We start from the raw sequence: 288,358 nt of genomic DNA, 5'->3' as shown, positions 1-288,358 counted from the left end.
CTCTTCTTTGAGCAGAGAAGGAGGAGCTGTGTTCCTAACTGGAATCCCTAGGAGGATGAAAATTCAATGGCCTGTGTTATTCAGGTCAGACCATAATGGTCTCTTCTGGCTTTAAAATCTATCAATGTACAGGGTTCCTCTCACACAAAATTTTAAGTAAAATAAGGTAGCTAAGTCAGAGAGGAACTTCCTGCAAATCCTATTTCTGGGGCTATGCATAGTGGCCTGGACATGAGCTGGTTATGTTTGAGAGGGTGTGGGAAGAAGTGAAAAATTGTTTTGCATGCCTGCCCCAAAATTCTTGGCCAACTTGGTGCAACCTCATTTGAAGCGGAATGGACCAAGATATGTATTTCTGGCATAGTTTGAAGGAAAATAAGTTAATAACAAAGTTTAGAAAAATTGGGTCAGGTTCTCTCCTGCATCCAGCTTTGCTGAGTGCAGGAGAGAGGGCAGGCTATTAGGGAGTTGTTACAACTCTCTGACTGTTCTGCCCTGTGCAGCTCCAGCCCTGGCTCTGCTAAAAGTTACAGCAGTCTAGGGCTTGTCTGCCAGCTGAAAATTGCTAGAGGCAGGCAAGTAGCACTCCAGGCATACCTCCTCCCACCACTGGCATGCTTCTTAGGGCCAGGAGGGCAGGCTGGCATAGGAACTAGCTATGCCAGTCTCAGACTGACTGGGTGAATTCTTAGCTAGCTAGTTACAGGGCAGTATCCAGAGCCTTTGCATATCTTGAGCAGCACAGAGGGGCCAATTTCAGGGGAGAGAATCTGCCCATTGCGTTTTGGTCATGGAGGGTTATTAATCTTCACAAGAAAATGTTCTCTTTGACCTGCCCATAAGCATACACCATAATCACACTTATATGACTTCATATGTCATCAGTAATTGTTATTTATTCTGAATGGGCAGATATAAAATGTAATAATACTCCAAACTAAAACTCGAAATTAAAAAATGTCTTTTCTTAATCACATAATTAGATGCAGTATATACAGTCATAAATACTATTCTCTGCTTTAAATTTCCATCCTATTGAACAAAAAGCTAGAGGGGCATTGAACAAATCAGATATGTAAATTAGAGATAAGATATGGTGTACTGAATCTATCCACATGTAATAGCAATGATGATGGAGAATATGCCTTTATATTATGGAATAAATATATAAAATGAGAGACACAAAGGTACCCACAAAAGATGAAAAATATCACAATGTGGCAATATTTCCTTTCTGTTGTGGAATTATTGTCAGCTTTATGGTCAATTTTACATTTATGTCATTGTCAAAATCGAAAGTCATGAAGTAACAGCAAATCACTGTTCAGCAGCAGCTGGTGTGAGGATACTGCCAGAGCCAGGTCATAGGCAGCCTGTGGGCGTGCGGTGAGCTGCTTAGTATCTGGACCGCGGAGTCAAAGATCAGTCTGGGGCAGCCCATCTCAAAACCACAGAGTCAGAGTCCATTACTAAATTGAGAATGTGAGGCGACAATCCAGGTCAGGCCAAACCAGGATCTTGCACCAGGGTCAGCAATGGTCCTACACCAAAGACATTATACCAAGGTCAGGGTCAGGAGCCGGGCCAAAGTTGAGAATCTGGGATTCAGGTGAGTTACAACAAGTGGGATCTGAGGCATTGCTAGACAAACCCCAGAAAGGGCTTTCTGATTTATATGGAGTGTGCCAGCCAGTAGGGGAATCACAGATTGCTGTCACTCATCCCCTTTAGGGCACGACTTCCTGCAGGGCTTAGCCTCTCAGTATTTCTCAAAGGCAACCCTACCTGGGCCATTGGTGGTAATGAGGAAGCGGTGTGTGCCCCAGACCCTGCTTCTAGGCCTATGGGTTGTTACAGATACTGAGAAAGGAAAAAAATAAAATGGATGTAGAAGCTAATCTGAAATTAATGCCTGGTTTAGACACTTTAGATATTCCTGATTATTCAGATAATTATGATTCTGAGACAAAAATATGATTCTGCATGATTTTGGCCCTCTGTATCTACAGAAACCAAGAGGGAGTTTTTCCACGTTTGATATTATGTTATGTAACATCTCCTTGTTCTCAAATGGCCCAGTCCTCACCTTCACACCAATGGAGATCTCGCCATTAACTTCAAAGGGAGTAGGATCAGGGCCCAAATTTGCAAGAAAACAATAGACAACACCCATAAAAGCTTCTATACAAAACGAATATTCTTTAGTGCCTTATAAAATTAAAGAGATTAGCATTTAAGAGCTATAATGGGAAAAGAGGAAATGTAATGAGATAAATTCATTAATACTGTCAGCCAAGTGGGACAAGGACAGTCTAGCCTAGTTGTCAGAGCAGGCATCAGAGCTAGTTGCTGGAGCAGGCATCAAGCACCAAGGACTAGATTCGGAGTCAGTAGTCAAGACACTGGAGTCAAACTAGAAGGCTGGAACTGGATACCAGAGTCAAGACAGAGATCAGGAACTGGAGCAAGCAGAGGCAGCAAGAACAAGGTAACACAGGAGCAGTCACAGTGGTGAACATGAGCATTGAGCAGCCAGTAAGCTGCTGCTGGCTTAAGAGCTGGCGAGCTGGTCCCTCCAGCCAATCAGGTGGTGTGGCCAATCGGGCAGCCTGCTGCAGGCTAGCTGTGCTGATGAGAATGCTACTGCAGTCATTGATTCCTGACATTCATCCAGGAGAGGATATGGTAGTTCTGTAATGCTAATGGACCAACTTCTGCTCTTAATGGAAGACTTAAGTCGAGTTATTCCACATTTACACTGGTGTGAGAGCAGAATTTGGCCCCAGATCTATCTAAGGGTTTTAGACTGCCACCCGTTATCGTTGTATCTGAGAGCCTTCTATGTAAAATCAAAAGCATAGCAAAGAAGTAGAAACACTACTTGGGGGTGCATTTTTTCTTTTTTAAGGTTTGGGAGGTGTGTATTTGGTGTTTTAGACTGTTAATTTTCTTTGGTTTTGGTGTGTTGCGGTTTACTGGGTAGAAAGGGGTGTCAGTGTTGTTTCATTCTCATGGTGGAAAGGCCTAAGGTTTTGCAGCATTTCCTAAAGATGGTCAGACTCTGGATTTGGCTGATCTCCTCTGGGAGTTTCTTCCATAGCCAGATCCCCTGGATCAAGCATGCTTTGTGCCCAAGTCTCACGCATCTCATCCTGGGCTTTGTGATCGGCATTGTCCTAGAGGAGTGCAGCTGCCACAACGGTTCATGAACTGAAATTCAGTCTTTGATGCAGCTGGGGTGGGATCCATCACTTGCTTTGAACGTTATGACCAAAGCCTTACACTAGCATTGGAAGCTGACTGGGACCCAGTGAAAGGACTTGGGCATGGGCCTGATGTGCTCACAGCAGCCTAACCATAAAGAAGGCAGGCAGCCACGTTCAGCATCAACACTGTGAGTCTGAAGTCTTCTAACAGACCCCAGGAGTTTACAGGAAGACACAGCCTAGACAAGATCCAAACTTCTGGAGCAACGTAAGGAGACGCATACTATTAAAAATAAAAGTGTTGGATTTTATTTATTTATTTATTAGAAAATAGGGGAAATCTTACCCAATGGGCATATTATTGCTATTCTACCATTCTGCATGTTAACTTACCCTTCCAGAATGGCCAATGGACACTAATGATACAAAGACCTATCAGTGGTAGTTGTGAATGCTCAATACCTCTGAAAATCATCCCACTTATTTTAGTACCTAACTTTAGATACTCAGATTTGAAAATGTTGGCCTAATGGCTTTCCACCTAATGTTTAAATCCTCTCACAAAAACACAGCATGTGGGTGGAATTATACATCAGATGCATAGATTTTGATGTTTAATTCCTCTCATGTATTTCAGTGGGAGGAAATAAACATCAGAACTCAAAGCAATTTCCTACTAATTCTACTTTTCAACACCAAGTGTTTTCCAATTATGTACATTATGTACCTTGCAGACCTGTTAAGTAAGTAGGTGTAATTTGTACATAATCACTTGTCTGGCCACAATCACAGTTAATATCTATGAAGCAGTAGGTATTATTATTATGGGAACTCATGGATACAATACAATATTAGACAAGGATGTGTGTATACCAAAATTGATGGGCTGGTCTTCTACCGCTCAATCCTGCAAGATGCTGAGCACTGTGGTCCTGATCCACAAAAACACTTAACCGTGTGATTAAAGTTAATGAGACCATTCATATGCTTAAAGTTAAGCACGTGCTCATGAATCATAGAGTTTAAGGCCAGAAGGGACCACTACATCATCCAACCTGCCTGCCTGCACATAACAGGCCACTAAACACCACTCAGTTCTACATTTAGGCAAATAACCTGGATTAGACTAAAATATTACTAAATTATTTTTGCTGGTTCAGGCTAGAACTCACCACCAAGCAGAATCAAGCCCCTAAAGAGTTACATATATGCCAACGTGAATATTCTTAATAGGGAAACCTAGCAACACACCTTCATCCTCCATTTAAATGCATTCTAATAGATGGATTTTTGGTAGGATGAAATGAAAACAGGGAAACCTGTTTCACTAAGTAACAGAGAATATCTCTTGGAGGCAGAGGTAATTGGCATCTGTCTCCTGCTGCAGATTACAGTAACTCCTCACTTAATGTTGTAGTTATGTTCCTGAAAAATGCAACTTTAAGTGAAACAATGTTAAACTAATCCAATTTTCCCATAAGATTTAATGCAAATACAGGTGGTTAGGTTCCAAGGAAATGTTTTTGGGGCAGACAAAAGGTATTATATACTGTACAGTACTGTACTGTGGTTGGGAAGTGCCCCTGGCTAACCCCCCACACAGGCACAGCCCGCTGCTGGCAAGGACACTAGGAAGCACCTTCGCAGCAGCACCGGCAGCTTCCCCGGAGAAGAACAGGCGCCGACTTTGCTGGACTGCTCCAGGCCCGCCTCTTCCTGTCCCCGCTCCACTCCAGGCCCATCTCTTCCCACCCCCACTCCACCTCCTCTCCGGAGCATGCCACATCCCCGCTCCTTCCCCCCTGAAAGTCCTAAGCGCCGCCAAACAGCTGTTTAGCGGTGTTTAGGATTTTCTGGGAGAGAGGGGGAGGAGTGGAGACGTGGCGCTTCCCCGCTCCTCCCCCTCCGTCCCAGAAGGCCTAAGCGCCGCCAAACAGCTGTTTGGCAGTGGGGGAAGCGCTGGGAGGGAGGGGAAGGAGGTGGAGAAGAGGAACTTGTGCAATGCTCCCTTGTAAAGCCACTGCTCTTCCACAGAATCTTACAAGCAGTGGACAGAGCAGGCAGCCAAATGACGTTATAAGGGAGCATTGCACAACTTTAAACGAGCATGTTCCCTAATTGAGCAGCTACATAACTTTGAAACAACGTTAAGTGGGAGGACGTTAAGTGAGGAGTTAGTGCACTGTGTATTATCTGCCCTGACAGGTCATCCTATCCTGCCACTTAACTTCTTTATATAAATACTTCATAAAAATGATGAGATTCAAGATGTAATGCTGATATTCTTTATAACAATGTGTGTGTGTATGTATATATGTGTGTGTGTGTGTATATATATATATATAGTGTAAGGATCTATGGGCTTAGAACCCAGCTCTCTAGCGCCTGGGACAGTATCTATTCCCACACCACCATCTGCAGGCTATGTTGTGTTTTTAGCCTAGGAACCCTGTAGAGCTGAGACACCACCGGCCATACCACCCAAAGGAACCAGAGCACTAGCACCCTGTGGCCTTCTGATTGGCCCACTATTTAACCCTGGAGGGTGGCCCTGGAAGTTGGCTGGTAACCATGCAGATATCACTGCTCTACAGCCAAAATGCTTCTGAAATAAATGTAGTCAAACTTTACTAATTCTGGGTCACTGAGAACGAAAATGATGCTTAAAATTGTTGATTGGCTCTAGTTTTCAAGATATGCTATTGGGTCAGTATATACGACCCTTGACTTGGGAACGGCGGAGGATAAGTGAGTTATAAAGGGAAGGGATCTCAATTTAAACCAGAAATGACTAAAATACATCTTTGACTGGATCTACGAATAAATCTATGACTGGGTTTGGACAGTACTTGCTTTTTAGGCAAAACAATGAATGATGCAATCTGAAGCTGGTATTGCGTCATACATGATATGAATTGCATCATGTTATTCCTAGAAGTCATGGATGATGCAATCATAACGAAGCTTACATCACTCTGCTGAACAAATTGCCCTATATCAGCTCTAGAAATCATACAGTGTCGTGCTCTCTTATTTGTCAGTGTTTGATTTTGCAAAGGGACACATTTCTGTTTAGCCAAAGTGAGCAGAGATGCCTCGTACTTGTGTGAACAGTGCAGATAACTTCTGCTATGTTTGTGGTGAAGTGACTTTTGCATCACAAAAGCTCAGTATAACCACTATGGTTAAGAAAGCCTATCACCTTTATTTTGGCTGCAAAATTGGAGATCAGGACAAGAGGTGGGCCCCACACATATGCTGCAACACTTGTGCAACAAATCTTCGCCAGTGGTTGAACAGGAAAAGGAAATCTATGCCTTTTGCAGTGCCAATGATTTGGAGAGAGCCAACAGATCATACCAGCAATTGTTACTTCTGCATGGTGCCTCCAGTTGGGAAAGGTGTGTCAAAGAAGAAAAAGTGGACTGTGCATTATCCAAACATTCCATCAGCTATACGCCCAGTACCCCACGGAGAAGGACTGCCGGTTCCTGATGCACCAGAATCATTCTCACTTGAGTCAGACGAGGAAGAGGAAGAGGATGAAACTTCTGGTCCTGAACCATCAATGTCACAGGACCCACATTTTCTCCCATCCTCCTCCTCTGAACCACACCTCATAACACAAGGTGAACTGAATGACCTTGTCAGGGATTTGGAACTACCCAAGAGTAAGGCAGAGCTGTTGGGCTCCAGACTACAGCAGTGGAATCTCCTGGCAGGTGATGTTAGGGTTTCCATGTTCCGTGACCGTCAAAAGGATCTTGTCCCATTCTTCTTCATGGAAGGTGATCTTGTAGCCTGCAACAACATCGATGGTGTGATGGCAGCCCTCAACATCGTTCACGATCCAGATGAGTGGAGACTGTTCATTGATTCATCGAAGACGAGTCTTAAAGCTGTTTTACTGCATAATGGCAATGTTTTGCCATCAATTCCAGTTGGTCATGCAGTCCATATGAAGGAAACCTATGACAACATGAAACAACTTTTGAGGTGCATAAACTATGACCAACATCAGTGGCAGCTTTGTGGTGATTTGAAGGTTGTTGCTCTCTTGCTTGGTCTGCAGACTGGATACACAAAGTACTGCTGTTTTCTCTGCGAATGGGATAGTCGTGCAAGAGATTCCCACTACATCAAGAAAGATTGGCCACTCCGACAGTCATTGGAGCCTGGGAGGAAAAGTGTTCAGCATCCACCACTTGTTGAATCAAGGAAGATTTTGTTACCACCCTTACACATCAAGCTGGGTCTGATGAAGAACTTTGTCAAGGCCATTGACAAAACACAAGCAGCTTTCAAGTACCTCCGTGGAAAATTTCCAAGCTTAAGTGAAGCTAAGATAAAGGAAGGTGTCTTTGTTGGTCCTCAGATTCGTGAACTTCTTCGAGATGATGCATTTGACCATGCACTGCGTGGCAAGGAAAAGACGGCATGGAAAGCCTTCCAGTTAGTGGCAATAAATTTTCTCGGAAACAACAAGGCAGACAACTACAGGTTGTTGGTTGAAAACCTCCTCAAGGCATACAAAAGCCTTGGTTGCAACATGTCACTAAAGATACATTTTTTGCACTCTCATCTAGATTTTTTTCCACCGAACTGCGGAGCAGTGAGCGACGAGCACAGCGAGCGATTTCACCAGGACATTGCAACAATGGAGAAACGCTATCAGGGCAAATGGAGCCCATCAATGCTTGCAGACTATTGCTGGACAGTGACAAGAGATGCTCCATTTAATGAATACAAGAGACAAGCCAAGAAGCGCCGAGTAGACACTGAATAGGACTAAACTATGTACAGAATAGTTTTTTGCCTTTTGTTTCATAATAAATTTGATTTATATAACCCTTTCGCTGATTTTTAAAGTGTTCCATAAACAGGACAGGTGAAATATTATCATGTAAAGCAACCATAAACACATGAAAAGACCTAGGTTTACAATTTATGATTAAAACTCTACTATCTAAACAATATACATAGACATAAAATGTAAAAACTTAAATATCTTAAACAGTAGCCAATCAGTTGTTTTAATTGTCATATTTGAATTCAGCACATCAAAATACATAATAAATAGCATGTTTTATCTCTGAAGCAGACGACTTCTCAAAAATTGTAGACCAGTGGATCTGGTTTGCTGTGATGCCACACCTCACCTTGCTGTCTGATTGCCAGTCTCTGACCCCAGCCTGACTCTTGCCTCCTGATTCCAGCCTGGTAACTATCTCTGGTCTCTGACCCTGACTCTTGCCTATTGATCCCAGCTTTAGCAATTACTCTGATCCCTGTTGTTGAATGTAGCCTTCTGGCTGTCTATGACTTGTGGACACCAGCCCCACTGTGACTGCTTGGCCAGACTGCCTACACCTGGGTCCCTTAGACGGTGCTTCTTTCAGCTATGTCTCAACTGGAATGTTTTGTATTTGTACTGTGAATCTTATTTCACCAATAAAGTAATATTTCAGTGAAATAATAAATGCCTGATCACAGAGATTTATGGGCAGTGAAAGACCACTGATGCTGAGGAGGAGTGGTTATGGGAAGAGGCTGCTGGGAGGCAGGAAGGTCTCTTGGCTATTTAGGCGGTGACTTAAGAACATAAGAACATAAGAAAGGCCGTACCGGGTCAGACCAAAGGTCCATCTAGCCCAGTATCCTGTCTACCGACAGTGGCCAATGCCAGGTGCCCCAGAGGGAGTGAACCTAACAGGCAATGATCAAGTGATCTCTCTCCTACCATCCATCTCCACCCTCTGACAGACAGAGGCTAGGGACACCATTCCTTACCCGTCCTGGCTAATAGCCATTAATGGACTTAACCACCATGAATTTATCCAGTTCTCTTTTAAACTCTGTTATAGTCCTAGCCTTCACAACCTCCTCAGGTAAGGAGTTCCATAAGTTGACTGTGCGCTGCGTGAAGAAGAACTTCCTTTTATTTGTTTTAAACCTGCTGCCTATTAATTTCATTTGATGACCCCTAGTTCTTGTGTTATAGGAATAAGTAAATAACTTTTCCTTATCCACTTTCTCCACATCACTCATGATTTTATATACCTCTATCATATCCCCCCTTAGTCTCCTCTTTTCCAAACTGAAGAGTCCTAGCCTCTTTAATCTCTCCTCATATGGGACCCGTTCCAAACCCTTAATCATTTTAGTTGCCCTTTTCTGAACCTTTTCTAGTGCCAGTATATCTTTTTTGAGATGAGGAGACCACATCTGTACACAGTATTCAAGATGAGGGCGTACCATCGATTTATATAAGGGCAATAATATATTCTCAGTCTTATTCTCTATCCCCTTTTTAATGATTCCTAACATCCTGTTTGCTTTTTTGACCGCCTCTGCACACTGCGTGGACATTTTCAGAGAACTATCCACGATGACTCCAAGATCTTTTTCCTGACTTGTTGTAGCTAAATTAGCCCCCATCATATTGTATGTATAGTTGGGGTTATTTTTTCCAATGTGCATTACTTTACATTTATCCACATTAAATTTCATTTGCCATTTTGTTGCCCAATCACTTAGTTTTGTGAGATCTTTTTGAAGTTCTTCACAGTCTGCTTTGGTCTTAACTATCTTTAGCAGTTTAGTATCATCTGCAAACTTTGCCACCTCACTGTTTACCACTTTCTCCAGATCATTTATGAATAAGTTGAATAGGATCGGCCCGAGGACTGACCCTTGGGGAACACCACTAGTTACCCCTCTCCATTCTGAGAATTTACCATTAATTCCTACCCTTTGTTCCCTGTCTTTTAACCAGTTCTCAATCCATGAAAGGACCTTCCCTTTTATCCCATGGCAGCTTAATTTACATAAGAGCCTTTGGTGAGGGACCTTGTCAAAGGCTTTCTGGAAATCTAAGTACACTATTCCACTGGATCCCCCTTGTCCACATGTTTGTTGACCCCTTCAAAGAATTCTAATAGATTAGTAAGACAAGATTTCCCTTTACAGAAACCATGTTGACTATTGCTCAACAGTTTATGTTTTTCTATGTGTTGGACAATTTTATTCTTAACTATTGTTTCGACTAATTTGCCTGGTACAGACGTTAGACTTACCGGTCTGTAATTGCCGGGATCACCTCTAGAGCCCTTTTTAAATATTGGCGTTACATTAGCTATCTTCCAGTCACTGGGTACAAAAGCCAATTTAAAGGGCAGGTTACAAACCCTGGTTAATAGTTCCGCAACTTCACATTTGAGTTCTTTCAGAATGCCATCTGGTCCCGGTGACTTGTTAATGTTAAGTTTATTAATTAATTCCAAAACCTCCTCTCGTGACACTTCAATCTATGACAGTTCCTCAGATTTGTCACCTACAAAAGCCAGCTCAGGTTTGGGAATCTCCCTAACATCCTCAGCCGTGAAGACTGAAGCAAAGAATCCATTTAGTTTCTCCGCAATGACTTTATCGTCTTTAAGCGCTCCTTTTGTATCTCGATCATCAAGGGGCCCCACTGGTTGTTTAGCAGGCTTCCTGCTTCTGATGTATTTAAAAAACATTTTGTTATTACCTTTGGAGTTTTTGGCTAGACGTTCTTCAAACTCCTCTTTGGCTTTTCTTATTACATTCTTGCACTTAATTTGGCAGTGTTTATGCTCCTTTCTATTTGCCTCACTAGGATTTGACTTCCACTTTTTAAAGGAAGTCTTTTTATCTCTCACTGCTTCTTTTACATGGTTGTTAAGCCACGGTGGCTCTTTTTTAGTTCTTTTACTGTGTTTCTTAATTTGGGGTATACATTGAAGTTGGGCCTCTATTATGGTGTCTTTAAAAAGCGCCCATGCAGCTTGCAGGGATTTCACTTTAGTCACTGTACCTTTTAACTTCTGTTTAACTAACCCCCTCATTTTTGCATAGTTCCCCCTTTTGAAATTAAATGCCACAGTGTTGGGCTGTTGAGATGTTCTTCCCACCACAGGGATGTTGAATGCTATTGTATTATGGTCACTATTTCCAAGCGGTCCCGCTATAGTTACCTCTTGGACCAGCTCCTGCGCTCCACTCAGGACTAAATCTAGAGTTGCCTCTCCCCTTGTGGGTTCCCGTACCAGCTGCTCCATGAAGCAGTCATTTAAAGTATCGAGAAATTTTATCTCTGCATTTCGTCCTGAAGTGAAATGTTCCCAGTCAATATGGGGATAATTGAAATCCCCCACTATTATTGAGTTCTTAATTTTGATAGCCTCTCTAATTTCCCTTAGCATTTCATCATCACTATCACCGTCCTGGTCAGGTGGTCGATAATAGATCCCTAATGTTATATTCTTATTAAAGCATGAAATTACTATCCATAGAGATTCTATGGAACATGTGGATTCACTTAAAATTTTTACTTCATTTGATTCTACATTTTCTTTCACATATAGTGCCACTCCCCCACCCTGCATGACCTGTTCTGTCCTTCCGATATATTTTGTACCCCGGAATGATTGTGTCCCATTGATTGCTCTCAGTCCACCAGGTTTCTGTGATGCCTCTTATATCAATATCCTCCTTTATCACAAGGCACTCTAGTTCACCCATCTTATTATTTAGACTTCTAGCATTTGTGTACAAGCACTTTAAAAACTTGTCACTGTTTATTTGTCTGCCCTTTTCTGATGTGTCAAATTCTTTTTTATGTGAATGTTTATCATCTGATCTGGCCCCTACTTTATCCTCTTCCATCCTCTGCTCCTGACTATAACCTGGAGATTCTCTATCATTAGACTCTCCCCTAAGAGAAGTCTCTGTTCGATCCACATGCTCCTCTGCAGCAATCGGCTTTCCCCCATCTCCTAGTTTAAAAACTGCTCTGCAACCTTTTTAATGTTAAGTGCCGGCAGTCTGGTTCCTCTTTGGTTTAGGTGGAGCCCATCCTTCCTGTATAGGCTCCCCCCATTGCAGAAGTTTCCCCAGTTCCTAATGAATGTAAACCCCTCCTCTCTACACCATCGTCTCATCCACGCATTGAGACTCTGAAGCTCTGCCTGCCTACCTGGCCCTGCGCGTGGAACTGGGAGCATTTCTGAGAATGCCACCATAGAGCTCCTGGATTTCAGTCTCTTCCCTAGCAGCCTAAATTTGGCCTCCAGGACATCTCTCCTACCCTTCCCTGTGTCATTGGTACCTACATGTACCACGACCACCGGCTCCTCCCCAGCACTACACATAAGTCTGTCTAGATGCCTCGAGAGATCCGCAACCTTCGCACCAGGCAGGCAAGTCACCATACGGTTCTCCCGGTCATCACAAACCCAGCTATCTACGTTTCTAATGATCGAATCTCCCAATACTAATACCTGCCTTTTCCTAGCAACTGGAGTTCCCTCCCCCGGAGAGGTAACCTCAGTGCAAGAGGCAACCCCAGTACCGTCTGGAAGGAGGGTCCCAACTATGGGAAAGTTTCCCTCTGCTCCCGTTGACTGCTCTGCTTCCCTGGGCCTTTCATCCTCCTCAACAGCGCAGGGGCTGTCTGACCGGAGGTGGGACAATTCTACAGTGTCCCGGAAAGCCTCATCAACATACCTCTCTGCCTCCCTTAGCTCCTCCAGTTCCGCCACCCTGGCCTCCAGAGTCCGTACTTGGTCTCTGAGGGCCAGGAGCTCCTTGCACTGAATGCACACATATGCCACCCTCCCACAGGGCAGGTAATCATACATGCTACACTCCGTGCAATAAACTGGATAGCCCCCACTCTGCAGCTGGGCTTCTGCCTGCATTGTCTCCTAGTTAATGAAGGGGTTGTTTAAAGCAAGAAGTTTTGAATGTAGTTTGGTTGATAGGTTTTAAGGGGAATAAAGGGTATAAGATAGAACCGGCAAGGGACCCGCGCTCCCTTCCTGCTCCCCTTCTAAACTCCCTTGCGAAACTCCCTGTTTGCAGCCCCTGGTCGCAAAAGCTCCCTGGTCGCTTGTGCACTGCTTTATAAAGCCCTGGCCTGGGTGAATGCCCCGCCCACTGATTAAGGCTCAGCCAATTACCAGAGGCTTCTAGCCTTCAGACCTTCCTTTGAAGCTCACAGCTTCCAACTGCCAGCCACAGCACACGGTCCTTCAAACAACCAAACAAACAAACAGACTGACAAACACAAGCTCAGCACACAGCAAGTAACCCCCAAACACAAACAAACACACACTACAGACAGTCACTTACCGCAAGGGTCCTGTATTTGCTCCTCCTTCACCTGGAGAACTCCCTTGCGAAACTCCCTGTTTGCAGCCCCTGTTCGCAAAAGCTGTAATGGTGCCCATGGAAGGTGGAGCCTAACTCCATGAGACCTCTTTGAGAGGCCTAGTCTCAGTCTGCTCCATCAGGTTGAAATGAGGGATTAGAATACGAATACATTATCATTGATTGTGACGAGTAATTGTTTGTTACTATTTTTGTTATTGTGGTCAAAGGTTCTGCATGGGAGAGGCCAATCATCAGCTGGATTTGGAAGGATCCCATGCCTCAATATGTACTTATTTATAGTTGTATCAGTGTAGTATCTGAGCGCTTCACAACCATTCATGAAGTTAGTCTCACAACAGCCCTGTGAAGAAAGGGATTATTATCTCCATTTTATAGATGGGAAAACAAAGATATGGGGAGGTTAAGGCCCCTCCGTTTTCAAAAGCATTCCCTAATTGTGGGTGCATCTGTTTTTAGGTGCCCTATGAAGACACACAGAACCTGATTTTCAGAAGTGCTGAGCACATCCAACTCCAGCTGAAGTCAATGGGACCGCCACCTTCTCCCACTCCTCTCAGTTTAAGTGTTCTTTCAATGCCCATAAATCTCTATGATGACAAAAGAGATTATTACTTTATTTAAATATTATTTTTACAGTGGAAATAAGATATACAGTACAATGCATAAAACAATCCAAAGGAACATTAATCCTCAGTGTTAAAGTCATATATATCAGCAGGTTGTAACAGAAAACCAACATTTCATCTTTCATCATCATTAGCCGTGAGTTCAGGTTGCTAGACTGCAACATCCCATCAATACACAATGTACAAAGCAAGGAAATAAGCAGTTAAGTCACTCAACACCCCATTCACACTCCACTCATCACTTCCCTTTCTCATCCTCTATTACCTCCCTTCCATCACCCCCACAGTTTTACTCTTATCCGGAACAACAGGCTGCTTTACCTTCAACCACCAGTATAGTACACCAGAACACTCAGTTAGTCATTTTTTTTACATTCTATCAAGTGCATGTGCACAGTAACTTAACTGCTTATTTCCTTGCTTTACATTCTGCCTAGATATGCATACCAAATTTAGAGCAATCACTAACAACAAAAATCACCTGTGCACAAAATTGTTCCTAAACATTACGGAGAAATTTATCTTACAGTCATCATTTCAAATCTGATCTTGTACCTTGCCTACTGACAATACAATGTTATATACGGTGAGACTAATGGAAACCATACCAATCCTGTAACCCATAATCATATAACCAGTAAAACCAGGCAGAGTTCAAGGGTGCCTGTGGGTTGTTCCACATAAGGGTGAAGATAATGTGGCCTGTGGGTTGTGGAAAGGAGATAGCTGAGCTCAGAAAGGGAAATGGAGTGCAGCTGAGGCATCCAATAGCATAATTGCTTATTTCCTTGCTCTTTCTGCTTTGTTTTGGTGGGATGTGTTGTCTAAGAACCTTAACACAAAGTTAGCAAAATATTTTTGTATGGGAATATAATGAGGAAGAGTGAATTTTTGTCATTTTGACCCATGCATCCTGGTGACTCATAAATGAGATGAAGCAGACAATCTGGGATTTCCTGGTCAGCCTGATGTAATCATGATGTCACATCCACTGGGTGGATCCCTGAAGAGTCTATGGTCCAGATTTATTTGTGACTCAAACGTTGCACCTGAATCACAGTCCATTCCCTGGGATGCTCATGGGGTAGTCTAGCAAAGTGCCACCTTTTATTATGGGCTATGTCCTAGGGCAACAATTTAGCCCTATAAAATCCTCCCTCAACCTTTGCCCACCCCAGATTCTTACTAAAGATGCTTTGCACTGATGCCTGTGATGAAGAAACTAAAATGTAAATTTTACCCAAACTTTGTTTTGGAAAGGTTGATTTGCCTGTGGAGTTTTGTCAGGCTGTATAATTCTTCCACTGCAGGATTCCAGCAATGATATGTATAACCAATTTTCTTTTAAAATTCAATTGTAGGTCTAGAAAAAGGAGCTACTTTGGTTTAGAAAAGGAATGTTTGTAGCCTTTTCCATCTTTTTTAATTATGTATTTTTTTAGAGATGAGCACAGAATCTAGCCCTAAAATTCTCTTCACATATGGCACAGCCATTGGATGGTAATAGATTTTGGACACAATGGGCAGGGCCAGCCTTACTGGTGGATGACATGGGCAACTGCCCAGGGCACCATAGTTGGGGGGATGCCGTGGTCAAGAGGTTGCAGAAAGGGCATGCCCTCCTGGGAGGTGGGGGGAGCAGATAAAGGGGGCTGAGTGGCGGGAATCTGGCACTCACACACGTCCCCTCTCTGTCCTTCCAGCAGCATGACCCCTGCAGCGCTGCACCGGCTCCACCTGTTGCTGCTCTGCCTGCTGAGTGGCTGCCCGCGGCTCAGAGAGCAGTATGTAAAGGGCGCCAAAGAAAATTCACCCATGTTGCCAATTTCCCAAGGTTGGCCCTGACAACTGGCCTAGCTTGGACTTCCTAGTGGAACTAGTTGTCTATCCACTGAGCCATCCAGCATATTTTGAGCTATTTGAGACCATTGGCATGTTTTGCATGGATACTGAAAAAGCAGCCATGTAAAACAGAATGTAATGTCCACTGTGACCATATATGGAGAAAATCCAGCATTCCCTATAATTATGTGGTAATATAAGCAACTTCGACCCTCCCCCCCCCCCCCCCCCCCGACACCTCAATGTGAGCCACCTGGACACTGCACTCTTATGAGTAAGGGACATTGCACACCTGCTTACTCCCTTTATGGAGCATGTGGGTGGGGAAGAAGTGGAGCCTTGGCCCATACTCCCTCTTCCTCCCCACACACACATAGCAGGTTAGCCAACTGCAAATTAATTCCCCCCAGCGAGCAGGGAGGGACTTGTGACATCCTGAATCACAATCCATTCCCTGGGATGCTCATGGGGTAGTCTAGCAAAGTGCCACCTTGTATTATGGGTTATGTCCTAGGGTAACAGTCCAGCCCTATGAAATCCTTCCTCAACCTTTGCCCACCCCAAATTCTTACTAAAGAAACTTGGGACCTGGGATCCTTAGAATTTAACACAATGTGCATCATGGCTTCTTTGCATAGCTGTAATTTTGTCTGCATGATTTCATCTTTAAAAATTAGTTTGTCAAGGTCAAAACAAAGCTAAATTAGAAAATACTTTCATGATCAGTCAGAGCAGAGGCTGCCTGCTTTATTTAGCTTAATTCCATTTACTTTTCATCTGTCTGTAGCCATTTCCTGCTTTAAAGGCTGTGGCTGCCTACAACTTGTAAATCAAATAAAGTCATAAAATCTGTTAATAGCAACATAATCATTTTATGGGATGTGATTACAGCGAGGCAAATAGGATATTATGGCTTTGGGGTATGTACCAATGAGATAGGGTGAAAGAGACAGTGAAATCCTGAAGAGAGAGTGCACACATTTCTTAAAAATCTCAGGCAGTGAGCTGGAAAATAAATTAAATGGTAAATTAATCTGTTTATGTGTTGATGCACAAGAATCAAATGCAATCTTCCATTCAGATCTTACTCAAATGTCATCCTTTATGCATTTTGCTTAGCTGAGTTAACTCTTTAATCAATGGCAATTTGACTAAATGACAAAAAGGATCAAAGTCATTATGCATAACAATTGCATTTCATTGACTGGGTAAATGCAGTGGGATAGATTCTCTGCCCCTTCTTGCGTGCTGCTAATGTGGTACAAAGGGAGTAGACACCGGATGAATCCCCGTTGCTGGGGATACCCCCAGTGTGGGGGTGTCCCAGCAGACATAGAGCCAATGTCACTGGCTCAGACACCACCATCTCTGGAGTGCCCATGCAAGGAGAATATCAGGAATGGGGCGCTGTATGTCAGCGACAGGAAGAAGCGACCGGTGCATGCTGTGTTCCAGCTATGCTTACCTGATGGGCAATTTCTAGAGAATTGTTGCCAGTTGGTGCATATAAGCATTTCTAACCTAATCTAGGTGTTTCTAACCCGCACTGGCAGAGAATCACGGAGCCATGCATGCCTGTGTAAATCTGGTCAAGCAGAGAATCTGAGCCAGGATCTAAAGCTGCCTTTAAATTTAGCTTTCCTTATCGGTCTTACAGAACTGGAATGGTCTATCCTGCCTCACGAGAATTAAACAAAAACAAAGCCTCGTCAGACTTGCAGAATGCTTAGCAGCTACTAGTTGTGTTACAGTAATTAAATAGATTTACTGTTTAGACACTAGTGTCTAAAGAGAACGTGTTTGGAGGTCAGTTTAAAAAAAAGTATTCAATGCTAATAAGAAGAGCAATGTGATCTATAGGCTGTTTTTCTTTTTGCCTGGTTTCAGGGCAGAATAAGGCAAAATCCTGCTCATTTTAATCCTGCATATCCTGACTTCAGCTGGAGTTCTGTGAGAAGGAAGTCTACAGGATTAGTCTCTTTGTCAGTTAAAGTGACTGCATGCCTACACACATGATACCAGTTAGCCTTTTCAGAATAGGCTAGACTGTGCCACAAGGCCAATACAAATTACTAAACTCCTCCCCCCCCCCCCCCCTGCTGCCTCGGGTCCACTGGCTGGTCTGCTCATTCCCTCCTCACCCACCTGTTCCAGGAAGAAGAAGTAAGGTATGCGGCATCATTTCCACCTTCACACCTAGATCCAAGGCTTAAGTGCTTGCTGAATCAGGACCTTAACTGCCTCTATGCCAAGGCTTGGATGTGAAGGAGGGGCTTTGGAACCTACCTGCACTCCCCCCACTCCCTCCCCAGCATGTCAAGTGCCATCCAATCCCAAATAAAATGTGGCTGGGATTTTACATAGTTAGGTGCCCAACTCCCACTTCCAGTGTGAATACCTGAGTGTGCAAGCTGAGAATTCATTTTCTGCTAGTGTTAGTGCAAGAAAAAAGGTGTGGCTTGAATGTTTGTGGAAAGCAAACACAAAAGGGGGAATGAAACAAATGCATTTTTAAATGCAAATAAATGCTTGTGGGACACTTTCCTCTCCAGTATTCTCCCACATCTATTGCAAATGCATAAATCGAATAGCAAGTCACTTACTCTCCCTTTTTCTCAGTTTCCCCATTCGTAAAAGGATACAATTATACTGCCCTCTGCTGTAAAGCACTTGGAGATCTGTGTATGAAAAACACTATATAAGAGCTAGGTATTATTTGTTATATGGGAAATGATTTAGCAGAGGTTATAACTTTAAGTACATGTGCAAGCAAAAAAGTTCAGCTGGATTTCTGAGTCTTTAACCCTCCCATAGAGAAGCTGTATAAGGTTTAGAAATGAGAATGGGGTAACCTTGTTCACTGCCACAGCGTTACCCAGTTTGGTATCTGCAGATTCTTCACACTGGAAACACTAATGTACCTTGCGGTAGCACCACTAACTGGCGGAGTATCTGTGTATGAAAGTATAGGATTCAAAACACACACATACAGGATCTTTTCACAGCAACACTTCTTAATCCTTCTCAGCATTTTAAAGCATCAAGCCTGATTCGTGTGTTACTGACACTGGTGTAAATTATGAGTAACTCCGTTGAAGCCAATTGAGTTATACCACTGTAAGTGAGAGAAGACTCAAGCATGTTGAGTTCAAAGAAAACAGCTATTAGAGTCAAGAAAGGAGATAACAAAACCCGAATTGTTATTCTGGTGGCCCGAAGGAGCCCCACACATGGAGCAGGATCCCATTGTGCTCAGTAGTAAAATTCTGCCTTGAATATTCAGTCCCTGGAAGAAGCTGTGCTTTCAGATAGCCTTGAAGAATCAAAATCACTGTTCTGGTCATCATTGAGGGGCATTCCAAGTCACGTCACTTGGTGCAGTACACAGAATCTGGAAAGAAATAATTTTACATGATCAACATTTTCTAGCCCGATTTAGAGCAGCCTTTGTTCTCCTTGCTCTTGTGCTAAGAGCATCTTAGTCAAACCAAAAACATCTGCCCCCCAGAGAGCATAAAGGTTATTACAATGGATCAGACCATGGAATTTCACCAGTAGAAAACTAGTGTAAATGAGCTCAGAATCAGGGCCAAAGTCCTCAAGCTTTTAACAACATTTAAACCTTCAAAAATCCATTCAAGCTTTTTATGTAACACACAGGTGCTGACTTTTGTTTTTGCTAGTGGGTGCTCCTCTCTGCCCCCTCCATCCCATGTGAGTGGTGGGCGGGGCCTCAGGGGGAAGAGGCCAAGCGAGAACGGGGCCTTGGGGTGGAGCAGCAGGCAGGGCCTTGCGGAGGGAAGAAGCTGAGCGAGGGTGGGGCCTTGGGGGAAGAAGCCAAGCAGGGGCAGGGCTTTGGGGCAAAGCATGGGTCGGGCGGGGCCATGGTCCAGGCACCGGGGGCCCACAAAAGATTAATCTGGACCTCTGGGTGCTGAATACCCCCTATTTTTTTAGTGTGTGCTTAAGCCCCGGTGCACCCACGGAATCGGCATCTCTGATGTACCATGTCACTCAGCTACTACACGTCGCCTGAAATCTCTACATTAACCAATTGTAAATATCATTACGGCTCAGTTGATGGTAATTTGGCTCTTGGTCAGAAGATCACAGTTTTAAATTGGACAGCAGAACTTGCATTCATCATGGCCAATGTTGACATTATACAGTGAGTTACCCCTTGCCACTGCATTGTTAAACATGCTCTACTTCCAGTGACATGTAAAATCAAAGGACTTTCTGCCCATCACAGGTGGCTGACCAGGTTGAAGAATCCCTGGAAAGTATAAAGAACAGCTCCCTGTGTCCTGACCACCGTTCCTCCGCTTAATAAAGCAGGTGCTGATTGGCTGCTCTGTTTGCCCACAGACAGAAGTGCATCTGAAATGAAGTGTAAGAAGCCTGAAATGACTTACCCCGTTTAGAAATGCAGCAGGAGACCTAGGAGCCGCTATGACCGCAACACGCGTTTGAAAGGACGTTTTCAGCATAAAAGGCAAGGCTCAAAGAGGCCTTTTGAAGCAAAGGTGAAGCTTTGGGGATTAGTGTTTCCAAAACAGCAGCTGCAGATGCTGTGGTTGCTGGACTGCGATATGCTGCAATGTGTTCCTGCGGTGCGGCGTCCCGGGGACAACAAGGTGCCGCTACACATACAAAGTGACAGCAGCTGAGGTGGGATTTCTTTACAAAAAAATAATCGATTGATGCTATTTTTTATTTTAAAAAAAAATGCCAGCAGCCCATCACCCCTCAGGAGCAAACATACAACAGCCAAACATGATGGGGCTGATTTTTAGAGGGGCTCAGTACCGACAGCTCCAGCTGCCAACAATGACAGTCACCATTCCAGCTGAGAAGCACTGAATGGGGACTCCCTTCAATAGACCATTAAAGCCACTTGTTAATTGTCCAAAAGTGGAGGATGGGGGGGGGGGGTTCACCCTCCACAAGGCACTGACCTCACCCTCAGGGGCTGGCTGTGCAATCTAACGTGCACTGCCAAACCAGACTGCAGTTAAAAGCACAGGCCAAGTCAATATAAGTAGGTGGAAAATAATAGTCCAGACGAAAAAGCAGCATTGTGGCTTGTCAGAGCAAGTCAAAAAGACTTAACGCTCTATGGGCCTGAGTGTACAGCGGCGTGAAGATAATCTTATGTCTATGTACAATACAGTTGGCAAATGTAAATACACATTCATCTTTGCCTCCTTTATTATTTTTCTTCCCCTACTAGATTTTAACATTCTTCTGAAAGCCATTTTTCTCTCTTTAGGAGCTGGATTCATGTCATGTTTGGCTTTTTATGTGCTCTTAAAACAAAATTGCAGCGGGCCAGGCTACCTGAGTGTCATGCTAGAGGGCGTGGTGTAAAAGGTTAAAATAAGAGCTACTTTTCTCAGTTGACTGTCCTCTCGCCAACTGATGTCATTTCCCCTTCATAGCCATAGTTTCAGCATTCTAATAGGTTGAAAGATGAGTCCCCGAGGAGCCTAAATTAAAGACACCCCATAGAAAAGGGCAGTGCCTGACCTTCTGCAGCTGTGCCTGGGCTAATACTGACTCATTGTGTTGCTGCGTGTTATATTCTGAGGACAGGGCAGAGGAACGATATAGAGGCAGAAACTGGTTGCTTGTTAGCTCATTCATTGACACCTGGTGCTCCGCCTCCTCTCCATGCTTCAGGGCCTCCCAGTCCTATTGTATATAAGTCTTGCCTTTAGAACTCTTAGCTGGTTTGGTTAAACAAAGAACAAAACAAACCCCACAGCTGCCCAGAAAAGGCTTCCTCCACCAGGGGGTTATTATCCTGGAATTCCGATGAGGGATCTAAGTAAGGAACTCTGGCTGTTGTTTGTCGCTCCCAGTTACAGGTTTAGACGGCTGCCGTTGCGCAGCATATATATTTTTGCCATTTGTAAATGCCTAATTTGGGCCAGATCTTCAGCTGATGTGAGTCAGTGTAGACCCATTGGTCCAGTACAACTACGGAAGTCTTATTAGAGGTGTCTAGCACACAGCATATGCCTTCTGCTATCTATCCACACTTTCCTCTCACTTACACTGTTTACAACCTGAAGGAAACGCTAGGGTCACTCAGAAGTTGGGCCAGATGCAGTCTTACTATAGCTTCTTTGGCTTCAGTGGTGTTACATCAGGGATGAATTTGAGCCAGTAAAGGGACAAATTCTGTTCTTAGCTACACCAGTGTAAACCTGGAATAACTTCACTAGCTTCAAAAGAGTTATTCTGCATTTACACTGGTGTAAGCGAGAGCAGAATCTGGCACTGCAGCTAAAGGAGAAGAATGATTTATATATAAAAAAAGAAACAGTGGCAAGCAGCACATGCAAGCTGCGTGGGCCTGGCTTTGAAGTAAAAAATACATAAAACTAATATTAAATCCCCTCTGAGACTATTAAATGTGTTTTATTCCCAAACCCTCTGTAGAGGCAATCAACTCCTTACCTTATAAAATATATGCAGCAGGTGCTAGGTTTGGGTTTTGTGCTTCATGGCCTTTCCTAGTGCCAGGTTATAAAACCATATTTTTTAATTGAGACACAGACTTAAGGACATGAGAACCTTGTGGTCAGTGAGACTATGAACAGCAACCAGGATTCAAGGGGCAATATTCTGCTCTACACCAATGAAAATCAGGAGGTATGCCACTGACCTAAACCAAGTTACTCCAGATGTAAACTGGCATGGCTGAGGCAGAATTTGGCACAGGGATTCGAAATCTGTATCTCAAAAGCTTTGCATTCATCACGTTACCACTGTCTAAATCTTGTCAAGTTCGTATTCTCAAATATTCTATTGATGGCTCTCCCTTCTGCTCTCTGCCACTAGCTCAGTTTTCCCAAGACTGCGACTAAGGACTGGGGGGGGAGAGGGCTTATCAGACTTCCTCCTTTTTTTTATTTATTTCTCTTTCTTGTCTGATGTGTTTCCTGAAAAGCTCGTCTCCTTCTTCCGTCACGTCTATCCACATGAAGCTATTCGGGGCAGCCAAGGGCAAGTGACCTCCTATGAGAGTGGTACCAACTCAGCTGCACAAATCACATCTAGCTGAGGGCTTGACAATGTGCTTACAGCAATATATGGAGACCTATGCTGGGACTTTCAAGGAAGTTAGGTACCCGTTTCCCCACTGAACTGCAAAAAGGTTTGAACACCTACCTCCCCTTAGGCTCCTTTGAAAATTTCCAGCCCAAAGCTGATTTCTGTCACTTGCATGAGCTAGGATGCACTGCTGCTCCCACACCGCTGAGTTACTGCTGTGTAGAAAAGATGAATTAGAGGCTATAAGAGGATCTCCATGCACAAACTGAACTACATGTAAATCACCAGTGCCTGGACAGCCTATGTGTTCCCTGCAGGTCTCTCATGCAGCTACCATATCTGCTCAGCTTTAAAGCTCTGACAAGATCTTGGGACAAAGTGGTACCTTCATCCTTTTGGCAGCCCTCCAAGACTTACTTTGATGGTTGGCTGCTGCTCTGTCTTAACATTTATTTTTGTCTTTGCAAAAGAGCAAGCTGAGCCCAATTCCCACAACAAGTACTTCTAATGCAAGTAATAAGAGGATGCATGCTCAGGATAAGAGTAGCCAGTCTCCTGCAGTTAATTATTGATGGTTAGTGCCAAGTAAGGTCAGCAGTATTTCCCTGACAGCATGGAAAGCACGTTATGCCTCAAGATACCACAAAACCTGGATTAGTTAATAAAATAGCTAAAAATAGACCTACTGCTTGGATTTCTGATGAGTTTTGCAAGAGAACTGTTGTAACACCAGACATTTCTCTTTGACCAGCTACAGAGGAGAATCAAAAATACTGTCACTAGGATATTTTCATCATCAGAAGGGTGCATGTAATTACTAAGATCAACATTTATAATGAGAACTTCAACCATTTTCTAAATGCCACTGTTATTATTGGAAGCAGGTTAATCAGCAATTTAAAGTTCTCAACCATACCTTGGACCATTCCCAGGGGAGAATTTTCCTTAAGTGTAGAAGACTAGCTAGACATTTAATTTAGTGGAAACAATTTGGAGGAAGGGGAGGTCTCCCTTAGTAAAAACATAAGAGGGCATATTGGTGAGGAATGCTTACTACCTTAGAGATGGCAAAACACATAACTGACAGCATGGAACAGGGCAGCCTATAATAAGGAAACATTTTTTTTTAAAAAAGCTAATTACAAACATGTGTAAAGAGGCAGCAAAATGTAAAAAAAGAAAAGTAAAGAATTGCAAGATTTTATGGGGAAATGACAAATAATGGGCTGATATGCCCAAAGTCATTGGTTGAGGCCTGCATCATTTATTGCTCAGTGGAAGTAATTTTTCAACTCAAGGAACAATATTCTTCCTCTGCAGACTAAAAATCCCAGTCAGTATAGCATTTATTGTCCCCTTTTCAATGATAATTTTGTCTTAAGGGTACGTTGGTTACCCTCCACTGAGGCTCCTCTGTTCTCATTCAAAAGGGTCAAGTTCCATCTGTTCCATTCAGCACCTTACATCAAGCCTATCCTGGTGGTATCAGCAAAGTACTTAAGCACGTGCTTAACTTTCATTTTAAATGCACCCATGGCTAAAGCATGTGCTTAAGTGGTTTACAGAATTGGGGCCATAGTCTTGGGCTGGGGGGGAGGGGGAGTGGCTAGCACTTTGGCTCCGCCCACTCTCTGTGCTTTGTAACTAACTCATCCCCTCCACCATCGCATCAGCCTGTTCCCTATGGAGCTGCTCCAAACCCCCTAGACACCAATGGAAGCGGGCTCATTGACTTGAAAGACCTTTGGATCATGCCTCATAAAAGACAGATAGAAAGTGGGAGCGGGACAGAAACTCCTAAAAACAACATATAAAAAAAATGTAACTGGCATGATGTCTGCCAGCTATCACCTTGATCAGTGCATTTCTTTGCCTGCTCCATCCATTTACCCCCAACCTTCATCTGCCTTGTCTATTTAGATTGTAAGCTACTGGGCAGGGACTGTCTGTTGCTATGTGTATATATGGTACCTAGCATTATAGGGCCCTGATTCTGAATGAGGCCTTTGGGTATTGCTCTGCTACAATAATACTAATAATAAATATGTGATGTATAGAATATATACAATTTTCTTTAAGATCCTACTATGCAACCTGCAATCACTGGAGCCCCACTAGCTCTTCTGGAATGCTGTAAAGTTGTTTGATTAAAAAATAATGTAAAAAATTAACATAGCATTTGAGTAAAGTACAGAGATAGTATCCCAGGATCTGAACACTGTTATTATCACCTCTATTAATTATCTATAAAGATTCAGTTCCTAGAGTCCGTGGAAACCATTAATTATCCTTTCACCAATTTCATGTTCACAAAAGCCTAACAAGGCTGGTTTTATAAATTTCTCCCCTTTGTAGGGTTGAACTGTTCTTTATCTAGCCTGGCTTGTTTTAAAACATGCAACACACTAGCAAGAATATAATTTCTTTTCCTGTGGAGTTCAGAAAAGTTATAAGAATGTTGATAGCCTTGATAAATAGTTTATAGACATGTTAATAAACGTAAAAGCTGAATAAAATTTGAATGTACAACCATTAGATGGGCTATATAAGGCAAAAGCCAGGATTATCAAAACTGGATGCCTAAAGTTAGGCTCATGAGTCCATATTTAAGTATATAAAAACATGCCCTAATGGGAGCTGGTGGGTGCTCAACACTTTTGAAAATGCCGCAGGTGTCCAAACATGTATTTAGGGCCCTGACTTTATGCATCTAGTTTTGGAAATTTTGGCCTGATGCTTTCGGCATCATGCTACAGAGTCTTTGCTTAGTATTGATGAGAATTTACTACTGCTAAATAAACTATAAAAGGGGTTCCCTTAATGTTCCCCAAATGTAATAAGAGGAAGGATGGGCCAATGGCGCAGGGAGACCCAGGTTCAGTTCCTTATTTCACCAGATATGTGGCGTATGGCTGTGGGCAAGTAACTTAGGCCCAGATCCCCAATGATATTTAGGTGCCTAACTTCTCTGTGCTTTAGTCCTCCATCTGTATAATGGGGATAATAGCACTTCTTTATCTCACGGGGGTGTTGTGAGGATAAATACATTAAAAGATTGTAAGGTGTTCAGGTGTGGCATTGTATGTCACTTATCTAGGAGATATGACTAACGTAAACTTTGGGAAGTGTTATGAGTTTCAAAGGACTTTTTTAAACAATGGGCTAAGACAAGAATGAACTGTTAGTTGAGTAGGTTTCCTAGGAAATATGTGGGAGGAGGGGAATGCAAATGTCCACCGCCAGACCTGATCCTTTGAAGCTTTGCCCTAGGGAGGGGACCTTTGTCTACAAATTACCTAATCCCAAGATCCAAAGCCCCAAAGAGCATAAAGGAGTAACTCACAGATTCATAGGGGTGTGACATGACTCAGGGTACAATCTGGACTGTTGAATAGCTGTATCCCCTCAATTCTCCAGCCTTTTACACAGCTTTGCTGTGAGAACAATGACTTCTGGCGTGCTCACGCGCAGCCTCCAGCAAGTAAATCACTCCCAGCTATACTGTATGAGTTCTATGGCCAGCCACTCTTGAAATTACACTGCAGAGCAACACCAGCAAACTCCCAGGCCCAGGCTTTTCCCCAGAAATGTGCGTCTTGTATTGCCCAGCCCTCTCCTGGACAACACAAGCTCATACAAAGTCCATCATTTTATTAATAGAAAATGATATGCGCAAGTCCTGTTATCTCAAATGGAGTTTCCCAAACACTTCAATCCAAATACAGTGGTTTAGGTAAATCAACAAAACAAGTTTATCAATACAGAAAGATGGATTTTAAGTGATTACACTTAATGAGGCATACAAGTCAGAATTGGTTACAAAGACATAAAAGATAAAACGCAACTAATACCTAATTTAACAAGCTAAGTGAATTCAAAACAAAAGGTCTCTCTCACCAGATATTCTAGCAGTCTTACTAGCTGAATTCATTTCAGCCAGGATCCCTCCCCAATCCAATCATGCTTCCTTTGTCCTTCAAGTGTTGTCGATGCCGTGAGTAGAGATGAAGGGAGAGAATATTTTGGGGCGTCTGTACCCCATTCTTATACCTTTTCCTCTTCTTTGAGAATCATTTCCAGGTGGGGTTCAGGAGACAGGAAGCCTGTGGGGATGGGAGCCTCCCACTGTTCCTTTGCCAAGATGTAATGTCTCACTTACACCCCTTTTCCTGCCAAAGAACGACCACTTAACCAGGTGATGGTCCATTTGATTTCATTGACACCTGACTGAGGTGTCAGTTTGCCTTTTGCCTCTGAGGAACTGGTTTGTGGCTGCTTCCCCAGATTTGGAATGTCTTAATAACATTATACAGTAGAATCTTAAAACTTTACATACAATGTTGCCACACATATTTTGCCAGGAGAATAATGATCAGCAAATTATGAGTCTTCAAATGATACCTCACACAAATGATACCGCATACTTTGTACAAAATGTATCATAGTCTTGTAAAAGGGGTGAACATAAGGGTACAGACTGTCACAGGGTTTTTTTTTTTTTTTTTGAGGAAAAAATTATGAACTTGTAACCACAAGAAAACCCCAGTGTGGGGTTTGAAGGACTATTCACCTGCCAGAGCCCTTGTTGGATTTGGGGGTGATCTCTGGTAAGGTTATCAGCATGCTTGTAAGTTCTTTTATTGTTTCTAATATGTCTCTGTAATGCTTTTATGTAAGTATAAATGTGGTTGCTTAGAAACAGCTGTATGGTAACTGTTCACAGCCTCTGAAGAGAAAACAAAGCTGGCCTGCTGAGGCAGTCTGTGTAGCTGGGGAATTCACAGTGTAGGCAGGAAACTGCAGTTTGGAAACCCAGGTCAGGAGAGGGAGAGATGCAAGTCTTCACCCAAGAAAGTTGGTGGCTGGGGAAATGGAAGCCTAAGAGTGAATGCCCTGGCTGGATCACAAGGGGGAATTACAGGTGCAGTTATCCTGAACTGTCACAGACATGTCAATGAAAATATCAATACAAAACTGAACATGAAGACTTCAGTGTTCAAACACAGCCTGGTGCTTAGTTTATACCAAGAGCCACATGTATGCAAAATTTCCTACATTTTAAAGTTATTTACAGTGTACTTTCCCTTCAATTAAAAAATGAGAAAAATAATAGCTGTATATTTTAGCTGTGAACTTCTCCATAAATGGTGATGCCTATTGCATGTTTGTAGGTAGTGTTAGAATGACTGGGTGTGTGACCTGCACACTCTAGAACACCCACCCTTACCCAGTTCCTAAGGCTCAGGGTGTACTCCTCTGCAGGTTTGCAGGATCTTTTTACCAGTGAAAGAGCCTTACACCCTTATCCCCTATGTATTAACAATTACCAAGCAAAATACACATGTTAAGCATACAATGCCATGCTCACCAATCCTGATCACGCAGGCGGACTATCCCTGTTGGCCAGGCAAGGTCAGTCTCGTCTGGGTTCTGGTTGCTGCACGTCATGGTCGTGCAGAAGATTCTTAGCAGCTCTGATGTCTGTGGGGCTGTGTCTTGGGGGGTGAGTTCTTCTTCTTCTTCCAGGTTTTTCCTTCTTGTTCTTCTTCTTTTCCCTTTTCCTTTCTTTTTTCCTTCCCAGCTAGTCTCCTTCTTGGACCTCAGTTTATATAGTGAAACTTGAGTCCTGCTTAGCTATCCCTAAACCAATCATTTTACTAAAATGTTACAAAATAATTCTTTGACCAATCCTAACATATTGTGTAATAATTCTTTACCCAATCATACCCCACCACCTTAGTTGATTTAAATCTTGTAAAATTAATTATACAACAGACAGAAACAATCAAAGAACCAGAGACCATACAGATAAACAATAGAGAAGTGGGGACCATAAAAGCAAAACAATAACGAAGTAGAGATTTCACATCCACAACTGTTGATAAGTGGTTCCTTGTCAGACACAATGCTATCAAACAAAGTTTTCTTTAAACATCTTAAGATCTGTTTCTTTATCTAGTGATAGTGGGTTCTATTAGGACAGGATCACCTTCTTAACAGCCCGATATTACATTGTTTTATGTAATTTAGATGGAATGTGAGGATGTGACTTTCTGCTTCTTGGCTCATGGCTGCTGCTCTCCTAACATGGCTGCAGAAAAAGGCCTCGGACTTTACAGGTGTGTGCAAGAATGTAGACAAAACATAAAGCTTCAAAGCCTGATGTTGTCAGGACAATGACCCAGATTCAAAGTGACCATTAAATTGAATTTGATTGTTCATCCACTTATCCACACAAGGGGTGAAATGCAGAGGACCAGGTCCTCAGATGGAATAAACCAGCTTAGCTCTGTTGACTTCAGTGGAGCTCTGGAGCATAAATTTAGAATTCAAAAAACTATGACTTTATTAAAACAGCCCAGGACATTTTGACTGACCTTCGGTCTTTGTCAGCAGCAAAAGTTTCTTTCTCACAAGCATTTCATTAGTAGATCCACCTTACTATGGAGTACTATGTAGAAAACTTTAAAGGGACAGAACAAAATAATGTGTCACAGTTCAGAGCAAATGCATCTGTATTCCCCCTCTATGGTCCAGTAAGGGCACCTGCTCTAGACTCCCAGCTCCTCGGCCAACACCTCTCTTAGTCTGAAGCCTGTTTCTCTCTCCTGACCAGGATGTTTCCAGACTGCATAGCTCCCTGCCTATACTGTGACCTCCTCAGAAAAGTCAGACTGCCTAAGCAGGCCTGCTTTGCTTGTCTTCTCAGAGATGGTGTGACAGGGTGCTAAGCAGAAAGCTGCTTAGCCAACCCTCTGTCACTCCAGCTCCAATTAAGGGAGGTGAATTGGAGCTGGGTAGATCACCTGGCCCTGATTGGGGAAGCTGGAACAGCTGTGGCCTTGTCAGGCTGGGGCTGGATAAAAGCCCCAGGGGAAAGAAGCCAGGGGAGGAGCTGGGAAGAGGGGAAGCTGCACTAAGGGAGAAGTAGCTTGTCCCCTCTCTCCTGCTGGTAGACAAGCAGAAAAGGGTTGTGTGTATTGTGGTGAAAGGGTGGTGGGAATACTACTTGTAAAATAAAGCACCAGGTGAGCACTGCAACAAAGGACTCCGAGTGACTTTCTCAGCCCAGCGGGGGCAGGAGCCAGGTGGGCCCAGCAGGGACACTGCTACAGATGGTAAACAGTGGGAATTGCCACGGTTATAGTTACCACACAGCTCTTTCTAAGCAAGCCCATTTATTCTTAAGGTAAAAGCATCACAGAAAAAACATATTAAAAACAATAAAAGATAAAAGCTTATCAGAGATTCCCCCCCCCCCCCAACTCCAGCAAGGACTCTGGCCAGCGAACAAACTGCACACAGGGTTTTCTCCTGTGGTCACAAGTTCATCACGGCTCTTGCTCAGAACTAGCACACTCGTGAGTCCCTCCTTTATCCAGTTTGAGTCTCTGAAGAGACCGCAAATAGTTAATCGGCCAGATAATGGGTTTCTGCTTGAGGGGCAACTTCAAAAGGATGGATCTGGAGGTGGCTTATTTTGCATTCCTCTCCTCCCAAGTATTTCCTAGGAATCCCCCCTCTCTGTCTAGCACATTGTTTCAAAGAGTCCTTTGAAGTGCATAATACGCCCTTGGGTTTACATTAGCCATGTCTTCTCCTTAAAGAAATTATATACAATCCCACAATAACACGTCAACATTTGCATTTTTAATTCAATGCACTCCTAAAATACTTATACTTAAGTCAATAAGGTTTAACTGGGATAAAGCAGGAAATTACCTTCTGTCACAACATGATGATAGAATACACGTTTTAAGCTTTTTTTAATTTGTCATTTTAACATCCTGTCATTAACATGATTTTGATTTCTAACCATATGTATATGTTTCATCGCTAGGGGCCAGCTGCTGCAAACACTTACACATGTGGGTAACTGTACTCCTGTAAGGAAAGATGCAGTCAATTAGGAGCTAGGACAGCTGGGGTTTGTTCCAGATTCTGCCACTGATGTGCTGCATGATTGTGGGCATGGCAGTTCACCTCTTTGTGAATCCAACCTTTGTCTGCCTGCCTATTTGGATTGTTAGCTTTTCAGGGCAGCTTTTCTTAGTAGATGTTTGTCCAGTGCTTAGCACTATGGGGCTGGTGGGGGCTTTTAGGAGCTACTATAAATAATAGTCCCATTAATGCTAATGATAGGGTTCACATGAGTAAAGATACTTACATGCCTGTTTGCAGGATTGGGATGAGTGAGCGTGCAGTTGACTACAGCTCAAAGAAACGGTATTGGATTAAAAATCATATGAAAAGCCCCACGTGGCACTCCCTGCATTACTGAAAACAGATTTCATTATTAAAATTTAAATCGTTTTTTAAAAAATGTAATTCGCTTTCCACCATTTGTTCCCCTTGTTTATTTTTTATCCTTAGACTGTGAGCTCTTCGGGGCAGGGTCTGTCTTTTTGTCTTGTGTTTGTTCAGTGCCTAGCACAGTGGGGTTGGGGCCTCTGAGCACTACCACACTACACAAAATAAGCGATAGCAATAACTTCATTCACATAGGACAACGGAAATAGACTAGTCAGTATCATTTGTGTTTCTAACTCCTGTGGTTGTGCAGAAAACTTTGATAGCATGAGCTGAATTTAAAGTGATGCAGTATTGTCTGCCAGAGTTTCCAGATCTCTTGAAACAGTAACTCTGAGAAGTGTGAACAACCCTGTTTAATCCCACTTGGGTGTTAACTCTGAAGTCTAATGACGATCATTTCAATATCTGTGCTGTTAACTATTTCACCACTGATCATTTGAACAGAAACTTCCAGCTAATATGCCTATTCCACAGTTGCAAACTACCTCCTCCGATGCCAAAATCCCCAATTGTCACTTACACAATCGGCAAAGCTCTCAACTTCTCCCCTTGACAATGCCCAGGATGTAGTGATGCACTGTCAGTGCAAAAATCTGTGACTTATTGAAAGTGTGGGGACAGCACAAAATCAATTGAATACTATAGTGATTGCATTGTTCATTTCCATACTTATTTTAATAAAACCTTGGGTTTTCCATTTAAATGAAGCTGCCCCAGAATTTTTCAGTTGACTGCACCACAATGCCACAGAATCCTGCAAAATGTAAGGCCAGTTTGCCACAGAATACATAGTGTTGATTAGCAAAAACATTGAGACTCCATGCCTGTAGTAGGGCATACGCTCTGGGATAGATCAACTTTAAATACATTACAACTGCTCCCTTGGGAAAATAATGTAAGTTTGGTGGAGCTAGGTGAAGGGCTGCTGAAGAGGGATGAATTATTCATTTTCCACCCCCTTTTGGCTCTGTGTTGAAAGCCACTAAAGAGAAGCCAAAAGAAGCTTTCCTGGCCAAGGCCGGCGTAGCAAGAATAGCTTCATGCCCTGTGCACTAGTTACCAGGAAAGGAGCCCTAAGATTGCAGTTTGAGATATGGCCAATGGTTGATCAAGGGATATGGCTACCAGCCTTTCAATACAGGGCTGCCCTTGCTACCATACATAGCTGATTTGAGCATTAAACACCCCTAAGGCATGTACTTCATGGTCAAATTCTGGCTTCAATGGTACCAGGATTTGGCCCTTAATGACAGAGGATGCAATTAAGACACAGTCCAGTGGGTGTTCAGCATAGCATCACCCCTTAGGAGGGTGCAGCATACATTCTTCTCTGTCGCCAGCCAGCTGTACTGGCCAATCCACGTTGGGGAGGCATGGTCTTGCCTCTGCCTCATTTCTTGTGGAAAGGCTGTGGGACACCACCTTCCACGTGGAGAAGTGCAGGGGCTGCAGTTGTAGCCAGTCCCTGCATAGGGTTTGCAAAGTGGGGAAGATGATAACAGCTTCCAGATGCTTACCAACGGCTCTAACTTTCTGTAAGGAGAGGAAGGGTAAAGATTGGGTAAAGAGGGCCACTTGGCTTCCGATCACTCTTGTACCAGTGACATCGATGGGAGTTGGCCATTGACTTCAGTGGGAACTGGATCAGGCCCATAATCTGTGTCTCAGTTCCCCATCTGTAAAATGGGGATGATAATAGAACCGGTTGGAAAAATTCTGAAAAAACAATGCTTCATTGGAATTTTCAGACTTGGCGAAATTGGAACATTTTGTGGTGATGGACCGATTTCTCCAATGTTCCGAAGAAACCCAGGCAGGTTTTGAAACCCTCTTGCTAGGCTGGTTTCCAGCCAATTCACCCGCCTGGCTCCTCAGTAGCCTGACTGGTGGGCTGCCGGGAAGCCCAGCCTTCCAGGATCTGTGGCCCCAGAATACCCCTCACCTCCATGCGGATTGCTCAAGAGTCAGGGACCTCAGGACTTCCAGTTTCTGTGGCTCCAAGGCAGCCCAGCAGACTGACTGCCCCTGAGCCAGAGCTCCCTTTTGCAGAGAATTTCTGGTTTTCATTCAGAACAAAACCACGTTTTGGGATAGCCAAATCTTCCATGGAATGGAATTACCTTTCTCCGCACTACTCTAAATAATCTGCCACCTTTTGTCTATCTTGTCTATTTTGATTGTAAAGCCTTTTACAGGTACTGTCCCTAAGTATGTGTTTGTACAAGGCCTAGCACAATGGGGCCCTAATCTTGGTGGTGACCTCTGAGCGCTATTGTAATACACGTAATATATATAGCTTATTATCCCTCCCTCAAACCACATACATCTATGTGGATGTTTTACCAAATGGGAAAGTGGACTGTTTGCAGCAAAACCTTATAAAAAAACTTCATTCTGAACTCACAGATCTCAAAACAAAACTTCAGAGGGTCAGAAGGAATCCAAGGAAGTTCTGAGTCTCGGTCTGCTTATTATGCTTTCCCTCCTTACTCGTAACTGTAGGATTTCATCTCTACCCCGACCCAACCAGTAGTGACAAGAAAGTCTTTTCCACAGGATTCAGTCTATTTATGTCTGGATAGTGCCAAGGGGAAAATCCTTCTGAGCAGAGTAAGGCATGGTCCATTTCGGTTAGCTTCTTCCTCTGGAGTTGTGGGTGGAAGATAGGGAAGGAAGGAGATAGCTAACGTTTTGTTTGAAATCATTTTTCCGAAGAGATGTGTAGTAAAATAGATAATTGTTTCTTTTGGGGTTCATTTTTTTCATAGCAAAGCTAGAATCTTTCATGAATAAATGTTCCCATAAACAAAACCATGGAGAGCACTGGCTCAGCAAGGATTTCTGGATCAAATATCTAAATGTGCATACTTGCCAAATGAATACCTGCCCCATAATCTCCAATCAATAAAAAGAGATGAGGGGCAATGGATTTCTTTGTCTTAGCATAATGGGCTACACCTGCTAAATTGCCATGTACATTAATTATATTATTATTAATGTATTTGTATTGTTATGGTAGGCATCACCAGATGGCATTGTTACATATAGACCTCCACGTTCTTTTTCTTAGCCTGCGAGCAAGTTTTGACTGTTGGGAAGATATGCCATGTTGGGTTTATGCATCCATCCTTTCAGGTGCCTGGTGCAATGTTATGGAACTATGTGTGTGTATGGGGTTTTGCAGTTATTTGAACTACTCTTGTATTTTGTACAGAGGCAGATTCTAGAGAGAAGGAGCTGTGTGAGTAGGAGGAGGGTTTGCTTTCTGCCTTGGGCTCTGATTAGAGTCAACTCTTGAGGCAGAGTTGCTCCCTGGGAACTGCACATTGATATTGGGCTGAGATTCCTGGAGGAAGAGATTGCCCGGCATGCTGTTTGACCATATCATGTCAGCACAGATGTCTGGGTGTAAATAAAGGAATTTACAATGAAAGGATACCCAGGCTCTGTGTCACTGATTTCTCCTCCGGGGGAGGCTGACCTGCAAGGCCCTGGACACCTGCTCCTGGTCAGCACAGAGTGATGCCGATGTCAGAATGAGGCACTGGTGTAAGACAAAGGGGCACCTAGTGGTCCAGCCAGGAATCTGGGTCGCATTATGTTAGACATTGTACACACATGAAATGAAAAAGGACAGCCCCTGACTCAAAGAGCTGCCAACCTGAGCCTATGATGAGAGACAGCAACCGGGGCAGGGACCAGGCAATAGTGAAATGACTGTATTTGGAATAATAAGTAGCAGTCATTTCTATATGTAGCTTTAGCACCAGAGCTGGGATTAATCTGGGATTAATCTGTTTCCATGTACTACAGGTAGTTTCTAAAGCTCTGACCCTGCTATGAAGTCAATGGGACTTAATACAAGCATAGGGATCCACCTGCAGGGATCTGATTGCAGGAGCAGGGCCAAGACAGGCCCTTTTCCAGGCAAAGAGGAGAATGCTGTGGTCAGAAATAAGGGCAGTTTTTTCAAGGGGATCTCATCACATAAGAAAGAGGTGACAAAGGGCCGTAAGCTAGGCAAAAGGAGCCTGCACAGCTGTGAGGCTCAGAGTATCTAGGGAAGCTTCCTAGGCTCTGTAGATGCAGAGGCTATTCTGTACTCCATGGGGAATGGAACCTCTCTGCAGACAGGAAATGCCCATTGAGGTAACTTCTAGGTCCGTTTTAATACTTATTCAATAAAGTGTGAGGGGACAGGATGGAGCTGATTAGTTTGTGTGCCCAGGGTGGCCCTAGGCCTGTGTCAATGTACAGGTAGATGGTGATTCACACTTTTGGGGCGACTGTCAACCCCACCTCAACTTTCCATTAAAGCCTTCCCCACTTCCAGGTGCACTATGCCACTCTACTTTGAAAGATGAATATAGGGAATCAGTGCTCCCCCAGTGATAAGTGTCACTCCCCTTTCCAGGCTAATAAGCCCTGCCTCTCTCCCCAAATGTCCTACCTGGATTAGAGAAATCTGTCTGAGTCCACCCGCCCCCCAATCTTAATTTGCACAGAGATAACTCTGTGCTTACAAACTTTTGATGTTGGTTCAAAATGACCCTGTCCATTTCCAACCACCAGATGTGCATTTCACATGCCTGGGGGCTGGTCGCAGAACCCTAATACATTTCCAAGGTAGAACCTGGAAGTGGCACTTGATCCCCATTATTTATATGGATAAACAGAGGTGCAAAGATGTGAAGAGACTTTCTCAAAGTCCCTCAGCTGCTATGTGGCAGAGATGGAACTAGATCCCAGGTCTCCTGATCCCCAGTCCAGTGCCAAAGTAAGAGATTAGGCCAAATACCTCCCATTAGTGTCCGTTGTGAGGCATCAGCCACTGATGTGCAATTACCTGGACTCACCACACGTCACAGCTTTTTTACTTTTATTTTTAAAATATGTAAAATTGAAATAAAAAAAAGTTAATAACTGTTAGTGTCTTGTCTCCTAAAGATAATCTTCAAGAGCGTCAAAGCAGGGTCCAGATTTTTAGCAGGGCTCAGCACATTTGGGTGCAAAGCCCTTTTGAAAAATGTGGTCCCTGTTTAAGTGCGTTCATGGGAGCTGAATTCTTTTGAAAATCTGGCCCAATTTGTAGCTGCTGAGATCTTGAAAAATCTGGTCCTAATAGTCTAGAGGGAGTATCCAAATTTTTGCAGGCACTGCTGGGAATAATGCTTACCTCCCTTTGTCAAGCACTTTAAAAGCTATGGATGGATGACAAACGTTATATACATGCTAAATTAGTACTTAGCAAAGGCCCAGTGTTTAAAAACACATTTTTAAGTGTTGCTATTGCAAACTATTGCCACAAGATGGCAGGTTTCAACTGTTTGATCAGCAAATTACTTCCAGCTGGTCAAGCCTGTGTTACACTGCATATGGAAAACACTCTGACACTCACTCATTCTCATCTCAGCTCCTTCACCCTGGAACTCTTTTTAATGTTGGAAGCCAGCTGGAGGTTTGATCTTAAAGGAGATGTCAGATGAGTGACAGCAAGGGGAGGACAATCAGAGCCAGTGTGGTCAGGAGGGGCAGGTGGAAGAAGGAGATATCACAGGAAACCAGAAAGGAAGGCAAGGAGAAGCAAGATCAATGGGGGAAAGGCAAGAGGGGGGCAAATGGGTGGTGAAGTAGGTTGAAAGAGCAGCTGCTGAAGACAGAGCCAAGAAGGGGAGAAGTAGGAGACACAGGCTAATAAGCCAGGGGGAGCAGCTGCCAAGTAAGCAGGTTGGGGCTGGGCTGGGGGCCTGGCAGATGCACACCTGGTGGGTCAGACCCCTTGAGCTAGTCCTGTGTGCTGACTGCAGGGAAGGAGTTTCATGCTGGCTGGCCAGAGGGCATGAGGAAGAGAGGCTGATTGGAAGGAAGAGAGAGCTGCGAACAGAGGAGCTGGAGACTTGGCCAGCTGTACTGGGCCAAAAGAGGCAGTGTGAGGAGGGAGTGCTAAACTCTACTCACAGAGCCGTCCCCCATGCAGCGATGCCTTTACACAAGCACTGCCCTGTGCACTGCAGTGAGAATACACCCCTGCCCTGCTTTAATTACAGTAACCCTGACGAATATTGGGTTTGAGTATGATACAGTAACACTGTTACAATATTCATACCTTACTGTCTGATAACACCTTCACAGCTGAAGATCCCACGGCTCTCTGTAAACATGAATTAAACCACACAACACCCCTGCAAAGTAGACAGCTATTTCCATCCCCACTTTACAGTTGGGTAAACGTCTACAGTACTTAGAGCGCATAATGACTGATGCCCTAGAAGATCACATATGCACAGTCAGCACTGGGGGGCGAACAATCTCAAATCTTTGGATCACTGATGACATTGATGGCCTGTCAGGCAGCGAAGATGAACTTGCCAACCTTGTGAAACGATTGGATGAAAACTCCGCAAAATACGGCATGGAAATCAGTGCAGAGAAAACCAAGCGGATGACAAACAAACCTGATGGGATCAGCTCACATATCACTGTCAGTGGACAAGAGCTGGAGACAGTGAAACAGTTCAAATATTTGGGGCAATCATCACTGATGAAGGATCCAAGGCACAAATTTGGGCAAGAACTGCTCAAACAACAGCAGCAGAGGCAAAGCTAAAGCTAGAAAATTTGGAGGAATAAGAACATCTCCCTGGAATCCAAACTAAAACTGCTGCACGCATTGGTCATCTCCATTTTTCTGTATGCGTGTGAGACATGGACCCTGACGGCAGAACTTGAACAGAAAATACAGGTAGTAGAGATGAGATACTTCCGTAAAATCCTGGGCATCTCCTACTTCGACCACGTCACTAATGAAGAGGTCCACAACATCATCACCCAATGCACTGAGTCATCTGAAGACCTCCTGATGACCGTGAAGAAGCACAAGCTGAAGTCGTATGGCCATGTAACAAGATCATCTGGCCTATCCAAGATCATCCTCCAAGGGACAGTACATGGGAAGAGAAGAAGAGGTAGACAGAAGAAGAGATGGACTGACAACATAAAAGAGTGGACAGGAATGGACTTCGCGGAGACTCAAGCACTGACACACAATCGTCAGGAGTGGAGACAATTGGTTGATTGCTCATCAATGATGGTGCCCCAACAACCAATGTGGTTATGGGAGTGATGATGATAATGAAGAAACTGAGGCATGGTGGTTAAGTGACTTGTCATGGCATATCAGTGTGGGCAGAAGGAAGAGAACCCAGGATTCACTGGTTCTCTGCTCTGACCACAAACTTTAGGAGGCAAAAAAAGCTGGGACTTGCCACTTATTCTAGTCCATGTGCAAATGATGAGGAGGCATTGGAAATTCAGTAGAATCAAAGATGACCTTAAGAACAGGAGAAGAGAACTGGAGACTGGGTTAGTGACAGAAGATTGGAGATTCTTCCAGAGTCAAGTTAGAGTGGGAAAAAGTGAAGACGAATATCTGAGTCCAACTGATGGATGTGTCTATAGTGCAGCAAGGGGAGGGTTTGGAATTCATGGAGTGTTTAAAGCAGGGGTGAGCAAACTATGGCCCACGGGCCAGATCTGGCCTGTCAGGGCTTTGGATCCTGCCAATGGGATTGCAACCCCATGGCGCCACAGGCCCCGTGCCGCTCCCAGAAGCGGCTGGCACCATGTCCCTGTGGCCTCTGGGGGGGGGGGCAGAGGGCTCCGTGCGCTGCCCTTGCCTGCAGGCACCGCCCCCCACAGCTCCCATTGGCCGGGAACGGGGAACCGCAGCCAATGGGAGCGTCGGGGGAGGTACCTGCAGGCGAGGGCAGCGCGCGGAGCTCTCTGGCCCCCCTCCACCAGGGGCCGCAGGGACATGGTGCTGGCCGCTTCCGGGAGCGGCACGGGGCCAGGGCAGGCAGGCAGGGAGCCTGCCCTGGCCCTGGTGCACACCACTGCCACCCAAGAGCCACTCCAGGTAAGCGGCTCCGGGCCGGAACCCACACCCTGAACCCTTCCTGCACCCCATGCCCCTGCCGCACCCCACACCCCAACCCCCTGCCCTGAGCCCCTTCCTGCACACCGCACCCCCTCCCACACCCTGCACTTCCTCCCACACCCCAACCCCCTGCCCCAGCCCTAGCCCTACATTCATGGCCCTGCATGCAATTTCCCCAGCCAGATGTGGCCCTTGGGCCAAAAAGTTTGCCCACTCCTGGTTTAAAGCCTTCTGTGATTAGAGACTCATTGGTCTCCCCTTAGCAAATGGGATTCCAACTACCTGGGTTCAAAAATGTTAGTCCTTGTTAGGCAGGCTTAACCTGGTTAGGAAGGGGAAAGGGGCAAAGATGTTAGACACCCAAATTCTCGCAGGAGCTTTGCTTACTGGAAGAGGCTAGCTTTTTGAGCCAGAGATCATAATGCTGTGCCTATTGCCACTTTTCCTACTTCGAATCTGGTAGCTCTTTGTTGTCATTCTCTGGTAGTTAATTTAGTATCATGCCTCACCCCAAAGAGGAAGTCTGCTGAGAAGCAGTGGCAGAGGTCTGTGGCGTGACTCTAATGTGATTGGGGGAGTCAGTGCAGAGACTGGGTTGCTGTCAGCAGCTGTGCGTTCCCCTTCATGCTCTGTAACTGCACAGAAATTGCTGTTGGGGCTGAGCAAACCACTGGTGTTTCGCTGCAAGCTATTTTTACACTGACCATTGTAGTGTAGGGAAGGCTGGAGGCAAAAAGGTTTCAGAGTGGTAGCCGTGTTAGTCTGTTTCAGCAAAAACAACGAGGAGTCCTTGTGGCACCTTAGAGACTAACACATTTATTTGAGCATAAGCTTTCGTGGGCTAGAGCCCACTTCATCAGATGCATGAAGTGAAAAATATGGAGCAGGTATGAATACATGAAAGGATGGGGGTTGCTTTACCAAGTGTGAGGTCAGTCTGTCAACTATCTGTAATGGGCCACGCTCTTACCACTTCAAAAGTTATTTTTCCTCCCTTGGTATCCTGCTGTTAATTGATTTATCTCGTTAGACTGATGTCACACTTGGTAAAGCAAGTCCCAGGCTTTCATGTATTTATACCTGCTCCTGTATTTTTCACTTCATGCAACTGATGAAGTGGGTTCTAGCCCACAAAAGCTTATGCCCAAATAAATGCGTTAGTCTCTAAGGTGCCATAAGGACTCCTTGTTGTTTTTGGAGGCAAAAAGACACTTTTGGCTTGTGAATTTCTAAGTCTGAAGGTTCATACAACTCTTTCCATGTAAATCTCCAAACCAACTAACACATTCAGGGTTAAAAACAAAGTGAGTCTATGAAAGTTCTTTCTTTTGCTCTTGCACAGGAAAGAACTCTTTATCCAAAAATCTGTAATATTCTAGCCAATCTCTATCCCTTCAGGTGTCCAGTGCAATGTTATGGAACTATACATGTGTATGGAGGCCTGCAGTTATTTGAACTATTCTTGGATTCTGCTTTGAGCTGTAGTATCTCAGAAAATGGAGAACTTCAGATCCTGGGGTAGTTCCAGTACAGCAGATGAATTTTTTGGCTCTAGTGAAAGGAGCAATGTGACCTAGAGCTTATAGAAAGGCACTGGGAGTCAGGACTCCTAGGTTCAGTTGCTGATAGTGTTACTGACTTATTGTGTAACCTTGATTATGTCACTTAATTGGTCTGCATCTCAGTTTCCCCATCTGTAGAATGAAATGGCTTGCCCATCTCAGGGGTATTGTGAGGAGTGCTTTAATGCTGGTAAAACAGCTGGAGAGTTCTAGCTGAAATGTGTTATAGTGGTGCAAAGTATTAACAAATGACTGCCACTGTCAGAGAAGACTGGTGACAGGCTCTGTAGTGTAGACGTAGCCTATGTCTGCATAGCTGTGGTGGCATGGACCTAGTTTGATGCAGCATACATCCACAGAAAGAGTTTTTCTGCTGGCTTGCATTTAGTGAATGTTATAGCAACCTCAGGGCTGCTCTAACTCGTGGTCAGCTGCCCACAGCCAGGTATGACCAGGATGTAAGGATGCCCCAGTTCCTTTGCCCAGGATCATGCCAAGTGTACAGGAGCCCTGCACTACCAAGGAGTTCTCCCACGCAGGGTGAATTCTCAGGGTGTTGACCCACCAACTTTATGGCCATGATGAGTTGCACAAGCAGCCAGAATGGGAGCCAGGATCTGAAACCTGTAGCACATGGTCCCCGTATATACTTTGGAAATAGAGTATATCCTGTAAATCCTGTTGTCTTTCTGATAGAAAGACATGTATTTCTACAGCTGATGGCTCATGAGATATCAGACCTTAAAATGATTACTAATCCTTTGCCAACATGGTATTATTGGTATCAGTCTGGGACAGAACACAGCAAGACTGAAAGCAGTGGAATTGTCATCCTCTTAACAGCAACAATTCTGCTGGTGAGCTCTTCTACCAAACCCAAAAAGTCTTGCTGTAAATAAGATGAAGACACAGACCCACAAAGGTATTTAGGCCTAGATACCTTTGTGGAGCTGGGCCAAATTGAGATTATCAGTAATGATTTCTGGAAAGCACCACTAGAATGTTCTCAACACCAAATAATTTCTTCTTTTGCTCTTCACATTGGTGGGCCTAAACTGCAAAATTCTGGCCTGGATTTTGAGCCCCTGAAGATAGTGGGTGTTCGAATCCGCAGGGGTTTGGTTTTGTTCTGCTCATTCTGAGACTGGGGTCAGCTAGTTTGGGCTCGACTCCCTCAAATTCAGAGGGAGCTTGTGCTACAAGTTTGTTTTGGGCCCATCTTATGCTTTTTTTTTTATGAGGAAAAAAAATCGACATTAAATCAGCATTTCCCAAACTTTTCAAGTATAGGAGGTCCCAAAGCTTCGGCTGCAGCCACAATTAACCAGCCCCTTGGGCTCACAGGGCTGAGAGTGTGTGTCAGCTGGCACTGGCCAGCCACAGATATCTAATTGCAGTGTAGACATTGCCCTATTTGTCACAGTGGGTATCTCCTGGATAAATCTGAAGGTTTGTTTTATACCTTTGGGGTCCATTGTATTTAAAATGCAATTGTTTATGTGTTATTGTTGAAGTGCATGTAACTCCTCTAGGAAACATGATTAATATAAACCTTGGGAAACGTTAGGAACTTCAAATGATTTTTGGAAACAATGTGAACTTGTAAAATTAAGTGGATTTCTCAGGAAAACTCTGGTGGGGGATATGCTAATATAACCCCTCTGGTTAGGCAAAGATCTCATCCGTTTGAAGCTTTGCCCTGAGGAGGGGACACATTGTCTGGCTGATTACCTATTCCCAGTCTCTTCAAAGACCCCAAACTGGATAAAGGACTCACTCACAGATTCAAAGGAGTTCTTATTCTAAGCAAGGGGTGTTATGAATTTGAAACCATAGGAAAAGGGCTGCTCACCTTTCAGAGCCCACATCAGAGTTGGGGTGATCTCTGGTAAGTTTATCAGCATGCATGTAGGTTCTTTATTGTTTTTAATAGGTTCTCTCTGTGATGCTTTTACCTTAAAAATAAAATCTGCTTGCTTAGAAAGAACTGTGTGGTAACTTAAAATGGTGGCAATTATACTGCATATCATCTGAAGGGAGAAGTGAAGCTGGCCTGCTTAGGGTACTCTTTAATGAGAAAAACACAGTGGTAGCAGGGAACTGGTCAGCCTGGAAATACCCTGGTCAGAAGGAAAAGAGATTGGGTATCCACCCCAGAGAGGTGATGGCTGAGGAGCCTGGACTGGCTATCCTGGCTAGACCATAGAGGGGGAATACAGGTACAGTTGCCCTGAACTGACAAATATTTCTCTTTTATATGCTTTGGGCAATGAAATAGTTAACTGGCATTTTAAAATATCATTGCTGGGATCTGAACTAGCATTCACTGAAATAAATGGGACAGTTCACAACCCAGAGCTATTGTTTCAGGCTCTTTGCAAACTCAGATGAACATTGTTGCATCACTTATGCTCACGCCACATTGTCAAGGTTTTCTTCACAATCATAACAGCTGCTAGATTGTTACTTTTGGTTTTGAAATTAAAGCTGAGGCTCTGATGAACAAGTGAGAGGCTTTTCCACCCCACCGCCAGCTAGCTCCTGAACCTCAGTGGGAATATTCTGTAAAATGCTAAATTAAGTACTTTTCACAATAAGCAACATGAAAAAAAAAACAAAATACAATTCCAAGTGTTTATTATGTATTAAAAATACTGTAAATAAGCCATACAGTTCACTTCACAGTAACCTAAACAACTGTTAAAAACTTGAAAAGGAAAGTCAACAAGAACAGTGCAGTTCAAAAAGTAACAACAAAATTATCTCAATGCAGTGCATCCACCTCACTTATTAAGACTTAGTTGACTTATTAGCAACTTCTCACTATGTACAGTGGTAACAGCATTACAGATGACTGGGTATTTTATTCTTAAATATCGGAGGGGACTCCCTCTTTACCTCTGCTGTTCCCAGAAATTACCAGTTGTGGGAGGCGCTAATTCTATGAATTATTTTCTAATGCAGCCAAAGAGTTGACTAAAAAAGGGCATGCATTACACCCTCTGTAATGTGGGCTAGCAGATATCCCCATGTACAGAGCGGTCTGCACCTAGGCATAAATACCTTTGAAAAACAACCTTTGAAAAGTAAACCTCAGAAAGAAAAGAAATCGGAAATCCTTTTCTAGGGTACAAACCCCCACAAAGTTCCATGTTCGAGAGGTTCTTAGAATGCCTGAAATTCTTTAATATTTGACACATATTGTGGTTCTCAGCCAAGCTCAGGCTTGCTCCCACTCCACTGAAGTCAATGACACACTTCCACTGACTCCAGTGGTACAGAATACAATAATACTAATTAAAGTCACTGTCACCTCAAGGGCAATCTTGAAAGGCATTTTTTTTTAGAAACAATTCTGTTGGTATCATTCTGAATCTTCTCTTCCTCCTCCTGTGGTATTATTAGCAGGCTTAGACCTGGTCTACACCTAAAACATACCCTGGCATAGCTACGTCAGTCAGGGGTGTGACGCCCCTCCCCCATGCAGCAACATAGGTATGCTGACAAAACCCCCCGTTTGTGTGCTAATAGAAGAGAGGTTCTGTTGGCATAGCGAAAGTCACTGGGGGAGGTGGTGTTCTTACACTGGCAGAACAACTCCTGTGTCAGTGTATGTTGCATCTACACTAGGGGGCTGTGCCGGCACAGGCAGTGGTGTTTTTAGTTCCTCTCCTCAGTCTTCCTCACTCAAAGCCCCAATCATCTCCACAGCAACTAACCGTGATATCACAAAAAAGGAATTAGGACTTCAAGGGGAAGATTCTGACAATGTAAATAATCTCAAAATAACATGGCAAAACGTTACTGAGCCCTCTGGCAATGAATCACATCCTTCAATTCAGATTCCTCCTCCCAGCCATGCTAATCTGTACATGGGGGTTTGGAGGTGCTGGGGAAAGGGGCATATGGGCACAAATGTGTGTGTACTCTTTAGCAGTGCCCTGGAACACCCCTCAGCAGCTCTCGTCTCAGGTTTTTTGGAGATCTAGAGTCTGTAGTTGCCCTATACTTCTCCCAGCTCCATGAGTTCTCCTGTGTGCGGTTATGTATGCATGGCAGTCAGAACTTGCTTCTTTCCCTACACTGTGGAATAAGTTGAAGAAACAGATGAGTTGCCTCAGGCCTAGTCTACACGTAAAAGTTTTACCAGCATGAATATTTTGATTAAGGGTGTGTTCGGTTTTAATCAAAACAGTAATACCACTAAATGCCCTAGTGTGGATGCAGTTACAGCAGTATAAGGTACCTTATGCCAATATAGTTACTCCCCTTCCACTATGGGAATAGCTAATCCAGTATAAAGCACCTTTATATCAATATATCTATGGGCATGTCTACACTACAGCTGCTACAGTGGCACAGCTATGCATTGTAGCTATGCCACTGTAGCATCATAGTGTAGATGCTTTCTACAACGACAGAAGGGGTTTTTTCAGTTGATGGAGAGACGGATTAACTACAAGAGGTGGTAGCGAGGTCACCAGAAGAATTCTTCTTTTGACCTAGCTGCATCTACACAGGGAGTTAGGTCAACCTAATTATGTTGCATGGGACACATTTTTCACAGCCCTGAGCGATGAAGGTAGGTCGATCTAATTTTAAGTATGGACCAGGCCTATGTCTACAGTAGGGAGATTGTGCTGCTGTGACTATACCAGTATACTTAAAGCAGTACAACTTTCTAGTGTAGACTAGGCCTTAGTAATTTACCCTACTCACCCACCTATCCATCCAAAACTTTAAAAAATGAAACTAAACAGAAGAGCGATCCAGAAACTAAACAGAACTGTCTCTAATTATGTGTCCTTGTTTTCTTTGGAGGTGTCAAAACACTGGGTATACAAAAGCTATTCTTTTAAATTCAATAATTGCACAATTAGCACTGTTCACTTAAACTTTTTCATGTATCTTTTCTACTTTCATAAACAATCTATCCAGATCATTCCTTAGGTCATCTACCAAACTCTTCACAGACTCCACGTTGTTCTCATTAGTTTCTATTTTCACTGAGTAAGCAACTAAACTATCTACTGCAGTTCTTATCATTTTCAAGTCAGATTCGACTTGATTGACAAAAGATCTTAATTTGTCTACAGAGCCTTCTACAGAAGACAGTTTTTCAAGATAGTCTTGAGATTGTGCTTGGCCCATCTGAGGCTTTTCTTGATCCAGCAAAGCACTAACTTGTTTCTGGATGTTATGAAGTGCATCAGCAGAGTTTGGTAGGTCACTCACACTTCTTCTCAGTTCATCAACATCATTGTATAATGAGAGCTGAGATTCACTAAGACTTCGCACAGTGTCGGTTATTGAATGTACATCAACATCTGAGGTACTACGTAGAGATTCAATGGCTTCCTCTAGAGCAGCTAGCTTGCTTTCATACTCTTCGTGCTTAGAAAGAAGTGATTCCATCTTTTCAGTCTGTTGAGTATCAGTAGAACTTAGAGACCGAAAATTGTCTTCTACATGTCTGAATCTGAATTCAAAGTCTTCCCTGTTCTTTTCAAGGGTTTCTAACACATTTTTGGAGAGTACATTTTCTTCCTGTTTGTTAAGGTTGGCTTTAATTTGCAGTAAATCTTCATCAAGTCTTTTAATCTCATCAGGGAGCTGCATAATGGATTCTTCAGCTTTAAGAACTTTCTCTTGAAAAGCTTTTAATGAAAGGTGTTCTGTGTCTGCAGTCTCTTTGAACTTCTCAAGTTCCTGTTTGAGGTTGACTAATGCTTTGATTTCAGTATAAACATCAGATTCCATGGACTCTATTGTACTTTTCAGAGACTCTATGGCCTTTTCTTTGGTTTTCATGGATGTTTGCATCTCATCAACAGCATCTTTCAACGCCTTTAATTCATGTTTATACACATCTATTTCTCCCAGTGAAGCCACCCTTGCTTTCATATCGTTGATTTCATTTTGGCTCCTTTTCTGGACTGCAGTGAATATGGCAATGTTATCATTGATAGACCTGGTCAACTCTGTTAATCTTTCTTCCACAGTGTTTTCAAGCGACATGAAGTCTCGTTCTCTTGCGTCCTTTACCACATGGATGCCATCAGACAGGTCTTTCAGGATTTCATTTTGTAGTTTTTGAAGAACTTCACTGATTCGATTTATTTCACTCTCCCCTTGTTTAACAGTCTTCTCAGTAACTTCTTGTTTATGCTGAGCACTTTTCATCATGGATTCAAAATCTCCAAATGTGGCTTGAAGAGAATGCACCTAAAAACAGAAATCCACATATTTGCAACTTAAATTTTCATCTTATGTTAGTTGATGAGGATGTTGCTATCTACCTAATTTACTTATAACCCCCACTATTGTAGTATCTGAGCACCTTAGAATCTTTAATATTCCCTCCCTCAAAGCATTCTTGTGATGCTGGGAAGTACTATTATCAAATAGGAAACTGAGGCACAAAGAAACAAAAGCTTGGGCTACACTGAAAAGTTATACTGGCATAGATGTGTTGGAGAGAGGTGTGAAAAAACACATCCCTGACCGACATAGTTATGGCTGACAAAACCCCCAGTATAGATGCAGGTATCTTGACAGAAGAATACTTCCAGCCAAGTGGCTAATGTTGCTCAGGGCGGTGGTGTTCCTACACTGGGAAAACAACTCCTTCCGTTGGTATAGGCTGCATCTATGCTAGGGGGCTATGCCAGCATAGCTATGCCCAGCAGGGGATGCAGATGGAGCTCTATGCCCAGGGGCCGCGCTGAAGAACCAGTGTCTGGAGTGGGCTCTGTCCAATAGAGGGACCAGTGCTCACGGGGTGCAGCCTTCTGCTCCCCTCCTGACCCCGGCTGTCAGGGCAGACAGCCTGTGCAGGGAAAGTGGACAGACTGGTATTGAAAAAGGGTTGGAGTCAGGACGAGAGCATGTCCTGTACAGGATCTGTCAGGAAGGGGAGCAGATGGGGCTGTGTGCCCCCTGGCTGTGCTGACGGGCCAGGGGCAGCAGGGGAGCTTCTCTGAAAAATTCCCAGGTCATGAAAAAGCCAAAATTGAAGTGAAGTCGGTAAAACCCAAATAGTGGCTTTTTCAAAACCCAGAAATTCTTCTGAGAATATGAAGGGCTTTGCCTGTTTGGTATTAGCTGATGGTCTCAGTCCAGCTCCCTGTCCAAATCACAAAAATTACCTCCACAGTTGGCTATGACTGGCACATTTGTTGGCAGTCTCAGCTCAGAGCCCAAGGCATCACTGGGCATGAAGACTGAACTACCTCTCCCCCCTAGAACAAGGATCTAGGTATATGAGTGGGGAAGCTTGCACAGCGATTGCCTGGCTGGTCCCATTCTGTGGATAAACAGAATTTCAGTCTTTGGGTCTATGAAGGTGGCATGTTCCACAAGCACTAAACTCTCTCTCTCTCTCTCTCTCTCTCTCACACACGCACACACAAAGTGATTTTAAAAGCTCACGCCAACTTCAGTGGGGATCCTGCACAAAAGAACTCTGACAGGTTTTGGCTGTGTGGCAGTGGTGAATAATTCATGCTACAGGAGTCCTGGAGACACTGTCTTGACTCATTCCCCGCTACACATGTGGAGTGTGCATTAATCAGTACTGCCACACAGTCTGTCAGGTTTATTGATCAGATAAGCTGCTTCAGAGCTGGTTTCATTTTGTAAATAACATTATTAAATGGATGCACTTAAAAGAAAATATCTTATTTTTAACTATAAAAGGCCAAGTCCTGAAGTCTTCATTCAGCTCTCGAGCCTGCAAACACGTCCCACATGAGTTAGCTAATGAATTCAGTTACTAATGAGTAAGTAAGTTATTCAGATACATGTTTGCAGGTTTGGGTGCTCAGGTTGAACCTCCCTTGGTTTCAGTGGGAGTCTGAGCTAAGAAAGGACTGCAGGATTTGGCCAAAAGTCTTTGAATTTTGTTTTCAATGCAAACATTAAATGATCTACTGCTGATAGGTCCAAGTAATCCCCAAACTTTACAGGTGACCTGCAAAGGAAACATGGTTTTACTATCCTTTTTTTCTTCAGTATGTATAGAGAAGGGGTAAAAGGTTTCTCCCCGTCCTCCAATTTTTTCCAAAGCCTACTAAATTTATTCCTTAGGGCTTGTCTTCACTACCGCACTGCGCCGACGTAGCACGTCTGGAGAAGACCTGCTATGTTGATGGGAGAGCGCTCTCCCATAGACGTAATTACTCCACCTCAACGAGAGGCGGAAGCTATGTCGGCGGGAGAGCGTCTCCCACTGACATAGCGCGATGTACACAACACTTTAAGTCGATGCAACTTACATCACTCGGGGGTGGTTTTTTCACACCCCTGAGCCACATAAGTTACATCAACTTACGCAGTAGTGTAGACAAGCCCTAAGAAACACCAGTAATAATATATCTATTTCTTGTTTTGCTGGAGCACCAAGGGAAGTTTTCTCAGCCTTCTGTTGAAGGGATAAAGAGTATTTGAATCTTTAACAAAGACAGTCTTTCTCCCAAATATTTGTCAGGTGTCTGAGGTAAACGGGTGTTAACAAAAAGCAAAATTTTAAACAGCCTGTTCAAAAATCAAATTCCCTCTCAACTGCTCAAGTTTCAATCTAATTTGATTATGTTATAATCTCACTGCTTCTCCAGTTCAGGAAAAACAGAGTGGATAAGACCTGATATTTCTAATAGGAAAATAAGCAGGAAAAAACCCACTCTTGAATCCTACCTTGCCCATGCCCTTAACTCCTTACCCCTCTCGCCTCAAAAAAAGAGTCCCAGGTCTCCTTTATATATCATAAAGAACCAAAAAGGGGTGGGTGCGTGCGTGTGTGTGTGTGTAGAATCCTTTCCTTTGCAGGCCACTTTTAAGACTTCAAGGAAGGATTACATTTTAAGCAGTTTGTACCCTGAAGATCGTATATGAGACTAGAAAGAAATTAAATGGGAAAATGTGGATAATGATGTTAACCATTGCCACATAGCAATTTGGGTATTAAATTGATAATGTGGTTCTATCAGTAGCTACCGCCCAGTTGTCTTTCAGTCTGATTTTACCATATACAGAGTTTTTCACTACAGAATTTTTTTCTGTATCTCTTTACAGGGGGGGAGGGATAGCTCAGTGGTTTGAGCATTGGCCTGCTAAACCCAGGGTTGTGAGTTCAATCCTTGAGGGGGCCACTTGGGGATCTGGGGCAAAATCAGTACTTGGTCCTGCTAGTGAAGGCAGGGGGCTGGACTCGATGACCTTTCAAGGTCCCTTCCAGTTCTAGGAGATGGGATATCTCCATTAATTATAATTATTTAAAGTTGTCATGTCACACATCAAATGTTTATAAGCCTTACATAGTGCAGGGAAACTATTGCTCACCCAACTCCTCTTGGAGATACAGCTGTAAAATTAAACTAATGTGCTAAATTCATCCTATTAACTAACCTGTCTCCAAATGTTACTGTTGTCGGACCAGAGAATCTGGCTCTCTAATGTCACAATGTGCCATGTCAGGCCTAAAATGCCAGATATGGCCAGTGGAGGATTCTCTGTAACTGGAAGTCTTTAAAACATGATTTGAGGACTTTGGTAACTCAGTCAGAGATTATGGGTCTATTACAAGAGTGGCTGGGTGAGGTTCTGTGACCTGCAATGTGCAGGTCAGACTAAATGATCACGATGGTCCCTTCTGGCCTTAAAGTCTGTGAATCTATATACGAGACGGATCCCCACCCTCTTTCCTGACATAAGGAGAAGGGTGTGTGTCAGGGCATGGTAGAATGGAGCTCTACTATGCCTGATTCTCCTCTTGTAATGACCCTGATGGACCATATACCAAGTGATGTAGATTGAAGCTGTTCCCCTGCACCTTTAACTTACTGGGCCACGTGGTTGAGGATCAGAGCTCTGATGTAACAAAGAATCAAGCCGCCCACAGTAGTCAAGCTAGACCAATTCCTAATTTAATTCATCTTAATACGTACTCAGCCCATTTACTCTAAACAACGGCTAGCTGGCCCCTACATGAACCCTTTGCAAAAAAGGTATAAAACCCTAACTTCAAAATAACAGTTCACATTCATTATAAAACAAGGGTTTGGAATGACTTCCATTCAAGAAGAGGCTACAAAGATTAGGGTTGTTCAGTTTAGAAGAGAGATGAGTGGGGGGGGGCATCATAAATGTCTATAACATCATGAATGCTGTGGAAAAAATGAATCAAGAGGTGTGTGTCTAGCTGTGCCCCCATGGCATGGATTTCAATCAGTCTTTGAAAGGCTTAATATCATATACAAGACTGAAAAATATTCTTCTACTGACAATCAGTTTTCTCCTTGAACCAGTCATGTTAACATGTCAAATAATCTTAGCTCCTCTGTAAATTGTGCTATACTACAAAGACTAACTACAAATTTCCACATCATTTCCCTTCCCTTCCTACAGCTGTGAATAGCAGATGAGCTTATATAACTCTTACTTCTGACAATTGCTCTGTATGGCAAAAGACCAAAGAGGGTGGGGGGGCAGAGTTTCCTCAAGGCAGCCTGAACTGGCAGTGCTGTATAGCACAGGATCCTATAGTGATATAAGGCCATGAATTGATCTCCTCCCTCTGCCTTTCATCCTTACGTTAGAAATGCATGCCTAACATTAGCCATCCCTGATATACATGTTGGTGGAGTTTTATTTCCCTTTGGAACTAGAACACAGATATAAGAGCAGCCATACTGGGTCAGACCATGGTCCATCTTGCCCAGCATCCTGTCTCCAACAGTGGCCTGTACCAGAGCTTCAAAGGGAGCATACAGAACAGGGCAATTTTGAAGTGATCCACCCCTGTCTTCCACTCCTGACTTCTGGTAGTCAGAGGTTTAGGGTCACCCTGAGCATGGTTGCATCCCTGACCATCTTGGCTAATAGCCATTGATGGACTTATCCTCTATAAATGTACCCAAGTTCTTTTTTTAACCCAGTTATACTTTTCACCATCAGAGCATCCCAAGGCAATGAGTTCCACAGGTTAGCTGTGTGAAAAAAAATACTTCCTCTTGTATTAAACCTGCTGCTATTAACTTCATCAGGTGACCCCTGGTTTTTGCATTGTGGGAAAGGGTAAATAACACGTCTTTATTCACTTTTTCCATGGCATTCGTGATTTTTTAGATCTTTATCATATCCCCCCTTAGTCACCTCTTTTCTAAACTGAACAGCCCTAATCTTCTCTCCTTGTATGGAAGCTGTTCCAAACCCTTGATCATCTTTGTTGCCCTTATTTGAACCTTTTCTAGTTCCACTATATCCTTTTTGAGATCGGGCAACCAAAACTGGACACAGCATTCAAGGTGTAGGCACACCTTGGATAACTAATTACTTAAAACATCATTTGTGCGCCTCTCTCTCAGAGCCTGGTATTAACTTGTGATTTTGGCCACAGCAATCTAGAGATTAAGGGAGCACATTTGACATATCCCTATGCTTGGTAGGCTTCAGGACAAATTAAGGCTGGGATTTTCAAAGGGACCTAAGGGAACTAGACACCCAAATCCCATAGATTTTGAAAATCCCAATCTAAGTATTCAAACTAGTAGAGTGATGCTGATGCTTCAATAACCTCAGCCTTCCCTTTGATAAGTAAGGGAAGCATAAAAGAGACACTGCCTGGTGTTACAGGACCTGAACTTGAATTGCCCTCTTTCAGAAAAAGCACTCCTTAAAAATGTCTTGTTGCTACAGAAAAAAATATTAGCCCTGAGAAATGATGGCTGTAACAGGCTTCTCAAGAGGGAAATGATAGTATGATTATGTCTAGAAACTTAGGTGTGGTCTACACTACAAAGTTACGCCTTGTCTACGCTGGCACTTTACAGCGCTTTAACTTTCTCACTCAGGGGTGTGAAAAAACATACCCCTGAGCGCTGCAAGTTTCAGCACTATAAAGTGCCAGTGTAGACAATGCTCCCAGCGCTGGTAGCTACTCCCCTTGTGGAGGTGGGCTTTTTATAGCGCTGGAAGAGCTCTCTCCCAGCGCTCTGCCGCGACTACACAGCAGCACTTTAACGTGGCTAGTGAAGACATGCCCTGCGGTCAGCTTTACTACATTTCTCAGGCTGTGAAAAATTTCACACCTTATGCAGCGTAGTTAAGCCAACCTAAGGCCCAATGTAGACATCACTAGGTTGACAGAAGAACCCTTTTCATCCCTGAAGTGTTTATGCTACAGTGACACCACTGCAGCATTTCTAGTGTAGACATAAAGAACTCTACTTTCAGTGAGTGCTTGATGAGAGAGGGACGGTAGGCGTGGAAGAAAAACTAAAACTTGAATGTTGCACTTTCTTGGCTCTCTCTCTTTTGTGCTCACACAGAACACACAGCAGCCAGCTCCTGTCTGTTGAGTAAGCAGAGGACAGAAATTGATCTGAATTGTGTGCCAACGAGTTTCACAGATCAGGACTCCTCTTAGTTTAAATCCCTTGTCAGCTATTAGAGGACAAATAGGCTTGTGGTGATGGCATGAACTGGGACTCAAGAGATCTGGCTTCTGTTCTTGGCTCTGCCATAGGCTGGCTGTGAGACCTTGGCCAAATCACTTAATCTGGCTGAGCCACAGCATCCAATCTGTGAAATGGAGAAAACAATACTTTCCTTCTTCACAAGGATGCTCAAATCTGATTCACTAGAGTCTGTGAGTTGCTCAGGTACTGAAGTGATGAGTGCCATAGAAAATACAATATATAATTATATAACTACCTAAGTTCTTATACTGTGGCCATGTATTATATTCCTATGTCATACATGCCCAGCTTTTGATCCCAATATCTCCCTTCCCCCATATAGCTTTAAACAAATATTAGGCAAATTAAAATGTTGTGCCTGTCAAGCTCGTCAGTACCATGTGAACTTGAAATCCAGTCAGCATGAAAAACTGAGTTCTACAATCACATATTCATTGTAGGTGTTTTTCTTTCCCCGGTTGCTGTGTAAAAGACCCACACAAACAAACAAGAAACTGACCAACTAAACCCCCTATCCTGCACACTGACCTATGTGGGCAGACGCTTCACCTACATGGAAACCCTTCATCCCTATGGATCAGCTTACAGTTTGAGGCCTTAATGATCACACAGGGGAAACAGTGAAACAGAATGACTATACACAGGGTGCTCTCAGATGAACAAACGCAAACTGAAAAAAACAGACCTATTTTTTCCTCTGATCCATTTCAGTTATAATAATCTCAGGTGTTACTGTATGTAAAACACTTTCTAACAGAAGTGTGATTTTTATTTTAAGTTGACAGTATTTCTAATGTTTGTTTAAAAAGTGAAATATTTTAAGCCATCCTGAAAGGTGTGGGAAGTGCATTGCACTGCCATGCCTGAAAACCTAGCCTAGAAGCTGATTCCATTTGAGCGAAAATAGCATCCTACAGTTTCAAGGAAAAGAGTACTTCTCTGATCAAGTGGGCCACACCCTTTGCTGACTACTTCATTACACTTCTGTGGACATCAGTTGCAACAGAAGTCGCTGGTCTCATCCTTTTGGCTGGAGATAATGTAGGAATTTGGCAGACACTGTAAGCAGTAAGGGGGCAGCCAATCAGCAGTATTGGTGCTACCTCTATTGCTTTTAAAAACAGGTGGGATTTTTGCTTTTCAGCAGATTCAACTGCCACTCTCTGCCTAGTCAAAAACAGTGAAAGCAAAGCATGCTCTGCTGCTATTTATGGTGTAGTAATATCCAAGATTACTTCGGTGTAACTCAGGGGTGTGAATAAGCCACCCCGCAAGCAACATACATTACTCTAACCTGAGCGCCAGTGTGGACAGCGCTAGGTTGGTAGGAGAGCTGCTCTGCCCCCGACACAGCTACTGCCTCTGCCCGGGGTTGATTTATTAGGGCTAGTCTACACTGGCAATGCTAAAGCGCTGCCGCGGCAGCACTTTAATGTGGCTTGCGTGGTCACTGCGCAGCACTGAGCTCTCCCACCGCTCTAAAAAAAACCACCTCCACAAGGGGCACGGCTCCCAGCGCTGGTGCACTGTCTACACTGGTGCTTTACAGCACTGAAACTTGCTGCGCTCGGGGGTGTGTGTTTTTTTTCACACCCCGGAGCAAGAAAGTTGCAGCACTGTAAATTGCCAGTATAGACAAGCCCTTAGCCAGGAGAGCTCTCCCCATCAGCATAGAGTGTCTTCACCAGATGTGCTACAGCCCTGCAGCTGTAGCGCTTCTAGTATAGACTAGCCCATTGCCTGCTTATGCCTAGCGCCAGCACCGCCTTGCCTCCAGGCTTGGCCTGTTTTAGCGCAATAATGCCACGCGCTCTCTCTGCCTTCACAGCAATGGAGTCTTCAAAGTTTGGGGAGTCCTGGAAAACTTGGTGAGCCCAGAGCGCCGCTGCCCTGCCAGACCGCGCTGCAGGCCGCGGCTGCCAGCTGGGGAGGTGTGGACAGAGAGAAACCAAACATCTCCTTGTCCTTACCTTCTGCACGACCCCCTCCAGGGCGTGAGCCAGCTCCTCTCGCTGCCGCGCCGCGCCCTCGTGGCGCAGGCTGAGCTGGCTGACCTCCCCCAGGAGGTGCTGCACGCCCCAGCCCGAGAACACGGCGGCTCCGACCAGCGCGAGGGAGAAGAGAGCGTGAAAAGCCTTGCCCAGGCTGCAGGGGGACGGGCGGCCTCCAGCCGCTGCTTTGCTCCCCTTGGCGGGAGCCTGCTGCTGCTGCTTCTTTGCCACGTCATCCGCGCCGCCGGAGTGGGACTGGGCTCCCTTTTCCGAGCCCGCCGAGCCGCTGCCCTTGCTGCTCCGCTGTCTGGCGGCGGACATGCCGGCTGGGAGCGCGGGCGGCGCAGCTGCTGCCCAGCGAAAGAGGCCGGCGGCGCTTTACGCTGTTTAATCAGCGCGGGAAGGGCTCAGCGCTGCGGGAAGGAGCCGCTCTCGCTCCCCATTCAGTTCGGGCAGAGGCTATGGGGTAGGAGGGTGGGGTGACTCCAGCCACAGGAGCGAAGGCTTCCCCGCCCTGCTGCACACCCAGCGCCGCCTCCCCAGCCCAGGGAGAAGGGGGAGCTGCCACGCACACCGAGAGAAACCAGCCAACCAACCCAGCTCCATTCCCCCGCGCAGGGCCGGCTCTGGCTTTTTTGCCGCCCCAGGCAAAAAAGCCTCCGGCCGCCGCCCCCCCCGCGAGGGCGGCCGGAGCCCCGTGGGGAGGGCGGCGAGCCCCGGCGGGGGCTCCGCTCTCCCCCCGGCGGCCGGGGGGAGGGCGGCCAGAGTGACGGGGGAGGGCGGCGAGCCCGGCCGTGGCCCTGCTCTCCCCGGCGGCAGGAGCGCCGCGCCGCCCCCCTCCAGGTGCCGCCCCAAGCACAAGCTTGGTGGGCTGGTGCCTGGAGCCGGCCCTGCCCCCGCGGGACCTTACAGGGGAGCCATGCACTGCTGCAGCGGGGAGAGGAGAGACTAGCATCCTCTGCTCCTTGCCTCTGTGGCATTTTCCGTTTGAAGTCTACTAGCCAAACTAGAGGCAAGGGAGCCATGCCTACAGTTAAGGCCCTGTCTACACTGGCAAGTTTCTGCATAGTAAAGTAGCTTTCTGCGCTGTAACTCCCGAGGTGTACACACTGCCAAGCCACTTGTAGCACTCTTTAAAAAACCACCCTGATGAGAGGCCTACAGCTTTCTGCTCCCGGGATACAGCGCTGCAGTGCCAGTATAGACACCCTGGCGATTACAGCGCTGTGATTGGCCTCTGGGAGGTGTCCCACAATGCCTGTTCTCACGTCTCTGGTCATCGGTTTGAACTCTACTGCCCTGCCCTCAGGTGACCAACCATCAGCCCCACCCCATACGTTCCTTTGGAATTTTGAAAGTCCCCTTCCTGTTTGCTTGGTGATGCGTGCAGTGGTCTCAGCGCATCTTTCTCGGTGGCCCTGCCTGCTCCATGCACCAGGTGATCCCCCGCTTGGAGCAATGCCGAGCTGCTGGACCTCATCGGCATTTGGGGAGAGGAGGCTGTCCAGTCCCAGCTGCGCTCCAGCCGTTGGAATTATGATACCTATGGACAGATTTCACGATGCATGACAGAAAGGGCCCATGACCGGGACACACTGCAGCGTAGGGTAAAAGTTAAGGAGCTGCGGAATGCCTACCACAAGGCGCGGGAGGCAAACTGCCGCTCCAGTGCTGCGCCCACGAGCTGCTGGCTCTACAAAGAGCTGGATGCGATACTCAGTGGTGACCCCACCTCCACTGCGAAGGCCACTGTGGATACTTCAGTGGCTCACGTGCCAGTCAAGTGGACTGAGCCAGGAGGAGGAAATTTAAGAGGGGGAGGAGGAGGCAGAGGATGACTGGGAGGTCAGAGATGCATGCAGCCAGGAGTTCTTTTCTACCCTGGAGGAGCCTAGCCAGTCACAGCTGTCAGATGCTGGGGAAGCGCAAATAGGAGAGGAGGCCCCGGTAAGTGGATTTGATTTTGGGAATCACTGAACCGAGTTGTTGAGGGCAGGAGGGTTGCAGAAAGCAGGCTTATCTCCCACCACATGCCTAGTCTGAGCGGCGGAACAGGCAATTGATTGACTCCCTCGCTTCACGGGAATCTCCCTCAAGAGATCTCCAGGAAACTCTCATGGAGATACTAGGTAATCCGCTGCCTCAGGTTCTTCGGTGGAGCTGCTTTGTTTCTTGCCCCATTAACGGTAACTTTCCCACGCCACTCTGCCGTCACGGGTGGGGGACCATTGCTGCACACAGGCGAGCCACATAGGGGCCAGGGCGGAAGCCGCAATCTTGGAGCAGACCCTCCCTTGATTTCCTGCTCACCCTCAGCAGTGAGATATCTTCCATAATGATCACATCCTGTGGAAAATATGGGGACAGGAATGATTATCAGCCTCGCCCTAAGGTGCTGGCTCTCCCCAAGAGCCACGTGCCCAGTGTACAGCAGGTTCTGGGAAGAGTGATTTCCCCTGCCCCTGTGGCTACTCACCATTTTGGGGGTCTTGTGGCTCATGTGTGCTTGCCTGGGGTCATCCAGTTAGTGACAGGTGTGTGAGTACTAGCTGTGTTTTAAATCACTGAATCCAGTGTTCTGTGTGTTGCAAACAATACTGCTTCTGTAAAATGTTGCTTTTAAACTTCACAGAGATGACCTTGGGAGCCCAGCCTCCCTCTTTGTTATCGGCAGCTGAGTGTGCAGAATTAGAAAGCAGCCAAGAACTTAGGATGACTTTCTGCATGATGTTATGATGCACTCCGCCGCCGAGAAACAGGAATTGAAGGAGTGGCAGGACAGCAAGAAGAGGGACCAAAAGGAGAATGCGGCCTGCCAGAATGAAGCCATGGAGCAGCTCTTAGACGTTACGGAGCGCCAAGCAGACACGCTACAGGCGATACTAGCTCTGCAAACTGAGCAGCTCCGCACCCGCCCTCCCCTACAGCCGCTGTTGCAAAACTCTTTCCCATGCGCCCCCCAGACACCGCCAACACACTCTTATCAACCTCCTGGCTCCAGTCTGTACCTGCGGCATTCCACTCCTCCCCCATCACAGTCCAACCCAGCAGACTCCCATTACCCACTGCACTCAACACCCGTCCCCCTGCAGTTTGGCCCTGCTGAAGTACAGTACCCACTGCATTGTACTTCAAAGGAGAAGGTTGGATATGATCCCTGGACATACACAAATCTTTAGCTATCCCGGGACCCCTCCTCTTCCTGGGACCTTCCCTTCCCCCATCCCCCTCATTGCTGATGAGTTTTGTTTTTTTTTGTTTGATTCTCTCCTCCGGTTGTTGTTTTTTAATAAAAGAATTGTGTTGATTTGAAAGCAATCTTTATTCTATTAATTGAAAGCAAACAGAGCCCTGCAAAGCAAGAAACAATTATATTTAAACCTTCATATTGCATTGTCTGCACCATTCACAATCACCTCCTAGCATTACAAGCACTGCACTCCCAAGCATAGCAACAAATACTAGTGGCTTTCAGCTTCAAATCGCTGCCTCAAGGCATCCCTGATCCTTATGGCCCCGCGCTGCACCCCTCTAATAGCCCTGGTCTCTGGCTGTTCAAACTCAGCCTCCAGGAGCTGAGCCTTTGCAGTACAGCCCTAACAGAAGCTTTCACCCTTCCCTTCTCAAATATTATGGAGCGTACAGCACACGGCTGTAAGCACAGGAATCTTGTCATCGGCCAGGTCCATCTTCCCACAGAGACAGCGCCAGCGGGCTTTTAAACGGCCAAAAGCACACTCAACAGTCATTCTGCACTTGCTCAGCTTGTTGTTGAACCGCTCCTTGCTGCTGTCAAGTTGCCCCATGTATGGCTTCGTAAGCCACGGCATTAAGGGGTAGGCAGGGTCTCCCATGATCACAGTGGGCATTTCGACTTCCCCAATGATGATCTTCTGGTCCGGAAAGAAAGTCCCTGCTTGCAGCTTCCTGAACAGGCCAGTGTTCCAAAAGATGCATGCATCATGCACCTTTCTGGACTAGCCTGCATTAATGTCTGTGAAATGCCCATGGTGATCCACAAGCGCCTGGAGAACCATTGAGAAATACCCCTTGCGATTAATGTACTCAGTGGCTAGGTGGTCTGGTGCCAGAATTGGAATATGCGTGCCATCTATTGCCCCTCTGCAGTTAGGGAAGCCCATTTGTGCAAAGCCATCCACAATGTCATGCATGTTGCCCAGAGTCACGGTCTTTCGGAACAGGATGCGATTAATGGCCCTGCACACTTCCGTCAACACGAGTCCAACAGTCTACTTTCCCACTCCAAACTGGTTAGCGACCGATCGGTAGCAGTTTGGAGTAGCCAGCTTCCACAGTGCAATCGCCACATGCTTCTCCAATGGCAGAGTAGCTCTCATTTTCATGTCCTTGCGCCGCAGAGTTGGAGCAAGCTCATCACACAGTCCCATGAATGTGGCTTTCCTCATCCAAAAGTTCTGCAGCCACTGCTTGTCATCCCAGATGTGCATCACAATGTGATCCCACCACTCAGTGCTTGTTTCCTGAGCCCAGAAGCGGTGTTCCACTATGGTCAGCACCTCTGTGAATGCCACAAGCAATCTTGTGTCATAGCTAGTACGCGTGGTGAGATCAATGTTGCACACCTCTTGCCTTTGTAGTTTAAGGAATAACTCCACTGCCACTCGTGATGTGTTGGTCAGATCAAGCAGCATACTGGTCAACAGTTCAGAATCCATTCCTGCAGCCCGAAGAGGCAGGGTATGCAGTACACATAGAGTTGAAAATGGCACCAAATGTGGACGGAAGCACAGGGATTGCTGGGATGCGAAGCAATGCATCACGGGGCATTGGGACATAAAGATTCATCTTTAGTGAAAGATTATGTCGTGATGAAACTTCCAGGAATATGTCCAACCACAGGCGCCAACTTTCTTTGGCGATGGTGGGTGCTCGCGGCCCCCAGCCCTGCCCCGACTCCACCCCCGCCCTGCCCCTATTGGACCCCTCCCCAAATCCCCGCCTCCTCCCCCTCCCTCCCTCCCAAGTGTTGGGAGGGAGGGGGGGAAAGCAGGACTCGGCCACGCGCTCAGGGGAGGAGGCGGAGGCGAAGCGGAGGCGGAGATGAGCTGGGGCGGGGTGGGGAGCTGTCGGTGGGTGCTAAGCACCCACCTATTTTTCCCTGTGGGTGCTCCAGCCCTGGAGCACCCACAGAGTCAGCGCCTATGTGTCCAACCAAAACTGGCAACCCAACAAGCTTTGCCAGCCCCAAAAGTCAGACCTGCCCCAAAGTCAAGAAAATGAAAATAATGATAAATTACATTGGTTTTTGCATGTGGCTTTTGATTTTTTGAACACTTTCTGCCCAGCCCCAAAGCATTTGGGATAGCTGCGGTGTTGCCAACTCTCCTAACAATAAGATGATTGTGGCCCCCCACTGCAAGCGCTCTCGGTTGGCTGCCAAATGATGCAGAGCTGCCAGCTGCTCCCAAACTACAAAAAATCTAATGAATGAGTGCTGGTGCCTACACTCCCCAGCCCCCAGTGCAGCCCCCAGCCCACATACATTCTGCCCTTTGCTTCTCTTGCAGTTCTAAGGGTTCTTCCCCCAGACTCCAGGTCTGGGAGGGCAGATCCAGCACGTCCCTTTCTCCCCCTTCCCAGGCTGGAGAGATGGGGAGCAGCTCCAGGGGTTCTTCACCTCCTCTCCCCCATCCCATGCCTGGTGTTGCAAGATGGAGAGGGGAGGGAGAGGAGCACAGAGCAGACCGATCACTTTTTTTCACAAGAGAGGAAAAGGGACTAGACCTCTCTGAGCTGCTGGGGACTATCTGCTCCTTCCTCTCCTCCCTCCCTCCCCTACCCCAAAATGCCTCTGGGCTCCTGAGGGGAGAGATAGCAACTTACCCCCTGCAGCAGCCCTGACTGGCTGCCTTCCCCATTTCCTCACCTCCTGGGCAAGAGCAGCCAATCAGAGAGAGCTTTTCCTTGGGCAAGGCTGGCAAGGCAATACTGCAGTTTTCAGTTTCTTATAACTTTGCCAATCTTTAACCATTTGGGCTGAAACTTTCTATGCTGGGTGGCTGCTTCAGGCTGAATTTTTTTTAAATGTCATTTCCAAGAATGAAGTTGGGCGAAATAATATGTGATCATGTATCATAATGAATACACAAAAGGGGGAATAATTAAGGTTGCACTGGCAACCTTAATTCTGGTACTTCCTAACTATTGAGTGTTTGACTTTGCAACCTTATCGTTCTTGTAAAGTAGGGATTTTTTATGAAATATATACAGATAGAGACCTTTACTCTGCAGAGCTGTCCCAAATTGGATGGAAGATGTCCTCATTTGGGATTCATTTTAAAGTTGTTTAAAACATTTCTCTCTCTAATGCTGGATGGTTTGGTGTGTGTAAGACATTTAAAAGGCAACCAATCTATTTCTGAATCCTCAAATGGTCCTAGAGGGAGTTGGCATTTTTCAGAGGAGACATGGCGGGGGGAGATGATTTTTCCTTTTTTTCTCCATTAATTCCACCTTCCCCTTCCCCCCTTTGTTGGACTGAATAGAGAACAAGTTGGAAAATATCAAAAATTGGGAAATATTTCAAAACTCTTTTGAATTTTTGCTATATTTTAACCCTTTTTTGACCAGCTCTAGTTCTAGCTCAGGGCAACCCTTGTAGATAAACCTTCTGATGTACAGTATATCTCTCTGTTTTGCCATTTAGCCATGGTGACTTTTATGACATTTGGAGCCCAATCAAACCCCTTTTCTGAGGGATTTCAAGCGGAGTTAGCGCACCTATATACAATACCCTCATCTGTACAGTGTATGTAATTAAGGCCAAGGTGTTTTATTGTTTCTGCTTCTGTGGTTCTGGGCCTCAATTTTTAGGAGTAAAACTTAGTTTTGATTCAGTGTTTAAAAGGTCATCTTTGATTGTTAGAAACTGGTATTTTCTGAAGCCCACTGTTTAACAGCACGGGGAACAACTGGACAAAGTTATTCATACGCTGTTGGCCAACATGCATCACTCTTGGCTTGGAGGGCACATTTCTAGCAGCGAGCTATCAACTCAGTCTTGCTCGATCAACCCACGTTAGCCCTTTGCCTCTCTGCTGGTATTGCACAGGGATGCCAACTCTAACATAATAACAAAAATACGTACAGAGCATTCCACATTTTTCAGAAAGTGCTGCATGAACATTATAATTACTTCACCATCCCTTTGATGTAGGGGAATAAGTATTCTTTTCCTCATCTATAAAATGTGGCTACTGAGATGGAGAAGTTAAGTGGCTTGTCCAACCCCACAGGGAAGTCAACTGGCAGAATCTGATTGGAAGTAATGACTTCTTAGGCGAGTGACTGCTGCTCTGAGCACTGTCAACAGGCTGCAGAGGGACCTGGATCCACCACTATTCAGTTGTGATAGAAGGCCCAAGGATAATGGTGAGAGAAATGGGGGAATCTGGAGGGTTTTACAGAAACTTCTATGAACAGTTTGGTCCCTCTGTTCAGCATGTGTGGAGCCAAGTTTCTGTCTGAAATATAATTTCTGACCACCTCCTTCACCAGTTCTCATAGAGGTAGCCAATATCCGTGACATAAGGTGAACTCTACCAAGCATGTTCAAGACTTCCTTTAACTTCAATACAAAATGATGAATAATTTGGCCTGATTCATCATTGCCCTGTATGTTGTGCAATCATTTACCTCTGTGCAGAGTGGATGTAAAATGCTTCCATTCTTATTTAGTAGCTTTTTACATCCATTTTGCATCCTGCTCTGGAGTAAATAACTAAACAATGTAGAAGGTCACAATGAATCAGGCATTAACAGCAAACTGGTTACTAGACCACAAATGGCAGCCATGGTGTTTTCAAAGTTGTTGGAAAATAGAAAAAAGTAATGAAAAATGTTACTCTCCCTCACTGTGATTAACCATGCCATTCAATATGTACAGTATTTTTCTATCTGTGTGAACACACCCGTTAAATTGCGTACACAGAAAAATTAATCCAATCTATGGCTTGTATTAATCTGATTCTAAAGCAGCATTGATCCATGGCTGCATAGGGACAATATTTGCCCTTACTGAAGTTCTGCATGGGATGAAAAAAAATCACCTGACTTTGTGAAAGCATCCAGAGAACCAATGAAAAAAGCACTTTAAAGCCCAAATCCTGCAAATATTTAAGCATATGTGTAATGTTACTCATATGAGTGAAGATACACATTGTTTAAGTATTTGCAGGATCAAGGCCTTTAAGTATTTGCAGGATCCTTTACAATAGGACGCTTTCTACAGCTACACTTTAAACAGTTTAAATCTACTGTATTTCTAAAGCAAACTTGATTTGTTCCTTTATATTTTACTGATATGTAGCTTTTCTTGCTTTGTGCTTTAACTACATTTCATTATGGAGAGGCACACCATGAACAGAGGTTCATTACATGGGTATGCATGCAAAAAAAAATAATCCTGAGGAGACAATGGTTATGTATTATCCTTTACCTGTTCACTGTGAATGTCTTAAAAGAACTACATTGGATTGTACTATCTTGGCTGAATCTTACCTTTTCCTTTGCCTGTTTATTGATTCTCCTCTGCTTTCCTATAAGGATGTGATGTTTGTGCTAATCTTTCTTGGTTTGTGTAACGCTGGCAGACCAGGTCAGATCCGGGCCACAGGCCAATTCACTAGTGTATTAGAATAGATCAAAATGAGTGTAAATGTAAGAGTGTATTCAGGTGTTTAAACTTCATGAAAACTAGTGGAATGTTACTTGTATTGTTTTCACTTATCTGTTCCTATTATAATGTAATAGCAAACATTTACATTGTATATACCCTAGTAACTAAATAACCTATCAAAGTAATCTTGTGAAATGCTAATGAAGGATTTAAGGACTTTAACAGAAAATGCTAATTTCAAACCCAGTGGCCATCAAAAGACTAAGTGCATTCCTCACTCACTGTCATCAAAGGAAAAGTCCATGTGAGTAGAGATACTGTCAGCTTGTCTTCTGTCAGAAGAAGATACACAAATTAATTCAAAGAACAATCCTTCATCTCTGAACTGTATGGGCTCTTACAGGGAAGACACAATCACCTCCCAGCAGGGCCGGTGAGGCAGGGCGTAGGGGAGTGGGTCTCGGGGAGGGTCTGGGGGGGATGCTGGGCTGTGAGGGGGCAGGGAAGATCTGTGTGTATTGGGGCACTAGGGAGTGGGGATTCTGTGTGGGGTGCTGGGCACTTGTGGTGGGGTTGTGGGCAGGGAGGTACTGAGCAGGGTGCTGTGCATTTGTGGAAGGGGGTCTGGGGACGCGCTGGGCATAGCAGGTCTGGGGGGGCTCTGGCCATAGGGAGTCGGGGGGTGTTCCTGTTGGGCGGGGGGTGGGCTGTGTGGCACAGCATGCCCCCCGACCCCGAGGGGAAGGGGCATGCTTGCAACACAGGGCCGGGCAGGCTAGTGTGCATCTGGCAACTTCTGGTTTGTAAATAGTGCCCTTGCACTGGGTTGGGTGGAGCAAGGAGGCCCCTGCCATGCCATGCCCCATTGCCCCTGGCTGGCCCCTCGGTCTGGGGACCAAACCCCACTCACCATGCTCAATTGCCCCCATAGGGGCCCACAAATATTGTTTGGCACAGGGCCCACAAAAGGTTAATCCGGCCCTGTTTTAGTTTATTATAGAATTGGCTGCCAGTATTGTCTTTGGTGTAAGATCTGGAGTACCAATTGATCTGGGGTAAGTGACTGGTCTCTTGGCACTAGGAGCAAGTGGTGTGGTTTGATTTTTGGTTTAAAGAACCTTTTATCAAAAAGTTCAGTTTGCCTGGGTGGCAGGATAGACTGGATAGTCTGAGGGGACTGCCTATGACTCCATGGTAAGGCTGGTATAGTTATCCAGGATGTGACGTTGTGCAGTCTATATGGTTTTATAAAAACATGATAATAAGTGAATATAATGTAACTGGGATAGTTTTAGAAAAATATGGTAATAAGTGAATATAACGTAACTGGGATATGCTTCATGCAAAAGGTCTCTTGTACGGTATCATTACAAAGCTTATAATCTACTGAGTATGATCATCTGATTTGTATAAATGTACCACTCTTGTATCTAAAACTAGAAATATAAAATATAACTCTGAGGGCCTATTGTAATTATGTAAAGTGTGGACCATTAATGATGGTTTGGAATCTTGATGACTCCCATTAACAAGGACGATTATCCGCAGATGGCTGTGTTTACCTGTGAGTCTTCCTGTATATGTGTGTGCTGGCAAGTGGGCAATGAAGTCTTGCAGTGACATGTGATCATGTCACCTGAACTGGAATCCATCTTTAACCTGGTGCTTTTCCAGTGAGGGGGGGTGGAAACCCAGAGGGACAAAGGGTTCCCGCCTTATGCAAAAGATATATAAAGGGGTGGAACAGAACAAAGGAGGGAGAGGAGCCATCATGAAGAATCCCCTAGCTATCACCTGAGCTGGAACAAGAGCTGTACCAGGGGAAAGAATTGTGCCCAGGCCTGGAAGGTGTCCAGTCTGAGAAAAAACTTACTGAAGCATCTTTGAGGGTGAGATTATCTGTATTCAGTTTGATTAGGCATAGATTTGCGCATTTTATTTTATTTTGCTTGGTGACTTACTTTGTTCTGCCTGTTACCACTTGGAACCACTTAAATCCTATTTTCTGTATTTAATAAAATCACTTTTTATTTAGTAATTTACTCAGAGTATGTATTAATACCTGGGGGAGCAAACAACTGTGCATATTTCTCTATCAGTGTTATAGAGGGCTGTAGCGAGGCGGCCTGGCTCCCAGCCGCCCCTGTGAGGGACGAGCCAGAACAGCCGCCAGAGTGGGCGGAGTCACCGCCGCCTGTCCCCACCCCCCGGAAGTCAAGGGGCGGGACAGGAAGTATAAAGGCCAAGCCACAGCGCTCAGTTGCTGGCCGGCAGCGGGAGAGGCCAGACGCTGGTGCCCGAGCCCCTGCTGGCCTGAGCCTACCCCGAGCCCGGTATCCTGAGGAGGACTGGCCAAGCCTGCCCAGAGCCCGGTATCCTGAGGAGGACTGGCCGAGCCGACCCCGAGCCCGGTATCCTGAGGAGCGGCCTGAGCTTCCCCCCGCCGAGGGTCCGGAGGAACCGACCAACCTACACAGAGCTCGGTGCCCGGAGGAGCCCATGGTCTGGGACACGGCAGACGAGGCTCAGGATGTGCAGGTACCCATGGAGGAGGAGATGGGAAGTGGCCCGGGGATAGCAGACCCCGAACCCATGTCAGTGTGTTGCGGTCAGGATCCCCACTGACCCAGCAGCAGACGGACTGCTGCTGATAGGGCCCCGGGCTGGAACACAGTGGAGTGGGTGGGCCTGTGTTCCCCCCTGCCACCCGACGCCGGGTGGCAGTCTCTCCTCCTCCCTGCTTGAGGGCCTGAGCCCTGAACTAACTGTGTTTGCTCAGCCCCTGCCTGAGGGCCTGAGCCCCTGAACTAACTGTGTGTTTGCTCAGCCCCTGCCTGAGGGCCTGAGCCTGGGACTACTGATTGCTCGCAACCCTGCCCTGACTTAGGGCTTGGACCTGCGAGACCGATCTGTTCCCCAGCCTCGTGTAGCGAGGCGGCCTGGCTCCCAGCCGCCCCTGTGAGGGACGAGCCCCACCCCGGAACGTCTACAAGAGCGAACAATTTATGAGTTTGCCCTGCATAAGCTTTATGCAGGGTAAAATGGATTTATTTGGGTTTAGACCCCATTGGGAGTTGAGCATCTGAGTGCTAGAGACAAGCACACTTCTGTGAGCTGTTTTCAGGTAAACTTGCAGCTTTGGGCAAGTGATTCAGACCCTGGGTCTGTGTTGGAGCAGACAGGAGTGTCTGGCTCAGCAAGACAGGGTGCTGGAGTCCTGAGCTGGCAGGGAAAACAGGAGCAGAGGTAGTCTTTGCACATCAGGTGGCAGCTCCCAAGGGGGTTTCTGTGATCCAACCTGTCACACAGGAGTTCCCATTTGTTACTGGCTTTGTGAAATCTAATTATAGAACATACCACTACTTTGGGGAGTCTGCCCTGTTTTTCTGACCGTTTGCTGAGGGAGACCCTCACAGTTGTGAGCCACTCCAGACAGCATGACAGCTTCTCTTAGAAGTTTTGATTAATATATTAATTCTGCAGAAATTTTATATCCTACCTTAAGTGTTAGGAAAATATATAATCACATTTTCTCAAATTAATAGGAATAGAATTAATTTTACTTGTCATGGGTCAGTCCTCTGCACCCAGAACATCATTGCAATAGGAGACCCAGGAATCTGGACTATCTTATAAATAAAATAGATGAGCAAGTGGAATGTTGACTTCCAATCTTTGTCTAAATTAGCTTTCTTATGCTGTAGGCTGGCGGAATATTTGGGGAGGCCCTAGAAAAGGCAACAAGTGAGTTTGTTGCAGCATCGTAAGGCCTAATTAGTTATGAGACCTTCTCCTTCAAAGACTTTTACAACAACCTCAGACATATTCGCATCATGGGAGACAATGCATAAGCTTAAATAATCATGGGAATTTTCACTGTTAAGCATCTGGGGATGTGAATGTGTTTCATGTAACAAGAGGATAACTGAAATTCTACTGTATTTCCTTCTCCAGTTGGGACATGACAAGGCAAATGTTTTTGCAGGGGTGGGAGAATTGTCTTACTCCAAGGAACGCTTCTGAAGGGCACAGCAAACTGTTATGTTTTGCAGCATAGACACACAGAAGTTAGTTAAAAACATTAATATTCTTGCAGCGTAACACTTTCTTAGAATTCAGATCACACAAAATACAGAGTAAGAGAGAAAACAGGCTGCTACCTAAGGCAGCGAGGCACAGCTCACCTCACCTTACTGTAGGCTGACAAGGTAGGTAAGGTAATATCTTTTATTGGACGAACTTCTGTTGGTGAGAGAGACAAGCTTTCAAGCCACACAGAGCTCTTCTTCAGGTCAGGGAAAGGTACTCTGAGTGTTACCATCTGTCTGCAAACCGACTCTGCTAAGCCCGGATCGCATACTGCCTTATAGAGCCCCCTAACCAGCAAGCAGGACCAGGTTTAAAGTGACAGCTTGTAATTTTTAGTTTTCAATAGACCCCCACAAACCAAAGACAGTCCAACAAAGGTTTGTCTTGTGGCTGTGGCATGCTGACTTCCTTGATGTCATTTTCTGTGATCTCTCATTATTGAGGCTCTTCCTATGGTCTGATGCAGACTATTTCTTTTGAAGCTGGGAGGCCATCATTCTGACAGCTTCACCTTGCCTCGTGACATGCTGAGCCAAATTCCACTCTCATTTTGTACTCCTCTAAATGATGACCGAGAAACCTGGTGGCAGTTGTGACTAGGAGGGGAGGGTGCACTGGCACAAAGATGCTGCAACTTCACTTGTTTGCTATGGGGAAAAGCAACTAAGAGGCTCTGCTGGCTGAAATGCATGCACAGTAAGGGTGCTCAGGAAGTTCACTGATGCATTTTTCCCCTCAGAGGCGCTCACATGCAAAGATCCTATGGAACCCTTGTGGGAGTTAAACCTGCACACCATGGCAGGAAGAGGCACCAGATGAAAGGAAAAGGCAGAAATACTGTCTGCCTCCCACCAGTCTGAATTCCTCATAGGATGCAAGAAACCTAGGCGATGCAGGAAGTGTATATTTTAAACATCCCTACACTAGCTTTTTTGAATTTGTCCCACTGTTGAACCTATTATCAAAAACAGGCCCGAAGGTCCCAAGAAACTCAGTGTCTTAACATCCATCTGTTCGAGTTAAGGACAATCTGTCTGACTCTGTCTGACCCAATGAGTATTTAAGTATTTATCCACAGCAGACAGTCATTGGATCAGAGAGAGAGTCCAGTGGTTATGGCATCCACATGGGAGACCAGGGTCTAGTCCCCCTGCTCCAATCACTCGTTCATTATTTATGGCACAGCTTTAACAGGAGAGATTGAGGGAGCCCCCCCACCAGAATAGATCACAGTGGAGCCTAAAACTGGGATTTAGGTGCCTAGGTCAGAGGATTAGGTGCCTAAGTACCTTTGTTGATCCCACCCTTATGTCTGACTTTCAACGGTCTCTGTTCTCCCTTGTAGCTAACCAATTTAGCATGAATAAAGACTATTCAGCTGTCAAACTCTGAAATCTAAACCAAAATTCAATATATGTAATCAGGGCTGGCTCCAGGGTTTTTGCCGCCCCAAGCAGCGCAAAAAAAAAAAAAAAAAAAAAGCCGCGATCGCGATCTGCGGCAGCTCTACCACTGCTGCTTTAGTTTTCAGCTGCAAGTCGGCAGCTGGTCCTTCGCTCCCAGAGGAAGTGAGGGACCCGCCACCGAATTGCTGCCGAAGAGCCGGACGTGCCGCCCCTCTCCGTTGGCCGCCCCAAGCACCTGCTTGCTGGGCTGGTGCCTGGAGCCGGCCCTGTATGTAATATTTGAGTTATCTCCAGTCCGAATTCCTCTGTCTTTTCTGCAACAGAGTCCATGCTCCAGATTTAAACTATACGGTTGTGACGTTGCACTCTATATGATTTATGAACGTATGCTGATGACTGTGAATATAATGTAACTAAAATATGCTTCATGCAAAAGGTCTCTTGTAAAGTATCATTACAAAGCTTATAATCTACTGAGTGTGATCATCCTATTTGTATAAATGTATCATCTTGTATCTGAAACTAGAAATATGAAATATAACTCTGAGGGCCTATTGTAATTATGCAAAGTGCAGGCCATTAATGGTGGTTTGGAATCTTGATGGCTCCCATCAACCAGGACAATTGACTGTGGATGACTCTGTTTGCAGGCAGGCCTTCCTGTGAGTCAGGCTGGGAGGAATGAAGGCTTGGGGGTCTTACAGTGACATGTGATCATGTCAACTGAACTGGAATCCATCTTTAACCTGGTGTTTTTCCATTGAGAAGGAGGGGTGGGAACCCAGAGGGACAAAGGATTCCCACCTTATGCAAAAGATATATAAGTAGGTGGAACAGAACAAAGGTGGAGCCATCATGAGAAATCCCCTAGCTACCACCTGAGCTGGAACAAGGGCTGTACCAGGGGAAAGGATTGTGCCCAGACTAGGAAGGCATCCAGTCTGTGAAAGAAACTTATTGAAACATCTCTGAGGGTGAGATTTTGTCTGTATTCAGTTTTATTACTGTATTAGACATAGACTTGCGTGTTTTGTTTTATTTTGCTTGGTAATTCACTTCGTTCTGTCTGTTACTACTTGGAACCACTTAAATCCTACCTTCTGTATTTAATAAAATCACTTTTTACTTATTAATTAACTCAGAGTATGTATTAATACCTTGGGGGGGGGTGCAAACAGCTGTGCATATCTCTCCATCACTGTATAGAGGGCGAACAATTTATGAGTTTACCCTGCATAAGCTTTATACAGGGTAAAACAGATTTATTTGGGGTTTGGACCCCATTGGGAGTTGGGCATCTGAGTGTTAAAGACAGGAACACTTCTTAAATTGCTTTCAGTTAAGTCTGCAGCTTTGGGGCATGTGGTTCAGACCCTGGGTCGGTGTTGGAGCAGACTGGCGTGTCTGGCTCAACAAGACAGGGTGCTGGAGTTCCAAGCTGGCAGGGAAAGCAGGGGCAGAAGTAGTCTTGGCACATCAGTTGGCAGTTCCCAAGGGGGTTTCTGTGATCCAACCCATCACAATGGTCTTTAGGGAAAGCACTATCTTTTGTTATATACTGTCTAGCCTAGTGGGGCCCTTGTCACTGACTGGTGCCAGTTGCGCTATCACAGTACAAATAATAAATTTCAGCTGAGCCTGTCAAGTCTCTATAGGAATTGGATGTTTTAATTTTCTTGTAAGAGGTGTTTAGTGTTTGTTTGTTTTTAATACTCTACAAAAATGGGTAAACAAATAATTTTAACTAACGCTAATTTAAAGGGAGTGAATGGTATCCCTGGAAGGCGAAACTGTGAGTTCTCAAAGGGCTAGGCATTACAAATGGACTTCTCCCTGGCTCTTTTCATGAAAAGAGACCTTCCCTGAGGTTGTTGTATCCCAATGAGATGCAAAACTAGGACACTGTAAATAAACAAGCATGCATTAGAAATGTTTTCTTCCTTGTGGAAGTCATCGGATTAGGCTATTGAATGTAATCTCCCATCTAATGTCTCAGAGTGAGGGACACCAAAGGCAAGATTGACTGGTGGGATGCATCTCTTGGGAAAATAAGCACTTATTCAACCAGGGGGCTAGGAATCACAGCATGCAAGATCTCCTTCCCACACCTTCAGATATTATTCATCAGTTTTCTGTAGCAGAGCTTGTGTTAATGGGGAGGTACTGCAGGCATCAGCATTCTTATTTTTATTTATTATTTGCATTATGGTAGTGCTTGGGAGCCCCAACATGCACCAGGACCCCAGTGTTCTGGGAGCTGTACAAACACAGAACAAAAAAACAAAGAGTTTACAATTTAATAGAAGGTAATACAACTTTCATCACATGTACTACTTGTCAGGTGTGTTAATGCTAATGGAATTATATCACAAGGAGGGAGGAAGAGCTATGTATAACAAGGACAAGCAAGGTATGATTTATTACCAAGAGCTACTTAGTGCAGTAAGATGACTGCTAGCATTTTGCTTCCTGGTAGGAGATCACATTGCACATGGCTCAGGAATTTTTAGCAAGAAGCAAGATGACTCTGTCATACACTGTTACGAGTGAATAATCGAATCGTGCAGTGCTTGGGCTTCATTGATGAAGTCAGTACAGCTGTAGGAAGAGCCACAGTAATGACAGTCTGCATTTCCTTAGCACATTCCACTGGCAGGCTCAAAGGACTGAGCAAGCCCTACAACACCATAGCAATGAGCTAGACGCATGAGTAAACTGAGGCAGAGAGGCTGTGAGTGACTGGGCTAGGGCCACAAAACAAGAAAATGGCAGAAGTGCAAACAAAACCTTGGCGTGCACGTGTTATCCGGCTGGTTACGCAATGTAAAGTACAAGGACAAGTTAAAAAAAATCGTCTCTTTAAATCCGAACTTCCGTCCTAACAACAGCTTGGCGTGTTGGAGACAAACGTCTTTTACAGCCATCACTTTCCTTGGCAGTGTACAAAGTGAAGCTGGGCCTCTGTGTATCTCATGGAGCTTCGCTCCCGGAGATCAGGCTGACCTGGTCCCCGGTGGGTGCCCTGCGGAGGAGCAGCGCCCACAGCAGCACCCAACACAGCTTGCAAACGTAAGGACTATGTTCCTATTCTTGGTGCACCAGCAAAGGTTTTGCGAACCCGCCTCTCCCCCGGGGGGGAGCGGGGCAGTGGATGTTGGGGAGAGGATGGATGGGGGTGCGGGGGATTCAGTGCCGGGGGGGGGGGTAGTGGCATTAGAACAATTTTTGTAGCGCGGGTACTCAAAACTATTCAGCAAAACTGTAAACTCTGTACATGCTGGAAACCACTTCAAGCCTCGGGGTGCTGCTTCCCCCCAGCGCCCCTCATTCCAGCACCCCTGGATGGGGGGGCGGTATAAGGGGTCGGGGCAGCGGATGGAGGGGGAGGATGGATGGGGGGATTCGTGCGGGCGGATGGGGGAGGGTATCAGAGGTGTGGGGAGCGGAGCAGCGGGAGGGATGGGGAGACTGGGGGGAATGAGGGAGGCTATCGAGGGTGGGGGCAGCGGATGGAGGGGGAGACGGATGGGGATTCCGTGCGGGTGGGGTTGAGGAGCGGGGAGTGTATCGGGGGTGGGCGGAGCGGGGCAGTGGATGGGGGTGGCAGATGGGGGGAGTCCGTGCCCGCGGGGGGCTGAGGATGGGGGAGGCTATCGAGGGGGCAGCAGGGTGATCCCCTCCCCTCCCCTTGGGCGCCTCCTGAGCCGGGACCGGGGGGAGGCGCACCGAGGACATGGACCTTCCGTAAACACCATCCAGCCCTTCCCCCTCCCGCCTGGACGGTTCCATTCTGTCCGGAGAGGGGGGCACCTACCCCCCCCAACAGAACTAAACCCAGAACCGCGGACTGGCGGAGCGGGAGGGCGATCCTGCTTCTCTCTGATTATTGTCCGTCGGCCCCCCCCCCCCAGCCTGAGCCTCCCCCCAGCCTCCATATGCGTGGCCGAGCTGAGCGAGCTACAAAGGGTTAACCCCCCCCACCTCTCGGCGGGATGGAAGCGCCCAAGGAGCTACTAATAGTCTCGGATAAGTGTCTCGCGGGGGGGCCGGGGGTTTAAAGCCCCGACAGCTGAGCGGCAGCGCGAGAGGTAGCACGGGCCGCAGGGTGAGCCCCCCCCCATCCCGGGACTACCCAGGGAGCTGCCCTCCGGGGACTGGGTGAGCGCGGGTCCCCGGGAGCGGCCGGGCCCCTGCGGGGGGGCCCTGGCTCTGCCCCCCCAAAACGGGCGGGGGGGGGGCTGGGTTTGGGGGGTGTCACGTTCTGGGCAGACGTTGCCCCGCTGTACTAGGGAGGCGGCTGAGCCCCTCCGGCGGTGTGTGTGTGGGGGTCGCTGATGCCACCTCCGTGTTTGTAAACAAACCCCGCTTGGCCCTTGGGGACTGTCTCCCCCCCCGTGGGGGCGCTGGCAGAGGCCGGGGGCGGCCGTGCGGGGTCGGAGTTGGGGGGGGGGGGGGTTCCCGCGCCCGGCCGGGGTTCCCTTGGAAGCGCTGTTTGTTTTGCTGGGCTGGTGCCAAAGCTCCTGCCTCCAGGCACTGCCAAAAGCGCCGCTGGGGGAGGAGCCCTGGCCAGGCGGGGCGGAGCCGCTGGGGAGAGGGTGGCTGCAGTGGGGGGCTCGCCCCGTGGTGCAGCTGCGGGAGAGGGGTGAACAGAGCCGCCGGCCTATTGCTTGTGTGTGAGGAGGAGGAGGGGGGGCAAGTTGCTCCTGCACGTGCCCGCGGGACTCTGCATCCAGGCTCCGATCGCCTGGATCGGCTGCAAGGGCTGGCAACCTCCTCACTTCGGAAAGGTCAGCGTGCCTGCGGGACGGAACATCCCCGGGCCGACCTGCTGCCGCCCTCTGAGGTCGGCTTCTTTACGTGATAGCCCACTTTGCCTCGTGCCTGACACAGATTATTTCGGAAATTAGCAGCTGTTCAGCAGTAGAAAGGTTTGTTACCCCTGGAGACGTCAGTGCTCACCTAGGCTGGCAGAGAAGCAGCATCCGTCCCTTCAGAGGGCAAGGAGCGCACATTTGACAATAGGACTGTGGTCTGTGAACCCTTGGGGAGGGTGTCTGCAAACTATGTGTAAGATTTTTTCAAAGGCATCTGCATCTCCATTTTAAACTTTTATGGGGTCCTAACATGAAAAAACTTTGAAAATCACTGCCCTAGCTCTACTGAAACTGACATAGTTCTCACTGCTTGTGTTGATGTTTCTGTGAGAACTAAGCATGTCTTGCTTTTTTTTTTTTTTTTTTTTAAAAGGGCAAAAAAACCCCATAAACAACTTGTTTGTATATTCTCAATAGAAAAGCAAGAGGGGGCTCTAGGCAGAGTTTTTCCTTTATACTAGCAAAGGACAACAGTGTGCTGTACTCAGTGTAAACTTTATTGACATAAATGTGCTTGTACCTTAACCATCATCATACTTCACAGCCCATAGCTAACTGGTTGTCTATGTAAATTTAATCAACTAACAATAAACATGCCACAGATCTGAAGAAATATATGTGGGAATAAAGGTTTGAAAGAAAACTGAGGAAGCCCTGAAAACCCTAATCAAGAAAATTAATTGATGTTTCTAAACGAATGCTGTAGACAAAAGATACAGATGTCACACACAAAAACTTGTGTAGATCTCTCAGCAAAACACTTCCTAACAATAAAAAAAGGACTGGTGCTTCAAACCAAACAAGACTAACAACTTGTTACAAACTACCATAGACTAAGAGGGAAAGTGAGGGAATTCTCTAACTTTTAAAACACAGCTTCCACTAGCCCTGACATACTGTACAAGTACATATCAATGCTACAGCAGAAGTCAGAGCACCTGATTTTGGGGGAGGGGGAAGTAGCACAAACTGCAGATGCAGTAGGCATTGGCTTGTTCTGGCAAAGGTAAAAAGAACTTAAACCAAATGAAAAGAAACAAGACTCATCAATCCAGACTAGTAAACGTTAGGCAGAACACTTCCAAGGCCTACACAAAGGGATCCAGCGTGGAAATCTTACTTGACGCTCCCCGAGTTACGCAAATCCGACGTACGCAAATCTGAGCTTACGGGAAAAAGTTCCGTAAACTAGAAATAGGAGGGTTTTGTTTTTTGGGTTTTTTGTTTTGTGTAATGGATGGAGATATGTATGGTCTGAACAGAATGCTTGTGTAAGTCAGGGAGCATCTGTATTTTTAAAAAATGCGTTTGAAGCCTCTATTAAAGGAAAAACTCAATCCTTCCTCAAGATACCTCGTATATTACATGAACTAAAGGAAACCCTTCAGGAAACTTAAACTGGGGGAAATCACATGGCCCAGATAATGTCAAAGAAGATACCTAATATACCCAGGCAGTCATTCTAAAACTGTTTTACCTAATCCTGCAGTCTAGACACTTCCCTGATATGTGTCATATGGACTAATTAGCCTAATATATAAAAGCAAGATTCCCTCAACCCAAACAACTATAGAGGTATCTATGTCAGCAGCAAAATATTCCATAGTATCTTCCTTTAAAAGAATACAAAATTTGACTAACAATGGAATCTGTAAAAACAACCAGGAGTCCTTGTGGCACCTTACAGACTAACAAATTTATTTGGGCATAAGCTTTCGTGGGCTAAAACCCACTTCATCAGATGCATGGAGTGGAAAATACAGAGGCAGGTATAAATACACAACATATGAAAAGATGGGAGTTGCCTTACGAAGTGGGGGGGTCAGTGCTAACCAGGGGCGGCTCCAGGCACCAGCGCAGCAAGCGCGTGCCTGGGGCGGCAAGCCGCGGGAGGCGGCCTGCCGGTCGCTGTGAGGGTGGCAGTCAGGCGGCCTTCGGCGGCGTACCTGTGGGAGGTCCGCCAGTCCCGCGGTTTCGGCAGCAATTCGGTGGCGGGTACGCCGAAGCCAGGGGACCAGCAGATCACCCGCGGGCATGCCGCTGAATCCATGTGACCGCGGACCGCCCACAGGCGTGCCACCGAAGGCCGCCTAACTGCCGTGCTTGGGGCGGCAAAAAACATAGAGCCGCCCCTGGTGCTAACGAGCCAATTCAATGATGGTGGAAGTGGGCTATTGTCAACAGTTGACAAGAAGGGAGGAAAATCACTCTTGTAGTGCTAATGAGTTCAGTGTAATCAAGGTGGCCCATTTCAAACAGTTGACAAGAAGGTGTGAGTATCAGCAGGGGGAAAATTAGTTTTTGTAGTGACCCATCCACTCCCAGTCTTTATTCAGGCCTAATTTGATGGTGTCCAGCTTACAAATTAATTCCAGTTCTGCAGTTTCTTGTTGGAGTCTGGTTTTGAAGTTTTTCTGTTGAAGAATTGCCACTTTTACGTCTGTTATTGAATGTTCAGGGAGATTGAAGTGTTCTCCTACTGGTTTTTGAATGTTATGATTCCTGATGTCAGATTTGTTTCCATTTATTCGTTTGCGTAGAGACTGTCCGGTTTGGCCAATGTACATGGCAGAGGGGCATTGCTGGCACATGATGGCATATATCACATTGGTAGATGTGCAGGTGAACCAGCCCCTGATGGTGTGGCTAATGTGGTTAGGTCCTGTGATGGTGTCCCTTGAATAGATATGTGGACAGAATTGGCACCAGGGTTTGTAGCGGGATTTGGTTTCTGGGTTAGTGTTTTTGGTGTGTGGTTGCTGGTGAGTATTTGCTTCAGGTTGGGAGGCTGTCAGTAAGCAAGGACTGGCCTGTCTCCCAAGGTCTGTGAGAATGAGGGATCGTCCTTCAGGATAGGTTGTAGATCCTTGATGATGCGCTGGAGAGGTCTTAGTTGGGGGCTGTAGGTGATGGCTAGTGGCGTTCTGTTATTTTCTTTGTTGGGCCTGTCCTGTAGTAGGTGACTTCTGGGTACCCTTAATCTGTGAAAGTCAAATTGGATTCCTTCCTGAGAAATTGACCACATCTTTACCTTACGGGTCCTGTTCAATATAGGCTTTTATACTGCATTTATCACCGTAGTATTTGAGCACCTTCCAATACTATGTTAAGTAATGTGGCTACACAGCTGTCATTTGTTGTTTGTTCTCTCATTTCTTCCCCAGAGGGAGAAACGAGTGGATTGTCTTGTTAAATATACCTGTTGGGGTGTGTGTGTTAGAGAAGGCACGGTCAAAGAAATGTGCCTTGCACTTGGAGCAGATAGTGGTGCTGTTTGTGATAGTGCTTACTTCCTGGTGGAGTTCATTCCATGGTCTCAGACCACCCCCAGAGAAGGTTGTCTTCCACACAGACAAGCTTTACTTTTATTGCGGCAAGTTCCACTGTGCCAAAGGAATGAAGTTGTTGATCATGCTCTCTGTCCCTCTGAGCTTTTAACAGTGTTTTGGGTATCCTGTGTCCTCATAACAAACACGTAAAAAGCCAGGGGAGAAGATTTAAAAATAATTGTTGACTCAGTCTAGCATCCAGGAATGAACCTTAAATTGCTGCACAATAGAATTGGTGGAAAACCACATAACCTAATTAAAATTCATGTGCAATCCACCCAGCACAGGATAAAAATAAGCATGCCATAAAAGGCCTTCATGTAAAAAGGGGAGTAAAACCGGATATAACTTCAGGTCGAACCTTCTTGCATGCTAGTGACTTATCAACCTTATTGGAACAATCATCAGACTTAGGGCAGGTCTACACTAGAAGCACTACATTGGCACAGCTGCAACACTGCAGTGCGTCTGGTGAAGACGTTTTATGCCAATGGGAGAGTGCTCTCCCATCGACATAATTACTCCACCTTCATGAGAGGCAGAAGCTAGGTTGATGGAAAAGCGTCTCCTTAGGTTGCTCTAACTTCCATCGGTCAGGGGTGTGTGTCTTTTCTTCACACACCTGAGTGACGTAAGTTAGATCAATTGAAGCACTAGTGTAGACCTGCCCTAAGTTTTTCTCTCTGTTGTATAGTGGGAATCCCATCTATGTAGTTGTACTCTCATCTAGACAAGATGGCAGCACATAGGACCCAGTAAGTGAAACTGGAAAACAAATACATTTCAAAAGTCTGTAAACAAACTAAAATGCTGTTACAGAGATAAGGAAACTGAACATGTGCTAAATTATATTTGTACTTGGCCTTCCAAAATAAATTTCAGGGAGCTTAGACTGGCTATAGAAAAAGCTCTTCCAATTTACACAATAAACTACTAGATTAACCCTCCAGTATAACTATTGCGGAAACATAATACTATAATTCAACCCAGTCTATTAAGTAGAAGTGCAGTCTGGAGCCCAATTTTAGCAGTTAATTACACTTTTGGGGATAAACTCTGTAAAACATCTGCAAACGAATATATGTACATTTCCCCCTCCCCCACACACTGCACCCCAAACAATGACTGCAGAGCAGAGTTATTGCTTTCCTCCTTCTAGTGCCATCTCAGCCAACACAGCAAATTTGCTTTCCATCTCAAGCTTCTGGAAGGTATTCTATAAAAAAAATAAAAAATAAATCCAAGTGAAAACCAGATCCACTCCCATATATTGTTGCTGAACAACTATCATATCCTGACAAGTAACATGATCAGTACCACCCCGTATCAAAAAAATACTCAAGACATTGGACCAACACATAAAAGTCACTGGGAAGAACAAATAAAAACCAAGATAGTTCTGTCCCGTGATCTTCAATAATCTATCATGTGGGCAGACTACCTCACTACACTGAATGTAAAAAGCTAAGTTTGACTCTTGCCAGCTACCCAATTGGTGGCCACAAATGGGGGGGATACAAACACTCTAAATCAAGAAGTGAAAATTTAGGCAGATGGCTTTCTTTTTCCAATCTCCAAATATGAGGGAGTACAAGAGATTTCCTGGATTTATCAGGGATAATAAACATTTTATATCAAAAATCAGGGAAGAAAAACTGAGTGCACAACTTGGAAGAAAGGAGACTAAATTGCAGAGAAATGATCACGCTACATAGCAACCAACCTCTGCATCAAGAATGTCCACTAATGTTTATGGATGCAGGGTGTATATATATCATACATTTAGAAAATGTGAACCCCTCACCTGGGCAGTTTGTACTTACCTCTGACAAATACCTAAGGGGTCTCTTTCTCCTTCACCTGGTAGCTGTTGGATGAGCTTTTAAAAAAAAAAAAAAAAAAAAAAAGTACTGAATTTATATTTCCAATTTCTGCTTGTTATACCACAGAAAATACAGGGAGGGGGGATGCTTATTGTTTGGTGCATCTGTTACAGTGACAATATGCCAGTAATGTCCAGATCCACAATATTAAGATCTGTGCAGAATGCATTCCCCCAACACCCCTGAGAACTTCGCTAAGAAATGACCTTTGCCAGCAAAGACTTGATACTCTTGCCCTGTGTCATCTTGTGTTGGGCTGCTGGAGTTTATAATTAAAAGCTTGTGAATAACTACATCAGAAAAATGAATAGGTTTCCTCTGTTTCATGCATACACATGCCTCTGCTACAGGAACAGGTGTTAGTCTTGAGTCACTTGGTGGTACACAGGTGTGTGCATCACTAAATAACATATTCAAGACCCTTGGCTGTTAATATCAGCAGAGTCAAAGGATTAAATGGGCATAGAAAGTGATTCACTGCTCACCCCATGAATGTGGACCTTCCAGCTCAATGGTGAAGCATGTAGTGACATTGCAAGCTTTCCTCACAATCTGTTCAGTCTTTTTTGGGGGGGGGACAGGCATCCTCAATCTTCAGGTTTGCAAGGCACCTATTCACGACAGCTCAAAACACTCACAGTTGAGAGTTAACGCTTGTAGTGAATATTATACATTGTGAGGAAGAACTTTTTTTTAAAGCATATAATATAATGCCATGTGTCAGAGGTCTAGTCAAGCACCTCCTCATGGCCAGTCACCAGATTGCTGTGAGGGAACAGAGCTGCTAGATCCTGTGTGTTTTAAGCCTCCAGTCTGAACAGAATCCAGTTGCTGCCGACAGTTTGGGGTGCAGATCTATCTGGCACCCACTTCTGAGAGCTCAGAGCATGTGGCCCACTGTTGAGTTCCTGGAACTAGTACTGGCCCCTCAGACTTCCTCCCCCACCACCTCAGTAGCTTACATACCACCTTTTCCAGAACTCCACGTGAAGGAGTGAGCCTTCTGGTTACCCTATGTGCCCCTTGAAGAGGTAATGTCTACACAAGGATAAAAAAACCTGTGGCTTGCTCAGGTCAGCTGACTCAGGCTCGCAGGGCTCGGGCTCTGGGGCTGAAAAATCATTGTGTAGACATTCAGGCTGGAGCCCAAGCTCTGGGACCCTGTGAGGGTGGAAGGTCCCAGAGCTTGAGTTCCAGCCTGAGCCCAATTGTCTACACAGCAATTTTTAGACCCATGAGCCCAAGTCGGCTAACCTGGGCCCGCGCCAGCCATGCTGCGAATCTTATGTTCCTGTGGATATGTCTACACAGGGATAAAAGAATGGTTCACCTAGTCCAGTATCCTGTCTTCTGACAGTGGCTGGTGCCAGATGCATCAGAGGGAATAAACAGAACAAGGTAATTACTGAGTGATCCATCCCCTGTTGGCCAGTCCCAGCTTCTGGCAAGTGATAAGATGTAACAGGTACAGGTTTATAACACACCTCTTGCTATTAAAGAGCTAACTCGCATTTATACAAAAATAATAAACCCTACATTCATTTCCATGCTTCAGTTTCCTCACCACTCTGTAACGTTCATTGGGCTAGGGTCAGTCCTTTGGAGCCATCCAATATCCTTCTGTAGCAGTGCATGATTTGTGTTCTGAAATGTGGTGCTTTCTTCCCCAGCTTGCCTACTCTGACCGTGGCTGGTCTGTCCTCTTATCCTTTCCTGCTCAAACTTCCTGTGAATCCTTTTGCTTTGGTAGCTTTCCAATTCTCCTGCCCACCTACAGACCAGCTTGGCCAAACTGGTTTCCCAGCGTGGGGATCTTTCATAGCATAATTATTGTATGGTCAAAGCACAGTCATTAAAACTATGTACTCCCTGTTGTCCTCAGTCTGGTATGTACCTGCTTCAGGTTCTGATGTTGGATACACAGAGAGGTATTCGTGATACAGCAATTTCCATAGCAACAACTTCATAATACCAACCAGAATTCATTAGTTGTAAAGACAGAGCCTCTACATCATCAGTCTGTTGAGCCCTAGATATCAACGATAAATCCTGTGTTTATTGTATATTTCTATTCTCTATAGATGTTGTGACTTTTTAAAAAGTCACGATTCTGGGTAGAATAACTTATAATGTCAGCTCAGATATTCAATATTTTGGAAGCTAGCTGTGTGCATGCCTCTCCATATGTGCTTTAGGCCCTGAAATATGATGTGTTGCTGCTCCCAACAATGACATACTCCTGCTGTCATCAGATGGAAAAAATAGGTACCCTGCAGATCCTTTAAGTATAATCATATTTGCTCTGTTATGCTCTCTCTTTTGAGGGATGGGGCTGAATAACATTGATCAAGGAATCTGGAGCCCTTCATTTCTACCATAGGTTACTTGTTTCAATTCTTTCCTAGTTAGTAGTTTTAGTAGGTCACTATTGTAGATTTCAAGTCCAGAAGAGCCCACTCTGATCATCTAGTCTGGCCTCCTGCATAACACAGGACAGTAAGTCATGTATCAAGCCCACAACTAAAAGGTCCACAAGAGACTTCCCAGGTCTTGAACCCATGAGCCCTCTAACTGAAAGAAGAATCCTACCATAGTTCCACAAAGCTACTGCACAATGTTGTCAGCTGTTCTTTCTAATGTGTGAATGAGCTGGGGCCCAAAAAACAAGTTAAGCAGTGGATAGGTACCCACATTAAAAACTCCAGCAATCTGACTCTGGTGTTTGGTATTCTCATCGGTGAGACGGTGGGTTGAATAGACATAGAAAACAAATTTCCCTCTAGCCCCTAGACATGGCCTCTTCAGACTAAGAGTTAAAATAGCAAGGAAGCTTGCACTGACACTGCTGTAACTACTTAGGTATAAATCGAGTCCATTAGCTTTCTTAATCACTAAGTAATGAACTTAACAGTTTGCAAAGAACTACTGATGAAGTTGGTGTTGCTGATTCAGTAGATCTCACTTTCTTCTGAGACAAAATGGTGCTAGGTAGCCTCTCGTATTAGAAGTGTCTAACTGTGGGCATCAAGCACTTTATGCAAGATTAGCTGTGCCAGTCTTGGTGTCCTGCGCAAACTCCATTTTGGATAATTACATGGACTATCTGTTTAAATTCCACCTTCAATTTTAATTAATGTATTTACTTCCTGTCCTAAGTCTGCAAAACATTGCATAGTGAAGCTACGCAACTGTCCTGCTCCTTCCCAGACGTGACTTAATTTCTCTGTTGTGGGATGTGATTTCATACATACAGTTTTGTGAAGTGTGAGGGCCCTGTGAGTTGCCATATACCATAAATGTAACATTAGTTTTTTATTAATAGTAACTTCATTGTTTATTTTGTTTGTTTTTGTTTTTTCCTCATCTCATCTCTGGAGAAAACCTTTCCAATTCAACACAATTATTAGTCTGATTCTGTGGCTTGCTCCTTTTAGGGGAGTCCTTTCACATTTCAAGATCCATGAAGAAATTGAATGTCTTTGACAAGATGTATTAGTCCCCTCTCTCCCCTTAAACATAGCTCCTGCCCCTGTAACTGCAGTAACTTTGTGGGAGAAAGTGCAGACCAAGTGCAGAAACTAAGGGTACGTCTACACTTACCGGAGGGTCCGGCGGCAGGCAATCGATGTTCTGGGATTGATTTATCGCGTCTGGTTTAGACGCGATAAATCGATCCCGGATCGATCCCGGAAGTGCTCGCCGTCGACGCCGGTACTCCAGCTCGGCGAGAGGAGTATGCGGCATCGACGGGGGAGCCTGCCTGCCGCGTCTGGACCCGCGGTAAGTTCGGACTAAGGTACTTCGAATTCAGCTACGTTATTAACGTAGCTGAATTTGCGTACCTTAGTCCGAAGTGGGGGCTTAGTGGGGACCAGGCCTAAGGTGCCTTCAGAATGCTACTCGGCACCTAAATTCATCAGAAGGGTAGTGTTTTAAGGAGTACCTTTAAAGAGTTTGAGAGCTCTGCTTCTGATGCTCTTGACAGCACAATACCTTCTGCGTAAAGAGTAGATTAGAGGTTGATGCTGCTGACATTCATCTTTAATATTCATTTAACTTCTTGCAGAATTGAAAGTTTAATTCTTAGGATTTGTACAATCCTATACATGTTACAAATTAAGCAGTTAACTTCACAAAACCACTAAACTTCATAACACCCTTATAAAGTAGGCAAGCATTTATCCCTATTTTGCAATGTAATATTCAATGCTCATAACAGTAATTATTGAAATATTGCTGCTTTTGTAAAGAAGTCTTTGGAAAATATGAAGTTCTGGAAAATGTTGATCATGTAAAATTATTTCTTTCCAGGTTCTGTGTACTATATTAAGTGAAGTGATTCAAAATGCCCCTCAATGATGACCAGAACAGTGATTTTGATTCTTCAAGGCTATCTGAAAGCACAGCTTCTTCCAGTGACTCTGAATATTCAAGGCAAAGTTTTACTAGTGACTCTTCAAGCAAACCCAGCTCCCCAGCTTGTAAGCAGATTTAACTTGTACAATAGATATATAGGCTGTATTTGTGTATACGCATGTAGTGAGACTTGGGATTTATAATTGGTACTTCAGAGTGTTAGGAGAAAGGCACAGCTTCTTGTTTGGATCACCACAGCTCCAAGTGGTACAGTCTGCCACCATGAAGCACAAGCAGATCCTTAGTATACATGCAACAGTTGTTACTACTTCCTTCTAAAAGAGTAACCAAAGTTTGCCTAGCAGGGCATTCTTGTCTTGGATTATTCTGGCTTTGGCTTATAGGTTATAAAATAGTACCATTCTGTCCATCCACCAAATGTTGCTTCATATACAAAGGACAAGATGCCTCTATTTAGCCTTTAAACTTCAGAATTACGAAATCAAATCAATAGTGTTGTGACTTGTTTTCACTGAACAGTAAGAAGTCAAAACACAAAATAGACATGTGAAGAAGCAAGTTATTTTGAATGACTTATGAGAATAAATACTACTGTACATAAAATACACTTAATTGTAGAGCACTTCACTGATGCTAACAAATCTTTTTAGTATGTATAAATTTGTCTTAGTTTAAAAGTAAACTTGTTACTGGAACTGAAAGTTTGTACCTGGTATGTTCCCTGTCCTATATCATTCTTCTCAAAAGTACAGTTTCCAAATATGAAAAGTAAACTACAGAAGTTTATTTTAGAAACTTTGTATACTTTCTGAGCAATCGCTCCTTCTTTCAAGTGAGGGTGTGTTATGTCCTTCACAACATAAACTCTTCAGTAAGAGACATTATTAGTGGGGCAAAGACACTGGCATATGCTATGGAGCAGAAGCTGCATATCTCAAAGTAATGAGTTTAGACGGTGGTTACAATGATTATGGAGAGAAATGCATCTGTTTGCTCAGTAATAACATGCAGCCTGTATGCAGGCTTATTTATTTTGACTCTTATGTAAAACCTGTCCGTCCAAAACTCTGGGTCCTGTATTTAAAGTGAGAGGGGTACATTGGCCAAGATATCAGAGTAAACTGCTGCTCTTCAAAACATGCCATGAGAGTCTTCTACCTTCCAAAGATGAGCTGGGAAGACATTCCTTTACCAGATCATTTTAAGGAGATGCTAAGAACTCCCAGTCTAGCTAGCTTCTCATAAATTAGTGTCCAGTTAACAGGAAATAAAATATCATGCCTAACTATTTCCAGGTTTGGTTTTTGCAGTCCAATCCGTCTTTTAAAATTGAACTTACCTACAACTGACTTGTGGCTCTCATTTCCTTTCCTTCATTACAGCAACAAGCCCTCCAAAAACTGTTACATTTGATGAATTGATGGCTGCTGCAAGAAACTTGTCAAATTTGACTCTAGCTCACGAAATTGCTGTAAATGAAAACTTTCACATGGAACACGTAGACCTCCCACAGAACAGGTAAGTTAGTCTTTATACATTTTGCAGAAACTGATATGGGGTATGTGTGTGCATGCAAGGGAAACTGGTCTGAAGGTACACAACCTGCGAAGGTGTTCCACACTTAATGGGGAACTGTCAAGGCTGCAACATTGTGACATAAGTGCTGCAATTTGGTAGGGTTAACACATTTTCTTCTCCTGGACAGGAGCGGCGCCAGGGTTTTTGGCGCCCTAGGTGGGGGTCCTTCCGCACTCACGGTCGTCGTCGGTAATTCTGCAGCGGGGGGGTCCTTCCGTGCTCCCTTCTTCGGGGCACTTCGGCGGCGGGTCCCGGAGCGAGTGAAGGACCCGCCGCAGAATTGCCGCCTAAGACCCGGAGCGCGGAAGGATCCCCCGCCGCCCCCCCAAATCCTGGCGCCCTAGGCAACCGCCTAGGTCGCCTAAATGGAAGCGTCAGCCCTGCTCCTGGAGCATATGGTGCTCTGCCTTATCTATAAGGGGAGATATGTAAGCAATGTGGTATGCACTCTACTTTTGGAGTCCACCTTTAATGTTTCTTGCCAATCTAAGACCTCTGGGAAGAAGGGGGGGGGCGGGGGATAAAGTTGTAGTACTGCCATGTGTATGGTATGTATGGCTTTTATCTATACAGCGTACTCAGTAGCTCAAATGCTGTGTATAAACTATACTCATCTCAGTAATGAACACAGTACTCGTGCTGCTCTGCATACTAAAACGCTCCTGGGAAGTTGGAGGAAGAAAGGAATAATTTACATACCCAGTTTAGACTACAGTGGGAATGGCGAGAGATTATAATTTAAAATGGAATCTGGCCATGCTAGTGAGCCAGTTTTTACAAAAATACAATGGGATTATTGTTGATAACAAGTTAGGGTTGTTCTTTTTATATATATATGACAAAAAATGCTTCTCCAAAAACGTATTACTCAATAGCGCCAAGCTAGTGGAATTGGTTTAATACAGAGTTGGGATAAAAGTCTTTTATACCCAAATACTGAATTGCCAGCACCACTTTCTGCAGTACCAGGATTTTCTTGGGAAACCTCTCATTTTAATTCTTAATCCTGCTTAGTTTTGGGGGGTGATAACCCCGGGTCCAAGGGTGATCTGGTTGCAGATCTAGATCTTCCAATTAGCAGATATGATGATGGTTCTCCACCAGTCATTGGACTGTCTTAAGATTGTGTGTGGTGGTTGTTTTTGTTTTTAAACTCTGTTTACTTCTTTAAATCTTTTTGTGCAAATTCATTTCCCCACAGTTTGGAGGGCAGAGTGAAACAAATTGTACATAAGGCATTCTGGGATCATTTGGAGTCAGAACTGAATGAAGATCCTCCAGAATATTATCATGCTATCAAACTCTTCGAAGAAATTAAGGAGGCAAGTTAGTTTTTTTCCCCCCCCTTTACACCTCCAGTATTGTGTTGACATCTTAGGCCCCAGTCCTGCAAATGATTCCATGTGGGTGGACCCCCACTGTAGTCAGTGGGATACTTCTGCATGTCAGTTGCAGGATGGGGATGTGATACAGTACTATAGTATACCTAGAATACAAAGTCAGAAATCAACTTTCCAAATAGGATCAAGAACTTCCCTTATTACTGGAAATCCTGGTACCAATTCATTAACTTATTAGTAAAGACCTAAAGGTGTTTCTGAAAGGTTGCAAAGGTCTCAGCCAGTAAGCCGGTAAACTTGTCTTCACCAGCTTCTGTATCTGTATTCTGTTCCCTTTGGCTGCATTTCCCATGCTGCTAAATAAAATAGCCTTTGCAATTTCAGGATTTGCAGTCAGGCTCTACAGTGTACCCTTGACTTCTTCAAAAAGCTGCTTTCATTTCATCACAGTTATTAAGGGCTTGCTGGTCTTGTGTTGCTGCACTTATTGAAATGTCTTGTGGTTTTTTTGTTTTTGTTTTTTTCACTTCAGACTCTTCTTTCCTTTTTGACTCCTGGAGCAAACAGGATTCGAAACCAAATCTGTGAAGTCCTGGATGCAGATCTTATAAGACAGCAGGCTGAGCATGATGCTGTTGACGTTCTTGGGCTAGCTAACTATGTCATCATCACTATGGGGAAATTATGTGCTCCAATAAGAGATGACGATATAAAACAGTTAAAAGCAACTGGCAATATTGTAGAATTGTTGAGGTTGGTGTTTGGCTACTTTTCATATCTTTTATTTGTTTAGAAAATACCAATTTTTGACAGACAAGGTGTTTGGGTGGAGAAGAAAGGAACTCAAAACTAACATTAAACTAGAATAGCGGGCTAAGCTAAGAAACTGTCTAAATACTTTCAAGTTGGGTTAGATTAGCAGTAGAGTTGGGTAGCGTGGTACTTCATCTAAGAGTTCTAATTGTTTTGGGTTTTTCACAAGCATATTTTTTCTATGGTGTATGTTAAAGTGTTGCCATACCCTGAAAAGTGTCACTCTTTTTATAAACAAAAAAGAAAAGAAAACAAAAACATCATGCAGTTCCATGTGTTTTACACATGCTTCCATACAGGGCTGGCTCCAGGGTTTTTGCCGCCCCAAGCGGCGCAAAAAAAAAAAAAAAAAAAAAGCCGCGATCGCAATTGCGATCGCGATCTGCGGCGGCAATTCGGCGGGAGGTCCTTCGCTCCGAGCGGGAGTGAGGGACCGTCCGCCGAATTGCCGCTGAATAGCTGGACGTGCCGCCCCTCTCTGGAGTGCCCGCCCCAAGCACCTGCTTGGCAAGCTAGTGCCTGGAGCCGGCCCTGCTTCCATATCAAACTTACTTATTCTTACAAGTTAAAAGGTGAGTGTTCTTGTTTAGAACTGTCCAGGGGGAAAAGTGTACACTCCATCTGGAATATGAAAGTGAAGCTCAATTCTTTGTCTGTACCATTCTCTTTCTTAAAGACTTCACTATTAAAGTTTGATTAACAAATCTGCATGAGCCTCAAATGTATTAGCTCTGTAATATAAAGCAAGAAACTATTTTAAATGTTTTTGCTATCACTTAGGCATGCCTACAGGGAGCAAAGTGGTTGAGTGAGTAGGAGGGAATGAGGTGTTTTGTTTTGGCATAGTCAGAGTTGCTAGAATGTTTTAAATTTCAGTTTGCTTTGGCTGCGATGTGTTAATTGACTCCATATTGCTTCAAAACCTTTCTGTTGTTGGCCTGTGGCACTAATGTCTTGATCATGCAACATCTTTGCCCTAATTTTTGTATCTTACACCAAATATCCCAATACATTATTTAACTCTCCAAAATGCTTTGGTATATAAACTACCATGAAAGTCACTGCAGTGCCAGTACTTTCTCTTCAGTACTTGGAGCCTGTTCTCTAAGGAAGAAGGACTACAAGACAAGTCAAGTATGTAGGTGTACATCAGGCTGTTCAAGAGCATATGAGTTCAACTTGAAACTTCAACTTAATTTCTTCTGTGATGTTGCACTGTAATTTTGTCTTTGCTTTCAGACAAATATTCCATGTTCTGGACCTCATGAAAATGGACATGGTTAATTATACTATTCAAAACATTAGACCACAGCTTCAGCGTAACTTGGTGGACTATGAAAGAACAAAATTCCAAGAAATTCTTGAAGAAACACCAAGTATGTATTATGATGTTTTCAGTTAATCAGATACAGTGGAAACCATTAAAGCCAACCTTTCTCTCTGTTACTATAGGTATCTGTTGAGCAAGGCACCTGGGGGCAAATGTGACCATATCATACCTTTTATATGATAACTAATAATTGTGAAATGCTGACTTTATTGGTTGCTGCTGTTGTAAATGCATAAGACCACACCAAAATGATACAGTTTGTGAAGAACTTGTTCCTGCAATCAAAGCTTTTGATATCTGATTAAAACAGTTCTGCATACATAGGGCTCAGTTTTTATCTTGCAATATATGGAACCACTCTCTTTGTGCATCTGAAAATCTGCTACTGTTCATATGCACATGCACAGTGGTTGGTTTTTCCAGAATACGTTCCATTGCATGCTATGTAATTGGTAGCAGGCAGAGGCAGGATTAAGTCCATAATGAAGCATAGAACAACAAAACCTATTCTCTAGTGAAAATAAAAGTTTAGTTTAGATGTTGTGAAGGCACAAGTGAGTCTTGTTGCAGTGTAAAGATAATACAGTTAAACCATTGTTAAGAAATTTTGGAAGAGGAAGGGAAACTGGTGACATTGATGGCTAATGCACTAGACTTGCTGGAGGTTCAGATAACTGTATTTAAATCTTGCTTGTGCCTCCAGTGCAACTAGTCTGCTATGGGGTTTTTATAACCTGCCCAGAAGCTTCAGCTGGTCACCAGTGTTGGCTAGGTGAAAAAAGCTTGGGGAAAAACTGACTTGAGCAGACTTAAATCCCCTGCAGTCTATTTAGAGATCAGAAATGGAGTTGTCTTGTTCACCTACCTTACTTGTCAATATATTGTACACTTGCATAGAAAATTATACAATAAACCTGTACGGAATCTTGTTATTGTTTAGGTGCTCTGGATCTAACAACAGAGTGGATAAAGGAATCAATAAAAGATGAATTGTTGTCTGTTTCTTGTGAAACTTCTTCATCCCCTGGTGCTGATGGTAGCTCTAAACCAAATCTCAGTCCTACTCTGGTGCTAAACAATGGCTACTTGAAACTGTTACAATGGGATTATCAGAAAAAAGCAATTCCAGAGGTAAGTGAATTCTCATGACTCTTCTTAAATTATCCCAGTGCCTCAAAATTTACTCTTAATTCTCACTGCATGGAAGTACTGGTACAGCAGTTATGCTATTCATGACACTAGATGTTGTGGAACTCTCCTGTAGGACTTCTCTTGCCAAATAATTCCACAAATTTCCTGGTTTCATAGTAGCATGCTCCATAATCAAGGAGCACTTTCCTGGTAAGTATCAGTTGGCTGGTTGTTCTCTGCATTACAATGTCATAGTGCTGGTGATACTGTGTGTGTGTATGCACTTGTGTTCGTGCTCTCTCCTACATAGCAATAGCCTTACTAGTTACCTTAACTGTGATAAGAACAAACTAATGTTAATGGCTAGAGAATTTTCTCCAAGGTTGAATTAATAGGACAGCAGATCATTAGTTCACATTATGAATGATCTCCTTGCCATCGACAAAGGCAGTGCATCCGTTCTGATATTACTGGACTTCTCTGTAGCATTGAAGACATTTGACCATGGAATCCTCCTGTCCTGCCAGAAATAGCAAGTATTAGCAGTTTCCTGCTAATAAGAGTTGGTCATTCCCCTTGGGCCATATATGGAATCATGATTGGCACCTGCTTTGCCATCTGGAGAGTCCCCCAGGGATCAATTCTGTTCAACTGTATGAACCCACTAGAGGAAAATGGTAAAGCAGCATGACTTAAATACTAGCAGTAAGAAAATGATGCCTACCTCCGTTACCTGTACAATTAGTGGTGTGTTTAATCTATCTGCTAGCTATCTAAATACTTGGCTGAGAACAACAATGAATGAAGACCAGATTGGCAGCAGTTAAACCCAGGAAGACTGAAGTGATGCCGGTGGGGAGAAAGGAGCATTTACCAAATCAGTAACCTCACTTTGAAGGACGTGTACTGTTAGATTGTGAAGAGTTTGCAGCATTCATATTCACCTGAACTGTTTACAACTTCTGAATGCCTTTATGCCCAGATTAGTAAAATGTGCCCTCTTCCATCTGAAAGACAAGGTAGACGAGGAAATATCTTTTATTGGACCAATTTCTGTTGGTGAGATAGACAAGCTTTTGAGCTGCATAAAACTCTTCCATCTAAGGTTGGCAAGAAGACTGTTCCTGTTCCTGTCAGATTTGTACTTATCCATGGAACTCGATGGATATGTGGGCTTTAGGCTTGATTATCTTAATTCTCTTCCTATGAATGAAAACTGTAGACTTAAGTTTTTGAAAACAAAAAGTCAGTGTGGAACACTGCATCCAATTGTTCATCAGTGCAGGCTACAAAGAGCACATGAACCCAGTGTTGTTCTCTGTGACTGGCTCCCTGTTCCATACTGGGTCACAGTCAAGGCTTTAGTCCCCATCTTCTACCCCTGTATGGCATTGGCCCAAGTTCCCTGAATGACCACCTCAGCCTGTTTGCTCACCATCTCTTGTGACCGCTACATTCCACTGCAACAATGGTACTGTCATCTGTAACGGTGAAATCTCTATGCAACAGATAACAGTTCGGCTATAAATGGTCCGTTAACCTGGAATTCTCTGCAAGAGATCAGAATGCTGCTAAGAACCTCAGAATTTTCAGAGAAAATGGCCAACCCACTACTTTGACTTAGCCATCCCATAATAATGCACTATAACTATCTTTAAGAAAAGGGGTAGGAGTGTGGGAGAAATCCAGCCTCTCTTGACTGGAGGGAAGAGAAATATGTCTGGACACGTAGGCCCCAGTCCAGCAAAGGATTTAAATAATCTGAGTAGTCCCAGTGAAGTAAACGGGACTTCAAACATGCCTAAGGATAACTGTGCTTAAGTATTTTTCAGGATCGGGGCCTTAATTTTTGGAGAGGCACTTTGATGTCACAGTGATAGGGCTCCATATAAGAAGCTAGATGAACATTCTCATTGTACTACTCTAGAAGTTATTTTTCCATTGCAAACTGCTGAAAGAGTAGATACACCTTAAAATCCACCAAAGTGTCCTGTTACTAACATTAAATTATCCATCTACCCAGATGTTTTATGACTAGTTACTATTACTACTTGGAGCTGGTCAAAATATTTTGAATTTTTAATGACACAACCCCCCTGAAACTATTAAGTCTTCTTTTTTGAAACCCAGTTCTGTATATATTGGATATGTTCTTCTGCTCAGTGTGGGTGAATTTATTTAGTTTGAAAATGATTAGCATCATCCTGATCCTGGGCTGCTCCAGGGGTTTGAGTGGCCAGCTCCTAGGACTGTCCTATGGGCAGCAAGCTGCAGCCCCACCCCCACCACACACTTGGGCTCACAAGGGAGGCGTCTGAAGGCAACCTTAGGTCAGTCTTCCGCAGTTCACAAACTGAAGGAATCTTCCCTCGACTGTGTTCAGGACTTCTAGGGCTCCTAATGCCACTCTGGCCCTCTTTACTTTCTATAAAGGGGCAAGAGTTGAGGTAGGACTTCGCCATACATTTTTCTATTTCTTGATTAAGATTTTTTTTAATCTATTAAAAAGTAATTTTTTTTGGTTTATTTTAAAAGGAACTGTATAATACTACGTATGCAAGGGGTTGGCTATAATTACTGTGAACTTCTTGACTTTTGAGTACTGAAATTTTCTGCTGCAATGTTGCATGAAAGTAGCTTCTCCTCTGTCCCCCTCGAATTACTTGTTAGGGCATTCGCTGAAGTCTCAATTTGGTATCGCTTACAGCTTACAGTAATCAATGCTATTCTAATTCTAGACGTTAATAACAGATGAAGTTCGTCTTCAGAAGTTGAAAGAGAAGCTGAATGAGTTACGGATTATAGCCTGTGTATCTCTTATAACTAGCAATATGGTGGCCACAACTATTGTGGGCTTACCTGATTTTGCTGACAAATTAAAAAGGATTTCAGCTGTTCTGCTGGAAGGGATGAACAAGGAGTAAGTTCTTTCTCACTTTTTTTTTTTCTCTTTAAAGAAAAAGGCCAGGTGGTTTTTAACAAACTTTACTGGTGGTGTGTTTTTTACAGAAATAGTTAAAATGTTGTATAGCCTATGTACCTTGTTACTGATATGAATATAATAATCCATTTATTATGAATCACTCTTAAACCTACATGTGTACTAGTGAAAACAGTTGCCTAATGCAAACTTCATTGCATTGCGACCCCCCCCTTCTGATAACCAAAATTACTACATGACCCCAGGAGAGGGGACCAAAGCCTGAGTCCGCCTGATTCCCACTGCCCTGGATGGAAGAGCCAAAGCCCAAGCCCCACTGCTCTGGATGGGGTAGGGGCCGAAACCGAAGCCCAAGGGCTTCAGCCCCCACCAGGGCTGAATCTCTTGGGCTTCGGTTTCGGTCCCAGGCAGTGGGGCTTGGGTTTCAGCCCTGAGCCCCAGCAAGTCTAAGCCAGCCCTGGCGACCCCATTAAAATGTGGTTGTGACCTAAGTTCCTTGTAAGTTGTGCGGCAAGGCACCCAGCCCAGGCCCACCGGGGCTGCTGGGCAGAGGAGCCCCTCGCCTGGCCCGGTCTGGCCCAGCCCAGGCCCACCGGAAGTGCTGCGGCTGGAGAGAGGAGCCCCTCCCCAGGCCCAGCCCAGGTCTGCCAGAGCTGCCGGGGAGAGGAGCCCCTCCCCTGGCCTGGCCCAGCCCATCCCAGGCCCACCGGAAGTGCTGCGGCTGGAGAGAGGGGCTTCTCACCTGGCCCTGAGCTGCTGCAGTGAGAGAGGGATGGGGGGAGTGCGCGCTCTCTCTTCCCCCCTCCCCCGCCCCCGCTGCAGCCCCGTGGCAGCCTGTACCACAAACCCCTCATCCCTGGCCTTACCCAGAACCCGCCCCACAACCCTCTGCCCCAGCCCTGAGCCCCCTCCTGCACCCCAAACCCCTCTGCCCCATCGCAGAGCCCTCATCCCCCACACACCAACCCTCTGCCCCAGCCCTGAGCCCCCTCCCACACTCTAAACCTCTCGGCCCCACCCCCCCACACACCTCCATATTGGTACACATAACAAAATTCATTCTGCACATGGACCTAAAAAATTAGAGGGAACACTGGTCATGACCCACTTTGGTGCCCTGACCCACAGTTTGAGAACTGCTGGCCTAATGCATGCATATAGTTTAATTCTTTTTTACAATTTAAACTTTTGTACTGAAAATCTGACACAAAATTCAGTGTATAGTGTTGAAATTTCTCCAATTATGCACCATTCAGGTCAGCCAGACAGTGGCAGTGCAAGCTTCATCATGTTGCTCTGCCAATTGCTTCAGTCTTTCACGTTATTCATTCAGTTCGTGGCTCCTCTGCTGCAATTGCCACTAGTGCTACAAATTGTGGCGATGGTGATTTTGTTTATGTGTGTTGTGGACACTGCCCTATATGGACTGGCATTAAGAATAGAAACTTGGTTCACGTGTGCCACCAAACAGCTGTTTGGTTGCAACAACTCTGTCAGTCATTACTTGGGCAATTTGAACTGTAGACCCAGGTTTCAGCTAAGTGTACTTAAGTATTTTCCTGGACTGGGACCACGGTATTTAAGTGCATGTTTAACTTTAAGCACATGTATTAGTCTCATTGACACCAACAGAATTTAATCATATGAGCAGTCCTTTCTCTTCCTCCTCCCTCACATCCCTGCCAATGGGATCTACTCTTATCCTGGGGTGGAAGATTTGTGTCTCATATCTGGAAAAGCTGACAAAGTTTGCAAAAATCTACCTGGCTCTCTCATTTTTATTGGAGATGACTAATTTAAAAAGAAAAGAAAATGGGGGAATAGCTATGCAACTGATGTTACAAGAACTGTTAGAGTTAAATGCTCAAACTTTTTTCTTTTCAGAAAATTTGATTTGAAAGAGGCTCTGAATACTATAGGTGTTCAGATTTGCAGTGAAGTGAACAGGTCCCTGTCTGAGAGAGGATTTCCCACTCTCAATATGGAAATTCAAAACAGCCTAGTGGGTCAGATCTGTAGCATTGTTGAAGAAGATAATCCCATGAGCTCCCTGATTGGTTAGTATAATTTTTGTGGTTCTCTGGTTGTATGCATGTATGCAATTTTTTTTTTTTTAAATAAATGAAGGCTAATTGCCCATCCATACTGTAAAAATTAAATTAATTCACTAAAGTTAAAGATTGACTTTTTATTGTGAAAAAGTTAAAATGAAAGTAACTTTCTTACAGTAAATATTGGGTCATAAAGTGTGCAAACCTGTGCTGCTTCTATTGTTTATATCAAGACAGTCTTCTGAAAGATTGGTTCGGGGGGACAACAAAGTTAGAAAGAGTCCAGAAATATGAGCAGAATGCTCTCAGTGATTCTGGGATGTTCTCTGTGAACCTAGAAGTGCCAGGATTTCAGAGGGGAATTTAATTAATACCTAATTGCGGATTGTGTGCACCAGTGGAGGATCTACCTCCCACAACTTGGGGTTTAACTCCATCTTCATTATAGCTGTGCATCTATTTCACAACATAAATCCTATTGCTCAGTCTGAAGGTTGTCCCTCTACAATGGGAAAAATGTGACTTTGTTCTAAATTAAAACTGAAGGGAGGAAGATAGGGAAAGGTAGCATTCAAGCTGTGTCTCTGCTTATTTTGATTCTTCCATGTGCCAATGTGTGAAGTATTTCTAAGGCAACTGTGGCTTGACACTTTGGATTTACATTTATATGGTCTGTTCTATCATGAACTCAGTTATCTTCTCTGTTTCAGATAAACGAATCCAGCTATATATGAAAAGCCTGCTTACTCTTCCAACCATTCAGAAATGTATGCCTACGATTCCAGGAGGCCTTGCTGTGATTCAGGCAGAGATAGAGTCTATTGGATCTCAGTACGCAAGCATTGTGAATTTTAATAAACAAGTGTATGGACCATTCTATGCAAATATTCTTCGAAAACTGCTTTTTAGTGAGGCACCAATGGGAAAAACAGGAACTGATGCTTCTACTAATTGAGGGAAAAGAATGATCTGGTTATGCATCCAGCCCTTTTCCCTTCACAGTATTTATTATAAAGATATTGTGAATTCTGTTCCCTCAATGTGCATAATTTAGTTCAATGACTGTTACTGAGACAGGGACAGACAGAGGTGTATCCAAAGGAGAATAGACCCTATAAAGTGTGTACAGGTAAAGCTTCCAAAATTCATTGGAATGAAACTAATTAATATATATATTTTCATGAACTTAATCTGTTTAATGGATTTTAACACTCATTGTACCTGATCATTGTTAGTGTCTTCTTCCCAAGCAAGCATTTTTGACTTAGTGTAAATATGGAGAAGTACCTCTTGGTTTTGCTACTATTACCATTTAATCAATGGAACTCTTAGCACTCTTATTAAAAAAAACGTACTAAATACATTACGTATACTGGTGCAATGACATAAAATGATGAAATTTTAGTTCAAATGTACTTTACTTACAGTGCTTTATTGGTGACACTACATAACTGAATATGAATCACTTCTTGAAAGACTTAAAGAGGAAAATATAGTGTAATTGAACTTGTAACAAAGTAAAGAATCAAATTAGGTCAAATCCTGATGATATCGTTATTGGGATCATAATTTGGCCTATCTTTCACTAGCGCATGCCACATTACTATAAATGGTATTAAGTGTACCAGTTATAGAGTGAATACGTCTTGCAAAATAGAAACATTTCAGAATTTGTCAAATGTAATCCAGCAATAAAAGATAAGTCTAACAATTCTTTTATTCATGGAAAACTAACTTGGGTGCTGACTTCAATTTCCTTACACAAACAAATGGTTCTAAAAGTTATCTAAAAGAGGTCATATTTTCCTTTAATTAAACATTTGGAGGCCTAATCTGCTTTTTATACATGTAGCAGTTGCAACTTCGATCTTCGGAGGTGCTTAGGCACCTCTGAACTGGGACTTTAAGCCTTTGATCTTGAAAGCATTTAAGCACGAGAGTAGCCTTATTGACTTCAATGGAACAATTTTTGCTTAAAGTTAAGCATGTATTTAAATATCTTACTGGATTGGGGCCTAAATTTTGAACCTGAGTGGTGATTTTGTTTACTAACTGGATATTTCAATTTTTTGGGTCAAGTTCAGCATCCAAAACCAGTCACTAACCACTTTTGAAAATTTAAGCCAAAAGCTATTAATTCCACATGCATTAGGCCAATACTGCATCCTGGAAGCTGGCCTGATCTAAAGCCACTGGAGACCATAGAAAGACTCCCACTGTCATGAATGGGCTTTGGGGCAGGCCTATTGGGTAACTGGGGTCTTGCAGAGACTGTTGGATTGAACCTTTGATATGGGAATAAACTTCTAAAAGTCTACACAATATAGACCAATTATTTTGCATATCTCACATTATTGGATATGAGTGCTGAAATATTCAGTGTAAAATGTTCCCATCTTGATCAGAGTTAATCAAATATACTCAAAATGTATAATTATAGTATTTGACTGTTAAATAGTGAATTAATCCTATTTTTAAATGTCAAAACATGTAAACTTTGGCTGGTACAAGTTTCCAGATATCTTCCTAGTGTTTTATATACAGTATATTTTTATTGAAAAATTAAACTTTGCCCATATGGGATTAATGTGCCACACACAATATATAAATATACAGTACAACTAGTGTATCTCTCATGAAGATCTAAAATGGCTGGGCATTAGAAGCACTTTGGGTTGGTTTATAGTCCAACCTCCTTTTTACAGAATTAGGTTTTTTTGTTTTGTTTTGTTTAGCAGGGGAAACATACTTTTTAGACAAGAGTTTCTCAAACTGAGACTGGCGTCCCAGGAAAAACAAAGCAGGCATTATTTTTAACTTTTTTTTTGGAAGGTTTCCATGTGGGACTAAGCAACAGCAGACTCATGTATTAAGTGCACACTCTTCTGGACTCATGTCAAAAGTTACTACTGAAGTTCTATCTATGTACATGTGGGGGTGGAGGGAGGCTAAAAAGTCTCAAATTGCAACAGTTCTCAATGACTTCTCACCCCATTTCCTCTTTATGCCTTGTTAAAAATATTGCACCAAATAGATGAGTACAGTTTTTAGTTTGTGAAGCTCAAAATTGAAAGGAGCTGTTACAGTGTAACAAGTGTGCCAGGGAAGTGGTACATTCTTGTCTTCATGAATATGGGACTTCAGTACATAGTTCACATGTATCAAGAGAAGAATATATCCCAAAAGCTGAAAAGGGAAGTTCTGTTAGTAATTCCCTAATCTTGGGAAATCCAACTATTCTAAATTTGTGCTTTGGGCCTAAAAAAAAGATTTTATTTTTAACATGTACAAAAAATTGTATTGTAACTTTCTTATCATAGCAATTTATCTTTCTAAACTTTCTAGTGTAAAACCGAAAAATTTACTGTGGTGAGATCAGTTGAAGTATGTTTTAGACCAGAGGTTTCTAAACTATCTGGGAAATTGTCACTGTAACTTCCCACTAGAAAATGAGGACACAATAGTTTGTTTGCATTAATGTGACTTTTTTTTAAAGGGCATTTTATAGCATGGTATAGGTTGGAGATCACTTAAACATTACAATTAGGATATATTTTAATAGTGCTTTGGATGTACATGTTTCCTCTAACTTCTGTCTCTTGCATGCTCATGGTTCAAATGTTTACCTCTGGTCTGAATTTTGCTTCTTGAAAATAGACAATTATGTAGCAGTAGCTTTATTAGATGAAGTACAAATGAATTTTTGTGGTGTGCATTTGCGTTGTTTTTTTTTTTTTTTTTTTTTTGGTATGCATTAAAAGTCTGTTTGTAGTAAAACTTTGGAGAGAAGTCATTCATGCAAGCTGCTTCTCAATTTAAATGTAATGCAGTCAGTTATTTTGATACATTTTTGCAAAATGACTCTTCTGTAACTTTTCTCTTTTCAAGGAGTCCTTCAGGAATGTATCATATTTAAATCAAATCGAAGAGCAGTTTTAAGTGCAATTGTAGAGGTGGCTTAAAATAGCACTGTCTGACTCTAATCTGTTTTCTAATTATGTATTGTGACATACCAGGGTGCCATCCAGACTAATGAGGAGCTGTATCACTCCTGCCCTGCAAGCGTGGGTGCCTTACAATGCCTTGCTGAAGTAGCTTCTACCAGGGTCACTCACAGCCAGCCTTCCAGCAGGCAAGGCCCACCCAATGTGTCTGTGTGTAACTGCAGCCTGCAAGCGACACTTGGGTTACACACTGGCTCTCACCGGTCTTGGTTATACTGCAGGGTGATCCTAACACACCCCCAGTCCCAGGTTTCTCCCCAGAAATATGTCCTGTACTGCCCAGCCCACTCCTAGATATTATGTAGTATCTTAAATCTGTTGTTCTTTAAAGGGAATAATATGCCATCTTATTATCTCAGTTATTCAGACACTTCAATTTAAACATACTGGATTAGATAAAATTGTAAAAAGTTTTATTAACTACAAAGATTTTAAGCGAGTATGAGTAATGAGGCATAAGTCAGAAATAGTTATAAGAAAAATAAACATAAGATGTTTAGTAATACCTAACTTCACAAACTACAACAGATTCAAGCACAGATTCACCACATGCTTTCAGCCATTATATTGACCAAACCCTGTAGGTCAGGACCCCACGCCGCACTCTAGAGTCCAACAAATGCTTCCTTTTTTTGCTTCAGATGCACTGAATGGAATGGGCAGGGAGAGAGAGTGGGGCCTTGGGGCATTTGTCCCTCCTTTTTATAGTTTGTCCCTCTCTTGAAAAACATTTCCAGCTGGTCACTAGGAGACAGAGTCTATGTGGAAGGATGTTCCCTGCTGGGTTTTTCTCACCTGTTTGAGCTTTCTTTGCTTCCCTTCCTGCTGGATGACTCTGTTTACTGCTTAAATACAAAATAAGGCAAAGCCCACATTCCTTTGTTTAGGACAGACCAGTCTACCAGCCTCAGTTTGGGCAGGGCTGTGGAGTTTGGAACATGTGTTAATAACATCATACAGGCAAATCTTATAACATTACATACAATGTTGCTATGCATACTTTATCAGGATTATACTGACTAGCAAATTATGAATTTTGAAATGATACCTTACAAGACATGCCTTGTAATACATTTTGTACATGTGTAGGATGTGAACATAGCTATATTGTCACCCGTATAGAGTTAGTCATAGCCATCCATTACTGTAGGATCTGGGGCCCAGATCCTCAAAGGCATTTAGGCTCTTAACTTCCATTGAAATCAACAGAAGTTAGGAGCCCAAATACCTTTTGAGGATCTGGGCTTGAGTGCCTTACAATTAATGGATTTTATTCTCTCACACGCACCCCTTTGTCTATTAGTGACGTACATTTTTTACAGCTGCTGCCTATGTTGGCTTTGTAATGCTATAGCAATTAAACTGAATTCTATTTCTCCTTTGCACATTGTCCAAAATATTGTTATACACATTCCAATTGCAGGACAGTATTCTTTTTCATATGTATGCAAACTCAGCACCTCAACTAATTTCCCAGGTTGGATGATAGAAGCTAGCCAGTATAATCTTACTGGTGATGGTGCATGAGTGGGAAGGAACACTCCTTGATTTCTAATCTCAGAATGAGTTTGTAACTCCTAGCACCAAACTCTGCAAGAAAAGAGACTGAAAAGATTGCAGCTGTCTACTTGTGAGAGATGAGGTGTGTGTATGTATGTACAAAAACAAATGGTGTAGAGCTGGTAAATTGGGTATGCCAATTCATCCTCATGCTACATGAGCCAGGGGACTCTCAGTGAACCCAGTTGAGGAACTTGTTACCACAAGCTAGTCTTGAGAGCTAAAATTCTAGTTGGATTCAAAAAAAGGATCACAAACTTCTATGGATAACAAGCCAGAGTTAGCATAGAGAGGATTTTAAAACCAACCAACAAAAAACCCAAACAGTTGGTCGGGATTAAAACCTAGAGCTGTTCAAAAAAGTTCTGAGAAGATATTTTGTCAGAATTTGCTGATTTGGCAAAATCTGAAACATCCCTGAAAATTCCAACCGAACTCGGGTACGTTTCAAAACCTAGGAGGCATTGTTTCTATTAGGATTCTTTCATGCAGCCTGCCCATCTGGCTCCTCAGCAGAGCTGCAGGTGGTTTGCCTCAGAGAGGGCTTTCAGGGTCCCAGGTTTCAGGGCAACCTGCCTTTGGTTGGGGCTCCATTCCCTTTTGTGGAGAACTGTTGGGATCCTAATCTGAATGAAACCAAATTTTGAAATAAAATCCTCCATGAAAGAGAACTACCTTTCTCCACACAGCTGTAATAAATCCCTCATGCTTCAGGGCATAAACCAGCTCTGAGATATATTGAGGAAAATCTTACTTTGTAGGTAGGTTACTCTATAACTACTATGTGAACAATATTTTGGGGGAGGGGCAGCATCTTCACCTGAAGCATCTGGTGTTGGTCAGACACAGGGCACAGAAGTTCCAAACTAACAAAACCAAAATATCTTGAGTTTGTTTGAATCAGGAATTAACATCACTGGTGGTGGAGTAAATTCACAGCTAAAAGCTGCTTTTAATTTACAGGCCTGTTTCTTGCAGCTTATCTTCAGGCATTAATATTATCCTCTACATATTTCTTCAATAATGCACAGCATAGGGTTTCCTGGGGACTGCATATCTTATTTTAGAACCCTATGCTAGGCATGCAACCTCCCTTTGGAAGATGCATTAGTGATCTCTATTTTGACAAACTTGAGTATACATTATTGGTCCTTTATTTCACTTTTATGTACATAGAGAGAATGTTATGGACAACAGCTATTGTTTTTGATCTTCTTCCTGAAGCCACCAAAACCCAGCAATCCTTGCCCTTTTGCTCACAACTGCCAGAGTGCTAAAAATAATTTTTAAAAAGCCATCAAAGAGAGAGATTCAGTGGAAAGAATCTGAACGGCAAATCAATACATGGTTCATTTAAACAGATTCTAAAGTCCAGCTGTGTCACCCTGTCTGCATCTGGTTTTACTTTCCATTCAATCTTGGGTTTCTCTTGCCCCCACCTTTTCGGGGGGAGGTGAAGGCAGAGAAGAACACTGTTTGGTGATCAGCATGGATTTTTCTTTTTTTTATTTAAAAAAGATATAATGTAAATTACATTTTTGTCTTTAAAGATAAATCAATTTAAAATTAAATTTGAAATTATGACAACCTATGTTGAGACCTAAACTTGATATAATCTATTAAAATAATTTAAGATACATTTAAAAAAATATTAAATGGTACTTGTTTGTGGTCCAAGTTTTAAAGAAAGTCAAGCCACTGAACTGGTGACTAAGCACCAGGAACTAGAGTTGTTGAAGTGTTAAACCAGTTTTTAACAGCAGTAGCTTCTTCTGCAGGTGCAGAGAGAATATTTTCTTCATTTCAGTGTAGTCAATTAGTTCAGTTCAATCACTAGTTCATTCAAAGTTGAGAAACTGATTGGGAGTTGATAAAGCAGGAAAACTCATTTTCCTCTCCCAATCTGTGAATAAAAACTAGGTGAGGGAGGATGAGGTCTGTCCTAAAAACTTGAAGGATAACACTGGTCTACAATTTTTGAGAAGTCGTCTGCTTCAGAGATAAAACGTGCTATTTATTATGTATTTTGATGTGCTGAATTCAAATATGACAATTAAAACAACTGATTGGCTACTGTTTCTAAGATATTTAAGTTTTTACATTTTATGTCTATGTATATTGTGTAGATAGTAGAGTTTTAATCATAAATTGTAAACCTAGGTCTTTTCATGTGTTTATGGTTGCTTTACATGATAATATTTCACCTGTCCTGTTTATGTAACACTTTAAAAATCAGCAAAAGGGTTATATAAATAAAATTTATTATGAAACAAAAGGCAAAAAACTATTCTGTACATAGTTTAGTCCTATTCAGTGTCTACTGGGCGCTTCTTGGCTTGTCTCTTGTATTCATTAAATGGAGCATCTCTTGTCACTGTCCAGCAATAGTCTGCGAGCATTGATGGGCTCCATTTGCCCTGATAGCGTTTCTCCATTGTTGCAATGTCCTGGTGAAATCGCTCGCCGTGCTCGTCGCTCACTGCTTCGCAGTTCGGTGGAAAAAAATCTAGATGAGAGTGCAAAAAATGTATCTTTAGTGACATGTTGCAACCAAGGCTTTTGTATGCCTTGAGGAGGTTTTCCACCAACAACCTGTAGTTGTCTGCCTTGTTGTTTCTGAGAAAATTTATTGCCACTAACTGGAAGGCTTTCCATGCCGTCTTTTCCTTGCCACGCAGTGCATGGTCAAATGCATCATCTCGAAGAAGTTCACAAATCTGAGGACCAACAAAGACACCTTCCTTTATCTTAGCTTCACTTAACCTTGGAAATTTTCCACGGAGGTACTTGAAAGCTGCTTGTGTTTTGTCAATGGCTTTGACAAAGTTCTTCATCAGACCCAGCTTGATGTGTAAGGGTGGTAACAAAATCTTCCTTGATTCAACAAGTGGTGGATGCTGAACACTTTTCCTCCCAGGCTCCAATGACTGTCGGAGTGGCCAATCTTTCTTGATGTAGTGGGAATCTCTTGCACGACTATCCCATTCGCAGAGAAAACAGCAGTACTTTGTGTATCCAGTCTGCAGACCAAGCAAGAGAGCAACAACCTTCAAATCGCCACAAAGCTGCCACTGATGTTGGTCATAGTTTATGCACCTCAAAAGTTGTTTCATGTTGTCATAGGTTTCCTTCATATGGACTGCATGACCAACTGGAATTGATGGCAAAACATTGCCATTATGCAGTAAAACAGCTTTAAGACTCTTCTTCGATGAATCAATGAAGAGTCTCCACTCATCTGGATCGTGAACGATGTTGAGGGCTGCCATCACACCATCGATGTTGTTGCAGGCTACAAGATCACCTTCCATGAAGAAGAATGGGACAAGATCCTTTTGACGGTCACGGAACATGGAAACCCTAACATCACCTGCCAGGAGATTCCACTGCTGTAGTCTGGAGCCCAACAGCTCTGCCTTACTCTTGGGTAGTTCCAAATCCCTGACAAGGTCATTCAGTTCACCTTGTGTTATGAGGTGTGGTTCAGAGGAGGAGGATGGGAGAAAATGTGGGTCCTGTGACATTGATGGTTCAGGACCAGAAGTTTCATCCTCTTCCTCGTCTGACTCAAGTGAGAATGATTCTGGTGCATCAGGAACCGGCAGTCCTTCTCCGTGGGGTACTGGGCGTATAGCTGATGGAATGTTTGGATAATGCACAGTCCACTTTTTCTTCTTTGACACACCTTTCCCAACTGGAGGCACCATGCAGAAGTAACAATTGCTGGTATGATCTGTTGGCTCTCTCCAAATCATTGGCACTGCAAAAGGCATAGATTTCCTTTTCCTGTTCAACCACTGGCGAAGATTTGTTACACAAGTGTTGCAGCATATGTGTGGGGCCCACCTCTTGTCCTGATCTCCAATTTTGCAGCCAAAATAAAGGTGATAGGCTTTCTTAACCATAGTGGTTATACTGCGCTTTTGTGATGCAAAAGTCACTTCACCACAAACATAGCAGAAGTTATCTGCACTGTTCACACAAGTACCAGGCATCTCTGCTCACTTTGGCTAAACAGAAATGTGTCCCTTTGCAAAATCAAACACTGACAAATAAGAGAGCACGACACTGTATGATTTCTAGAGCTGATATAGGGCAATTTGTTCAGCAGAGTGATGTAAGCTTCGTTATGATTGCATCATCCATGACTTCTAGGAATAACATGATGCAATTCATATCCTGTATGACGCAATACCAGCTTCAGATTGCATCATTCATTGTTTTGCCTAAAAAGCAAGTACTGTCCAAACCCAGTCATAGATTTATTCATAGATCCAGTCAAAGATGTATTTTAGTCATTTCTGGTTTAAATTGAGATCCCTTCCCTTTATAACTCACTTATCCTCCGCCATTCCCAAGTCAAGGGTCGTATATACTGACCCAATAGCATATCTTGAAAACTAGAGCCAATCAACAATTTTAAGCATCATTTTCGTTCTCAGTGACCCAGAATTAGTAAAGTTTGACTACATTTATTTCAGAAGCATTTTGGCTGTACAGCAGTGTAATGGTACCAAAACAATCACTTCAAATCACCAATGACAAACAATACTTCCTTTGTTTAAAAAATCAGTTTTAAATGCAAAACATGTTTATCAAAACATTTGGCTTTTGTTTCCAGAACACTGAAGGTAGTTTTATTTAGCTAATGCATTTTTAAAAGCTGTTTTACTCATTTTTAATTTAATTCCAATTTTAATCCAAATAGAGCTTGACACAAATCACAAGTAAAAAATTAACTATCTAGTAAACAAGAAATGAATTGTTCATCATTTCCTAATGTAAAAAATGTAAAAATTAAGAATCTGAATAAATGTATATTAAGCTATATAATTGTTTAAATAAATGTGTATAGATATAGTGTATTGGCCTGGTTACCAAGCCTGGTTGCTTAAATTTTGTGTAAAGGGTAAATTTAGTTAAAAACTGTTGATTTTCAGGGATTACCAGCCAGTGCGAACCAGCTTTTCTTGAAGAAAATAACAAAAAAGTATAAATACAAATCAAGATTTAAACTTATTATTTAAATCAAGGTTTCCTGCTTCTGAATTAAATCAATCCACGCTATCGGTGAGGGGCTCTTCTTTCCCTTTTAAATGTTTTTGTTTATATTGTAGGTTGGGTGTAGGGCTTAGATGTCTTTGACTCACAGTCCTTTTAGAAATGTTTATTATAAAGCAGCATCCACCACTTGTAAAACCAATTAGCAACATATCAGGTTTTAAAGAGAAATAACTCTGGCCCAAACTCACTGTTCGTATAAGTGAGCATAATACCATTGATTTACGCAGCCTTCAGAATTATAATAGTAACAAAACCATTCACTGCAAACTCCACAACCTGCTTGGCCTTGTATCTTTAACTATCCCACTTGGTCATCATCTATATGAGAAGAAATCAGCATGCAGTAATGATATTATTTAAATTTAAACTCTATTCAAGGATGTTCAAAACTGGGATGTGTTTTAGGGGTTAGAGCTGGAGTGAGGACTCCTCGGGTCTGTTCTTGGCTCTGCCTCTGATTCATTGACTGGTATGGTACAAATTACTTAGCCATTTTCTTCTGCAATTTACCCATCTGTAAAAGGAATAAAATACATGCCTACCTGACAGTGGAATCCGATCTCAAAAAAATCTGCTGATTTTTATATCATGTTTAATTGATGTGTGGAACTCACTGCCAACAACATATCACTGACGCCAAGTACTTAGGATTCAAAGGATGATTGCACTTTTATGTGGATAAGAACATTCATAATTATATAAGGTAGGATAAAAGTTTTAGGACATCCACCATCACCCTTTAGAGCATAAGCCAACCACTAAGGTTAAGAAAAAACTCTTCCCCCTTGGCAGGTTATTACATAATTTTCCATTGTGGTATTCCTTGCGCCCTCTTCTGACCATCTGGTACTGGCCATTTATGTGCACCAGACATGATACCAGAATAATGGAACAATAGTCTGGAATGGTATGACAATTCCTATATTCCTTCTTTAATTGTTTGCACAGTACATAGATATCCTTGGGTGCTATAGTCACACTTATTGAAGTATGACTTCCTTTTTATTACAAAAAGTACAGTGATTTGTTTAAAGAATGTTTCCAGTGTGACCTTTACTTTTAAATGGTGCCTAAAAATCATTATACACAACTTTTAAGAAAATCAACACAGGGACTTTTACTGTGTATATTGATGCTTCTAGTGAGCTGTCATTTTAGTCAACTGGAAAGTCCCCCTCCCACAGAAAGATAGGAAAGTGATTTTTTGTGTATTCTCCTGAGGTTCCCTGTTGACAATCCCAAGACTCCACATGTATGGCTGCTCAGATTCCCCCCCCCCCCCCGAATTTCAGATGTTGAATCAACAGGAGGCCTTGTAACTCCAAAGCTAAGGAGTCCCACGGAGTTTCAATTCCTGACAATAAGTGCCACTTGAGGAAAGTTTTCTGCAGTGTTGTGGATGGTTTTGTGGTTCAGGCATCAGAGTAGGATTCAGGAGATATGACCTTGAGCAAATCACCTTTCTTTACTTGTTCCTCATTTGCAAAATGGAGATTATAGTAATTTGCTGCCTCACCAGAGTATTGTGTATATAAATTTGTTAGTATTTGTGAGGCGCTGACAGGGAAACACTGTCATAGATATAAAATGTCACTTTTTGAGCATACTGCATACAAGGCAAACAGCATTAAGACTGGAAAAACTATCATAATGACTGTTACGTATTGACAGTCTGTGTGGCTTTGCAGAGTGTAAACTGACAACCTAGAAGGTAATGAGACTGCAGTAGCACTTTCAAACTGTCCTCTGCAGAAAGTCAAAATTGAAGAGTTTGTTGCTGATCTGCAGCTGGTTTGTCTATTATCTGTGAGTCTATTTTAGTTCTCAACCCATGGAATCCTAACCAGCAGATAAGAGAAAAAAAAATATTAGTGCGGATTCCAGCTTTGGCTCACTTGTACTTCCCCACTATACAGAAAATGATGACATGACAGCGACTCTCCCATGGTGCCCTTCAAATAATAACAAAGGGACTTGTCCTATGCAATGCTGTCACATACTTACGCAGGGATATGAGCTGCTGGCTACAGAGCTTCGTTTGTACCAGGCGTGTTCATCCGTGTGCTCTGCCCAGCAGGGCTGAACTTCATTTAAATAAAGTCTTTTATACACAGCGCCCCCTGGTGGGTGAACAGTAGAAGACAGATTAACTTTCCATGGCACAAGTCACACTGAAATCCCACCCCAGGCTGGCTGGGGAGCGGGGGAGTGGAGGAGCTGTTCTGAGAGGGGAACCTGATGCCCCCCCATCATGTCACATCAGGTTTAGGGCAGTTCTCCAAGCCTCTCACCAGACCCATCCCTTATGTTTAGGGGCGGGGGGTGAGGCTCAGAGTCGGTCTCTGGGGAGCGAGGTTTGTGCTGAGCGTTTCAGGGGGGCATTTTCCCTCCCCCAGCTTCCGCGCTCCTGGGCCAGGACCAGCAGCTCGCTCCGGGCGGGCGGGCGAGTCCCCCCCACCCCGCGGGCTCTTTAAAAGAAGCGGAACGGTCCCGTGGCGCCTCTGTTGTAGTGGGGGCAGATTTCATCGCCGCACGGCGGGTCCATCGCGCGGAGCGTCCGCCGGCTGCCGAGTCCCTCCTGGCTCGTGTCTCCGCCGCGCTCGCCATGGACGCGTTAGCGGCCGAGCTGGGGACTCTGACCGCAGAGCAGGCGGCGGCTCCCGTGAACACGGTGGAGGTGAGCGAGCGGGCGGGCGAGGGACAAAGGCGTCGCCGGCCCTCAGAGGAGGGGCTCGCTCCGCTATGGCAACGAGTAGCGGAGCCCCCACGAGCTGTCTCGCCGAGGCCCCTGTTGCGCTTGCGCAGAGGCTCCTGCTTCAGCCCCAGGTCTTTCAGCAGCATCCCCTACTGCGCATGCGCGCAACCCCTAGGTTCGTCTCTCCCGTGGGCTTGCCGGGCTCCAGGCACCTGGGTCCCGAGTCACCTGTGGCGCATGCGCGGGATCAATCCACCCTTTCCACGCTGGCCTGCCCCTTTCCGCAAGCTCCAGGCTGGCTGCTCTGCCCGGCAGCCCCCGAGTCTGATGCCAGTGACATGGCAGCCAGTGAGATGCTAGCAGGGCTCACGGCCTGGTGCTGCTAGGTGCTGTGCAGCCTCCCTTGCCATTGAGCCCAGCAGCTGGTGGAGGGCTCCCAGCCTTTCCCCAGGGGACCTTGGCCACCCCAGGATGTTACAAGGCCAGTGAGCGCCCCCGCTGCTCGGTGTTGGAGCGACACACTCAGCGTGGGCAAGGGCAGGTGCGTGCAGGGTCGTGTTAGCCACCCGTGATTAGGCCGCCTAACACGACGTGAGACCCGCCGGCCTTGTCTACATGGGGCAGTTAGCAGCCTTTCTAACGCGGTGTAATTTCAGTCTCGATAACGCCTGTAGGGTGACACACAAAGAGCCTGGCTCTTACCTACCCCTATGGACATCTGCCTATCCAGCCCTATATCTACCTTTCACTGCTGCCCATCACCACAGTACTTGAGCTCCTTCCACATACAATCGATAGCAATGTTCCTCCTGGACTTTGTTGCGTCTCTGGCACTTCTCCTTTTTCAGGGTAAAAGCACTGCATGGGTTAGGGGCTTTGTTTTTGACATTTTTAGATTTTAATTCCCCACCCCCTTTTTTTGGTAGGGGTTTAGTGGATAGAAGGGGGATGTCAGAAATTTAGCTTTTAAACCAATGACTCATTGCAGTGTTACCACCTCTGAAACATATCCGACACTGTGCTGATAGTGACTGCATCAGTAGCTGCTACTCACACAAGGCAAAGAGCCCAGTACTGTGTTCCATTGCAAAGTTAACTCATCATGTGCTCCCTTAGGGCCTCATCCTCCAAGTGGGGTGGCCACCTTTTCAAAGTGCAAAAAGAAGACACATGCAAGAACCCCACCCCTTCTGTGGCCCTGCCCCTGCTCTTCCCCCGAGGCCCTGTCCCTTGGCCAGGTTGGAAGGTGGAGCAGACTGTGCTAAGAGCCACCCAGAGAGTGGCTTTTTTTCTTTTTTAAAATAAATCAGGACATAGTATTTAAGTGGTGTTTTCTCAGAAACTTGTATTTTGTTAACTTGTTTTTAAATTGACTAATTTAACTGTATTCCTTTGTCTGTGCCTTGAATATAGTTTGTATTGCACACATAGATTACTGGATTATTTAAATTATTTGCTTGTTCATATTACTAATTTTGATTGACTAGTTACAGTCCCTCTTCTCTACATTGACTTGACTTTAAATAGTCTTAATGGTAGAAGTAGGATTGCCAACTTTGTAATATATAAAAACTGGACACTCCAGCAGGAATGCAGAACCTCCCCTGAGGCCCCCCCTGCCCCACCCCTTTCTCCTGAGGCCCCACCCCCCATTTGCTCCTCTTTCCCCCTCCATCCATCTCTTGCTGCATTTCCCCTTTCTCCCCCTCCTTCCCCCCCCCCCCGTGTGGGTCAGGAGGGACTCACCTGCAGAGTTGGGGCTGAGAGCTGCAGGTGCCAGACGCAGGTAGGAGGCGGCCCTGGCTGAGTAGGGGCTGGTGTGGGTGATGACTTGGCGCCTTCCCGCCTCCCTGCCTGCAGTAACTGGACTTTGAGTGTCTGGTCAGTAGATATGACTGGATGCCATCTGGTCCCCTTTTCAACCAGACTTTGTGGTCGAAAACTGGACACCTGGCCACCCTAGGTAGAAGAATAGTGATTAGGTTTTTTAGATTTTTGTTAGGTACACTCCTGTAGCTATTTCAAATTGTGGTTTTTGTTTGTTTGTTTTTAGGAAAAATGGAGGCTTCTTCCAGCTTTTCTAAAGGTCAGTGTTGCTTTGTATGTTTCACTTGTACATGAATGTTCAAGCTCTTGCACTAGTTAAATTGTTTTCAGTTTAAGACTGATTTGCTACAGACAGTGTTTTGACAAGATAAAAGATGGTCAGAACTGTGTTTTAATCTTAAAACCTAATGCATTCATTTTTAAATCCTATGTCAGCATTGCACATTCTTGCAGATTCTCTAAACTTTTTATTTTCAGCCCTTGTCCTTCAGCACAACCAAAACCCTTGCGTTCTCACATTTAGTTTCCTTGCTTGTAAAAGTAGGGACTCCCCAATGGTCTCTCTTTCTCCTCTCCCAACTCTAATTCATGGCTGCCCAACCTCTCACAATCCATTAATGCCTTGTATAGCCAGACCTTCCTCCAATCCTGTATGCTCCTCAGTCCACCCTCCAGAGCATCAGAAAGCTTCCCTTTCTCTGATTAACCTCAAAAGTTCTCTGTTTTGTTTCAGGCTTTTTTCTATGCTTTTTTATTTTATTATTCCCTACAACATTTTCCCTCTTTATCAAGTCCATTATTTTTTCTTTCTGTCTTTTCTCTTTTTTTTAACCTTCTTCTATGTCTTTTCCTCTGTTATTTCCCAGACCACCTGTCCCCTTTGCATCTGGAGTTTGCATTCTCTCTACAGTCATCCAGTTCCTGCCCCCATAATATGAGAGGCAAGCCTATTACATAAATGAAAGTTTCTTGATTAATCTCAAAGGGAATAGTTTGAGGCAGTCTCTCTTTAGAGGTAGCCATTTTTTTTAGCCAGTTTGAAACAGTGGTTTATGAAATACAGGCAGTGATTTTTGGTTTGTTTTTTATTTCAGTGTTACCCAAAGAACCAATCTAGCTCATTGGTCTAGGGTCTGTAAAACATTTACTAGGTAGCTATGGTCTCTGTCCCATAGAGCATGCAATCTAAAATCCTGATCCTGCAAAGATGCATGCATGCATGACTTCACTCGTGCATGTGAGTAGCTCTGCTGAACTCAGGGACAACTCTCATATGTGTTTAGGACCCAAATCTGCAAAGCTAACTCACAAACTGTGAGTAATAATAAGTAGGAGGGAGGATGACTGTGACAGTAACAATACCGTGCAGATGGCTGTCTAAGCTGCTAATGTGCACAACTAGATGTAAACATTTAGTATTAGCACTTTATAAATTCTCTATCAAACCACAGCCCCCTTTGCTCCTGTAGCATCATCACTGCAGTCCCTTCCAAAGTGACCATGGGTGCACTGCCTATTTTTATATTCTTATTGCATTGTCTTTTTTCCTTCACTTTTATATAGACTCTCTGCAATCTAGTATTATTAATTCCCTTTTCAATATACCCCACAACTCCTGCTCCATGACAGTCCTGCTCCTCCCCCTATGTAGGGCTGTTAAACCACCAGGAGTCTCTCACTACCTCTGCTGCTGCATGGGGGCAGAATGGGTCCCTGCATGTATCCAGTGCAGAAGAACAAAGTCCAGCAGTCATTTATGTGCTTTAATGTCATTCTGGCCCAGGGCTGTGATGGTACCTTGGGCCTGCCCAATACCTAATACCCATCTCATTTACGACCTCTTCCTTACATCTCTACCAGCCACCCCCACAAACTACTTGCAGAGGCTTGAACTAGTGACATCATCAGAATTCCCGAGGCTGTAAGAATGTTCTTACTGGGGGAGGGCTGTTGGGCCATGTACCCCAGTGTCCTGGTTCTGCAGGCGTGGGTGGAGGAGATGCAATTTACTGCATGCTTTACATCAAAAGTCTACATCTTTCACTGTGTCCTTTTGTTACGTAGCATTGTATTTGTGCCAACACCATACGATACAAATGCTGCGTATTGTGATTTTTGTGTTGGAGTCAAATTTTTGATAAACCTCTGTTCATGTCTTCTGAAAGAAGTTTAAAAGTTAGACAAATAGTGATAGAACCACATATTTTGTATGTTCTACATTTTCATTCATTGTTCATATGCTGAGTTTTTGTAAAATGTTGTATATCAAAATAATTTTGTCTGGGAGTCATTTTTTGTTGTATTGCTTTCCTTAAATCCATGGGGACTTCATAGAATCATAGAAATGTAGGGCTGAAAGGGACCTCAGTAGGTTATCTGGTCCATTTCCTTGTGCTGAGCCAGGACTAAGTATTATCTAGACCATCCCTGACAGTTGTTTTGTTTAAACTGTTCTTAAAATCCTACAATGACAGATTTCACAACCTCCCTTGTTAATTTATTCCAGTGCTTAACTGCCCTTACAGTTAGGAAGTTTTTCCTAATGTCCAAGCTAAATCTCTCTTGCTGCAATTTTAAGCCCATTACTTCTTGCCCTGTCCTCGGTGGACAAGGAGAACAATTGATCACCCTTTTCTTTATAAAAAACGTTTTACATACTTTTGAAGGCTGCTCTCATGTTCCCTGTCAATCTTCTCTTCCTCTGACTAAACAAATGCAATTTTTCAATCTTTTTTTTTTATAGGTCATGTTTTCTAGACTTTTAATCAGTGTGGAGCCAGCTGGGTAACTCTTGAGTTAGCTATTGCTTTCAATTACTTTTAAAGGGAACCTTAACACATTTTCATAAAGTGACATTATATTTGTATGTTTCCATTTGCTTATATATACACCTCTACCTCGATATAACGCTGTCCTCGGGAGCCAAAAAATCTTACCGTGTTATAGGTGAAACCGTGTTATATTGAACTTGCTTTGATCCACCGGAGTGCGCAGTCCCGCCCCCCCGGAGCACTGCTTTACCGCGTTATATCAGAATTCGTGTTATATCGGGTAGCGTTATATCGAGGTAGCGGTGTATCTAGATATAGATAGATAGATAGTCCTAACCACTGGACAAAACCTTCCCCTATGAAAGCGTCCTTTCCTTTGCAGCTTGTGGCTAATTATTTCCGTGGAGTACTGAGATCCAGTGTCCCTTAGAGATGCTATGTTTAAAAAAATGAATAAATGCAGTGTGTTATATTTACCTTCCATTTTTTATAATACAGTACAACCTTTCTAATGCTTGCATTGATTAAACTTAATCCTGAACATCTGCAGCATTGATTTCTACATGTTGATGTCTGGTGGGTCCGGCTTCTGAACCATCAATAAGCACTGGGTGGTGTAAGTGCTGGTAGGATTATGCTTCCTGCTCAGCAAGCAGATGGGAGGCTCTGTCTGGAGTTATTAAAGTTTCTCCTGCGGGATAGGCCTAGAAGCTACTAGTTTCATGTCTGTGTCTCCTGGTACTTGCTTATTACTAAGGATAAGATTCACAGAGGTCACGGATTCTGTGACTTTCCATGATTTCCGTGACTACTTCTGGGGCAGGGCTGGAACAGCTGTCAGCCCCAGGGCCACCGGAGCAGCAGCCCCAGGCCTGAAGCAGCGGCTGGGGTTGGGTGAGCACCCCTGGGGCTGGAGCAGCGGCAGTCACCCTTTCCCACAGGAGCAGCAGTGGGACTGGAGCAGCTGCTGGCAGTCAGCCTGGGTGCCACCAGAACAGAAGCCACGGGCGACAGCCAGCCCTGGGGTAGGCAGAAGCAGGAGCTGTCAGAGTAGCAGCTGCCACCAGGGGGGGCTGAAGCAGCTGCAAGCCACAGTGCTCTATTTCAGAGTAGCTTAATTGGCCTCTCAGAGTTGGTAAGACAACTCCCACCTGTTCATGCTCTCTGTATGTGTGTATATATATCTCCTCAATATATGTTTCACTCTATATGCATCCGAAGAAGTGGTCTGTAGCCCACGAAAGCTTATGCTCTAATAAATTTGTTAGTCTCTAAGGTGCCACAAGTACTCCTGTTCTTAGTGCTCTATTTGTTTCCCCCTCAGCCCCAGGGGATTTTTAGTAAAAGTCAGGGACAGGTTGCAGGCTTCTGTGAATTTTTGTTTATTGCCCGCGACCTGTCCCTGACTTTTGCTAAAAATACCCGTGACAGAATCTTAACCTTACTTATTACATTCCTCCCCCAACTCTAGTGTCTCTGGGGCAGGTTGTCTGAGGCTTTTTTTTCCTCATTCAGTCTCTCACATCTTGCTGGACCTTTCCCTCTTTCTCCCCCACCTTATAGCTGTAACCTGAGTCTGCTCCTTGACCTTTTCCTTTAATCCCACACAGTTCTTCTGTCTTCACATCTGACAAATGATTAATATCCCAGGCATCTGCCATAATGGCAAACTGGCAAAAAATGTTAATTCACAATGGTTTTCCCCATTAATCATGCAAACTTATGAGGTTCAGTTATATGCACAGTTTGTGCTATAAAACTAGTACATTTCAGTTGAGGCTTTGTTGAAATCTGTGGAGTTATGCTGGCGTAAACCTGGAGACGTAGTGTAGAATCAGGCTGGTCACCCTGTGGGTTTTCAGAAACCCCTCAGCTAAAAAACCTTAAAGTTGATCCAGAAACTATTATAAGTAAAATTAATTCCTACATATTAATTTCTGCATTGCTTTTGTAACTAATTTTCCTGAGGCTAATTCTGCTGTATATGTATTGTTTTATTTTAGGTGAAAGGACTTGTGAAGCAGCACATAGACTCATTCAACTATTTCATCAATGTAGAGGTATGCTTCCTTGGTGGGAAGGGAATAAGCCTAAATTTACAAAAGTCATGTGACTCAATTCTTTTTTTTTTTCTTTTTTGCAGATAAAGAAAATCATGAAAGCCAATGAAAAAGTCACAAGTGATGCTGACCCAATGTGGTATTTGAAGTAAGCATAAGGTTGATTTCTGTATTGGTGGTAGCAGTATAAGTATTATCTTGCATAACAATTTGTAATTGACTATAAAAATGTACATGTGGTTACACTGTGATTATACTTGAGTTGGATGAGGTAAACCACACTCCAAAAAAGAGATCACTATAGAGCTTTGAGTGACCCCATTAAACAGAATTGATAGCCATGCAGTAAAAAGACATTGTAGTGATGGTTTTTCAGTAGTTTGGTGAATTCATAGTTGAGGGCCCAATACAGCTCTTAATTTGCAACGGTAACTTTGCTTTTATTTTTGTATATGAATTCCAAGATTTATTTCAAAATTCCGGATAGAGCATAGCTCAAGCTCTATGGGATACTCTAGGAAGACAGTTGCTATTTGTTTATTATTAGAACGGAAGATTATCAAAATGAATTGTGTTGAAATATGGACTCTGCTTCCTTCAGTTCTACCACACAAATATCTTAGTGGTTGATAATAGCAATGTTTGTATTACAGATACCTCAATATCTATGTGGGAGTTCCAGATGTTGAAGAAAGCTTTAATGTAACAAGACCTGTGTCTCCTCATGAGGTAATAGTGAATCCAACTGTGGATTTCATTTCATGTTTACTGGTGGGAGTGGGTGGGTAGATGTTGTGTGTAGTTTTTCCTGCCCAGTATCTCTTTGCTATCAGGAAAGATTCTTATAATAGCCAGGTGTATTCCTAGTTTGGGAAAAGAAGGCATTATTAGTTAAGATTCTAACTGAAAGAAAATCACCCCAGTAGTTGTGAAATGACTAAATACCTGAATAAGTAATAGTTCATTTTTTTAAAAATATCTTCTTCCGGTTTAAAGCAGCAGGCCCTCCTGATAAACCAAAATGAATATTGTATGAGAGAATATATATTCATATTTCATAGAAAAAACAGCTTTTAAAGAACATTAAGTTTGCAAAATCAACCACTCATAAGTTAGGAAGTGCCAGAATTAAAGTTGTCTGTGTAATATTAATTCAGTCCCTTGTGCATTATGATAGTTTTTCCCTGTATCATGTTGGATGTCTGAGACAAAGCCAGGACTAGAACCCAGAACCTAGTGTTTCTGGGTTCCCATCCAGTGCCTTAACCACAACAGAACATCCTTAATGTTCTTTAAATGTAATCTTTTTTGCACCTTTGTAGACTTCGAGTACCTGTCTTTGAGAGCTGGTAGGTCCTCCACACTCTTGAAAAATCAGACCATTTACTTAAGGGCCTACATATGGACTTTAGATTTTAAGCACCTGTCTGGCTCCTGTTCCACTTCTCTGCTCTTCATGGAATTTGTGTTCATTTTATTTTCTAAAAGGGATAAAATATAGGTAGGTGTTCTCAAGCTCTTTTGTGATCCAGACTACTTTTTAAAGGAATTGTCTCATGGATCACCACCTCCCTCTCCCGTTCATCACCACATACCGTTCCTGTGACCATTATCCCAACTGCTCACACACACAAGTAATATTAAGGAATTATTTAATGTTGTGTTTTTACTGCCATTTAGCAGCGGGAAAATGGGAGGAGAGCTGGCACCACATGACCAACAAGTTTGAGAACTGCTGGTGTAAATTAATTTTTGTTACTGGAGAAACTGTTTGCCTTTAGCAGGGGAAAAAAGAGACATCCAGTATGCAGTAACCCTTTGGGCCCATCTTGTGTATAGACATGTCCCCACCCATAGGGCAAACTGTCTTCCATCATAAACCCGCATTTTACTCCGTATACTGTTAATTCTGTGTTCATAGCTGTACAAAACCTTCAATGAGTACATCAGAATTCTGAGAATTACGTGCCTAAATGAAGGTAACATACTCAAGGGCTGAGGCCATGAATAAGATACAGTATGTAGCTTTGAAGTCTTCTGTTGATACAATATTCATTTGCATTAACATTGCAGACGTGTATGTTTATGCAAAACTAGTTTGACATTAGATTACTGGCGTAGGGACTGGGGAGAGAAGACTGATGAGATCAAGAACGTTCAGAATGACAGAGCCTTGGACTATTTTATGCCCTAGCTATGTGCGTGCTGCTCCTATTGATATTTGAGGAACTTGCATGTGGGGATTTAGGGAATTGAGAGAAAGTGACATTTTAAAATTTCAACCTTTTATAACTCCTCTTTCGTAAGAGAAGCACCATGTAATTGTCCATTATTGTATTAAAAAGCTAGCTAAAGGTCCTTTTTTAATCTTACACATTGGCTGCCTTACGAGGCTTTCAATTGCCGCATGCTGTTTGCTGTTAAGATACAGTACATAGAGACATGCCTGAACCAAAACACCAGATCTGAACACCGGTGGGAGTGGGAATGGTCTTGAAATCCAGTTTTCAGTTTTTGCATATTAGCACTACCTGCATTTGAGGAAGGTGCCATCATTTTAAAAGTTAAACTGCTTCATGTGGCCACAATGTTTCCATCTGAAGAAGCAGTTACCATGGCTGCTATTGAGGTCCTGAAACTTTTGTTTAAAAAAAAAAAAGACTTTGGAGTTCCTTGGATTTTGTTTGACAGACACTGAAGAGACTCCATCTAGCTCTCTTTTGCTTTCATCTTTCGTGGCTGTAGGTGAGAGGCCCGGCAAAAGTGGGATCTTCCGAGTAGATCTTGAATCTCCACTCTGAAGTAAGGGTGAAAAAGTCTAAACTATTTATCTCTTTCCTTTTAAGTGTCGCTTGAGAGATATGACCTACTCTGCCCCAATTACAGTGGACATTGAGTACACTAGAGGTAGCCAGAGGATTATTCGCAATGCATTACCCATTGGCAGGTAAGATACAAATATCAAGATAGCAGTATCAGTTTTTGTGTGTGCCATCAATTCCATTGGTGTGAAAGTTAATCACTATATAAAAAAATTAGGGAAAGCTCATTTTCCACCTTAAAATTAAAATAAAAAATAAGCTCACAAGTGGAACTTGGTGAATAGCAGCCAAGAAGATATGCTTCTGTTGGTCTCTTTGCAAATTTCTTTTGTTTTTCCAGAGCTTTTGGAAGTTTAATTTGAATCTCTTCCCCAATATTTTATTTATGCCTAGCTAGAGAGAGAAATATCTAAGAGACAAATACTACAGCCTCAAGCAGGGCTATTTCAAAGCAAAAATTAGGCACATTAGCCTGACACTTCAGCCTTCTTTAACTGAATTGGAGAATTTTGGGAGGTCTACTACTGAAAATGGATGGCAAAAACAATAAATGCAAGCATCGCTGGATTCCAATCTTGATAAAATTCTCCTTTAAAATTCTACATTTAGAGTCTAGATTGGATGTTGCAAATTGATATTTTGGGTAGAAGTGGCTGTGTAGAGGCAAGAAAACCGGTTGAGTAGACCAAGGATGTGGTTGCCAGTATGGCTAAGAACACTTAGTTCCTCAAGAAAGAGGATGGAATGTTTGAAGAGGGGGGAAAAAAAAGAAGTCCTGAGAATTCTAGAGGGGCCAGAGGACCCAGTCCCCATAGTTTTCACTAGGACAGGATTCCAAAACTCCTTAAACGAGATAAAATGGCTCTTCTATAGACAAGTGTCTAACTGGCTAAAAAAAAAAACTGGCTACAGAGAATATTTCATATATCACCTGAAAAATAACACAGACTGAATATTGGCTGCAAGCAGCAGGAGAAAGAGATTAAGCTCTGAACATTCTCTAGTCCCTGACTTTGATTCCCAAAGCAAAATAATTTCTATTGAATTTGCCAAGAGAACATGGATCATAGAGCCAAACTTACCGTAAATGAAAATAACAAATTTATTCTTATTTCTGAGCCTTTAATTGATTGAAAGATAGTTTGAAAGAATTTCTGGGTACAAATAGGCTTTCATAATCATTCCATGCAGTGACTTAGAGGTAATTTAAAAAAAAAAGTGATCCAGTGAAAGTGCATTTTCACAGAAACTTGTATGTAGTGATCACTTCTCAAGATACTTTTACACCGTTGCATCAGATACAGTGATATGTTGTGGCTACAGGAGGGAAAATCAGCTGGGTGAGCACTTAGATTGTCATAATTCACTTAATATTTTTCTTGATTTTTCTACACTTTTTAACAATGGAAGGAATGAGGATTTGTAAAGCAATCATGGTATAAAGTATCAGGGGGTAGCCATATTAGTCTGTATCCACAAAAACAACAAGGAGTCCGGTGGCACTTTAAAGACTAACAGATTTATTTGGGCATAAGCTTTCGTGAGTAAAAAACCTCACTTCTTCAGATGCATGGAGTGAAAGTTACAGATGCAGGCATTATATAATGACACATAATAAGCCAAAAAAGACCAAAGTATTACACAGACCTAGTGCCCTTTATCTGTATACGAAAACCAGCAGCTGTATATACCTTCTCGTCTCCTCTCAAGTGAGAACATTACTGCAAGGAAAAAGAAAATATTCTTCTGGCACAGCACTGACTTACCAATCTATTTTGTGATTTGAAAATGGCTCCAGTGATCCTATGCATTTATAATTTTAATTCCAAATCCAATAGACTAACAAGTTCCATATCTGGATGAAAGGAAAGTCATAAACAACAAACTTTCAGCTTGGTTTACTTAGTAGAAATATTACTTTTAAAACCGTATCCAAAACTACTGGTTAGCAATGAACATTTTATATACAAGAACAGCCAACGATATAAACATTAAACACATCAGTCCTGTGATACTACTCTAGAGTAGATAGCTAAATACGTTTTTAAATTTATAGATTCCAAAAAGTGTGTTTTTAAATATGTTAAAACAGGTAATATCTGGGTGGGAATATATTTCCACCTCTTTTTGGAACAACGTGTTAATCTTTTCATAAGCCTTTAAGTCAGTGTTTCTCAAACTGGGGTCGCCGCTTGTGTAGGGAAAGCCCCTGGCGGGCCGGTTTGTTTATCTTCCCCATCCGCAGGTCCGGCCGATCGTGGCTCCCACTGGCCGCAGTTCGCCGCTCCAGGCCAATGGGAGCTGCTGGAAGCGGCGTGGGCTGAGGGACTTACTGGCCGCCACTTCCAGCAGCCCCCATTGGCCTGCAGCGGTGAACTGCGGCCAGTGGGAGCCGCAATCGGCCGGACCTGCGGACGGGGCAGGTAAACAAACTGGCCTGGCCTGCCAGGGGCTTTCCCTACACAAGCAGCGACCGCAGTTTGAGAAACACTGATTAAGTTAATTTGCTTGCCCCAAGCGAGCACGTCATACTCTCCTGTTTGATTTGCAGTTCAGCTGGAAACAGAAAGTTCACATCAATTTTTTTTTTCTTGCGCTCATTGTAGTGGGAGCATAGAGCAGCTATAAGTTTTGGTGGGGAAAGTGGCTTCTATTGTCTTGTATGAGCGAAATCTTTGGCCAGAAAAAAACAAACTATAACATTTTATTTCATTCCAAATTAGTTTGCAAGCCTTTTGTATTTCTGTATGCACTTTCAGTGTGCATTGGCTCATTATTCCTCTCCCCATTTTTTTGTTTCTTTTCTTTTAAAAAACAAAACAAAACATTTGAAGCTATTTGTTTGGGAGAAAAAGATCAATCTGACTCCTTTTCCTCAAATGAGTAAATCTGTCGTCTTATACCGTGACACGGAAGCTGCAAAGTAACTTGTTTTCCATCATTGAAAAATTGAGGGTTGGTCAAACCTGTTCCCCTTGGGTTTTCATCATGATATTTGCATGCCCCATTTTGGTTCTCTCTAACAACTGGTTATGATTCCTGAAATTAGTAACCAAGGAATTAGGCCGATCACATTTATGATCTAGGATAATGACTGGCATATGAAGCTACTTATCTCTAGTGAGCGAGTGAACACTGTGCCAAGAAGACATAACTGGAGCAATTAAGATATCTGCGTAGATGCATTGCTGTGAGAAGATAGCAATTCTTTTTTTTAATTAAATACAGAAATTTACACACAACTAGGTCAATCACTTTTTATTTTTAGATTTAAGTATATAAAAATGGCCAAGAAGTCCACGAAATTGAAAAGCTTCAAAGGAAAGGAATAAAGTTTTATTTAGCAAGAGATGACTGAATTTAAAGTTTTCAGGAGTCCCATTTGATGAAGTGAATATTTACTTGCATAGCAGCCTCATAGAGCTCTTAAACACATTAGGATGAAATTCATCCCAGTGAAGGGGGCCAGGATTATGAGAGACTTCAGCAATGCTGAAGTCTATCATAAGCCCTAATTAGAGGATTTGTGTGGAGCATGGGCCTTACGCGGGCCTCTACAAAGGAGTGAATTTCACTGTAATGATGAATTAGTTACACTCGTCTGTAGGAAGAACCATGGCACATGGCTGTTTTTTAAGCAAATACAGTGTGTGACTAAATTACTTTTTATCATGTCCAGAACGCAATTTCCTTTTCTTTTGAAATAAAGTGCCCTTACTTCTCATAGACCTTTTTCAATGAAAAATGTAAGGTTTGGAAAAGTATCTTGTGAATCTGACTGAAAAAGCATTCTACAATAAGAAAAAGGGTGTACACCTCTGCATCACTTACAGACTTAGGGTATGTCTACACTACGAGAGTAGTTCGATTTTACTTAAATCGAATATGTGGAATCGATATTACAAAGTCGAACGTGTGTTCAGTGTGTCCACACTAAGGACAGTAATTCGACTTTGTGAGTCCACACTAACGGGGCAAGCGTCGACATTGGAAGCGGTGCACTGTGGGCAGCTATCCCACAGTTCCCGCAATCCCCGCTGCCCATTGGAATTCTGGGTCGAGCCCCAAATGCCTTCTGGGGAAAAAAGTGTCGAGGGTGGTTTTGGGTAACGGTCGTCATCGAACCGTCACTCCCGCCCTCCCTCCCTGAAAGCGCTGGCGGGAAATCAGTTCGCGCACTTTTCTGGTCAGCGACAGCGCGGACGCCACAGCACTGCGAGGATGGAGCCCGCTGCGACCATCGCTGCAGTTATGGCCGTTGTCAACACCTCGCACCTTATCCACCTTTCCCAGAGGCAGATCCTGAGAAATCGGGCGAGGAGGCTACGGCAGCACGGTGAGGACCTGAAGTCTGAGAGTGGCACAGACCTGTCACAAAGCACGGGACCCCGCGCCGAGGACATCATGGTGGCAATGGGTCATGTTGATGTTGTGGAACGGCGATTCTGGGCCCGGGAAACAAGCACGGACTGGTGGGACCGCATAGTGCTGCAGGTCTGGGATGAATCGCAGTGGCTGCGAAACTTTCGCATGCGGAAGGGGACTTTCCTGGAACTTTGTGAGTTGCTGTCCCCTGCCCTGAAGCGCAAGGACACCCAGATGCGAGCAGCCCTGACTGTCCAGAAGCGAGTGGCCATAGCCCTCTGGAAGCTTGCAACGCCGGACAGCTACCGGTCAGTCGCGAACCACTTTGGCGTGGGCAAATCTACCGTGGGGGTTGTTGTGATGCAAGTAGCCAATGCAGTCGTTGAGCTACTGCTCTCAAAGGTAGTGACCCTGGGAAACGTGGAGGTCATCATAGATGGCTTCGCCGCGATGGGATTCCCAAACTGCGGTGGGGCTATAGATGGAACTCACATCCCTATCCTGGGACCGGACCACCAGGCCAGCCAGTACATTAACCGAAAGGGCTACTTTTCAATGGTGCTGCAAGCACTGGTGGACCATAGGGGACGTTTTACAAACATCAACGTCGGATGGCCGGGCAGGGTTCATGACGCTCGTGTTTTCAGGAACTCTGGTCTGTTTAGACTGCTGCAGGAAGGTATTTACTTCCCGGACCACAAAATAACTCTTGGGGATGTGGAGATGCCTATAGTCATCCTCGGGGACCCAGCCTACCCGCTAATGCCCTGGCTCATGAAGCCCTATACAGGCGCCCTGGACAGTGAAAAAGAACTCTTCAACTACCGGCTGAGCAAGTGCAGAATGGTGGTGGAGTGTGCTTTTGGACGTCTCAAGGGGAGATGTGGAACCTTACTGACTCGCTCTGACCTCAGCGAAACCAATATCCCCATTGTTATTGCAGCTTGCTGTGTGCTCCACAATCTGTGTGAGAGCAAGGGGGAGACCTTTATGGCGGGGTGGGAGGTTGAGGCAAATAGCCTGGCTGCTGATTACGCCCAGCCAGACAGCCGGGCAATTAGAAGAGCCCAGCGGGACGCGCTGTGCATCCGGGAGGCTTTGAAAGCTAGGTTCCTGAGTGAGCAGGGTAACCTGTGACTATTAAGTTTGTTTACAGAGAAGCTGAACCTGCCCCCATTTCTTTACCCAGTAAATGTTCACTATCCTCTCCAGTTACATACCCCGTTCACCCCGTTCCCTCCCTTCCAACACACGTTTAAAAATAAAATCACTTGAAATTTGTTAATGAACACCGTTTTCTTTATTACTGTTTTCGCGGTAAAGTGTTGAACCTGGGACGCAGACTGTGGTGGGGAGCGGGTGTAGTGTAGTGATGCAAAGGATGCTTCTAAACTCCAGGAATGACAGGCTCCGCATTGGTGGACTGGTTGTTTCAACGGAGCCTGCCACCCCTCCTGTTCGGGACTCTGTGTGTGGGGGCTATGTGACTTTGTGGCAGGGGGAGGACGGTTACAGATCCCCTGCTGCGTGGCTCTGTGATCCAGGATAAGGACCGCTGCATAAGATCTCTAACCGCCCTCCCCCGCCACAAAGTCACATAGCCCCCCCCCCACAGAGAACATGAAAACCACCTCCCAGACTGACCAGGGTAACTAGTGACTGCAATGTGTGTGTGCCCTGCTGCTGAACCTGCCCCCGCGTCTGTACCCTGGTAAAGGTGACTGTCCTGTCCAATTACCAACCCCCTTCCCCCCCTTCAAACAGACTCTCCTGTAAAATAACATGATGGAAACAGTAATTAACAGAAACGGTTTTTTTATTAGCAACCACACATGAAACTGGGGGATGAAACTGGGACGGGGGCTTGGGTGAGGTGGGAAGGAAAGGACTTATCAAATTTAGGGGAATGAGAGCCTTCTGGTACTTGAGCAGTCTGCAGGGGTGGAGTGAGAGTTTTCCTGGCCCCTGCCGCCCCTCCTTCTTGGGACTTTGGGTGAGGGGGTTATGGGACTTTGTGGCGGGGGAGGGCGGTTAGAGATTGTGGCGGGGGAGGGCGGTTAGAGACTGCAGCGGGGCTCTGTCCTCCTGCCTCCGGTCCTGCAGAACATCCACAAGGCGCCGGAGCGTGTCCGTTTGCTCCCTCATTAGTCCAAGCAGCGTTTGAGTCGCCTGCTGGTCTTCCTGCCGCCACCTCTCCTCCCGTTCCATGTGTGATCGGTGCATTTGGGACAAGTTCTCCCTCCACTGGGTCTGCTGGGCTGCCTGGGCTCGGGAGCAGCCCATAAGTTCCGAGAACATGTCCTCCCGTGTCCTCTTCTTCCTACGCCTAATTTGCGCTAGCCTCTGGGAGTGTGATGCCAGGGTAGGTCGGGAGACAGTCGCAGCTGTGGGATGGGAAAAAGGGAGTGAATTCCGCAGAAAGATAAATTTTTTTGTGAACAATGAACATAGGCTTTCTCTGTGAACAAGACCATGCACAGCACCTATCACATGCACACTCAGGACAAGGTCGAATTTTCGGCCTTCGCATTCAGTGCCTGGGGTCTTGCAGTGCAGATCAGACAAGCGGGACAGGACAGCGGAGTTTGGGTAACAGGCTGACATGGTAAGCCGTAGACTTGTGGCTGCTTAAAACTTTAATAATAGCACTGGCCTCCTTTCACGTTCAAAGCAATGCCAGTCCCTGCTGCTAGCAATCCGGCAAGCATGAACTCTGCCCCTGTCCCACCCCCTCGCGGCTGTCCCAGGGAAAGATCCCTGTATGCTGCTCCTCTCCCGCCTCCACCGCGTGGCTGTAAACCGCCGGTTACAGTTTTGTAAAGGAACAGGCAAGCAGTCCCAATACTAACATTCCCCTACCTAATTCAAAGCAGGTCACCATGAGCGAAATCACTCTGATGAGGATTTCAGAGACGGAGAAAGAACGGATGCTTCGGGAAAGCCTGCAAAGACCAGGGCCGTATGCCGCCATGCTCTGCAAGGCAATGATACCCGAGTACTTGATTGTCTCCTGGCGCGGAAACGTTTCCTACCACAGAGGACCCAATAAGGCCGCTCTCCCCAGGAACCTGATGCAAAGGCTTTCCAATTACCTCCAGGAGAGCTTCGTGGAGATGTCCCAGGAGGATTTCTGCTCTATCCCCGGACATATAGACCGGATTTTACTGTAGCTGCACTGGCAGGGACTAAACAGTAGAGCGCCTAGGGCAAAACAATCATGCTAAACCGGACATTGTTAGATTTTTTTTTCAGTAGTTGCACTGCCAAGGACTGAAACGTTAAGCGCCTAGGGCAAACTAATCATGGAAAAACCCATTGTTAATATTGTTAATATTCCTGTTCTGTTAAAAATAAATGTGTACATGTTTAAAACACTTACTGACTGATCCTTCCCCTGATTCTGTGTCCGGGTTAACGCCTGGGACGGTTGGTAGGGGATCTCTGTAAGGGTGATGAAGAGATCCTGGCTGTCGGGGAAATCAGCATTGTAAGCGCTGTCGACTGCCTCGTCCTCCTCATCTCCTTCCTCATCTTCCCCATCCGCTAACATCTCCGAGGAACCGGCCGTCGACAATATCCCATCCTCAGAGTCCACGGTCAGTGGTGGGGTAGTGGTGGCGGCCGCACCTAGGATGGAATGCAGTGCCTCGTAGAAACGGGATGTCTGGGGCTGGGATCCGGAGCGTCCGTTTGCCTCTTTGGTCTTCTGGTAGCCTTGTCTCAGCTCCTTGATTTTCACGCGGCACTGCGTTGCATCCCAGCTGTATCCTCTCTCTGCCATGGCTTTAGAGATCTTCTCGTAGATCTTTGCATTCCGTCTTTTCGATCGCAGCTCGGAAAGCACGGACTCATCGCCCCACACAGCGATGAGATCCAAGACTTCCCGATCAGTCCATGCTGGGGCCCTCTTTCTATTCTGAGATTGCACGGCCATCTCTGCTGGAGAGCTCTGCATCGTTGCCAGTGCTGCTGAGCTCGCCACGATGTCCAAACAGGAAATGAGATTCAAACTGGCCAGACAGGAAAAGGAATTCAAATTTTCCCGGGGCTTTTCCTGTGTGGCTGGTCAGAGCATCCGAGCTCGGACTGCTGTCCAGAGCGTCAACAGAGTGGTGCACTGTGGGATAGCTCCCGGAGCTATTACCATCGATTTCCATCCACACCAAGCCTAATTCGATATGGCCATGTCGAATTTAGCGCTACTCCCCTCGTTGGGGAGGAGTACAGAAGTCGAATTTAAGAGACCTCTATGTCGAACTAAATAGCTTCGTGATGTGGACGGGTGCAGAGTTAATTCGATGTAACGGTGCTAAATTCGACATAAACTCCTAGTGTAGACCAGGCCTAAGTTATCACAGATGCACAGTGGCTAATTTTACTATGAGAACTCCAGAATTGCTTATTAACCAACAGCAAAAACTCAGACATACATTGGCAAAAGTGAAACAGTTGAATGAAAGTTTCCTGGGATCTCAGACTCTTTTTGCTTGGATCACATATTACAGCACTTAGGTTTTTTACACATTTTGTCAGAATATTTGACAATGTTACACAAAATGGGATGGAGTTAAAGGAGAGGAACTTTAATTCAGTTTCCTTGCTTTTGTTACTTTGTTTCTGATCTCTACTTTTTCCAAGTCCCCTGGGTCTTAAATGTTCAACACATTTTCTCCAGTTTTGTCATCACTGACTGTTGTAAGGTCTGTGACTTTTCATGATGTTGTTCTTCTTAATTTACAGTATAAGGATAACTGTGGTTTTCTTACAGAATGCCTATAATGCTGCGCAGTTCCAATTGTGTTCTTACTGGGAAAACTCCAGCAGAGTTTGCCAAACTTAATGAATGCCCTTTAGATCCAGGTACTGTCTTCATCCAATTATTTTTCCTTCTGTGGCTTTAGTGTCTTTTTTCCCTCTCTAAAAGATATTTTTAGAAAAATAATGTATATTGGGAGAAAAATAATCTCATCTGCTTGTATATACTAGTTATTTTCCTAAGAAGATCATTTAGGCTCTAATTATCATAATGGATAGCTACTGAATATACACGAGTAGTTAAAGAAGCAAATAAGCTTTCATGTGTATTTCAAAAGGGATGAGAAACAGTTATGACAATATGGAAAACAGTATGGTCAGACAGGTCCCCTGGCCTCAGAATCCCAACATTTTGAAAGGGTTGAGGTAAGAATGCTGATTTGTGAGGGGAGCGTAAAGATTCAATTTATTAATCCTGGGAATGCTAAGAGGATAAAAGGACATTTTAAAAATGTACAGTATGGTGGAAAAAGAGCAAGTACTTCTGTTCCCCTTCTTCTGTAGAGCAAGACCAAGGCGGAAAGTGGTAAAACTGAAAGTGGGTGGCTTTTTAAAGTTTTGCACCTAACAAAAGGGAAGGGTTACTTACCAGTATCTATTGTTCTTCTAGTATATTGTTTCTGCATATCTGTTATTTCTTGCTGTGGGCATATATATATATCCCATGAGTGGGATATACAGAAGCAATCCTCAAAGGAGAGGAAATACTTGTTTACATTGTATAATTAACCTGTGGAATTCACAGCTCAGGAAAGATACTGTACCAAATAGTTCAATAGTTTCTTTAACTGTTTATATGCATGACTAGCATTTATAGCTAGAGTACATAAGCTAGAGACAAATCTAACGCTTCAAGACATAAATTGATGACTTCTTAAAGTAGGAGTGAAATTTTCCTTCACTGATATAATGTTGCATTATTGGCCAGGTGTACTTTTGCTTAAAGGAGCAGCCCAGTGCTCTGATCCAGTACAGCATCTCCTATGTTTCCCTTATATAAGTAGGGATTTTAAATTAAAATTACTAATGTCAATAACCTGGCTTTACCATAATTTAAAAAAAAAATTGTTAATGGTTCATAAGGAAACCACCAAAAGAGAGATTGATATAGATATAAATAAAATCCAGAGAGCTGGGGAAATACAGATGTTATCGCTACCTAAGTATTCATATGTCTGCTTGTTAGCAACACCTGTCAAGATCTTCATAATTTCTTAATTGTCCATACTACTTTTATTTTATTTTTTTTATTAAAGACCGATTTAAATTGGTTGTATTTTTTCATCAGTATGTTGACTTATCTCACTCTTCCTTCCCCCGCTCCTTTCCTGTCATTTATCAAACTGCTTTCAGGAAGTGCCTTTATCATTTCCCTGTTCCATTTTATCACTATGTTCATTTGTTATGATCACAAAACACCTTGGCGTAAAATGCTATACAAGTTGAGGATTGTTCCGAGTCAGATTGATTAGAATACAATAACATGAAGTATAGATACTTCATTGCTTCAGTTATTACAATGGAATTGAAATGAGTGAAAAAAGGTTAATATAAAATTCATGTTTCACTGGAAAAAGTAATTATGGAAACCGAGCTTCTTAATTTGGGGCCATATGTTGTAATTTGCTGAGCACCTCACATGGTCAGTCCTTTTAATCATGATGTCTTAATCAGGTGCTGTTCTGGCAAACAATTTTATTTTTGGTTTAACTTGCAGTATCAACAGTTCAACAACATCTTTTTGATAAATATTTTCTGTCTCCCTTAGGGTTCTCTTTAGCACCCATCATTATTGCAGATAAGCACTTTCCAGCAAGATCTTAAGATCCTGAGTAGATCAGTATAACAAGATTCCAACAAGATCAAATAGTCTTTTCTCTCTCCATAGTTATAAGAGGTTCCCCTTGGGTTAGAAATTATATATATATATATATATATATATATATATATATATATATATATATATATATATATATATATATATATATATATATATAATAATGTTTTGTGGGGATGGTGTTTATTCCTCCTCTTTCCCTAATATGTAATTCTCTTTATGGATTTCATGTAGTTCTATTTTTTAATTTACTTTTGTGTTTATACATTGTAACAATTTTGAAAATATATCCTAAGAGGCAAATAATAGCCAAGGAAGATTAAGTGCAAACCCATTTTTTTTTCTCTGTTTGGTAGGTGGCTATTTCATTGTCAAAGGTGTAGAGAAAGTCATTCTTATTCAAGAGCAGTTATCCAAAAACAGGATCATTGTGGAAGCTGATAGAAAAGGGACAGTTGGCGCTTCTGTTACCAGGTACGGCAAATGCACTGCAATCACTTAAGAGTCTTGTTTATGTCATCACTTGGGAGTTAACTTTCATTTACTTCAATTTCGTGCAAAAAATATTGAAAGCACATTTAGCACCACTCTCCTGCTAATGTAGTTCCAATAACTTAAAGCCCAGTCCTGAAGTCCACTTGCCCAAAGTTCCCACCAAAGTCAATGGGAGACTTCAGATTTGGCCCCAAGTTAGTGAAGCGAGTTCCAGTTTTTGTTATAGAGCAAATTTTGCTGAGACACTTTTTTTTGCTGTAAAAATACAGAAAACAAGTGCCACCTCTACATTATAGTATTTGACCCAATCTTGCTCCAGTTATCAGTGGCAAACTCCAAGTGACAACACTGGAAGATTTCTGTCTTTGGTTTCTAGTAAATGCTGGAAACCTGCCATCCAACCTTGATGCATAAGCATGCTGACCTCTCACCCACATGTCTGTGTAGGAGGCTTGTTCAAGCTCTAGAAGTATAACTTCTTTAGTGCTCATGAGAGTTGTCAGAGTCTGAAACATCATGGAGCCTGAATCGTATGTTCAGTCATATATCGGGTACAGCATGCATAGTGACACTTTCAGGCCTTCTCTCACTGCCTCACCAATGTGCTTCTGCATGACCTCTTACGACCTCTAAAACTAGGAGGGTAGTTAGGTTCCCATACCCACTCTGACCTCCCTGCTGATGCCGCCAGCAACCAGTTGGGGTGTAATGTTTTATGTTGTGGCTCCCTGCCTTTTTGGTACTGGTCAATTTACTTGGCCCACTCAATGGCCATTAGAGTATGGCAGTATTCAGTCACACAAATCTGAAGTGGATTTGAACCGTCTAACTAGTGATGAAACGGCCTGTCCTTTACAAGACCCTTGATCTAGGGCTACCCAATGGCTGCATCTCCGCAGTGGGGTAGGGAAAATGGATGCCATGCCAATTAGAAGACTTATTTACACAAGCTCCATTCAAGGAAAAAGTTAATCTGTTGATGGTGGGGCGGGGGGCAACTTAATCTTTGGCTAAGTCAGCTTAGTATGGACCCAAAATCTATAGCTGTGTTTTTTGAGGGTTTTGTTTTTGTACCCCACAGATTGTTGAAGACTGCAGATATATTCTTATGGGTTGGGTCTCTTATTCTTAGCCAACCAGCTTTATTTTCTATTTCAGCTTTTGTGTTAATTTTTAACCAAAAACCAGTGCATCCTAAAGCACCTGTTGCTGTGTTGTGAGCCACCTTATTTGCTTTATTAGTAGATGCCCCTAGCACTTATCTTTTCCTACTAGAGTACTATTACACAAGCAATCCATGTGAGTCCCAAAAGACTACAACAGGATGTGTGGTTATATCTCACTGCTGAAACTGTAACAGTCCTTGAGCATAGAAAGAGCTAATTGGATCCATGTGTCTGTTTATGTATTATCCACTTACGTTTTGCAATTTTCAATTAATCCTCATCCTGCTAAATTTAAGTCTGATGTTCCCCATCACGAGTAACCTTCTGTTATTTCTGGTCTATGCATCTGTAGCTGTTGTTTAAAATCAATAAAAGGCATTGGAATTTATTGATCTGAGTGAGTGAAATCATCTTTATAAAGCACTTTAAAATGGTTAGGCAAAGGAATTACCAATGCAAGATGTATATCAAACATAATACTTTTTTTTTTTTTTTAAACTTTAGTTCCACTCATGAGAAGAAGAGCAGAACAAATATGATTGTGAAACAAGGAAGATTTTACCTGAGGCATAACACTCTGTCAGAAGATATTCCCATTGCTATTATATTTAAGGTAATATAACTGTCAGTTTACAAAACTTTAGTTCAAGAGCAAAGCTCTGTAGTAGCACTCAAGATTTAATATGTTCTGTAAAGGAATTCTGGACACTAACAGTTTGACAATAACTGGGTTTACAGCATATTATTAGAGAGAGTAGAGTAAAATATAGAGATACGGGGGAAAATGTTCAAACCTTTAATTCTTCCTGCAAAGGCCAAAAGCTGTCCTTGCTATATTTCTTTTGAAGGTAGTATATGTACAAGATACAAAATAGAACTATAAAATGTAGATTGCTTAAAGTATTTTGAAAGATCTTTAAGTCATTTTTATTAGCTGAATCAGAGAACTGGTGAACAGCTAAAGAGTGTTTGATTCAGTAATGGTGAAAGTAACCATGTATGTTTCATAGAATCATAGAAATGTAGGGTTGGAAGGGACCTTGAGAGGTTAACTGGTGCATGCCCCTGCTCTGAGGCAGGACCAAGTATACCTAGACCACCACTGAGAAGTGTTTGTCTAACTTGTTCTTAAAAACCTCTAATGATGGGGATTCCACAACCTCCCTTGGAAACCTATCCCAGTACTTAACTATCCTTATAGTTAGGTTAGATATTGGGGGAACTTTCTAAGGGTATGTCTACACTACGAGAGTAGTTCGATTTTACTTAAATCGAATATGTGGAATCGATATTACAAAGTCGAACGTGTGTGTCCACACTAAGGACAGTAATTCGACTTTGTGAGTCCACACTAACGGGGCAAGCGTCGACATTGGAAGCGGTGCACTGTGGGCAGCTATCCCACAGTTCCCGCAGTCCCCGCTGCCCATTGGAATTCTGGGTCGAGCCCCCAATGCCTGCTGGGGAAAAAAATGTGTCGAGGGTGGTTTTGGGTAACTGTCGTCATCGAACCGTCACTCCCGCACTCCCTCCCTGAAAGCGCCGGCGGGCAATCAGTTCGCGCACTTTTCTGGTCAGTGACAGCGCGGACGCCACAGCACTGCGAGCATGGAGCCCGCTGCGACCATCGCTGCAGTTATGGCCGTTGTCAACACCTCGCACCTTATCGTACACCTTTTCCAGAGGCAGATCCTGAGAAATCGGGCGAGGAGGCTACGGCAGCGCGGTGAGGACATTAAGTCTGAGAGTGGCACAGACCTGTCACAAAGCACGGGACCCCGCGCCGAGGACATCATGGTGGCAATGGGTCATGTTGATGTTGTGGAACGGCGATTCTGGGCCCGGGAAACAAACACGGACTGGTGGGACCGCATAGTGCTGCAGGTCTGGGATGAATCACAGTGGCTGCGAAACTTTCGGATGCGGAAGGGAACTTTCCTGAAACTTTGTGAGTTGCTGTCCCCTGCCTTGAAGCACAAGGACACCTGGATGCGAGCAGCCCTGACTGTCCAGAAGCGAGTGGCCATAGCCCTCTGGAAGCTTGCAACGCCAGACAGCTACTGGTCAGTCGCGAACCACTTTGGCGTGGGCAAATCTACTGTGGGGGTTGCTGTGATGCAAGTAGCCAACGCAATCGTTGAGCTACTGCTGTCAAAGGTAGTGACCCTTGGAAACGTGCAGGTCATCATAGATGGCTTCGCCGCGATGGGATTCCCAAACTGCGGTGGGGCTATAGATGGAACTCACCTCCCTATCCTGGGACCGGACCACCAGGCCAGCCAGTACATTAACCGAAAGGGCTACTTTTCAATGGTGCTGCAAGCACTGGTGGACCATAGGGGACGTTTTACCAACATCAACGTCGGATGGCCGGGCAAGGTTCATGACGCTCGTGTTTTCAGGAACTCTGGTCTGTTTAGACTGCTGCAGGAAGGTATTTACTTCCCGGACCACAAAATAACTCTTGGGGATGTGGAGATGCCTATAGTCATCCTCGGGGACCCAGCCTACCTGCTAATGCCCTGGCTCATGAAGCCCTATACAGGCGCCCTGGACAGTGAAAAAGAACTCTTCAACTACCGGCTGAGCAAGTGCAGAATGGTGGTGGAGTGTGCTTTTGGACGTCTCAAGGGGAGATGTGGAACCTTACTGACTCGCTCTGACCTCAGCGAAACCAATATCCCCATTGTTATTGCAGCTTGCTGTGTGCTCCACAATCTGTGTGAGAGCAAGGGGGAGACCTTTATGGCGGGGTGGGAGGTTGAGGCAAATAGCCTGGCTGCTGATTACGCCCAGCCAGACAGCCGGGCAATTAGAAGAGCCCAGCGGGACGCGCTGTGCATCCGGGAGGCTTTGAAAGCTAGGTTCCTGAGTGAGCAGGGTAACCTGTGACTATTAAGTTTGTTTACAGAGAAGCTGAACCTGCCCCCGTTTCTTTACCCGGTTAATGTTGACTATCCTCTCCAGCTACATACCCCGTTCACCCTGTTCCCCCTCTTCAACCCACGTTTAAAAATAAAATAAATGGAACTTTGTTAATGAACACCGTTTTCTTTATTACGGGTTTCGCGGTAAACTGTTGAACCTGGGACGCAGACTGTGGTGGCGAGCGGGCGTAGTGATGGAAAGGACGCTTCTAAACTCGAGGAATGACAGGCTCCTGCTCCTAGAGGGGTCCGCAGTGGTGGACTGGTTGTTTCAACGGAGCCTGCCACCCCTCCTTTTCGGGACTCTGTGTGTGGGGGCTATGTGACTTTGTGGCGGGGGAGGACGGTTACAGATCCCCTGCTGCGTGGCTCTGTGATCCAGGATAAGGACCGCTGCATAAGATCTCTAACCGCCCTCCCCCGCCACAAAGTCACATAGCCCCCCCCCACAGAGAACATGAAAACCACCTCCCAGACTGACCAGGGTGCCTAGTGACTGCAATGTGTGTGTGACCTGCTGCTGAACCTGCCCCCGTGTCTGTACCCTGGTAAAGGTGACTGTCCTCTCCAATTACCAACCCCCTTCCACCCTTCAAACACACTCTCCTGTAAAAGAACATGATGGAAACAGTAATTAACAGAAATGTATTTTTTATTAGCAACTACACAGTTAGGGGATGAAACTGGGACGGGGGCTTAGGTGAGGCGGGAAGGAAAGGACTTATCAAATTTTGGGGAATGAGAGCCTTCTGGTACTTGAGCAGTCTGCAGGGGTGGAGTGAGAGTTTTCACGGCCCCTGCCGCCCCTCCTTCTTGGGACTTTGGGTGAGGGGGGTATGGGACTTTGTGGCGGGGGAGGGCGGTTAGAGAGAGACTGCAGCGGGGCTCTGTCCTCCTGCCTCCGGTCCTGCAGAACATCCACAAGGCGCCGGAGCATGTCCGTTTGCTCCCTCATTAGTCCAAGCAGCATTTGAGTCGCCTGCTGGTCTTCCTGACACCACCTCTCTTCCCGTTCAATGTTTGATCGATGGATTTGGGACATGTTCTCACTCGACTGGGTCTGCTGGGCCGCCTCGGCTCGGGAGCAGCCCATAAGTTCTGAGAACATGTCGTCCCGTGTCCTTTTCTTTCTCCGCCTAATCTGCGCCAGCCTCTGGGAGGGGGATGCCAGGGTAGGTCGGGAGACAGTCGCAGCTGTGGGATGGGAAAAAGGGAGTGAATTCCTCAAAAAAATAATTTTTTGTGAACAATGAACATAGTCTTTCTCTGTGAACAAGACCATGCACAGCACCTATCACATGCGCACTCAGGACAAGGTCGAATTTTCGGCCTTCGCATTCAGTGCCTGGGGTCTTGCAGTGGAGATCAGACAAGCGGGGCAGGACAGCGGAATTTGGGTAACAGGCTGACATGGTAAGCCGTAGACTTTTGGCTGCTTAAAACTTAAATTATAGCAGTGCCCTCCTTTCACGTTCAAAGCAATGCTCCTAGCGTTGGCCAGTTCCTGCTGCCGGCAATCCGGCAAGCATGAACTCTGCCCCTGTCCCACCCCCTCGCGGCTGTCCCCGGGAAAGATCCCTGTATGCTGCCCCTCTCCCGCCTCCACCGCGTGGCTGTAAACCGCCGGTTACAGTTCTGTAAAGGAACAGGCAAGCAGTCCCAATAGTAACATTCCCCTAATTCTAAGCAGGTCACCGTGAGCGACATCACTCTGCTGAGGATTTCTGAGACAGAGAAAGAACGCATGCTGCGTGAAAGCCAGCAAAAACCAGGGCCGTATGCCGCCATGCTCTGCAAGGCAATGATACCAGAGTACTTGATGATAGCCTGGCGCGGAAAAGTTTCCTACCACGGAGGACCCAATAAGGCCGCTCTCCCCAGGAACCTGATGCAAAGGCTTTCCAATTACCTCCAGGAGAGCTTCGTGGAGATGTCCCATGAGGATTTCAGCTCTATCCCCGGACATATAGACCTTATTTTCCAGTAGCTGCACTGGCAAGGACTGAAAAGTAGAGCGACTAGGGCAAACTAATCATGATAAACCGGACATTGTTAGATTCTTTTGCAGTAGTTGCACTGCCAAGGACTTAAACGTTAAGCGCCTAGGGCAAACCAATCATGAAAAACCCATTGTTAATGTTCCTGTTCTGTTCAAAATAAATGTTTACATGCTTAAAACACTTACCGACTGATCCTTCCCCTGATTCAGGGTCCGGGTTAACGCCTGGGGACGGTTGGTAGGGGATCTCTGTGAGGGTGATGAAGAGATCCTGGCTGTCGGGGAAATCAGCGTTGTAAGCGCTGTCGACTGCCTCGTCCTCCTCATCTTCCCCGTCCGCTAACATCTCTGAGGAAGCGGCCGTCAACAATATCCCATCCTCTGAGTCCACGGTCAGTGGTGGGGTAGTGGTGGCGGCCGCACCTAGAATGGAATGCAGTGCCTCGTAGAAACGGCATGTCTGGGGCTGGGATCCGGAGCGTCCGTTTGCCTCTTTGGTCTTCTGGTACCCTTGTCTTAGCTCCTTGATTTTCACGCGGCACTGCGTTGCATCCCGGCTGTATCCTCTTTCTGTCATGGCTTTTGAGATCTTCTCGTAGATCTTTGCATTCCGTCTTTTCGATCGCAGCTCCGAAAGCACGGACTCATCGCCCCACACAGCGATCAGATCCAAGACTTCCCGATCAGTCCATGCTGGGGCCCTCTTTCTATTTTGAGATTGCATGGCCATCTCTGCTGGAGAGCTCTGCATCGTTGCCAGTGCTGCTGAGCTCGCCACGATGTCCAAACAGGAAATGAGATTCAAACTGGCCAGACAGGAAAAGGAATTCAAATTTTCTCGGGGCTTTTCCTGTGTGGCTGGTCAGAGCATCCGAGCTCGGACTGCTGTCCAGAGCATCAACAGAGTGGTGCACTATGGGATAGCTCCCGGAGCTATTACCGTCGAATTCCATCCACACCTACCCTAATTCGACATGGCCCTGTCGAATTTAGCGCTACTCCCCTCGTTGGGGAGGAGTACAGAAATCGAATTTAGGAGACCTCTGTGTCGAACTAAATAGTTTCGTTGTGTGGACGGGTGCAGGGTTAATTCGATTTAACGCTGCTAAATTCGACATAACCTCCTAGTGTAGACCAGGCCTAAAATTTCTGTGCTGTAGATTAAGTCAATTGCTTCATGTCCTACCTTCAGTGGACATAGAGAACAATTGACCACTATCCTCTTTAATAGCAGCTTTTAACATATTTGAAGACTTATAAGGTCCCGTCCCCCTCCAGTCTTTTTTTTTCAAAACTAAATATGCCTGTTTTTTTAACCCTTCCTCATAGGTCCGTTTTTTTAAATCTCTTACGGTTATTGTTGCTCTGCACTGGACTGTCTTCAATTTCTGTAAAACTTTCCTAAATTATGGTGCCCAAAACTGGACACAGTACTCCAGCTGAGGCCTCACCATTGCTGGGTAGAGCGGGACAGTTACCTCCTGTGTCTTATATATGACACTCCTGTTAATACACCCCAAACTATTAGCCTCTTTTGCAACTGCATCACATTTGACTCATATTAAATTTGTGATCCACTATATCCCCCAGATCCTTTTCAGCAGTACTGCCACCTCGTCACGTATTCCCCATTTTGTATATGTGTTTGATTTTTCCTTCCTAAGAAATACTTTGCACTTCTTTTTCTAGAATTTCATTTTGTTAATTTCAGACAAGTTCTTCAATTTGTCAAGATAATTTTGAATTCTCATGCTGTCCTCGGAAGTGCTTACAACCCCTCCCAGCTTGGTGTGATCTCCAAATTTTATAAGCATACTCTCCACTCCATTATCCAAGTCATTACTGAAAATGTTGAATAGTACCAGACAGATCTGCTGGACCCCACTTGATATGTCCTCCCTGATAACTACTCTTTGAGTGTGTTTTTTTCCAAAGAGTTATGCACTCACCTTATAGTAATTTCATCTAGACCCCATTTCCCTAGTTTGAGAGAACATCATGTAGGACTGTGTCAAAAGCTTTACTAAAATCAAGATGTATCACATCTGCTGCTTCCCAGGTCACAGGGTGCTCCTTCAGCTACACAGTGAGCTGCACTGCCTAGCCTGTTTTCATGGTCTCTGCCACAAACACACAGTCTGTTTCTTTTCCACTATGAGCACCTCTAATCCTCTCTGTCCGAACAGGACAGACCATGGCACAAGTGTACAGCAGGAGGAGCCATTCACACAGTTTTCTGTCCTCCACCCAGCTCACTCTCTGAGCTTCCCCCTGCTTCCTGTTCCTCCCAGTTATATATCCTCCTGATTACTGAGCCAACTCTCTCATTAGCCCCAGCAATTACCACCCAGTGTCAGTAGTTCCCACTAGAAACAGGTTGCGTGGCTCCAATTAAGCCTACAGCCTTCTCTGTGCTGCAGCTACTTCAGTGACCAGACTGCTACAGCTAGCACTGTGTCACACCTGCCTATCTACTAGGCCAGAGACTCTGTCAAAGAAGGAAATTAGGCTGGTTTGGCATAATTTGTTCTTGATAAATCCATGTTGACTATTATCACTGTTATCTTCTAGGTGCTTATAAATTGATTGTTTAATAATGTGTTCCAATAGCTGTCCAGCTATGTAAGTTAGGTTGACTAGGCTGTAATTTCCCAGGTTCTTTGTTCCCCACTTTAAAGATAGGTACTATGTTTAGCTTAGTTCTGTCCATTAATCTTTTCTATTTAGAGCAGTCTTTCTCAGTGTTACTTGCACTGCAGCTAGCCAATTCTTATAACCCTGGCTGCATATTCTGTAATGCAGGATTTTGTATTAATGCATCGTTTGTATGATCATAGAATGGAGGACCCCTTATAATACATATGTACAGTGGAGCATGACCGGGTTTAGAAAAACCTGCTTGCCCAGGGTAAGTGGGGATTTTTCTCTGGAGAGTGGGCTGAATGAGGTTCCAATGCTACTTGCTCCTTTTCTGACAGCAGATGAGGGGGCAGATCATCCTCCATGCTGCTAGTCCCTTTTGAGGAAGGGAGCAGAGATCCAAGAAGTTGGAACCACTACATCTTTCACAGGAGTGAAGGGGGAAAGGCATTGTGGAGAGTGGCTCATGAGCTGGCAATCTTTTCAGTGCATGGGGTGGGGAGGGGGCAAGAGGAGCAAAGAGCCCAGATAGAGAGGATTAGCTAGGAGGCCCCAGTGCCTTCTACATGATCAGGACTCCGGGAAGCCTGAGGAGCGATGCAGGTAGCAGAAGCAAAGGAGCTAGCTTTGGAAAGAGGTCATTGGAAATACTGAGGGCACTCTGCACTGATCCTTTTCTGACTCTTGTGAAGTTAAGGCCTGATTCTGAGTAAAACTCTCACAGCAACTTCACCTCTGCTCCAGGGCTTATAAAATTTTTCCCAACACCACCTTGCCCAAATCATAAGTCTAGTAGCAAACTGGAAAAATCCTGCCACATCATTTCCCCCAAAGCCATGCGTGTTCATTTTCTAGTCACTCATCTTCACTCCCTCCCAATCCAGTCAGTTCTGTCCTCTTCCAATCAGTGCTGTTCTTCTAAATTACAAATCAGGTAATGCTGCCTTCCTACTTTTTTGCTGGGCTCCTCTGTCTCTGCTGCTGCCTTCCTTCCTCAGAATGCAGAAGGTCGTAGGCTTTCCAACTCCTTTCAGTCTGGGCCCTCTTTGAACCTTTACCCTAATAATGGGCCTGGCTTTTCAGAAGTGCTGAGCATCCAGCCTCCAGTTGAAATCAGGAGAACTGTGGGGGGCTCAACATCTTTTAGATCAGGCCCTGGGTATCTTCCACTCCCAGAGCTATCACAGGGAGTTGAAAGCAATTAACATTTCTCAGGAGGTCCTCTGTACCTTGGCAGATTGAGGTCTTTAATAATGTTTAGGGTTAACATTTTTAAGATAGCTTGCTTTTTCTTGCATCTTATTCCATATGATTTTCTTTCTCTGTAAATCAGTTCTACCTTAATTTTTTTACTTGCTCAGAGTTCCATTTTTCTCGTATACTTCCAAAGCTCACCAACATCTTAAAGTATGTGATGGCTTCAATCAATCCCTTTCATAATTTTGAAGAGCCCTACCCTGATTAGGAAATTGTAAAGTCCATTTTCATGCCAGTGAAATCCTTACTATAGTCCGTGAAAATGTAAATGATGCAACGACGACAAAATCACTTACACAAATCAAAAATAAATTTCCAGAAGAGGGCAGCACCTGCTCATAACATCAGAACAGTCCTCTCAGAGATGGCTATATGACCGTTTTAGTAGGCAGCTTTAGAATTTTGGTAATATGTGGGGGAGCAGTTTGATTGGGTTTTGTTTTTGCAGATGGAAACTAGCTGAATAATATTTAGATTAAGCCTTGAGAAACCAGTCCAAAGTATCTCTTATCTTTGATTATGCAGATCTCTTCAAAAACTTGAGCAATATTGTCTGTTTTAGCAACCAGTGTTAAAGGGGATTAAGAAATGATTGGTGGGTAGAAATGCACTGTAAAAGTGTCGGAAGCAATGGGCTCACAATTCCTTTTATTCTAGAAAATCAGATTAATGTTAATGTGCCTATGCAAGTCTTGATCTGACTGCCCAAGTAGTAAGAAGTTAGTTCAACTTTGTAAATAAAGACAGAATCTATCAGTTTCTTGTCACCCAGTGGTATGTCCAAATATCCAGATACACAGAGGTATTCAACTACACCCTGCTGTTAGTGGTAGAAAATCTTTTTTTTACAATGTGGTAATGACACCTCAATCAAATCCTGGCAACGTTCCTCATCATGCATCACTGATATCCCTCCCCACCTACTCTTCTTGTAAATCTTACGTGAACATTTTTTTACACCGTGTTGCAGGTGTATCAGGTAGTCACAACTGTTCTCTGCAGTGCGGTTAGCAATGCATTTTATAAACTAGTTTAGAGATTTCTATTGATATGCCTAAATAAACAATTATCTGTGTATACTTAATAATCCTGAATGTAGCAACTTCGTTCTCCTACTCCGTGATAGTGCTTTCCATACCTTTGCAATATCCTTTCTATGAAATATTAAATTAAGGTCCTTCTCACCACATCTGGTGATGATACACGTGGAAATTAAGGACCCCATGGGACTCTTTATTAAGAGGGAATCTTGGCCAGGGCATCAGCTCTTTCCCCTTCTCTTGTTGAAAACAATTTATTTTGTCCCATGATGTGAGAGAGCTATTGTTGAGTGCATAATGGCTGTGCTGTTTTCCTACCAGTATTTTATTTGTTACTTTTAAAATGATTTGGGAGATCCGAGGTATGAATGGCACTATATAAACCATATTCTGGTTTATAAATGTTTTAAGTATATGGATAGGAGGTAAGAAAATAAAATACTTAGTTTTTGTGTTTCAGAGCAAACTGTTTTCCTTTGCAATACTTACTGCTCCTGGCTAACCAGGATGTCCGTTGATTTAGTCACTTGAGCTAGCAACCTCTGATTGTATCAAAACTTTCTAATCAGTTAAGTTCATCTACCAAATATATAAAACATTTAGTTCGTTTGGAGGAGAGTAACATCAATAGTTTTCGGCCTGCAAAGATTTCCTCATTTTCAAGATGCCACTTTATCAATGGTTATAATCTTAGAAAAACTCTTGAGGGACTAGAGAAAAATATATAGCATATGGAATCTTGTCTCTGTTTTTTGTTTCCATAGTTGGATTATTTGATTTAACATCATGAAAATATGCCCAACAGTCTTGCTATTACTTAGAAGATCCTTTTCAGCAAGGAGCTAAGTGTGCCATGAAAGTGGTAGAGTATGCATGGGTGTATTTTGTTGTTGAGGATGCTATGTAATGTGTGTTTATTTACACTATCAAAATAGCAAAGGGCTGTGTGTTTGAGACCCCCTGATTTAGAGATTAGAATGTTGTACTTGTAGTCAGGAGTCCTGGATTTTATGCTCTGCCACTGACACACTGCATCCTTTGGGCAAGTCATTGAACTATTTTGCCTCAGTTTCCCCACCTGGAAGACCACTGTGCTAATGCCCCACAGCAGTTTGAGGTTTAATACTTATGCAAACAAATCTTTTATTTAAAATAAGAAACATGGAACTAACATGACATATGCCTGCTGAGGCTAGAACTCATGGTATCTTCCAGACTTTCAGGCCAAAAGGTTTTTTTGGCTGCATTGCCTGCATACCATACTGAGCCATTCGGGGAGTTTCATAGGAGTTGGTGCAATTTGGACATTTTAGCAGCAAGCTGTTCTGAGCATGTGGGAATGTTAATTTTCCTAGGGTTTATAATTTGACCAAAGCTTAACTGGCTGGATTTTGACAGTGACAGTAAGAGACTATTCTCCTCCGCCTTTCCCCCTCTTTCATCATCACCAAATGCCAAGTCTTTGCTCCACGAGATGGAGGCAATAGATCACTTACAATAAATGACTGGAAGACCTTTTTTTTTTTTTTTTTTTTTTTAAATATAAACAGGGGGGAAAATAGGTACTTTTGACTAACTTCATTCTTGGCAATGGCTGCGGCATGTTTGCTGAAACTTTCATGAAGATAATACATCTCTTTTCAACCTGAGGCCAACACCTGGCATGGAAAAATTTAGTCCAAACAGTAAATATTTGTCAGTTCTAAGTAACTGAAGAGTGCTTTATAATGGAAAGTGTTGGGCAACCTTAACTATAGACATCACTAACAGCTCCATCTAAAAGATCTGAAAGCAATATTTATACGTATGTGTGTAATAACTAAAAACAGCCTTCTAAGAAATTTCCTTAGTTCAGATTTCAAACAAAAAAACACTTGTTTTAGCTTAATAAATTTCACTTGTGTGCTGGTTACACATCAGTGGCAAGTCGATTTTGTATGTATTTTTGTTTTTCCCCCTAGAGACTATTGCTTTCTTACTCTGTGGTCAGATATAGATCTGGGTGAGTGACTTGGAAGTTGAAATAATGGAAGATCATACACTGTCCCAAAACTATTGGTGTAAAGGAACTTTAAAGTCAGATTTTAGGACCAAAGATAATTTAGTAAAACATCTTTACACTGAAACCTTTCTAATTGCTGCATGTATTGAAGCCTATGAATAGCACACTCTGGGATCTGCAAAGAAAGAATTGAACAGGGTTTCCCGTTGTCTCATTAAGAAGTGGTGTTAACTTTGTAATAATTTGGAGCTTGTAATATGAAATCTTAAAGAAGCAGATTAATATCTCCCTCACTGTGGGTCTGCTGGATTTATGGATTCCCACATCTCTAATTTCATAGCACTCATCTCTGAACTGTGAAAGCCACAAACTTATTCTACCTGTGATGGGGTCAACCTCTAACTTTCTCTGACATCTTTTAATCCAGTCACCTGCCAGTCTCCATTCTCTAATTTAACCTAAAAGATTACAGAACTGCATTCTAGGGAACTGCCATGGCAACCGCTAGACATCATCATTAAGATGTGGGCGGAAGAGCTGGGCTTCCCAGGGCTGGGGCTAGCCTCCAGAAGCAGAGGTGCACTCTTACACACACGCTTCTCTAGGCAGCAGCAACTTCCACAGTCCCTGGACACCAGTGGGGCTGGCAGACTGCATTCAACAGTATGAACTCTGGACATTCGTGTGTGTGTGTGTGTGCTCTTCAATCCAGCTTTCTACTAAATCCCAAGTCCTACTGGTCCCAACCTCACTCTCTCAGCCTGGCACTCTCCTCAACAACCTGCCTTCCTTTCCTTCCTCCTCCTTACTTCTCTGCCCATATTAAACTATCCCTTCCTGAGATTTCCCTTTTCCCCCACCTCTGTCCCATAATATAACCCCCAGTGGCACTTCCCCCAAAAAGAACTAAGAAGACCTATGCAAATCTATTCCATGACCACTTTGCTTTTATATTTCTTTCCCCTAGCCTTTCTTTTTAAACCATGGACACCATTCCAATAGGTCTGTACAATACCCAGCATGTTCTGAGTGTTACTATAATATGAATAATAGTAATGAGATGTCTTGGGGCTTCCGGATCCCAGCTGTGTTACAAGCTAACCACCCTGATTCTGCAGTGCATTGTGCATGGGCAGATGCAGCATTAGGGTGCAAAATACTGAAAAAAAAGAGCATTAAGGTAGATATGAATAATCAAACTGCTAAACACACCAAATAAAAATATAAACAAATGTTTCATTTGCATGTCCTATTAGTATTGCATTCATATTGGCTTATATGCATAGCTAAATCCATTATACTGTGCAACACCGTGTATAGTATGAAGTAACAAGTCATGACATTTTGATACTGATTTAATGAAACTATTCCAGCAGCAGTCACCCTCAGTTTTGTTAGCCCAGTTAGCAGGAAATTCACAGTTCACTTTTTTCATTAAGACATTCTGTCCGCCTTGCTTTACAAGTGTTTGAACAATTTTAATCACATTTTAAATCTTTCTCAATTAAGCAACCAGCATCAACTTAAATTGCGAAATGCATAAATATTCATCAAGAACCTGTTCTTCCATCTTTATGTAGAAGCCTTTATCCATGATGTACAAATGTATGATTAATAATTAAATATAAAGAGTAGGTAAAATAAAGACTTGGATGAAGATCTTAATTGGGAATCGATAGAGGACTGGGTAGATTTACTTGTAGATTGTTACAATAGTATCCTGGTGGGAATGCAGAAGTGTGATGTGTGCTCTACACCAAACCTACAACATATACTGAAATTGGAGCATACTTACAGCATTACAGAGGTGTTGCTTTGAGACCTCATCAAGACACATGGGTGGGTTGTTTTTTTTTTTTTTTTTTTTTTTTTACTTTAAGCATTTCCAACATTTGTACCTTTTAAAAACAGAGTCAAACACCTGACAAAGGGGCCGACAAATGTATTGCAGAAGGCAAGGCATTAGTTGGATGTTAAAAACAAAAGAACACCCAGCAAAGACCATTTGAAGGAAGGTACTCATGTATTTTAAAGAAAATGTGACTCTTTGGTACATTCTCAATATTTATTGAGAATCGGTGTATAGGGTATACCTCCTAGGCCAATATGTACAATGGTCTTTGTTGTGCACAGCTTAAGGAAGAATATGAATGCAAAACGTAACTTTGCTCCCAACTTCTGAGAAGCATATTATTACTCCGCCAAAAGAGGTTTAGTGAGATTATTCCCTGTTTCTTGATATGGCAGAATTCCAGACAAATGTGTGAAGGGAAAAGCTTTAGCACCATCTGGAATCCACAAAGGCCTGCACTGCTGGCTGCCACCTTGAAACACTTATTTATAGAGAGATTTTTCTAAACCTGTTAAGCGCTTTCTTAGTTTATTACGCTTTTTCCACAGTATAAAGTATAACAAGGTGTCTAAGGATCAGTGAAATAATAGAATGGCTTTCAAGTGGGATTCTGTAGTGAAGTCATCTTCTAAATGCAAATAGCTGCAAAGATGGTACATTGCAAAAGTTACTTAAATAGAATATGCTGTAACATTAAGTTTGCAGAACTGTTTGGAGTAGGGGGCCTATGTGTGATCTCTTAGATAATTTCACCCTCCCTTATTGTAGCTCTTGAATAGGCTTTCTCTGATAGTTTATAAGGCTACTGGTAGCCAGTTTTTATTTTTATTAAGAAATTATATTAAATTTAAACTTCTGCAAATAAGGAACAGCTCACACACAAGTGAAAGGCACTCTAGAGCATTTGTTTCCCTGCTGCTTATCAAGATTACCATTTCAGGTTCTTCCAGAGCTTGAGTATGGGCTGCCAATGCCAGATGGCACGGTTTCTGAGAGAAGAAGTAGCTTTTGCTTAGAAGTAATACTGACAAACAATACCAAATTAGCATAAGCAAATGTCAGTGAGTTAACATAAAGCCAGCACTATTTCTGTCTTTTCTTCCTTTCCTAGGCCATGGGTGTTGAGAGTGACCAAGAGATTGTGCAGATGATTGGTACAGAAGAGCACGTGATGGCTGCATTTGGTCCCAGTTTGGAAGAATGCCAAAAAGCTCAGATTTTTACACAGATGCAGGTGTGTCTTTTCATATGGCTATGGGCTGTGAAATCTAAAGATGATGGCTATTTATTTTGCCATTGGTACATGGGTTGTTGACAAAACAGTTTCATGGCTTTTTGTTTTTGTTTACTTTTGGTTTGGGGCCATACATGTCACAAGAAAATTTCTGCTCTAATTGTCTGAGGAGAGGAGAAGAAACGAAGCCAAGACACATCTATTTGTGCTCAGACATGAAGTAGCCCATGTTTAGTGTATGTGGCGGGAGTGAAGTCTATAATCTGAGCGAGCTGGATTTTTGTTAAAGGCCTCACATTTTTTTAAAGTTGGTCACGCCACAGACGGGAACCTTCCACATGAGTGTGCAAGTGCTTTCATTGTGCATGAACTCTACTGAAATTCTAATCCTTTGCATAAAGCCAGTAATAATAGCCACCAGTTAAGGATGGACCATAATTCTCTTCGGTCTGAACAGCTTAATTAGCTGGAATAGAGGCCATACTGCTGTATCTGTTTTATCGTGTACTTATTGATCTGTTAAAACCAAGCTGCAAAAACTTAGTTTATCTGTGGTATTGCATTATAAAAATGATCAAATCTTTCCATAATTAATCTTGAGTTTATTAAACTGGATCTCTTGTTTTCTATTTTTCATCCTTTTGGATTTGTCACAGTTAGGACCGGCATAGAAACCCTTTTAAGTAGGGGTGTGAAATAATAAAACAGGGAAGACTTCAGGGGGAACATGGAGACATGGAAACATGTCCTGAAATTGTTTTAGAACTTGGCTGAGCAAAAACAAAACCCTATAAAGAAAACATTCCATGCAAGAAATACCAAATGGAATGAAGATACATTGAGTAGAGAGGCCATGAAATCTGGGGAAGAAGGTGGCTGGACAGCATAGGAAGGATGGCCTAATGGATAGGGTACTGGTCTGGGACTTGAGACTTGGGTTCAGTTCCTGGCTTTGCCGTGACGCCTTGTGTGATTTTGAGTAAATCACTCAATCTGCCCTGTGCCCAAGTTCTGTAAAAATGGGGGTGATAGCGCCCTTCTTACGGGGGCGGTGTGAGGATAAAATCCATGACTGGATTAGCAGGTGCTTTTCCACTATGGTAATAAAAGCCGTGTATACCTAAATAGATGTGGTTACTACAGGAAAGGAAATAAATCTTACTTGTAATTTTCTCTGGATACATGCAATTCTTATGTTAACCTGGATGAAACTGACAGACTAGACAGAAGGAGTTGGGGATGAAAAGTGAACTGGAGGGAATGAATGTCTTTGGCATGTGGAGCCATGCTCCTCATGTCCCCATGATGGTTTATTCTCTCTTTATATTTAAATCTGTTAGTCTTTAAGGTGCTACTGGACCCCTTGTTGTTCTCCCTATATTGTGGCACTTACACCCTTTCACCATTCCCTATTCATCCACAGATGTTATTGTTACCTATGTATAATATTGAATGTACAGTATGTTATTTGTCAGTTATGTATATTAAGTTGATCGCCTATGAAGCTTTCTGTGATGCTCATGAATGAAAGGTATTTTATTTTAAAGTACGTGGTGTTTTTCACTTCAGTGACTTCACTATGTAGCTATGCCACTGACAAATAACTAAACTGCAGTGATTGTGAAAAATCTGTGTACATGTATAGATGACATTCTTAGTACTAAACACACCTGTGGTACTCGCTTGACAGGCATTAAAGTACATAGGAAACAAGGTACGAAGGCAGAGGATGTGGGGAGGCCCAAAGAAAACGAAGATGGAGGAAGCACGAGAGCTGCTAGCATCAACCATCCTGACACATGTTCCTGTATGTAGTGTCTCCCTTAACTTGAAAAAATGTTATTTTGGGGGGTGAAACAAGTTTTCCACTAGTATGAATCCTATAAGAGAGTAAGACTTCTAATGCAATGGCTAAAATTTTTAAGTAACCTGTTGCACTTTCCCATTCAGAAGAGAGCCTGCTGAAATTGTTTTAGAACTTGGCTGACTTCTGAAAGAATCTCATAGTAGTAGACCAGTAAAACCTTAAAAAGAACAGCGAAGTGCCCAGGAGACCTAAGAGACTTTCAGAGCCCACTAAGTAGAGCTCTTCCTTTTACCACATACTCATCTAATGACATCCCCTCTGAAGCTTGCAGACACTCTAGGGGAGAAACTGCTATGTATGACTCTAACCTGAACTGCAACAGATCCTGCTTGTATAACAGATTAATCTCAATCTATTTAAACAATGATTTTTTAAAATTTATTTATTTATTTTACTGTTTGCTTTCCAATACTGTTTGCAAACCAATACACAGGTGGAATGATGAAAAGTGAAGAAGGGAAATTGTGTCTGAACATTGGGAGGAATGCTCACCAAGGATGCAATTTTCAAAAAATTTTTTAAAATATGTATAATTATGTTAGAGAAGCACCCCAAGGCCCTAGTTAGGATTAGGACTCTGTGATAGCAGCTGGGCAAACAGAGATTGACACAATTCCTGTTTCAAAGAGTTTGCAATCTAAGAAGATGAGCAACATATGAAGAGTAGGGAGAGCGAGACTATCAAATGCCAATTTTTATACACAATGTTATGTTTTAAAATTAGTTTTTGTAATTATATAAATATCTACTTTTTCTAGCTGCCCATTAAATATTGGCTGATACCTTGTAGGTGTCATGGCAGAAGTGGGTATTGAGAAGGGATTCAAAGGAGGAGTACTTATATGTATTTGTGATAATGCCCTCTGCAATGTCTCTGGAGATCTTTCAATGGTATAGACTAGAAAATATTAGTATTTGACTTTCCTGTTTCATATAAGACGTAATGAAGGTATTGCAAAAACAAAAGTGGAAAAATGCAAGCTAATGTAACACCGACAGGTAAGGCTGTAGAGCAAACTCATTAATCTCTCTCTCGGTGCCACTAGATGGGACAGAACACTACACCCAGGAGGTATGTGGGTTACATATTTCCCCTAACTGAGGAAGCACATTCCCAGTTGAAATCCTGAACCCCCACTTGTAACACCAACAGACCCCAGTCATCGGTGGGCGGGATTGAACCTGGGACCTCTGGAGCTTAGTGCATGAGCTAAAAGCCATATGCCTGTCTCTCTAAGTGGTCTCAGTGCCACTAGATGGGACAGAACACCACACCCAGGAGGTATGTAGGTTACACTAACAAACCCAGAATAAATCTTTAGATGTCTGTCTGAACAGAACTGCTAGAAAAACCTAATGTTGAACTGGTTGGTTTGTGTGTTGTTTTAATTACTTTTTATATGGACACCCTAGCACTGGGTTTTCCATCTGGAGGTCCTGCTGCCTTAAGCTGCAGCCCCAGATGCCAGTTCAAGTGCCACTTTCATGAGTGTGATAGAATTACTGAGATAAACAGAAGGAAAGAGGTCTGCGTTTTGAGACCTTAGTCACCATGTTCCCACATTCCAGGCTTCTCAACAGAAAAGTGGATGTATAGTCTCCTCATAGCAGCCAACCTTATAGGGGAAGACTTTCCACCACCATAATTAGCACTCATTGCAATCGTGAGCGAAGTCAAGAATGTAGAGCACGCTGGCCTCTTGCCCCTAGAGGTAATCTTCCTAGCAAGTATTAAAGTACAAGAGGAGAGGTTTGGGCTATCTGTGTGTACTGTAGCTCCTCTGTGGGAGAAAGTGTCATCAGTCTGGCATTATATGAGTACAAAAATTCACTTTTAAGATAAATTTCACAATTTATTTCTAAAGGGGAGGAAGCTCACTAGTGAAATAGGTGTTTAAAGAAATCGTATCCTTTTCCGTTAAGTAAAAGATAAAACTGTGTCTCTGTAGCTTTCTCTTTCCTCTCACTTGAGAAAAGGTTGAGTAAGTATAGTGGAGGAAATAAACAGTCCTCCAGCAAATATGTCTTGATTTTGCAGGGATTTTTTTCCAAGCACACTCTGTGCCAGAGCCTAAACTTTATTAAAATAGCGTGATGAGGTGAACTATATTGTGGATCAGTAGTTGCTAAATTAGAATTTGTCTATTTGAATGTGAATATTCAAATGTAACAATTTTTTTGCAAGTGAAGTGATATTTGCAAGAAAGGTCTCCTTTGTAGAGGAAAAAAAAGTGACCAAGGAATATGGAAGCCCTTCCTAGATTAGAACAGTTATGAGGAATGGGGGCAGCTAAACACAATATTTTATTGCTAGTCTTCTTTTAAAAAAATGGTGCAGGAACATTCAAACATACATTTCTTCTGGGAATCTATTGATGTCTGCTAGTATAATAGCTAAAATCTGAAAAACATACAGAACAGAAAAGTCCTCCTCTCTCCAATGAAGATTTTAAGATCTATTTTCCCAGTTATGAGTATTTTTAAAGTGATGACCAGGCAATATATTGATTGCATATGGCTTCACTTCTGATTAAAACAAAACGAAGTTTCTGTGGCTGTTGGATTGAGAGATATAGTCTGGAAAACCTCAAGCCATACAAGTGGGGGATCAAGGAGCAACATTCTCAAATTGTGAATGGAGCTTCATCCAGCCTTCCACACAGGAGAGAAAGTTGTTGTGCAGGAACTTCAAAGGAGAGTTTATCCAAATCGTGGGGGTGGGGAATAAGTGATTTTTGGAAGATAAAGTCTCGCCGCTTATTCTAAGGGTGTCAATGTAGATTTGGTCTTACCTCCGACACTATAACTTTCAAGCTGAATCTAAATCGAAATGGGAAGTCTTGAAGGCTATTCCTTGTTGCAATTGAAAAATCTCTGTTTGGGAAATAGATCTGAAACAGCGCGGAAAATAATTATTCTTAACTCAGGATTGAGTTTACTGGTGGGATATGGGACAGAAACTTGCTTTATGGGCCAAGGTGTGTGTGTGTGGCAATGTGTCTTAATTTCCAGTGTAGTTGAAATAAGTGAATAAGCCTCAAATAGAAGGAAAACATTTGTTTTAATTCATTAGTAATAGTTGCTTATGTTTACAAAATGCCACAGTAGTGAATTATTCCATTTCCTGCAAACTTTTTTCTTCATAGCTAGACAATATCAGATATCAATTCAAAGGATTGCCATAATAACATATTTGAAATGCATACTTATTCCAATCTATTTCATTTTAAATTCTCTTTCAATGTTCCTAATAATTTAAGGTTTCTCTTGGTGGCTTTCATAATGTAAAACAAGCCCCATTCTATAGTCCTCACTCAGGCTCAACTCCCCATTGGTTTAAGTGGGGATCTTTGAGTCAGAACAGCACAATTGGTCGCGTGATATCAACATTTTTCTCTAACCTTTTCGATTACAGGTAAAAGAATTTCATTTCCGTGCCAAGTGCATCTACACAGCAGTGATGGTCCGCAGGGTAATTCTGGCCCAAGGAGAAAACAAAGTAGATGACAGAGACTATTATGGAAACAAGCGATTGGAATTGGCTGGGCAGGTGGGTCCCCACTTTGGGTTTGTGATTTTTGTTTGTTTTTTGTTTTTACTTTAAAAAAGATGTAGGGTCGAGGTATGCTTTCCCTGAATTGGGCCTTAAACAATATAAAACACTTGAAGTAAGATTCTCACCCTCACTCTGCCCCTTTACACCTGGGAATAGGGTTGGAGCGGTGTAAGGGGGCCCTAATAGCCTCAGGCTGGCTGTAGGAGAACTCCCTTGGTACACATACTGCAGAAGACAGCTATAAGGGCTGTCTTCTGAGGATCCCCTTGCAAGCCCTGGTGTGGGGGTTGGGACTGGAGGCAGGTGGGCACATCAGGAATGTGCTGCAGGCCTGCAGAGATTTGGGGCAGTACTGCAGCCCATAGAACTGCCCCAGCAGGCTGCCATAACTTAGACAAGCCCCTTGGGTTGTCTGAGTTATGCTGGGGGTTTCTCCAGCCCCAGGAGCAGCTCAGATTGGGAAGGTGCAAAGATGGCTTAAAGCAGCCTTAGCTCCCCTCCCTCTGGGCTATAAGCTCTGTGCTGCATGTCCTTGCCTGCTCCTCATAAAAAGGGTTAGTTGTCTACATGTCTATCAGTTTAGGGCATTGACCACTTTAGTTGCCAAGACCCTAGTATAACTTACATTATTTTACATTTTATTATTTAGTTATGATGAGGAAGTAGTTTAGATTGAGGTTGGACTTCATTGCGTGACTCGGTACAAATTAAAACAGTGTATTCAGGTATATAACAGCACTTAAGGACTACATGTGTTTTTATGTTGTGCCACCTCTGTTTCTTAGACCATAGATGAAGAATTTAGACTGATGTGTATATAATGAGGCAAACTGGAAAAATTGTGTACACACACACACACACACACACAGGCATAGTGTAAAAAATGCCCTTTCTTCATACAGCTAACAAAAATTTACCACACTTTCCTCCCTAACACAGTTCTTTCTGATTTTACACAAGCATCGAACAACTTCAGCCTAAAGCTAATTTCCCCCCCCCCGGAATATTATAATTGACCGAATGTTTTAAGGTTATAATGAAGGCACCACTGCAGCCTTAACATGTAACATTAATGCTGTAGTATTTTAACCAGTAAAAGCAATCATTAATTTGCCACTACATCCATCCTACCTAAATAGATTGAAGGTTGATTATTTGTATTGGTGTAATTGAATCACAGAAAACATAAATACAACCTTTCTGCAATCTGAAACAAAAGCATTCTGGTTGCAAATGTTAAAACAGCCATAGTTGATTAAAGTGGTAGTGTAGCCATGTTGGTCCGAGGATATTAGAGAGACAAGATGGGTGAGGTAGTATCTTTTACTGGACCAACACAAGTTGGTCCAGTGAAAGATATAAGTTGGTCCAGTAAAAGATATTACCTCTCTTACCTTGTCTCTCTAAAAGTTGGTTAAATTAAATGGAAAGGTTTTTTTTTTTAATTGCAGAAGATCATTGTAACAAAGGCAATGCATAGTAGTTTATTTCATCATGGATAGCTTTGCAGTGATTGCATATATTTGTACCATTTGATTTAGTAGTTCAAGTTCCCTTGGGATTTCCTAAATGATCCTTGGAAGCTGAGCATTTGACTCTCCTTTCCGCTCTTTCCTCTAACCCCCTTCCCCTCCCCAACACATGTTATCAGCATAAGCTTGATTTACCTGTACTTGGGGACTAAAACAATAAAATAAAGCACAGGATGAGATTTCACTTTTTCTTTGTGAGTTTTAAAATGTTTACAATTAGCTGAAGTTTATGTAACTAAACGGGCTGAGATTTTTAAAATGCTAGTTGTGTTTCTGGAATAAAAATCCTGTTGCTTAAAGATTTGAATAAAAAAGAGCATCCCCGTGTGAAGAGGAAAACATAGCGGTCTAAACAATGTAAAGACATAAAAGGCATTGTGTTTATAAAAATGTGTGAAAACAATAGCTGCTAATTTCACACCCCATGGGACAAGGGAGTATGAAATGTGCTTTAGCTTTAGATAACAGAGTTGTATCCACTAGCCAAGCTGGTTTACAGAGCTTTCTCTTAGTCTTTCTGCCACTAGAGGCTTGGTAGGCCAGGTGCCAGCAGAGGTGTTAGCAAAACCTACTGATTTCAGGCTTAATCTTTTCACCTACCTTTTCTCTTTCCTTAATGTGTTCATTATTTGCTGAGCATTACTCTGTTCTTTGTCCTCAATTTTTTTTGTTTCTAATGCAGCTAGCTTTGTATGGGTGAGATATGGAACAGCACCAAAATCCGGCACCCTGGAAAGCAAGGGATTTCTACCCTGTGACAAAAGAATACCGCCTTGACTTCAGAGATTGCCTAATCCCAGCTGTTCTGATAATATAATTAAGGCTGCCTAATGTCTTTAATTTTGCAACCAGTTTGTGTGAAAAGGAGAATTTGGCACTCTAAAGGCTTAAACACTAAATAACAATCTCAAGGCGCCTAATTAGAATTCTCTGACATTAAGCTAATTGGTGAAACTGTATTTCAGCAGCTTAACTTCTTTATTAATTTTTTTCCTTAGGATTTTCAATCAATTGATGAGCTGTCAGTATTTTTTTCTTAAATATAATTTGCTCTTTAGTGCTCCTGTCTTAAGCTGGCTGAAAGGCCTTGGACTAGCTCTGAAATGTATTGAATATTATCACTGGCATTCCATCCCTTTTCTTTTAATCACTTACTCTTGACCTAAATAATGTGGTTATTGTGAGACTTTGTTTTGCAGATATTCACTGCTCTTACAGAGAGGCTGTGAAAGTACAAAAATTAGCAAAGTGTGTAAGGCTTTTAGGCTGGAAAATTTAAAGTCTGTGTACTTAGGATGTAACTTACTTATTACCTCAAAGAAAAAGAGATTTGGTTTGTGTCCATATTCACTACAGTTCCTGGCACTGAAGATTTTAGTGGAATTGTAGTGTTTGTTTTTCAATCAGCAGGTTCAGTGCAGAAAATATTTTTCTAGTTGGCTAATTAAAACATTCTGTTTTTACTGGACATTCATTTTAAGGTATGCTCAAAAGCCAATTTACATCAATGGAAATACTCTTGACTTCAGTGGACGCTGGCTCAAGCCCCTTGATCCTTAAAATTGTCAGGGGGACAAATTGCAAAACTGTTCCCTCCCACTCACACATCATTCTCAGTAAAGGGGTATAACTTTGAAGACTCCAGTTAAAAATTTTCCTCCCTAAGAGTATGGTCTGTATGACTTTTAAAATTAAGTAGAATGATTTTGAGCCAAAAAGCAACTGTTGTTATGGAGGCACCAGCTGTGGTTCCATAGTCAAGATTTGAGTTTTGCACTAAAGCCTGGTCTACACTGGGGTTTAGATCAATGTACCTTCGGCACTCAAGGGTGTGAAAAAGTCCGACCCCTGAGAGCTGTAGCTATGCCAGCCTAAACCCCTGGTGTAGATGCGGCTAGGTCCATGGAAGAATGTTTCCATTCCCCTAGGTACCACAGCTCAGGGAGGCAGAGTTACTACAGTGACAGAAACTCACAATAGTAACAGAAGGAGTTTATCTATGGCATGCTATGGGGTTACAAGAGCATAGCTATGGTGCCATTGTAAGCTGCTGTAACCCCCATAGTGTGTGGACAAGCCTTAAAGCAGAGATTCAAACATTTTGTTATGTATTAGTGTATCCTTCCCAAAATGATAGCACTTACTCTTTGGGTATAGAATGAATTTTGTGGGAAATTTTAAGTAAATCTGTTAGTTAGTTAAAATAAATTAAAAATGGGCCCTTTAAGAAATTTTGCACCCAGTGTCAACATGTATTTTTTGGTCCCAGTTCTCATAACAGAATAATGCAGAGGTTTCATATAGCCTCTGTAATGATACTATATGGGAGGGGAAGAGGGGGGAAAAAACCTAATGACTTTAAAAATAAATTTAAACTGTTCCGGAATCACAAACACTAAAATGTCTTTATCAAGGTTATTGCATAATTGCCCTGCAGAGTTAAGGTTGTTTAGATGCCTCCAGAGGGATTTAAGAGATGATAATATTTATCCAGCAGACCAATTTGTCAAGATTTTGGAATGATTTTTTTTATTATTATTATTATTATCCTCTGCTGTTGATAGGGTAACATCTAGCTGCTTCTGTAAATTAACAGGCTAATTGCACCTCTGGCCCGTCCTGGTCTCTTTGAATGCACCCCTTCTGCCCCCTCCCCCGATCTCAGGTCTTGAGCTGTCTCCTCTCTCGAGGTAGAATCACAGGATTCTCACACTGTCAGGTGGTGTTGGGCTGCAGTCCCCTGGTGCTAACCATGATTACCTCAGCAGGTCCAACTTAGATTCAGTACCTGCAATTTTCTTCTTTCTGGGAGCTATGACCAGTCGTGTCCAGTGACCAGACAGCCATCTTAAAACAAGGTATTGTCTGTTTAGAACCAAAGCATTTCAGAAAAAAAAGTCTTAAAACAATAAACATGCTATATGCATCTCTAGCCTTCCAGAAGTCTATTCCCCTTCCACAAGAGGAAACTGGTAGGTCTAAGCTTGTTACAGACATCCCAAGACCTCTAGGGTCTGGGTGGCAGTCTGTTCCCCTAACTCACAACCCAGTTCAGCATCTTTGCTTCAGGAAGTCTCTCTCTAAATCTTGCTCAGGTTTTTGATTGCCACCCACCTTGTCCCTTCAGGGACCAAGTCACTTTTACCTGTTTATAGCCCTTTGATCTGTTAACTCCTAGCACTGGCAGAACAAGTCTTGCAACTTCATTGGATATAGGATGTAGGATCCATTAACTAAGAGCTTTCCTGTTGTCTTTCAAGTGTGTGCTGGGATGTTTTAATCTGGGAGCTACTGTCTTCTTCCTGGTGTCAACCCTCATGTAATTAAAGCAATATAGGCATATAATAAACATTCCACTAAACCAGCAGTTCTCAAACTGTGGATCAGGACCCCATTTTAATGGGGTCACCAGGGCTGGCTTAGACTTGCTGGGGCTGAAGTTGAAGCCCAAGCCCCACCACCAGGGGCTGAAGCTGAAGCCTGAGGGGTTCATCCCTGGGCATCAAGGCTCAGGTTACAGGCCCCCTGCCTGGGACTGAAGCCCTTAGGCTTCAGCTTTGATCTACCCCGCCCAGGGCAGTGGGGCTTGGGCTTTGGCCTCCCCACCTGGGGGGTGGGGCTCAGGCGCGCTTGGGCGTTGGTCCCCCCTCCTGGGGTTGTGTAGTAATTTTTGTTGTCAGAAGGCGGTCGCGGTGCAATGAAGTTTGATAACCCCTGCACTAAACCAATGTAGTGCTACTCTCCATCTCAATAGCTAGGTCATGTGCAGCATTCATAAAATTATTACATAGCTGCTCCACATCAGCCATGCCCTGTCTACTGGCTTTGTCTTCATACAAGTCATGTTTATTTACAGATGACCCATAATGGATGAAGTGTGAGGGAAGATGGCTAAAGCACTCTTGTCAAGAATCTCATGATGACTCTGTTGGTTTTAAAAAAAACTGTGATGTGGTGGCTGTGCAGGATTCAAGAATTTTAAATTAATTAATGGAGATATCCTATCTCCTAGAACTGGAAGGGACCTTGAAAAGTCATCAAGTCCAGCCCCCTGCCTTCACTAGCAGGACCAAGTACTGATTGTGCCCCAGATCCCTAAGTGGCCCCCTCAAGGATTGAACTCACAACCCTGGGTCTAGCAGGCCAATGCTTAAACCACTGAGCTATTTTGGTCTTGACCTTAGCATCTGCAAAATCTCAGTCAACGAATTTGCTTGCAGTTGTCACCAATTTAGTTAATCCAAGCTGCCTTTGCTCAGGTGGATTAATGCCCCTTCCATTGTGAGGAAATTTTTATTACTTTTATGCATCAAAAGGATCTGAGCTGAGTTGTTTGCTTCTCTGGATGCAAGATAAGATCTGGAGTGAACAAAAACAGTCTTCTCTGATTTGAGTTTAGGCCAGAAATGTTTGCTGAGATACTGGAGGTGTTGGGGTCCTTTTTGTATCCCTCTCTAAAGCTCATCAGAAAACATTTTTTGTTTTCTGTGGAAAATTTTGACTTTTCATTGAAAAAACGAATGTTTTCCCAGCCAAAAACCGAAAGACATCTCGTGAAAAATTTCATTTAGTCAAAGACCCAATTTTCCATCAAAACAGTTTTGACAAATAATTTTCAGCAGCTCTGTCCATATCCCTTTCTGGCTGGGGAAGGCAATGGAGAAGAACTGTCTCTACTGCTGGTAGGTTCAGCTCTTCCCTCGGGGAGTACACCTTGCCAGCCTCTCTAAATATATAAATAAATAAATAGTACTCAGGGTTGCTTGAACAAGCTGCAAGTGGTGATAGCCCTTCTCAGAGTGCTGCTAAGAGGGCCTGATAGGGCTGCATGGTAACCAAGGCATGTTGTTGGTCAGAGGTAGTAAATAAGAGTAGTGCTTATACAAACTGCATTACTGGGAAAAGTTAACACGCCTTTCTGCGGAAAAGGGCATGGCTGAAAATTCTTATCCAGACTACATCTGACCAATAATTCCCTCTGTAAGCAATTACACAGAAAAGAGATACAAACCCCAGCAAGACCCCTGTTTTTCTGAGGACTGCAGATGAAGTAGTTTGGACGATCTCAGAAGGTAATATTATAAGCATTGCTCCACTTCAGACAACACACTTGCTGGGTCTACAAGGCAAGACATAGAGATGTTTCCTTAGCCTAAGGTGTTCAGAATTTATCTCCCTAAGGGTACGTCTGCATTGCAATAAAACACCCATGGCACTGAGTCTCAAAACCCAGGTCAGCTGACTTGGACTCACAGAGATCTGGCTATAGGGCTGTAAAACTTCAGTGTATATGCTCGTGCTGGAGCCTGGGCTCTAAAACTCCTCACCATGTAGGGTCTCAGAGCATGGACTTTAGCCTGAGACAGCTCATCTACACTGCAGTTGTATAGCCCAGCCGCCTGAGCCCCACAAGCCTGAGTTAGCTGACCCAAGCCAGCTGTGGCCATGCCGCAGGTCTTTGATTACAGTGTAGACCAGGGGTTCTCAAACTTCACTGCATTGTGACGCCCTTCTGACAACAAAAATTGCTACATGACCCCAGGAGGGAAGATCGAATCCTGAGCTCGCCTGAGGCTGTCTGAACCCTGCCGCCCTGGGCAGGGGGGCCAGGGCCAAAGCCAGAGCGTCACCATTCTTGGGGGAGAGGGGAAGGGCAAAGCCGAATCCCAAGGGCTTCAGCCTTAAGCGGGGGGGCTGTAACCTGAGGCCCCCTCCCCTACACACACACACACACACACACACACACACACACACACACACACACACACACACACACACACTCAGTGCTGAAGCCCTTGGGCTTCAGCCTCAGGCAGTGGGACACAGGCTTCGGCCCTGGGCTCCAGCAAGGCTATTACCAGCCCGGCTATTACCAGCCCTTGGCGACCCCATTAAAACAGGGTCACGACCTGCTTTGGGGTCCTGACCCACAGTTTGAGAACTGCTGGTGTAGACATACCCTCTGAGGCCTTTAATATATGGTGAACAAGATGGGAGGAAGATATCGTCCCTGAAACACAAAATCAAATAGAGAAATTGGATATTCAAAAGGAAGATTCAAGTAAATACTTCACATGTGTATATTGAAACTTTGCAGTCACTCTTTCCCCTTTACTGCTAAGAGATGTAATCGTATGGTGATGTAGGAACCTTAACTTTATTTACTACTTCAGGTTATTTAAATTCTCAACCTTAGGTGCTAAGGTAAATCTAAGTGATTTTGCATTTAACATATAGAATTATTAATTTAGTACCATTGGCTTACATAGTGCTTCGTAGATATAAGAAAATATTCTCCCTGCCCTGAAGAATTTAGTCTAGGGTACCCAATCCTGCTGTTTTCAAAGCCTGGTATTTGCCAGGTATTGCCCTGTATTTCAATGGGAGAAGGCCTAGGGTTTAGGCATTAGGATCTCACAGGATCCTAAAGCTTGTAACAATCTTGTCCTCGGCTGCTTGAGTTGTGCTTTGGGAGAACTCAGCTGTTTTGGGAAAATCACTTTTAATTTGGAAACATTAAAAAAAAAAAAATCTTCAGATTGATTCCAAAGAGAGAGAGATTTTATTAAATGTCCTGGTACTCCTGAAGCACTGCAGTATTCAAATCACTCAGGCTGCTGTTGTGAAAGCTACTAGTTTTTAGACTCCTTGTTGAACTGATAACCTATAAGTTAGACCACATCAAGGTTGTGAATTTAAAATGACTTTCTGAAGTTTTCATGCTTCTGTTTTTTTGTGTGATTCATGTAAGATGTCAGCAAAATGGAGGCATGACCATGTTGATTTCAGATGTTATGATTTCCAGTGGCTTTTGACTGTGCATAGGTCATATGCTTTGGGCAGCCCAGCTGGGGCATGTTGGTGGAAAGATGGCAGATGAGAATGGGTGGCCCTTCTTGTTGGGAGAGAAGTGAGTGGCTGGCTCTGTGCTTGCAAGGCGGGAGGCAGTGGCATTATGTGCAGTTCAGAGGTGACAGTTATAATTCAGTTTCATTCTGCACACACAGAAATTAAATTATGCAGTAGACTCCAGAATGTCTTAGCTGTGCTTGCTGATTACCCAGTTTATTCAACACTACAATGCTTTGTAGGCTGGGAACTACCATTTTTGGCATTCAGTAGCTAGTGCATTTTTAGTCTTTCTGACATTTGAGTTGCTGTAAAACAGAATCCCAGAATAGGATTGCCAAATTTTAGAATTTATACTGCTTGTTTGGAAAACTAATCGTTGTAAACATTGACAATGTATCATTTAATGCAAATTTAGGTATTTTGGGAAACCACTAGTGTTTACTGGAGGAGGTTGGGAAAGCTGTGAAAACAATCAAATAGCAGAGCAAAAAACAACAACAAAAACCCTTCAGATCATGGAGGACATCTCCATAATAGACAAAAGGCAGAAGAAATCATTGTATAAAACGTTAAAATACGTGGAGAGCATATATGAAGAAGAGGAGGGGTTTGGGAACCAATAAATAGGAGCAGTGTTGAATAATTATTTTTATACCATGGTGTTTTATCCCAATCCCCTTGGTATGTAACTCGTGTACCCACCTGTAGGCTCTTCATTTTAGTGATTATATCTTTCCGTGGGTGGACAGGGTTTGGCACATTGCAGGAGCTACTTGAATATAGACAATAAATATGGAATTAGATGGAGACTTGCATAAATTGGGGATCAGTTGTCCATGGCTGTAAGGCTAGGTAGCTTACAGAATAACAGGAGATTAGATGTACATCAGAGAGAGTACCAAGTCTAGCTCATCTCAGATCTACACCGTCAGAAATGAGGGAAAGGAGTTTCAGCTGCAGCCAGAGGGGAAGCGGGCAGTTCCTGGCAGCTGGCCAGGAGTCACTGAAAGGAAAGAACCTGTCCCAACTCTTCTCTGCAATAGCTATGGTAACTGTCTGCTGCCCCTCCCTGCTTCGGTCTGACCATGCCAGCCATGCACCACCCTCAAAATCCGTATTGTTGGGGTTCTTTCTAAAAGTGCTCCACGCAACGGCAGTCACACACAGCATCTTTCTTCCCAGCTTCCAAGGTGCCCTTCAGAGGGGGGGCTGGGGAGGAGAAAGGGGCTGCTATTTGTACAAGTAGAATCCTTAAGAGGGTCTTTCTGTTCCCTCCTTCTCTGAGGATGCCTGCTCCTGCAGTGGAGTTCGGGGCTGGATGTTAAGGCAGTCAAATTTCTATATAGCCATTGTTTTAAATCTTGAAAAGTAGTTGTCAGGAGAATCACACCTTAGTGGTGGTTGATCTCATGAGATACAATGTAACCAGGTTGAAAAAGGATTTTAATCAATAAATGTCTAGTGCAGCCTCACAATTTTGAAAAGAGAAGTATGGTGAAGGAGAAAGCCAGACAAATCAAAAAAGAGTAGGTGTGCTGGGCCATTTGTTGATTTGAAATTACTTCTAATCTGGTCTTCTGTTTTATTCTAATGAAGAGAAACAAAGCCTTCTCACCAAAAAGTTAGGTACTGAATATACAGTTTTTATCCTTTTTAGTAAGCTGGTACTAGTAAGCACTGATGACCTAAAATGCATCATTTTTGGTCTGTCAAAAGAAGAAAAGTCACTCACTATTCACTCTAAATCCAGTTGTTTTGTGTTTGCAGCTTCTTTCCCTTCTCTTTGAAGATTTGTTCAAAAAATTTAACTCTGAAATGAAAAAGATTGCTGATCAGGTAATTCCAAAGCAGAGAGCAGCCCAGTTTGATGTAGTGAAGCATATGCGTCAAGATCAGATCACCAATGGCATGGTAAATGCCATCTCTACTGTAAGTGCTATGTTTTATTGCTGCTTGGTGGGGTTTCTCAACAGCCTTAGTAGGGGGTGTGGTGGCTGGGGTGAATGGGTGAGTTATTTTTGTCCTGGTGGTTCCAGTAACGTTGGTCATGAAAATAAAGCTGTTAATATTCTTTATAGATTCAAGTGATCAAACTCTCATGAATAAAGCTGTAAGAGCTCACTAAGAGGGAGATAATGATCAACATAATACTTTTATATCAATGTATACTACTTTGAAGTCCTACTGAAACGAACAGTGAGAACTAAGACATTTTAAATTGTCAAAAAACATTTTGTTTACGTCAGTGATTCATGGTGAGTACTTGGCACCTAGATTTATCTGATGTCAAACAACAATATTTCTGATGGAGCTGGTTGAAAAATGCAGAAAAAACTTCAACTTTTTTTTGCCAAAAAAAAAAAAAATTATCAGTTTCAAAAACTCAAATTTTCAACCAGCTCTAGTTTGTTAATTGAGTAAAACAGAAGATCTGCTATAGCTCTGGACCTTTTAAAGGGACCATGCTTCTTTTTGTTCACAGGTGAATGCAATTAAAAGTAATGATGCAGTCTACTGGTTGTACTAGGGGACTAGGACTTCTGTGTTCTGTTTCTGTCTGATGTTGACTTATCATGTAACACTGGGCAAGCTGCTAGGTGCTTTTTGTAATACTATTTATCCAAGAACTAAAGAATTAATTAATTTCAGTGTGTACATGTGGTTTACTCTGGAGCCCATGTATCTGTTTCCTGTTGGTTAAAAGGACCTGGGGTCAGAGGTGAACCTTCTTCAGATGTACAACTCAGAAGTTCTGAACAACTTAGAGTTGCTTAGGGGAACTGGGTGAAAGCTGGTAACAAGATCAATTCTATAAGCTTCTTAGGGTGTTTTGATCTCTAGTTGCTTGCTGTTTATCATCTCAACAAAATCCAAGTAGGTACTTTTAATTTTTGCCAAAGCACAATGATGCAACTCCAGATCTGAACCTCAGTTTACCCAACTGTAAAATGAGGTTGCTACGAGGGACACTGAGGTTTAGCTAACAATAATGAAGCATTTTGAAATCCTTGAATTAATTAATTAATTCTGTTTTTTAAAATAGATTAATTCAAAGTAGTCTAACAGTTAACAATTAAAAAATAACTTTTAATACATATTGCACAACCTTGGGAATTGTTGGTCTTTTTTTCTGCTTAGCATCAGGTTGAGTTTTTCTTCAGTTTTTAAAAACAAAATTGGAACTACAAATCACATGCAAAAACATCTTAGTCTGTAACTAGCAGATTCCAATTATAAAGCTCATCTTGTATTTAATTTTGAGTGTACCAAATATAGTTAAATCTTATAATGCAAATAACTAAAAAAGACTGACAGATCTGTCTTCTAAATCCTAATGGCTTCTTCTAGCAGATGCCAGTTTTTGCATTTGGGCTGACAGAGATAAATCTGCCAACTATTCAGTATATACTATAAATTCTTCCTCCTTCCACTGTTTTAAGAATTTTTTTCCCCACTACCACACAAGCAATTAAAAGCCATCTGCTCTGAACCATTGGAAATAATTTCCCAGGAATAATGCTCAATGTATACTCTTCAGGAAACTAAACAAGTTCTGTTTCCAAGACTGATGTTATAGTAGAACAAATCTCACCAGAAAGTTTTTGAGGATAGTCCCCGAGAACATGGAATAGATCTGCAGATTCATAATTACACCCACAGCATGTAGAAGAATCCATAGCATTCTTGTTTCAGACATCTACGTGGTGTTCAATGATGCTTACTACAGACTTTATATTTTGTTTTCCAAAAGTAAAAGGAGGGGTGGAGGAATAAGTGGAACATGCAGTAATTTTACAGGCTTAAAACATTTCTAAGTCTGTATGTTTGCAAGCTCTTGGGACAATGAAAAGATATGTCTTAACCAGGAGTCTCTTTACTCTGAAAGATCATGCTTTTCTTATTTGTTATAGGAATGTTATTGCTGTACTGTTTCATCTACATTTACACACTGTCACCTGCCACTCATTTTTCTGGACAGTGTTCGGTTTGCATAGTTTCTAAAGGTCCATACAACTTCTCAAACTAGGCTGCTTCTCCTTCATCTAAGTGCCTGCCAAGAGAATTATTCTTCTCCAGCTCAGGTGAGGATGAAGAGCAAGAGTACACAGAGTGGGCTATCAAGATGAGATCCTGGAGAAGAACAAGTAGTGACTGGATTAGTCAGAGTGACCAGAATTTGAGGTTGAGTCAATGGGAATCTTCCTCTCTGTATTAGAAAGAGTGAGGAAGAAATACATGCATTCTAAATGGCCAAAGGCTTAAGGAATCCAAAAGGTGGAACATATGCAGTCACCCTTTCCTCAGTAAGGTTTTGCTCCTCAGACAGCTCATTTGGTGAGGAGAGGGTGTTGTCTGAATAGGAGTGCAAGAGTCTGCTAAAGAAACACAGGAGTATTTCTTCCTGCCTGAGATGTTCAAGTCTGTGAAACACAGGGTAATTGTGGCGCTTGGCCTCCAAACTGAGACTGAGGAGTTGAATCCTGTAGCCACAATGTGGCTTCTTCTGTATTGCCCAAAGTACCATGAAATGCCATTCATGCCTCTGTGGAAAACCTCATTCAGAGACTAGGAGCATCTAGAAAAGGGTTGCCTAATAGCAATATGGCAAGTTTTGTGCACTTCAGAAGAAAAATATTGCTCCTTTATTCTACTCAAAGTAGATGTAGCAGTGGTGGCCCACATCCAAGACTTCATTCCTGAGGAAGGAGGACTTCCTCCACAAGGACCTTATGGATTGTAAGATTGTGCCTCACTTCAAGCTTCATCAGTTTCCACATGCTTCTCCAGGGCAGCCATTGTCTAAATTAAGGAACTGAACGAAGGTCCCAAAAGACAAAATAATCTACAGTCTGATCACCAAGTGACCTGGCCATGTCCTTCATCACAGCCAGGACAGTAGCTTTGCACTTCGGAGATATGTAGGCAAAGTAGCCACAAGGTTTGGCTCAATCTGCTGGACAGTGAGAAAATGAATAACATAGTAACAACATACTGAACATACATAATGAATAACATAGTAACAGACCTTGGGAGGCAGGCCAGTCCTCGCCCACAGACAATCCGCCAACCTGAAACATATTCTCACCAGCAACCACACAACGCACCATAACAATTCTAACTCAGGAACCAATCCATGCAACAAACCTCGATGCCAACTCTACCCACATATCTACACCAGCGACACCATCACAGGACCTAACCAGATCAGCTACAACATCACCGGTTCATTCACCTGCACGTCCACCAGTGTTCTATACGGCATCATGTGCCAGCAATGCCCCTCTGATATGTACATCGGCCAAACTGAACAGTCCCTACGTAAAAGGATAAATGGACACAAGTCAGATATTAGGAATGGCAATATACAAAAACCTGTAGGAGAACACTTCAACCTTCCTGGCCACACAATAGCAGATTTTAAGGTAGCCATCCTACAGCAAAAAAACTTCAGGACCAGACTTCAAAGAGAAACTGCTGAGCTTCCGTTCATTTGCAAATTTGACACCATCCGCTCAGGATTAAACAAAGACTGTGAATGGCTAGCCAACTACAAAAGCAGTTGCTCCTCCCTTGGTGTTCACACCTCAACTGCTAGAAGAGGGCCTCACCCTCCCTGACTGAACTAACCTCGTTATCTCCAGAGTGATTCTTGCCTGCATATTTATACCTGCCTCTGGAAATTTCCATTACATGCGTCTGACGAAGTGGGTATTCACCCACGAAAGCTTATGCTCCAATACATCTGTTAGTTTATAAGGTGCCACAGGACTCTTTGTTACTTTTTACAGATCCAGACTAACACGGCTACCCCTCTGATAGTAACAACTCTAACTTTAAGAAGCCCAACAAACCACCCTCTGAAATGATTTCCGGCAACTAGGTCCTAAACTAAGTCAAGAATTTCTTTTGCTAGCATCTTCTGAAAGAGTTCCCCAGAAAGGACACAGGTTTCAACAGAGGAAGATACAGCAGAGAAGGATATGTATGCCATATTTCCAACCAGCTAGTCCTATACCAGACCGCCTGATGACAGCTAGGGTAAACAGACCTACATAATTAGTGGTGGAATCTTTCTTTTCAAAATGGAATGGAACATGCTATATCCAACAAGTGGATTCTGGAAATTCCCCACAGAGATTGTCCCAGAACTTGTGTTGAATTTAACAACAGATTCATATAGTCTCCCAAATCCAGGAATTTGCAGAAATGCTGCAATCTGTTCTGTGCCATAGAATACCTAATGTCAATAGAGATGTTGGAGTCTGTCCAACAGGGGAACAAAGTAGGCTCTTGGCAATCTATCTTTGTTGTCCCCAAGAAATCAGAGCAATATTGGGCTTGAAGTTCCACAAAGACATTCCATTCCATAGCTGCAGTAATCCCGAGGATATCATGATGTTGATAGACTTGACAAAGCCTATATGAAAATCTCAGTTGAGATTCCTCTGCTTCTATTATGACAGAACATATCAATACAAGACACACGTCTGATTGGACTCTTTTCTGCCCCCAGAGTCTTTAAGAAAGTGTAGACCTCTACACTGTTGGTATCTATTTTGACCTATCTGGGATGACATGCTCATCAAGCCAAATGCAGGAGGGACTTGGAGCTGATTATGGAGACCAAGATAAAACTTCTGTTAATTTACTGATTCTTGGTCATCTGCAAGGAAAATGCGGTCACAGTTTAAAAGTTCACCAGCAAGTACTGTTATATATCAACAAAGACAACACATTTCTGCCCTAGGAAGAATTCTTGGAGACCAAGAGACCTAGTGAGTCAAACACAGATGACAAAGGAATCAACTGTACATAATCTGCTCGGACTATGATGTGTGGGTCTCTCGTCCCCATAGATCTTTCCAAGTCCTACTTGACACCATTGCAAAAATTCATGCTGGATCACTGGGTCCCTTCCCACTCAAACATGAACAAGAATCTCTCCCTACTTGAGGGTATGACTACACATCAACTGGGAGATGTAGTTCCCAGCTCAGGTAGACATATGTGCGCTAGCTCAGCTCGAGCTAGCGCCTAAAAATAGCCGTGTGGCAGAGGTTGGGCAGGATAGGACTCTGGCAGCGAGCCCAAGCCACTGCCCATGCTGTTGTGGACACACTATTTTTAGTGTGCTAGCTCTACCCAAGCTGAGGCTCGCACCTCCCAGCTGCTGTGTAGACATACCCTAACAGACTGAAAAGAAGTGGATGGGTGGAAATGCAACACGTACGTGGTGATTCAGGAAAGGGCTGTTAGCCCAATGCAGGACAGCAGTTGCCACTGATGCCAACCTGACCCAAGCTGTTAATCTAGGTGTGGTAGTCACAACCAGAGGGAAGTGCATCAGCTAGCTTAAATTCAATTTCATGTTTGCTTCCAGCGACATCCCTCTCTGAGGTATTACTAGTGATACTCTTGCCAGAGATTAAGAAATTGGTCTGTTTTACCGAGAGAGATTGCATGTTTTGCAGTCCTGACCTATCCTAATTCTGGGGTAATTTTCAGCAGAGCAAGCTCAGGTTGTAAATTTAGATCATTGGTCTCCTTCAGGCAATAGTAACTTGTACATAGTTGAATTAATGGTACAGTGTTTTTTCTACATGGTTATAGCAAAGGTCATCATATTTTCAAAATTAAAAACTGTGTCACTTCCGTGGTGTGGTTTTTTTCTTTTTCTTTCTTGTTTAAAAGACTCCTATAAAGGACAAAAGTACATTTCTTTAAAAAATAAATAAAAAGTCCTGGTGTTGCTGTTGTCAGCTTCCGACTTGACAGCAACATGTGCATATTTGCCAAGGTGGAGGATTTCTCTCCCCCCACCCCCCCATTACCCCCCCCACCCCACTCTCTTAGTGTTCTGAATGAGTTTATCATATGACACGGAACAAGTGTTAATCAGTCGAGCAAAAGAACAGCTTTGATGGTGTCTACACTCATTTGACTTTCCTCTTCAATCCAAGCACTTAATCACACTGAACGTTCATTCTCCTGGAATCTTCCTGGTAAACACAGAACAAATTCTGTTTGGTACAATGTTGCAGATCCACAGGATCAGTGCTATGCCCCCAGTTTTTGAACAGTCTCTAGGACATTGGTGTGCAACCTGCGGCCCGCGGACCACACGCGGCCCGTCAGGGTAATCCGCGGGACAGTTTGTTTACATTGACTGTCCACAGGCACGGCCGCCCGCAGCTCCCAGTGGCCGCAATTCACTGTTCCCGGCCAATGGGAGCTGCGGTAATATACTATGCAATTTAGACCCTAGCCTGGGGAATATCTTTAGATGCAAATAAGGAAGTAGAAAGTTGTTTATAAAATGCAGAGCATCTGCAATGCAGAGATCCTCAATTGGTTTGTCAGAAATACTCTAAAACAGGGATACTGAGATGGAGGCTCAAGAGCTGCAAGTGGCTCTTTAATGTGTCTCCTGCGACTCTTTGCAGCACATGATGGTAAAACACTGAGTGATTTAATTATTAACCAATCAGGATGCTTTTTCTCTATTAACCAGTTATAGTTGATAAAATAATAATACTTGGTCAGTCATTTTGCTGTGAGAATAACATATATACATAATAATAGTCAATAAAACAATGAATTCCAATTCCTGTGGCTCTTTTGAATAATGTTGATTGCTAATTTGGCTCCTGAAACACTGAGGACTGAGTATCACTACTCTAAAAGAAATATGAGTGGTCAGGATAAGGGGTCAAGGATGGTAACATTTTGAAAGAATACATGTTTTCTTTGCTGTATAGGGAAATTGGTCACTGAAAAGATTCAAAATGGACCGCCAAGGTGTGACACAGGTATTGTCCCGCTTGTCTTATATATCTGCTCTGGGAATGATGACAAGAATCTCTTCTCAGTTTGAAAAGACAAGAAAAGTGAGTGGCCCCCGATCTCTTCAGCCATCTCAGTGGGGTATGCTTTGCCCATCAGACACTCCTGAAGGAGAGGTAAGGAATTTGCATTTTATTACCCTCACTTTTCCACTCCCCCCCCAACACCCAGGGAGGCAGGCATAGTGTCTTTTGAACCAGACAGTCCTATATCAGAGGATCAGCTTTGCTGACAATGTTATGGGGAAGAGAAATTGTCCTTCATTACCCCAAAGGACTGACTCAAAAACTCACGTGAAGCTCCCAGTAGCACAAGTTCTCTTAACCCTCCTGTGAGATCAGCACTTAATTCATTGTTTTATCTACTTTGCCCTATTCTAGAATCTTTTGCAGTCTTTGGCTGATGCTTGAAGTTTGGTTTCTTGCTATACTGCTCTACTTCTTCCCCATCCACAAAGTCATCTCCATTCTTTCCTTCTTCCCTATATTCTCACTCTCTCTGTTCCCCAAAGTGTATCCCCTTTCTTTCCCACAGTGGAAGAGGGGCTGGTGCTTTTGCTTCTGGAGTGGGGGACAGATATCTGAGTTTCCCCTTTCCCACTGCTTCCTATGCTTAGCTGACCCCCTCTCCCAGCTCCTGCTGCAGGGTGCAAGGGAACACTGAGTGCCCAGCTTGCTAAGCCTCAGCTTCCTGCTTACCTAACCGCCTAGATTTGGCAGGCTACCGCCAGGAGATTGGTAACTTTTTCCCTTTTAAAATTCACAAGTTGGAGCTGCAAGTAAGCACCAATCCCCACCTCTGCCACGGACTTTCTGTGAGACCTGGAGCAAGTCATTGACTCTTTCTGTGCGTTGGTTCCCAGTCTGTAAAATGGGAATAATTATATGTTTTACCTATTTAGATGTTAAGCTCTGTGGAGCAGGGACTGTTTCTTTCTATGTGCATGCAGCACATTGCACAATGGAGCTCTGGATCTTGGTTGCTGCCTCTAAGTATCGCTGTCCTAATTAAAAAAAATATATAAAGGTTGAAGGGGGCATATTCAGAGACACTATTGTCTGTCCCTCCACTTCAAGTGAAAAGCTAAGGCACATGGGGATGTGCCGTCTGATCCCCAACACAGTCCTCTCTCATTGCACTCCCCATTCCCTGTTACGGCAGACGTCTTTTTGGCTGAGGTGAGCTGGATGGGACTCTATATGGAGCTCTTCATCTGGATTTGCAACAGAATGACATCAGGCACCGTCTTCTCTTTGGAAGCTCATCTTGCGCCCTCTACCAGCCAGGGCTGAAGGGTCCAAAGAGTCTTAAACTCTTATCCCTTTATGCTGTAAATGAATGTGTCTTGCTATTGTGAGATTGCCATGTCAGCCTGAGCCTTAGACTTTCAGAGAAGAGGTTATTGTAAATAATTTGTGACTATTACAGAAACTGCTGTAGTATCTTTATTTTCTTAAAGCTTACTTTACGGCATATGGGATGTCTGATACCTTCATATGGACAAAACAGCTTTTGTTATGATTCCTTTAAAAGCTGCCATTTTAGTGCTGTACCTTTATTTGGTATTGATTACAATGAATAATATAAACATACATTTGGCATCCTAACAAGTTATTGTCACATTGGTTAATTCTAATTTTACCAGTGAAACCCTAATCTTAAGTCATAAAAACAGCCTTATATATAGATAAAAGAACGGATGCGTTTTCAGCCAGACTAAAGGCCTATATTACATATTTTCAAATTCTTTAATAATACTGAGTCATTTTTCTATTGTATTTCTTTAAATGATGCATTATTCTATTTCAGAGAAACTTTTACATGGAGAGATAAATAAGGTCTATTTTATAGCTTACAAGTTTAGCACCTTCCAAAAAAATAAAATTTGATCTCAATAGGAATTAAAATAGTTGCATATATCTTGTATTCTACATAATTTAATACTACTACATTGTAATAGTTTGAAAAATAGCTGCAGCTTTGCAGTCACGCTTTTTAAATTTAAAATCTTCAATTTTGAATTCTAAAATATGGAATTTTAGTGTGATGATTAGAATGTACTTTCTATTTTTTTCTTCTCAGATTCTTTTTTATAAGCTGTTTTTTCCTAGAAGGAATTATTTTGTATCCAACCTAATTTCTATCACTTATGCTGTAATACACATTGTACATACTTACAGAATTATATTAAAAACAGTGCAGTTTGTAACATCAGTATATGTGCTTTGGATTAACTTGTTCATATTTGTTTTTTAGGCTTGTGGTTTGGTTAAAAACCTAGCTCTGATGACTCACATTACTACTGATATGGAAGATGGCCCAATTATTAAATTAGCCAGTAACCTTGGAGTAGAAGATGTAAACTTACTATGTGGAGAAGAACTTTCATATCCAAATGTGTTCCTTGTCTTCCTTAATGGTATGTAACTTCCCATCAGTCTTGCTCCATCTTGACACAGATAGAGGGGGGGCAAGCTTTAAAAACTGTTCATCATCTTTTTTGATCATAATCAAGTGCAGATGCAGTTTTTCATGTACCAATTTCAGGTGCAAATGTTTTGACATCTACTTGGCTGCTCCTACAGACAGAGTTGATAGTCCAAATGATGGCATTTAGTCATCTATAGTTGTTTATGTCCCAAAAATTATGACCACAGTTAATTGTGGCTGCAAAATTTCTGGCATAAAATTGGAGGCTGTGTTAAAGCCTCCTTAAATATTGGCTCTTAAACGGTACCTAACAGTACTGTCTGAAACATGCACACAGACACGCTTTAAATTCCACACAGCTTGTGATATTATCTGGAATGTAATGCTATGCAGGGTTTGAATTCCTAATTTTTTATTTTGTTATAAAGTTAGCATTACTATCCTCTTGAAAAATATTTTTATCTTTGTTGGGGAGAACTCCCATCCCAGAATCATAGAAATGTAGGGCTGGAAGGGACCTAAAGAGGTCATCTAGTCCACCACCCTCAGTACTCCCTACACCATCATGGATGGTTACAAAAATTCACCTAGGAGAACAGGCCAGCTTCTTTCTTTTTTGCTTATTGGATGGACATGTGTTTTTTAAAAATGTGTATATTATGCACATGCACATTATTGACTTGAAGTCTGTTGTCTAAATCCTCATTTAATATCATATCAGTCTCACCATTTGTGATACTAACAGATTAAAAGTTATAAAGAAATAAACAGATTAAAAGAAATAAAATTGCTCATTGTCATTCAATAACCACTTTTCAGACATCCAGTATTTGGTCTCTTTTGGTAACAAAAAGAAAAGATTCCTCAAGAAGTAAAATGACTTCCTTTGCTTTTCTGTAGGAGTAGGTTTTTTGTTTTTTGTTTTTTTAAAGGCTAATGAACCCATGCACATGTTGCACTTCACCTAGATTATAAATGGGGTTTTATAACAGAAATGCTGACTCAACCTTTACTTTTCCTAGTTCAAAGGTTCTGTGGAATATGGTAGCAATGTCTTTTGCAGAGATAAGTAGCATTCCTAAAAATAGAAAAGACACAATTAAGTGAAAGCAAAAGACTGTCACTATTAAATCTACAATTTTGCTTTTTTCAGTGCTTAAAAATTTGACTTGCAGACCACTGATACGAACCAGTGACCTACAAAGAAAAAGGGGTCCCTATCCCATTACCAATCTCTAGCTATTATTTGTTCATTTAAAAAAAAAACAAAAAAACTACTCTGAATTCCAAGTACCCGCACCATTTCTTTTTATGTTCTATGATGATCTCAATTCTGCTAGGTCTTTAAAAGTACATTTTTACTATGTTGTCTGCAGAGATGATGACAGAATGCTTCTGTCCATCCTTGTTCAGCAAAGCAGTTAACATGCATGCTAAAATGCTTTGCTAAATATGAATGATTTGCTGAATTGGGTCTTAAAAAGGAAGTTCTAGTGCTATTGTGTGCAGTTACCTTAATGTAAATATTGGGGTGGGGGGTGGGGACGGTGTGTGTTAATTTCTTATAAGTCATCATAAATATTTCTGGGTTAGTCCCTTCCACATACACTTGCCAAAGAACTCTTGAGTTCCAGTCTTCAGAAGCTTTACCTACCTGTACATGAAATGGTGAATTTTGTAGGCATACTGAATAGGAATTCATTAAAATGAAACTGGAATGAGCACATCATTTTTGCTGAAGATGCTGTGGAGAAACTGATAGAAATGTATTGGTAGGGTTGGTAGACAATTTTTGAATGAAACTGTTTCTATGGAAAAGTAGATTTTTGAACAAACAAAAATTTTTGTGGAAGGTGTCTGTGTTCCTTGAAAGAAGTTGTTGTTGTTGTTGTTGGAGGAAAAACCTAAAATTTTCCAGACAAAACCAAAATATTTTGGGGGTTTTGACTTGAAAATGTTTTGGCTTCTTGATGAAAAGCTAAAATTTTTCAGGTATGTCTACCAAGCAATGGGGAGTGAGCCTCCCAGCCCGGGTAGACAGACTCATGCTAGCTCTGCTCAAGGGAGCATGCTAAAGATAACAGTGTGGACGTTGCAGCCCAGGTGGTGGCTCAGGTTGGCTGCCTGAGTCCAAGCCCCCCACCCTCTTAGAGCCAAGCTTAGATGGCTAGCCAGAGCTACTGCCCTTGCTGCAATGCCCACATCGCTATCTTTAGTGCGCTAGCTCAAGCAAGGCTAACTCTGGTCTGTCTCTACCCGGCGTGGGAGGCTCATTCCCAGCTGCAGCATAGACTCACCTTATAGGTATTTCCTGTCACGTTTAAGAAGGGAAGGAGCTCTGAACTGAAGAGAATTTTGAAGCATACAAAACATTAATCATAAAATGATCGTTTTCTTGAACAGGTAACATCCTGGGTGTCATTCGAGACCATCCGAAACTAGTTCACACGTTTCGGCTAATGCGGCGAGCAGGTTATATCAATGAATTTGTTTCAATCTCCACGAATCTTGCTGACAGATGTGTCTACATTTCCTCTGATGGAGGAAGACTGTGCAGGTAAACTTCTGTGATGACTGGGGGACCAGCCAGACTGGTAAGGGATTCTGTCACTGCCTGCCCTGCCCCTGTAACCTTGGGGGCCTCTGTGCTGTGCAGCTATGGCTCAGGTCTCTGAACCAGTAGCCTACCCACAGCATAAAGTCTCACCCCCTAGGCTCTTACCGGCCTCGTTACTCCTTGCAGGATGACACCAACAGTCCTTCCAGTCCCAAGACTCCCCAAATTCGTCCTCCCTGAGTTCTTAATTACCAGACACTTGAACTGTTCCTCTCGGATTTGATACTCCCAAAGGTGTGAAACCAGCCACCCAGATACCAGCTTGCTTTGGCATACATATTCCACACCAGAGACCTGCTTGGGGTGAAAATCAACAAAACGTTTAATAGAAAAACCACAGATTTAAAGATCAACTAATAAGGGAGAGCAAACATGTACAAGTAACACAGAAAATAAACATAAAGATGCAACATCAGGCTTTATGCTTCCATATTAGACAAAATCTCTTTTCTAATATAAGTTGCCTATTGTCTTAGCCTTTTCTCAGCATACTCCCTAGCTATAGGAAGGATCCAGAGTTCATGAACAGCCTCCCGCCTCGAGATTGCCCCCCCAAATTCTGGATTTAAAAACTTCAGTCCCAAGCCTGTTTTAAAAAGACACCCCCCTCCCCCGCACCCTCCCCATCCATGATGACTCATGGTTATTCAGTGTGGGAAAATTCCCTCTTGGCTTGATAGCCAGGGTGTCTCCATGTCGTCTCATTAACTCTGGTGGTCCATCATTGTTTCTTCCCGGGTTGGACAATGAATGGTTACTTGAAGCTGGTTTCATGTAAACATCTGGCTTGGGGAGATCCCCTCCCTGCTTCACTGCTTACTCCAACTACAGCAGGACAGTTTTAGTACAGATTATGAGCACAGTTTTCTATATTCATAAATTACATAGATTCATAACCACATTCTGTATGCATATCTCCTAATGACTATCAAGTTCAGAGCATTACAAGCTTTCATAAGACCTTACTCGTATACTTTTATACTACAATAATACAGTATGCAATCGTTTAGTTCACCTGCTCATTTTGGGGGTTTAAACCTTTTGTTCTCCCCTTGGGGTATCTGGACCCTGATTCACATCTTCTCGCCAAAAATCCTTCTAAAGAACTTAACTTAATTATCCATTACATATTGTGTGTCTTTTAGGCTGAGGTTTTCAAAGTTGCCTATGGGGTTTTAGGCACCCAATCCCCATTCCGTTTCCGTGGGCTTTGAGGACCTCTTGGCTCCTTTGAAAGTCTCAGCCTTAATGTAGGATAAATGTGCAGTTGAGTAAATAAAGTTTAAAAAACAAGCTGCTGCTCGAATAGATGACTCTGAACTCTGAACAGAAGTGAAAACAAAGTAAAAATGTCCCTACTACCACACAAGGAAATAAAACGTTAGCAACTTTGGTATGAGTATATTTGAAATACTGGCACTTTTCTTTCTTTTTTTTTCTGTTTTTATAAGAAACGCATAGGTTACAGTCCTGCAGCAAGATGTGCGTAAGTACCCACAAGGCACCCTGTTGTCTTCAGCATCACATTGCAGGATCAGGGCTTTACTCGACTTCTTTCAAAAGAACTAGTTACAATTAGATCTCCTTCGGGCTAGATAAAGGTGTCGAAGGGATGTAGTTATTTGCCTGCATTAGAAGAAAACATGTCACGCAATTCTGACTTATTTCTGTAGTTCCCATTTGACAAACATAAAAGAAAAACGTTTCTGCCCCGAGAAGCTTACAATTTACATTTGAAGGAGAGCACTTGAATTCAACACATAACAGTATGCTACGGAAGGGAAAGAGGTGGGTTGCCAAAACAAGCTGGGGCAGGAAGACACAGACAAGAACGTCTTACAAAAATGTAACAATGTTTCGAGACTGTAAATAGCTATGTATTTGAACTAAAATTACTATATTATTCTTGTAACGTTGGTGCCTAAAACCCCCGTCACATCAGAGCCCCCTTGTGCTAGGTACTTCCATACATAATAAAAGATGTTCCCAGCCCCAAAGAGTTTAGGGTCTAAAAGACAAGGCACAACAGAGGGGTGAACAAACAAGAAGGGAGGGCAGAGAGAGGATGAGGTAATAATACAAGCATGGTTTAGCTTGGGCTAACTGTGTGCACAGTTCATAGGTAAGTCAATCAGCAGCAGTACTCATCCCTAAAAGTGGCAATCACCTTGTCTAGTAGCGTTAACTTTCTTTTAAAAACCAAACGTGGTTGATGCAATTTGAGGCTTTCCAAAGCCTCAAAAATCGTTCCATCATCCGTATATTTGTGAGCCAGCAATCAGTCAGACCTGGCAGGGATGGTTGAGTGAGTTCATTCCTGTCTGCGGATACTAAAGGCAGAGAAATTAACTCTCCAATTCAAACACTAAAAGTACAAATCAAACTTCAGATCTGGCAGTCCGGCAAAACATCTGATCTGTGTTCCAACTAAAAAAAGGCAACATCGAGTGAAATAATGTGCATTTCCAAGAAAACTTACCCAGTTCCCTTTCCTGTGAGGTTTTTTTCCTTCGCAATTGTTCAGATCCTCCTCTTAACCATTTAAAAGTGCTCATTAGCCTTCAAACAGTTATTTGGACTTCAGAGCAGACTACACAAGTATCTTGTACTTATTTGCTGCACTCTGTAAGAGCAACTTGTCCAAATAGCAACAGCCCTTGACGTTTTGATCTTGCATGCCATTCTTTGTGTCAGTGTTTCCTCGTGGTGGTGAAGCTTCCAGAGATTCATGTGCTGCTAACAGTTGTAGATTAATCTACTGCAGCACGTAGTGAATGCTCTTTATATTTTATATCATTTTAGGTAACGGTTAGTAGTAAAATGTGTCCTATTCAAACTTAAATATATATTTGTTGAGCATTGATTGTGCTCAGCACTGAACAAAATACTGATCTGTAAACACCCCGTCTCAAGGAGTTTACAACTATTTTTAGCCTGGTACTGTTGAGAAAATTTAAATATTTCAAAGCAACCAACTTAATAATTTTGTAGGTTAAATGTATCTACTTAAAATGTAGTTCTAAATTTTATTTTAATATGTCATATGTATCTTTTAAAAGTAACATTTGTTTATACTTTGGGGGGAAGTTGTATATAATACATAGATTTCTTGAACTGGTAATATAAAACTCAGATTTAAAACAATCCAAGTTTAATGGCCTGGCTAATTATATCTGCATAAATACATCAACTAAATGGCAGAGAAAAATCTAGTTACACTTCTACTTATTTTAAATGAGTACCATGTTTAAGAAGATGTGTACTTCTACGTCTGCACTTGATTTCCAAAAGTGGATTTACAAACCAGCTATCGTATGCATTGATGTTACCTTACTTTAATTTATATTTATAGTAACTCTGTGTATATTCACTCCAACATTGCTTTTTTCCAATTTAGACCCTACATAATTGTAAAGAAGCAAAAACCTGCAGTTACAGACAAGCATATGGAAGAACTTGCTCAGGGATACAGGTAAATCATTCGATGGGACTGTCTGTCCCCCACTCCTCTCCATCTGTAAATGTAATAACAATATGCCCTGACTGAATTAAGAGCTCTGTTGTGGTATTGCAATGCTGGTTAGATGTTTACGGGAGAAGTCTGCTCTCACATGTAAATGAAGAATCAGAATAGCAGATATGTTCTGCTTTTTAAATCAAATACAAAAAAGTCATGACTCTTATTCTGCTATTGATTTGAGATTGTGATATGTGGTTATTAGAATAAATGTATAACCTAAATTTTTAAAAGCAACTACTTACTTCTGGTGCCTGATTTGAGACCCCTTAGAGAGTCTTTCGGTAAATGCTGAGAACCCGCCCTCTGAAAATCAGGCACCTTTAATCAGGAGTGTCAGCTTCGGCTCTCAGAAATTGAGGCATTAAAAATCACTAATCACTCTCGAAAGAGTGTGTGCACACATGTCTGAGAGAAGGTGTATAATATAAGCATCCCCAGTTCAGTTTCTAATCAATCTTGCAAAATCATCATGGAAATTTGTTAGTCCATCCACAAAATATACTTACCTTTATGATATGATGAAAATATTAAAGCTATTTAAAAAAAAAAATCCCCCTGAAGCGAACAGGTAAGTAAGATTGTTTTGTTTCTGCTTCAAATATTTAGAGAGAATTCTCTCAGATCTGTGTAACTCAGTGCAGATAAGGACAACTTGTTTAGTTTGCTTTCCTTACAAAAGTCAGTTCCTTTTAATAACTTTTTATTTTTGCATATGAATAAAATGTTTCTCAATGTGTACCTTTTTTTGGCAATTACAGGAATTTTGAAGATTTTTTGCATGAAGGCCTAGTTGAATATTTGGACGTGAATGAGGAAAATGACTGCAACATTGCACTGTATGAACATACAATTACTACGTAAGTGTACATTCAGACTAAATACTGGTACAGTAAAAATATGTCTATTATAGCCTTCTTTCTTTCTGTTCTCTGAAATGTAAATTGATTAACTATGTTTAGGGCCCTACCAAAGTCACGACCATGAAAAACATGTCATGGACCATGAAATCTGATCTCTCCCTGTGAAATCTGGTCTTTTGTGTGCTTTTACCCTATACTATGCAAATTTCATGGGGGAGACCAGTGTTTCTCAAATTGGGGGTCCTGCCCAAAAGGAGAGTGGCAACTATTGGCCGGGCACCCAGCTCTGAAAGCAGCACCCCGCCAGCAGCAGCGCAGAAGTAAGGGTGACAATACCATACCATACCATACCATGCCACCCTTACTTCTGTGCTGCTGCCTTCAGAGCTGGCGGCCAGAGAGTGGCAGCTGCTGACTGAGGGCCCAGCTCTGCAGGCAGCACTGCATAGGTAAGATTGGCAATACCATACCATGCCATCCTTACTTCTGTGCTGCTGCTGCTGGCAGTGGCTCTGCCTTCAGAGCTGGGCAGCTGGAGAGTGGCAGCTGCTGGCTGGGAGCCCAGCTCTGAAGGCAGCGCCAGCAGCAGCACAGAAGTAAGGGTAGAAGCACCACAAACCCCCCTACAATAATCTTGCGACCCCCCCCACACACACAACTCCTTTTTGGGTCAGGACCCCTACAATTACAACACCGTGAAATTTCAGATTTAAATAGCTGAAATCGTGAAATTTACTATTTTTTAAATTCTATGACTGAAATTGACCAAAATGGACCATGAATTTGGTAGGGCCCTAACTATGTTGTAATGTTGCTGTTTCCACACCAAGCTCTTGCTTATGTTCATAACAATGTACAAGTAGGAGATAATAGAAGCTTAGGAAGCAATTTGTGATTACACCAATCCTAAATCATCTATGGGATAGTCACAAATAAGTGAATTTAGTGTTTGATTTTTTTTGTGAGGAATTGAGGTTATAAACTCTAACCCACAAAAACCTGGAATATGTGATTTTTATCAGTGTGAGTTTTTCATGATCTCTTATACTCATAATTGGCCAAACCATTAGAGAGTTATGCAGGTCATCCAAACAGCTCCTGATAAAACTTTTATACCACACCATTATGCATCCTGTTATGCTAGTCTACTCTGGAATGTCTTTAGAGAGCTTTTAAGAGGGTTTGGGGTGTTTTTTTAAATCCATCCACATCTAAAGCCAGGGTACCTTGTTTCTGTACTTCAGAGTTTCTAGACCGTGACTACCTATTTGTGGCCAAAGAGCACTAAAATTAAAACAAAGCTTCTTTCCAGACTACTAATTCATACTTTCTCAGGCTTTTATTGAGCTGAGACTATCCTATTGACTCAAAAGCCAGGTCTAATGTATCCCAGGTTACCTCTCTGAAACATCTCTTTGTCATATACGCTGCATGATTTTTACAGTTCTTTAAGGGTATGTCTACACTGCAATGTAAGCCCAGGGTTAGTGGGACTCTAGTCAGTGGACCCGTGTTAGGGAACCTTGAGCTTGAGCATCTATGTTGTATTTTAACCTGAGGTTAAGAATTTTCTGACGCATGCTCGAACCTTCGGCTCTGGCATCCACACGGCACCGCACAGACCTGCGTCAAAGTAACCATGTCCCAGAGTCTGTACTATGACTGGGGGGGTCTGGAATGGATCACAGTGAGACTGCCACGCTCCGGGCAAACTGCAAGAAACAGGGCAGACAGTACCCAATAACTGGTGGTTTATTTTTTAATTAGATTCACCACACCAGTAACAAAAGAGCTTCTGCAGCACCACACTGGTTAACCAAACACAGTTCCCTCTAGGCATTCCAGGCCTTGGCTCCCATCCCGACAATCAGGTCTAATATAGAAAGAGGTTATTGAAAACCCAATTCACCATATGTGAGGTTCTTCTAATCCCAAAGGATCAGTCAAACACTTACCACCAGGTCAATATGTATCTCAGATCTTACCCAAATATCATGCTGTCAGCCAATCCACACTAACTAAAGATTTATTAATAACCATTTATAACTATTCTTTTCTTTTAATAGATCATATATACATACAAGTAATTGCAAAGTCCTTATATCAGGTTTGTAGCAGTGATGGAAAACTGTTGGTTTGCAAAAGTTGCTCTGGCAAAAGTTGCTCTAGTAACTTCCAAAAGATTGGGAGATCCTCTGGACATTGTTCAAAATACTCCTTTTAATTGTAAAACCACAGTCCAGAGAATTGGAGCAGGAAAAAGGCAAAATGGAGATCTCAGGTGTCTCTTATATCCTCTGCCATGTGCATGGAAATTTACTGTTCCAAACAAATCCATACACAGGGGCTGTGGGCAAGTTACTGACAAAGATGGAGGCCTAGATCACATTTCCACATCACATGCCCTTACATGTTTTGATAAATCACAGGGGTGACCATTGGCTCCTTGCTGTTTTAGGCATTTGCAGGAAGACTCATTGAAGAGCTGATCTCCTTTAATGGCCTGTCACCACCTGAATGGTCCATCCACAGTTGAATGGTTCGTCAACACTGGGCTGGCTAGACGGGATGTAAAACTACCTTGTGGGTGTCAACCAAGAACAAAACACATGTTTGAGATACAAATACATAGCAAATATTCATAAAGTCAGATACAAAGATGATACATGCATATAAACAAGATTATCATACTTAGCAGATTATCAATGGAAAAGTTGTACCTTACATGACCTACTTTGTATAAGATTTGTTGCAATTGTATAATTGTGGTAGCAACGATGATATAAATGGTCATCTTCAATTACACATTGCAGTGTAGACATACCTCAAAAGTCCTATGGCCTGATCAGCCTCCACTGAAGTCAGTGGAGAGACTCACGTTGATTTCAGGGGAGCTGGTATCTTCCACCTTTGCCAAATGAAACAGTCATTCCATCAATTAATTGCATTGCTGTTGCTTGTGCCCTTTCACTTTAACAAGTTGCTCTGGGGGGCTTTTGGCTGATTTCGTGAGTGCATCAGCAAAGATCAGGACAAAAGGAACATATTGCCACTTATGGCAAAGTTAATTGCCTTCAAATCATACTGCAGCTGAAAAGAGTAACTACAAGGCACCTGAATAGGCTGCAGCCTAGAACATCCCTGCCAATCTGCATGGAATCACAGATAACTCTCCCATAATAATGGGAAGAGACCCTAGTTGGTCATCTAGTTCAAATTACCTGTTATAAGTATGGAAGATTATTACATTATGCATGAACACATCTAAACTTGATCTAAATATATCTGGTAATTTTGCTATAACACCTGGCCATACAATAGTTGTTTCTGAATGTAAATGATGAAGTAAATCTGTCGGTTTTAGCATCATACTGGGAACTAGTATGCAGTTTATTTACAATTATCCCTAAATCTCTTTACATGGCTAAGAATGTCCTTTATATTGGTACAACAAATACAATTTAATGTGTGATGAATAAGTATCCGATCAAGAGCCCTGAGGTATCCCATTGCAATTTCTCCTGTCTGATGTCACACAGTCACCTCTTTTTAGCTACAGTGGTACAGGGGTTCCGGCTGAGTGAATGGAACCCCAGGCTGGCAGCGGGCTGAGTGGCTCAGCCTGCCACCACTCTGGGGTTCCGGCTGCCGGCTCCTGCCAGCCCCTGTCTCAGCGGCTGGCCCCAGTCAGTGCCCGCTGCCAGCCTGGGGCGCTGAGTGGGGCCGGCGGCCGGGACCCCGGCTGGCAACGGGGCAGCAGCTGGAACCCCAGAGCGGCGGTGGGCTGAGCAGCTCAGCCCGCCGTCGCGTGACATAAAAAATCGGCTCGCGTGCCACCTTTGGCACGCATGCCGTAGGTTGCCGACCCCTGCTCTATATCCTAATAAAGACGAGAGAGTAGAAGTTGGTAAAGTATAGATAGGAAGTGAAAAGGAACAGTCAAATGAAAGAATCCCATTCAATTATATCACACGAAGGTAGACAATTGACAAATTTTATAAGCGCTTGTATAAAAAAGCTAGAAGTCTAAATACTAAGATGGGTGAACTTGAGTGCCTGGTATTAAGTGAGGCTATTGGTATAATAAACATCACAATAACTTGATGGAATGATGAGACACAGTAATACTGGGGTACACAATATATAAGAATGACGGAATAGGTCATGCTGGTGGGGGAGTGGCACTATGTGTGGGGGGAAAAATCAGTCAAATATAATAAAAATCTGAAATCAAACTGTAGCATAGAATCTTTATGGATAGAAATTCAATGCTTGATTAATAAGAGTATAGCAGAAGGACTATACTACCGACCACCTGGCCAGGACGATGATTGTGAAATGCTCTGGGAGATGAGACCGACTACAAAAACAGAAAGCCCAGTAACCATGGGGGATTTTAACTATTGCCGTATTGACTGGATACATGTCACCTCAGGACAGGGTGCAGAGATAAAATTTCTAGACACCATTGACTGCTTCTTGGAGCAGCTAATCCTGGAACCCACTAGGGGAGAGGCAATTCTTGATTTAATCCTAAATGTCACATAGGATCTGGTCCAAAAGGTGAATACAGCTGAACTGCTCAGTAATAGTGACCATAAAATAATTAAGTTTATCATCCTTGTAGGGAGGAAAATACCAAAGAAACCCACCACAGTAGCATTTAACTTTTTAAAAGGGGAACTACACAAAAATGAGGAAGCTAGTTAAATGGAAATTAAAAGGAACAGTCACAAGAGTGAAATGCCTGCAAGCTGCATGGAAACTATTTAAAAACACCATAATGGGGTTCAAACTAAATGTATACACCAAATAATTAAAAACAACAACACAACAGTATGAGGACCAAAGAAATGCACCATGGCTGAACAGCAGAGTAAAAGAGGTGGTTAGAGGCAAAAAGGGATCCTTTAAAAACTGGAAGTAAGAGCCTACTGTGGAAAACAGGAAAGGAGCATAAGTTCTGGGAAATCAAGTGTAAGAATATAATTAGGCAAGTCAGCAAAGAATTTGAAGAGCAACTAGCAAAAGAAACGAAAACTACGAGCAAAAATTTTTAAGTACAACAGAAGCAGGAAGCCTGCCAAACAATCAGTGGGGTCACTGGTCGATCAAGTTGCTAAAGGAGTGCTAAGGAAGACAAGGCTGTTGCAGAGAAGCTAAATAAATTCTTTGCATCAGTCTTCACTGCAGATGATCTGAGGGAGATTCCCACACCTGAGCCTTTGCCCTTTTTTTTTTTTTTTTTTTTAAGTGACAAATCTGAGGCACTGTACCAGATTGAGGTGTTGGAGAAGGTTTTGGAACAAACTGATAAATTAAACAGTAATAAATCACCAGGACCAGATGGTATTCACCCAAGAGTTCTGAAGGAACTCAAATATGGAATTGTAAACTACTAACTGTGCTAGAATCATAGGGTTAGAAGGTACTGCAAGAGTCATCTAGTCTAACCCTCTGCCAAGATACAGGATTTGTTGTGTCTAAACCATCCAAGACAGATGGCTATCCAGCCACCTTTTGAAAACCTTCAGTAAGAAGCTTCCACAACCTCCCAAGGCAGGTTGCTATGTAACCTATTACTTAAATCAGCCTCTGTACCAGATGACTGGAAGGTAGCTAATGTAATGCTGATTTTTAAAAAAGGTTTCAGAGGCAATCCTGGCAATTACAGGCTGGTAAGCCTAATTTCAGTACCAGGAAAATTGGTTGAAACTATAATAAAGAGCAGACACTTAGATGAACATGATATGTTGGGGAAGAGTTAATATGACTTTGGTGAGCTTGGAGATTGATTTCCATTTACAAATCTATTAGAATTTTTTGAGGGTGTCATCAAGCATGTGGACAAGGTTGATTAGTGGATATATTATACATGGACTTTCAGAGAGCTTTTGACATTGTCCCACACAAAAGGCTCTTAAGCGAAGTAAGCAGTCATGGGATAAAAGGAAAAGTCCTCTCATGGATCAGTAACTGGTTTAAAAGTTGGGGGGGGGGGGGGGAAAGGGTAGGAATAAATGGTCAGGGTTTCACAATGGAAAGAGGTAAATAGTAGGGTCCCCCATGCATCTGTACTGGGACCTGTGCTGGTCAACATATTCATAAATGATCTGGAAAAAGGGGTCAAGAGTGACATGGCAAAATTTGCAGACAGTACAAAATAACTCAGGTTAGTTAAGTCCAAAGCAGACTGCAAAGAGCTACAAAGAGCTCTCACAAAACTGGATGACTGGGCAATGGAATGGCAGATGAAATTAAATGTGGATAATTGCAAAATAATGCACATTGGGAAAAATAATCCCAACTATAAATACAAAATGATGGGGTCTAAATTAGCTGTTACCACTCAAGAAAGAGATCTTGGTATCCTTGTGGATAGTTCTGACAACATCTTCTCAATGTGCAGCAGCAGTTCAAAAAATTAACAGAAAGTTAGGAACCACTAGGAAAGGGATAGATAATAAAACAGAAAATATCATGATGCCATGATATAAATCCATGGTATGCCCACACCTTGAATGCTGCATGCAATTTTGTTTGTTCCACCTCAAAAAAGATGTATTAGAATTGGAAAAGGTATACTGAAGGGCAACAAAAATTATTAGGGGTATGGAACAGCTTCCATATAAGGAGAGATTAAAAAGACTGACTGTTCATCTTAGAAAAAAGTTGACTAAGGGGAGATATGATAGAGGTGTATAAAATCATGAATGGGTGGAGAAAGTGAATAGCGAAGTGTCATTTTCCCATTAACATAACAAGAACCAGGGGTTACCGAATGAAATTAATAGGCAGCAGGTGTAAAACAAACATGAAGTACTTAGTCACACAGTGCATAGTAAACCTGTGGAACTCATTACCAAAGGATGTTGTGAAGGCAGAATTAGGTAAATTCATAGAGGATACGTCTATCAATGGCTATTATCCAAGATGGTCAGGGACACAACCCTGTGCTCTGGTCCTCTCTCTAAACCTTGACTGCCAAAAGCTGGGACTGGACAATAGGAGATGGACCACTCAATAATTGCCGCCCTCTGTTAATTCCCTCTGCAGTATCTGGCACTGGTGACTGTCAGAAGACCATATTCTGGGCTAGATGAAAGATTGGTCTGACCCAATATGGCCATTCTTATGTTCTTATAACATAAATATTTATTGTCCAGTTAGTTTTCTGAAGTCTGTTACAATATACTAAAACTGCCTTTTTGTTTTGTCCCTCCCCCCGCCCCCAATGATTGAGTCTGAGTTTCCATCTTTAATGATAGACTTTTAGCTTGTTGGAACATGTAATCAGAAGTGTAAAAAATTCCAGAGACATATTTTTCTAACACTCTCTTTCCAGACATTCTTATGTGACCTCCCTTTTTATTTTGTAGCTTATATTAAGCACCACTGGTATATAAAATAACATCTATTTATATCTTGGATACTATGGTCAGTGTGTTTACTCTTACTTTTTTTCCCCTTCTATTTGCCTATGTAAATTTGTACCCTTGCTGTCCTTTCTACCTCTCTGTGTTTGGACCCAATGAAAGCCCAAATTAAAACTTAGAATAAAAATATATTGGAATTTGTCATTAAGCTTTTAGGTTTTACTCACTTAAATTTTTCTGAATGGCAACAAATTAAATTGAAATAATTTATCAGACTTTACTAAAATGAATTCAGTAAAATCGTGCCATTCTGCTGTCTACAGGTGTATTATAACCAGAATGTGTGTTTTCTTTTTAAGAGATACAACACACTTGGAGATTGAACCTTTCACACTTCTTGGCGTCTGTGCTGGGCTTATTCCATATCCTCACCATAACCAGTCCCCAAGAAACACTTACCAGTGTGCTATGGGGAAGCAAGCAATGGGTAAGGTTTTTCTGCTTCAAGATTGGAATGTTGTAATTTTAAACATCACGCAGCCTAAAATACTACAAATATGCTTGTCTACTAGATCATTTTAAAATGTTTCTGAGGAAATTAGAACATTTCTTATGAACAATGGCGTATATGCCAGGAGAAATTGACTTTGTTTCAATTTTCATTTGTTTTTGTTTGTTTGTTATTTAAGAAATAGCATAGTAAAATGGAGTCCAATTTTCTGGGATTTTCATACTTCAAAAGAAAATTTGAAGAAACCATAGCACTATTGTTCCTATTTTTGTAACAGTCATTACTTTCAAGTTTTCAGCATAGCTGGAAGATTGGCAGTGAGTGTTTTTTCTTTCTTTTTTATACTGCAGTGTGCTGTGGGTTTCCAAACAAAAAAGAGAAAAAAAGTGTTTGCACAAAGAGAGTGAAAGCACGGGGAAGTGATTTTTCTCTGAATAGTTAGAGTACTGTCGTTTTTTAATATATATTCATTAAGACTCTGTACCATGACACTAAGAATTTCTGTCTTTTCTGGTAAGGGAGAGTACTTCCTCAGTGACCTCTCACTTCACAGTATTTTATATTTTGGCTTTATTTTGGGAGAGGCGGTTATGGTGTCATCTCAATGAACCAAGAAATGAAGTTAATTTTCTAAGCCTGGGTTTTTAATTAATTTTAAATTAATAATCGTTGGTATGGTTTCCTTTAACTGCCATCTTATGTTAGGTAGTTCTAGTTTTGCCATTTGATAAGCAGCTAAACCATCATTAACATTTTCTTATTAACTTGCACGCCTAACTAATGTGCTGTTTTGTCAAGCCACAGCAAGTCCCAATGAAAACCTGAACAGCAGCACATCAGTTCAGTCTGCCCTGTTCAGACTTCAGCTGTACGTGTCAGTTTTACGTCTTGTGTTTGTGACAAGTTGAGATTACAGTAAAAGAACCCCATGTGTCATGAAAAAATGATCTCTTATGTTAGGTTTACAAAATCATTTATTTTGTGATGTGACTCCTAAATTGAAACAGTACACCTTTTGTGAAAATCTTCTAGGAGAATTAATGGAAAAATAGCTGCCTTGTACCTAATGGTCAACTTTAATGTGTCAAAATACTTGTAAATTAAAATAGCAAGAGATGCATTACCACCTTAAAAAAGAAAAAGCAGAGGCAATTTTTTTCCTTTACAAGTCCCCCCCCCCCCAAGACTCTCTATTTTATGACTATTAGTCTCAGAACGTTTGGTTAGTTACCACACACAGTTAAGCAGGATCAGTGTGTACAGAAAGCCAATTCAGTATCTGTGGAGTTCTTTTGTAGTTTTCTGTGTGAAGGTTTTTTTTCTCGTTTTGTTTTGAGTGTCATTTGCAATTCATTGTCTGTGTTTTCTGAGGTTGGTGTATTCAGCTGCTTTGACCCTAGGTCTTGCACATTTAGCTCCTTGGATACAATCCTCTGACGTTACTGCTGACGCTAGGAACACAAAAGCCATTGAATATCTTTAGCAATAAAAAAAGCCTTTGTTTCGGTTTGTTGTTACAAAACACCTGACTCCAAAGAATAAGCAGTGAGATAAAAGTACATTTTAAAAGTTGGCACATGACCTGGCTGTATGTTACTTTGTAGACTGAAATATCGGCAAACACCCTGAGTCTTTATGAAAAGCTTGTGTACACTTGTGTTTTTTTTTTTTTTTTTAAGTGGAGGTGATATCTAGCTTTAGAAGATTGTTACATATGCTTGTAGATTAGCTGTATAAAATGAAACCTACAGGATATTCATGTAATTTATTTCATTTGTTTGCATATATTTTTGTATTTACACAAATGCTGACAAGTACTTCAAACTTCTGTTGCTTGTTTTGCGCTTTAATAAGTTCTCTCTCTCCCCTACTGGCTTTGCATAGCCCTATGGAAGGACCAATGTCCACTCACTCCCTGTGGTGTCAAGAACTGGGAGTATTGAGAGAGCATGCTGCCTCCCTAGAGGGAAGGTGGGACTTGGATTGCTCAACACTGACCGCTCTGCTGATTTGAGGAAGCTGTATTGACAGGCTTTGAAGGAAGTCCTCAGTCACCTCAGTCAGAAACATAGTAATGTCATGGGTGAGAAGGGATGAGAAGCAGGGATAAATTGACCGGATCCCTCAATTTAGGAATTAAATTAATAATGCAATATAACTGGCAATGTGTAGATTATTAAAATCTCAAAGTCAACATTTCTACAGGATAATGCTTATTAAATGTACTATACTGAAAAATATATTTCATGGACAGAATGAGTGTTGTTAATGTGTCCGTGCACTCAATAGTAGGTAAGACGAACTTCAATCAAGTGGTGGGAACACACTTCGTCCAGAGAATGTACAGTATGATGCATGTAGCATAATGCAGGGATGGGGGTGTTACCTGTACTTAGGTTGCAAGTACAGTTATGATTGCAAGGTCTTCTGATTGCATGTGCACATTGCAGTACAGAAATAATTTCAAATTTAAGACAATGGTGTGCTATTTAAGATTATAATTCAATACCCTGCATTATTAATGTTCCATATGTGGCTAGCATAATGCTATAAAGGATCAAAGACTCTGAAAATAGAGATGAATAAGACCTATTATTTATTTATTTATTGCGCAGTAGCACCCAGGAGTCCCAGTCATGGACCAGGACCCTGTTTTGCTAGGTGCTGTACAAACACAGAACTTAGTCAGGAAATGCAACACTTAATTTTTTTCTACGACTAATTCAACTGCATTTTTTATATATATAATTAGTGTCTCTGTGTGTATATGGATATGGAAAGCAAGATGTGCATATTAATAATTCTACTATTACTCACATTGAATATACGTAATGTTTTATAAGTCCAAATGTCAGAATATAGGTGGTTGTAATGGAAACCATTTTACAGCCCTGGTTATTGCCTTCTGCCCTATGAAGGCTATAATAAAAAAAGTGGACAAAGATGACTTCAACTCAGACGTTTGCAGATAATTCTTCTAGTACTAAGAACCGTTGCCATCTACATATTGTCAGTTGCTCCTAGAGAACTGTAGAGGTCCCTGATGACTGGTATATTACAGGGCAAATTTAGTACCAATTCTCACAAATGGGCTGAGGAAGGAGATTGCAACTCTGGGAATAGAGCTTTTTTTTTTTTTTTTTTTTTTAAAGGTAACATCTGTGATGTACACCTCTACCTCGATATAACGCTGTCCTTGGGAGCCAAAAAATCTTACCACGTTATAGGTGAAACCGTGTTATATCGAACTTGCTTTGATCCACCGGAGTGCGCAGCCCCCCCCCCTCCCCGGAGCACTGCTTTACCGCGTTGTATCCAAATTCGTGTTATATCGGGTCACGTTATATCGGGGTAGAGGTGTATTTCTCAATGTATTGAGAAGTAAAGTGTGTCAACATTTTGTACATACAGTTTATTGGTGGGGGACAGAGGGGGAAGAATACAAACAAACAAAAGCAAAACCAATGTGGGTTATTACTGGTCTGTACAACCTATTCTTGGGTTCTGCCACCAGCCATCGAGGGACAGCATTTGTGCTACATACTGTGCGTTCTCTTTTACCAGCTCTTCGCTCTATGGATGGAGGCACAGTAGTGCCTAAATTGAGCCAGGCTTTCATGCTCTGCCCCAATTTACCCATAATCACTAACAGATTGTGGTTCTCCCCCCATCCCTCCAAAAGGGATCTTTCAAATACTAATTTTCCCAGCCAGGGAACACCTAGCATGTAAAATTCCCAATGAGCTCAGTCCTCTTCTCCCCTCTTCTCCCCCCCCCCCCGAGGATTCAGTGCAGCCTTTACATAAAGGTGTTCTATCCGTTCTATCAGCTCCATGCACCTGCAGAAAGGAAGGAGTGGAAAGTTTGCTGTGAAGTAAATGGAAATACAGAAGTATCAGCAATCCCTTTTTTTGGTACCCACACAAATGCTCCCTTTGGTTCATATTTAAACATAGTTTATTTTTTGTACATTTGTTGAAGTTCATTGTGCTTTACTTTGCTTGGCTTTTTGAGGGAAGTAAACAAAAGCTCTGTTCCTTTAGAAAGTAGACATAAATGTTAGTGGCTCCCTTCTTTCCAACACCCGCATGGAGGCCTTGTTGCAACACAGCAGACCTCAGGGAGGAAAAAAAGCTCCTATCTCTGTAAGTTTTGGATGGGGTTTAAACAAACAGAGGAGGCTAGTGGTTTGGCAGCCAGGGGAGAGAAGGCAGGGGACTGTCTGCACTGTGAGCCAGGGGTGTAATTCCCGGCTTGCATACACATGATTGCACTAGCTCAGTGAGAGAGAGAGCACAAGAATAAATAGTAGTGTAGCCACGGTAGCACAGACAGCAGCAGTGAGTACATATCCACAGGGTTCGGGTGGGTTTGTATGCAGCACAGGTAAGCTATGCTGTCACTCCCCATGCTATTGCAGCTACAGTACTATATCTATATTTATATATATATTCGCACTAGTTCAATGAGAGCTACCTTTTGTGTAGGATGCACCCTTTAAGGGTGGTTACTGCTGATATATTGCATGCTTACATTTCACTTTTATGCTTGAGTGAGTCTTCCTCTAATCAATTACATTCCTACTGGGGCATCTCACCCCTAGTTGCTTTTTTCCTGTTTCTTTATTTTTATTGTGAGTACTATTGCATCCATGGCTGGGAAAGCTAACAGCACGTATTGGTGTTCAAAAATTTTGCCATTTCATTTGTCATTCATGCCCGATCAAATGTGATGTAAGCAAAAAAAAATTGAGTTAAAATTATCTTCTGGTGTGATGAAATACCAACTTTAAAGATAAGGAATATCCATTCCAAAAGACAGCCATAATATTCATGCCCAGTAAATTTCCACTAGAATTTCCCAAGTTTTGTAAAGGTGTCACTCACAACTTTAGAAAACAAGGCATTTTCTCTCTGAACATTACTAAGATCGCAGGTATGTGGTTGGGCTGTGGTTGAACACCATAAACCTTGGCCTCTTTCTTGGTTTCCCTGGTTTGCCACTGGAACATAGCAGATATAGCTTATAACTTATAGTATAACATAACAAGAGAGCATAAAACCCTTAGGAGGTAGAGGTGAGGAACAATCTGTATGTGTTTCACAGCCACGATAAAAGGGTATTTCTCATTCAGGAACAACTTCCACTGAAGAATCGGGAACTGCATTTAGGATCACCTGAAAACTTAATTTGTTTGAGTAATAAGCTCCACAGATTCAACTCGCCCTAGAAAAAAAAGATTATTCAGATAGAGGTGGAAATTAACATGAAAAGTTTTGAGTTTCTTTCATTGGGGGAAATTATCCCCATGCTCTGCAGTAGGAGAAACTTCAGTTTTTCAAAGTGTAGGGAAGTAAGATGGAGTTGTCTGAAAAGTTGTCTCAGTGGGTAGGAACTTCAGGGCATGGATCATTCCATGGTGGTAACTGACAGGTCTGATTCTTTACCCAAGATGCAAGTGAGGCTGAAGTATCCAGTTCTTCCCCTCCAATCCCATTGCAAACTGAGGGAGGGAGGAACAGCCTCTGCCAAACTCCCCCAACAAATGGTGAATCATTCTTCTCCCCAAGAAGAAAGTAAATTGGTCACCAGTAAGATGCCAATGAAGCCATTTATCACCTGTGCCAAGGCCTCTCTTGCACTCTGGGACGCTGTTCAGTATTGACACTCCAGAGCTTCACAGCCACTTTGCAGACTCCAGGAAAGAGCAAGAAATCAGGAGAGTTTGTGGGACCCAGCAGAGAGGGCTGCCATCTTCTGCTATAGTATTTCTCTGTCCCTCCCTCTGCCTTGGGAAGGGGACTGTGTTGGAAGTGTTTTGTGACAGTCAGTATAGCATCGAGGGGAGGGCAAACCTTGGGAGTTGACTATGACAGCTGCCGTTTTAGATACTTGTTTTATGGGTGTGGTTTTTTGGGGGGGTTAGTATTTTTCTCAAATACAGATACTTAGAAAGTGCAAGTATTTGTATATAAAGCATGTTTTTGTCATAACCCTAATAGCAGAATTGTGTTTTGGTGTATTGTTTGGCAGCCCAAAATCTTTGTGTTGCATTTCTTCTAACTGTAGCAACCAGTCCCCTTGAAATAACTGCAGGCAATGCAAATGTTTTGAAAAACTAGCCCCCGGGGCATAACTGCTAAATGTTTTTAAACATACTTTGTAGTTAGTTCTTTAAGATCATAATTTATAAAGGACCTGGAGACACAGCACAGGGCCTCGCCAGCAAACAGTAGTAACATATGAGTGCTTTCACTATTGTTCTGCTACACAACAGTTTATGTTCCCCCGCTGGGTATTAATTATTTTTTCTTCACAGATTTCAGAAGACACTTTGGCAGTCTGGTGGGAAATGGCCAGAATCTCAGTATCAAGCTGGGAGGTCTATACAAAGTGTTGAATTCTGAACCGTAAATTTAAAAGTAATATCATGTAAAAAGACAAATAGATGGAGGGTGAACTTCTACTGTAGTCCTACCAGCAGTGACTCCTCTGATAACTTCAGAAAGTAAATCTGTCTTGGCTGCTGTTAACTGCATGCTTTATTCATGCTTTCTGACATTCTAACACAGACCGTTGAACTAATTATTACCCAGAAAAGGAAGTAAATATGATGTGCAGTGCACAGATGCTGATCCAAAGCCCCTTCAAAGTCAATGGGAGTCTTTCCATTTATTTTGATGGGCTTTGGATCAAGCCCACAGCCTCTCTCAACAACTGCAATTATTAAGAATTAACAGAAAACCGTGAAAATGAACTTGGCTTTTGTTAACTTATTCAGGGCTAGAAGTTTACCAACCTGCTCTAGTTCAGAGTAACACAGGCACTTACCTTGGGGTTTAGTTTTGGGGCTTTTTTGTTTTGTTTTGTTTGCTTTGATTTTTTGTTTTTGTTTTTAATTGATCAGGATTTTCTTGAGGATCTTAAAGCCATTTTAAATCTTTTTTTTTTTTAAATTTGAAGTTATTTCAGCACAATCTCTAATATGAATTGTAAGGTTTCTGGGGTTTTTTCCTGTTTCTTCTGAAGACCTTGCATTACCAGATATGTTACCTTCATTTGTGAAATTGGTTATTTTACATGTTGGTAATATACATCTAAAATATTTCAAGTAGTAAAATAGAAGTTTTCATGGTATTGCTTTTGTTTTTAAATACAGGTACCATTGGATACAATCAACGGAACAGAATTGATACTCTTATGTATCTGTTAGCATATCCACAAAGGCCAATGGTTAAAACAAAAACCATTGAACTGATAGAGTTTGAGAAACTGCCAGCTGGACAGAATGCCACAGTTGCTGTGATGAGCTACAGTGGTTATGATATTGAAGATGCTCTTGTCTTAAACAAGGCTTCCTTGGACAGAGGTAAGAAGCAACTGGGCCTATTCTTTGTCACTTGTGTAAAGCAAGCACAATAACCTATGTTTTTATAGCATTGCATGCTTATTGAATTAATATTGCCTAAATTATGAAGATTAAAACTTTTAAAATTAGGAAATCAACTTTGTAAAATGCTTTTTTTCCTATAAATATAGTGTGGGGGGGGGATGTCTGTGTGTACATATATATGTGCTTGAACATGGTGCCTTTGTGGTGAAATTACACAAAATGCTTGTTAACTATGAGTATAGGTATGATGAAAACAAATGACTGACTTTTGACCTTGAATAACAAAGGATAAGCTATCCTTTTTCAAAAATATTTGTCTTGCATAAAGTTTAATGTGTTAGATAATCTGTTGGTGTGGGGCTTGCTTTTTAGATGGTGACCTGGGCCTTTGTTTGAGCCTAACAGAGAGAAAAAAGTCTCATTATTTTCCCCAGTATTGAAAGTGATAGATGAAATTAGACTTTTGAATGTATTCAGCAGAAAAAAGAGAGCATGTGTAGTTTTGTGTCATTATGAACTTAATGCTAGAGGAAAATAATGCCAGCAAACAAAATAGAGAAAAACAAATATCTACGTCCTCTTTAAAATCTACATAGTTCAGTCTGTTTTAAGTGGAAAAACATAGTTACCTTTCAATTAGTGTGTAAGTAAAATTTGTACTGCTGCCTGCTTTTAAACATCACTCGTTTTGCACATATTCTTCAGCACTGTTTAGAATCAACAATAATTCTCACTTTGATTGAGTTAGTTTTAGTATCGGGTGGCCAAAACCAGACTCTTCCATTAGTTCATTCTGTCTCCCTTTTACCCCTTCCTTAACACGCCTCCTGCTTGTTGCTAGGCAGCAATAATAGTATTCCTAGACATGTATCTTTGGCATTAATGTCTGCCGCACTTAATTTATGCCTTTCTTTCTGAAACAACAACAGGCATGATTTAAAACTGAATGTTTTCCTTTCTGGTAGACTGGTAACATTTACAGGGAAATCTAAAGACCATGTGATGCTTGTCAGGAATTACTTGACATAATCTAATGATATAGACGTACTGTAAATGGCTACAGCTATCCTTCAGATAAAATATAAGTTTACTAGAAGGCATTGCTCCTAGCTGACTATATTTCTGAATATGGGAATGACGGGCAAGATTTGTAAGCCAGCTATTGCTCCTGGGAAAAGTTTTCTAAAGAGCACACAGTTTTTCATCTAAAAACCATTTTTGTGGAGACATGTATAATTCAAACTTCCTTTTTTGTTTGTTTGTTTTTACTTAAAAAGAACATGGGGAGTACATGCAACAACACTAAATAGGCACTTTCCTGTTGAGCAAACAGCTACCACTGAAAGTTTTCAGTAAAATCTTTAGCTATCAGAACCACGAAAAGGAAAAAATGTGCCAAACTTAGCCCAATTTTAAAGCTGTGCAGATTTAAAAGGAGATCATCGTCAAATGCCTTTGATATATCTGAAAATATAGCGTGTGATCCTATTTTAAATTGTCAGCTTCTTGAGGCCAAAGACTTCTGTACAATGCTGTACATACTGAAAGTGTTCTAAAAATAACCCTTTTTGGGGTTTTAGCTATTATGCATTTTTTTCCTGTATTTTTAGCTAAATTAACCATTTTTAATTTTCTTTTGAGAACTCCTTAATTATAAAATAATTTCTGTACATTATTAATTTGAAAGAGGTTCTGTGTTCTATTTTAGGATTTGGAAGGTGTCTTGTGTATAAGAATGCCAAGTGTACACTGAAGCGCTACACAAATCAGACATTCGACAAAGTGATGGGTCCAATGTTGGATGCAGCTACACGTAAACCAATTTGGCGTCATGAAATTTTAGATGCTGATGGTATTTGCTCTCCAGGTATATAAAACGTTCTACCAATAATGATATTTGAATTGTCTTTGGTAGGAGAAATTAGCATTCATTTTTTTATAAATTGCTTTTTTAAATTAAATTAAATTAATGGAGATATCCTATCTCCTAGAACTGGAAGGGACCTTGAAAGGTCATTGAGTCCAGCCCCCTGCCTTCACTAGCAGGACCAAGTACTGATTTTGCCCCAGATCCCTAAGTGGCCCCCTCAAGGATTGAACTCACAACCCTGGGTTTAGCAGGCCAATGCTCAAACCACTGAGCTTTTATTATTTCATATTTCTTAGAGTACTATATCTTCTTAGTGGACATTAGAAAGCAGAAACAGTTATAGTTAAGAAAATAATCTGGTATCTGTGACTGTATTTTTTTTTAATATGCAGGATGAAAATGAAGCTCTAAATTTAAATAAAAATGTCTGTATTTTGACACCTTAGCAAATGATGAAACTATATTGTTAAAACAATTATCTCTCACTACTTGTTTTCTTCCTCTTAATTTTCCTAGTCTTCTCATCTGGAATGTTATTGAACTTTTACTATTTAAGTCTCTCTTCTGTCATCAGATCTACATATTTAAAACGCATCCCTTATGATTTTTGCGTGTATCATCTCTACAGCTACCAACATTTGCAAACAATTAATAAGGATACTTGGGGAGAGAAAAGAGACTCCTTTTAACTCTCTAAAAGTATGTTTTGGCAGGACAGAGTGGGAAAAGGTTAAATTTACCCTTATAATTAACAATGCAGATACGTATACCTATATAAGACTGGTCCTGCCAATATTGGGGGTCTTTTAGTTAGGAAGTAGCCTAAAAGTTAGTCTGTTGGGATCCAATGGTAGAACAATTATAAAGGCCACTACATTTAATTTCAACACTGAAGCCCTGAAGGAAATTTTATTCTACAAATGTACCAGTTATTCTTTTTAAGGGCATTGGAATATTTTTAAGCTCTCAAAATGTTCCTGCTTTCCCTGGTAACTTAAAAGTATTGGGATAGAGAGGATTGTAGCTGGCTCCAAATGTAAAGCCTTGTCTATAATGGCTAGCCAAACCCAGTTTAAACTAATTTAGCCTGAACAGTCAACAAACATTAATTGAGCTTCAGTGCAGATGAGGGCTAAAACATTGATGCCTGCCAATGGGCATGCTGTAAACTTGGTTGTTCTTTTTTAAATGAAGTGAGTGAAAGAGTGGAAGGAACAGGAAGAAGCAGGTAAAGGCAGAGGGGGTGGGGAGAAGGTAACAGTGGTGTCATATGTAATTTTCTTTCGAGAATTATGCAAGTGTCCAAAGTACGGAGATCAGCTATCAAAACATATCAGTTTTACTCCTGCTAATATAAAAAAGAAATACAGGTGTAGAGGAGTTGCAGTGTTTTAATAGAGGATTCCCACCAGATCATCTTAGATATTTTCTTGTGTCCCTAGTACCCTGACATGTTAAGTGGTTATCAACTTAAAATCAACTTGAGTTCCTTTTTTTGGTAGGTCCTAGTTTGATTCCTCTATTATGATATGTCTCTTACGCCAATGCATTACAAATGTAACAGACCTCATTTCCTGTGCACCTTGCTCAATTCATCCTTTCCCAGTGTACTTGTCATTTTAAATGTTATAAAATGTATTTCTGAATATATGTAGAAGGTCAAAAATACTAGCATGATGCTTGTGGGTTTTTTGTTTTATTTATTATTTATTTGTTTATTTATTTATTTTCTATTGTTAGGTGAAAAGGTAGAAAACAAACAAGTGCTTGTGAACAAGTCAATGCCAACTGTGACCCAGACTCCTCTGGAAGGAAGTAATGTTCCTCAACAGCCACAGTATAAAGATGTACCAGTAACGTATGTCACACTATAATCTCATACTTTAAAATCTACAAGTGAGGAAAGGAAGGACAGGTGGCAGATGCTCAGCACTGGAAAAGTAAAAGGCATAAAATTTCCTTAGAAGTTAGATTCAGTACCATGGGCCAGACTTTTCACAGATTTTTAGGTGCCTAAAGATGCAAATAGGCACCTAGTGGGATTTTTCAAAAGCGCCTAGACACTTAACCCCTGTTGATTTTGACAGAAGGTGGGTGGGTCATCAGGGCCTCTCCCAGATGACACCCTACGAGGAGGAGCTGGGCCCCCAAGGTTCAGTGTTTGGGGGTGGGCAGAGTCACAGGTTGGGGACATGGGGGTGACAGAGGAATATGAGGACACTGATGTGAGAGGTTAGAGGTACATGCAAGGGCAGGGCACACATGGGTAGCCGCACAGTGAGCAGGAAGCAGCTGCTCCCCAGCCACTTCAGAGAGCAAAGGAGTGAGTGCTTTACTAGTGTTCAACCCTCTGTTTACCCAGGTTGGCGGTGTGGGACGGTGCTCTGCCTGCTACACAGACTGATAGAGTGAGCTGTCTGTCAGCCTGTGTAGCAGCTCTAATTAGTCGTCCTCCCCCAGGAGGTGAGTGAATGGGGAAGGACAGCCAGTTTCCCCATAGAAGGGTCTGAAAACCTATAGTCTACAGGCAAACAGGCACCGCTATCATGTCTGTGTACCATAAGAGTAGAGCCTCATACCCAAGATGGCTGAGAGGTCCTGTTGACCTTTTAGGTTAGCTTATATGATTCAGATGGTATTTGGTATTTCACCAAAGCAATTCTCCTTTTCTCTCTGCTCTACCATGTCGAACTACTTTTCTCAAATCTCTCTGCATTCTCCTTCCGCATAAACTTTAAGTTGCACCATCAAAGCAATCGATGGTTCATGTCCTAGTAAATCTTTGATTCATCATCTTCTACACTCCCTGCCATTCTCTCTCTATCCTTGATTCTTTCTTCCCCACTGCCCCTTATGTCTGGAGCAGCTTCCCTGTTAGTATATGCAAAGGACCCTCACTCTTGTTTCTTCATTTAAAAAAGAATAAGCCAAACTCAAAAACAGTTTGTTCCTTGATTCATTTCAATTATAATGCCCTACCTCTCATATTTTACTAATATATCTACTCCTGGGGGAATTCTGCACCACTGTGCATGCACAGAATTCATATCCCCCGCAGATTTATTTGCTTCCCTGCAGAAAAATGACTTTCTGACAGGGAAGCAAAGGGAAGCTGCAAGAGCAGTCATGCACCACTCCCTAGCTGCACAGGTACATCATTTCATGCGCCCAGAGCAGCCGGTGGAGAGGTAAATCACCACGGGGCTGGGGACACCCCAGCCAGTGGCTCCTACCCTGAGCCGGGATCAGCTGCTAGTCCCTGCTGGGCTGGAGACAGGGCAGGACAGGATTTCCTCTTCCCCTGCAAGGAGTGGCTGGGGCTGTGTCAGACCCACCCCCAGAAACCTCCCCCAGCTGCAGGAAGCTCAGCATCCTCCCCTGCTTCCTTCACCCATCGCTCCTCAGTTGTGGGGGGAGGGATCACTGTACCGGGAGCTGCTCCCCAGCCACCCAACCCCTGTGCATCTGGACCTCCCATACCCAGACACCTCTGCCAAGCCTCACCCTGTATACCCAGTACCCCCCTAGCCCTCTATACCTGAACCCCACCCCACTGAACCTCAACCCCTGCATCTGGAGTCCCCCTGCACCCAGACCACTGCCTCTGGACCCCCATCCCTGCACCCAGACCACCCCCCATTAAGCTTCCTGCACTCAAACCCCCAACCTGATGACCCTCCCCTCCCTGCACCACCCTGAGCCCCCACATCCAGACCCCCATGCCACTGACCCCTAACTAGCTGCACCCAGATCCCCACCAAGTCCTACTCCCCTGCTGAGACCCCCACATCCAGACCCTTTCACTGAGCCCCAACCACCTTCACCTGGAAGCCCCTGCAGAGTCCCGTTCCCACTGCACCTGGAACACCCTTCTCCCCCACGGGCCTCTGTGCATACAGATCCCCCCACACCTAGATCCCCCACTGAGCTGCCTGCACTCAGATTGTCCCACACAGAACCCTCTCACCCCACACCTGGATGCCCCCTACACTGAGCCCCTTCAGACTTGGATCCTGCCTGGTTGAGCATGCCTGCCCCACACCTGGTGCAGAGGGGCAGGCCCCAAGATGTTTCTGGGGCAGGCCCAGTCTTGTGATGTGTCAGGGTCAGGTACAGCCTCACTGCTGAGTCCATGTCCCAGGGGTGGTGGGGTTGCAGGGTGATCTCCCACCTTCATGCAGCCAGTGGCCTGTGCTCCCCACTGCATGCTGGAGCCTCTGCATTTATTTATTGACAAATAAAACTTGCAGAATTTTGCATTACTTTAAAATATTGTGTGCATAATTTTAATTTTTTTTACACAATTTTTATTTTTTTGGTGTAGAATGCCCTCAGGAATATATATAGCGTAGTATTTCTGCCCATGTACTAGTATCCATTGCGACTGGCACCTGTTATTTGATACAACTCTCCTTATGCATAGTGCAGGGCAAAATGGAAATATTCTACTATTTTTTCATTATTTATTTAACAAACACAACTTGAAATAGTTGACATTTGAGGGAGGGATATTGGTGACTTAATTTTTGTTCTCTGCTCTCAATTTATTCCCTGACTTCCTTATTGCAAATATAAACCTGTAATTTGGTTTGGGCAGTTGTTGATTCTTATGGAAAATCCAGCAATGTACAATATATAAAGAGACTTTATCAGGAAGAGGCCATCAGACTATGCCTGCTGTCTTGTATTAGACCTTAATCCCACCTTCTTGCTCTTTTGCTATGAGTTTTTAATCCCTCTGTTCTCCGGGAATACATCTGTCTTTTGAATTCTATATTACAATTTTGCTTCAGTGGTCTTCCATATACATACCACCCACAAAATTTACATTTACAGTCAGAAACCTGCTGATCTATAAATTTCTCTTCATAACTTCCACTTGGTTCTATGTGTATATAAATTTAAATGGTGTTTTTAGGGTGACCATATGTCCCAATTTTATAGGGACAGTCCTGCTATTTGGGGCTTTTCCTTATATTGGTGCCTATTATCCCCCCACCCCCTGTCCTGATTTTTCACACTTTCTATCTGGTCACCCTAGGTGTTTTTGTCTCTCTATTAGATACAAAGGTGCAACTGATTCATATATTGAGAAAGTAATGATCTCTTCAAATGCAGAGGATGCTTTTTTGATCAAAATGTTGTTGAGACAAACTAGACGTCCAGAAATTGGAGATAAATTTAGCAGTCGTCATGGACAAAAAGGTAAGAGTCTTTTTATTAAAATGTATAATGGTAATTAGATGTAATGGAAGCTTTTATATCTTCTCCTCAAATGATATGAGTATGTAATAAAGTGTGGTTTGAATTTTTATGGACTGAGACTGACTTAGATCAGGTCTACACTACAAACTTACCTTGGTATAACTGTGTCGCTCAGGGGGGTGAAAAATCCACACCCCTGAGCGACTCGGTTATACTGACCTAATCCTCGGTGTAGACAACACTGTGTCTCCCATTGACACAGCTACCACCTCTCATGGAGGTGAATTAACTATGGAGGAAGATCTCCCATCAGCATAGTCAGGGCCAGCTTTAGGCACTGCAGGGCCCAATTCGAAAGAGCTGCCGCCGAAGACAGCGGCGGGACTTTGGCGGCAGCTCAATTGGCGGCCAGGGCCTTCAACGGCACGTCGGCGGAGGGTCCTTATGGACGTTGCGGGGCCCTCTTAGGGGCGCAGGGCCCGATTCGGGGGAATCGGGTGAATCACCCTAAAGCCGGCCCTGAGCATAGTAGCATCTTCACTGTAGAGCTACAGCAGTGCAACTGCTGCAGCATTTTAAGTGTAGGCCTGCCCTTAATCAAAAAAGAGCTTTCCCATTTCCTGTTCTCATTAGGTCAGTTTGCGAGGCCTGTTGTACAAATGTTACTACTAGAAAAACATATATTATCACATAGTCTGTTGAGATTGCCTTATTTAGTAACTGTATGGGAGGAAATGAGGAAGGAGGTCAATCGAAGTAAGCATACCAACGTTATAAGCCTGAAGGATGTTGGAGTCACCATTCGTAACCAAGAAAGAGGATGGGGAGAATTCTCTTTTAAGGATGTGTGGTTTTAGTCATGTTACTGAGGGTATGTCTACACTACGAGAGTAGTTCGATTTTACTTAAATCGAATATGTGGAATCGATATTACAAAATCGAACGTGTGTGTCCACACTAAGGACAGTAATTCGACTTTGAGAGTCCACACCAACGGGGAAAGCGTCGACATTGGAAGCGGTGCACTGTGGGCAGCTATCCCACAGTTCCCGCAGTCCCCGCTGCCCATTGGAATTCTGGGTCGAGCCGCCAATGCCTTCTGGGTAAAAAAATGTGTCGAGGGTGCTTTTGGGTAACTGTCGTCATCCGCCCGTCACTACCGCCCTCCCAGCCTGAAAGCGCCGGTGGGAAATCAGTTCGCGCACTTTTCTGGTCAGTGACAGCGCGGACGCCACAGCACTGCGAGCATGGAGCCCGCTGCGACCATCGCTGCAGTTATGGCCGTTGTCAACACCTCGCAGCTTATCATCCACCTTTCCCAGAGGCAGATGCAGAGAAATCAGGCGAGGAGGCTACGGCACCGCGGTGAGGACATTAAGTCTGAGAGGGGCACAGACCTGTCAGAAAGCACGGGACCCAGCGCCGAGGACATCACGGTGGCAATGGGTCATGTTGATGTTGTGGAATGGCGATTCTGGGCCCAGGAAACAAGCACGGACTGGTGGGACCGCATAGTGCTGCAGGTCTGTGATGAATCACAGTGGCTGCAAAACTTTCGCATGCGGAAGGGGACTTTCATGGAACTTTGTGAGTTGCTGTCCCCTGCCCTGAAGCGCAAGGACACCCGGATGCGAGCAGCCCTGACAGTCCAGAAGCGAGTAGCCATAGCCCTCTGGAAGCTTGCAACGCCAGACAGCTACCGGTCAGTCGCGAACCACTTTGGCGTGGGCAAATCTACCGTGGGGGTTGTTGTGATGCAAGTAGCCAACGCAATCGTTGAGCTACTGCTCTCAAAGGTAGTGACCCTGGGAAACGCGCAGGTCATCATAGATGGATTCGCCGCGATGGGATTCCCAAACTGCGGTGGGGCTATAGATGGAACTCACATCCCTATCCTGGGACCGGACCACCAGGCCAGCCAGTACATCAACCGAAAGGGCTACTTTTCAATGGTGCTGCAAGCACTGGTGGACCATAGGGGACGTTTTACAAACATCAACGTCGGATGGCCGGGCAAGGTTCATGATGCTAGTGTTTTCAGGAACTCAGGTCTGTTTAGAGGGCTGCAGGAAGGTATTTACTTCCCCGACCGCAAAGTAACTCTTGGAGATGTGGAGATGCCTATAGTCATCCTCGGGGACCCAGCCTACCCGCTAATGCCCTGGCTCTTGAAGCCCTATACTGGCGCCCTGGACACTGAAAAAGAACTCTTCAACTACCGGCTGAGCAAGTGCAGAATGGTGGTGGAGTGTGCTTTTGGCCGTCTCAAGGGGAGATGGAGAACCTTACTGACTCGCTGTGATCTCAGCGAAACCAATATCCCCATTGTTATTGCAGCTTGCTGTGTGCTCCACAATCTGTGAGAGAGCAAGGGGGAGACCTTTATGGCGGGGTGGGAGGTTGAGGCAAATAGCCTGGCTGCTGATTACGCCCAGCCAGACAGCCGGGCGATTAGAAGAGCCCAGCGGGATGCGCTGTGCATCCGGGAGGCTTTGAAAGCTAGGTTCCTGAGTGAGCAGGGTAACCTGTGACTTTTAAGTTTGTGTACAGAGAAGCTGAACCTGCCCCCGTTTCTTTACCCACTAAATGTTCAGTATCCTCTCCAGTGACATACCCCGTTCCCCCCCTTCTAACACACGTTTAAAAATAAAATCACTTGAATTTTGTTAATGAACACCGTTTTCTTTATTACTGTTTTCGCGGGAAAGTGTTGAACCTGGGACGCAGACTGTGGTGGGGAGCGGGTGTAGTGTAGTGATGCAAAGGACGCTTCTAAACTCCAGGAATGACAGGCTCCGCAGTGGAGGACTGGTGGTTTCAACGGAGCCTGCCACCCCTCCTGTTCGGGACTCTGTGTGTGGGGGGGCTATGTGACTTTGTGGCAGGGGGAGGACGGTTACAGATCCCCTGCTGCGTGGCTCTGTGATCCAGGATAAGGACCGCTGCATAAGATCTCTAACTGCCCTCCCCCGCCACAAAGTCACAGAGCCCCCCCCCCCCCCCCCCCAGAACACTAAAACCACCTCCCAGACTGACCAGGGTAACTAGTGACTGCAATGTGTGTGTGCCCTGCTGCTGAACCTGCCCCCGCCTCTGTACCCTGGTAAAGGTGACTGTCCTCTCCAATTACCAACCCCCTTCCCCCCCTTCAGACAGACTCTCCTCTAAAAGAACATGATGGAAACTGTAATTAACAGAAACGTATTTTTTATTAGCAACTACACATGAAACTGGGGGGTGAAACTTGGACGGGGGCTTGGGTGAGGCGGGAAGGAAAGGACTTGTCAAATTTTGGGGAATGAGAGCCTTTTAGTAGTAGAGCAGTCTGCAGGGGTGGAGTGAGAGTTTTCACGGACTCTGCCTCCCCTCCTTCTTTGGACTTTGGGTGAGGGGGGTATGGGACTTGGTGGCGGGGGAGGGCGGTTAGAGAGAGACTGCAGCGGGGCTCTGTCCTCCTGCCTCCGGTCCTGCAGAACATCCACAAGGCGCCGGAGCATGTCCGTTTGCTCCCTCATTAGTCCAAGCAGCGTTTGAGTCGCCTGCTGGTCTTCCTGCCGCCACCTCTCCTCCCGTTCCATGTGTGATCGGTGCATTTGGGACAAGTGCTCCCTCCACTGGGTCTGCTGGGCTCGGGAGCAGCCCATAAGTTCCGAGAACATGTCCTCCCGTGTCCTCTTCTTCCTACGCCTAATCCGCGCTAGCCTCTGGGAGTGTGATGCCAGGCTAGGTTGGGAGACAGTCGCAGCTGTGGGAATGGGAAAAAGGGAGTGAATTCCTCAGAAAGATAAATTTAGTTGTGAACAAAGAACATAGTCTTTCTCTGTGAACAAGACCATGCACAGCACCTATCACATGCGCACTCAGGACAAGGTCGAATTTTCGGCCTTCGCATTCAGTGCCTGGGGTCTTGCAGTGCAGATCAGAGAAGCGGGGCAGGACACCGGAATTTGTGTAGCAGGCCGACATGGTAAGCCGTAGACTTGTGGCTGCTTAAAACTTTAATTGTAGCACTGGCCTCCTTTCACACTGAAAGCAATGCCAGTCCCTGCTGCCAGCAATCCGGCAAGCATGAGCTCTGCCCCTGTCCCACCCCCTTGCGGCTGTCCCAGGGAAAGATCCCTGTATGCTGCCCCTCTCCCGCCTCCACCGCGTGGCTGTAAACCGCCGGTTACAGTTCTGTAAAGGAACAGGCAAGCAGTGCCAATACTAACATTCCCCTACCTAATTCAAAGCAGGTCACCATGAGCGACATCACTCTGATGAGGATTTCAGAGACGGAAAAAGAAAGGATGCTTCGGGAAAGCCTGCAAAGACCAGGGCCGTATGCCGCCATGCTCTGCAGGGCAATGATCCCGGAGTACTTGCTTGTCTCCTGGCGCGGAAATGTTTGCTACTACGGAGGACCCAATAAGGCCGCTCTCCCCAGGAACCTGATGCAAAGGCTTTCCAATTACCTCCAGGAGAGCTTCGTGGAGATGTCCCAGGAGGATTTCAGCTCTATCCCCGGACATATAGACCGGATTTTACTGTAGCTGCACTGGCAGGGACTAAACGGTAGAGCGGCTTGGGCAGAACAATCATGCTAAACCGGACATTGTTAGATTTTTTTCAGTAGTTGCACTGCCAGGGACTGAACCGTTAAGGGCCTAGGGCAAAGTAATCATGCAAAACCCATTGTTAATATTGTTAGTATTCCTGTTCTGTTAAAAATAAATGTTTACATGTTTAAAACACTTACTGGCTGATCCTTCCCCTGATTCTGTGTCCGGGTTAACGGCTGGGGACGGTTGGTAGGGGATCTCTGTAAGGGTGATGAAGAGATCCTGGCTGTCGGGGAAATCAGCGATGTAAGCGCTGTCGACTGCCTCGTCCTCCTCATCTCCTTCCTCATCTTCCCCGTCCGCTAACATGTCCGAGGAAGCGGCCGTCGACAATATCCCATCCTCAGAGTCCACGGTCAGTGGTGGGGTAGTGGTGGCGGCCACACCTAGGATGGAATGCAGTGCCTCGTAGAAACGGGATGTCTGGGGCTGGGATCCGGAGCGTCCGTTTGCCTCTTTGGTCTTTTGGTAGCCTTGTCTCAGCTCCTTGATTTTCACGCGGCACTGCGTTGCATCCCGGCTGTATCCTCTCTCTGCCATGGCTTTAGAGATCTTCTCGTAGATCTTTGTGTTCCGTCTCTTCGATCGCAGCTCCGAAAGCACGGACTCATCGCCCCACACAGCGATCAGATCCAAGACTTCCCGATCAGTCCATGCTGGGGCCCTCTTTCTATTCTGAGATGGCATGGCCATCTCTGCTGGAGAGCTCTGCATCGTTGCCAGTGCTGCTGAGCTCGCCACGATGTCCAAACAGGAAATGAGATTCAAACTGCCCAGACAGGAAAAGGAATTCAAATTTTCCCGGGGCTTTTCCTGTGTGGCTGGTCAGAGCATCCGAGCTCGGACTGCTGTCCAGAGCGTCAACAGAGTGGTGCACTGTGGGATAGCTCCCGGAGCTATTACCGTCGATTTCCATCCACACCAAGCCTAATTCGATATGGCCATGACTCCTCGTTGGGGAGGAGTACAGAAGTCGAATTTAAGAGACCTCTATGTCGAACTAAATAGCTTCGTGGTGTGGACGGGTGCAGAGTTCATTCGATGTAACGGCGCTAAATTCGACATAAACTCCTAGTGTAGACCAGGCCTAAGTTTGTCTTGGGTTATCCAGAAAGAGATTGGAGAGGAAGTCAAAAATTCAATTCTGAATGGACAGACAGGGTCAGCGATGGAGAGGTATATCTGAGAATCATCAGCATGGAGGTAGGTGACCAGATGAGGTCACTCCAGGCCAGGATGTAGAGGGAGAAGTTGACCAAGAATAGAATTCTGAGGTGCACCAACAGAGACCAGAAAGGGGGAGGAGAAGTACCCCCACAGGACGTACTAAGGACCTAATCCTGGAAGGGACTGAACACCTCTGGAGAGCACTGGATGTCCTTAACTCCTTTTAAAATTAATGATTGTTAAGGATAGTCGACACTTTCAAGGGAGCTGCTCAGCCACATGCAAGACTGGACATTAAAGGAGTAGTCAGGGATAGGATGAGAACCAGGGGCTTGATCCTGTGTGCATTGAAAGCAATGGCAAAAGTTCCCTTAATGGCGCTGAATCAGGCCTCAGGAGAGTACAGTTTCTGAAGCTTGGGGAGCAGAGAGTTTCAAGGGAGTGGGAACAATCAACTGTAAACTGCTTTAAAAATCAATTTCAACCCATTTGACCCCACAATGAAACAATGTGTGCTTGGAATAATTTTTTACTTGGAGATATAATCCATTCTGCTGCAAATATAGAATTTTATTGATTATTCAAATAGCCATGGGTATGACTGTAGTTAGGGTTGCAAATACTGCTTTATTGTGAGTGCTATACTAGTCCTGACATACTGTAACTTTGTTTACTTTTTTTTAATCTTATTTTGGCTTGAGAACATTCCTACTCAATTTCATGCCAGAGGAGGGTGTGTGGAGGGCAAGGGGTGTTCATTTGTTTATAAAGTTTAAAGCAAATTGGCCAGGCCAGTTTGCTTCAATTTTAAAGATACTTGACCTTTAAAATCCCACTCTGATCACTTACCATGTACTCCCCCTTTCACTTATTATGTGAATTTAGCTGCTACCATTTCAAGAACCACCAGAACTAAAATTCAGTGCTGCCTGACATCTGAGAAATTGAAACCCCAGCATTCAAATGATGTAAAGCATTAATCTCTCAACTCGAGCAGCCCATGAGTCACTATCTGCTAAAATCACATCTAGAGCAAAATGTAGTGGGGAGGAATATAGTGATCGCTACAGCTGTGTGAATAATGGAGGAATCTGTTGAATCTGACACTTTAAAATATATTTGTCCAAGTTTAGGTGAATGTTACATGACCAGTTCTAATTATTGCATGAACTAAGGATCAGTGTCTCACAATCTGAGGCCTATCTTTGCTAGGACTCTGGACTCCTCTTAGTCAGGCTTCAGGCCAGGATATTCATAGATTCATAGACTCTAGGACTGGAAGGGACCTCGAGAGGTCATCGAGTCCAGTCCCCTGCCCGCATGGCAGGACCAAATACTGTCTAGACCATCCCTGATAGACATTTATCTAACCTACTCTTAAATATCTCCAGAGATGGAGATTCCACAACCTCCCTAGGCAATTTATGGTAGAGAGAGAGCACTTTTTGCTCCAATGGATGACTTCCTGCTGTCCTTAGACAGGGGAAGTATGTTCATACTCCTCCTGCTCGACCTCTCTGCAGCATTTTATATTATTGATTATTATCAAATCACCCTCTGCCACCTTCAAGAGGCTTCAGGTGAATCAAAACTCACTATAATGGCTCATATCTTTGCCCTCAGACTGAACACAAAGGGTTGTTGGGGACAAGAGTTCCTCGTTAGCTCTAGTCCCCTCGTGTATGCAGTCCCATCAGTATGAGTCCTCTCTCTCTCATATATTATTCTACATCTGTATAAAGGCCTTGGGAGAGCCAGTGAGATGACATGGGCTGAATGCCAGCAATATGCGCACAACATCCAGTTGCATCGCTTTCTCGGTGTCTACCTGAATCAACAAGTGGATGAAGAGCATCTGGCTAAAGCTAAACCCAGACAAGAGTGAGGTGATGTTAGTGGAAAGGAAAACACTTCAAAGAACTTGTCTCTTACATATATTTCACACTACTGATGACTTCTTTCCTCAGAGCAGGTAGGCAGTCCATAGGCTTGGGGTCCTTTTTGTACCAGTCAGTGCTACTGGATTAATCATGGCAGCAAAAAAATGAACATCTGGTATCCATGGACAGAACACTTCTCCCCATCCTACCAGACGTGGATCTGGCCACAGTCATCCACACACTTATGACCTCCAGGTTTGACTACTGGAACTGCAGCAGCCTGTCTGCTTAGCAGTGCAGGCTGCCATGATCACATCACCCTAGTCCTTCCACTCTCTGCACTAGCTCTCCATTGAATACAGTCCAATACAAGCTCTCTTCCTATTCAAAGCCCTTTGTGGGATTAGACATAGCTACCTGAGAGATCACCTCTTCCTCCATGTCTGTGTCCCCTCTTGACAGGCGCATTCCATCAGAACCCTTACACTCAGGCTTATAAGACAGGAGATGGAGTTTTCACAGAAGCTGGATGTAGGCTTTGGTGCTCACAAGAGATGAATGACCATGGGCCTCACTAAATACAGGAGTAAAGGCAGAACTCCAGTCCTTTTGAGTTGTCTTTCCCTCAATAATGTCTACACCGTATTCTCAGATACTTACCCACCTACCTGCACAGATGCAAAATTAATCCAGCTTTTTCTCTGACAGGCTGGGAGGGAAGCAAGAGAGGGATTTAAAAATAGAAATAGCAGTAAATGAGAGTTTCTGGATTCTATGGTGGTAGGGTTATATCAGTACATAAATAAACCAATGCAAATTCCTTAAACACAAACTAACTTTTCTCAGTTTTAATCCTGGTCCTATGATTTACAATTAAAAATTGTTTATCCCTCGTCAATAAATGATCAGTAATGTTCATAAGCTGAGGATTCCCTAACTCCTGTACAAGTAAATCTGAAACTTCAATTTTTTTTTTGCACTTGTTTTTATGAATTGGAGAAATTTAGCAAACGTAACTGAAACTCAGTGATGTTTCTGTGTGGGTTAGCAATTTTGGCTGCATGTAAAGATGTAAGAAGCTTTGAAAGGCCATTGGTTACTGACTTGCACGTAACCTGTTGCATTCTGAGGAAATCCTGTTTTGTTTTATTCTATCTCTAAGGCCTGGTCTACACTACAGTTAGGTCAGCATAAGTCCCCTTTCATCAACTTAATTGTGCATGTGTCTACACTTAAATTTGTCTCCCACTGACGTAAACTCGCTATTACACTAACATAGGCAATGTACTGAGTTCGACAAAATGCCTCTGTAGATACTGTAATACCTGCGTTGACCTGAACAGTCTTTTGGCAGCTATCCTACAATGCCTGACACACTGGTCACAATTGTGAACTCCATTGCTCAGGGGTCTTACAGAAGGCACGCCCCCCGCCCCCCACCCCCCTTTAAAGTCCTGCACACTTTTGAAATGCCTTTTCCTGGTTATCCAGCTTGGTGAGCACAGCTAGCAGCTCTCCATTGTTGTGTGCAACTGTCCAGCTGACCATGCCGGCTACGCATTCCAGACGTACTTAGGCTTGGAGTAGACAGGAAGTACAGTAGAACCTCAGAGTTCTGAACAGCAGAGTTCTGAACTCACCAGTCAACCACACGCCTCGTTTGGAACTGGAAGTACACGATCAGGCAATAGCAGATGGTTAAAAGCAGCATTTTTCTTCTCCACAGTGAAGTTTCAAAGATATATAAAGTCAGTGTTCAGTTGTAAACTTTTGAAAGAACAAACATCATGTTTGTAACTCTGAACAAAGCATTAACTTTTTTAAGCTCTGCTCCATAAATTTGTTAAAGTTTTAATGTATTTTCTTTTAAGTTGCACACAACTTTTTTTGAAGAGTTTTTGTCACTCGGTAAAACTCTATTGTTTGGAAAATAATTCACTTTTATTAGTTCCCAACAAGCTGTAAAATGGCTGGTGGTGTTGAAAGCACCCACCTACTTGAGATTATACACTTTGATACAACTCATATGTACAGCAACCACCACAAAATTAATAGGTGCATTGTCAGTGTTTCGTTCACCAAGCACCAAAGATAGATTCAACTAGTGGTTCAGCGGGTGGAGAATGATGTGCGCACAGTTCCCAACAGGCCGCCAAAAAGCAGGGCCAGTTAGAGCACAATACACCACTACACATTACTGTGGCTCGCTGTTAAAGTGCTCTTTCAAAACCTCCCTGAGCCGGATAGCTTCACACTGAGTTCTTCTCATAGTTCTTGTAACTGGCTTTTCAAACTCAGCAGACAGTTGATCCACCTTCACCCCAGCAGCAACTTTTCCCCATTTGCTTCACAGATACTATACAGGACACAACAGGCAGCTATAACCATTGAGATGTTTTTCTCAGTGAGATCCAATTTTGAGTAAACACCAGCATCCCTTCAATCTACCAAAACACATTCAACTGTCATTGTGCATCTGCTGATCCGGTAGTTGAATCTTTCTTTGGTGCCGTCAAGGTGGCCAGTGTACTTCATGAGCCATGGGAGTAAGGGATAGACTAGATCCCCCAGAATCACTTCTGGCATTTCAACATTGCCAATAGTAATCCACTGGTTGGGAAAGAAGGTCCCATGTTGTAGCTTTCTGAACAGACCTGTGTTCTTAAAGTTGCAATCATCAGGCACCTTCCCTGACCAACCAGCATTGATCTTGATGAAATGTCCCCGGTGATTCACAAATGTTTGCATAACCCTGGAAAAGGACCCCTTTCTGTTGATGTACTCTGTGGCAAGGTGGTCTGGTGCGAAAAATAGGGATGTGTTCCCACTGCAGTTTGGGAACCCCATTGTTGCAACTCCATCCATTATGTCCTGCACATTGCGGAGAGCCTCAGTCCTGCATGTGATGGGGTGTTCACCCCACACCGGAGTGGAAGGGGTTAACGGAGGCCTGATTGGCCTGCCATACCCCATCCCAGAAAGGAGCAGAGGAGGTGAGACCTCCAAGCAGCTTAGAGAGGCTACGCAAGAAGCAGCCAATTGGAACGAGGCTGCACGAAGCAGCCAATCAGGGCCCAGTGGACTAGTGCAAAAGGAGCTGCAGGGCAGACCAGGGTCAGTTGCTGTAGGGAGCTCAAGGAGTGAGGACTGTGTTCCTAGCAAGCTGCAGCAAGGGTAGCACCTTGGATAGAGCAGTTGCTGTTAGGGACTGGGGAAGCAAGAGGGAGCTCCTGGCTGGCTGCTAGGACTTGCTGGGTGAATGACCTGAGGAAAGGGTGAAGAAGGTGCTGGGGCTGCAGAGAAGTGGCCCAGGGAATTGAAGTAGCATTGAATGAAGTTAGAGACGCAGCAGGAGGCTATCTACAGGTTCCCTGGGTTGGGACCCAAAATAGTGGGTGGGCCCGGGTCTCCCCCCTTCCCTCCCTCCCCCCAGTTTGCCAGTGGTGGACAGTGATACCTACCCCCGGAAGGGGGAAACACAGATTGTGACATGGCCAGAGGGCCAGGTTATGAAGAGGGTGCTGCCGTACTTGGACTTAGGCCGGTCTGCAGGCAGAGAAGACGATGGGAGAGGCACCACCAGGAGAGGGTGCATGGCTGGCAGAGCTAATCCCTGTGACAGCCAGCAGGAGGCACTGCTGTGGTGAGTGGACACTATCACACAGGAGATGATTAATAGCCCCACATAGTTGCATGACATCAACCCCCACGGTGAGCGCAGGTCTCATCCTGGTGTCCCTGCGCTGGAGGGCTGGGATGAGCTCAACACACAAATCCAGGAATGTGGCCTTGTGCATCCAAAAGTTCTACAGCTGCTGCTCATCAACCCAAGTTCGCATTATGATGCAATCCCACAGTCAGTGCTTGTTTCTCAGGCCCAGAAGAGGCACTCCACCATGTACAGCTGCTCCATGAATGCCACCAACGATCTTGAGTTGGTACTTGCTATGTCCCAAGCAATCTGACCTCCAGGAAATCCTCATGTTCTCTGAAGCTCTTCTTGTGGCTCAGCGAATACTGGAGGATCATGCATCCTGTGCTTGCAACACTTATGATTATAGAGTAGAGCTGTGCAAGCTCTATGCTTCTGTCAGCAATGGTGGACAATGCCAAGTCCCATGCGGGGTTGTGGGATTTTTCAAAATAAGCATGAAAATTATGGGATGGGAATGACACTATGGGGTGGAGAAAGTTGTGTGCTGGGAAGTTGACCCCTTGCTGCCAGTCACCCCTATGCAACTCATTTCTGCCCCACCATGTATTCCTGAAACCCCAAAAGACAGTGCACTGGACGGTAGCAGGCAGCACACTGGGATACCTATCCATGGTGCATAGCACTATGCATTGAAACAAGCACTTCTGGTGAATGTGTACAGTGCCCACACAAGGAGCCAAGTATGCACATGCACAAGCAATATACTAACTGCAGCAGCTTTATGCTAATGTAATTTTTGGTGGCAAAAGTTTGTAGTATAGGCAGATGTGTCCTAAATTAAACAGAATAGAAGGATTCCTGTTAGCATGGCTCTAATGACCTTTTTCTTAGCAGCAAGGAGTTTGCCCTGGTAGACTTAATTTTCAAGATGGCTTTTAATCCCAAAGTGGAAAGCATCTGAATCTTCTGGATTCCCTTGTTAGCTTTCCATGATGACTCCATTAACACTATTGGAAAAAACAGTCATTCGAAGCATTAGGAAAGTAAAGAGCCAGCAAGGAAGATTTATATTGTACTGCCAAGTATAAACCTTGGTTTTCCTTTGGGCAAACTCCAGGTTAGTCTCCAATTTTATTTTTGACGGTTGCCATATAAATACAGTTTTAATAACGGAAGGGGAGATCATTAGCTTCAAAAGTAAACTTCAAGGCACTCGCTGTGTCACTGTTTAGTGTAAAAACAGCTACAGTTCAGTAGGTGAGATGCCTTCTATAGAGTCTCCTTCAAAGAAGCTTCCTGTGTAGTCTTTCAAATGATGTTCAGATGTTTCACAAAATTTAAGGATGTTGTGCAAGACTTTTTTTTTTTTTTTTTAAATAGCTTTTCAAGGCAGAGGCCATGTCTTTGTGTGGGGTTTTTTTTGGGTGTTGTGGTGTTTTGGATTGTGTTAAGTGCTGTACAAACAAAACAAGACCTGCTCCTGACTGTGGCCTCTGAGAGCTGTAGTTACATAAATATTAAATAACAATATTGTTAGTATTTGGTAGTATAAAAAATATAGTCTGCACATTGTAATAGTAACTTCATTAGGTGCCTAACCATCATAGATGCTCCTGGACACCTTACATAAAAGATTAGAACAGGTAAAAATATTTAACTTCTGGCAAAATCATAACACTTTGGCATGAGCCATTGATGTGCATTTTCTGAAATAAAATATTACTTTAATCTGATTTAAATGGACCTGATTTCATTGCTCTCCAGAGATCAAAAATAATGGTATTCTACAGAAGCAGCGAGAACCTGTACCACTTCTACCTCTACATGCTGCAACCTCCAAAAACCCTATATTCTCTGACTTCAGAGAGCAAGTTGCTTTGCAGGGAAGCTAAATGCTCCGTAACTTATGCATTAGTTTGTAGCACCTTTTAAGGTCCTAAGTGCAGACCTCTTATTGGCTCTCATGCTCCTAGTGCATCATATATGCTGTTAGTGACTTTGCACTCATTATTGAAAACCACTAGGGAATGATGCTTAGAGAACAGGAGCCTGACTGTGTGTTCTCAAGTATTATGCAATTTTCTAAAGTGTTTAATACTTGTAATACATTTATCTCTCCTCTTAAAAATAATTAAAAACCCTTTGGAAACCTCATAGTAGCGGAGAAGCTATCCTACATTTTATAGGCAGCATCCAGAATTGTCCACTGGTAGGTCACACACAATTGGAATCAGTGATTCACAGAATGTCTGCACTTCAGGGCCTGTAATAAAACAACAACAAAAGGTAAGTTTAAAACTTATTTATGCTAAATTCCCCTTTACCCAGATTGTTGAAAGCTTCCAGTATGATTTAAACAAACATTAAAATTGTTAGAAACAATTCCTGTTAGTCTGTTACAAATATTCAGAGTCTTTACAGAACGTGCTCATTCTATACGCCCCCTAAATCTCTTATCAGTGTTTTGTCAGGGTGTAGTCTTAACACAGTTTTGAAGGAATCAAGAGAACTTTTAGGATACATATAGTTACTGTTGTTCATTGCACTTTACTTGATCTACCTGTAAGAAATTATCATTAATAAGGAGAGAGAATTTAAAAGGATGGAAAAGAGAAGACTTGACTGTGAGGGGGAGAGAGAACACGTATTTTTAGGTACACAAAAGCTAAGAAAAAATTGGAAGACATCAGAGCAAGCTGGTGTCCTGAGGCAGGCAAAGGCATAACTGGACATCAACATTAATGCTTAGCCATAAACAATGATTGAGCAGTAACTGGAGAAAGGCATGCTGAGGGGAGCATAAGTCTTTCTTTCATCAGCTGTTTTAAAATGTTGCTAGCATCATGATTCTCTGACATCAAAAATAGGGGTGGTGCAGTCAGAGTGGAAGAAAATCATTACAATGGAAATTAAGGTTACCAAAAATCCAGTAAATCTTCACAGTAATGCTTTTAGATAAGTGTCCTCTAGTTGGACATCTCTGAATTTGTCACTAGCTTATAACAATTAACTCTAGTTCTCTCCACTTCCTTTTTGAATACAGCTAGTTACCTACCTCACAAATTAGCATACACTCAACTTGTTACAAGACAACAGGCAGGCTTTGCCAAGATCCTCCAAAAAGCAGACCATCTTCCAAATCACATGCAGCAAGTGAATTAACTTTTTGTTTTGTTTATATTAACAGTTTTTCTTGATTCAGTGAGAAGGACATTGTTTAAAGCTCTGCATTGTCAATTTCTCCTCTGAAGTCTTCTCACCTCTTGAAGAAGTGTAGGTGGAGATAAATTAAAGCAACTCATGTGTAATGATAGCTTTTAAACATCTAAATAAGCAGAATGAGATCAGGAGAGCCACATTTTCAAGTGACTTCACATTTTCTATATTCTTGTGGAATGAGATCTGTAGTTTAAACGCAAGAAAATAAAGGTTTAAGAAAATTGGACTGCAGCTAGGAAAAAGTGGAGTAAAATCTCTCAAATCCTCTTCCAAAAGGTATGCTCCAAGAAGAGGCTACTAGGCAAGCTTAATGGAAGGCTTTCAAGGTCTCTCTCATAATTTAGATATATGCTACCAGGTTTTGCCTTGATGCCTTTTTCATGTCCTTCTCCCACACTCATTTCAATGCCCACTTGGCCTGGGATACCACTACCTGCTCAGTCTACTCATGTCCTTTCATCCTTCAGGTCCTTCCTTTAAGCATGCTTCTTCTAAACTGCCTGTACATCCCAGCCCTCTCTTCAAAACACATCAAGAAAATAGAATTGAGGAGGAAAGAGAAATTAAACAAAATGGGAAACGAACGTAGCACCACTAGCTGTCTCCCACTTTCAAGCCTTCATCTGTATGTTGTTTGGGACAGTGACCTTGTCTTGGTTGCCTACCAAGTACTTGGCACACTTCTAATGCTAGTAAACAGATATATACCCATCAGAGAGAGTTTACTGTCCAATTTATAGGAGACATTTGGTTTAACTGAAGGATTGTTTGTGTATTTCCAAGAAGGGTAAGAAAACTTCCTACCTTGCTCTTTTTATCTTAAATTCTTCAAGCGAAATCATCTCTAGATGCAAAGAAGGTTGAGAGAGCACTCGACTAAACAAGCTTCATCTGCGTTCCATACAAAACTAAATTATTATATTTCCAGATTTCCCCTTGCTTCTCTACAAGTCACAATGAGGGGAAAAGTTAGACTCCTTTGATGTGAAAAAAGCAATATATCACTTCTCTGAAAGAACATTTCTCAGTCTCTCATGTGAAAAAGGATTAACACCTCCAACAAAGGTCCTCTAGATCACAGAACTAAGCAGCAATACTGAACAGTATTCCTGAGGAGTGGAAAAACTGTATTTAAGCAAGAGATTGTTTGAACTGGCAAACAGAAGCTTTTTAATAGCTGAAGATCTAAGATAAAGGATTAAACCTTTCTGAAGTATCTACACTTAAACTACTCTAAAGACAAGGAAGCGAGTTTAAATTCATGAAAGACCATCTTTGTTTTCCTAAATGAACAATGTTCTTTAGTGTCAAAATAGAATCTATTCACTGCATTGTGAACTATATAAACTTTATTGCAATACCATATATCTGTTAGTGTGGTCTTGTTTAGGGTTTACTTTATTGAATTCTGACTTGATTTGAGCAGCTGCTGGGGACAGAATATTTGCCCACATGTAAACTGATCATTATTAAAATATTTTGATGTGGACAAAATAAAGAAATATGCTGATTATCTGTTGTGTTAAAGAATACTTGTTCTGTATATATAAGAGGAACATGTGAAATAAAATATTATAGCTTTAAGTGGCAATTTGTGGCATTTTCCCATACACAACTCTTAATTTGATACTTCATTGTTTCATAACATTAGGCATTATATCTAATAAACATGTATATTGGTCTAATACATATTTAAATGTTTGGAGCCGTGTTAAGCAGAATTTTATTTTAAAAATAGGCTTGATATCTACTGATATGTAATGTGAGATGTCAGCTCCAGAGATCTGAGATGGATATCATTTGCTTGGGATTAGGAATGGGAGGATTTTTATTTATTTATTGCCATTTTTATATTCAAAAGTTAAGTGTAAGAAAATGAAATCCCATAGCACTTCTGTTAGAGCTCCTGATTGTTTAACCAAACCTTTGCTTAACTTGCTGTCTTAAGAACTAAATTACAGCATTTTTTATCTCAAATAGCAAACAGGTAACCTTCTGACCTTTTCAGTAAATCCCCAACTGAACCTTTGAAATTAGACTGGTTTTGCATTTTATGGCACAAAATAAAAATCTTATTCCGTTATAGTGTATCCTGAACACACATTTTATTAAGCTCTTGACTCATTCAGCCATGTGTATTTTGTAAAGTTCCTATGGTTATTGTTTTACAATAGCTGCTTCCAGAAGCATTGTAAGGGTTTCAATTAATCAGCTCTTTGTGTGCTTCAGACTATGCAAATTTATCGCATCAAGCCATTCAGCAGCTCATGGGAAAGCCGTGTACAAACTGTATTGTCTTCTAGCGCCTCCTCTCATTTAGAGTGATGTTTTTAATAAGCGAGCTAATCAAGTTTACTTATGCATTATTTATCTGTTAATTTTAATTCTGTTCTTTCTATCCTATGTCAAATGGGATGTAGCAAGTGATATGATAGATCTGTAAATGATTCAGGTGTTGAAGAAAGCTAATATGATTTAGCACTCTTCTCCCCCCCCCCCCCCCCCCCGGAGTTGTGTATATAGTTGTGTAATAAACATGATGGCTAATTAGAGAAATTTGAAGCAAACATACCTGGTACCATATATTGATCTGCAGATTTGTCTATAAATCTGTTCTCCCCCAAAATACTTTGTAACTATACAACAGCAATTGTATTTGAAAATAGCCTTCTTATTGAAAGTTTAGCCCATCCCTTTAATTCCAATGTGTACTCTGTCATTGGACACATCTAGTACTGAAAAATCCAGAGTGCACCTATTAAGGAATTAAGGTTATTTTTCTAACCATATAAGAGTAAAGGAGCTAAACAAGTTCATCCAGTAGTGGGCTTCTTCTCACCTCTGCAGCAGAAATTAGTAGTAATGCTGCTGCCACTTCTATTCACTTAAGTTAGTCCTCTTTGCTCTCCAATGCGCTGCCTGTTGACAGTAATTAGGCTTTTACATATTAGGTTGTTTTGACTTTTTAATTTTTTCATTTGTGAGTGTGTGTTTTATTTACGGAAAGTATCTGTATGGTGGCTTGTGAAAGAGACTTACCCCTACTGCTGGATATTTTTGATTGTTAAACAGTGTGTTTTAGAGTCAGGGCCAGCTCCAGGCACCAGTGAAGGAAGCAGGTGCTTGGGGCAGCCAATGTAAAGGGGCAGCACGTCCAGGGTCTTCGGCTGCGGGTCCCTCAGTCCCTCTCGGAGGGAAGGACCGGCCGCCAAATTGCCACAGAAGAATGAAGCGGCTTTTTTTTTTTTTTTTCTTCGCCGCTTGGGGCAGCAAAAAAGCTAGAGCCGTCCCTGTTTAGAGTGGTAAATTCACACCTGCTAGCAAGCAACGACAGCAACACGTAAGGGACACAAATTCTACAGTTTTGAGTCTCTGTAGGTGGAAAAGTAAAATCTCTCAATAAAAAAAGTGAAGAGATCAATGTATCTTTAAGACTCTGATCTTGCAAAGAGATCCACGTTGTGAGACCCAGTCCATGAACAGAGTGGGATTCCATACAGATTGACATTTATGCCCACATGGATCCCTTTGCAAGGTGGGGTGAATATGTAGTCAGGAAATTATCACGTATCTGAACACAGTACGGTGCCAGTTGAAGAACAGCTCCTAGTTATCTTCTGTTCGGAAGAAAAGTTGCTTGAAAAGATTTGATTTATTTGGCTGCTGTGTTGCAAAGCGCTGGAGTACTTCTCGTTAATTGGATTTTTTAAAATGCTGTTAGTGCAGTTTATAAAATCTATATTGAAATATTTGGAATAAGACCGTTTCAGTAACATCTTTTTTAAAAAGAAATTAATTATATTATGTCTGATCTCGATTATAAATTCCTTGCAAAAGTTTGTTCCAGAATTAAAGGGTTTTTTTGTTTGTTTTTTTGAAGTTGAGTGAATAGGCAGAGACCTAGAAAGCATCTGGCAATCTGCCTGCTTAGGCTCATATTTGTAACGTAAGTCCACATATTTTTTTAAATAAAAAAACAAGTTTCACTCCATGTAGAAGAACACATGCAGAATTATTTCCTGAACTCTTTATAGATGTTCAGCTCTGTCCCCAATATGAGAACTGAAATGTGTAGGTGAGGGCAGAATGTGGCCCATAATAGTACAGCATTTTAAAGTAGATCAGTCTCAGACTACATCTCTCACAAGAGATGGGGCATTTAAAGGCGGGGGAGGGGGGAGTAACATTACATGAGACTCTGAGGTATACATTAAAATATATATGTGATGGAGGAAAAAAGTTTTGAGGTGATGAGCAAAACTATTAGCTCCCTAAGTATGATGAATAGGGAATTCAGGCAAAACTATTTTATTTCCTTTTTAATGCCACAGAGGAAGTTTATACCCTAGTTTGAGAGTGTGTTCTTTTTCTGTAGATGGGCATGGTAAAAAATCAGTAGGTAAAGTGAATTTCAGTTCATACTTGGACAGGGAAAGCTCTTTAAATCCTGAGATTGTTTTATATCCTACATTTTTGGGGGTGTAATGCTCTATTATCCAATTTCAAAGTGGTGTTGCTATTGTGATGGATGATTTCATTTTATTTTTCATTGCCAAAAGGATACACTGGATAGAACTAATTTGCCTGTTTGGGTGTGTGGTTGTTGTCTCTTGAGGGATTTTAACCCTGCAATGTGCTTTTGCTTTTCACCAATAGACGGTTGTGCTGTAAACAATGGGTCAAGAATTCTGCTTGAGTTGGGCGTGGAATCTGGGGCTTAAAATATGAACCTGTAAATAGTGTGTTTAATATCAACATAATTTCTGTATGATGAATTTTGTGTTCTGTGCTTTTCCAAGGTCCTGAGAAAATTGTTTTTTAAATTAAATACATCATTAACGGTATTAAAAAATTTTTTTGATGGTCTGTATATTGCATTAATTTAAGACTAGATAAAAAGTTTCTGGGGATTATTTGTGTGAGATGAGCTTAGAATTTTGGGGTAGGAAAATATCTTCAGTCGTGTTCTGCAAATTTAGATGTACACTATATATAATGTTGTAACGTTTTTAAAAAAAATAAAATCTGGATTTAGAATTAAGATTTAGAACTTTTTGAAATGGGGTCTTTAAAAATGGCCTACTCAGTTTCAGATCATCAGATTCTGTCTAAATATTTTGTTTTAACTTCTAAGCTCATTATGCTCTCTTTGTGTTAACTTGTATTAAAATCTGTCAGCTATGACTGGTCTCATAAGCACAGTCAGCGGACCAGAATAAGTTAATTATTTACTTGTGTCACTAGTGCTCTTCATCTAATGAAATGCACAGCTGTGTTAGATCTGCAGTTGGATGTGTAGATTCCATTGTTATACAAGTCAGCAGAGGGTAGAAGCCGCTATGATGGAGAGCCCTCAGTTCTTTCTGCTGTTCTGCCTTTCTGTGTCGATTTCATGGATCTTTTATCATTTACTTTCACACAAAACAAACAACACAGTGGCTGTCTGCTATGGGAACCGTCTTGGCATATTAAAGGGTTTTCAGAGCCTCAAGTAATTTTAAGTTAGCTAAAATTGAATTTTTGGCTTACAGGTGCCCTTAGTCCACATGCAATCTATGAAAACATTAGAAATGAAAGGGAATGGGGCGAAACTCTCAATTTATATATCCATAAATATTTTTTTGGACGGGGTGGGGGGGAAATGTGCAGTATGCAGAAGATTTAATAAAAACTCTTGTATTCTAATCTGCTTTCACCAAATGATCACATCTTTCTGGGGAAAGGATTGTTAATGATTTGTTGCAAAGAGCTAGGGAAAATTAGTCTGTACTAGATTACAAACTAAACATAAAAATACAAAAGCTCCAGTTGTCTTCCCCTTTTTCCCCTCCCCCATACTTACCATTCTCATTCTATTAACTACTGTCCCATGCACCTATCCCTGTCTTGTTTGGACAGTGGATGAGGAGCTCCCTCCTGAGCAGACGCCAATATCCCTCTGTGAACTGGCTGGTTGGGGGATGCCTTTTTAGGGATGTAACCAGCACCCTCAGTCTTTGCTCAACCCCCTCCAGCCTAGGACTTTTCTGACCAAAGTGTGCTCTGGCAGTTGCACCAGACTGATCTCAAATAGATTGCAGATTCTTTCCACTCTGAGGGCTTCTGGAAAAGATTGACTAAAACACTAGGCTTGGTTCAAAGGAATAGGGTTTTTAGTGCTTGCATTTTAGCACCTGATTTGAGATGCAATATCAGTCTGTATGCCCTGTATGATGGTGGTCTTTTAATCTGTCAAATTAGATATGGAAACAATGTTCAGGGTTGGAGAGGAAAGGTTTGTAAAGTATCTTAAACCAATTTGAATGGGTTTCACACATCTGACTAGCTTTTGGAATTGGTAACCTAGTTACCCCCACCTATGATCTTTAAACTATCATGACTGACATTTTTGGAAACTTTTTTTTTTTTTTTTTTTTTTTAGCGTAGAGGGGTCCATATCTGTCTAACAAACTGTAAGGTGTCTGGGACTTGATCATGTTTTCCTTGGTTTCAGAAAGCTCCAAGTACACAGACTTTTGCGCAGTAAATAAGTACCAACAGAAAACACATTATTTTGGGTCAGTTTTCTCAAAGGCTTGACTTCAGTCAAAAGTTTTATTCATGCATGTTGGCCAAGATTTAAAAAAAAACAACAAAAAAACAGTGATTTTCGGTGCCCAGCAAGACATCTTAAAGGGGTCTGATTTTCAGAAAGCATGCAGCATCCACTCTGAAAATTAGGTCCCTTTTAAGGTGTCACAAGTTAAGTGCCCAAAATCTTTAATCACTTTTGAAAAATGTAACCAGTATTTTCATCTCCAATGCCTTATCTTAGTGAATGAGCAAAATATTACCACTGAAGTTATGTATGGGTATGTTAACTCCGCTGGTTCTGCTGCAAGGGCACTGTTTTGGATGGTGTGGACTGTCATCGTAATGGAATTTATTCTTGCTAAAAAGTGACCCATGAGAAAAAGAGAGGGGAGGGGCTGAATAGTAAGAAAGTTTGGTAGTATCAGTCCTGATGTTGTCTCGCTTTTTGTGAATTGAAATATCTTCTCTTCTCTAGGGGTATGTGGGCTGATAGTACCTCAGGAGGACATGCCATTTTGTGATACAGGAATTTGTCCAGATATCATTATGAATCCTCACGGCTTCCCATCGCGTATGACGGTTAGTAATTTATGTTATGATTAAAAAAACACTGTCCCAAAAATGGACAGTGAAGTGGATTAACCACAGTAAACAAGGTATGAAAGTTGGACAACAAGATGCAGCATTGCATTTAAGATGTTCTTCCAGCCTTCATTATGTCACATGGTGTCTGCCCTGGGATTCTTCAGTGGGCTGCTTTGTATATGTCATAAGATATCTAAATATGATATATAAAATAAATGGTGATATAGTTTCTGGACATCCTGCACATGAGGTGCTGTGCCTGAGACTTGTAGGAAAGCAAAACATACAAGTTATTCAGTCATTTGAGAGAGAGAGAGGATACTATCCTTCCCTTAACACTGTTTTAACACGTGCTGTCCAAGCTACGCATCAGCTTTCTTCATTCCAAAGGAAGTTTGCCTACCTATTCTTTTGGCCTTCATCAGTGTGCTTCAAAAGAGATCGAGAGAGAGAGAAACACAAGGTTAACATTAATAGTTCTGACTCTGTCACTGATGGGTTGGTAAGCTTGGATTTATTCAAATCATTGTAATCCAGTCTAAACACTTATGTACCATCACACAGTAAAGTTTAACTGGGTGCTAAAGTGTTTGTAGGATTGAGGCCTAATAGAGTATTTGACTAACTCTGTAAAATAAATGGTTTTCATTGAACTATTTAACAAAAAAGAATTAAAATAAACTACCCATTTAAAGCTCAGATTTTGTGTCTATTAATGCATGGGGGGAAAATTGGCGCACTGGTCAACTTTTGAAAAAGAAACCAAGGAAAACTTCAGATTCCAAATTTATTTTTGGCAAGAAACTGCTAAACCACCATGAAATAATAGATCCTGAATTGGAAGCCAGCTTCCTATAAAATATAATCTTCTTATTGCTCCCTTGTTTTATTCTTTCGCTCTTCCTATTCAGTTCACTCTTCCTTCAGTACCATGATGCATCTCTTCTAGCTCATGTGTCTTTTCTTCTCTTGTTAAACTTCAAAATATTTTTCATTGACTCTGTGTTGTTTGTTTCTCTAATACAGTGGTTCCCAAACTTTAACAACCTGTGAACCCCTTTCACTAAAATGTCAAGTCTTGCGAACCCCCTCCTAAAAATGAATATTTCCAGGGATTTTCTCCTTTACCCGAGTATAAATTATAAAAGCAGTGATCTTGGGAATATAAAATTTGTTTTTATGACATGCTTATTACACACTATTTATTACTTATTATTTATCATTAGTATTTTTATTACATTATGAAAATGGCAACACTCTTCCAAGATCTCACTTTCGTAGCTTGTATCACTTTGAATAAGCCTGTTATAAGACAAGGCTCCTATGTTTCATCAAGGAGTATCAGATGTGAAACAAGCATGAAGGTATTTAAGAAGCCAACTTAAAGAGTTCCTCCTACACAAGCATTCAGGTCTTGAGCAGTCCAGGCAAACAACGCACCTTACAACAAAGCTTCATAATAATTTTAAAAACAGTACTAGCTGCCTATTTAATTTTAAAAACAGCAAAAAAATATCCACCTCCCTTTCCATTTCTTATAAGGAGTCTTGAAGTTTAAGTCTCCTCAGTGTGATAGATATGTTTGCTTTGATCTGCTTATCTCTTAGAAGTCCAGGGGCTCCGGGCTGCTGGTTCCATGGTGCCTGGGGTCCCTAAGGACAGCTCTGTCGGCCATTAGATAATTTTTTCCCGAGAACCCCTGTAACATTTCGCGAACCCCAGTTTGGGAACCACTGCTCTAATACATACTTTTTCTTCGGGACATTCCTCCTTTTCAGCGAGACTGTGACATTACAATCTGCCTAGCATAAGGAGCAGCTGGGGGGAAGATATTGACTTGGGAGCTCTCAGGAGTCACAATCTCACGTCCGGTCTCCCTACTGCTCCAGGCAGGATGTAATCTTTGGGTCTATGCCAGGCACAGCAGATTCTCCCCAACATGCCAGCATAGCTATGTCACTGAACTTACTGGGGGCAGAGCCAAGACTCCATCCAGCTGGGTTGGGGAAGTATAAGCTCTACAGAGTCTACTTCCCCATATGAGTTACTGTCCATGATGAAAGTAACTGGTACATAGACCTATGGGAGCGCTTTGCACCCCCTTATGCCCTTGCACTGCCATGCTAGTCAGGCTATCATCTGGCCCTTTATTTATTCAGCCTTTCTCCCTTGTTGGTTTTTAACTTCTATGTTTTCTTTTTTCTCACCACTATCTTTCTCTCCTCTACTCCTGCTACTGATCTCCGGCACTTTAATCTCCTTGGTTTTCTGGTAGCGGGGACTAGATCAGAAGTCCTGTTCACCTTCCAAATGTGAATGATGAGGACGAGCCAGGTGACGGTGAATTTGCAAGTCTTGCCCTCCATGTGCCAGTGAATTGTCAGTTCTGTATTAAGATGCTACATTTTAAAACTTGAGGAGGTGTATCGGAGGTGTAACATGGATATCATGGAAGTACTCTTCCTTTTATAACTTTCTCATGTTTTCCATTGCGCAGGTGGGAAAGTTAATTGAGCTCTTGGCAGGGAAAGCTGGTGTCCTAGATGGCAGATTTCACTATGGAACAGCTTTTGGAGGTAGCAAAGTTAAGGATGTGTGTGAAGATCTCATTCGCCATGGGTATAACTACTTAGGGAAGGACTACGTAACATCTGGCATCACTGGGTAAGAATCTGCTGCAAAAATTTAGGCATTTCAGAGTAGGAGTGAGGAAAGGGCAATTTTTAAGTAATTTTCTTTAAAAAAAAAAAAAAAAAAAAAAAAAAAAAATTGGCAGCAATTTTTATGTGCTGTTAGAATAAGATTTGCAATGTCACGTTTCCTACAATAGTACTGTTAAATATGGAATTGGAGGCAGGTGTCTGTTCCTTGGGCTATATCTGTGTGTGCTTTTTTGCTGATTATACAGTGATTCAATCTTACATAGTTGTCTGATCTGTAACTTCCTGCTGTGTTGATAAGACTGTCTTCAGAGACAAGGAGTTCAAAGAACATGAGAGAGTTTAGGAACAGGAAAAACCCATATGGCCCAACATGCTTGCCCTTTTAAAAAGGTCTCTTAATCCCACTTTTCTGCTTTTTCACTATTCCTCCCAGTCTCCCCCACCTCCCTCCACTCACAAATCAAATGTATTCAATGGAAAGGATAATCACAGAATTATCAGGGTTGGCAGGGACCTCAGGAGGTCATCTAGTCCAACCCCCTGCTCAAAGCAGGGCCGATCCCCAGACAGATTTTTGCCCCAGATCCCTAAATGGCCTCCTCAAGGATTGAATTCACAACCCTGGGTTTAGCAGGCCAGTGCTCAAACCCCTGAGCTATCCCTCCGCCCCCCCAATCAACATATGGAATAAGGTAATTGGCAAGGCAATTAGAATATAAATGAATTCAAGAGACACCTAGATATAAGTGCCCTATTTACTCCTTGATCCCTAAATTAGGTATACATTCTGCATGCATTTCTTTCTATTGATAACATAAGCTATATGAATGATACAAATTAAATGATGTGAATAATATCTTAAATCACAGTTCCACTTCTCTCAAACAGTCAGTCTTAGCTTGCAGCTGATAGCACACGGGTGAAATGCACCCGCACAGCCTCACTGAAATCAGATGGGCTCTGCAGAGGCACAGCAGTCTGCCCCCAGATTCAGAGCCTTATTCTCCACATGAGTGTACAGCAATACACTGTACTGTTATGAGGACGCACTGCCAAACTATTCTCTAGACGTTTATTCATGACTCCATTGCAGATTGTCCTAAAAGTCCAGATGCATTTTTTTAAATAATTCATGACTCCTGGGTTATTTCAAATTGCTTTGCTGCTGTTCCTATCTAGTAGACTGTTTCATATCTTAGGGTAAAAATGAGCTGACCCAGAAGATTGTGTTTATTGTTTTTATTCCTTTAGAGAACCCTTGGAAGCATATATCTATTTTGGCCCTGTGTATTATCAGAAACTAAAGCATATGGTGTTGGATAAGATGCATGCCAGAGCTCGAGGCCCTAGAGCTGTCCTTACCAGGTATTGTTGAAGAATGTGTGCAGAGTACTTGCTGTATAATCAGAAATGTGCTAAATTCACTAAGCAGATAAAAGATTAAGGTGGTTTGTCTCTTAGTAATTAACATATTTTATGTTCCTCGTTTAATATTATTTGTGAAAAAAACCAAAACTCTTGTGGAACTGTGATAGGAGGAAGTTAGTTTGCAAATCCAAAGAGTGCTTCATAAAATTCAAGTTGAGGCTTCTACTCTGTTCTTAACTCATTCCGTTGCATCTGGGGAAATGTAGACATGAATCACTGGGTGATGTTTTTAACGTAACAGATATAGAACTATGGTGTTGTTTAAGAGCATTGCTCTCCCTTTTTGTTTCAGTCCTCACTGGCATGTTAAAAGCTTTTTTTCCTTCTGTTTTTGATGTAACTGTAGTGTTCTCACAACACAGTGTGTGAATGGAAGAAAAACTTCCTTTGATATTGGAGCAGTCACTGGTATTTTTACATAGTACAATTAATGTTGTGACACCAACTTTTGCCCTTTAATATGAAATGAATGGATTGGCTACAATTTAATGTAAACACCCCTGTCTCTTTCCTCCTCCCACCCAACCCCAATCCCTGTGGTATGGCCAAGAAAGATCTATACCCCAAGATGGCATTTACCAATCCGTGACCTTTCTGTTCTTATTCAGCATGGTGCTTGTTGGCAATTTCAGCACACCCTGCAATTCATCAGTGTCAAAACTTACAAAGAAGCCTGTGATAAGTCTCCATTTTCAGCTGTTTCATTAAAGATCTGATAAAGCTTCCTCAGTTCCCGTGGTGCGGCTATCATTGCACTAAATATGAATTCTCCAGTCACGTTTGCTTTCATCTGGCTTTCTCCTTGAATAAACATGGGCAAGTCTACACTACCCCGCTACATCAGGAGCAAAAAGGGTCAACATTGGTGTCTTTAGTTTCAAGTTTAGGAGTCAGAGGATGTGTTTGAAAAAGCATGTATGTAATGCAGTATGCTTCCAGAGATTTACTACCTCCATCTACATCAGGGATCTCAAATTCAAATCACCACGAGGGCCACATGAGGACTAGTACATGGGTCTGAGGGCCGCATCACTGACACCTTCTCATATAAAGGTACAAAAGCCCCCCACCCCTGTTGCCCCTGGCCCCGCCCCCACTCCACCCCTTCCATGAGGCCCTGCCCCGCCTCTTCCAACCCCTTCCCCAAATCCCAACCCTTGACCCGCCTCTTCTCCACCTCCTCCCCTGAGCGTGTGGCTCCCCGCTCCTCCCCCCTCCTTTCTGGAAAGTGCTAAGCAGGCGGGAAGTGCCTGGAGGTAAGCAGAGGAGCGGGGACATGGCACGCTGCGGGGGAGGGGAGTTTGGCGGCCGCAGGAAATAACTCTGCGGGCTGCATATTTGAGACCCGTGGTCTACATGTTCAAGGCCTCTGAAATCTTTTACTTTAATTGGATTTATCTGGCTTCGTGCCCTTGAGGCCAAACAAAGACTCATCCCCTTCAGCTATAGTCCATATGGCTGCTCATGCTGCTCAAGTTGATAGGCCAAGAGGATCCATCAAACCTTATTTCACTGAATCACTTTGCTTGGAAGTGACCTCTGGTGGATTACCTTGTCCATCTCGCTGCATCATAGTAGGATTGCTTGCATGATCCCTAAATCCTGTGAGACAGCTAGCTGTCCAGTCTAGTCTTGAATATCACTAGCGAAGATGATTCCAAAATCTCTTCTGGAACCCTATTTACCTAACTAGCCCTGCCTTGGTACTTATATGCACCCACCTAAATCTTAGCACCATTACCTTTTGATCCGTTCTTGTTAATGAATTACAGCAATTGATCACTGTCCCCTTTATAACCTACCCTCACATACCTGCATAATAGTCCATTTCTGCTTTTATCTGGCTTTCCCCTTGCTTTTGAGGAAACTAGCAGATTGTTCGATTTAAGCTGCCTTATGACCACCAGTCTTAGAAACTGTTTTTCTCCACTAATTCATCCTTTCTTATTACCATCACCTCCACTAAGAGAATGAGTTCCAGACTTTCATGTTTGTTTCTTTATCCATTGCATTTTACAGAGGACAGAGTGAACTAACTGTATCTTAAAATGTGAGTCTGTGCTTTGAATAGTACTCCTATAAAAACGACATTTCATTGTGGGGTTCACTGGTTATTGTCTCAATCATTTCCATATCAAATGTGCTTAGTTTTGCTTTGTAAAACTCTCTCTTTACAACTGTGGAAAACTCCACCTGGGATCCGAGAGTCAAAGCTGGCTTCTTTCCTTCTTGAACATCACTAGTACTAAAGATTCTGCAGATTAAGTGATGCCCACACACATCTGTCTAGCCTCATTGTCTTAAACATCCGTTTTTGCTTTTTTACTATTGCTATGCATTGAGCTGATGTGTTCATTTATCTCCTTGATACCTAGATTTTTTTCCCCCCCATGAGCAGTTAGTTAAGGTAGAACCTGTATATATGTATATGGCTAGTCTAATATTTATTTATTCTAATGTGTATTATCTTGCATCTGAATTTAATCTGCTATTCTGTTCTATATAGGTTTTTACACCATCATTGTAGGATTTGAGGGCCTTCCAGTAGTGCATTGAGCAACGTGACTAACATCTGTCACATATTTGTCCTCTTATCCTTTCCCCAGGGAGAGGTGTGTGCGCAGGGGAGTATCTTGTTTTAGTGTTTGTTTGGTTAAAAACAAAAAAGAGAGAGACCGAGCTATATGTTTCTGATAGAGAACGCAAGTCACAGAAGTGCACCTTGCCAATGGAGCAGGAGGTGGGAAGGTCCTTAGTTCCTGGGGGAGTTCTTTTCACCGTCGGAGTGGCCCCTGAGAAAGCTCTGTCTCCTGTACAGGTCAGCTTCACCCTCATCGTAGAAAGCTCCGTTGTGCCAGAGGAGCGAAGTTGACTCGGAATCAGACCCTTTCTCCCCTGTTAGACTAAATTGGTCAGTTTCAGAAAGCTGTGTCTGTGGGAGCAAAATGTCACTGCAAAGAAAGAGACCTGACAGCAGCTGGTGTATGAATATAAAGGCTTCGAGGGTTAGGCAGTGTCCCTAATTTTAGGCTCATCCTATCCTCTCTGCTCTATGGCAAAATGTTTGGGGTTCATGGGTCTCCACCCCGAGACATAAACGGGTGCCAAAGGCCCCAAATAAAACTCGCAGGCAGCATCAAAGAGGAAGCTAGAATCCTATTGCCCAGTCAGCTCCATATATTATGTAACTACATTTACTTTTCTATGCAGGAAATCGGTGTTGGCGCCTCTGCCGGTTATTTTCTCTTCTTGTGTGCGCACACACACACATACAATTATCAGGGTGAATAACTCAGTCCTAGCTTGTTGCCTGCTTGCATTTTGAAATAATCAGACACACCAGTTTCATAATGCATTGTAAGAAAATAATTTGGTAATACTGGTCAGTGTTGCCCTCCACTCCCCAAGGCCTTGGAGCAGTGTCCCCTCTCTTCCTGTCAGAGATATGAAGGTCCTTTCGATAACATCCCCACCCTTGAGGCCCAGCGATTCAGCCAGCTAGCACTGTTGTTTAACAGGTATCGGTGATCACTGTTGAGCAGAGCGAGACATACTTTCATCCCCCGGGGTTGAGTACCTTTTCCTCTGCTGGCCTAGGAAGCAAGAAACAGGGCAAGAAATTGAACCCAGTCTTCTGGATAATGCAGAATAGTGCCATTCAATTGTTGATCTGGGTTGAGGTTTTTAAAGTAAATAAACATTGGAGTTAACTGCTTGATTATTCCAGTTCTAACGGTCACAGTTAAGTAAACAATATCAGGATCAGCTGGCCCCAGTTTTTCATTTAAGGATGTGGTTCTTTTACTTTCAGTGCTTCTGGTGCTTTCTGGTTTTATTTGTTTCTTTTTGTTTCTTGAAATTTGAAATGTTTTCTGTTTTTCAAGCTTCCATGTTTGGGTCTCTTGAGCCACTGTTTAGAATGCAGAAAGGAAGTAATTGCTAGGGACAACAGCTGAAGTGGCTGGGTGGATGAAAGAGAGAAGGAACATGCAAACCCTTTATAAATATTATATTTTATAATATTAAATAACACTTAAAGGGGAGGGGAGATTTCAAAAGCACCCCAGTGAGTGCGGAGAACAAGTCACATTGATGTCATGTAGGCTTTGTGCTGCTAGCTCACTTACGAGGTTTTGAAAAACCCACTCTCTGGGTAAAATTTTCTAAAGCACCTAAGTCCCATTGACTTTCAGTGAGACTTAGGCATCTGTGCCAGTTTTGAAAATGGGGGACTTAGGTGCTTTACTCTGTATCTTTAAAGACCATAGGTTTCTAAGGACTGGAAAGGAAAGAGTGCACATAGTTTTTCCAGAATCTCATTATTCCATTAACTGGAAGGGGAGTTGTGGGGTCTCAGAGGCAGATTTTCAAAGGTAGGTAGGCACATAAAAGATGCAGATAAGTGCCTAGTGAGATTTTCAAATGTGCTTAGGTGCCTATGTGCACCTTGAGGTGCATCTTTATTCAGATTCCTTTCAAAATCTGGCCCTCACAGCCTTGCCGGATAAGCGCCGGGATCAGTCATTAAAGCGGCGTCTGAGCAATGAAGATGCCACCATCTGTGTGTGAGAGAACTAGGATGTTAAACTGTAAACAGATTCTTCCGATTGTCACAACAAGGAAGAAAATGAAACCAATTACATGAATGGAAGGACAAATTTGAATTGCAAACAGATTAGCTTTACGTTCCCAAGGTGGTGAGAGAAAAAAGGAAAGACTTCTTCGAAAAGTAAATACAGTTTAAACCTTGACAAGATCCATTGAATCTAGTAACTCAGATACCTTTTTGTAGTTATTTAAGCAGGATAATTAGATATTGAGACCATTTATTTTTTGACCCATTTTTCACTCTAAAATTGCAACTTTACTATGGAAATAAAATAGTTTGAATTATTATACACAAAATACGTATATTACAAAAGTTGCAGGCCCGATTTGCTAGTACACACTGGCTGCTTTATGCCACTCCAGTGATGCAAAGCATCCAGATATCCAGCTCCACCACCCAGGTTAACCTGTGCTTTAGGACCACCATAAACAATTCTTCCTATCCCTTGGTGTTTAAAGGTCTGATCCATGGCTCATTGAAGTAGAAACTTCCATTGATTTCAATGGTCATTTTGTATCCATCCCTAAACCTTTAAAATCCTTTTATCTTCTTTTAAATATTTCATGTGGCATATTCTGGTTAGCAAATTACCCAGGACAAAATAGACTATATTAAAACTGCATACAAAAGAGTTATCTTCATGGAGTGGTAAACCAGGAGTCAAGATAAAAGATTCAGAAATGAGTATTTCTTTAAGGTAAAATGCAGCCTATCTTTAACTACTTAAAGGGATTCTGTAATGATTTAGGCAATGCATATAAATTATTTTGTTTAATACATTGTTATATTTTTTAATGTTTCCATTACGTTTTTTTAAAAGTTGCTTTTTTGTCATTCAACTGCTGTTTGCAACCCAAATATTGCTGCAGTGTGCTAGTATGTGAGTATCAAAGACTGCAGTATTGCCAACCTCTAAAGGGTTCCAAAACCATGAGATTCATTTTTTTAAAAAACTTTTTTTTTAGCCAGTTTTGCATTTTGATTTGCATTCTGGTTTCAGAGCCTTTTAGAGTGCACTTGAATCACATTTTCAAGCATTTCTCCACAACCACAAGGAGCAGAAACTTACTATTTTTGTAAACAAAAGCTGAGACTTTCCCATAATCACTTGTGTTCAGGAGCTGGGTCTAAGTAAAATGCCAAATATCATGAGGTTCGTGATGAAATCATGAGTTGGCAACACTGAACTGACAAATCTATATATGTTTTGCATTTCTGCTTAGACAAACTGCATAAATGTTAAGAAAAGTCTTTTTAAATTGTTTCCAGTTTAATAATCTTTTACTAACACACATGAAAGAGAGGGAGCAGCAGGCCAGGCATTCTTCGAGGGCCCTTCAGCTTTGGAACTTGCTGTCCTGGATCCAACTAGTCCTAGTTTATTGATGTTTGCAAACATTGATGGGTGTGTTGCAAAGCCTCCTGTATTTTACTAGCTGAGAGAGACCAAGAGGACACTGGTGGGAGATCATAATATTTCTCACTGTTGTGTTATGACTTGTATTAAAGAGTGGGCAAAAGGGGATTCCTGGAATAGCTGTTTGTATAACACAGCTTTTAAAATATGTCAAGGGGCACCTAAAGCATAGGTGCTTCCTTTTAATGTGTGTTTTAAAGTGAAAGTAACTTTAAATGTCCTTTTACAGTTTTTTTTTTACTTGTAAAAAAATGTCAAATTAAAACAAACATCTCATTTTTCCAGTAGGTTTTTTTCATTTCTACATGTATCAAATGACTCATTTTAAAATTTTATCCGAGGTGTGAAGTTTTTTTTCCTAGATCCCATTAGCTAGAATACATGTCCAATTAAAAACACATCATCTGTTTTGGCTCCTGTTTCATTTAGCTGGATAATAAAACTTCAGTACTTTGAATGCTCTGTAAACATAATGTTTACTAATTTTGCATCCATGTATGTAGTTATAACTGGAATCTTGGCTAAGGAAAACTCATGTTATTTTGCATTTATTCAACTAAATCTGTGAAATAAAGAATTATGGTCCAGATTTTGCAATCCTTACTCATGTAACTGCTGCATATTACTCGTGCGTAAGGACCACTTGCATGTATAAAGGTTTGCAGGATTTGTCCTGTGGTTGTAGACCTTTAATTTAAGCCTATTGGTACTATTCCTTAGGGAATACATTCCTAAAATTTGAGGGCATATGTTCCAGAAATAGTTACTATTATATTCTTTAAATTGCTTATTTCAAAGGCAACCCACTGAAGGTCGATCGCGTGATGGTGGTTTACGTCTTGGAGAAATGGAACGAGATTGTTTAATAGGTTATGGAGCCAGCATGCTTTTGCTGGAGAGACTGATGATTTCAAGTGATGCCTTTGAAGTGGATGTCTGTGGACAGTGTGGCTTGCTGGGATATTCTGGCTGGTAAGTTGACTCATTTTAATGTTTTCCTGTTAGTGGGTTTACATCCTGATCTTTCCCTCTTATTTTACACATGCAGTATTATGTTCTGTATGTCCACTTTAAAGAAAGCCATTGAATCTTTAAATTATGTGAAGCAAACTGATTAACACAGTAAATACATCTACAGAATAATACTTAACACTTGTGTAGTGCTTTTCATCTTCAAAGTGCTTTGCAAACGTTAGTTAACATTTCCATACATTTTAATTAATCTACATCAATGACCGGGTAAGTGTAAAGGGGATGCACTCCGAATGGTCATGGGATTGGTAACAGGATATAGAGCTTTTCACTATTAAGGCACTGGTTCCTTCTGACTTGGTAGTGCAGTTATCTCACACAGTGGGAAATGAGTTAGTAGTCTATGGGCCAAATTCTGTCCTAACTGAAGTTGAAGTGTCAGAGGGTTCAAGGCAAAACAAAATCTGGCCTTTGTGGTCCATCTCTCAAAGTGGGAATAAATATCCATGTCCCAAAACTCAGTCACAGTTGGTACCTTTTGGCAGCCTGAGAGACAGTACAAGGTTGGAATTAACATGGAAACTGTACTGCCCTCTCACTCATTCTCTAGGGCAGGGGCGGGCAAACTTTTTGGCCTGAGGGCCGCATTGGGTTTCATAAATTGTATGGAGGACCGGTTGGGGGGGGGAAGGGGGAGGGTTGTGGCCCAGCCCCCACCTCCTATCTGCCCCCCCTCCCCGGGACCCCTGCCGCCCCATCCAACCACCCCTTCTTCCTGTCCCCTGACTGCCCCTGGAACTCCTGCCCCTGACTGCCCCCCCGGGACCCCTGCCCCCATTCAACCCTCTGTTCCCCCCCTGACCGCCCCGACCCCTATCCACACCCCTGCCCCCTGACCACCACCCCGAACTCCCCTGCCCTCTATCCAACCCCCCGCGCTGCCTGGAGCACCGGTGGCTGGTGGTGCTGGAGCCGGGCCACGCCACTGCACAGCACAGAGACCGGGTCAGGCCGGGCTCTGCAACTGCGCTGCCCCAGGAGCTCACAGCCCCACCGCATTGCGCTGGCGGTGGAGCGAGCGAACTGAGGCTGCGGGGGAGGGGGAACAGCAGGGGAGGAGCCTCCCGGGCCAGGAGCTCGGGGGCCGGGCAGGACGGTCCCGTGGGCCGGATGTGGCCCGCGGGCCATAGTTTGCCCACCTCTGCTCTAGGGGCTTATCTACATAGAGTTTGTGTGCCAATTTAACTCAACCAACTTAATTCAGTTGTTGCAACTCTCCTACTGGGAACAGGCTGTTTGATGGGTTTGTGTCTTAAATCACGTTAGCTTAGGTCATTTACAAATCAGCTTAAGATAAATTGATTGACACTTAAAACTAATTTAAGTGTCCATACACACAATTGCATGGATTTATCTAAATTGGTTTAAAATCACACCTTTAGTTAAAATGGTGCAATTTTGAGTGTAGACCAGGGCTTAGTTAATTGTCTCTGAGAGCTTGTCTGCCCAGCATGGCAAAGTGCACTGAAGGGTGTGATCTCTAGCGCTCTAACATGTTGTGCTGTAGCCAACCTGTGTAGACCCCGCTGGAGTGCTTTAAATGGTACCCAGTTCAGATTAATGTCGTCCTGCTTGAAATGGAATTACATCAGCGTGAACTAGAGCATGCCAGCTGGATCTACATGGGGCAGTTAGAACGCAACATGTTAGCGCTCTACAGACCACACCCCTCTGGTGCACTTTGCTTCGCTGTGTAGACAAGCGCTAAGTCATTGGCAGTGTACTGTTGGGAAGCTTGCACTGCCACTCACTGTAGCTAGCTTTGAAAATTAATGGCCGCCATCAGTCCTCCAAGTTATCAGTCTAGCACATTTCATGATACTTAATTGAATTAACTTTTATCTTTTATTAAGGGACAGTGATGAGATTTTTACAAAAAACAAAACAAAAAAACATAGGACCATATATTTCTAAGGCAGTCATAAATATTTTTGAAGGAATGCTATTCTTTTTCAGTAAGATTTTCAGAAGCGTGTAGTGTCCTTTCATACTTAAAGATTTTTTTTCTATTCTGTAGTAAAATTAATACCATACTGTTTTTTCTGCAAGTTCCAAAATACACAAAGGGCACCATTAGTAGATGGTGTTCTTAGTTGCTGAGACTGGGGTTTTTTTGTGTACTGTAATTCTACCCACATTCTCTGACCTACTCCAGTTCCCTTAATACTTTCTGTATGTTCTCACGAGCAATAGACTTTCTGATTTCCTTTTACAAGTCTGCAGGATTCTCTTCTCTAAAGCCATTTCTCCACCTAACACACCAACCGGGAGTAGATGGGTGCATATTTGTTTTGTTCATTTGTAGAGAATGTTTGTTTTCTTTTGGGTTGGAGGACCAGGAAGAGCCTGAGCTCACCTCTGAATCTCTGATCTATGCTGTACCAATTCAGTACCGCATAGATCTTTTGGAGATGTTAGTATTGCTTTAGTCTCCCATTGCCACATGCTTGTCCTTGCTAGAGAACAGAGTTTACCACTCTCCTGGTGTCTCTGGGCCAAATTTTGTTCTGGAACTAGAGTAAACTCCAGGGGCACAGGTGTTTTAATGATTGCCCCTGTGGCCGTTCCAGGGGCAGTGGTGGACAGGAAATAACAGTGAAGAAGAGCACACAGGAATGCATTAGTAGTAAAATTCAAGGGGCTCTATTCTCCTGCCCTAGGATAAAAGTAACTCTTTTATTTAAAACAGTGGGAGTTACTTGGATCCTGCCTTGGAAAAATCAGGCCCCATGTCCGCTACTGTTCTAATACTACAGAGATTTAGCTCAATACAATAGAAAGATCTGTATGTATGGTTTTGTTTGTTTTTGTTTCTTAAAAAAGCAAATGTTCTCAGACTATCTAATGAGTCCTGCTGGCTCAGGTTTTTCCTTGAGTCTTTGTGGTGCCTGTAAAGCTGATGGATTACGTCTTTGCAGGACAGAAATCATTTAAAGGGGAATTGGACTCTCCCCTATGCTTGGCACAGGAAAATTACTTTCTTCTCTGGAGAACTTCCAGCCCCTGCTAGAAAATCCTCCAAGTCTAAACTTTAGAGAAACCAAAAACGCTCTTTAACTGGATACAGGAATAAAGACAAAGACCTGATTGCACATCATATCTGTATTATTTATAAATGAATGATTTACCTTTTAGAAAAGGGAGAACCAGCTGTATCAATGTCCTAGAACCCCCCAGCCCCTGAATCCCAGCCATAGATTACTGAATAGTTGAGATCAGGTTCACCACAGACTCAAACCTTCATAATTTCCTGTGAGTCTTGCAGCGCAGAAGAGAGGGATGGGGAGATGAACGCGGTGATCAGCATCTTCTGTTTGTTGTACTTCTCTGGCTGTGGAATCTCCCCCAGATTACTGAATTTCCCACATTGCCACCATTTGTGCTTTGCCTTCCCCCGCTGGCTCCTGTACAGAGCGCCCTGATAGGTACTTCCTTCCACTATGGGAATACAAGACAAGGTACACCTGTCGGAGATGTTAGAAAGAAGCACTGATTGCTGGGGAAAGGCAGAGCACGACTAACCCAGCAAGGACGGAGCTTCCTTGTTGGAACGTGACCATCTGTTAGTCTCCCTCTAGCCAAATGCTTTCGTCTTAGGGGAAAAAAAGCATTTCTTTGCAGGTAAGGTTATGATGTCACTGTCGTCCTGGATTCTAGCCTTGCGCAAGCTTTATCGTATGCAGACTAATTGCATTTTCCTCAAGTACTGCAAACATGGAATTGGAGGCCAAAACTATTTGGAATGCAACACCTCTTAATGGTGTGGATTTGGATCCCAGATGCCTTAATTTTCTACTACGAATTTGGTGTACTGCATATAAGGCTATACAGTAGGTTGCCACGAATACATCTTTGTTTATTAAAAGCTATGGACGTTTGTCTGCCTATTTTTCATAGTATGTTATGGGTGAGGACATAGACTGAAAGTAAATCTTGCTCTTTTGTATGTGAAAGAGATGGGACGCTTTTTTTGGTCTCAGTGTCAGAATATCTTTCTTTTTATCATTTGATGTGCATGTGTTTTGCCCCAAAAGAGGGTCTCTCTTTATTTTCCTCTACTCTTGTGCTCATATAGCTGAAGTCTAGGTGGATAGTCTGAGGATTGAGGTTGTTAAACATCCATGTTCCCTGAAAGGAGCATAAAGCCTGGTCTGAACATCCCTCAATAATCAGTGATTTTTTTTTTTTTTAAGAGAGCGCGTGTGTGTGTGTGTGTGTGTGTGTGTGTGTGTGTGTGTGTGTGTGTGTGTGTGGAAGTGTCACATATAATAGGGCTTTGATCCCTGGTTCAGGCCTCTCGGTGCTGCTGCAATACAAATAAATAACAGCAGAACTACCTAGCAGCAGGACACCACCTGTTGGTTTTCTTACCGTTAATATTATTTAAACTGTTTGGATTCCTAGTTGTGCTTTTGTCATATGACTCAGCCAATGGCTATTGAAGATGTCAGGCCTTAGAAGAAGACCGTATTTGGATTGTTTAGTACTATATAATTGTTTAAATTCTAGTTTGATGTGGAGTCCTATGAGAGAAGACTAAATCATTGTTTGTGACTTGAATCTCTCCAGTTAAGCAGCTGTGTAGACATGCATTACTCTGCACGTGAATGCCAAGTGCACTCTTTGAACTTCTGTCATGATACCAAAAATATATATATGGGCCAGACTAATGAACGTGTGATAAGTGCTGTGCCCTCCGGAGCATGAAACCTGGGTTCATTTTCCAATGCCAGGCTCTGGCTCCACGGGCAAGGACGGGCCGAGAGTGTAATCTGCTTCTGAGTGGAAGGAGAACGCCTTATGTTTCTCAACAGCAACTTCTTCCACCAGTTTATGGCTCTGCTTTGTACAGCTTCAAATGCAGACATGGACAAAGATGACGGCTGCAACATGGGTCCTTGAAGGAGTTGGAGGAGGTGGGGGGAATCAGAAAGGCTACATAAAGTAAATCATTGATCCTTCTACTAGTGAGGGTGAAAAAATGAGCTTTTAACCCTTTAAATTAGTGGTTTGTTAATCAAACCCTTTTTGTTCAACTTTGTTGCAAAGTTTAAAGTTTGTAAACTGTAGGTGACGTTTCTCCCAGAGAGAGGAACCGACATTCAAAGCAATCTAATTCTGTAAAAAGCTCCCTGGTGGGGAAGAATAAGCAATAATGGGTGGTTTCAGTTATTAAATAAGCTGTATCCATCCGTAGTTGCAGCAAGTGACCTGTAATGAGCAACACAGTAGAAACTAAGTAATTAGAGCAGCTCAGAACCTTTCAACTGGCCTTTGTCAGAGACTCAAGCATCAGTGAGGCACTGGTCTGGGAAAGCTTGTAGCAACGCATTGTTCTGTAGATGACAGTAAGGGCACTAGTCGCCAGGGGAAAAAATGGTTACATATAAGATGTCCCTCTAACACGTATATCCAATCTAGGGTGGTTCAGCTGGGTTATACTTTCCTGAGGGAAGTAACAACATATTGACTTCAGTGGCAGGATTGGTTCCTCTGTGGGCGAGGAGGGACCCCTGCAGCTGTGAGTCTCTCAGTGAAGGTTTAAAAAAAAAAAAAAAATCACTATGGGTTACCAATTTAGTGCTAGGTCCTACTCCCCTTACATAGTCCCAATGAGTTCACTGACAGTTCTCTGATGAATACAGCAAACTGGGTTTGATCCTTACGCTGAAGATGTTCATGACACATAGGAGACCGTAAATATTTTGGGAGATTGTGCAGGTGCAATATTTTGGGTGTTTGAAAATTTATGGACACAGAAAATGTTGGCCTCTGGTTTAAATTCAGCCTTTGTGTAAGTGTAATTTACACTGCACTGCATAACTGTCTCTTTACACAAGTCTTAATTTGGCCCTCTAAGTGCACATCTCTTGAGTTATGCACTGCGCACCTCTAAACATGCACGCTTTCTGTGACGGGTTCGGTCACAGAGACCCCCTTTCGGACTGTTACCTGATGTGCTGAAACTACCTCTGAGCCGTTTTCCCTGGCAGCTTGGGACTTCAGAACCCCATCTTGTTGAGCCAGACACGCTAGCCTGCTATAAACACAGACCCAGGTCTAGTCCACACCCCCAAAGCTGCAGACTTAACTGAAAACAACTCAGCAAGTACTCCTGTCTCCAGCACCCAGACACCCAGCTCCCAATGGGATCCAAACCCCAAATAAATCCGTTTTACTCTGTATAAAGCTTATACAGGGTAAACTCAAATTGTCCAACCTCTATAACACTGATAGAGTGATACGCACAGCTGTTTGCCCCCTCCCCCCCCAGGTATTAACCACTTACTCTGGGTTAATTAATAAACAAATGTGATTGTATTAAGTATAAAAAGTAGGATTTAAGTGATTTCAAGTAATAACAGACAGAACAAAGTAAGTTACCAAGCAAAATAAAACAAAACACACAAGTCTAAGCTTAATACATTAAGAAACTGAATACAGGTAAATCTCACCCTCAGAGATGTTCCAATACGCTTCTTTCACAGACTAGATTCCTTCCTAGTCTGGGCCCAATCCTTTCACTGGTACAGTCCTTGTTAGTTCCAGCTCCGGTGGTAATTAGGGGATTTCTCATGACTGGCAGCCTCCTTTGTTCTGTTCCACCCCCTTTTATAACTTGGTACAAGGCAGGAATCTTTTGTCTCTCTGGATCCCCACCCCTCCTTCTAAATGGAAAAGCACCAGGTTTAAGATGGATTCCAGTTCAGGTGACATGATCACATGTCACTGAAAGACCTCCTTCTTCATTACCTAGTAGCTGGAAGACATGTACATAAGAAGGCTTGCAGGCAACAAACCCATTCACAGTTCATTGATTCTGAAGCACCTTTAATTGCTTCCACTTAACATGTTTACATAAGTAATACAAGTTTATATGTTATTCTCCTAACTCCAGACATAGAAATAATACATGCAAACAAATAGGATGAACACACTCAGTAGATCATAAGCTTTGTAATGATACCTTACAAGAGACCTTTTGCATAAAGCATATTCCAGTTACATTATATTCACACTCATAAGTATATTTCCATAAACATATGGAGTGCAACGTCACACTTTCCATCTAGATTTTGTAGGCAGACCTTTGACAGTATGAGATTGTACTGTATCAATGCTGGGGTAGATAAGGACATGTGCCCAGCCAGAACATTCCCCACAATATTATGTCCGTCTGCCAGTCTCAACTTGCCCTACCCACCACTGAGCTATGAGGTTCATTTTCCATGTAGTTCCAAGAAAGATCCTGTTAAATCACTGTACCACATCTGGCCCTGATCCCAGACTGGGCAAGGGTATGACCAGAAGCAGAAATGTCACGCCCTATAGAGAGCTCTGTGGCTGCACATGTGACTGCCTCTATTTTCTGTAACTGTTGCTATGTCCACCTCAGAAAATGGTCACCTTTCTCATAACTTTCTGTCTCATACAAATATTAACAGACAATGAGGAAAAGATGTATTGCATAAAAAATTGAGCTCTGTTTTCTTTAAAACCGTTAGCCTCAACAATCCAATTGCATAACAGTGCCTGTTGGTTCGAGCAACAATAATGCCCACTTGGAACAGGTATTCTCCGGAAACAGTTGGTTCTCTTTAGCTAACTTCTTATTATCTTCAGTCAAGTCAAGAAAGTACTGATCCTGCTTGTTCAACTCACAAATCGTGTTGGGTACAATCCATTCTTCACCCTGAATTGGAGTACTGTAGTCAATGTTGCTGTACCGCTAGCTGAGAGATCAGTTGGTAATGAAGGACTCCAAAATACGGAGCGTGTAGAGGTCAGGGCAGCCTTGAATTTCTTGAAAAATCAGTAGCTCCTGAACAGCATTATTTATTATTAAGGCTATGATTTTGTCATGGTTATTTTTAGGAAAAGTCATGGACAGGTCACGGGCAATAAACAAAAATTCACAGAAGCCGTGACCTGTCTGTGACTTTTGCTGCTGTGGCTCCATGGTTTCCCCCACCACTATGGTGGCTGGGAGCTGTGAGGTTCCCCCTCTGCCCACAGTGGCTGGGAGCTGCAGGGTGACCATATTTCCCAAAGAGAAAATGGGACACCCCAGCCGCTCGCCCGAGGCATCCCCCTCCCCCCCCCACATTGCAAGGCTGTCGCCTGTTGCTGGAACCCTCAGGAGTCTGTCGCATGTTGCTGGAATCCTGCCAGGGCCCCGCTGGCTGTCAGCTCCAGAGTCCTGCAGCCCCTGAGGTTGAATCAGAGAATGTCATGCAGGTCTCTGGAAGTCACACCTTCCGTGACTTCCATGACCTCCATGGCATAAACGTAGCCTTATTTATTATCGATAGTTCAGGACAGGAAAGAAGTGGCATGGTTTTATGGAATAACTACCGCAGACTTTGGTGTTGGCTCTCAGAATCGAGAGTCTTGTAGCAAATCAGTTCATTTTATCATCCATGCTGTTTCATATATAATCCGTGTATGCTGAATAGATTTAAATTGTAGGATTATAGATTTTTCACTCTGATCCTGAAACTGTAGCAACAAGAGTGGAACCCTGGTAGTTTAATACAAAATCACTAAATTTAATTTAAATCAAGTCTACAGGTAGCCAATTATTTTTTGTCAAGGTCCAAATTTCTTGGTTAAGGTATAGTCAAGGTCCAGACTCCAGAAAAAATAATAACAATAATTGTGATAATAAGTAAATAAAAAGATTTCAGGGTCCATTCAAAAGTGTCTGGCAGTCTGGATTTGGCTTGCGGTCTGCCTCTTTACTACATCATCTCCCCTTGAGGTTGTTTTTGAAACTTCAGTTGACTTCACTGGGCCTGATGCTATTGACATCAGTGGGCTTTGGATCAGGCCCATGACAGCAAAATCAAGTGACTGAATAAGCATTGATTCTCACCATTGTGGATACTGGCAAAACTCCCATTGACTTTGGAATGAGTCTACCAGCAAACAGCCATCAAATAGGAAGTTTAGGACCTAATGATCTGAGACAGGATTTGAACCTGCATCTATAGATTGAAAAGATTGATAGCCCATTCCAGATTCCTGAATCATTGAATTTCCTCAGTGGATTGCTTTCTAAACTTTATAAAGTATTATGGAGAACATATGAATCAAAGAATGAGAAATGGGAAAGTAGCAATGTGATATTTGAGGAAGAGTTTCCAATTCTTCATATGATGTGTAAGGTTAGAGGGAGAGGCAGTAAATACTAAATTTTATGTTGCTGGTTCTTATCTCCATGTAAGATAAAGATAAGCTGTAGAATGCTTGATTGTCTGATATTAGGCTATTGAACAAAGGGCATTTTCATTCTAATTTATTTGAAGTGCCCAGTTGCACAAATGTACTAAAAATAATTATACAGCAAACAAAAAAAACTCCTCCCTAAATTATCATAAGATTCTATTACCCTGAGTGACCAGTGGCGGGAACATTTAAAGGCTGCTTCTAATTTCCCATTTTAATTGCAACCTGTGCTGCTTTGGTTGCTTATTTGTTTGCGGAGGCCGGAGGAAAAAGAAATATTCAGCATAGTCCTATATTAGTATGAATGGATTTGGGACACTTTGGTAATGGGAGAAATCTCAGATGAGAAAACAAAGGTTGAAGGCCCCTTCTCCCTGCTCTATCAGTTTTGAAAATGAGTAAAATGGAAACTGAACACCTAGCCAAATGTTTAGAAATATTTAGATTTTGAATCCTCTTGACCACTGTTTATGTAATGCTGTCTCTTGAGTGGCCATATTCCCAGTGTGTGAGGGGGATATAGCACGCAGTCCTGCAAGATGCTGAGCACTCAGGTCCCAATCCAGTAAAGCACAGGCTTAACTTTAAGCACATGAGTAATCCTGTTGGCTTCAATGAGATTATTCAGGGATTTACAGATATGCACGTCCTTAAATACTGGAACAGGGCCAGAGTGCTCAGCACATTCAAAGATGGAGGCAATAGAATATGTATTGTTTAAATGCAGTGGGATACAAGAACCATTTGATAATTGTAGCAGAGCTTCATGTATTAACCAGCAATGAATTTGTTTTTGTTGTTTCCCTAGGTGCCATTACTGCAAGTCGTCTTGCCACGTGTCATCCCTGCGCATTCCATATGCCTGTAAACTATTATTCCAAGAACTCCAGTCTATGAACATTATACCCAGGCTAAAATTGGCCAAGTACAATGAATGAGCCAGCAAAACAAAGACTTAAGAAGAAATTTAAAAAAATGTGCAGAACTGGAAGGAATTTCTGTGAAAAGGAGTGACTGTTAAAACTGAGGGGATGGGGGAGGGAGGGAAGAGTACTGATGAATTCCTTATTATTTTCCCTCTGCTATTTTAAGTTGATTGGGAGACTGTGCTGCAGAGAACATCAAGAGCAATTGGTGGGGACTCAGGCAGCCTGGATGAATGAGATGTGTAGCAATTGTGTAATAAGGCCCTGATCCAGCAAAGCACACGTAACTTTTAAGCATGTGATAGTCATGCATTCAGGATGCAAGTGCTTCTTTGGATCAGGGCTTAAGTTTTATTAACTACAGTGGTTTATCCATATTACTTAAGTATTAGTTTAATTTTTCCAGACAAACAGTGTATGAAAGACTAATAAAAAATTTTTCAAGTATATTGCCTGTGTTTTGCTTTCATGACCAATTGTTAATGTTGTAAAAGATGGTATGGTAAGTACTTTGAAGGGTCAAAATTGCTAAATTTGTTGTGCTGAAGCATTTATTTACAATCTTTAGACAGTTTGGAGAGACTAAACTTACTTTCTGAAAAACTTCAATTCAACCTTTTTGAACAATATTTTCCTAAGCAAATAAAAGATGCATGTGTGTGAGGTGTAATACAAATATAAAGTCAAATGCTGCCTTCAACTAGGCATACACAACTTCCAGGGAAGTTTGAGAGTGGATTGCATGCATGCATCGGAGGGCAGAATTTGGTTTATAGAGACAGATTAATATTTTGATTCTTATTCAGTACAATATTTTAGTACATAATAGCTTGCCTTCCAAGGGTTGAAGGCCTGAAAAAAACGGATACAAGTGTTATAGCTAATAATGGAGAGTCTCCCAGGATGTGTTTAAAAGAAAAATTGGGATTTTAAAATTAAACTTGACAAAGCTTTAGAAAATATACTGTAAAGGACAATCATGCGCTGGGTAATTTATGAGCCACTGCTCTACCCAAATTATCTTTCTGCTGCCAGGCTGTGAGAAGGGGGCGGGAAATTAACAAAAAGCCCTGGCCAAATAAGTGCAACTACATTGATCCCAGAGACTGTCAAATTGAGGCTCTGGTGGACCACCAGAGGGAGTGAGCTTCAAATGCTAGGGCCTTCCCCTGAGAGAGCTCTGGCCTGGGTCCTGGAAAATATAGTCTGACTGAGGTGTTCATGCTGCCTAGTCCTGTCTTAATTGCTGTGATTCAGGGCTCTGAAGGTTGTAAGCAACATCTAAAATTGTATCTGCAAATCAACAGGTAGCCAGAGTAGAAATCGGAAGGAGCAAAGGAATGTGTTCATAACAACCTACCCCTTTCAGAAAGCAGGCTTCTTGTGACCTTAAAGGGTAGCCTTAAGAGTATGGTCCAGCAGTTGAGCTTAGAGATGCAAGGTCATGGGATAATGATTGTGAGGCCTGTGCTAGAGAGGTAGGAAAGATGGGTAGCCAAAGAGGAGGGAGAAAGGGCAGTACAGGCCCCAATAGCGATCAGAAATCTCTAGCATTGATACATCCAGTAGAATGCAGAGACTATAAACAGTTGTGGCAATAGGCAGGTGTATCTCAATAGACTGTATAGATGCTGCCTCCACCAATTCCACTAAAACTGTTCCCCAACTATAAGCACCTACCACTGTCTTGTCCAGGTAAAGTCAAATCCAGGTTTCTTTCATCTAGATCTGCCTCTCATACAGTGGGAGAGTAATAAGACTGTAAAATTCGGCTGAATTCAATATTTTACTACCTATGTTTACACTGCGTGTTTTAAGAATGATCACCTACATTTACTGACCTAGTAAGACACTTTGGAATAATACATGGTGCTATGTATGATATCAGCACTGCAGAGCAAATATAAGAAACAGCGTGAGAACTGTTTATAGACTAGGTCCTAGGATATGCTTCTCAGGGTAGAGGTGCTGGGGTAGAGGATCTCAGTCTACTGCCCTCAGAAAAACTGTGCTTTGAAATAAGCCCCTCAAGTTGCTACCCTACTTTCAACTGAGAATCTCATCCTTGCAGCTCTGTAGCACTAGCACGCAGTATTCAAAAAGGAATTTGAAATGCTGTATCTGTCCGCATTCTGCAAGTTGATCTTTCCTTTGTAAAGTGAAATGCCATCACACACAGTTCTAAGGTCAGCTGATGACTCCCGTGCTATGACTGGGCTTCCTCAAAACAGCCGTGTAATGACTTTTTGTCTAATCACTGAAGGAGATGTAATGTTCTAAACAAATACTTGATCTTAGGGCTTTCGTACAGGGTACTGTGGTTAGGAAACTGCGCCATAAAGTTTTCATTCTATTCCAGCTTCTTTATTTCTTCCTGCTTGGTGTCCAGGAGAAGCTTTTTACCAGAAGTACTATTCAACATGAAGGTCAGTAGTATTACTCCCAGCTGAAATGCTGAACACAATCCACTTTCCAGCACAAGCAAACGTGTATTTTGCTACTAGCTGGGATACCTACCCTATAAATCATTTTAAATCATCCCATTTATTTTGAGGATACAAGGATTTGACAGTATTAAAAATGTAGAATTGTTAAACTTAGTTTCCAGCCCATACTTCCATAATCAAGTCTATTATTGCACTGCAAAATGAAGTCTGGGTCCACATGAATGAATTGAAAACCATCCCTTAAAATACCATAAATGTCTAGCCATGCTGTGTAATTATGAGGAATAAAATTAAATAAGAAGGGTGCTAAACGATGTTTAGGTGCAGTTCATTCATAAAATCCGGAACTTGTAGCTGTAATTGAAGCTGGGTTTAGCTAATCACTTACTTGTTCAGGTTTTAAAAAAACAGCCTCATTATAGGGCCATTCACATCATTAAAAGCACCTTTATAAAAAATTTCAGTGAAGTTTTTATGTAAATGTTCCCTAATGCTCCAGCATTGTGCTTGTGCCTTGTAACCAGAAAGTGAAATTAACTATAAACAAAAGTGAAACTGGCTAGTCTTGTTTCATTATTCATGCAGGATGTTGTGCAAAAAGTGCAAATACGTAGTGAAAAGACTTTTTTCAACATTTTTAAAAATAATCTAAATGTAATATTAGGTTAAATTGGTTTGTTTTTAATGTATTTGTCTTCAGAGATTATAAGGCCAGAAGGAACCGCTGTGATCATCTAGTCTGACCTCCAGCATAACATAGGCCATAGAACTTCCTGAATTAATTCCTCTTTGAACTAGAGAATATACATTAGAAAAACCCTCTAATCTTGACTTTAAAATGTCCAATGATGGGGAATTCACCTCAGACCCTTGGCAATGGCAGAGTCCCCTTTAAACATATATTTGGGATATATAAGTGGATAGCAGCAATGCCCACAGAGTAGGTGTTACTTTTTGCTGCTTATAAGCCCAGGAGAAACACACACACACACACACACTCACTCACTCACTCTTGTCCTGATGAGAAACTGAAAACTGCCCTCAATAATTACTTGCATTTCTTGATTTTTAAATGAAATGATAAAATCTGACTCTTTTCACAGAAAAAAAGCTGTTTAAAAGTGTAATGCTTATTTTAAGGACTAATGAAAAGGCTAGAGGTTTTTTTTTTTTACTTCTTTGGCAAATGCACCAGTAGAAAGGGTGCCACTGGCCCCGTGCCCTCTGTTTCTTCTTACCGCACATGACGGTTGCTAGAACGACCCTTTTTGCTGTACCAAGGCTTCTTTCCCAGTGGTTTGGACTTTCTCTGTTCATATTTAATATGGAGATATACCCATCTCATAGAACTGGAAGGGACCTCGAAAGGTCATGGAGTCCAGTCCCCTGCCTTCACAGCAGGACCAAGTACCATCCCTGACAGATTTTTTGCCCCAGATCCCTAACTGGCCCCCTCAAGGATTGAACTCACAACACTGGGTTTAGCAGGCCAATGCTCAAACCACTGATAGTTATTGCAGTCAGTGTATATAGTTCTTAGTTAGTGTATATAGTACTGTTAGTAGTTGTCCCTGTCGTTAAGAGACTCGTTGCCCAAGGGCTGGGCATGCCCTGGGCTTCAAGCTGTGTGCCTTGTGCAGCAAGCCGACATCAGTGAGTGACCTGCACACTAGCTGTCTAAAGTGTCTGGGGGAGTCTCACATTAAAGAAGTGCCAGATCTGCAGGGACTTCAAACCCCGCACGAGAAAGGATAGTGATATTCGGCTGAAGGCCATTCTTATGGCGGCGGCCCTCAGATCGGCCTCGGAGCTGAGCCCCTCTGAATCGGTGCGGAGCACCTTGACATCCGTGCAGAACGCTCCCCCGGCACCGTGCTCTTCCCGGCACTGCTCCCCATCCCTGGTGCTGAGGAAGAGGCATAAGAAACAACACACCAAGAGAGGACGTTCTCCCATGCAGAGGAGGAACAAGAGGGGAGTGACTAACATAGTGAGACCTGCATCAGACTGCTCATCCTCCCTGGAGCCTCTGATGATGCCATTGACTCTGCCTAGGTGCTGAGTCCAGTAGGGGACCTGCCACCGTCTCCCGGGAACAGCCACGGGGTCAGGCATCTGCTGGCCCCTTCGATCCGGGAGGCTGTCCAAAGGCACAAAGGACCTGTGTCCCTCCCGATTCTGCCGACCCCTCAAGGCCCCTTGACAGCTAAGGTACTGGGGACAGAAAGGAGCAAGGTGCAGCGAGGGTCACCATGTCACTGACCACTGCAGCACTGTCCAGGGGCAAGCCCTCCATGGTCCCGAGGCACTGCCCAGAGGCAGAAGCTGGTACTGCACCACCATGGTCTCCAGGAGAAGAATCCACTTCAGAGTCTGAAGGGGAATTCTTCGCTCCATCCAAAACTTACCAGTACCCAGCCTACACACCAGACTTTGGTACCAGCCCTCTTGCCAGCGCCTGGCCACTGGGCCACTGGCCAATGCAGTGGCAGTACTGGAATCCTTGGGGTTTTCCCCCAGTAGTGGTCTCTCCTTCCCACCTCACCTCTCATACTCGGTGGTGTCAGGAAGGTGAGCTCCCGTCTCTTCCTATCTGGCAACGGACCTGACTCCGGTACCGACCCTGGTGCCAACATTCAGGAAGTGGCCCCAATGGACATGGTGGAGGGAGGAGGAGGAGGGAGCCCCATCTCTGGCACAGGCCTCCTCTTCCTCACCCCCGGACGAGGCAGTTGCAGGCCCTAGTAACCCGCTCCCAGGAGCTCCTGAAAAGGGTTGCTGTGAACTTGAGCCTGGAGGTTGAGGAGCTTAAGGGTCAGCAGACAGCCTAATCCACATGCTGGCTGCAGCTGCTCCCTCCAGAGTGCCTTGCCCGTTAACGAAGCAGTGATGGGCCCCGTCAGAACACTGTGGCTGACTCCTTCATCTCTCCCCCCACCACACCTCAAAAAGGGCAGAGAAGAAATACTATGTCCCAGCCAATGGGTTTGAGTACCTTTATTTGCACCCCCACCTCAGGGTCCCTGGTAGCGTCGGTGGCGAATGAGCAGGACAGACAGAGGCAGTCGAGTGTGACCCCCAAATATAAAGAGGCCAAGAGACTGGACCTGTTTTTGAATGTACGGTTTATTTGACGGGCAGTCTCTAGTTACGTATCTCCAACCAGCAGGCCCTGCTGGGGAGGTACGATTTTAAGTTGTGGGACTCATTGTCCAAATGTAGGACGGGAGTCAAGGCAGAAGTTCACAGCCATCCTAGAGGAGGGCAAAACTGTAGCCAGGACCTCCCTCCAGGTGGCTCTGGATGTAGCCGACTCAGCAGGCAGGACTATGGCATTGGCAGTCACCATGAGGCGCTGTTCGTGGCTCCAGTCCTTTGGCCTCTCTCACAAAGTGCAGCAGTCCACCCAGGACCTCCCCTTTGAGGGCACCTCCCTGTTCTCGGAACAGACAGACCCAAAGCTTCACAGCCTCAAGGATTCAAGGGCCATGCTTGAGGGAGGGATAGCTCAGTGGTTTGAGCATTGGCCTGCTAAACCCAGGGTTGTGAGTTCAATCCTTGAGGGGGCCACTTAGGGATCTGGGGCAAAAATCAGTACTTGGTCCTGCTAGTGAAGGCAGGGGGCTGGACTCGATGACCTTTCAAGGTCCCTTCCAGTTCTAGGAGATGGGATATCTCCATTAATTATTATATTATGCTTCGTTCCCTGGGCCTTTACATGCCTCCAGCTTCCAGGAAGTACTTTAGGTCCCAGCAGCCTCCCAGGTTCGTGGCATCTCCCGGGCAGGAGCCCTACAAAAGAAAAGGGAAGGGTTATAAGCGACGCCAACCCCTTCCTCCTACCTCAGCCTTCCAGTTGGGTTCTCATAGACCTTTTGAAGGTCTGCCTGAGGGCAATATACCAGTCTCGACTCCATGTCCATCTTTCCTTTTGTTTTTGGTCCACCTGTTGCCCTTCAGCCCAGCATGATCATATAGAACATCGGACTGGTGGGTACTGAGTACGGTAACAGTAAGTTACACCCTCCAATTTTCATGTACCCCCTCCATCCCACCCCTTGTGCCCATCCCTCTCCAGGGACTCCTCTCATGAGCAGCTTCTCATCCAGGAGGTGCAAGCCCTCCTACGTGTGGGGGGCTGTAGAGGAGATTCCTCAAGACTTGAGAAGGAAAGGGTTTTACTCCTGATATTTCCTAATCCAGAAGGCCAAGGGGGAGGGGAGTGTCTATGGCCCATCCTGGACCTGTGTCACCTCAACAAATATTTCAAGAAATTGAGGTTCTGTATGGTCTCCCTGGACTCCATCATTCCCTCCCTGGATCCAGGAGACTGATATGCCACCCTCAACTAAAACAATGCTTATTTCTACATCTCTGTCTTCCACGGTCACATAAGATTTCTCAGGTTTGTAGTGGGTCAATGCCACTAACAATTCACTGCTCTTTCTTTTGGCCTATTGCCAGCCCCACAGGTCTTCACAAAGTGTCTGGCCATGGTAGCAGCCTTCCTCAGGTGTTGAGGCGTGGAAGTCTACCCGTACCTCTACGACTGGCTGATCAAAGGGCAGTCGCAGGCTCAGGTGCAGCACGGTATCAGTACAGTCCAGGCCACCTTCCAGGCACTGGGTCTGTTAATAAACAAGCAGAAGGCAACCCTGGTCCCCATTCAGAGAATAGAGTTCATCAGGGCAGTGCTTGACTTGACCCAGCCAAAGCCTCCCTACCAGAAGCCTGATTCCAAGCTATGTGGGACCTGATTTCCAAGGTCACGATCCACCCAATACAGGTCTGCTCGGGTCTACCTCAGATTACTGGGACACATGTCACCATGTACCTACATGGTTCAGTATGCAAGGCTATGCCTCAGACCCCTCCAGATATGGCTGATGTCAGTCTACTCTCCAAGCAAACACCACCTGGACTCAGTATTCATGATTCCACCTCCAGTTCTCACTTTGCTGGCCTGGCGGAGAGACCCAGGATCCATAATGGAAGGGGTACCTTTTGCTACCCTTCAACTATTGATAACCCTAGTCTCAGACATGTCAGACCAGGGGTGGGGAGCCCACCTTGGTACTCTCAGGACCCAGCGCCTCTGGTCCCAGGAAGAACTCTCCCTGCATATAAATGTCAGGGAACTCAGGGTACGCTTGGCTTGCCAGTTGTTCCTTCCCCAAAGGGTCAACACTGCATCAATATTTTACATCAGCAAGCAGGGAGGGGCTCGATCTTCAGTCCTGGGCCAGGAGGCCCTTCGGATGTGGGATTTCTGCGTGAAACATGCCATTCACCTTGAGGCGTCACATCTCCCCGGAACCCAAAACTCACTAGCAGATCACCTCAGCAGATCCTTTTCCTCTCTCCACGAGTGGTCTCTTCACCCACAGGTCATCAGTGTCATCTTCCAGAGATGGGGGCCTCTGCAGGTGGACCTGTTCACCACCAGATAGAACAGAAAATACCATCAGTTCTGTTCACTGCACAGGCACAGCATAAGCTCCCTCTCTGAAGCCTTCCTGCTCTCATGGGCATACAGCCTGCTGTACGCCTTCCCACCAATCCCCTTGGTTCACAAGGTCCTTCTAAAAATCAAATGGGGGCAAGGTGAAGTTTATCCCAACAGCACTGGCATGGCCATGCCAGCACTGGTTTGGCACGCTTCTGGACCTGTTAGTGGCAGCTCCACTTGCGCTCCCACTCCTCCCAGACTTGATTTCACAAGACCACAGCCGGTTGCTTCACCCAAACCTCGCCTCCCTGCACCTGACTGCATGGTTGCTGCGTGGCTGAACCCTGAAGAGCAGGCCTTCTTGGATCAGGTTTGACAGGTCTTGCTAGATAGTAGAAAGCCTTCCACCAGAGTTACCTACCTGGCCAAGTGGAAACATTTGACTTGTTGGCCTCCGAATGAAATCTCTCTCCATCCTGATCTTCTCTTCAGTCTATCTTGGACTATCTGCTCCACCTAAAGCGTCAGGGTCTGGCTCTCTCGTCTATTAAGGTTCACTTGGCAGCCATCTCCGCCTTCCACCCTCCACTGAATGGCAGATCAGTGTTCTCCCATGAGATGATGGTCAAGTTTCTGAAGAGGCTGGAAAGACTCTACCCTCAGGTTCATGATCCAATCCCCCCATGGAACTTAAACCTGGTCCTGATGAGGCTCATGGGACCCCCCTTTGAGCCGTTAGTATCATGCTCCCTGCTGCTTCCCTCTTGGAAGGTCACCTTGCTTGTGGCAATCGCCTTGACCAGAAGAGACTCTGAGATCAAAGCCCTGATGTCGGAACCCCCTTACACGGTGTTCTTCAAGGATAAGGTCCACTTGCACCCCCACCCAGCCTTCCTGCCAAAGGTGGTGTCGCAATTCCACAACAACCAGGACATTTTTCTACCTGCTTTCTTCCCAAAACCTCGTAAGACTGCTAAGGAGCGTCTGTTTCATATGTTGGATGTTAGACAGGCCCTTCCCTTTTATATTGAGAGAACTAAGTCCTTCCAGAAGTCCACACAGCTCTTTGTAGCAGTAGCGGCAAGGATGTCATCCCAAAGAATCTCATCCTCGATAACCGTCTGTATCCGAACTTGCTACAAGCAGGCAAAGATTCCACCTCCTGCTATCGTGACCGCTCATTCCACAAGAGCCCAGGGTTCATCAGCAGTGTTCCTTGTGCAGGTACAGATCCAGGACATCTGCAGGGCCACAACCTGGTCATCGGTGCATATCTTCACGTCCCACTATGCCATCAACCAACAGGCTTGAGACAATGCTGGTTTCAGAAGAGCAGTATTACAGTCAGCATGTCCATGAACTCTGAGCCCACCTCCAAAGGTACTGTTTATGAGTCACCTAGCGTGGAATGGACGTAAGCAAGCACTCGAGGAAGAAAAAATGGTGGTTAACCTTCCGTAACAGTTCTTCGAGATGTGTTGCTCATGTCCATTCCATGACTCATCCTCCTACCCCTCTGTCGGAGTTACTGGCAAGAAGGAACTGAGAGGGCACGGGGCTAGTGGGGCCCTTTACACTGGGGCGTATGGCCAGAAAGAGGGTGCTAGAGCTGGCCAATGGATACCACTGAGGGAAAAATCTCCAGCAACTGTGCATGAGGCATGCACATACCTGGCATAGAATGGACGTGAGCAACACATCATGAAGAACAACACTTGCGGAAGATTAGTAACCTTTGTTTCATTTGTTAGTGATGGGAAGAAATGAAACTAATAAGTAGTGCTTTGCACCTTCGAAGTGCTTCACAAGTCACTCTCCTACCACACCTGGTAAGTCGGTTTTGTAAGTATGATCCCGATTTTACATCTGGGAAACTAAATCAGCAAGGACCAAATCGCTGTTGTACTGGTGCAGAGACCCCCCCCCCTCTCCCCCCAAGGAGAATGCTCCCCCAGGTTGTGGCTGGTGAGGGCTGGCTTGGCCTTCCTCACAGGTTAGAGCATCCCTGAGGCTGGTGCTGACCTATATCCCTAATGCAATGCCCCATAGGAGCCAGTCTACTAATACAGAATAGCTGGAGTGTAGGCACACCCTGGCTCCACCGCAGAATAAAATCCTGGGGGGGGATGGGACAGAGCTGGCTTTAAACAGAGAGGCCTCCTACATCAGGGTCATTCTCTAACGGGAGTTCAGGGCTGCTTTACAGCCCTGTAATTAGTGCAAAGAGGACATAGGAGAGGGATGAATTCCCCTCCTGTGCACACAGTTCTAATGTCAGCTGATGACTCCAGTGCTATGACTGGGCTTCCTCAAAACAGCCGTGTAATGACTTGTTGTCTAATTGCTGAAAGAGCTGTAATGTTCTAACAATACTTGATGATCTTAGGGCTTTCCTACAGGGTACTGTGGTGAGGAAACTGGGCCATAAAGTTTTCATTCCATTCCAGCTTCTTTACTTCTTCCTGACCCCCAAGAATACTACTTGACAAGGACCACAAAAGGAGTCAGTTCTACAACTGGGATCAGAACTTTGCAATCCCTGGGCACCAGACTCGTGTTTGCCCTAAAACAATGCCTTACATTGCCCCAGAAGTCAAGCGTACCTGGACTACCAATACTTTCCCTAGTTAATATGCTGAATTTACATCTCTACCAACCCTCTAAGCTGCCCCTGACAAGTCACCACTGTTGGGATTTTGAAAAGCAAGCCAGTACTGACCTAACTCTGCTTCCCTTTAAGTCCATGGTGAAACTTGGACTTCAAGGAGAGCAGAGTTAGACCAGTTCTAAGTGCTTTTAAAAATGCTCCCCAAAGTTGTTTTCAGCTCTCTGGGCATGCTGTTACTCTTGCTATCATTCTACCTATAAAGAATATGCTACTGCTCTTTCCCAAATGCTGCTACCCTTTTTTATTTGCATACATTGATTCAAGCAGGTACCCTCCCTTGTGATGGTAGCGAAGATGTTTGCCGTGTATTTTTCGGTAATAGTTTCATTTCTGCCTATAACTTTTTTTCCAAATCAGGATCCAGGACTGGATTGTATGTTCTGAGTGGTTGAGAATTATCTTTCTGCTGTTTACAATGCTGCTCCCCTGCTCTTTCAGTGGGGTGAGTTCTTGGGAAGTAGTTGACACTGCATGTGTGTCAGCATTCCAAAGGGAATGTACGATTTATTGTCCAGGAAACCCAGTGAAACACAAAATACGTTGTTTTTTTTAAACAAGATTTCAAAATCTAGTCTTGTTTTACCAGGTAAAGGCAGATTCTATATTTCCAGTACAAATACCTCTTGGTGACAGTGTTAAGGCTTTATCTGATTTCCCGTAAGCTGGGAATTTAACTCCCTGCTCGGATCTGACCCAGGCAGCCACTGGCAAGTAATGAAGATAATTTGTGGACTCCAAGCACTCAGGAGAATGCGAGGGAAACTAATAATGACTTGTTGGCAGGTAAAAGGGAGAAAGATCTTCGCAACCAGCTGTTGTTGTTCTGCACCTGAGTTACACCCGGGACCAGGTATATTTTCTGTTTTTGTTTTTTATAAAGTCTTTTAGGTTTGTCCCCATTTCCTTTGTTAGGAGGAGGAGGAAAACTCACTGACTGAAGGCTACCCATCCCATTGCTGAACCACTTAATTCATTCCACTAATTGACATATGGTCTTGCTAAACCTCTTAATAAATAACTTCATCTGACATTCTCCAGCTCTGTCGTGGTGGATGCTGCAGGTACAAATACCTGCTTTGGTACTATTTTAAATGTAAACTTTTTATTCTAATGGTAATTGTATTGTTTTTACTGAAATGTAGTTGCTCAGACATAAAACAGCCTGGGTTTCTTTTTATTTATCTTCAACACTTGTTGCACCGGGTGGCCTGGACGACAGTCTTTCTAATGATACCAAACCATGTGCTCAAGTCTGCTTATTTTATCTCAAAAAGGATATAGCAAAATCGAGGGAGGTTCTTTGATAGGAACATCAGTGAGTAGAGGGATGGAAGAGTGGTGACAGGAAGAGACTGAAAAGACTGGGACAGGCAGAGAGGGGATGAACAAGATGGAATATGATAAAGGTGTCCAAAATAATGAATGATATAGGGAAGGCGGATTAGGCAATTCTATATACTGTGACAAAGTTCCTCCTCTATCTTGGTGGGTTCTGCGCTTATTGGCGGATTTTCTTGCCTCAGAGATTCACCATGTGGGTTGGGGAACAGCCCAGAGACCTTCCCCTCTGGGAGAACCCCCAGTCCAGGTCAATTGGGAGGTTTGGGGGGAACCCAGGCCCGTCCTCTACTCCGGGTTCCAGCCCAGGGCCCTGTGGACTGCAGCTGTCTATAGTGCTTCCTGTAACAGCTGCATGACAACTACAACTCCCTGGGCTACTTCCCCATGGCCTCCTCCAAACACCTTCCTTATTCTCACCACAGGACCTTCCTCCTGGTGTCTGATAACGCTTGCGCTCCTCAGTCCTCCAGCAGCACACCCTCTCAGCTCCTTGCGCCTCTTGCTCCCAGCTCCTCACACTCCCACCACAAACTGAAGTGAGCTCCTTTTTAAAACCCAGGTGGCCTGATTAGCCTGCCTTAATTGATTCTAGAAGCTTCTTGATTACTCTAGTGCAGCCCCTGCTCTGGTCACTCAGGGAACAGAAAACTACTCATCCAGTGACCAGTATATTTGCCCTCTACCAGACTCCTGTACCTCACTGGTCTGGGTCTGTCACAATACCCTGTCTCAAGATGTAAAAGCATAGTGTGGCTCAATGAAATGGAAAGGCAGCATGTTTTTAAAAGGGTTTAAAAACAAACATTTTTTGTATAATGCACAATTATTCTGTGGAACTCACTGCCACCAGCTGTTACTGAAGGCAAGAGGTCAGCAGGATTCAAAAGAGGAGTATCCATAGATATGGATAACAAGAACGTTCACAGTTACCACAGAAAGGGTTAAAATAAAGGTTCTGCATTTTTAAGCTCAATATTTTCAAAAAACCGTGGGATCTTATTTTCATGTTAAACCAAGACAACAAACTAACAAATAGGCATGTGATTGCTGCCAGAAAGCCCCACCCAAGTAGAATGAGAAGAGAATAGAAGAGAGGGAGAGGGGAAGCTAAGCAGCTAACTGGACACCTTGAATGGCCCCTTTGAATATGTGTTAACTACTTATGCTAAACTATCTGTTCCATCCCCTATTCAGCTGTGACACTCTTAGTACCTTCCCCAGACCTGAAGAAGAGCTCTGTGTAGCTCGAAAGCTTGTCTCTCTCACCAACAGAAGTTGATCCCATAAAAGAGATGACCTCACCCACCTTGTCTCTGTACACCATATGAGGTAGCCAGCGGCCCCAGAGATTGATGAACGGTCTTCGAGACTTCCTCTTCCCCCCCTGCCCCAAAGTGGATGAAAATGGAAATGCTTCAGGCAGAAGTCTAAAATAATGATGTCATGGAATCAATGTCTAAAACTGAAAGATGAGATGATGAAATCTCCAAAAAGAAAGTGAGATCTGGGTGAAGGAAAGCCCAAAAAGGATTAGGCCAATTCTTGAATAATTTGAAGATGAGCCAGGTCTCAGTAAGAAAGAAAACATATTAAACTACGGGGATCCATCATAAAAATGTCATGCCCGAGCTCTATCAACTGGCAAAAATTGTATTGGCAGTTGCAGCAACACAAGTGAATTTTTGAAAGAACACTTTCAGGCTTCAAATGTACCCTTTCATCACAGAGGTCCAATATGACAGACCAAATATTAGATGTTGTTCACTCATACAAATTGTTCATAAAAAAATTGTTTGATAACACTAAAACATTAGGAAAACTCCTGTAAAATTAAAAAAATAAATGGTCAAAAATCAAAATAGTTTCATTTTTTCAACTCCCTTTCGAATTTACTTTCACTAAGACTGAAATTTGTTTTGAACCAGTTCACACTGGTAACCGAACTGTTTTTGTGGGGGTTTATTGGTGATTTGATCTGGAACTGAACCCAAAGACATTGAATGCAACTGAACGCGACTCTGAACTGAACCAAAACAAATACCTGTTCAACTCCCTTTTAGCAACCACCTTCATCTTTGAGCTGGTTCTGCCCGCAGGAGGAAGTATACAGTGCTCACATGGAGCATCACTTGCTGGGACTTGTCATCTCTGCAGAGGCAAACCTCTGGTTTAAATTAAAGAAGAGGGCCACTCTGGGCTCCATTCAGCTCTATGGGGGCTGTGTCTTGGCCATCCCATCCTGCACATAATCACTTGTGAACTGCATCCATCTCACCAGCACAGAAGAAACGCATTCATAGTAATTGCTGTATTGCTCTCTAACAAATTATTTCACTCTGGGCCATCAGGGATGGTTTCGTGAAGCGTTAGAACACTTGGGCCTGATTTGCAGAGCTGCTCTGCACAGGTAGGTCCCAGTGACTTCAGCTGGCATTCTGGATGCTCAGCACTTCTGAAAATCAGGCCAACATAGCACATTGCTCCTCTGCCTGTAATTTGATATAAGCAGGAGGAGTTTCTCCCCTGTGGATGCCAGGCCCCAACACTAGGAGGCCTGCCTCTGGCCAGACAGGCTCACTGGCCCTCACTCAGCCCCACTGCCTGATGCTTTGATAGCACACCTGGCCTTCCTGCTGCCTGTGCCTCTGAGTAATTTCTGAGGGAGCAGTTTCTGTCACCAGGTAATTCCTCCATGTACACACCCAGCTCTGGAAGCTCCATTATATTTAGCTTTTCCTACTTTTAGGTCAAAGATGACTAACCCCCCCTCCACCCCTTCCTCTAGAAGCACCACAGGCTTCCAGCTACCCCTGCCCCAAATATTTATTCATACACGTGTGTGCACATCCCCACACCATGCACAAGGTTTGCACAGCAGCAAACATGGGCAGGCGCCAAAGATTGCTCATACTGGGGCGTGCAGGGCTTCAGCAGGGCCAGGAATTCAGGGTGGGGGGAACCTTGTTTTGTTAAACCTAATAAAACTATTTCTATTTTACAGTGTTCTAGTCATAACGTGAGGAAAAATAAACTCCGAAGTTGAGAGAAAGGGAGCAGCCAAACTATGGAGCCCTGACTCCACCTTGCAGCTGAGCAGGGAACCCCCAAGTAAAAGCCTGGGGCTAACCTCTGCTCTGGTACACCCATGTTTGTGGCGGTGGAAAAGTGATTGGCCCTGTGCTTGGAACTAAGGCCATGTCTACACTACAACATTATGTCGACCTAACTTTCAGTGGCCAACAGCCACTGCGGTTATTACATCGCTTGTGCATGTGCACACAAGGCTCCATGGGTCGGTGGTGCGCGTCCTCCCAGGAGCGCTTGTGTCGATTGTACTGTCAGCGTGAGGCATCGTGAGACGGCTCCTGAAAGCCAGTAACAGTTGAGGTAAGTAACGCAGTGGCTACACTGACGCTACGTCGACCTAACTATGTCAAGCATGACTCTACACTGCTCAGGGAGGTGGTATTACTAAATCGGTGTAGAGATGCGCTTATGATGGTGGGAGCCAGATTTAAGTGAAGTCGCATCTACAGCTAGGTTGACACAAGGCAGAGTACGCTGACCTACCCTTGTGGTGTAGACCAGGCCTGAGTTAATGATGCTGTGGCTGCACAAGAAGGAATAGACCCTACCCTCAGCTCCCTCCCAGTTGTGCTGGCCCTAGAAGCCAAAGTCAGGGCAGAATTCCTTTGCCACTAAGGTAAGTCAGGTTCTGGATGGCCAGAGGGCAGGTCTGGCGGTAGAGGAGAGCCAATTTCACAGTGCACTTTGCACTGGAGAGGAGTCTCCTGGGGGCCTATGAGAGGGAGCTGGGACTGTGGCGGGGGCTCACTCTCTGCTGCATTCACCTGCGAGGCCTAAGGAGCAGCGAGCCCTGCAGGAAAGGGGGAGGAGAGCAAGCCCATCACCTGCCCAAGCTGCAGCTCCCTGCTGTCCAGATGCTGGCTGGCAGCTGCCCCTCACATGCCCCGCCATCGCACACAGGCTGCAGCAGAGCTGGCCCATGGATGTGAAATTTTGACCATCTTAAAAAGGAGAAATCTTGGCCCCAATTTTCTCACCTCTCCACCCCTTTCCACTGCCTGTAGGACAGTTTCTGTGCTGATGGCCTTCGAGCTCAGTGCCCTCATTCCCAAACAGACACCCACAGGAGACAGAGCGAATGCTCCGAATGCCCCCGGCTGCTTATTGCAGCATGATCCCACTTTAACCCATCACGTGTTTCCTAGCACACTCTGGCAAGGACAAAAGGCATCCTTCCAAATACAGCTGCTGCAAACCTTTGGGTCTCTCTAGCCCCCCCCCCCCCCCCCCCCGTTAGCCCTGATCAAAAGAAATGGTCAGTGTCTAAATCATAATTCAACCAGAAGGGAAGGAAAATGGCATTTTTTCAAAGGAGGGCAACAAAAAGCAGCTGTCTCTAAGTTGTCAGCTTTGACTTCCCCAAACACGTGTGAGTTCACTTCTTCTTTCAGGGAGAAACGGGGGATTTTGCCACTCTGGAGCAACCTAAAGTGACAATCCCCAAATAGTGCCCGGCAGAGGAAAGGTTTGCTTTCTCTGTGCTGAATGTTGCTATTGCAATTCGACCCTTGTTCCCACCTTTCAATAGACATAAACAAGCTGGACACAGCCAAGCTTATAGTTCTTATTTACACCACTATGGGGGCCACAGTCTGGTTTTACACTATACCAACCTTCCAGGAATTGCTGAGCCTACAACATTGGGATTTCTCTTTAGGACTCTCCAAATTCCCCCCCAAACAGCCGGATACAATATGCTCCTGCTGATACTGTGTCCCATCACCTCATTATCATCTCATCCCTGGGATTCAATAAACACCCAGGATCAAATGGGTCAGTTTGTTTAATGTGTGCCTGATCCCAGCCTGCAATAGCCAACCTTTCCAGAGCTGCTCTGGAGCAGCTGCTGAAGCCTGTTCTGCCCCTGCTCTAGGTCTTTTGGGGGAATGTTTTTGCAGCAGGCAGCATTTGTGAAACTTAACAGGCCAATTTCTTTACCTTTCCCTGAAGGGTTTTTCGATCTGTCACCCGTTGCTTCAGACGCTATTTTGTCTCAGACTTACTCCTTTTGCAACCTCTTATTCAGCCATACTTCACTTCCCACACAAACCCCCCTCGAGTTTTCCAGGTTTTGCTCCTCACTCCCAATCTTTGTGTTATTGTCTTTTCGGCAAATCTGACAAGTGTGTCAGCATCTCCCTTCTCTGCACCGAGACTTTTTGCATGAGTGCTCGGAATCCGAATAGGGGCCAGCGGCAGCCGACTAGCAGGAACGCCTTTGTCTCCTTTCATCTCTTAATATGGATTTGAAGGTACTATGAAATGTTCGGCTTCCTGTTTAGCAGAAGCGCTGCTTGTTTTGCTGGGTTTTTTTTTTTTTTCCAGGGGAAGGGAAGGAGGGGGGAAGTCTGGGTGTAAGGGAGAGAGTAGAAAACGTTGGCTCTGTCCATGGTCAAAGTAATTCAGCTGTAATCCCCTTTCTCTTCCTCTCCTGGAGCTCTATTCATATTCTAATCACAGCTTTTCCTTCCCTAAACCAGCCACTTTAGCAGAGCCCGAGCTTTGCACTTTTACTTCCACTTCCAGCACCTAGAACCGCCTGCAGAATAGGCAACTTTCTTTGCAGTCCTGCTCCCTTCCACCCCTACAACGTTGTCCTAAACATCGCAGGTAACATTTTGTTCTTTTCACGTATCCCGGGGAGCACACACACCCTTCCCTTCTTTCTTGGAAGCCCCATCAGGAGCTTCTCTTCTCTTACAGACTTGCACGTCAAGTGCATACAACTTATACAACGTGCCACCGCCCTGTACAACACATGCAGTTTACGTGCAGTCCCCGGCGAGCCAAGCAAAAATGCCTGGGGGTGGGGGGTGCCAGGGACACAAACTGGACCGTCAGCTCTGATCACGGGCAACTTTCTCCGTTACCCCTCCCCAGCCAAACTGAGCTTGCAAGGCCTGGGGGGAAGGCAGCGCAAGGCTCCAACTCCATGTGTGCCTGTGAATGAGCCTAATTTAACCCCCCCCCCGGGGGGGTGTCGATCGATAGGGTCTTTACACACACCGCAGAGCGCGCACCCAAATCTCCTGCTTGTTTGAAGAGCTGAGCCAAATTTGAGCTCAGGCTGTAATGAACCAAATACGTGGGGGGGGGGGGGGGAGTGAAAAGGCCGCTGGAACTTTAAATCAGAAAAACGTTTCTAATGCTCTAACCGAGGAGGGAAGTCGAAGTGTTGGGATTGCGTAGATCTAAGGCCCCCCTTTTTGGAGGAAAGCTTTTCTTATTCAAAACAGCATCACAATGGGCTTCACATTGAGCCTTGCCACATCCCCATCTGACTAGCAGCCATTCATCAGGCTGGCTGGCCTATCAATGACATTTCTCCCATCAGGGCTCCTATAAAATGATGCTTTTTCCCATGAAACATCCGCAAACATTTTGACGGGTCTGGCTTTGCCCTGCTGGATTACTGAGTGTCCCTCTCTCTCTAACCTCCCCCCACCCTTCTCTCTTCCCCCCTCTCGCTGTTCTTGGTGTGCATCTCTGAGCTAGGGGATCTCCAGACCCCGGGACTTTGGGGCTTCTGTACTGCCCATGGGAAGAGCATGCATTGTGGGTTACTGGAGGAACCTGACATGGATTCCACAGGTTAGTCCAAGACTCGAGACAGCAGTCTCCCATTGCAGCCAAGTGGAGGCTATTCAACTTGACAGTGATCACGGAGGAAATATACTAGACTCTAATAGGGCGATACTTAAGTTACCCGGCTTCCAATCAAACGTGCATAGGTGTGTGTGTATGTGTGTGTGTTTTCAGTTCACCAGAAAGAGCCCAAGAGGGGGAGCGAAAAAGTTGTGTTAAAATGTACAGGGTTGGCTGGAGCCCTGAGTTTACACTTGCAGCTGCGGTGCAGGCTGGATTTTTCCTCGGGATATCGGCAAACTAATTTCCTCTCTGCCTTCAGTTTTAGGCAGTGACTAGATTTGAGCGGAGCCTTTCCAGGGCAATAAATTACGGTATTAATAAGCAAGGGATTTTTTTTTAATGACCTCATCCAAATGGCGTCTTGTGGGAATAGCTAGAATTCAAGCCGGTTTGGAAAGGGAGTCCATCGCTGGGGTGGACTGGCTGGGTAGGAAGTTTTTCGGATTTTTTTTTAATTCAAGGCAGGGTTAGGTGTAAAGACCTTGATTGGAATGAAACGGAGACCGTGACTAACCTCTTCGTAACCGCGGCAAGCAAAGAAAGCCCTAGGCTTCCTTAGACTAGAGGGGATGGATGCGGAGCGAAGTCAGAGGAGTACCCTAAAGTGTATTTGTCCGGTTCAGGCTGCAGCTTCCTGCCAGCCCCTGGCACTGCAGCGTTGGCAAGGCTCGTGCTTTGGAAATCAGGTGGCAGTGGCTTGCAGTTTTGGTGGCTTGTAATGTTGTGGATAGGTTCTGAGTATTCACTGAAACACATGCTTTATTAGCTCCGTTCATTTAAGGCCTTCCATTTCTTCCCAATGCCAGCTGTCAGTTAGCTACCTTCCGAAACGAACCCACCGCTCTCTTTTTGTGCCGTTCACCTGGCGTCCCCCTTTTCCCATTATGAAATCGATTTAAAAATCTTGCACACAGAGAAATGACATTTCTAGGTTTATTCTATGTCCAGACGGATTTTACACTCGGGCCACTCCAGCCTGTCCTGACATAGGAAACCAGTTCCCACTCAGAAGCAGATCCCTGAATGCATCAGTAACCTTTGCGCTTTTCTAAGAAGAAAAAAACTTTCCAAACAGATCGGTCTCTCTCTCTCTCTCTCTCTCTCTCTCTCTCGGCAAAGTCCTCTTTCAAAATAAGCCAATTTGGAATCATTTCCATTTTTCACTTAAGAAATCGTAAGTGGACGTTTGCCCTGATTTGCGGCTTACATTCCCCTTATGCAGGTTTCTATCGAGTTTTAGTAATTTATAATTAATTATAAATTGCCGTGCTGAACAAATACTGGGGACCCGATCCTTCTCCCAACGAAGTCAATAGGAGTTTTGCCATTGACTTCAATGGGTGCAGGATCGTGCCTGTAATGTTGATCAAAGAGTAATTATGGGCCAGATTCTCGAGTCCCTACGCGCTCAGAACTCCCAGTTGACCCCATGAGAGTTTTATCCGAGGAAGACCGACAGGATCCACCCTAATAGAACTAAAACTTCTCTTTTATTTGGCTCCTTCTCCTTGACCGTGCTATATTTCCCACTGGGAATTCTCCTGTGTGTGTCTTTCACTCAGATGCAAAGAATCTCTCTCCTCCAGCTCAGTATCTTTAGGCAGTTCTGAGGGAAGGAACCCAGGGGAGACTCATTACCGCTAGCGTTGGGACTGTCCAGAAGTAAGTTGTGGGTATCTGTGTGTGAAAATATTGTAACATTTCAGAACCCCTGAAAGCCTATCTGCTCTCTACCAATTATCACCAGTTCGGGTAGGAGTCGATGCTGTCTTTTGAAAGGGGCCACAGATATAAAGAGAGCCTAAAGTCTACTACCGGATCGTATGCAAGTTTAAAGAGCAAGACGCTTCCCACCTAAATGTGAGCTTCTTTCCCGCATGCACCCACATAAGCAAACGCCCGATATTTAAATCTGTAATAGATTTTTTTTAAATGCAGAGTGTGGGATCATTGTACTGGCTTTTTGCTGCTGAAGCTCTAATTATGTGCATGCACTGAGAACTAAACGCAACAGCTGGAACTCAAAACCTTTCAGGGGGGTAAAAAAAAAGTCTGACTGGGGCGAATTTACAAAAAGATGTGACCCTTTAACAAAAAAAAATGGAGTTTGTTTTCTCAGGATGAAAATGTTTTGAAATGAATGAAGCGTTGTACTGGCTGATTTGCAACACTCGCTCTAAGGCAGCCCACACTGCGCCTACTTTTCAGTGAAGAGTCGTTAAACAGTAGGATAAAGTTGCCCCTCTTAGCAGGGACGCAAACCAGACTTATTTATGGGCACTGCTTGTTACTTATCGGTGTAACAGGCGATTGGAATCAGGTACTTTCAATCCCAACAGTCAAAACTGTGCCCCTGCGGCCGCCTCTGTGTGCTGCCGTTATTTAAATACGGTATGGTTATGATAAATGGCAACGATTGATGAAGATAATATTAATCAGAAAACATTTTAGCCTTGCTAAACAGATGGCAAGAAAAGTGGAGCTTTGCAGTTGTCTCATTCAGACACCTTAGCCTCCCTTTCAGAGGACTTAATCCAATTAGCTTTTCTTCTGAGTTTCAGTTGTTATGTAAAGATCCTATGGCATTTGTGGAAAAATATAGCTTAATTGAAAAAAAACCAGCCATGTTTTAATTTCTCTTTATCAGTTTTATTTTGTTGTTGTTTTGTTTTTTAAAGTAATGGGGGAACCCAACCACCCTGTAACTTTTAATTGCAAGGCACTGAAATCACTTAATAATCTTTGCCTTGTAAAATAAAATGTCATCTTCTTAAATCTAGCCTAGCTAATAGTCAATTAAGATACAGCGTGCATGGAAATTAGTTATTTTAAACCCAATTCAAAGAAGAAATCGATTGCTACAAATCTGGAAGTATGACAAAATCCCCTCTCCTTTTAATGAGATCTTCAGCATCGTCTTGTGAATTTTTAATAGGATTTTAGTTTTAAACAGCAATGTTCAAAGTCCCCCCCTCCCCTTAATATGCAACAAGTGCTCAGAATCAAAGGCAAAATTTTGCTGGAGTGAAAGTGAAGGATGCATCCACACACCCAGGGAGAGATTCCGTTTCCTTCTCATTTTTTTGTCCGGCTAAAGAAATACCCTTTAGCTGAGGTGTGGGACAGGAGGGAAGAGAGATGATGACGAAGAAGAGAATCACTTCTTATTAGCAGCAGGGATCCAGGAGCTCCGGTCTGGAAACTAATTGAAATAGACAAGAGGAAGCAGCAACAGAATTGGTGGTCCTGGCCCCTGATAGCTGAGGCATTTCCCGATTGTTCAAACAAGGCTGTACAGGGGATTGCTGTATGGAGAGAACCCAACCCGTGTTCAGGAAGGGAAAAGCCCCCAGATTTCTTAGCGCGGGATAGACGGTTATGAGTGTGTCTGCCCTTCCCCTCCCTTAATCGACGATGAAGATAGGCTGTTGTTATTCTTGTAAGGGGACCCCTACTCTTGCTGGCGATGCTGTTTAAAGGCACTTACGGTCCAGCGTTGGGCAAAGACCCAGACGTTTGACTGAGTGATTTATTTTGTTTTCTCCTGCAAGGCGCTGCAAGTTATAGGAAAATGTAAAAATCCAGGCCCTGCAGAGGCACTGCTAGCTGGCAGCTCGTCCTGCCCTTTGTTTTAGACGTACAACGGAAGAGCAAGGAGTAGTGGGGGATCTTCACAGAGGGGTTGGGTTTTATGGCCATAATCAGAGAGGGCTTTTCCCCCAAGGGCTCCTCCAGGCTCATTAAAACGGACCCCAAACAACCAGCCTAGTCCTAGTACCTGTTTGCCCTGGGGTGAAGAAGAGAGACTCATGGCCAGGCCCATCCCACCCACGCCCCAACCAAGCCCCTGCCTAATCCTACCTCGGTCCCACCCCCACATGCCCTTTACCTCCCCAGTCAAAGGAGGAGTCCAACACCCACAGCACTATCTTGGATTTCCCCCAAATCCCTGCTAGTTTCCCCTCCCCTCCCCTCCCCAGCTCCTCCTAGGTCCCCTTCCTTCCTGCGCTCCATGCAGTCTCCTTTGCCATCCAGCTGGGACCTTTCTCTTGGGGCTGGAGGGGGAGCCGTTCCCTAGGGCTGCTGGCCAGGGAGGAAGTGACTCTGTGGAGAGAGTAGCCGCCGTCTGGCCAGTCGCATTGCATGGAAGAGGGCTACACCTGCCACACACACATTATGAACCAAGCCAAGAAGGGTCGGATCCTGCCGTCTTTAATCTCCCCCACCCCCATCGCCCACCGTGCATTGCAAGGGTAAGGACTGGAAGGGAGGGCTTCATTTCTGGACACAATTCTGCAATCAGGGACAGGGATAGGTGCTCGGGCACCATGCTGATGGCTGCACTATAAGCACCCAGAGAGACAAGGTGGGTGGGGTACTATCTTTTATTAGTCCAACTTCTGTTGGTGAGCGAGACAAGCTTCCCAGCTACTCAGCACTCTTCCGCAGGTCAGCACCTAGGCAGATAGAAACTTCTCCATAGGGCTGGGCAGAGTCACTTCTGTGGTAGGGAAGTTATCGCCAGACTTGTGCCGCCTCACAATTTAAGGGCCAAAGTGTTGCCCCCTCCCCCCCGCGATGCAACCCCACTGAAGTAGGCAAGGTGTGAGTGAGAACAGAATTTGGCCCTTAAATCATCACCATCTGCCCCTGCTGCTTTGAATAGCCTATTCCTTCACAGCCACCTCTCGGGCCTTTCACATGGCGGAATTCTCCCCAGGTGGGCCAATCCCACTGAAATCAGTGGGAGTCCTGGCCAGTAAGGGCTGCTGCAGGGAGCGGGCTGAGAGTTACCGCACGTAGAATTCGGGTTGGCTTCAGTGAGCCTTGGGCGCGCAGAGCGGTGCTTTGTGCGCGCTGATGGTACCTTGCGCGCCCTGAGTGGTGCCCAGCCGCTGGAACGCACAGGGCCGCTCTGCGCCTTCCCGCACACAGAGAAAGAAAAAGTTTGCAAGGCAGTGTAAGTACTAATAACAGGTTTCCATAGCCACAGCCGCCCCCCCCCATGACATCACCATGGTGACTGCAGGGCGCTCCCGGAAGGGGGGTAGCAAAATATTATAAGTTTGCTTTTTGTTTTGTTTTGTTTTTTGGTGCTTTAAAAGGAGATTGGGAGCAGGGGGCACCGAGAAAGCAGCAGCGAGCCCACAACAAAGGGGGAGTGAGTGAGTGGAAGGAGCAAGGATCCAATGGAGCATGCGTGCCCCCCTCATACAATGCAGGAGCCCCTGCAGCTTGCTGTGAAATAAAACCATGCAGAAGAGAAGAGGCGAAACCCTGCTGAACAGCTCCAACAAATCATTCTTAATCACTCATTAACAATCCTGTCCAAACAAACTTGGGAGGGAGGGGCATCTAGAACCATCAGTTCTCTGGCCACCTCGGAGAGCAATCTTCCTTGCAGCCTAATGATTAGTACTACCCACTTCCTTGCATCAGCTCACACAATGCAGCTGGATTTTGCATAGCACCTTTGGTTGACATAATCTTCTTAGGTGCTCCACAGAGCTACCTAGCAAATGGTCAGTGAGAGAGAGAGAGAGACAGAAGCAGAGGTGTAGAGGCAAAGGAGAAAAGTGATGTGTTGAGCTAAGATTTGAAATGCCTCTGTCTACTACCTGTTGAATAAGCATGCTAACAGTATAGCTTTTATATTTTCAGGACAGGGCAAAGAGCTAGTTTCCCCATAAATAAAGGAATTCGCTCATGTCATCTTAGTATTGCGTGATACACTGAGTCACACAGATACCAAACAGGCCTCACATCCAGAAATGCCACAAGAAACAGGGTTCTGCAATGAATGATTCCCCTCCCTCCCCCAGATGACGTGTCAGAATGTAATCCTTTCATCAAAACAGTAGCTTTGTTTTGGTGGTGGTGATGTTTATTTAGTTATTTTTAGGGCAGTTGTGTGTGTGCTCTCCTTTTTCCTTGGTGGGTAGCTTTACCTCCACATACCTTCAGCCATGTCATCTGTCTGGGGATTGGTCCTGCTCTGAGCAGGGGGTTGGACTAGATGACCTCCTGAGGTCCCTTCCAACCCTGATATTCTATGATTCTATGTCCCAGAGGTCGAAACCTCCATCACTTCCCATCCTTTTGGGTTCCAGAAGAACAGCATGTCTTTCCTAGGAAGGGAACTAGAGACCATGCAAGTGTTGCCGTCTTGCCAGGCATTATTAAAACCCTCCAAGAATGCTCTGTGCCACAGGCTGTCAGGGGTGGGGGATAATGGAAACGAGATAGTTTTGCACGTTTCTGCTGGATGTATGTGTAAAGTATGGAGACACTTGTTGCTACAGATTTTTGGGCCCCATGTTGGTCCAAATTAGATCAATGGCAAAACTTCCACTTACTTCAGTGGGAGAGGGATCAGGTCCTTTTGGAGGGGTGGGACCTAAAGCTGACACTTCGGGCCTGATCCACAGCCCATTAAACCCAATCAAAAGGCTTACACTGATTTCAGAGAGCCCTTAACGCACGTTTGGTGTGAACCCTGAAATGCTTAAATCACGTGAAACGATGAAAGCATTTTAGCATGAGTCTAATTTTGGGATATATTCTCATGACTGCATGAGGATTATTATGATTCCCTGTGAATGAAGCTGACATTATAGCTACACATCTTTAAAATAAACTGATATGTTTTAGTAACCAACATTCTGTTTTATTCATTTGCATTTTTTCAAAAAAATCTAGAATGTAAACGTTCACTCATAATAGCAATAAAGGCTTTCATACACTGATTTCGTTAATGAAAATTGATATAAAGATGTAACCACTTTAAATCTTAACAAATATTAGTGTCCTAGTTGGCAAAGAGATTGATTATAAAACTTTAAAACATTTGAATAATACTATAGTATTTAACCTTAGATCTCAAGATTTTTGAAATTCAAATTAGCGGTTTATTTTGTTGCTGGAAAACTACCTATCTTTTCATAAGATGTTTCCAAAACAATTTGCATTGTTATCTAGGAGACCAACTGTTCATTATGGCTGAAGAATATGTTATATTTCTTTATTGATCGCTTACGCTTGTTAGATTCTATACTCCCATATACACAGTGCATGATGTTAATGGGGCTGAGCCTGTATTCCTTTTACACCTTGAAGTTGATGAGGTGTGGATATACAAAGAATACTGCGTTGAGTCCTATATGATCTAAATCCTGTTAACCACATTATCTGATTTCATAGAAATGCACCAGCGAAAGAGGTAGAAATGGTTTTTCCAGTTTACTATCATGGTGTTGCTGGCATTATTTTGGGTGTCCGGCTGGAGGAACTCTTAGTGAGAACGGGATAGGCGCTAGGATCAAGCCCTTACATTGTATCAATGCATTTATATTAAATCCTGCTTTTCGGAGATTTTTGGACTGAGGTTAGACATTGACGTTCAAAGTTCTAGTCGGGGGAAAAAATCGTCTACATTTTCTTCAATTGCTATTGAATTATTTCCAAAAATTTGAGGGAAAAACGTGGTAGTTTTCTCAGCTGTGTGTGTAAAATGAGTGACGGTGCATTATTTGCCTGCTGTTTATAAATGGTTGTTTTAAAACAAAAACAAAAACACACACACAAATAGCCTGGAGAGTGGCACAACAGTGCCTCATTTTGCAAAAGTAGAGTGAGAAAACATTTGTTTTTAAGTTACAGTCCTGAACATTTTACTTGGGCAAAACTCCCGTTGAAGACAGGGCTCCAGAACTGGGCCCTCTGGACATGTGTGTGAGACTGCAATGGTGCTTCCAGTGGACATTGTGCCCTTGTGACCCCCCTACTCTCATCTGAAATACAGAACAGTCCAGTGACTGATTTACTGCAGTTGTTCTTGTCTACTGAGTTAAAGTTTCACATAGACTATTTAATCTGTTTATACAATGAGGACTATTTTATTTTTAACACCCTCATGCTGAGACACTAGGGTTCTGTGCTACATGCCAATATTATTAAAATATAATGAAGCATAATTTGAAAACACCCTTATTATTTTAACCCTCCCACCCAAAGAATAATCAGTCTGTGGGGAGGAGGGGTTCAATAAAAATAAGGGCAGTATGGAGGAGAGGGGGAAAGGCTGGGTGGGGCAGCAGTGTCTGACTGTAAAACACCAGGTTTTCTTGTTTGTTTATAAAGAAGGAAGAGAGGAATTGGGGTGAACGTCAAGGGGAACGGGTTTCACACTTTGGAGCCTCCCCCAGCAAAATCCTGACATGAAGGTGCAATGCTGGGATCGCTAAACTCTGGGTGGTGTCTGAACACACATCCCCTTCAGGTCAAGACTCAAAGAGGTGGGCTCGAGTACAGTCAGAACTGTAACACCGCCTTTGGAGCAGTGGTGGGCTGTCATGTACCTAACGCAGGTATAAAGTCCGCACTTTGAGTAGTATTTGACATTACATGACAATAAAATAATCAACTCGCTATTGCATGAATACTGAAGTAGGTGAATTTCCTGATTCCCCTCCCCCTCCCCATGTCTATTTCCATGGATCTGTGCTGAATTTTATATTTATGCCATTGTAGCTGAAAACGAATACTCTCTAAGACTTGATCCTGCTGGAGTCTGAAACTCATAGCAGCTGAGTAAACGGACTGCTGACATTCTAGTTAGGATGATGGGTGGTATAATGGGTTTTGCCACGAGGGATACTACAGAGAACAGTAGTAATGAGGAAGGGTAATTGGTGATCATTACGCCAGTTTGGGCATATGGAATGTTTTTTAATATGTACATATTCAAACATTTGTGTATGCACACGTGTGTCTGTGTGTGCATGTTTCATTTGCATTCATATGTAAGTGTGTGTGTATAGTATAATTTTCTACTTGATAGAGGGCCCAATCCTGCCATTTCCACCCCCATCACTTCCATGGAAAACTCCTGTTGAAGTCAATGGGAGTTCCTCATACAGAGGGCTTGACCTATAATGAGTTTTTATAATGCTTGTGAATATGTAATTTTATTTTGCATCCATGTCACATGTGTAACTGGCAGTTGTGCATTTGCCCCCTTCCTGTTTATTCTCTTCTTAGAGATTTGCATGAAGATCTGTTCATTAGGTATAAGACATCAGCTGCATTGACTTCAAACAGGGCCAAGATTTCATCCTCTGAGCATAAGTAATTGATCATGTTAAATGTTTTTGGCAAGTTTTCCCCTTCATGATAAATCTGTCATCGAGAAAGAAAGAGGGGGTCAGCAGGAAGATGGGGCCCACTGGCTTCAATAACTGAGAAAAGGCTCCCTTGCAGTTTAAAGTGCCCCCAACCTGTCCAAAATTCTGGGCTCAGGAATGTTTTGTTTCTTTCCCTGTGACTGCAGTTAAGTGTGTGTGTGGAGGGGGGAGGGGTTTGGAAAGTGAAATTATTTCTCTAAAATGGTCTTTGTTATGTGAGTGAAATAGCTAGTTCTCAGCAGCTAGCACACCAGAGTTCACAATTAACAAATTCTCACCAGGTTTTCTAAATAAGAGCTCCTATATTATGATGATGAGCAACAACAGAAGAACCAGGATAGCGGGATAGACAGGTGTCTTTCAGAGAAACAGTCCCAACTAAAACCCACAGCATTAAGAAAGAGAGAGATTTATTCTAAAGCATTCAGCTCTTGATATGCATTTCAATTTCATGATTTCTCTATGCTATTCCTGGCCTGATCCTGCAGTCATTAGGTGAACAAAACTGCCATTGAAGACAATAGGAACTTTGGACAAATCAGTACTACAGGGTTAGGCTCTTCTGTTATGTCAGCACATCCATTGTAAAACCTATTCTCCAAGTGGGAGGGTTAATTCAGTTGCAAAGTTGATAGCCAGTCTTGAAAGAAATAGGAGTTTTGCCTGAAGTCAGGACTTCAAGAGCAGATGATTAGAAATTGTTGTGGATTAAGGAGAAATGTCCTCAGACACACTAGTATTTGAGTCACTGCTTCCCCGCCCCCCGTCCTCCCCATCAGTACTCACTTTTAAAGTTTTTGTAAAACCTGCTCTGATCAGAATAATACTAACGGGCCTCCTATAGCCAGCTTTCTCCAGCCCAGCTATTTCAGGTGATGCAGCTAGCCAGGGCCTGACACCACAAACCTGTACTCATGTGAGCATTCCCATTATATTGGATGGGGCTACCTGCAGGAGTAACAGCTACTCACCTGAGTAGAAGTTTATAGACTCAGGCCCTGAGTAAGCAAAACACTGAAATACAGATGCTATGAACTTTAGGTTGTTACAGAGATTTACAGGGCCTGAACCAGAGCCTAATGGAGTCATTCGCTGGGAGTCTCTCCATTGAAGCCAAGAGGCACTGGATTCCACCCTTAGCCTGTGGTACATTTATACTGCAATAAAATGTCAAAGAGAATTACCATAAGAAATCATTCTTGATTACAGCAGATAAAAGAGATGTAGGGTGACTAGCGATACGCTGAATGGAATGATACAGTGGGTTAAAACATACTTTTCCTGTATTGTATTCATTTCTGCACAATATCCGAGGAGTGCTAAAGCTACGTGGAGACAGGGTGCACGTGCTATTGGTGATGAAAACCAGTTGCCAGAGGTAATGTTGGGGGGGAAAGGCCTAAATCAGCACAACATATGTCCAGCTTCTGGAGAAGCCTGTTCTCCTGGGTTTCTAAAATCTACCACTGGACATGTTTTTGTGCCATGAAGGAAACCCTGGGGCCTGAAAGGGGTTCTGCTTGAGTGGGCCCCTTCACCTGCACACAGCCTCATTGCCCCAGCAGAGCTCCTTGCAGGTTCATGGCCCTGGTCTCCATCACACATGGGAATAACGGAGTTTAAAAACAGACCTTCAAACTATATTGCAAAGTAAGGCTCATGCTTGTACCTAAGATTTACTCCACCCACCCCGCTGCCCCCTCTGAAAACAATGGGAGCTGCCGAGTGCTGAACTCTTCTGAAGATCTGGTCCTCTGTTTTGCCTTTCTCGCCAAGGGCAATGGTAACGGAGCCCAAACTTGTGGTCGACTCTGTAGCCCCAGGTTTCCCAAACTTGGTGCCAACATTCTTCTCCTAAACACAAGGTGACAGAGACAATACTTGCCCCCCCCCACCTCAATATAAACTAGGGCTGTCAAGTGATTAAAAAAATTAATCGCGATTAATCGCACTGTTAAACAATAATAGAATACCATTTATTTAAATATTTTGGGATGTTTTCTACATTTTCAAATATATTGATTTCAATTACAACACAGAATACAAAGTGTACAGTGCTCACTTTATATTTGTTTGATTACAAGTATTTGCACTGTAAAAAAACAAAAGATATAGTATTTTTCAATTCACCTAATATAGGTACTGTAATGCAATCTCTTTATCATGAAAGTTGAACTTACAAATGTAGAATTATGTACAAAAAAAACCCCTACATTCAAAAATAAAACAATGTAAAATTTTAGAGCTTGCAAGTCCACTCCGTCCTACTTCTTGTTCAGCCAATCGCTAAGACAAACAAGTCTGGTTACAATTTGCAGGAGATAACGCTGCCCGCTTCTTTTTTACGATGTCACCTGAAAGTGAGAACAGGCGTTCTCATAGCACTGTTGTAGCCGGTGTCGCAAGATATTTACATGCCAGATGCACTAAAGATTCAGATCTCCCTTCATGCTTCAACCACCATTCCAGGGGACATGCGTCCATGCTGATGACTGGTTCTGCTCGATAACAATCCAAAGCAGAGCGGACTGACACATGTTCATTTTCATTATCTGAGTCAGATGCCACCAGTAGAAGGTTGATTTTCTTTTTTGGTGGTTTGGGTTCTGTAGTTTCTGCATCGGAGTGTTGCTCTTTTAAGACTTCTGAAAGCATGCTCCACACTTTGTCCCTCTCAGATTTTGGAAAGCACTTCAGATTCTTAAACCTTGGGTCGAATGCTGTAGCTATCTTTAGAAATCTCACAGTGGTACCTTCTTTGCGCTTTGTCAAATCTGAAGTGAAAGTGTTCTTAAAATGAACAACATGTGCTGGGTCATCATCCGAGACTGTTAGAACATGAAATATATGGCAGAATGCGGGTAAAACAGAGCAGGAGACATACAATTCTCCCCCCAGGAGTTCAGTCAAAAATTTAATTAATGCATTATTTTTTTAACGAGCGTCATCAGCATGAAAGCATGTCCTCTGGAATGGTGGCCAAAGCATGAAGGGGCATATGAATGTTTAGCATATCTGGCACGTAAATACCTTGCAATGCCGACTACAAAAATGCCATACAAATGCCTGTTCTTACTTTCTGGTGACATTGTAAATAAGAAGAGGGCAGCATTATCTCCTGTAAAAGTAAACAAACTTGTTTGTCTTAGCGATTGGCTGAACAAGAAGTAAGACTGAGTGGACTTGTAAGCTCTGAAGTTTTACATTGTTTTGTTTTTGCGTGAAGTTATGTAACAAAAAAAATCTACATTTGTAAGTTGCACTTTCACTATAAAGATATTGCACTACAGTACTTGTATGAGGTGAATTGAAAAATACTATTTCTTTTCTTAATCATTTTTACAGTGCAAATATTTATAATCAAAACTAATATATACACTTTGATTTCAATTACAACACAGAATACAATATATATGAAAATGTAGAAAAACATCCAAAATATTTTTTAAATTTCTATTGGTATTCTATTGTTTAACAGTGTGATTAAAAGTGTGATTAATTGTGATTAATGATTTTAATCGCGATTAATTTTTTAGAGTGAATCACGTGAGTTAACTGCAATTAATTGACAGACCTAATATAAACATTTTAATTGGTGTGGTTAGGGGCAGCAAAGGGCATTCCTGGGGGAGGGGAGGAGGGCTCATGGACTGGGAGGCTGCAGTTAGAGAGCATTTTAATCCCATGGACGGAGCAGCCTGTTTACTTCTCCAGCTTGCTGGATCATTTCCACTTGGAGCTCCCGCAAACAGCCCTTCTATTGAGCAGCCAGCATTCAGCACTGAATACTCAGGACTAGATTCTTGTCTTGTTGTGTCGTAAGTGAAAAAGGAAGGGGCTCCCATTTCTTTTTTCATGTTCCCTGGGCTTGCTTGTGCATAGTGGGGAGTGGAGAGTGGAGCCTTCTCGGGGAGGTCAGCCTCGCAGTTTGAGAAACCTGTGCTATTTTCTGAGGAGAGAAGGAGCGGAAGGAATTGAATTTGCTCTAGGTTTTTGAATCTCTAATTTGTGTGTATTGGGGGCTGAGTGGAGAGTTGTTGAGAAACCTCTCAGAAATATATTTAGCTGGTAAGCTTTGTGGGATAAGAACATACGGCCATACTGGATCAGACCAAAGGTCCATCTAGCCCAGTATCCTGTCTTTCGACAGTGGCCAATGCCAGGCACTTTAGAGAGAATGAACAGAACAGGTATCATCAAGTGATCCATTCCCTGTCACCCATTCCCAGCTTCTGACAAGAACTCTTAGTGTGTGTATATGTACAGTACTGTGGGACACTGATCTTTGCTGGGACCTCTAGGATGACCTAGAGCATATTATTAATTAATTAATATTATTTTATTTATTATTGATTACTACCCCTTCTAATTTTGGAAAACAAATGTTCTCTAGATGCATTTTTAAATGCTAAAAGAAATACTGTTCTCTTTTTACACTTTAGTATATTTTCATTTCTATTGCTTTGTTTTGCTGGGTTTTTTTTAGTATCCTCAAATCAGATGATTTTGGCCGTTCCATATTGCTGTTGCCAATCCAGATGGCCCATCTGGATTTTTTTGAGAGTCAAGATTTCTGTATGGGTCTGGCAAGAAGTGCTCTTTTTGATGGGACAGATTTCTCTGGCTCTTGTATAGTTTTTCTCTTTTCTCCTGGTCTCCCTTTTCTCTGTTTGTTTGGTATCTTCACCATCTTTATCTTCTCTCTCTCCATCCTCCTTTCTCCTTGGCTACCTCCTTTTACCAGTTTTTTCCCCCCTCATATTTCCTCTTCGTCCCCCTTTCCTTTTCCTTCTCAATTGTCTCCCTCATCCCCGTTGTCATTGTTTTCTTGTCTCTTCCCCCTTGTTTTGTTGCTTTGTCCTCTTTGCCTGCCTGTCTTACTGATGCACCACCTCAGTGCTTAAAGTGTGTGTACGGGGACAGGTCACAAGGGGTCACAGACCTGGCAAAAAAAAAAAATTAAGAATCGAAGCAGGTTGCTATGGGGCACACTTTAAGCACAGTTTTATCAAAGTTGCATCTCCCAGATTATTATAGACCCCACACATTTTTTCAGACCACTTTAAGCACTGACCACTGTGCTGGGCCAACCTGGCTTGCTGTTAGATTCAGCAGCGCCTGTTGCAGAGAAGGAAGCATTGCGTGGGCACTTGGTGTAGACCAGCTTCTCACAGATATTCTATCCAGCCAACTCACTTTAGCTTTGTACCCCTGTGGGACTGAATCAATGGTCTGGGGCTTTCATGCCTCTTCACATGCACTAGTGGGTTGAGGCTCCAGGGTTATCATGATGATTTCCCCCAAAAAGCCACTAGTGAGTGGATACTAACCCCTGCCATGTGACTGGGACCGAGAAACAAAGACCAGTCTCTTGTGAACTCTCGTGTGTGTCGCACATTAATTACATGGTGTTCAAAGTAAATGGAAGTTTTGGCAAAAGTGCAGAGAGGGAGCCGTCCTTCGCCCTGGGAATGAACGTGGCACAGAAAAGGAGGAGGTGATTGTGAACTTTCAAATCTTCCTGCAAGGAAATGTTGTTGCATAGAAATTAGAGAAGGTAAAATCTTCCGTACTGCTATGTGTGGCAGACCCAGAATCACTGGAGATCTACATAATACACTAAAATGAGAGCATGAAGGGGCTGCAAACTGACAGACAAAGTCATCCAAAAAAATCAAGAATACAAATTATAAAATAAAATAGGATATCTCCATTAATTTATTTATCTCCTAGAACTGGAAGGGACCTTGAAAGGTCATTGAGTCCAGCCCCCTGCCTTCACTAGCAGGACCAAGTACTGATTTTGCCCCAGATCCTTAAGTGACCCCCTCAAGGATTGAACTCACAACCCTCAATTTAGGAGGCCATTGCTCAAACCACTGAGCTATCCCTCCCCCCTTTACTTTAAGGCATGTGCAATTACCCCTTGGAAAAGGCATATAGTCTTTAAAAGAAACCAGGTGCTGGAGCAGATGATTGACCATCATGTTGCAGAGCTATGTAATGACTCTAAGTCAGGTGAATTTGAATAGTTAACAGATGGATCAATTAGATACCAGTTTATTTCTGGTATAACTGATCACTAGGTCAAAGCAAGGCTACTGTGATAAATGGACTTGACATTGCAAAGAACAGTGCATGCTTCTAGGGCTGGTGAAAACTGCCCAAAATATGTGCTAGCAAGCAAAGGAAAAACCAAAATGCACCTAATTAAAATGCACACACTGAATTGAAAATGCACCCCGAGCACAAAAACTTACCGAGGATATAGGGATGGAATTGCTGCACATGATGGGATTCTGGAGAACGGCTGCGTCGTCATAATTCCACACACAGCATGAGGTCAGAAATACCACACATAAATCACCATGTGGTTCCTGAGGAGGATAAGGACAGAGTTTGAGATGTTCCTGTCTTGCCAGGCATGAATGGTGCTATGGAAAATAAGATCTGTAGTGAAATACAGGAATCAGAATGCGAATGAACCATTGCAACCACAAAAGATTCCTGAATGTCCTTGGTCCAAGGTTTGGGCCAGTTTTTTAAAATTGATATATGCCCTCTTGGATGGAATACTACTCCAAATTTTTAAAACAGAGCTGTTGCACAATACATGGAGTAACAAGGTAATAGCACAGTGTAAACACAGTTTGCTCACCGTGGGATTCCAGACGAATTAATAACAAATAATGGGCTATAATTCACAACTCTCTTAGCTGTATCAGTTCAAGCACACCAGGGCCCATACTACACACCATCAAATGGGTTAGCAGACAAGTCAATACAAAGAGCAAAAAACTGGATAAACAGAACAAAAGGGCCCCATTGGATTCACGGGGTCCATACTTGACATTGTTGGAATATCACAACACCTCTCACAATGGTTCCTTAGGACCACCAGTTCAGATTTATGGGTGGAAGGACAAAGACCTTTAACATGTTCCTTGGACCAAAGACAATTAACCCAACAGAATGATAGGCCAAGAAACTAGAACATAAAGAAACTACTACAACAAGAATGCTAGACACTTACCCCTGTTGCGAGTGGGAGAGTATGTTAGATTTCAAAAAGGCTGTGTCTGGGAACTTGCCAAGGTAATTGGCTATACCAGCTGCACCAAGGTTATGTGACATAAGCATCCCTGAGGATCAGTCCTACAGGAGGAATAGAAGACAACTACACAAAAACAAGAAGGACTTTGACTTAGTTTCTTAAGGCCAACCAAGATACTACCAGCAGTGCTCCTGGACGGGCTGACACAATACACATCCAGTCAATGACAATGAAATTACAAAAAACAGCAAATCCAGGCTCAAGGTAGCAGATCTACCTCAAGGACTGTTCTGAGAACAGGTGGCCATGTGATCAGAAAGCCACTAAGCTTGAGAGGTAATTGTTATTGACTAATGGTCCAGAGAAGGCAGAAGAATCCTTTCATTTGCCCTGAGGGTTGACGTCATCTACTCTGACCTACAGCCTAAACTTCTCTGTGTTTTATTAATTGTCCATATTAATTTTTGGTGGTGGTTTGGGTTGATAGTATATTAATTGCATTTGTTTGTTTGACTGTTTTAAAAAAGAGGTAACATCAGCCACTAGAATCGATGATGACTGACCCCTGCCATGTACCAGGAGTATAATTGTTTGTAACCCAGTCCCACGTCAGGTGGCTGGGGGTAGGAAATAAATCTCAGTGTTTTGGTGAAGTTTTCAGAGCGATCATGATTTTTTCCCCCCTTTAAAAGAGAGGGACTCTTTCAAAAGCTTCCAGTGCTCTGCTGTAGTCAACCCCAGGACACTTCCAATAGTGCATACTACAGTGTGCTTCTCAGGCGATGGAGGCACTTGGTGTATGCAACTAGCAACTAAACAGCGTATGTTACAGGAGATAAGGAAGGAGCAAGACATGAGTGGGTTTCTAGTCAGAGCAAGTGATGTACAGCTAGCTCTGGCTATAAGCCTGTCCATGACTTGCTGCTTTATAATCACCTGCAGTGCACACTATTGGGGAGCTAGTCCCAACTCTGCTAGACTAGTTGTCTGTATTAATGGCAGCAAGGGTTGAACTGGGGGGAGAATATTCTGGTGGTGCTTGACTCATGGCCTCGTTGCCAAGCTTTCACCCTAGTTTGCTCTCCCCTCAACACTCCCCCCACCACCTTCTCCTGTGGGCTGCTACTTCCTTCACCTTTCTTCTCATAGATGCTGTCCCTCTTCCCTTTTCTCTTTCCCACATCCCAGGGCGGCTTGCTTTCTGGAGTGCGCACTCCAAGCCTTGGTACAATAACTAGGAGTAATGGGATGAATTTAAGAAAAAGAAACATTAGGCTGGAGATACACTTCCTAGTAGGGAAGAGTCTATTAGAGTGAGTAATAACATCTCCAGGGAAGGGATGGAACATTTAAAACTAGACTAGACAAAGCCCTAGACTAGAATACACAGTAGGGAACAACCCTAGCAGGGCCCCAGAACATGGTTAAAGTGACCTGCCAGAACTTTTCCAGACTAATTTCCATGTTACTCAACCACAGTGGATAAACACAGTTAGATGTTAATGCTTAAATGATTAGCACTGAAATAGTTAAATGTTGTCAGTTTAAAACTGTTGTCATTAGGCTACGCAGTTGACACCCCTCGTGATAAACTAGACAAGTCTCTTATAGCTATTGGGTCAAATTCAATCCAGAGGTAACTCTGTTAAAGTCAGGGGAGAGACGCCAGGGATGAGTTTGCTCCATTGTTCCATTGTTTCAGGAAATAACTATAGACTGGTTACATTCTGGTCCCTGCTAGAGGGTTTTCTTCACCACCAGTAGTATTCACAAATAAATAAATAAATAAATAAGAAAGACACTGAAGGCAGAAAATGGAGCCACCGGGAAAGTTTTATTTATATACAGGTAGTGCTTTATGTATTTAGTGTCTGATCCAAAGCCTGTTGAAAGCAATAGAAAGACCCTACTGGCTTCAGTGGGCTTTACGCAGGTTCCTGTTGCAGTAATGTTATGTTCAACAATTAGATCCTATCATGTGAACTTTTGTGTTTCGGTTGATAGCTGTTAGGCCCTGCTCCTGCGCCCACTGAAGTAAATGAGAGTTTGTCCTTTGACTTCAGTGGGTGCTGGATTAGGCCCTTCACGATTTGCTGGGTATACTCTGGTGTGGCTGTCCTGCAGAGACCAATGGCCAACAGTGTTTTGATCTGTTGAGGAGAATACGGCTTGGGAGTTTAAAAGTCCTGACTTGTCCTCTATGTTAGTATGGTTGATTGATTTAGGTCATGACAATGTTGTAATGTGTGGACTTCTTTTTCCCCAGAAGAAATATTAGAATAAGATGTACTATTGTTTTTCCTTTTACTATCATTATTACTTATTTGCATTGCAATAGCATGCAAAGATCCCATACCAGGATTGTCGCCCCATTGTGATAATCACTGTACAAGCACAGAATACGTGACGGTCAACGCAAATTTAGTGCTGATTAATAGTTGTGGAGGCTAAAGTTCTCTGTCCACCCACATGGGCAGCAGGAATGCAAGGGTCTTTCATATCAATGTGCTTCAGGCTAGAGAGACCACCTCTAGAGACGAGAAAAGAGTTCAGTCTCCATAAACCACTCAGTCAGCAGCCTTTCTCCAGTGATTGCCACCATGGGTGCCCATTAGAGCCATGTTTTTCCTGATGTGAACACTTATCCACTAGGAACAGGTGTAAGATCACAAGTTAGACTGCCCAATGCCCTACATGAACTTTCTCTAGTAATGATATTTGGTTAGTAAAGTGGAGGGCTGCATTTGATCTGGAGAACTACAGATGGAAGATTCCATATCCTAGGGGCAGTCCCCTGAGCTATCCAGTCCCTCCTTATACCCACCATATTTTTTATCCCAAGCCACACCCCCTTGTCTCCCATATGAGGAGAGATTAAAGAGGCTAGGACTCTTCAGCTTGGAAAAGAGGAGACTAAGGGGGGATATGATAGAGGTATATAAAATCATGAGTGATGTGGAGAAAGTGGATAAGGAAAAGTTATTTACTTATTCCCATAATACAAGAACTAGGGGTCATCAAATGAAATTAATAGGCAGCAGGTTTAAAACAAATAAAAGGAAGTTCTTCTTCACGCAGCGCACAGTCAACTTGTGGAACTCCTTACCTGAGGAGGTTGTGAAGGCTAGGACTATAACAGAGTTTAAAAGAGAACTGGATAAATTCATGGTGGTTAAGTCCATTAATGGCTATTAGCCAGGACGGGTAAGGAATGGTGTCCCTAGCCTCTGTCTGTCAGAGGGTGGAGATGGATGGCAGGAGAGAGATCACTTGATCATTGCCTGTTAGGTTCACTCCCTCTGGGGCACCTGGCATTGGCCACTGTCGGTAGACAGGATACTGGGCTAGATGGACCTTTGGTCTGACCCGGTACGGCCTTTCTTATGTTCTTATGTTTATGTTCTTATGTCTTGAGATGTCACAAGAATAGCTAATCGTGGCTGGCTGGGTCAGCACTGGGATTGGCTGCAGAACGAGGTGGCGGTGACTGATGTAGTAGATGCAACTCTTCTCTCTGAAAAAGTTGAACCAATACCACAGCTTGGTAGTAAGGTTCAGTGTGTTGCAGGAACTGCCATCTCTCAGGTAAAATGTAAAATGAAGTCTCCTTGACTGCATCTGGATATTAAATATCTCATGGCACTCTTTGCAAGTGTAATGGTGTGCAGGCCAGTTTTTGCTTTCAATATTCACAATCTGTAGACATAACTTCCCCTCTACTTCAATTGCTTAGCACCCAGTTTTAAATCTGCTTTGTAGTATTGTTGGAAGGTTATAATGAAAGCGATAAACAAAAATTAGGAGTGGATCGCATTCAGGTTCAATGTGGGTGGTTGAATCAATTTTTTTTCCCTTTGACCCATTTCTAGCTCTAACAGCAGCCATATCCCACTTCAGAGGTGACTCAGCAATCGGCAAATCGAAGCAGTCCATATGGGATGAATCCTGATCCCTGTGCAAAGCTGAAGTAAATGGTCCTATTTATTGTTGTCAAATCACTTGAAAATTCTGAGTTCAGCAGGCAATCACACCAGAAGGTTTACAGAGTGGAGAGATTTGCACATTGGCATTATGGATACTGAGAAATAACCATACAATGACTATGCCAATCATACAACCACATTCAGATTGCAGAATATTGCATAACTGGTGGAAAATCCCTGCACTGTGATTGGCTGAGACAAAATAAAGGGCAGATTAGATGCTCATAATGGTCTCTCTTGGCCTTAAATCTATGACTCTATGAATTCCCCTTCAGTACAATTATTCACATATATAACATCAACTACAATCTACTCTGGCTAACAGTCATTATTAGCCAGTCAAAATGTAGGAATTTACATAAACACTGTATATCTCAATCTCAATAGCTAGTCTTTGAATATGCAAATTTACAAAGTCTTATTGGTTACTATAATCTCTCAGCTCCAATTAGCTCCTGTAATGAGAATTTCTTCAAGCTGTTTGCCAGCAATACATATAAGAACATAAGAATGGCCATACTGGGTCAGACCAATGGTCCAGCTAGCCCAGTATCCTGTCTTCCAACAGTGGTAAATGCCTGGTGCTTCAGATGGAATAAATAGAACAGGTAATCATCAAGTGATCTATCCCCTGGTGTCCACTCTCAGCATCTGGCAGTCAAAGGTTTAGGGATGCCCAGAGCATGGGGTTGCATCCCTAACTAGCTTGGCTAATAGCCATTGATGGACCTATCCTCCATGAACTTATCTAGTTCTTTTTTGAACCCTATTATAGTTTTGGCCTTCACAACATCCCCTGTCACTTCAGCGTCTCAATTCCTTCAGCTGAAGCAGAAAAACGCCAACATTTACATGACAGAGAAGAGAAAAAACAAGGAAAGAAAATTATGCTGTCAATCTTCTGTGAGAGAGAATTTAAAAAATAAAAGCTTTTGACTAACTTCCCACTTTCCCTACAGATCATCAAGGCTCTTGTCCTCAGAACAACTGTCATATATTTAGGCTTGGCAGAATTTGATTTTTATATTTTTAGAATTTCAACAGATATCAATGTTTGTTTTTAGGCTTTCCTTGCCCCTTTCCCTCCAATTTTTATCTATTTAAATGTTCACAGTTACACAAAATTATGAGTTTTAAACATTTTTAAAAGTGTTATAGATTTCCTGCAATTGTGAAAATTTAAATTATGGGGGTTGTCAGACAACGGGGGTGGAGGGTGTCAGTCAATTATTATTTAATGACAGTAAATGTTGAGATTCAAAAGGTTAAATCTTTATAACCATGAAAACACAGATCGTCAGCAGCATGTCAAAAGATACAAAGTAAATGAGACTGCAATAAGTTCTCAAGCAGCATTTTTCTTACTTTGCCTATTTGTAAGTTTCGATTATTATCGATGGAAATATTTTTTCATTGGTTTGTGTATGTACGGTGAAATTGACGGTTACCAACATTTACCAATAAAAATCTAATCTTTCCAAGCCTACATATATTTGTGTTTCCTTTGGGGAATCCCAGCCCCTCTTTCCCAGTTCAGTTTTGAAACACAATGTAAACGAAAACATACTAGTTGTTCTAGAGAGAAAGAGCCTTACTGACTTTTAGGTAAGGAAATGGGTGGGAATAAGTAAGAGATAAGAAGGCAGATAAAGGCCCCGACCCTGCAAAGACTTAGGCACATGTTTAACTTTAAACACATGGATACTCCCATTGTTAAATATACGAGGAGTCCCACTGAATTCAACGAGACTACGTGCATGCCCAAGTTAAGCAGATTCCCAAGTCTTTGCAGGACTGGGGCAAAAAGGAGGAAAAGTGGGAAGTTGATTTATAATACCTTTTAAAAATTGTTTTAAAAACTGACCTTTCAGCAGTGTGGGAACCCATTTTATTTTTTTGTAGGTTCTTTCCTTCCATTTGAGTTTAACTTAGAACATTAAAAATGTCCACTTAGAAATAATTTGAGTGTGCTTTCATTAAACACAATAATAAAAATATTTTTGGCTAATAAACACATTGGTTTTCAGCCTCATTCTTTATGATAAATACTTTGGCAAATTTCATTTAGTCCAGGAAATGCTTATTACATTGAGGAAACACCTTCAAATTGTCTTTATGAAAGTACTCTGAAGTTAATTGTCCTGTTCTCAAGTTATTTAGCAAGAAAATCAAGAATGAAAAATTACCTTGGTTTCAAGAGTCTGCTTCTTTCGGTCATACAGAAATGGTATAATATTTATAATGTGCTTGTCTTCACTTACATATCAAAAAATATAGAAAAGCTTGCAAAATGCAGCATGTAAAATGACAGGTTGATTGACAGTCCACTTTTAGTCCCTGATATATTTACTTATTATTTAAAGAGGCACTGTCATCTCAAAAACTATATTTAAAAAAAAATCCTTACCTGTGTTCTTTATTAATAGTGTAACAAAGTTATCGTATTGCGTTACTATACAGAGTCCCCATGGGGTGACTGCATTAAATATTACTAGCACACCCACAGACAGCCCGTAAAAGGTCTGACTCCTCCCATGCGGGAAGGACTTCTGCATTGGGAAGTAATTCTTAGAGGAAGTTTAGGGGCGGATGGGTGTGAGTGCTTCCTGTGGAAGGGAGAAAGTGAAACTGCCCTAACTCCAGGAGGGGAGCTGTCTTTGTACTCTATTCCTGCAATAAACAGATGTGCTTTTGTTGTTTCACGGAGCTCATGCTTGCATTGTTATTGTGGGGACTGTGCCTGGCTATGCTAACCAACCAATAAATAGACCCCAAGGTCACAGAACAATACTTAGGCCTCAATCCTGCAAAGACAACCATACAGTGAGACCCAGGGCCTGCCTAGAGCCCTGCTGAAGTCTGTAGAGGTCTGTGCACGTTCAGGGGCCTGCCCATATGGTTGTTTTTGTAGGGTCATGGCCTCTATTATTAAGATCTGAAAGAATTTAAGAATCAAACTTACTTTTTAATTTGTTTTTTTTTTTTTTTGCTCAGGTGAGAAACTAAACTAGACCAGTCAGCTTCACTTTTGTTTTTAGTCAGTTTTTCTCTCTCTCTCTTCTTTTTTTTAATTTTCATTAGTGCACTGCTGCCATATTTGGGATCTGCAAGTCCTTGATGGCAATATTTAAATTTATGCAAAGACATGTTTGTGCTTTTAAGAAATGCATGAAAATATTCTTATTAGTGTTGGGTGTTAGGTTTTGTAAAAACTTTTTTTTAAAATAAAAGAGTTAAAAATAGTTTCTGCCACAGTTAATTTGGGTCCAAAACTACCTGGCAGGTGGGGGTCTACAAAACAATGTAATCCATATTCTGCCCTCATTTGCAAATCTGTGCCCTGATGCCATCATTAGATCCACATGGACAGAGTCCTGCTGATTTCAAGCAAAAATACAGCAAATCACTGTTGCAACTACAGTGAGAACTGGTGGGTGCTCAGCACTTTTGCAAAGATCATTTATTACAGGTGCTAAATATGGTTTTAGGAGCCTAACTTTAGGGACCCAATTTTGGAAATCTTGATCCAGGTGCACAGGAAATGCTTGGCTGAATGTCTGACTGCACCAATTAGCACCGGCTGTGATAGCCAGATTTCCATCACTCAGCTCATCATGCCAGTCACATCATTTAAAGAAGCAGACCTTTTTCAGCCAGGTTCTGTAGTGTGCTCTGTAATTTGGTAAATTTGCCAGTAATCCCCTGAACATTGAGACTCAGTGTTAGTTTCCTCTATTCTTTGCTGCTTGGCAGGTCAAATAATTTTTCATACTGGAAGAGGTTTGATAGATACTTGAATGTGAGACCACAGGGGAAAACCCAGGGTGCTGCAGACAGTGTTGTGTGGGATTCGCTGCTAAATTGTTTAGTGTTGCAGTATATAGCTCAGTGGTTTGAGCATTAGCCTCCTAAACCCAGGGTTGTGAATTCAATCCTTGAGGGGGCCATTTAGGGATCTGAGGCAAAAATCTGTCTGGGGATTGGTCCTGCTTTGAGCAGGGGGTTGGACTAGATGATCTCCTGAGGTCCCTTCCAACCCTGATATTCTATATTGTTAAACAACAGCTGTGTCTCATCCCATAGGTGACTGCATTAAGAGGTGGGGGGATTGTGTATACTATAGTTTGTAACATACTTTGTCAGCCTTCTAAATGAAGGGTTCTATATAAGTTGTGGTATTAATCGAAGACAGTGGGTTCAGTATGTGTAAAGATATTGACAAGAAAAATACCACCAAATAAAACCTTGAAAAAGCTTAGCCCCCCAGCCCCAGGCACTGAAGATAAATACAGATGGCTTCTGCCAGCTCCCTGTTGCTAGGATGACTCTCACAGTTCTTGTTAGAAGGATGAAGAGCAGGGGATCAGGCTCTCTGCTCAGAGGTGGTGGCAGCTATGTTTGTTTTTACTCCCAGCAGCTGAGCTCAATGCAAAGGCTGCTTTCTGCAGAGCTCGCACCAAAGAGGTGGGGTAGCCTTTCTCATAGGCCTCTCAGACCTCACTCTGCTGTAACCCTGAGTGCCCAGTTCCTCTTTGCTGCTGAGAGCCCATCCCTCTGCCCCACTGCACGGAAGGAGCAGGCGGGATTGGCAGCACCACTGGCTCAATTTCAGCATGTGCCAGGAACACCAGACACGGGGCAGAGATAATGTGGCATATGGCCCTTAGACAGTGTACTGGATCGACCTGCAGAAAAACTTCAACAGGATCTTTTCTTCCGTGAAAGCCAGGAAATCAGATCTCCACGCAGACTTGTGGTTTGTGATTGGGTAAAGTACAGATTAGTTATCAAGGTTCTATTGTAAGGTTTTAAACCACTGGGCTCAGGGTGGTCTTATGTATGGCCGTGCTGGATGTGATAGAAAGAGGAACAGCTTTCCTGAGAGGGTATAAACATACCAGAAACAATAGCTATATGTTGCTGCAGTGTTTGTTTGCTTTAGTTGCCTTCCTGAAAAAGTGTGAAAAATCCTTGATCCTCATCTGCAAAGGGAGTAAATTCTAGGAAGGAGAATTCCTGGTCTGATACTTCTTGGGTGCTTTGCAGTACAATGGTGAATGTGTTGCCTCTGTGCACAGAACCTGCAAACAGTTGCGAAAGGGGAGGTGGTGCATGCAAATGTGGGCATAATTAAGGGAATGAAGGCTGCACCACAACATTATTCCTTTCAGGAATGCACATGGCATAGAGATATACGGAGGGTGCAACATGAAGCTGCTGCAACCTGTGGTCCAGGGGCTAACCAGCTCGAACAGCATGTGCATAACTATAACTGGAGACTTCTGGTAGGGTTCTGGCAAATGTGTGATTTGCTGCTTCATGTTGCCCTTCTTGAGTACTTCTATATGGACCCCTGTTGCATACGTGTGTGTGCATCTGGATGCATGAGGCTGCTCTCATGGGTGTTGTCTGGCCGTAGTTACTTAGGTCTTTATTTATTCAAATTCAATTCTTAACCAAAGCTGTACTTGTCCTGTTTTTATAACCTTAAAGTATACCCTCAAATGAACACTCTAAAACCACCGGATACACTTTAGCAATGCAGCGAGCTGCCCGCACAATACCAGTGCACTCATGTTTACCCACCAGGATGATAAATCTCACAGACAACCATCCCCTGGACCTCAGCCAGCCCATCACTGCACCCTGAAACTAATGTTTTAGGTCTCTCATGTAGGCTGTGTGGTGTAAAGCAGGTGTGTGGTCATCCAGATCCCTTTCAATGCTCTTGGCCTTGGCTATCTGCTATATACCAGGGTCTGACTAACTTCACTTACTGTTAGTCTTTTCTCAGCTGGGTTGCTACCTGCTGCAAGTAGGGGGCCACTTTTGCAGCCTTGGGTTCCCCCTCTTCCTACCCCACCTATGGCCATGGTCAGTTCCACCAATCTTTACCTCTTCCTGCCTGTGCACATGACCATTAATACTAGTTTTGTGAGAGGAGGAATTACATTCATTGCAATAGTGTCCAAAGGTCCCCGCCAGACTCAAGGCTCCATTGTTCTAGGAGCTGTACAAGCAAACACATGAGAAGATAGATGCCAGGTCTTCAGGACAAGGATTGTAAGGCCGCACTACTGCAATCAGATCTCCGTGGCCAGACCCTTGTATCTGTTGGGAGGAGGAATTCATGAGGGGATAAGTGTCCACCTGAGTGGATCTGATTCCAGGATTGGGTCTCAGTGTGTGGGTTCTAACCCTGCCAAGACTTGCACACTGGTTAACTTTATACAGGTGAAGAGTCTTATTGAAATCATGCATAAGGCTTTGCAAGATTGAGGCCTAGGAATGTATGCATCGTGCACTTGTTTCAATTCCCTGCATAATTTTGAAAACGTTTCAGGAGAACAGGGCTCTTGATTTGTCTTGTCACATTAAATTATGCATCAGATAAATTATTGGTCTCCGTGAAAAAGACTCCTGATGTGCATGGATACATCTCACTCAGCCTGTGTAGTTTTTTAAAACAGAAATCTGATAGTTGAAGGCAGGAAGAGGATTCTTCTTCTACATGGGTCTGGGCAAGTTTTGACTGAAATCCAGCAGAAAGGCCTCTAGCAAAAATTGTGGTGCTCTATTGTATTTAGAAGAGTGAACGATTATCCTGGGAAATACCTCGTCCCACTGGGATGAGATGGA

The 288,358-nt window shown here is 43.1% G+C and overlaps 3 protein-coding genes across 4 annotated transcripts; 2 read left to right on the top strand and 1 right to left on the bottom strand.

Annotated features, from left to right (window-relative positions):
• Positions 1-45,634: 45,634 nt before the first annotated feature.
• Positions 45,635-55,532, bottom strand: CKAP4 (cytoskeleton associated protein 4). The gene is made up of 2 exons (XM_065423625.1): positions 55,191-55,532; positions 45,635-46,969 (listed from the first exon to the last, which is right to left on the bottom strand). The coding sequence occupies exons 1-2, from the start codon at positions 55,530-55,532 to the stop codon at positions 45,635-45,637; spliced, it is 1,677 nt and encodes a 558-aa protein (XP_065279697.1).
• A 16,825-nt stretch (positions 55,533-72,357) lies between these two features.
• On the top strand, positions 72,358-96,666 carry TCP11L2 (t-complex 11 like 2). Of its 2 annotated transcripts, none has more exons than XM_065407529.1 (10): positions 72,358-72,434; positions 83,763-83,932; positions 85,211-85,346; positions 86,608-86,728; positions 87,279-87,499; positions 88,799-88,935; positions 89,830-90,020; positions 92,759-92,940; positions 94,846-95,018; positions 95,723-96,666. In XM_065407529.1, exons 2-10 carry the CDS (start codon positions 83,797-83,799, stop codon positions 95,965-95,967), a joined length of 1,542 nt encoding a protein of 513 aa, XP_065263601.1. In that variant the 5' UTR covers positions 72,358-72,434; positions 83,763-83,796; the 3' UTR covers positions 95,968-96,666. The 2 variants fall into 2 exon arrangements, with proteins under 2 accessions (XP_065263601.1, XP_065263595.1); XM_065407523.1 differs by lacking the exon at positions 72,358-72,434 and adding an exon at positions 73,405-73,470.
• An 11,565-nt stretch (positions 96,667-108,231) lies between these two features.
• On the top strand, positions 108,232-242,872 carry POLR3B (RNA polymerase III subunit B). The gene is made up of 28 exons (XM_065407048.1): positions 108,232-108,317; positions 110,389-110,421; positions 114,937-114,993; positions 115,077-115,141; positions 115,647-115,722; positions 117,840-117,940; positions 126,949-127,040; positions 129,189-129,306; positions 130,998-131,106; positions 145,322-145,444; positions 147,135-147,251; positions 150,727-150,861; positions 161,019-161,180; positions 168,011-168,211; positions 170,352-170,514; positions 172,929-173,082; positions 176,540-176,614; positions 177,421-177,519; positions 185,258-185,385; positions 192,569-192,778; positions 194,511-194,669; positions 196,413-196,530; positions 199,735-199,877; positions 221,448-221,551; positions 224,055-224,221; positions 225,472-225,585; positions 232,473-232,646; positions 242,743-242,872. The coding sequence occupies exons 1-28, from the start codon at positions 108,246-108,248 to the stop codon at positions 242,870-242,872; spliced, it is 3,399 nt and encodes a 1,132-aa protein (XP_065263120.1). The 5' UTR covers positions 108,232-108,245.
• The last annotated feature ends 45,486 nt before the right edge of the window (positions 242,873-288,358 follow it).

This window comes from Emys orbicularis, chromosome 1 (assembly GCF_028017835.1).
Source record: "Emys orbicularis isolate rEmyOrb1 chromosome 1, rEmyOrb1.hap1, whole genome shotgun sequence".
NCBI classification, from domain to species: domain Eukaryota; kingdom Metazoa; phylum Chordata; order Testudines; family Emydidae; genus Emys; species Emys orbicularis.
Note: the sequence above shows the minus strand (reverse complement) of the source record. Positions and strands in the feature narration are given on the sequence as shown.

Coding starts and splice junctions, on each gene's coding strand:
- CKAP4 (XM_065423625.1), bottom strand. CDS start 55,532: ATGTCCGCCGCCAGACAGCGGAGCAGCAAGGGCAGCGGCTCGGCGGGC. Junction 46,970..55,190: donor TGGAGGGGGTCGTGCAGAAG/GTAAGGACAAGG, acceptor TTCTGTTTTTAG/GTGCATTCTCTTCAAGCCAC.
- TCP11L2 (XM_065407529.1), top strand. CDS start 83,797: ATGCCCCTCAATGATGACCAGAACAGTGATTTTGATTCTTCAAGGCTA. Junction 85,347..86,607: donor GTAGACCTCCCACAGAACAG/GTAAGTTAGTCT, acceptor ATTTCCCCACAG/TTTGGAGGGCAGAGTGAAAC. Junction 95,019..95,722: donor TCCCATGAGCTCCCTGATTG/GTTAGTATAATT, acceptor TCTCTGTTTCAG/ATAAACGAATCCAGCTATAT.
- POLR3B (XM_065407048.1), top strand. CDS start 108,246: ATGGACGCGTTAGCGGCCGAGCTGGGGACTCTGACCGCAGAGCAGGCG. Junction 108,318..110,388: donor CTCCCGTGAACACGGTGGAG/GTGAGCGAGCGG, acceptor GTTTGTTTTTAG/GAAAAATGGAGGCTTCTTCC. Junction 194,670..196,412: donor TGATGGTATTTGCTCTCCAG/GTATATAAAACG, acceptor TTCTATTGTTAG/GTGAAAAGGTAGAAAACAAA.